Source organism: Anolis sagrei, chromosome 5 (assembly GCF_037176765.1).
Source record: "Anolis sagrei isolate rAnoSag1 chromosome 5, rAnoSag1.mat, whole genome shotgun sequence".
Classification (NCBI taxonomy): domain Eukaryota; kingdom Metazoa; phylum Chordata; class Lepidosauria; order Squamata; family Dactyloidae; genus Anolis; species Anolis sagrei.
The window spans coordinates 85,903,714-86,192,071 of record NC_090025.1 but is presented as its reverse complement, the minus strand read 5'-3'; the positions used below and the strand labels follow the sequence as shown (position 1 = coordinate 86,192,071).

Here is a 288,358-nt window from a genome sequence, read left to right as displayed (position 1 = left end):
GTGCCTGTGAGGCAGGCGGGATCGAGAGCAGGGCCTCCAGCAAGGGAGTGGATGTGTATAGGATGTGTGTGATTTCCCCTGTACAAAAGCTTCAACCTTTAAGAATTCCAGGGAAGCATTCCTACAGCTTTAAGAATTACAGGGAAGCATTCCTACAGCTTTAAGAACTCCAGGGAAGCATTCCTACAGCTTTAAGAATTTCCAGGAAAACAGCCTTAAAGACTAAAGAACTCCAGCTGGAGAATATCCACTGCCTTGCTGGTAGATCCACTCGGTGTCCGAGAAGCAGTTCGGCCCGGTAGCGGAGCCCACATCAGTGAGGGTTGGATTTCAGTCAGCCTGGGAGAAGTTAAAAAGGGGAATTTTCCTTTAAAGAAAAGGTTATTGAAGATAGTGCCTGTCCCCTGTGGACAAGATTGAGAGAGCCACTAGTTTATCAAGAAAGCCTTGAAGTACCTGTTTGATTTCATTAATAAAATACTTTGTTGTACTTCTCAAGCCATCTGAAGATTCTTTGTAGTGGAAACCTCTGAGAACTTCTCCTTGGGCCCCTGGCTTCCCGCTGGGCAAAGGTTGCACATCCTGTTTTTAAAGTCAAACAAATACAGGCCCAGCGCGCGACAAAACAGTTACATTTCCACTTATTTTTATGTTATTTTTCTTGGAAAAGGCAATGTAAAACAAATATTTTATTTTAAAAAATGCTCCTCAAATGACTGATGAAGATCTGCAAAACTGTTGATATGGACAAATTAGCTAGGCAGATGGAGAAATATTTGTCCAACTGCAAGCACAATTGGGACTTTTTTAGCTTTTAGAAATGAGTAGAATGTTACTAAAAGTAGAAAAGAGATTTTATAAATACAGGGCGAAGCAGCATAATTACCTTTTTTCAAAACTTAATAAAACCCATTGTATGAATCAGAATTTTTTTTATGTAATGTAGGCGCATACCTAAAGTTTTGTTTTACGTAGTTTTGAAGATCAAATTAGGTAGGTGACGTCCCCCATTCTTCATTCTCCACTGAGTGAACCGATTTCTGGCGTTTGTCATGACTCTTGCCAGCATAGCAGGCGTTATGTTGGCAATTTCTTCCTGGATGTTGGTCTTCAAATCTTGTAGGGTCCTTGGACGGTTCACATAAACACAGGATTTCAAAAAACCCCATAGAAAAAAATCACAAGGTGCTAAATCTGAAGAGCGGGTTGGCCACTCCAACTCCGCTCGAAAAGTAGGCCTCAATGGCAAAAGCACACTCCTCACTGTTCCAACGCATGATGGCAACTAAACTGTGGAGACCAAAATCAACTGATTGTGGTAGTATGAAAATAACTAAATTGACTCAATGTATATATTACAAATACACATATCAAAAAAACTGCCACATTCACATTAAGTAGAAACAACTGGTTCTTCTCTTGAAGTATAAAACAAAGTCTTCGTTTGAGAAAATGTCCTGTTCTTTATTACATATGAGTAGACTCCAGTAGTCACATGAATTGACTCCAACCTGCATCCGGTTTCGACTCACAAGAGCCTTCGTCAGGCGGTTGGGTTCAAATTATCAAAAAAAGCTCAACTTTAGAGGTGAGAAATTCACCAACAGTCTTCTGAAGGGGTGGATCCTAAGAGGACATAGATAGTGGAGCTATTCTTTGTTGAGCAATATACCCTGCAAGGAGTTTTATTCTGTGGCGAGTAGATTTATTCTGTGGCGAGTAGTTTATTCTGTCGCAACAGAATAAAACTCCTTGCAGGGTATATTTATTTATTTATATATTTCATTTATATACTGTTTTTCTCAACCCTGGGGGGGGGGGGGGACTCAAAGGGCTTCACAACAAAGTAAATGTCAAAATTCAGAGTATAAAATACAACACATAAGTAAAATAGCACATAATAATATATTAAAACCAGTAAACTATAAACATCAAACATAATGTTCTGTCGCGCGCTGGGCCTGTAAACAATTGTCCTTAGAACAGGACGTGCAACCTTTGCCCAGCAGGAAGCCAGGGGGCCTAAGGAGAAGTTCTCAGAGGTTTTCCACCACAAATGACCTTTAGACCTCCAGTATTAAAAAAACTCTAAAATTATAACAGCTAAACAACAGAGAGGAAAAAACCAGGCACAGATTAACACCTCCCAGCAACAGATTTTCCCAGGCTCAGGCAGGCCTTCAAATGCTAATGAAGGTGATCAGCTAAACATTCACACCTAACTGCAGCAGGGAAGAGCTCCTTGCCCCACCCCAGCCATTCCACAGATATATAAACCCATTGTCCTAATTCCAACAGACCTCACAACCTCTGAGGATGCTTGCCATAGATGCAGGCGAAACGTCAGGAGAAATGCCTCTAGAACATGGCTCTATAGCCCGAAAAAACCCACAAGAACCTAGACCTTTAGATGGCTTGTGAAGTATAACAAAGTCTTTTATTAATGAACAATCAAACAGAAACTTCTCTTGTCTTCAATAAAGCTAAACAAATGCTTCCAAGCTTTATGCAACTGGTGACTTCCTAATCTTGCCCACGAAGGACAGGCAACTGTCTTCAATAAGTTCTTCTTTACTTTAAATGGAAAATCCCCATTTTAACTTCTCCCAGGCTGACTGTAATCTAACCCTTACTGATGTGGGCTCCGCTACCGGGTCGAACTGCGTCTCGAAGCACCGAGTGGACCTACCAGTAAAGGCTTAGATATTCTCCAGCTGGAGTTCTTTGGTTTTTTAGGGCTGTTTTCCTGGAAATCTTTGGAGACTCTTAAGACTGTTTTCCCCCACAAAGTCTTGGATGCTCTTAAGACTGTTTTCCCCCAGAATGTTTGAAGAGTTGAAGCTTTTGTACAGGGAAAGCTAGCACACGTCCTGTACATTAGCTTTCCTTGCTGAGACTAACTAAAAATGGCTCCCTTCTCTTCCCAATTGCCCTGAGCAAGGGGCGGGACTAAAACTTAACGATGATAGACAGGTGACTTGCCCTATGACTGCAACCAAAGGAAGCCACCTATCTGCAGAGTCCCTGAAACTTAGGACTGCAAACAAACATTAAATACAAAGCAAATAAATTTGGAGCTCCTCGTACAGCCGTACCAGCACACATAACATAAACAACATAAAGTCTCTGCCTTGGAAAGGAAATGCACTCCTGAAAGAGATTTCATGGGGAAAAGATGTCTCAACTGAAGCCTTGTTTCCACAACAAGCCCATTTTCGTTTTAAAATCCAGGGGTGAAATCTTCTGAACAAGGGCACAGACAGCAAAACAAACATCCCTATGCTTTTGTGTGTATGTGTGTATCTTATAATGTACCTGTTATGGTGTAAATATAAATTCATCTTACGAACAAACCTACAGAATCTATCTTGTTCGTAACTTGATGACTTTCTGTACTTTAATAGGAATTATGTGAAACGGAACTGATGCACAGACTGCGACAAAATTTTAATAACAAGCATAGAACAGGAATCGTACGCGATTTTAAATTATGCTTAATGTCAAATGAAGACAATTATTTTTGAATGTTTTTAATCTATGCTCTAAGATAACAAAAGGGAGATAATGAGAAATTGTCTGAAGTGGATCATCATAATGATGCCTTCTCTTTGCCCTTAATGCAATGGCCTGCAGCGTCGGCTTTCTAACCTCTGTATTCCCTTCTGCAGAGCTGAACAGCCCAGCTTCCGCACCCAGCTCAGAGAAGCAGAGCCCCATGGCACAGCAGCACAGCCCCATGGCTCAGCAAAGCCCCCTCTCACAGCAGAGTCCTGTAGCACAGCCCACGCCTCCACAGCCGCTCCAGCCTCAAGGGCATGAGAACAGGTAAGGAAAAAACAGCCCACCTACATCAGCTTGTGGGATTAACATAACTCAAAAACCACTGGACGAATTGACACCAAAATTGGACACAATACACGTATCAGGCCAATGAGTGACCATCACTCATAAAACACCAAAAACATAGCAGAAGAGATTTAAAAAGCCCAAAAACAAAAAAATACATCACAACGAATGCACAAAACCAAATATATACACAAACACACATATATACACTTATACACAAATATATACACACACATCTATGCATATAGAGAGAGGCCCTGCTCACGATCCCACCTGCATCGCAAGCGCGATTGGTGGGGACGAGGGACAGGGCCTTTTCGGTGGTGGCCCCGTGACTCTGGAACTCCCTCCCCAAGGACATCAGCAGGCCCCAACGTTGGCAGTCTTTAGAAGGAACTTGAAGACGTGGATGTTCCAGTGTGCCTTCCTAGAATAAGGACTCCCAAGCAATATGTCCCAAATGCACTTTACGAGAGATTTAGTACTGTCTGCACGCCCACCTATCTTAAAATATCCATCCTACTTCCCTGGACATGCCCAGCATTCTTACATTTAGCCCTGCCACAGGTTTTTAATTGCGTCATGTCATTATCGTATTGTTTTGCTTTGTTATGAGTTATTTATTGTTGTATTGCTGTTGTTATGTTTTATGATGTATTTGGGCTCGGCCTCTTGTAAGCCGCACCGAGTCCTGCGGGAGATGGTAGCGGGGTATAAATAAAGGATTATTATTATTATTATTATTATTATTATTATTATTATTATATACACACACAAAAAAACATGTACACAGACTGGGCCACAGCAACACATGGCAGGTGACAGCTAGTATAGTATAAAATATCATTTCCCTATAGTAGATGGTGCTTTGTGGGCAAAGAAAGCAGAGTACAGCCACATTTACACCAGGGTATTTTTATCCCAGAGCCAGCCCAGATCCAGCATATACATGCTGAGTCTGAGCCAGTGTCTAGACAGTCAAATCCATCCCTGTGTTGGTTTGTCACAGTGTTGCAGCTGCCACTCATTGCTAGCCATGGACTTGTCTGTGAGTTCCTGGCCATCACACCTGCATCTGTTGATATCAGAATTAGGCAGCCACATGATCACCAAGGAAGGGATAGATAGGGCCTGGGCAAACTTCATCCCTTGAGATGTTTTGGACTTCAATCCCCAGAAATCCCAGCCAACTTGGAGTCCAAAACATCTGGAGGGCCAAAGTTTGCCTATACCTGGGATAGATCAATCCCTTCCTTCCGGCTGAACATGCGAACATGCCATTCTGACATCAGCAAACACAACCTCAACAGCAAGATGCTTGCAGGGAGCTCTGACTCGGTGCTACAAGAAGTGACAGAGGTGACACAGGGATGAGCCATCCCCTTGCCCTGTGCTGATCATTGCAGGGAAGTTGCTTCTGGTCGATGGCACACAGAAGATTGGGAGACTTGGAAGGTGCTGAACAGACTGCGCTCTGGCACCATGAGATGCAGAGCCAACCTTAAGAAATGGGGCCACAAAGTGGAGTCCACGACATGCGAGTGTGGAGAAGAGCAAACCACAGAGCACCTATTACAATGCAGTCTGAGTCCTGTCACATGCACAATGAAGATCCTTTTACAACACCAAAGGCACTACAAGTGGCCAACTACTGGTCAAAGGACATTTAGCATAATACCAAGTTTTTTAACTGGGTTTTTTTAAAATAAAAAAATACATTACAACTGTACCCTCAGTTCACTTTTGATATGATACATAAATAAATATTGCAGGGAATGTTTGATGGCTGCAGTGTTATGAGAGGATATTCCCTTACATTTGTAGTTATTAGGGGAAAGTAGATCCTGGATACACTTTCTAAATAGTATAATAGGAGACTGCCAAGTATTTCTCACATGAGTAGCATCATGAATGAACAGTGTGGGCATAAACATAAAATATCAACAAATCAAATATTTTGTCTTGGATGATAAAGGGCTGCTGTTCACTCAAATCTAGAGCCTCCTTAGGTGAGTGGAAATGATTTTCCAATTCTCTGCATCCTTAGCACTGAATAGATTAAATATTGTGGATTCCTAGGGACTCAGTCTGGCCCAGGGCATTCCTCTCTGGTCTTTATCATAGTTCTTAGTCATAAAGTTTGCAAGGATTCTTACGAGGATTTTCCCAGTGGAGCTTGGAAGGGAGATACCTCGATAGTCTGTTCTTTCCCCTTTTTTGAAGAGAGTGATGGTGGTGGCATCCTTGAAATCTACTGGGATTTTCTTGGTCACCCATACTTTTTTATGAGCTGGTGGAATTGTTGGTCAGCTCAGGTCTTCCCTCTTTAAAAATTTCAGCAGGGATCCCATCAGGTCCACTGGCTTTGTTATTTATTGTCGGCTGATGGCATTGCTGACTTTTTCCAAACTGGGCAGTGCTGCAAGCCCTCCCCTGATTTGTTGTTGCGGGATTTGTGAGAGAACCTCTTCGGCCACATTGGAGATGTGATTCAAACAATAAATCATTGACAATTACAATGATTTGATAGAGGTTTTCTGTTCAAATGTCATGAATCACATTCAATCCCTTACAAACTGAACATCTGAGATGCAGAAAAAACGCTGAAGGAAGAAGTGTGCCTTCAAATACATCTATGCTGGTCTTGGAGCAGGATCAAACCAGGGACAAAAACCCACACACTTATTTAATATTATATATACATTAAAGCTGATTGCCAAAAAGGATCGTAAAATTGAAGCAGCTGTTCATGGAGCACATTGTCATAACATATAAGTGTGCCATGCCCTTTTTCATTGGATTTGGGTTGTGGCATCCAATACACTATTCCTTGAGGAAGAAATCACATGTATTCGCTTTTGGAAAGTCTCCTCTAAGCACACAAAAATTCAAAATCATTGAAGTTTTGGAGATTAGATATATTATTTTGAGAGGTCCCATAGAATTACTCCCTTTTTTCAATTCTATGTAGGCCTTTATTGCTTCTTATTATTCTTATCTGCTACAAGTCAGATTCGGTTTGTGGTGCCTCTATGAACAAGATCCCTAGCCATCAAGACTTGTTTTGACTGAGTCAATCCACCAGTATTATGGTCTTTCTTTCTTTTTTATTATTATTGTATTGTTGTTGTTGTATTTTACTGATGTATTTGGGCTCGGCCTCTTGTAAGCCGCACCGAGTCCTTCGGGAGATGGTAGCGGGGTATAAATAAAGGATTATTATTATTATTATTATTATTATTATTATTATTCTCTTTTCCTACTGCCTTCCACCTTTCCCAATATTGTTTTCTTTTCCAAGGAGTTATGAATGTATTACTTATGGAGATCTAAAGGGACAATATGGCAGCATGTGTTTCATTTATTTGTAGCAACTGGACAGTTTTTGAGTGTGATTTTTTAAAAAATAGCATAATACAGATGGTCATGATTCTAATGTAACTCTTCTTTATTTCTTAGTTACAGGTCAGAGGTAAAAGCAAGGCAGGATGTAAAGCCTGACATCCGACAACCTCCGTTTACAGACTATAGGCAACCCTCAACGGATTATAGGCAGCCTCCGTTAGACTATAGGCATCCTCCAGTATTGGATTACCAGCAACCACCACCTCTGGACTACCGGCAGCCCCCCTTGATAGACTACAGGCAACATTCTCCTGACACCAGGCAATACCCCTTATCAGATTACAGACCGCCCCAGGTATTTATTTGCTTGCACATAGAATTTCCATAGTGCTTTTTCCATAAACCATACCCAAGGCAGTTTGCAATGAATTTGATTCTGCTGTCTACTAATATGAAAAGGCAAACTCAGAGTTGGCACCACTATAATTTTTGCATCAGCAAATGGAAGAAGCCAAGGTACAGTAATAATACAGTAGTGGTGCTATTCTTCACACATTTTATTATTTAACTAATCAATGAGTAATTTTAGCCATACTTTTCCCATTTCCTTCAAAACGACAAGGCTATTTACAGTTCTGGACAAATTTCTACTTTTTGGGCAGAAAACAACATTGTTTAATAGGAAACAGTATTTGTGATGTATTTGTCTCACTTATAACCTACTTTTTTTCTATATGGGATAGATAGAAGCTTCTTAAGCGATCCCTCATAGTCTGAGAATGATGGTCCTCTAAGTGTAGTGTCCGTAGGTGACTGTGGAGCCCTATTCTTGATCTGCATCTTCCCCTGCAGTGAGGGCATTGGTTTCCAGGTGGAAGGCGGTCCCGGTCGGGGTTGGCTTGATACGCCTTCCTCTTGGCACGTTTCTCTCTTTCACCTTCCATTTGTGCCTCTTCAAATTCTGCAGCACTGCTGGTCACAGCTGACCTCCAACTGGAGCGCTCAAGAGCCAGGGCTTCCCAGTTCTCAGTGTCTATGCCAGAGTTTTTAAGATTGGCTTTGACGCCCATCTTTAAATCTCTTTTCCTGGAGGTTGGAGGTCAGCTCAGTGTCTATGCCAGTGTCTATGCCAAAGTTTTCAAGGTTGGCTTTGAGCCCATGATAGAGGCTTATGACATAAACAGCTAAAACCCACCTGGAATACAAAAATCAAACAAGCATTAATTATAATCCTCTTTAAAAAGTATTTGAAGCCATTATGAGCACTTCAAAAGCTACCCATTGAACTACTCTGACCAAATTAAAATCTGAAAATTTGCTCAAATCAGAAAATCAGTCTTCCCACAGAAGGCAAATAGGGAGCAGTGTCTGCACAATAACTGTTGGGACTATTGGGGGATCTCGTTTGTAGATTTCTTTGCACACAAAAACAGCATTGTATTATTTTCTGTGCAGCAAATGATGGTTGTTGTTTTTGTTGTTGTTTTGTTTTGGTTTATTTATTTATTTATTTATTGCTAATTTTGCACAGACTAAGGGCTTGTCTGTCTAAGCCATGCACCCTGAAGTGGGTGAGAAATTGCTCCTCGGCTTTTCCATCTCTCAACATGGGTTAAAACTGGTTAACATGGCTTTGCTCCACATTAAGGAAAAATCGACACTTTGGGACACTGTGAACATCTGGACTGGTTCTGATTTGATACCCGCCCTGGTATTCACATGGACCAGTATTGCTGTCCTACATTCCCCATGTTCCGTGGTACAAGGAAAATGGGATGACATTTACCTATGGTGTTTTTATTCACCCCTCTTTCCTGCCTCACCTTTACTGAAATTAGCAAATGTGCCAAGTGATGGCTGGGACAGAGGCGGCACTAGATAATTTTCAACGGTAAGCAAACAGTATTTTGCCCCCGCCCCCCAAACAATCATTGATATATATTTTCTGATCGTTCTGTGTGCCATATTTGGTTCAATTCCATCATTGGTGGAGTTCAGAATGCTCTTTGATTGTAGGTGAACTATACATCCCAGTAACTGCAACTCACATATGTCAAGGTCTATTTTCCCCCAAGAGCGCCCCTGGGCAAAATCAACTGTACTGCGAATGCTTACGGTCAGGACCCAGATGCCTTCAAACACACCAGACACAGTTCAAATGGTAAAACACAGCTTTATTGATAACAAAAAGTCTTGAAAAGCACTTAACAGCAGTGCTGAAGTCTATTGGAGTAGTTTGACACCAAAATTGAGTCAATAGAGCAAACTAAAATATAATCCGGATTATAGTGTAGACTCTTAATCCAGATTAAACTAAAAATGAAGCAAATGGCTTAAAAATCAAAATGCAGTAGAAATACAGTCACTGGAGCAAGAAAATCACAGTTTCAGAACAAAAGAATGTTTCAGTCCCAAAAATATAAACACATAAAGTCCAGAAAAGCCAGCACATGGTCAAACCGGTCCTGAGGTCAATCCGAAGGAATCAAAGCTGGAAAGCTGGAACAACAGGAACTCACGAGGCTGGAGCCCGGGACCCAAAGGTGAGAGTTTGGCAAGGCAAAGAGTAAGGTCCCATTTGGACACTTTGCTTCCTGCAACTAGATGTGCCAACAGAACTCCCTTATATCTTAAAGCTCATTGTCAGAGCTTGATGAGCTCCCCACCCTTTCATCATTGCTATCACCTGCTTCCAAGTCTGCCGCTGAATGCCCATCTCTCCACCTTTGCCAATTACTATCAGGGGTCAGATTCTGCCAAGAATCACCTGGCTGCCAGTCCCCCATGAACCCCTCGAACTCCTCGCTGGAAGTGGGCTGGTTGCAGATGTCTCTTATATTCTGTACCCGAGTCCAATCCAATTCCTCCCCTTCCATGTCACTTCCAGACCCCAAATCCCCCTCAAAGCCCAAAAAGTCCTCCTCAGAAGTGGGTTCCCTAAGTAACTCCCGAATACACTTCCTCTGTGCTTCTCCTTCAGATTCTGGCTCACAAACAGTCCTTTTAACACCTCTAGGTGCTTCCCCATTCCCCATGTCGTAATCTGAGAAGCCCATAAACGTATCACTGTCGCTTGGTGCCAGGAGGATCTCTCTAACGTGTTGACGCTGCCTTTCACTCTCTGACTCCCGAGGAGACCTTTCCCCACTGATACTAGGAGTAGCAGCTCTGTCAGGACGCTGAGCTACAACACTTACTTTGCGTAATGGGTTGAGCCGCCCCTGGGCTGGGAGCTCCATGGGGTTGTGTGGCCACCTCTGTAGCAACAAAAATTGACACAGATATGGCTTACTGTCCAACAGGGACAAACCAAGTTAGGCTCAAAGGGACAGTTGAGGCTCTTCCCCACGACTGTAGCAGGATGAGAACAGGCTATGTAGCTACACCTCCAGGCAAGTTCCACATTAAGTGGCTCATGTAGATGGGCCCTAAAACTCAAACTGCAAAACAATTTCAACTGTCTATGGTTCTTTTTACCCAGGATTCTTCTAACCTGACATTCGAGTAACACAATAATTGATCATTTTTTAATTTATTAAAAGTCTTTTTCAGTCCCCACAGAACCCATGACTTGCAAGCAGGAAGTTCATAATTCACTCCATGGTACTTTCACTTAAAAGGGGAACTTTGGAAAGATATCTGCCTGAAGTTAGAGTAGATTTCTTTATTTATTTATTTGCTTTACTTCTATACCGCCTTTCTCAGCCGAAATGGTGACTCAAGGCGGTTTACATAATAAAGGTTATCACAACAATATCGAAAAAGGTAATTAAAACACATTATACGCAACATACAAGGTCAAAAAACAATCATTATCATAATTGCAGTATCTCAGCAACAAATCAGAATCCGTAATCATAATCCTTTATACCAATTCCTATGTTCAGTTGTACCATCTTCCTGTATTCCATTGCACTATTTAGCCAACCGCTTGTTCATAAAGCCAAGTCTTGACCTTCCTCCGGAACACCAGCAGTGAAGGGGCCTGTCTGATGTCCACAGGTAGGGCATTCCACAGCCAAGGGGCCACCACCGAGAAGGCCCTGTCCCTCGTCCCCACCAAACGCGCCTGCGATGCGGGCGGGACTGAGAGCAGGGCCTCCCCGGACAATCTTAATGTCCTAGTCGGTTCATAGGTGGAGATGCGTTCGGAGAGGTAAGTAGGGCCGGAACCGTTTAGGGCTTTATAGGCTAAAGCCAGCACCTTGAATTGTGCCCGGTAGCAGATTGGCAGCCAGTGGAGCTGGCGCAACAGAGGAGTGGTGTGCTCCCTGAGTGCCGCTCCTGTTAGCAACCTGGCTGCCGAACGTTGGACCATTTGAAGATAAGAGTGATAATGAATTGCTGCGTTTGTTCATACTAACAGCTACTAAGGAGGCTGTTCAGGTCCTAATACTGTGAGAGTGGTCCACTCTCCAGTATTAAAAAACTCAAAAATTACAACAGCAAAACAACAAAGAGTAAACAATCAGGCACATCAAATCACCTCTCAAAGAAAGATTCCCCCAGGCACTTCCATGCCATTAAATGCTAATTAAGGTGATCAGTTGAAACATTCACACCTAGCTCCAGCAGACAAAAGTCCTTTGTCCCACCCAGGTCTTTCCACAGAGACATAAACCCATTTTCCTACTTCCAACAGACCTCACTACCTCAGAGGATGCTTGCCATAGATGCAGGCGAAACGTCAGGAGAAAATGCCTCTAGAACATGGCCATATAGCCCGGAAAACCTACAACAACCCAGTGATTCCGGCCATGAAAGCCTTCGACAATACAATAGTATTGCTCTTTCATTTGCTTTTTTCTGAATGGAAGCAATAGGTACCTACAATACATAGATATATAAACCTATTTTCCTAGTTTATTTATTTATTTATTTATTTATTTATTTATTTGCTACGCTTATATACCGCAATTCTCAGCCTACTGGTGACTCATTGCGGTGTACAACATAGAAAAACAGGTGCAAGATACAACAACAATTAAAATAATCCACAATACATAATTATCAAAACATCTCATCAAAACATCAACCTTACTACAATACCATTCCGAGTCGTCTCATTGTCAAATTCACAATCCGATACCATTCCATTATTCCATTCCTATGGTCAGGTTACCAGTCATTGCACTTCTATTCAAAAGCCTTCTTAAACAACCAGGTCTTCAGCTTCCTGCGGAAAATCAACAGGGAGGGGGCTAGCCTGATGTCTACGGGAAGGGTGTTCCACAGCCGAGGAGCCACCACCGAGAAGGCCCTATCTCTCGTCCCCGCCAGCTGTGCTTGTGACGCAGGCGGGATCGAGAGCAGGGCCTCCCCGGAAGATCTCAAAGTCCTCGTGGGCTCATAGGCCGAGAGGCGGTTAGTTAGGTATCTTGGGCCGGAACCGTTTAGGGCTTTATAGGCCAGTGCCAGCACCTTGAATTGAGCCCGGTAGCAGATCGGCAGCCAGTGGAGCTGGTACAGCAGGGGGTTGTATGCTCCCTGCGCCCTGCTCCTGTTAGTATCATGGCTGCCTCACGTTGGACCAGTTGGAGCTTCCGGGCCGTCTTCAAGGGCAACCCCACGTAGAGAGCGTTGCAGTAGTCCAAACGGGATGTAACCAGAGCGTGGTTCCAACAGATCTCACTACCTCTGAGGATGCTTGCCATAGATGCAGGCAAAACATCAGGAGAAAATGCCTCTAGAACATGGCCATATAGCCCGGAAAACCTAAAACAACTGAGTGATTCCAGCCATGAAAGCCTTCAACAATACAATAGTATTGCTCTTTCATTTGCTTTTTTCTGAATGGAAGCAATAGGTACCTACAATACAAACATTTTGTATAGACCTCTTGAGATTTCAAAAACAGCTTTGGTTATAATATGTGGATGTTGATGTGTGTGAACCAAGGTCTCACTGCGTGCATTTAACTCCTTTTGCAGACATAGCACAACTCAATTAATTGCAGCCAGTTTTTATATATATATATTAAAAAATAGTTAAGAAAGCCTCTTTCTTGCATACAAATAGTTTAGGCAGCCTCACCAAGTAGATGGTGTAAACACAAAGCAGATGGACTCGCTGCATAAATGCGGTCGCTTCTGTGACTGCTTTAGACGGAGACTGCTTGTAATTAGGAAATCATAAAACTCCCTGCAAAAACACTCAGGGGAAGCTACTGTTTGTTCAAAAGGTCGTCCGTGTGCGTGTCCTTGCATTGTGATTGAAATTATGCAAGTCGACGCTATCGCTGCATAAATTGAACAGGTGCCTCTCTTCGCAGAACGCTTGGAGCCTGACATTTTCAGTCTCGACTGTCTAATGACTCCATCCTTAGACATAAATACTGGGGATGCGGGAGACAGAACAAGCAGATACAGCAGTGGGCCAAATGTTTATAATGCACATTAAGCAAGCGGGGTGCATTCAGATGTGCGCTGTTTCACGTCATTATGCAAGGGTCAGACCATATTAAAGGTGGTTAAGCATGGATTCAGCTCCTGTTTTGTTTTACACTTGCATTCAATAGGGAAAGTAGTGAGTCACCTTCAGAACAATTTGACTCTCCAAGGATTAGTTTGCGCTATGCTACTCTGCTGCTGAGTATGCATGCCCAGTGTGGAACACATCTCACCACACTAAAACAGTAGATGTGGCTCTTAATGAGACATGCTGCATTATCACAGGGTGTCTGCGCCCCACACCACTGGAGAAATTGCACTGCTTAGCCGGTATTGCACCACCTGACATCCGCCAGGAAGTAGCAGCCAATAGTGAAAGGACCAAGGCAGAGACATCTCCAGCTCATCCCCTGTTTGGGTATCAGCCAGCACATCAACGACTTAAATCAAGACATAGTTTTCTTAGATCTACAGAGACACTCGCTGGAACACCCCAGCAAGCGAGAGTCCAAAAGTGGCAGGCCCAAACCCAGCACCTCAATTCATGGGTGATACCAGATGAGAGACTCCCCCCTGGGCACTCAGAAGACTGGGCGACTTGGAAGGCGCTGAACAGACTGCGCTCTGGCACCACGAGATGCAGAGCCAATCTTAAGAAATGGGGCTACAGGGTGGAATCCTCGGCATGCGAGTGCGGAGAAGAACAAACCACTGACCACCTGCTGCAATGCACCCTGAGCCCTGCCACATGCACAATAGAGGACCTTCTTGTGGCAACCCCAGAGGCACTCCAAGTGGCCAGATACTGGTCAAAGGACATTTAACCAAATACCAAATTTGCAAAATCTGTGTGGTTTTTTTTCTTTTTTTCCTTTTTAATCTCTGTGTTTGTTTTGCTCTGTTGGAATTGTAATACAATGGTTGCTGACAACACGATAAATATATATAGTTTGAAACATTAACAACCTTAGATATGCAGATGATACCACTTTGATGGCTGAAAGCGAGGAGGAGCTGAGGAGCCTTCCAACCAAGGTGAAAGAAGAAAGTGCAAAAGCTGGATTGCAGTTAAACATCAAAAAAACTAAGTTTCTGATTGGGTTTGTGGTGGGATGTTACTTTGACAGGAGGAATGATGAGAAACTGAGCCTCTTCAGAAACAAAAGCAAATTATATCACAGGGAACTGAAACCTGGAGAAGAAGTCACATAGAAATAATGTTTCAAATGAGATGATTGTGTCATCGAGTGAAACAAAAAATGTTAGTCCCAGGCCATCTATTAAATTCATCATCCCGAGCTCTGGGAAAGAATCCCACTGGAGCATTGCAGCACACCCAAATACCTGGGAGTCACTCTGGACCGTGTTCTGACCTACAAGAAGCACTGCCTGAATATCAAGCAGAAAGTGGGCGCTAGAAACAATACCATACGAAAGCTGACTGGCACAACCTGGGGATCACAACCAGACACAGTGAAGACATCTGCCCTTGCGCTATGCTACTCTGCTGCTGAGTATGCATGCCCAATGTGGAACACATCTCACCACACTAAAACAGTGGATGTGCTCTTAATGAGACATGCCGCATTATCATGGGGTGTCTGCGCCCTACACTACTGGAGAAATTACACTGCTTAGCCGGTATTGCATCACCTGACATCCACCGGAAAGTATTTTATTTATTTATTTCAAAGTTTTCTATACCGAGCTTCTCACCTCTTAGAGGGACTCAGCCCGGTTTACAACCATAAAAACATACAATCAGTAAAATATCATAGTCCATAATTACAATAACACATTTAAAATAACAACTATATTTAAAACTACGGTGGTCAGTCGTCATATTAAAACAAGTATACCTCATCTTCCATCCACAATCCTAGGGTGCTGTCTCATTCATCGAAAGCCTGTCTCCACAACCACGTCTTCACCTGTTTCCTGAATGTCAGGATAGACGGGGCGGTTCTGACATCCAGTGGGAGAGAGTTCCAGAGTTGCGGGGCCACCACCGAGAAGGCCCTGTCCCTCGTCCCCACCAGGCGCGCTTGTGAGGCTGGTGGGACCGAGAGCAGGGCCCCTCCAGACGATCTTAGTAATCTTGATGGTTCGTAGGGGAGAATACGTTTGGAGAGGTAAACAGGGCCGAAGTCGTTTAGGGCTTTATAGGTTAACACCAGCACTTTGAATTGTGCTCGGAAGCTAATTGGCAGCCAGTGGAGCTGGTGTAACAGTGGAGTGGTGTGCTCCCTGTACCCAGCACCCGTTAGTAATCTGGCTGCCGAGCGTTGGACTTGCTGCAGCGTCCGGGCAGTCTTCAGAGGCAACCCCATGTAGAGAGCGTTGCAGTAATCTAAGCGGGATGTAACCAAAGCATGGACTACCATGGCCAAGTCAGACTTCCCAAGGTAGCAGCCAATAGTGAAAGGACCAGGGCAGTGACATCTCCAGCTCATCGCTTGTTTGGGTACCAGCCAGCACGTCAACGACTTAAATCAAGAAATAGTTTTCTTAGATCTACAGAGACACTGGCTGGAACACCTCAGCAAGCGAGAGTTCAAAAGTGGCAGGCTCAAACCCAGCACCTCAATCCGTGGGTGATACCAGATGAGAGACTCCCCCTGGGCACACAGAGGACTGGGCAACTTGGAAGGCACTGAACAGACTGCACTCTGGCACCACAAGATGCACACAGGGAGGGATTATATAGTGTATCATGTATATGTTTAAAAATACTACCCTGAGATTCAGAAGGAGAAGGAAACATTATATTTGGAAATCATGCATAAATAGATATTTAACATATTACCAGAGAAGCATTTTATATTCTCCTAATCTTTGCAACTGTATCAGTAATCCACATTTGAAATAGTCAGATTTAAAGGGATTTGCATCCTAACCTGGTAACAATTTCTTAGAAACTGTGTCAGTCTCTTTTTCCCCTCTCCGTTTGATTTTATCTGTGTGGATTTATCTTCTTATGTCAAATCTTAATAAGCCATTAATATTGTTTTGCAATAACAGCATATTTTGTGATACTGACTTTTCAAGGCTGTGGATGTACTCTATCCCAGCGGCTGATATCCTAAGCCAGGAGTCCTCAAATTTAGGGGGCACCTGCTCGACTCCACGGCCATTGTACTGTGGAGTCCCGCAGGGTTCAGTTTTGTCCCCTATGTTGTTTAACATATACATGAAGCCGTTGGGAGAGATCATCCGGAGTTTTGGGGTACGATGTCATCTGTACGCAGATGATGTCCAACTCTATCACTCTTTTCCACCTGCCACTAAGGAGGCTGTTCAGGTCATGAACCGGTGCTTGGCCGCTGTCACGGACTGGATGAGGGACAACAGATTGAAACTAAATCCAGACAAGACAGAGGTACTCCTGGTCAGTCGTAAGACCGAACAGGGTACGGGGTTACAGCCTGTGCTGGATGGGGTCACACTCCCCCTAAAAGCACAGGTACGCAGTCTGGGAGTTCTCCTGGATTCATCGCTGAGCCTGGAACCCCAGGTTTCAGCGGTGGTCAGGGGAGCATTCACACAATTAAAACTTGTGCGCCAGCTGCATCCGTACCTTGGGAAGGCTGACTTGGCCACGGTAGTACACGCTTTGGTTACATCCCGCTTAGATTACTGCAACACTCTCTACGTGGGGTTGCCTCTGAAGACTGCCCGGAAGCTGCAGCAAGTACAACGCGCAGCAGCCAGATTACTAACGGGTGCTGGGTACAGGGAGCACACCACTCCGCTGTTACTCGAACTCCACTGGCTGCCGATTAGCTTCCGAGCACAATTCAAAGTGCTGGTGTTAACCTATAAAGCCCTAAACGACTCCGGCCCTGTTTACCTCTCCGAACGTATTCTCCCCTATGAACCATCAAGACCACTAAGATCATCCGGAGGGGCCCTGCTCTCGGTCCCACCGCTTGCACAAGCACGGCTGGTGGGGACGAGGAACAGGGCCTTCTCGATGGTGGCCCCTCGACTTTGGAACTCCCTGCCATTAGAGATCAGAACTGCCCCCTCCCTCATGACGTTCAGGAAACTAAAAAAGACCTGGTTGTGGAACGCGGCATTTGACAACTGATTTAATTCTTTGCCCACATGAAAGGAGGATGATGAATGGGATTGTGATGGTGTTGGACGATTTGGCTCTTTTAACTGTGATGATAATGTTTTAATGTGTATGGTGCTGATATTTTAATCGTGGTATGAAGTGGCATTGTGTTGTTATTGTATATTCTTTGTATGTTAACACATGTTGTGAACCGGTCCGAATCCCTCTTTGAAGGTGAGAGGGTCGGTATATAAAACCTCGAAATAAATAAATAAATAAACCAAGGATTGGTTCAGACTGTTGGGGGGTGGGGGAGACTATCATTTGGTAAGAAATGAACCAATTCCTATGCACACTGCACATATTTCATTTGTAGTGCCAAAAACATGAAAGAACAATACAATATTTAAAACAAAGAACAATTTTAAACATTAACCTACCAGTATTTCAGTGGTATGTGTTGGCCTGCTTTTGGCAGGTGAGATTAGGATTGTTGTTTTTGTGTTCCTTCAAGTCATTTCAGACTTTGTTGTTCATTCGTTCAGTCATCTCCGACTCTTCGTGACCTCATGGACCAGCCCACGCCAGAGATCCCTGTCGGCCGTCACCACCCCCAGCTCCTTCAAGGTCAGTCCAGTCACTTCAAGGATGCCATCCATCCATCTTGCCCTTGGTCGGCCCCTCTTCCTTTTTCCTTCCACTTTCCCCAGCATAATTGTCTTCTCTAGGCTTTCCTGTCTCCTCATGATGTGGCCAAAGTACTTCAACTTTGTCTCTAGTATCCTTCCCTCCAATGAGCAGTCGGGCTTTATTTCCTGGAGGATGGACTGGTTGGATCTTCTCGCAGTCCAAGGCACTCTCAGAACTTTCCTCCAGCACCACAGCTCAAAAGCATCGATCTTCCTTCGCTCAGCCTTCCCTAAGGTCCAGCTCTCACATCTGTAGGTTACTACAGGGAATACCATGGCTTTGACTAGGCGGATCTTTGTTGCCAGTGTGATGTCTCTACTCTTTACTATTTTATGGAGATTGGACATTGCTCTAACTGGACATTAGATTGGGTAGCCCTAAATCTAAAGTTTAGGGCAGGAGGTGGGTAAATTACCTTGGAGGGTCGCATCTGCCCCACAGGCCTTAATTTGAGCACCCCAGTCCTACGTACTAACCTGTACATTGATATCACAATAAATACACCATGACAAGAGACTCCGAGTTTTGCACATTGCATCACTATCCTTTCTATGCCATGGACCATATTCTGGTGGACCGTATTTCCCATATGAGCTTCTCTGGATCTTTGGAGCTGCTCCTGGCTCGCCAATTACTAGTGGAGCCAGAGGGGAAGGGAAGGAAGGTAAAGTGGTCTCCTCCACCAGCACCTTCTCTGATCATGAAGGTAAATAACTTGAGCTGGAATTTATTTTTCCACTTGAAATTATATTAATATCATTAATAATTCTTGATAATAATTCTTGATATTAATAATGAAATTGATAATTATTAATAATAATTAATCATTCTCGCTAAAACAGTAGATGTGGCTCTTAATGAGACATGCCGCATGATCACGGGGTGTCTGCGCCCTACACCACTGGAGAAATAGACTGGTTATGATTCCACTATGAGACGAAGCGGATTTTTAGTGTGTCTGTAATTGTTGTTAGTCTATATGTTGTTGAAACTGGCTTTTGTAATTGTCTTTTATGTGTACTGTACACCGCCATGAGTCGCCCTTATGGGCTGAGAATGGCGGTTAATAAGTGCATCAAATAAATAAATAAATAAATAAATAAATAAATAAATAAAATTACACTGTTAAGCTGGTATTGCACCACCTGACATCCGCCGGGAAGTACCAGCCAATAGTGAAAGGACCAAGGCAGAATCATCTCCAGCTCATCCCCTGTTTGGGTATCAGCCAGCACGTCAATGACTTAAATCAAGAAATAGTTTTCTAAGATCTACAGAGACACTCGCTGGAACACCTCAGCAAGCAAGAGTCCAAAAGTGGCAGGCTCAAACCCAGAACCTCAATCAATGGCTGATACCAAATGAGAGACTCCCCCCTGGGCACACAGAAAACTAGGCGACTTGGAAGGCGCTGAACAGACTGCTCTCTGGCACCACGAGATGCAGAGCCAACCTTAAGAAATGGGGCTACAAAGTGGAATCCATGACATGCGAGTGTGGAGAAGAGCAAACTACAGACCATCTGCTGCGATGCAACCTGAGCCCTGCTACATGCACAATGGAGGACCTCCTAATAGTAACACCAGAGGCACTCCAAGTGGCCAGATACTGGTCAAAGGACATTTAATCAACTACCAAGCTTGCAAACTTTGTGTTTTGTTTGTTTGTTTGTTAAAAGCAGCTGAGATTATGATTGTTGTTTTTGTGTTCCTTCAAGTCATTTCAGACTTAGGGTAGCCCTAAATCTAAAGTTTAGGGCAGGGGGTGCGTAAATTACCTTGGAGGGCCGCATCTGGCTGGGTGGCGCAGCTGGCTGAGTGTCAGCTGCATTAAGATCACTCTGACCAAAAGGTCATAAGTTCGAAGCCAGCCCGGGTTGGAGTGGGTTTCCAACCAATTGTGTAGCCTGTTGTCAACCTTTGCAACCTGAAAGACAGTTGCATCTGTCAAGTAGGAACATTAGGTACCACCTTAAAGTGTGGGGAGGCTAAATTAACTGATTTATGAGGCCATAAAGAAGACTCCAGCAAAGCATTCCAGCGGGGAAGCACGCGGGGAATGCGGAAGTGCTTCATCAGCGTCGCAGATGGACGATGAAAGCGACAGCTCCCCTGGTGGCCAGAAAAAGTTAAATAGTCTCTGTCTATGTCTGTATTTGTTTGTATGTCAAAAATTGGCATTGAATATTTGCCATATATGTGTACACTGTAATCCGCCCTGAGTCCCCTGCGGGGTGAGAAGGGTGGAATATAAAAGCTGTAAATAAATAATAAAATAAATAAATAAATAATGCAATGCAACTGTTTGGTTTGCTCCTGACACAATAAATAAATAAATAAATAAATAAATAAATAAATAAATAGATAGATAAAATAGATATTCATAATTCTGTTTTAATAATCTGGCTGTATATTTTAACTGTATTATAATTATTTTTAAAATTTTACCTACTTTGAGCCCCAATCTCAAAATAGCCCAAAGGATGATGGTGATGATTTTTTAAAAGCAAAGGATTTTTGATTCCTAGTTTGTAGAAACATTGTTTGAAGCTGACTGGTTTTGAATACATTATTATTGAAACTCACCACGGTTTGCTAAACTTGGATGATATAACTAAAGGAAAAATGAAAGCTTGGATGATACAACAAATTGTGGGATGAAAACTAGAAGGGAAAACTAGCTTTCTCCTCATGCCAGCCATGCCAGATGAGAAGCAGCAGTGATGGGAAAGAGTACATAAAGTTGCTTTTTGCCTAAACTCATTCCTGTCACCATAAATTGTGAAGTAACACTAAGATTTACTGGTTGGGGCGTCACAATAAATTATGATTTACTGTGATGTCCAAACCAATAAATCTTGGCCTAACTTCTGACAGTTACCAGATGGCAACAGTATACCCACCTCTACTCCTCCACAATCCGGATTGTGTGACAAAGGCACTGTAGAAAGTTCTAAGTGTGACAATCACATTTTCATACATCTTTACCCTAAAAAGGCGGAGTGGAAAGGGCTTTTCCAAGGATTTGTATATTTGGAACTCCATGTGGAGTAAAGGCAGTCCCCAAGTTACAAACATCTGACTTACAAATGACTCATAGTTAAGAACAGAGGATAGATAGCAGGATGTGAGAGAAATCTACCCCTAGGAAGTGAAATTCACTCCTGAAAGAATTATCATGGAGTGAAAGGTATCTCCACTGAAGCTTTCTCAACAATCCTTGTTTCCACAACAAGCCATTTTTTTCAAAATCCAATTCTCACAGGGACAGGAAGTGATGTGGTCTGAACTGCAGCACAGAGCGAACAAATGCAGTGGTGTTATCTATCTATCTATCTATCTATCTATCTATCTATCTATCTATCTATCTATCTAAAAATGCTCTGTGCGTAATGAGTACCTTAAAAACAAAAGAACCAATGAACGAAATTACACCAAATTTGGCAACAAAACGTCTCACAACACAAGAAGTGACCATCACTCAAAAAATTATGATTTTGTCATTTGAGAGTTGTAGTTGCTGGGATTTAAAGTTCACCCCGGGGCGGCTCAAACCATTACGCAAAGTAAGCATTCGCGGTATACTTGATTTTGCCCAGGGGTGCTCTTGAGGCACTCTTGGAGGAAAATAGACCTTGACATATGCGAGTTGTAGTTACTGGGATGTATAGATCACCTACAATCAAAGAGCATTCTGAACTCCACCAATGATGGAATTGAACCAAATATGGCACACAGAACTCCCATGATGAACAGAAAATATATATCAGTGATTGGTTGGGGGGGGGGGGGGGCACCAAAATACTGTTTGCTTACCGTTGGAAATTACCTAGGGCCGCCTCTGAGTTCACCTATAATCAAAGAGCATGCTGAACTCCACCAACAATGAAATTGAACCAAATTGAGCTTGGCACACAGGACTCCCCTGACAAATAGAAAACACTAGAAGGGTTTGGTGGGCATTGACCTTGAGTTTTGGAGTTCTAGTTCACCTACATCTAGAGAGCACTGTAGACTCAAACAATGATGGATCTGGACCAAACTTGGCGCAAATACTCAATATGCCCAAATATAAACACAGATGGAGTTTGGGGGGGAATAGACCTTGACATTTGGGAGTTGTAGTTACTGGGATTTATAGTTCACCTACAATCAAGGAGCATTCTGAACCCTACCAACAACAGAATTGGGGCAAACTTCCCACACAGAACCTTCATGACCAACAGAAAATACTGTGTTTTCTGGTGGTCTTTGGCGACCCTTCTGATGCCCCCTCACAACCCCCTCCAGGGGTCCCAAACCTCAGGTTGAGAAATTCTGCCTTAAGGCCATCCAGTCCAACTCCCTTCACCAGGGCAAGAAAACACAAAGCCCTCCTGACAAAGAGCCATCCAGCCATTCACACACATATATGTATAAGACAGATGCAGTATCAAAGATTCGACAGGGACCCCTAAAGAAGGACAATGATATGTTGCATGTTCCAGAGTAGGCAAACCAGACAATCTCCACATCAACACTGGCAAAGAAACAGTAAGAAATACTGTTTGTTCACAAGCATAAAGACATTACATATATTAGAAACCAACACTTTCTCATTATTTAATTTCCAGATCACCAAACTGGGCCACAGCAACGCATGGCAGGGGACCGCTAGTATGTTATAGATAGATAGATAGATAGATAGATAGATGGATGGATGGATGGATGGATGGATGGATGGATAGATGGATCAGCTGGATTTACACTTTAAAATGTACCTGTTCTGAATTACATACAGGGGACCGCTAGTGGCAGGGGACCACTAGTATGTTATAGATGGATGGATGGATGGATGGATAGATAGATAGATCAGCTGGATTTACACTTAAAAATGTACCTGTTCTGAATTACATACAGGGGACCACTAGTGGCAGGGGACTGCTAGTATGTTATAGATAGATAGATAGATAGATAGATAGATAGATAGATAGATCAGTTGGATTTACACTTAAAAATGTACCTCTTCTGAATTACATAAAAATTCAACTTAAGAACAAACCTACAGAACCTTGTTTTGTAATTTGGAGACTGCCAGTACTTCACATTGGGCACTCCCCATAATACCAGGGATGCTACCACTTAGTTGGTATATTAATTGGTCTATAGCAGGAGGCCACATCAGCCTTATGGTTGTCTTCAAAGGGCCATTTATCATTGTTAGACTGCATGAATATGACTATGTTACCCTTCTTTGAAAGCCTCACGGGCCAGATTCAGCCTGCGGGCCTTGCGTTTGATATGTGCAGTCTATAGACAGCAAATCCCTTTGAGTCTGTGTGCATGCTTTCATTTCAATGAGTTATGAATTTGGAGTCTGGACTTCATTAAAGGAAAGAAATGCTGTTGCCAATAAAATCCGTTTTCCTTGTGTTTTTTTCCATGTATTCAAATGATATTGAAAATCAAGTAATCTGTTTCCTTACGTTTCCTCCGCAGGATTTTGATTATTTTACTGTCGACATGGAGAAGGGAGCCAAAGGCTTTGGATTCAGTATTCGAGGAGGGCGAGAGTACAAAATGGATCTCTACGTGTTGAGGTTGGCAGAAGATGGGCCAGCGATAAGAAACGGAAGGATGAGGGTAAGATAAATTAAGGAGTTTTGACAGTAAGCTCTACTGATCAAAGTAAAAGTTCATTTCCAAGTAAATATGCAGCTGCTCAAGCTGCAGTCTTCTGGATACTTAATGGCTCATCAGAATGAGAAAGGGCTCTGTCCCCAAGCAAGCGAGGCCCATTCCACTCCACATACCCTGAGTCCCTTAAGGGGACCCAATAATTTATCAGTGCCAGGGAGATGTTGGGATTCATCGAAGGCCTGACTCCACAGCCACGTCTTCACCCGTTTCCTAAATGTTAGGATGGATGGGGCAGTTCTGGCCTCCAGAGGGAGAGAGTTCCAGAGTCGCGGGGCCACCACCGAGAAGGCCCTGTCCCTCGTCCCCACCAGGCGTGCTTGTGAGGCCGGTGGGACCGAGAGCAGGGCCTCTCCAGATGATCTTAATAATCTTGATGGTTCGTAGTGGATCCCTGACCATCCCCCAGAATGGTAAATCACCCATGTATTTCAGTAGTAGAACACAAAACCAACACAACAAAAGGTGGGTGTTGGAGTAGTGCTCCAGGACAGACTGGAGTTGTTGTTTATTCGTTCAGTTGCTTCCGATTCTTCGTGACCTCATGGACCATCCCACGCCAGAGCTCCCTGTTGGCCGTCACCACCCCCAGCTCCTTCAGAGTCAAGCCAGTCACTTCAAGGATACGATACATCCATCTTGCCCTTGGTCAGCCCCTCTTCCTTTTTCCTTCCATTTTCCCCAGCATCATATCTTCTCTAAGATTTCCTGCCTTCTCATGATGTGGCCAAAGTACTTTTGCCTCTGGGAAGTCTGACTTGGCCACAGTAGTCCACGCTCTGGTCACATCCCATATAGACTACTGCAATGCTCTCTACGTGGGGTTGCCTCTGAAGACTGCTCAGAAGCTTCAAATGGTCCAGCGATCAGCAGCCAGAATGCTAACAGGAGCGGCACTCGGGGAGCATACAACTCCTCTGTTGCACCAGCTCAACTGGCTGCCAATTTGCTACCGAGCACAATTCAAAGTGCTGGCTTTAGCCTTTAAAGCCCTAAATGGTTCTGGCCCGACCTACCTGTCCGAACGCATCTCCTCCTATGAACCAGCTAGGACATTAAGATCGTCTGGGGAGGCCCTGCTCTCGATCCCGCCAGCTTCACAAGCACGCCTGGCGGGGACGAGAGACAGGGCCTTCTCAGTGGTGGCCCCTCGGCTGTGGAATGCCCTTCCTACAGAAATCAGATCGCCCCCCTCCCTATTGGCATTCCAGAGGAAAGTGAAGACCTGGCTGTTTGAACAGGCATTTGACTAGGCAGTGCAATTGATTATTGGAACACGGAATAAGGATAATGAGACTGGATTCTGATTCTATCGATGAGACGTGATGGATTTGTTATATTGATGTTTGATGTTTAATTAATTGTTATGCTATTGCTTTTAAATGTCCAATGATTTTGTACTGTGTATATTGAAACTGTTGTTATTAACCGCTCTGAGTCACCTAAGGGCTGAGAAGAGCGGTATACAAATGAAGTAAATAAATAATAAATAATATCCTTCCCTCCAATGAGCAGTCAGGCTTTATTTCCTGAGAGCACACCTAGAATCATAGGATCAAAGAGTTGGGAGAGACCTCATGGGCCATCCAGTCCAACCCCCTGCCAAGAAGCAGGAATATTGCATTCAAATCACCCCTGACAGATGGCCATCCAGCCTCTGTTTAAAAGCTTCCAAAAAAGGAGCCTCCACCACTGAGAACACAGACTTAAATACCCCCTCCATCTGGGTCCCATCAGCCAATGCATTACAACCAATGTTTTGCTTCATTGGCTGGCATTCCCACTTCAGCCCTGTAGACTTCTGTCGATCCTGTAGAAGCTATGTAGACTTCTAGTAAGAAGGAACCAGCCTGATGCAATCACTGGTTTGGGAGAGAATAATAATAATAGTAATCATCATCATCATCATCATCATCTTTATTTATACCCTGCCACTATCTCCCCAATGGGGACTCGGGGCAGCTAACATAAGGCCAAGCCCAAAAAACACATTACAACACAATAAAATACAGAATGCAAAAAACAAAACTTACATCAAAAAATAATCACAGTATGATTTATTTATTTATTTATTTACTATATTTGTATACCACTCTTCTCAGCCCTCGAGCGACTCAGAGCGGTTCACAATAGCAAAATTCAATGCTTAAAACATCATAAAACAGTTAAAAACAATTAAAACAATAGCATTATAGTAATCAATGAAACATCATATCTCATTGTTGTCTCATAGTTAAAATCAAGATCCAGTCTCATCATCCAATTGTTCCATATTCCTATATTCGTTACACTGCCTATTCAAATACCTGCTTGAACAACCAGGTTTTCACTTTCCTCCAAAATGCTAACAGGGAGGGGGCCGATCTAATTTCTGTAGGAAGGGCGTTCCACAGCCGAGGGGCCACCACTGAGAAGGTCCTGTCTCTCATCCCCGTCAGACGTACTTGTGATATTTTATTTATTTATTTATTTATTATTTATATACCGTCCTTCTCACCCCGCAGGGGACTCAGGGCGGATTACAATGTACACATATATGGCAAACATTCAGTGCCAATTTGACACACAACGTATACAGACATACACAGAGGCTATTTAACTTTTTCTGGTTGCCAGGGAAGCTGTTGCTTTCATTGTCCATCTGCGACACTGATGAAGTGCTTCCGCATTCCCTGCATGATTTTGCTGGAGTGCTTTGCTGGAGTCTTTTTTATGGCCTCATAAATTAGTTAATTTAGCCTCCCCACACAAGGTGGTACCTAATTTTCCTACTTGACAGTTGCAACTGTCTTTCGGGTTGCAAAGGTCGACAACAGGCTACACAATTGGTTGGAAGCCCACTCCAACCCGGACTGGCTTCGAACTCATGACCTTTGGTCAGAGTGATCTTAATGCAGCTGACGCTCAGCAAATGAACGTAATATAAAATCGAACAGGATGGGCAGGCCAAATAGATGAGATAAAATGATAAAACCCTGGGTGTGGTAAGAAAAGAAAATGTGTAAGTAAGAGGGCTCAGAAAGGAAAAAACAGTAGGGTATGGCTTTCAGTTTAGGGCAGCGGAAAGTGCCCTAAAATGAGATGCTATCATTCCATTTCCACCCCAAACTACAAATTTCCTGCGTAGTGAGCTGCATATTTGCCCTTTAAGAAAAAGTTTATTGCAAATGAGAAAACTATATATTTGTTTATTTTTGTGGCTGGGAATTATGGGAATGAACTTACAGAACACACCAATAATGCAATAGGTTCTTGTGGGTTTTTTCAGGCTATGTTCTAGAGGCATTTCTCCTGACGTTTCGCCTGCATCTATGGCAAGCATCCTCAGAGGTAGTGAGGTCTGTTGGAATTAGGACAATGGGTTTATATATCTGTGGAATGGCTGGGGTGGGGCAAAGAGCTCTTCCCTGCTGGAGCTAGGTGTGAATGTTTCAACTGACCACCTTCATTAGCATTTGAAGGCCTGGCTGAGCCTGGGAAAATCTTCTGTTGAGATGTGTTAAGATGTGCCTGGTTGGTTCCTCTCTGCTGTTTTGCTGTTGTAATTTTAGAGTTTTTTAATACTGGTAGCCACTCCAGATTTTGTTCATTTTCATGTTCTCTTCCTTTCTGTTGAAATTGTCCACATGCTTGTGGATTTCAATGGCTTCTCTGTGTAGTCTGACATGGTGGTTGTTGGTGTGGTCCAGCATTTCTGTGTTCTCAAATGATATGCTGTGTCCATGCAATAATGAGTAAAAATGAATAGCTTTACTTGAAACCAGTGTTGGAAAAACTCCTTGAGAGACCACCTCCCATATATTACAGGATTATGACAGAATTTTAATTTCATGGAATGGTGTGGATTGCAGTCAGTATATAATCAGCTTTATCTGCTGTAGAAGCATAAGGCTACACGTCTGAGGAAGTTGTCTGACTCAGGTATAAGAGCTCCATAAGAGGCTTTACGTATCTCTAACAGCTATCAACACACGCCAGAAATTGCTGTGGGTTTCATTAAACAGGCAGTTCGTGAACTATGGAAGAACTGCCACTAAAGCTTTTAAGAATGTTGAATCTGAAGAGCACATGGAGCATTTGGAATTGCATTGGGAGATATTTATCCTACCCCATTTAAGTGAATTTTTAGAGGAGCTTCTGATATAATCAGCATGCATTCATAACCCTCCTTTATTTTCAACTGCTTCTTACATCTTTTTATTTACTGCAGAAAACCTGTTAGGGAAAAAAGGCACAGCAGTCTCACAATGCCCTCTGGTTGCTAATATGTGGAGGGCTCCTTCCGAAGATCATAGAATCATAGAATCAAAGAGTTGGAAGAGACCTCATGGGCCATCCAGTCTAACCCCCTGCCAAGAAGCAGGAATATTGCATTCAAATCACGCCTGACAGATGGCCATCCAGCCTCTGTTTTAAAGCCTCCAAAGAAGGAGCCTCCACCACACTCCGGGGCAGAGAGTTCCACTGCTGAACGGCTCTCACAGTCAGGAAGTTCTTCCTCATGTTCAGATGGAATCTCCTTTCTTGTAGTTTGAAGCCATTGTTCCACGTCCTAGTTCCAGCAGATTGGAGGAGGGTCAGCCTCACGTCGATATCTGGCAAGATTCTGGAAAAGATTGTCAAGGAATTGGTCTGCAAACACTTAGAACCAAATGCAGTCGTCGCTAATAGTCAACATGGATTTATCAAAAACAAGTCATGCCAGACTAATCTGATCTCTTTTTTCGATAGAGTTACAAGCTGGGTAGATGCGGGGAATGCCGTGGATGTAGCGTACCTGGATTTCAGTAAGGCCTTTGACAAGGTCCCTCATGACCTTCTGGCAAGGAAACTAGTCCAATGTGGGCTAGGCAAAACTACGGTGAGGTGGATCTGTAATTGGTTAAATGGACGAACCCAGAGGGTGCTCACCAATGCTTCCTCTTCATCCTGGAAAGAAGTGACGAGCGGAGTGCCGCAGGATTCCATCCTGGGCCCGGTCCTGTTCAACATCTTTATTAATGACTTAGATGAAGGGCTAGAAGGCAGGATCATCAAGTTTGCAGACGACACCAAATTGGGAGGGATAGCCAATACTCCAGAGGACAGGAGCAGGATTCAAAACGATCTTGACAGATTAGAGAGATGGGCCAAAACTAACAAAATGAAGTTCAACGGGGACAAATGCAAGATACTCCACTTTGGCAGGAAAAACGAAATGCAAAGATACAGAATGGGGGACAATGCCTGGCTCGAGAGCAGTACATGTGAAAAAGATCTTGGGGTCCTCATGGACAACAAGTTAAACATGAGCCAACAATGTGATGTGGCGGCAAAAATAGCCAATGGGATTTTATTTATTTATTTATTATTTCAAAGTTTTATATACCGACCTTCTCACCTCTTTTGAGGGACTCAGACCGGTTTCCAACCATAAAAAACACATACAATTGGTAAAACATCATAGTTCATATTACAATAACACATTAAAACAACAAATATATTTTGGCCTGCATCAATAGGAGCATAGTGTCTAGATCTAGGGAAGTAATGCTACCCCTCTATTCTGCATTGGTTAGACCACACCTGGAATATTGTGTCCAATTCTGGGCACCACAATTCAAGAGAGATATTGACAAGCTGGAATGTGTCCAGAGGAGGGTGACTAAAATGATCAAGGGTCTGGAGAACAAGCCCTATGAGGAACGGCTTAAGGAGCTGGGCATGTTTAGCCTGAAGAAGAGAATGCTGAGAGGAGATATGATAGCCATGTATAAATATGTGAGAGGAAACCACAGGGAGGAGGGAGCAAGCTTGTTTTCTGCTTCCCTGGAGACTAGGATGCAATGGAACAATGGCTTCAAACTACCAGAAAGGAGATTCCATCTGAACATGAGGAAGAACTTCCTGACTGTGAGAGCCGTTCAGCAGTGGAACTCTCTGCCCTGGAGTGTGGTGGAGGCTCCTTCTTTGGAAGCTTTTAAACAGAGGCTGAATGGCCATCTGTCAGGGGTGCTTTGAATGCAATATTCCTGCTTCTTGGAAGAATGGGGTTGGACTGGATGGCCCATGAGGTCTCTTCCAACTCTTTGATTCTATGATTCTATGATTCTAGGGGTGCTTTGAATGCAATATTCCTGCTTTTTGGCAGGGGGTTGGACTGGATGGCCCATGAGGTCTCTTCCAACTCTATGATTCTATGGTGGAGCAGAGCTAACCAGTGTTTATTTATTTATTCATTCATTCATTCATTCATTTATTTACAGCTTTTATATTTTGCCCTTCTCACCCCGCAGGGGACTCAGGGCAGATTACAGTGTACACATATATGGCCAAAATTCAATGCAAAATTTTGACATACAAACATATACAGACATAGACAGAGGCTATTTAACTTTTTCTGGCCGCCAGGGGAACTGTCACTTTCATCGTCCATCTGCGACGCTGATGAAGCACTTCCGCATTCCCCGCATGCTTCCCCGCTGGAATGCTTTTGCTGGAGTCTTCTTTATGGCCTCATAAATCAGTTAATTTAGCCTCCCCACACTTTAAGGTGGTACCTTATTTTCCTACTTGACAGATGCAACTGTCTTTCGGGTTGCAAAGGTCGACAACAGGCTACACGCAATTGGTTGGAAACCCACTCCAACCCGGGCTGGCTTCGAACTCATGACCTTTTTGGTCAGAGTGATCTTAATGCCCAATCTCCCCGCTTATATTGCTCCCTCTATTATATGTCACTGTATTCACTTTTAACCTTGCACAAGAATTAACTTGCACAGATTCTTAAAGCACTCAAATCAGAACAAGGAAAATAGTATTAAAAACATCAAGGCAAATATGTGTTATATAGAGCACCAGAAGACCCTGCTGTTAAACTTCATTTCCACAATGTCTGCCTGCTCATTAGCCAAAATGGCTGAAGGACCCAAAAGTAGCTGTCTGTAGCAGTCTTCATCTAAATATAAAATAAACTGATTGAATCTACAAAGGTGTCTAAAGAAGGCAGCAAAGCAATAAGCAACTTCTCCAAACTGTACAGTCTTGCTGTTGCTGGGATGGTTTCAGCAAACTCAAACGAGAGAAATAAATAGTGAGGAAAGAGAAACAGCAGTAGTGCATTTAGCAAGATGTATGAGAGCCTCTTCACTAAGGATCACTGACTAGGTCAATAAATTCAGTATAAATCCATGAACTGAGAGTGATGGGTACACAGAAAGGAGAGTACAAAGCTCATCAGAGACTGGAGAGGAGGTTTCTGTTTATACGAGGAGAAGAAATACGAGCAGCAAGGCCAAAGACATTTTTAAAAGTCAGCTAAAAGTGCCCGTTGGAAAAGGAAACAGAGTTTGCCTGAATTCAACAAATGAAACAGATCAAAGTCTCCCAGGTGTTGGGGACAAAAGTGAAATTTCATTTTCCAGCTGCCCTGAAGAACACTGAGCTAATGAAATATTTGAGTAAACAGAGAAATCTTTGACTTCGGTTTACACTGATAGAGAGATACGTGGGAGCACAAACGGGGAATTAAAATTACCTGGAGGTGTTTTCTTTTCTGATATAATGAGGTTCTACTTGAGATGTTTAACTGCTAGTTCGGCAGTCTCATATTTTCTGTGCCAACTTTTTGAAAATGAGTAATTTTAATTAGAATTAAACTAATTTCAGTTATTAAAACAATTCAATTAAAATATAATTAAAAAATAAATGAAAAGGCTGTTAGGGACAATTATCCTAAAACAACACAGCTTCCCGTTTCTGTTGGAAAGCCTGTCTAAATAAATATGTTTTGGTCTAATTCTGGAAGGACAAGGAGAGGGTTATCTGAGCCTCCAGTGGTGATGGGACTGAGAGAAGGACCTCTCCTGATAATCTCGGATCCCTGTCCGAAATTTGCTACTTTTGAAAGCATATCACAACTATTTTTTTCTATTCTTTTTCTATAATTTTTTCTTTTTTTAAAAAAATTGAGTATATTTTAGTAATTACAAAGTTTAAAAATAGATTTGTAGTAATAAGCAGAGTTTGTGTAATAGTGGGAATAGATTATTAGGGGAGGAGTAAGAGGGTTTAGGGGGCAAGGGGGGGGGCTACGTTGTGAATCTAAGATGGGGGGCATGCAGGAAAAGCAATGGGTCAAAAAGGGGTAGGATGGGGTTTAGAAAAAGGTTGGGAAATTCCCGGTTTGGGGCAGGGGGGTCTTTGACTTCCGAATCATCTTCTCCGCGTCGTGTATTTTAAACTTCATTGAGGTTTTCTTCTTGTGGTTTCTCCCTTCTTTTCCTGTTTTTCTTTTCCTTCTGTTTTCTTTTCCTTTTTTCCCTAACATTGTTTCATCGTCATAAAATCGTCAAATAACTTCCAATCGGTTCTGTTGAGTGGGCATCCTTGTGGATCTTTTAGAGCATAGGTCAAGGTATCAATTTCTTTTATTTCAAGAACTTTGTGTAGCCATTCTTCTCTTGTTGGTGTTTCACTTAACTTCCATTTCTTGGCATAAACGATTCTTGCTGCCGTCGTTAAATAAGTAAGTAAGATATCTTTATTTGTATCTAACTCGCATTCTTCATCGAATATTCCCAACAGAAAATATTCTGTTTTTTTCTGAATCTTTATTTGGATGATTTTCTCACATGTTTCATTTTTTTCCCCAGTATGTTTGGGCTTTGGGGCATGTCCACCATAGGTGAAAAAAAGTTCCTATTTGGTCTTCACATTTCCAACATTTGTTGCTCATTTTTTTGTACATTAACCCCAATTTCTGTGGGGTCATGTACCATCTATGGAACATCTTATACCAATTCTCCTTTAGGTCTGTGGAGTAGGTATATTTGATTTTCTTGGACCAAATTCGTTCCCATTCTTTAAACTTAATTGGTTTGCCAATGTTTTTTGCCCACTTTATCATGCACTCCTTAACAGACTCAGTCTCTGTTGCCCATTCCAGTAGTTTGTTATATATAAATGTTATATATTTTTACCTTTTCGCGATATCCTCTCCCATAGATCATCCTTTTCTAGGAAACCGATGTTTTGGTCTTTGTTAAAATGTTCTCTCAACTGGAAGTATTGCAACCAGGAGAATGATTATTGGGCTGGACAAAGTGGCCTACTTATAGAGATTCAATAGTTAAAAAAAAAAAAAAAAGAGTGGGTATTCCAACTTAAGACAAAAGAGGAGATAGCCAGCGAATTCAAATCATTCCCCTTTTTCTATATTTTTTCTATAATTTTTTCTACTACTGGGGAACAAACAGAGGTTGTGGAGAACAAGCCATCAATGAATTACATTCCAACCCTGGTCTTTTTATGTGCATAGTTTTCTGCACAGGCCACTTGTGTTGTTAACAAAATGAGACGTGGATAGATTCAGGCCCTTGAACACCATTAGACTTCAGAAAGTCCCTTTCAGCTCTCAGCATGCCCCGTGTCTTAGGGTGTGCAGTATGGCAACAGGAGAACATTTTTTGGACAAAGGATGACCTACAAATACAATCCCATAAATACATACACTGACATCATGTTAATAATTATTATTATAATAATAAACTTTATTTGTATCTCACCTTATCTCCTCAATGGGGACTCAGGGCAGATAGATATAGATATAGATATAGTGTGGTGTGTGTGTGTGTGTGTGTGTGTGTGTGTGTGTATTGCAATCAGTACAGATGATAGAATAAAGCTCCATCCTCCATACTTGAGCACTTCATCCTACCTGACTCCTCTATGTTTCAGCAAGAAAACAAAGCATTCACAAAGAGGGTGGCATCATGTTTCTGGAGCTGGTTGTTCAAGCATAAGGAATGGCTGACTTGCCCTCTTTTATGGTCCTCTGTTGTTTGAATCAAACACTATTGTTTTGATTTTAATGCATGAAATTATCTAGCATCGGGATTGTGGCACAGCTGGCTGAGTGTCAGCTGCATTAAGATCACTCTGACCAAAAGGTCATGAGTTCGAAGCCAGCCCGGGTTGGAGTGGGTTTCCAACCATTGTGTAGCCTGTTGTCAACCTTTGCAACCCGAAAGACAGTTGCATCTGTCAAGTAGGAAAATAAGGTACCATCTTAAAAGTGTGGGGAGGTTAAAATTAACTAATTTATGAGGCCATAAAGAAGCACTCCAGCGGGGAAGCATGCGAGGAATGTGGAGGTACTTCATCAGAGTCGCAGATGGATGATGAAAGCGACAGCTCCCCTGGCGGCCAGGGAAAAAAAGTTAATAGCCTCTGTGTATGTCTGTATATGTTGTACGTCAAAATTGGCATTGAATGTTTGCCATATTTGTGTACACTGTAATCCGCCCTGAGTCCCCTGTGGGGTGAGAAGGGCGGAATATAAAAGCTGTAAGTAAATAAATAAATAAATAAATAGTAACCCCTGTGCCGGCAGGACTGAAGACCGACAGGTCACAGGTTCGAATCTGGGGAGAGGCAGATGAGCTCCCTCTAACAGCTCCAGCTCCTCATGCGGGGACATGAGAGAAGCCTCCCACAAAGATGATAAAATATCAAATTATCCAGGCATCCCCTGGGCAACGTCTTTGCAGACGGCCAATTCTCTCACACCAGAAGCGACTTGCAGTTTCTCAGGTCGCTCCTGACACGACAAAAAAAATCCAGTCCCAAAGTTTGTAGTTTGGAGAGCACAAGAGCTCTCTGGATGAAAGTGTTAAGTATTCCTCCCTGGAATGCAAATCCCAGGAATACATAGGATGTTTCCATGGCAGTTAAAAGATAATTACAGTGCTATGACTGTATAGTGAAATGACCCTAGCATGCACAAAGTCACTGTAAATGTATGCATCTATTGTAATCATGCTTACTGTTTAAATAGTGTTTTACAAATCAGAATATAGCACGTAAGATTGGCCAGTACTGTTGTCTCCATGCTGGAGAAATGACACTAGCTGAAATCCGTTTGCTATTATGAGGACTTCTAAGTTATATTTCACCAACTAAGGATCCGCAAGTGACAGGGGCAAGGGAAGACCCCTGCTGTTAGGAAAATTTCCCAATGCCGCCGCTTCCCATGCTTCCTCTTTCTGTCAGCAGGAAGCTTGTGGGTAAAAAAAATAAGAAGATATCAAACATGTAATGTCTAAACAGAAGATGTCACTTTCCGTAGAGTAATTAGTTGCTTTCAAGAGGTTTAATTATAAAATGCATTAAGAAAGCAACAAACTGCAGTGCCCTTTGTGCACAATCATCAGGGGCTGTTTTTATCATTAAATTTCCACATTTAACTCAGGTTGAAAGCCCGCACCAGCAATTACATTCATTTCTGGTGCAGCGGAGAAGCAGGGCACCTGTAATGAGTTTTTTTGTTGGCAGAGCCTCGCTCATTCAAGAATGGCACAGCAGGCAACTGGCTTGGAGTTAGGCTATTGTAATTACTTTGAGGCATCATAAGTCAACCATGCCCATTGCCTGACAATATTTACTAACCCACTAAACACATCTAGGAAGTTGCATTTCTCCCAAGCCAATGCATGCTCCACTATCCTTCCCACTAATCCCACCATGGTCCATTTCGTCCTGAGAAGTCTGGACGTTTCTTTCTATTGCAAGACATCAATCACAACTGTGGTGCCAGTTTCCTAGCGAGTCTTGTATTTATTTACATCACTTATATCCCGCCCATATCGGCCCGCAGGCGACTCAGGGCGGTCTACATATCGGCACAATTCGATGCCATCAATACAATACAACAGCAAAACAATTAAGTGCATTTAGACAAAAAAGACAGTGCAATAACAATTTAAAAAGAGCTATATCCTGTCATTCCAATCCTCATCCGTTTCATCGTCTTGGCCGTTGCTTGCTCGAAGAGCCAGGTTTTTACTCTCTTCTGAAAAGTCAGGAGGGAGGGGACTGATCTAATATCCCTAGGCAGGGAGTTCCACAGCCGAGGGGCCACCACAGAGAAGGCCCTGTCCCTCGTCCCCGCCAAGCATGCTTGCGAAGCAGACGGGATCGAGAGCAGGGCCTCCTCAGATGATCTTAACTTCCTGGAGGGTTTGTAGGAAGAGATGCGTTCGGATAGGTAGGCTGGGCCGGAACTGTTTAGGGCTTTATAGGCTAAAGCCAGCACTTTGAATTGAGCCCGGTAGCAAACTCTTGTGTGATTGTGTCCTCTGTGAGGAAGGAGAGTACAAACCATAAACAAGTCAGACACTACCCTGTGTTGGATGGGGTTACTGGGAAGCCCTGGCCCTTGAGCGCTCCAGCTGGAGGTCAGCTGTGACCAGCAGTGCTGCAGAATTTGAAGAGGCATGAATGGAGGGTGAAAGAGAGAGACATGCCAGGAGGAAGGCGCATCAAGCCAACCCCGACCGAGACCGCCTTCCACCTGGAAACCAATGCCCTCACTGTGGGAGAAGATGCAGGTCAAGAGTAGGGCTCCACAGCCACCACAAGAATACCGATCATGGAAGACTATCCTACTCGTCCAACGAGGGATCGCCTAAGTAAGTACACTCCCCCTGAAGACACATGTTTGCAGTTTGGGTCTGCTCCTGACCCCTTTGATGAGCCTGGAACCCCAGGTTTTGGCGGTGACCAGGAGAGCATTTGCACAATTAAAATTTGTGTGCCAGCTGCGCCCATACCTTGGGAAGTGTGACTTGGCCATGGTAGTCCACGCTCTGGTTACATCCCGTATAGAGTACTGCAGCGTGCTCTCTGTGGGTTGCCTTTGAAGACTATCCAGAAGCTTCAAATGGTCCAACGGATGGCAGCCAGATTGCTAACAGGAGCAGCGCTCAGGGAGCGTCCTCTGTTACACCACTGGCTGCCAGTTTGCTACCAGGCACAATTCAAAGTGCTGGCTTTAGCCCATAAAGCCCTAAATGGTTCTGGCCCAACTTACATGTCAGAACGCATCTCCCCTTATGAACCATCTAGGACCTTAAGATTGTTTGGGGAGGCCCTGCTCTCATTACCGCCTTTGTCACAAGTACGTTTGGCGGAGACGAGAGACAGGGCCTTCTCGGTGGTGGCCCCTCAGCTGTGGAACACCCTCCCTATAGATATTAGATTGGCCACCTCCCTTTTAACATTCTGGGAAAAAGTCAAGCCGTGGCTTTTTGCACAAGCGTTTGCAAATGCAGAGTAACTGACTGTCATGTTGACAGGGCTCTGCCTATTTTAGGTAGAGGTGAACCAAACTCCCTGTTTTATCAAACAGTTTAATTAAAACAGCACTTACTTGCTGGCTGTTTTAATACACCAAAATATAAAACACAAAGATAGCACTCAGCCATAGAATAAACAAAAACTGATAGCAAAAGCCAAGAGTTCAGTAAACAAAGTCCAGGGATAAAGAGGCTATACCATAGTCAGAAGCCAGTACAAAAGTTCAAGGTTCCAGGTTTCCAAGATTATAGGAGACAGGTCAGGATACCGAAAATCTAACAGACCTGGGGGGAAAGCCAGCAGCATCCACCACCAAAATATGACAATACTTTCCTCCCAAAGATCATTTCCAAAGCTCACTCCTTATATCCACAAACACCCAGCTGTAACTTATCACTTGCATACCTCCACCCTTAATTACTTTCACCCATGAACTCTTACTTACAGATAACTAAACCCTTTAGAACTAATACATTAACCCTTCCATCACCAAGCACCATCAACTGCAGAACATATGACACTGACAATGGAAAATGGAACAACTAGACAATAAGTCCGGTCAACATTTTTAAAAAGGAGACACTATGAATTTATATTTTATTGATTTGTTTAGTTTTTATTACATGTTATGTTTTTAATTATATTTATGACATTGTAAACATTGAATTTTGCCCTGTTAACCGCATTGAGTCGCCTACGGGCTGAGAAAGGCAGTATACAAATACAGTCAATAAATTAAATAAATAAATAAATAAATGTTTTTACATAGGGTTTAGTTCCATGTTGAGTTATTTGGAGAATTTAACTAATAATGAAAACCATTAAGGGCAGGTATGGGTAACATTGAATTTTGCCCTGTTAACCACATTGAGTCACCTATGGGCTGAGAAAGGCAGTATACAAATACAGTCAATAAATAAATAAATAAATAAATAAATAAATAAATGTTTTTACATAGGGTTTAGTTCCATGTTGAGTTATTTAGAGAATTTAACTAATAATGAAAACTATTAAGGGCAGGTATGGGTAACCTATGCCTCTTTTGGAGAGCAACTTCCACCCTTTTTTACCATTGGCTATTGGCTACACTGCTAAGGCTGGTAATAGTTGAAGTACATCATCTATTACCAGCTGCACATTTTTTGCCTCCGACGCTATGGTAATTCTTCTGCATATACATTTCAAGAAGAATTGATGCAAAGTTAGTATATGTCAACCATACTTTGTGGCTAAATACAGCTGTTAGTCCCAACCAAAGGAGGCCCAGTGAATCCATAACTAATTTTTTATTTATTTATTTACAACGTTTCTACCCCGCCCTTCTCAACCCCCCCCCCGGGGGGGGGGGACTCAGAGCAGCTAACACTGGCAACAATTCGATGCCGCAAATATCACAATATAACAGCAATATAAAACAATATAAAACCATAAATACACAATAGATTAAAAACAATAACATTAATTATGCAAATATACAGGGCGAGGCAGCATAACTTCCTTTTTTCAAAACTTAATAAAACCCATTGTATGGATCAGAATCTTTTTATATATAATGTGGGTGAATACCTAAAGTTTTGTTTTACGTAGTTTTGAAGATCAAACTAGGTAGGTGACGTCCCCCATTCTCCATTCTCCATACACTGAGTAAACCAATTTCTGGCATTTGTCATGACTCTTGCCAGCATAGCAGGCGTTATGTTGGCAATTTCTTCCTGGATGTCGGTCTTCAAATCTTGTAGGGTCCTTGGACAGTTCACATAAACACAGGATTTCAAAAAACCCCATAGAAAAAAGTCACAAGGGGCCAAATCTGGAGAGCGGGCCGGCCACTCCAAATCCGCTCGAAAAGTAGGCCTCAACGGCAAAAGCATGCTCCTCACTGTTTATTTATTTATTTATTTATTTATTTATTTCTTGCATTTGTTAACCGCCGCTCTCAGCCCTAGGGCAACTGTTCCAATGCATGATGGCGACTGAACTGTCTCAGGACAAAACTTTGTACTCCCACTTCTCGAACAAGACCACTAGCGCTCCACTATGTCTTCAAGCGACTGAATGGCACGCTATAACGAAGTCAGGGTGTATGACTATAACTCCAGAATACAAATCCCACAACTACCCATCTGGTGGGATATGCTTCTTGGCACAGAGCGTTTAGATGTATGTTGAGGTAATGTGTATACTCTAGTAGAGTTGCTGCCACCACCCAAAATAATTTGGGAATATTAAAGAATGGTTCCCTGAGGTAAACTTTCCTGCCCACCAGCTCTCCCTTGGGCTCTTTGAGATGACTGTGATGTAACGGAGTTAAAACTGCTAGAATGATTATTACAGGAAGGAAACACTACTGAGGCTTCTTTAAAAGTTGAAATAGATAACAGATTTATTGATAAGAACAAACAACTATCTTCTACAATGAGGCACACAAGCTTAATTGGTTACTGGGGTACAATAATCTTAATAGTTACTTCAAACCGATTACTTGGCTGAGGTATGAGTAAAACTCCTCACTCTACAATAAAGCCAGTAGCAGTGAGTTCCACAGACTAACCTAACCAGGTTGCCCCTAGAGCAATTAGCTACACTCTAAGCAGAGTCCTCTGTAAGCTAATATACCCTAACCCAGAGAGCAAACCCACTTGTGTAAAAACCCACACAAGCAACCAGGCGTCTACTTTGACCCTCCTGGCCAAATAATGCAGAATCGCCTGTCATAAATGCTCCCTGACAAAATAAACTCAGCTCACCAAAAATCTACCTCTCTTCTCTGTTCCCAAAACCTAACTCGGCTTTCTGACAAGTTGACATTTTTCCCTCTCAGTGCTTAACTCCACCCAACTATCCAAACCAATCCAGAGAGAGCTCTAGCTCCTCCCCTCTTCTCCTCTTACACTCCCAAGATGTCTGCTTCTTATGCTTACACTCCCAAAATGGAGGCTTGCCTACTGATATCTCAGGCTCCTACTTCAGCCTACGAGGTAAGAATCATTACACGCACATTTTTAAAAAAGGAAGTTATTCTGCCTCACTCTGTATAGCTGTTTCCATTATCATAACAATCATATGGTCCAGTCCAATGTCTAAAGTGCTGTTATGCCTGCTAGCCCAAAGCCTGGTTTCAAAACCACAATTTCAGCTTTTTCCTTAAAAAAAAAAAAAGGAGGAAGGATGGCAATCTAATCTCGTTGGGGAGCGAATTCCACAAGCGGGGGGTCACCACCGAGAAGGCCCTGTCCCTCGTTCCCACCATACGCGTTTGCGAGGCCGGTGGGACCGAGGGCAGGGCCTCCCTGTTGGATCTTAAACTACGAGGCAGAACGTACAGGGAGATACATTCGGACAAGTAAGCTGGGGCAGAGTCATTAAAGTTTTATATAAATCACATGGATTCAATGAATCTACCCTAATTTAGACTAGCAATTGGATTTAGGCTACTCCAAGACAGTTCGTAAATAGCTGCCAATCTCCCACATCAAATATCCAGTGAAATACTAGGAAATAAAGAATCCAACATGCCACGGGATCATTATAAACATAATTGTCTGGGATACTTCAAAGAAAATTGATAGATGTTTCCTGACCTTACAAAAGATCCATAGTAGGAAGGACATTAATGATTTACTTGCTAAGCAGAAGTATTTTTTAAAACATGTGTAAATGTTGCATCCATCCAAGTCTCTTTATTTTAATGGTTTTTAAAAGCTGTACACTTTTAGTCGTAATTAACCTATCAATAATAATGTCACTTAGATGTTCCCTTGGAATATTATCTCCTCATTATTGTTACAAAACGGGCTGCCCAATTTCATAGCTCAGTTGTTCCAGTGCATGGCTGGTGAATCTGAATTAATCCGAGCTGCAATGACTCTTTCTTTTGAGCAAAGCACTCCCCTGCTTTCAATAAGTGCCAATGAAAAGAATAATGGAGATGCAGCTCGCAAGTGCATCAAAGGCACACAAGTGATTTGTGAATGTGACAGGGCATAGTCTCTCTCTGCAGGGCATTCTGCAGAGATAGAAAATATTCTGTTTGTTTCTGTATTGATTTCAGGCATTTGGGCTCCGCTGAATCTTTTGAAGAATGAGCAGGGGAAATAAAATCCCTTATGCAGAACAGAAAACGTGCTATGGGGTGAAGCTCAGGGATAGGTACTCTTATGATGGGGCACAGTAGCAGGTGATTGTGAAAATCAGGAGTCTGAAATGTCCTTGGGACACTGCATGACTGTGCTTCTAATGAGGGATAAGATAGCTTGCCCTGCGGGGACCGCCTATGGGTATATAATGCTCCTGTTTGAAACCACTGGCCTGTTAAGCAGGGACTTATCTTTGTAAATTAACTACAGAAAAAGTCAAGTGAGACCACGGCCACTTTATTTAATACTAACTTGGGGACCCGGCAGTGCCCAGATTATTAGGGAAAATGGGTAATGGGGGCTCTGTATGCCAAGTTTGGTCTTTATTGGTCATTGGATGAGGGTCGCAAGAGTCTCAGAAAATGAGTGAATGTACTGCAAATCCCCTCATCCATTGTCCGGCCTCCTTCAAACTGCAGCAGGATGTAGAGTGGGTCATGGGGGCTCTATATGCCAAGTTTGGTCTTTATCGGTCATTGGATGAGGGTCGCAGTGGTTTTAGTAAGTGAGTGAATGTACTGCAAATCCCCTCATCCATGGTCCCTCCTCCTTCAAACTGCAGCAGGATGTAGAGTGGGTCATGGGGGCTCTATATGCCAAGTTTGGTCTTTATCGGTCATTGGATGAGGGTCGCAGTGGTTTTAGTAAGTGAGTGAATGTACTGCAAATCCCCTCATCCATGGTCCGTCCTCCTTCAAACTGCAGCAGGATGTAAAGTGGGTCATGGGGGCTCTCTATGCCAAGTTTGGTCTTTATCGGTCATTGGATGAGGGTCACAGTGGTTTTAGTAAGTGAGTCAAGGTACTGAAAATCCCATCATCCATGGTCCAAACCCCTTAGAAGTGCATCGGAATGTATAGTGGGTCATGGGTGCTCTATATGCCACGTTTGGTCTTTATCGGTCATTGGATGAGGGTCGCAGTGGTTTTAGTAAGTGAGTGAATGTACTGCAAATCCCATCATCCATGATCCAAACCCCTTAGAAGTGCATCAGGATGTATAGTGGGTCATGGGTGCTCCGTGTGCCAAGTTTGGTCTTTATTGGTCATTGGATGAGGGTCACAGGGGTCTCAGAAAGTGAGTGAATGTACTGCTAGTCCCCTCATCCATGGTCCACCCTCCTTCAAACAACAGCAGAATGTAGAGTGGGTCATGGGGGCTCTATATGCCAAGTTTGGTCTTTATCAATCATTGGATGAGGGTCACAGTGGTTTTAGTAAGTGAGTGAATGTACTGCAAATCCCATCATCCATGGTCCAAACCCCTTAGAAGTGCATCAGGATGTACAGTGGGTCATGGGTGCTCTGTGCGCCAAGTTTCGTCCTAGTCTGGAATTTGTAGGGGCCATAAGGTTCTGTGGGAAGTGAATTGGGTGATGGTACTGCAAATCTCATTGTCCGAGGGAAGGCGTTCCCGGTCAGGGTTGGTCTGACGCGCCTTCCTCTTGTATAGACAATACACAAACAGACAGAACAGAAGGAGGTGGTTTGTTTTGAAACAGTCTCCAGCTGTTTTTGGTGCCATGGAAGGTTGGGCTCGAGTCCAGGGGGTGATGTTGTTCTGTCCTTTATGACAAAGAGCAGTCAGGACTTCCTCCTTTCTTTTGGTCACCCAGCATTTTCTGATCTTTTTTCTTTATGGTGTCGTAAAACACCTCCCTCGCTTTTAGCGGTACCTAATTTCTCGAATCACAGCTAAAGCTGTTTTCGAATTGCTTAGGTAAACAATGAGCTAGGATGACAGTTGGCAGCTCACACCAACCCGGAGCTTCGAACTTGCAACCTTTTGGTTGATAGATCTTATAATTTCTGTTGATTTACCAGCTTTGCTAAACCTCTGGCCCTTAGATGTATCTGATTTCTCTAATTTATTATCTGAAATCTTATCTTGCTTATCCTGTAAGAGACCACCTCGAGAAGTACCACCTATTGGTACTTCTCGACCTTACCGCAGCAGTTGACACCATCGACTATGATCTAATGATTCACCGTCTTGCCGTGGCCGGACTTCGCGGTCAGGCCTTTAATTGGTTCAACTCATTTCTCCAGAACCGGAATCAATGCGTGGAGTACATGGATCAAGTCTCCGATAGATCCCCCCTCCTATGTGGGGTTCCCCAAGGTGCAATTCTCTCTCTTCTTCTCTTCAACATCTACATTAGACCCCTTGCTAGTTTGGCTCGGAGTTTCGGCTTGGACTGCTACCAATATGCGGATGATACCCAACTCCCTCTGCACCTGGAGCCTGGAGCAACGTCAATTCCAGACAATTTCACCCTATGTCTGGAAACTCTGTCGAACTGGCTATGGGCTAGCAGACTGAAGGTGAATCCGGCGAAGACTGTGATTCTCTGGCATGGCCACCCGGCAGGTCTGACTCATCTATTACCCACCTTCGATGGTGCCACCCTATCTCCATCGACCACTGTTAAGAGCTTAGGTGTCATCCTGGATTCGCAGCTGACAAAGGAAGCTCGGGTTGCTGCTGCCAGCAAACAGGCCTTTTTCCATCTATGACAAGCGAGGCAACTGGCACCCTACATATCTGACGAGGCTCTGGCATCTGTCATCCATGCCACGGTCACGTCTAGGCTGGATTATTGCAACGCCCTGTATGTGGACCTTCCGATGTCTATGACCCGAAAGCTCCGTATTGTTCAGAATGCGGCAGCCATGTTACTCACAACAACGCCCATGAAATGCCATATAACACCAGTGCTGCAACATTTACATTGGCTTCCAACTGAGTACCGTGGCCTGTATAAGATGTTAGTTCTGACCTTTAAAAGTCTTTATGACCAGGGTCCATCGTACCTTAGGGAACGCCTCTCCTTCTCCCATCATCAGAGGTCGCAACGACCAGCCCAACGTGATTTACTCTAGAGAAATGCACTTGGAAACTACCAGACACAGGGCTTTATGTATTTTTGCCCCTGCGTATGGAATTCCTTGCCACCCTATATGAGAGCCATGCGTGACTTAGGGCCTTTTACTCTAGCACTTGAAGGAGCTGGGGGTGGTGACGGCTGACAGGGAGCTCTGGCGTGGACTGGTCCATGAGGTCACAAAGAGTCGGAGACGACTGAACGAATGAACAACAACAAACTCTAGCACTTAAGACCTGGCTTTTTACTAGAGCATTCGATCTCTGTTAATTTTTAATTTCTTTATGTATATATTTTATCTTTTACAATTTAGCTGTAAATCGCCTAGAGCATTCTCGGATGGAGGGCGATTAATAAGTAATTAAATATGATGATGATGATGATGATGATGATGATGATGATGATGATTATGATTATGATGATGATATAATCTAATTTCCATTCCCATTGAAATGGCATTCCTGTGGACTGGTGGTCAGATGAGCGAAACTTCTGTGTTGGCAGAGAGCGCTCTGCTCACATTCAACTGTTGCAAAGCAGATGTGTTGCTCTTCTCTCGATAACTGTGCTTTTATTTAATTTGCTCAGCCATGTGTTCTCCTCTCCAGCAGCTGTACCTTGCTTGAAAAAAAAATCTTACTTAAGTTATCCATCATTTTGTACCACAGTGATCAAATGTCCCAGCCAAAGGAATTGAAGTTTTATTTAGCTGGAGTGGGAAATGTTGACGAGCATCCTGTTGTTCTGTTGATACTACACTTCTTTGACTGACTGCACATTCACTTGCCTGTGTGAGTGATAACCCTTGGCCTCGCAAGTGACAACTGAGCTATGGGGCCTGGGGAGCCATTGTGTGGCATTGTCAATTCTTCACAGTCTGGGCTTGTTTGACAAATGAAGAGAATCACTCTTGGGGAGAAGCTTCTAAATGTTTGTCAAGCAAGACAACACTTAGGTTGCAGCCATGAACGGGGGGGGGGGGGGGGGGGGGTGAGTGTGTCTGCAACAGAAGGGATGCAGTTTGTGTGGAAGTTAAGAAAGAGAGAAAGCGATTAAGAGAGATAGAGCAACTCTATCTTTATTAATGACTTAGATGAAGGGTTAGAAGGCATGATCATCAAGTTTGCAGACGACACCAAATTGGGAGGGCTAGCCAATACTTCAGAGGACAGGAGCAGGATTCAAAACGATCTTGACAGATTAGAGAGGTGGGCCAAAACTAACAAAATGAAGTTCAACAGTGACAAATGCAAGATACTCCACTTTGGCAGGAAAAACGAAATGCAAACATACAGAATGGGGGATGCCTGGCTCGAGAGCAGTATATGTGAAAAAGATCTTGGAGTCCTCGTGGACAACAAGTTAAACATGAGCCAACAATGTGATGTGGCGGCAAAAAAAGCCAATGGGATTTTGGCCTGCATCAAGAGGAGCATAGTGTCTAGATCTAGGGAAGTAATGCTACCCCTCTATTCTGTTTTGGTTAGATCACATCTGGAATATTGTGTCTAATTCTGAGCACCACAATTCAAGAGAGATATTGACAAGCTGGAATGTGTCCAGAGGAGAGCGACTAAAATGATAAAAGGTCTGGAGAACAAGCCCTATGAGGTGCGGCTTAAGGAGCTGGGCATGTTTAGCCTGAAGAAGAGAAGGCTGAGAGGGGATATGATAGCCATGTATAAATATGTGAGAGGAGGCCACAGGGAGGAGGGAGCAAGCTTGTTTTCTGCTTCCCTGGAGACTACGACGCGGAACAATGGCTTCAAACTACAAGAGAGGAGATTCCATCTGAACACGAGGAAGAACTTCCTGACTGTGAGAGCCGTTCAGCAGTGGAACTCTCTGCCCCAGAGTGTGGTGGAGGCTCCTTCTTTGGAAGCTTTTAAACAGAGGCTGGATGGCCATCTGTCAGGGGTGATTTGAATGCAATATTCCTGCTTCTTGGCAGGGGGTTGGACTGGATGGCCCATGAGGTCTCTTCCAACTCTTTGATTCTATGATTCTATGATTCTATGAAATGTGTTATGTGTTAAATGTTTTGATACAGCCAATAGGCCAATCAATAAAACGTATCTATCTATCTATAAGAGGGGCCGACCAAGGGCAAGATGGATGGATGGCATCCTTGAAGTGACTGGACTGACCTTGAGGGAGCTGGGGGTGGTGACGGCCGACAGGGAGCTCTGGCGTCGGCTGGTCCATGAGGTCACGAAGAGTCGGAGACGACTGAACGAATGAAAAATCTATCTATCATTAATAAAGGACTTTGTTATACTTCACAAGCCATCTAAAGACCATTTGTGGTGGAAAATCCTTGAGTACTTCTCTTCAGGGCCCCCTGGCTTCCCGCTGGGCTCAAGTTGCACGTCCTATTTTAAAGGCAATTCTTTACAGGCCCAGCGAGTGACAGAACAGTGCTTGTTATTTGTTGATGTATGCAAAATGAAATGCTCCATTTGCGTTTGCTTAACTTGGCCTCTCTGTCTTTTGCTTTTAATCTGGCAGGTGGGAGATCAAATAATTGAAATTAATGGGGAGACTACGAGGGACATGACGCACGCCAGAGCAATAGAACTAATCAAATCTGGTGGCAGGAGAGTGCGGTTGCTATTGAAACGTGGAACCGGACAGGTCCCGGAATATGGTGGGTTTTCACTTTTTTTAATTATTGGCTCTTTTGCAGATCCTTTGTTTTAATTTGGAGGCTTAGAACCTCTTCCAACGTTGTACAATTGGATTTTCCCTTCACTACACCATTTTCAGTCTGCTTGGGAGGGTGCCTCAGCCCTTTGCAGATGATTTGGTAAAGCAAGTAGAATAGAATGGCTTTATTGTCATTGTACAATACAATTAAATGCTTTCCCCAGCACATATCACAAGGGGATGAGCAAAAGGAAATGCCTTCACTGGCAAACAGATGTGATTGAATGGAGTCCATTCAGTGCTATATGGAGGTATATACTATAACATTTATTTTAGTAGTTCAATGGCGTCTGCCTAGGTGCAGCAGATATACAGTTGCTTTACTTTCGACTGTAGTGATCCCAAACTCCCCATGCCCAAATAAATTCACAACTTGAAATCTCTGATCAAAGATGCCATGCTTTCCATTGGAATATCATCTGACTGGTTTTCACATAGCTTTGTCATATATGGTATATGCATTTGGGTAAATAGGTGGGAAGAATACGTAGTTCAGTTGGTCATTTTTTACTAAGAATCAAATAGTTACAAGTCTTTTCATGATGAGACATTTACAGATTAATGATTTAATGCATATTTTGTATTATTTGAGCGTTTGCTGCTATAATGGTTTTTATTTTGAGGGCTTGGCTGGGTTTGTTTTTATTGTTGTCGTGATGTAAAAAAGGAAGTATGTAATCTATATATATATAAATGCTCTGTGCATAATGAGTACCTTTAAAACAAAAGAACCAATGAACGAAATCACACCAAATTTGGCAACAAGTCTCACAACACAAAGAGTGACCATCACTCAAAAAATTATGATTTTGTCATTTGGGAGTTGTAGTTGCTGGGATTTATAGTTCACCTACAATCAAAGAACATTCTGAACTCCATCAACGATGGAATTGAACCAAACTTGGCACACAGAACTCCCATGCCCAACAGAAAACACTACAAGGGTTTGGTGGGCATTGACCATGAGTTTTGGAGTTCTAGTTCACCTACATCTAGAGAGCACTATGGACTCAAACAATGAAGGATCTATACCAAACTTGGCATGAATACTCCATATCAAAGAGCATTCTGAACCCCACCAATGATAGAATTGGGCCAAACTTCCCACACAGAACCCCCATGACTAACAGAAAATACAGTACTACTTTCCCATGGTCTTGGCACACAGAACTCCGACAACCAACAGAAAATTCTGGAACGGTTTGGTGGGCATTGACCTTGCCTTTGGGAGTTGTAGTTCACCAACATCCAGAGAGAACTGTGGACTCAAACAATAATAGATCTGGACCAAACTTGGCACAAGCACTCAATATGCCCAAATATGAACAGAGATGGAGCTTGGGGGAAAATAGACCTTGTCATTTGGGAGGTGTAGTTACTGGGATTTATAGTTCACCTACAATCAAGAAGCATTCTGAACCCCACCAATGACAGAATTGGGGAAAACCTCCCACACAGAACGCTCATGACCAACAGAAAATACTGTGTTTTCTGGTGGTCTTTGGCGACCCTTCTGACACCCCCTCGCAACCTCCCCCAGGGATCCCATCCCCCAGGTTGAGAAATGCTGCCTTAAGGCCATCCAGTCCAACTCCCTTCACCAGGGCAAGAAAACATAATCAAATCCCTCCTGACAAAGGGCCATCCAGCCATTCACACACACACACATATATGACAGATGCAGTATCAAAGATTTGAAAGGGACTCCTAAAGAAGGAGAATTATATGTTGCATGTTCCAGAGTAGGCAAACCAGACAATCTCTACATCAACACTGTCAAAGAAACACCAAGAAATACTGTTTACCCACAAGAAGAAAGACATTACATATATTAGAAACCAACACTTTCTTATTACTTAAACTGGGCCACAGCAATGTGTGGCAGGGGACCGCCATATATATATATATATATATATATATATATATATATATATATTAGCCGTCCCCTGCCACGCATTGCTGTGGCACACTCTGGTGGTTGGTGGGGTTTAGAATACTCTGTGATTGTAGGTGAACTACAAATCCCAGGAACTACAACTCCCAAATGTCAAGATTCTGTTTTCCCCAAACTCTACCAGTGTTCACATTTGGACATATTGGGTATTTGTGTAGAGTTTGCGCCAGATCCATCATTGTTTGAGTCCATAGTGATCTCTGGATGTAGGTGAACTACAACTCCAAAACCAAAGGACACTGCCCACCAAACTCTTCCAGTATTTTCTGTTGGTCATGGGAGAACTGTGTGCCAAGTCTGGTTCAATTCCATTGTTGGTGGGGTTCAGAATGCTCTTTGATTGTAGGTGAACTATAAATCCCAGCAACTACAACTCCCAAATGACAAAATCAATTTTTTGAGTGAAGGACATACATTGGGTTATTAGGTATCTTGTGTCCAAATTTGGTGTCAATTCGTCCAGTGGTTTTTGAGTTCTGTTAATCCCTCAAACGAACATTACATTTTTATTTATATAGATATATAATTACATACTTCCTCTTTTACATCATATATATAAAAGGGAATAGCAATCATTTAACACAGTGTAATGCAATCAGTCATATATCCTTGTTCCCAGTATAAACACTAGATGTTCTTTTAAAAAATAATGTTTCAATGAGTCTTAAAGGGGGGTATTCAATTAGAAGGTAGGAGTCTCTTCGATACATGATATATGGACTGTTATTACCTTCCGTTATATCTTAACGTTTAAAATTTAAAAAAATAATGTCCGAAGTTCAATTAGAATTTCAGAATGAAAACAGAGTGTCGTTTTCAGTATTGTAGCAAAGTCTTACTTTCAAAATGTTTTTGTGTCAACGTAGAAAAAAAATTAAAGCCGGATAAGATTAGTTTAGCTTTAAGCACACTATCTTCTCTCAGCATTCTGACTTGAAAATATATACAACATCTGCCAAAGAATTTATGGATCCCTTCTTCACTGGTCCTGAAAACCATTCCTGATCAGTATCAGTACTTATCTAGATCTGGAGGACAAACTTCAGTGAAAGAAATTCCACAACTTCACTAAAAATGCCTTGAGTTTTAACTGAATTGTTACCTGATAAGCTGTAGCACTGGAAAAGTGGCTTTTTGGAACATGGCTCTCAAATCAACTGGCATGATTATTGGGTGATTCTGGGAAGTAGTATTTTGATCAGTTCAGAAATACAGTTGCTATAATTTATAGAAGACTAGATACTTTCCCAGGCTTTCCTGAAAACAAATAAGAGGAAACACAGACACAGAAACACCCTCAACTTTGTACTGACAAAGTAAGTCCCGGGGAAACACAAGATCTGGGTTGTTGTAGGTTTTTTCGGGCTATATGTCCATGTTCTAGAGGCATTTCTCCTGACGTTTCGCCTGCATCTATGGCAAGTTTATTGTTGGGTAATGTGTTAAGTTGTTAATTGTTGTTATATTCTGCATTGAATTATTGCTGTTTTTATTGGTTGTGAACCGCTGTGAGTCGCCTTCGGGCTGAGAACAGCGGTATATAAGTAAAGTAAATAAATAAATAATAATAAATAAGCATCCTCAGAGGTAGTGAGGTCTGTTGGAACTAGGAAAAAGGGTTTATATAACTGTGGAATGACCAGGGTGGGACAAAGGACTTTTGTCTGCTGGAGCTAGGTGTGAATGTTTCAACTGACCACCTTGATTAGCATTTGATTGCCTGGCAGTGCCTGGAGCAATCTTTTGTTGAGAGGTGATTAGATGTCCCTGCCTGCTTCCTCTCTGTTGTTGTGCTGTTCTAATTTTAGAGATTTTTAATACTGGTAGCCAGATTTTGTTCATTTTCATGGTTTCCTCCTTTCTATTGAAATTGTCCACATGCTTCTGGATTTCAGTGGCTTCTCTGTGTGGTCTGACATGGTGGTTGTTGGAGTGGTCCAGCATTTCTGTGCTCTCGAATAATATGCTGTGTCCAGGCTGGTTCATCAGGTGCTCTGCTATGGCTGACTTCTCTGGTTGAAGTAGTATGCAGTGTCTTTCACGTTCCTTGATTCGTGTTTGGGCAATGCTGCGTTTGGTTGTCCCTATGTAGACTTGTCCACAGCTGCATGGTATACGGTAGACTCCTGCAGAAGTGAAGAAGATCCATCCAGAGGAAAAGTGTTCTTGCCATACATCAAGGGAACCACTGACCGCATAGGGAAGCTGATGAGGAAACATAACATACAAACTATCTACAGACCCACCCAAGAAAATCCAACAAATGCTTCATTTAGGAAAGGACAAGAGGGATCCTCTCACTTCTGCAGGAGTCTACCGTATACCAATGGGCTGACTGTGCCTGGAGCAAACTTTTGTTTTCTTTTTCCATGGTGAACTGGATGTTTGGGTGGATGCTGTTAAGATGGTCCAGGAACCTGTTGAGTTCTTCTTCTCCATGGCTCCAAATGGTGAAAGTGTCATCCACATATCTGAACCATATCGTGGGCTTTTTTGTTGCTGTCTCCAGGGCTTGTTTTTCAAAGTGTTTTGACATACGACAACAGCTATGTAAATCGGAAGCCCTTCCACCTAGGCTTTATGGACTCCCAAAAATCCATAAGGAATCCACCCCACTCAGACTGCCTTTTCTAGATGTCTTAGTCAACTGCAAACCAGATCAACAATTGGGTCACACCATTTACAGAAAACCCACACACAGAGATAGATATCTACATAAAAACTCCAACCATCACCCAAGTCAAAAAAGAAGCACCATTAAAGCCTTGGCAGACCGTGCAAAAAGAATCTGCGAACCCCACCTCCTCCAAGATGAACTCAACCACCTCAACTGGGCTCTACAGGCCAATGGATACTCCACCTCAGACATCAGAAGAGCTGCAAGACCGAGAACAAGCCACGAGAGTAAAGATGAAGATCCACCCAGAGGAAAAGTGTTCTTGCCATACATTAAGGGAACCACTGACTGCATAGGGAAGCTGATGAGGAAACACAACATACAAACAATCTACAAACCCACCAAGAAAATCCAACAAATGCTTCATTCAGCAAAGGACAAGAGGGATCCTCTCACCTCTGCAGGAGTCTACCGTATACCATGCAGCTGTGGACAAGTCTACATAAGGACCACCAAACGCAGCATTGCCCAAACACGAATCAAGGAACATGAAAGGCACTGCAGACTACTTCAACCAGAGAAGTCAGCCATAGCAGAGCACCTGATGAACCAACCTGGACACAGCATATTATTTGAGAACACAGAAATGCTGGACCACTCCACCAACCACCATGTCAGACTACACAGAGAAGCAATTGAAATCCACAAGCATGTGGACAATTTCAACAGAAAGGAGGAAACCATGAAAATGAACAAAATCTGGCTACTCTAAAATTGCAACAGCACAACAACAGAGAGGAAGCAGGCAGGGACATCTAATTACCTCTCAACAAAAGTTTGCCCCAGGCGCAGTCAGGCCATTGTATGCTAATCAAGGTGGTCTGTTGAAACATTCACAACTAGCACCAGCAGAAAAGAGTCCTTTGTCCCACCCTGGTCATTCCACAGATATATAAACCCTTTTGCCTAGTTCCAACAGACCTCACTACCTCTGAGGATGCTTGCCATAGATGCAGGCAAAACGTCAGGAGAGAATGCCTCTAGACCATGGCCATACAGCGCAAAAAAACCTACAACAAGCCAGTGATTCCGGCCATGAAAGCCTTCGACAATATGATAAATGTTGGGGGGTTTTTTTGTTTGTTTTTTTTTTGCACACCACACAGGTCTGGAGAGAAGCCACACAAGATTGGATCATTTTAGCAAAACAATGGATCATAGTTCAATGTGCTTGAATTTGCCCTTAGATCTAAAGCGAAGCAAAATAGATCCAGATCAGATCATATGAATCCTTTCATAGTTTTTTTTTATTTAAAAAAAATGGAAATAAGAGTCACATTTGTAAAAGCAACATAATCAAGGCCATTTACTTGCCTTGCCTCTCTTTGAAGTCACAGCCTGCTTCCCAGTTTGACAAGATGCACTTAAAATTCAACATGAAGATTTAATTTCTGACTCCCAAAAATTTCATTTCATTTCAGTAGTCGGCTTTCCTGCTTGAATTTCTTATCTTGTTTTTCAGAAGGTAGTTCAATTTTCTGGCGAACAAGAAGGCTTCTGCGACTCATGGCATTGCAAAACGCCTTAATTAAAGACTCAGAGGCTGATCAGGAATTAGAAAGAGAACCCAGGACCAAAAAATTAGTTTTAGTCCCATGCTAGCTAAATATAATGCTAAAATTCAGCTTTGCGCAGAATGAAAATTGCATTTGTGTATAGCATTTGTGCATTTTAACTCATGGAATGGCAAGCAATTTTCAAAATAATGACATACAGAGGTTTTTAAAGGTGTGGGAATGCAACAAACAGCTTTGATTTCCACATCCAGGGTAATATTCTCAGGTATGATGTGAGGGGATTGAAGAGCTCATAAAAATGTATCTGAAAACAGCACACATCCCTAGAAGCCAGAGCAAAAAGTGCAGTGAATACAGACAATTTATATTAGTGGGGTTTTTTTTAAGTGCAGCCTTACATTTGCAATGTAGCAACCCAGTGAAAACTAGAATTTTTTTTCAATAGTAAATGTCAATTTCCACCATCACAGGTCAGTCCTGAAATACGTAGTAAAAGTAATCTAACAGTGACTTTTCCATGTCAAGATGAAACATATGATTAGGACTAGGGCTGGTCAATTCGTTTCGTTAATTCGTAATTCGTTAAAAAATTCGTTAATTTTTGAATTACGAAACGATTACAAAACTTATTTTTAAACCTGGAAGTGTTTTTAAATATCGAAACGGCAGGCGCCAAAAAAATTTGTATTTCCGTCCATTTCGGAAATACGTAAGATGGCCGCCTGGCTTGCTGGGAGCTCTCCTCTCTCGGCGCCGGCTGAGCAAGCGAGAGGGCGAGCGAGAGGGCGAGCGGCGAGCGAGAGGGCGAGGGTGAGGGCGAGCGAGAGGGCGAGTGAGAGGGCGAGCGGCGAGCGAGAGGGCGAGGGCGAGCGGCGAGCGAGAGGGCGAGCGAGAGGGCGAGCGGCGAGCGAGAGGGCGAGGGTGAGCGGCGAGTGAGAGGGCGAGCGGCGAGCGAGAAGGCGAGCGGCGAGCGAGAGGGCAAGTGAGAGGGCGAGCGGCAAGCGAGAGGGCGAGCGAGAGGGCGAGCGGCGAGCGAGCGGCGAGCGAGAGGGCCCACCAGAGTGAGTGCCTGCCTTCCCTCAATAATAATTTCTCCTCCCTATTCTACTAAATTAATAATTAAATTTAAAAAATATTTAAAAATATTGAAAAAAAAGGGCACCATCTTTACAAAATGTTTTGTAAATATTTACGAAATTTCGTAAATACCGAACTTTTTTTTTGGAAAATTTTGTAATTATTTTAAATATCGAAACAAAAAAACACCCCAATTACAAATCGATTTTAGAAACAAATTTTTGCGTTGTTACCCAGGCCTAATTAGGACCTTTTAAAAAGGGGTTCGATGATCAACAGAAATCATAAATTGCTTAGAGAGGCTGTGGAATTTGTATATAGATATGTCTGGATATAAACATGTCAGGATCAGTTAAGGTGCTGTGAAGTCTGTCTTGACTGCCTGAAACTAAAGTTGCCCAGAATAGCTGGCACACACATGTTTGATAGATAGAATTAATGTGCATTACACTATGGTCACTATACGAATTCTCAGTAGGCTATAACCCGCACTTTGACCAGCCCAGAAATAGATGAAAAACCAGAAACTCATAATGTATCCATAGCTATCTGTAAGACAATTCGTTATTTCACTAATATTAACTTTCTGCATGCCTTTTTGTCTGATCTGTTTTAGAACGTATGACGCAGGCTATTGCTTCTAAACATCTTGCTCAGCTATTCTAATAAACTAAGTGTTCCTTGCAATAATAATAATAACAATGACAATGATGATAATGTTGATGATGATAACAATGTCTTATGTCACTGGTTCTGTTAATTCTAATGATTGGTCCTAGGCTGTTCCTCCCCTTCCTTTAGGAATGGTACCTTCCAGCCTCTCCATGTGCATGAAAAGTGACAAGCATGGTTCCCCATATTTCTACTTATTGGGCCACCCTAAAGACACGGTGTGTAAATTCTGCATGCATATTTATCGTTCTCTAATATGCTTCCGTTTTACAGAACTGTTTTAACTAAGCCTTTGCCATGTTTTCTCTTACATCTTAACTTGTTTGGTGCCTCTTTTAATACTACTGTCGACCTGGAGCTGAAAAGACAATACACAATTTTAAATTTTAAACATTTTTACTTAATTGTTGGGACTTTTTGGTCAGTCGTTTCTCTTATATTTCAGGATGTTTCATACCTCTATGGTTTATAAGAAATATTTGTAATATATAACAAGAATGATCAAATACATACAAGAAGGGAATGTTTTAAGGCTGCAATCATATGTACAGTTACATGATCTCAATGAATTTATTGGCCCAGTTACAATTATGTGCCTGGGAAACAGCGTGGCTTGACTTCACAGACTCTTTCCCCTTCCCTTCCTCCTCTAACACAACTGTGAGAAGTTTGAAATACCCATTTCCACCTTTAAACCAGCCAGAGAGCCGTTCAGCAGTGGAACTCTCTGCCCCGGAGTGTGGTGGAGGCTCCTTCTTTGGAAGCTTTTAAACAGAGGCTGGATGGCCATCTGTCAGGAGTGATTTGAATGCAATATTCCTGCTTCTTGGCAGGGGGTTGGACTGGATGGCCCATGAGGTCTCTTCCAACTCTTTGATTCTATGACTTCTATGACAGAGAATCCAGTTACAAACTGAGGAAATCCTAGTTAGTTTGAACTAGGTTTTGTGTAACAATCAAGAATTGATATTTGTTTGTTTTAACAAACCAGAGTTAGAGTAACCGTGGTTTCCCGAAGTTTGGGCAGTCTGAAATTTGGATTGTTTTGAGATTCAGCGCTATGCTAGAGTAAAGAGTAAATATATTAGTAAATATTAGTAAATATAGTTCAGAGTAAATATATATTCTAAACTTAAATACATGTTCAGGATGCAATCTGATTGCAGGAAGCAAGTTGCGTTTGTATCACGATAACACAGCTTACAAGTCTACTTTGATACTGTGGTGCAAATTTTGGACGTTGAGCAATTTCATTTTTGTTCTCAGGTTGCTCAATGCATAGAACCAGTGACATAGAAATCAGTCTTAAATTCATGTACATGCCATGAATATGTATTCATAAGCTGGATAATAACATATGTAGGAACCATACATATTTGTGACCAGGCTTAGTACAGCAGGGTAAATCGCTGTGCTGCAGAAAAAAACCCAGCCAATCTAAAGGTCAGCAGTTTGAGCCCAGTTCGGGGTGAGCACCCGCCATTAGCCCCAGCTCACCTGCCCACCTAGCAGATCAAAAGCAGAAATATGAATAGATATATACCCTTTAAAAAGGACATTGATCAGAGGAAAGCTCCTTGGCATGGAAGACAGAGCAACAACACCTCTCGCCCGCCCCCCCAGTGGCCAGAGTCAAGCATAGCCTCCAAGATGCCGAAAATAAGATGGGGAAAGCTGCCTTTACCTCTGTTTGTGTTTTGTTTGTCCTTGTTAATTGTATAATCGGCATTGAATGTTTGCCGTATATGCGTTCTGTAAGCCGCTCTGAGTCCCCTTCAGAGTGGGATATAAATAGTGTAAATAAATAAATAAATAGGTACACAGTACAAACATGATTATGTAACATCCTTGTTTAGTGGCTATACATTGTGTATCTGTAACAATACTCAGACTCAGCTACCAGACTTTATGTCCTTCGTCTGCATTGCCTACAAGGTTCTTTCTCATTATCCTAAACAATTGTTTAGCACTATCTGAAAAAAAACCTATAGATCCATTTAAATTATTTCTCATCATACATCATATACATATATATATAGGGAAAAATAATAAATATCACTGCATTTACTGTCACTTCTGCCAAAATATATGTAGATGGAATTGCAGCCTAAGTTAGATTGTCCTAATTGGCTCATCTTTGGTCTCTCTTTCCTCCTCTTTCCTTCTTCATAAGATGCGTGTACAGGTAGAGTATCCCTTATCTGGAAATCCAAAATGCCCCAAAATCCAAAAAAAAAAAAAAAATCACATGTGTGGCTGCATTGGTGGCACATTTGCTTTCTGATGGTTGGATATACAAAAATTTTGTTTCCTGCACAAAAAAATATTTAAAATATCATGTATGAAATTACCTTCAGGCTATGGGAATGGTGGGTCTTTAGTATCCCTTGGGATTTCATTCAAGGAGACCCTGTGGATATCAAAGTTTGTGGAAGCTCAGATTCCATTATAGTAAAATCAAGTCCCTTTTTTACATTTGGGGATTTTTTAAATATATATTTTCAAGGCTACCTAAGTCCCACCTCCATGGTATCTCACTATGTATATGCAAATATACATATTTGCATTCCCCCCCCCCCCCAAAAAAAATCCGTAACACTTCTGGTCTCATGAATTTTGAATAAGGTATACTCAACCTCTACTGTCTTTCTGTGCTTTGCTCATTCTCAGTGTCATGCCTCTCACCTATGTTACAATCACTACAACAGATACAAAGGAAATACATCATTTTCACGTGTGTACAGGATTTTGACCACTTTCCAATTTATCTTTGAAAAAAATAGTTCCATCTATTTTATAAACTTCTATTGGTTGGTCAATTTTTCCCCTCAGCTCTTTACTTTGCACTGTCATTAACACGGAACTGAAAGCTTTCGGTTACAGTCTAGACCAGGGATCCTCAAACTACGGCCCGCGGGCCGAATACGGCCCTTCAAGGTCATTTACCCGGCCCTCGCTCAGGGTCAACCTAAGTCTGAAATTTAATTATTTTTTTGTCATGTCAGGAGTGACTTGAGAAACTTCAAGTCACTTCTGGTGTGACTTGAAAGCACACAACAACAACAACAATCCTATCTCATCAGCCAAAAGCAGTCCCACACTTCCCAATGAAATACTAATAAGTTTATATTTGTTAAAATTGTTCTTCATTTTAATTATTGTATTGTTTTTAAGTGTTTTTGCACTACAAATAAGAGATGTGCAGTGTGCATTCATATTTTTTTTCAAATTATAATCCAGCCCTCCAACAGTTTGAGGGACTGTGACCCGCCCCTCTATTTAAAAAGTTTGAGGACCCCAGGTCTAGACAATAAAAATCCAGAGAATTGTTTTGTTAATGATGAACATGTCATCATCTGGTTGGTTTTGAAGAGCAGACTTCAGCACATGTTTAAGGCTGTTAAGAGTACCAGAACTTGCGTACATATACCTTTCGGACTACAGCATCCTGAATCTACTAGCCATGCTGGGCAGGGAAGTCTAAAAAGTACGTTTTCCAATCATTTTACTTAAGAGTAACTCATTTAAAGTTAACCAAACTTGCAACTAAGTAAACAAATATAGAATTGGACCTGCCTGCGGAAAATAGCATGCAGCTGCCAATGGGTGCTCAATGTTTTGCTTTGTGCTGATAGAGGTTTTGCATAATTAAACAAAAGCCATGACTCCTTCATGAAAAGCAGAAAGATAAATCATTGTCGCTGAAAGCACAGAGATACTTCAGTATGTTCGACTCTGGGGAGTGATTCCATCTAAACATTAGATGGCTGACTGTGAGAGCTGTTCAGCAGTGGAACTCTCTGCCCCAGAGTGTGGTAGAGGCTCCTTCTTTGGAAGCATTTAAATAGAGGCTGGATGGCCATCTGTCAGGGGTGCTTTGAATGCAATGTTCCTGCTTCTTGGCAGGGGATTGGACTGGATGGCCCATGATGTCTCTTCCAACCCTATGATTCTATGATTCTCCTCTATTTCTAAGCCGAAGAGTCAGCATTGTCCATAGATGCCTCCTAGGTTATATGAGCAACCTTACCTTCCCACCAGTGCGGTACCTATTTATCTACTCACATTTGCCTGTTTTTGAACTGCAAAGTTGGCAGAAGCTGGGGCTATCTTTTTTTTAATAATCTTTATTGGGAGGGGAGGATGGTATTTATTTATATAAAATCTAAATGATACCTGCACAAGCATACAAAAATAAAGAAAGAAAGAAAGAAAGAAAGAAAGAAAGAAAGAAAGAAGAAAGGAGAAAAAAGTGTAAACACATGTTGAGATGTAGGTTTATGTTGTGTGATCTTCCCAGTAACCCTGACTGTCTATTCGTCTTCCTCCTATAGTGTTGTAGCGGTTGGTAGTCCTTTAGGAAATTTCTGATTGAGGACCAGTCTGTCCTTGTCCCCTGATGATTTCTGAGATGGTTTGATAGGCTATCCATATTTATGATGTCCAATATGAGTTTTCAGGGCTGTAGAAGCTGGGGCTATCAATGGGTGCTCACCCCATCCCGTGGATTCAAACCGCCAACCTTCCAGTCAACAAGTTCAGAAACTCAGTGGTTTAACCCGCTGCGCCGCCCCTTATCCTTTGCTTAAGAGGTCAAAATAAAAGACTTGACACTTGGTAAGATTTTTGAGCCACAAACCTTTTACAGAATGAAATTTCCACTTTAGCACTACCGGTTGAAAAGTTTTGAATGTGCCTAGCTGAGAATTCAGAGCCAAATGACTCTCTATGCCAGTGGTTCTCAACCTGGGGGTCGGGATCCCTGGAGGGGTCACGAGGGTGTGTCAGAGGGGTCACTAAAGACCATCAGAAAACACAGTATTTTCTATTAGTCATGGGGATTGTATGTGGGAAGTTTGGCCCAATTCTATCATTGGTGGGGTTCAGAATGCTCTTTGATTGCAGGTGAACTATAAATCCCGGCAACTACAACTCCCAAAATATCAAGGTCTATTTTCCCCAAACTCCATCAGTGTTTTCTGATGGTCTTTGGCGACCCCTCTGATAGCCCCTCACGACCCCCCTAAGGGTCCTGACCCCCCAGGTTGAGAACCACTGAGATAGATAGATTAGATAGAGATATACATAGGTAGATAGGTAGATAGATCTATCAGGAGAATTGCTAGGAGTTGCAGTCCGAGAATAGGTAGAGAAAGAAGAAAAGGGAGAATGAGGAAAGGAAAGAAAATGGGGGAAGGAAGGGAAGAGTAAGAGAAGGAAGGAAGGAGAGAAGAGAAGAAAAAAGGGAAGGAAGGAAAGGGGGAAGGAAGGGAGGGAGGGAGGATGGAAGGAAAGAAGGAGAGAAAGAAAGAAAGGAGGAGAGAAATAGGGAGGGAAGGTTGACTACTGCAACGCGTAGTAGGTACAGCTAGTAATGATATAAATGGCTAACAGTATGCCAGCATTTAGTGTGAGATTTTTCCTTCCCCTCTGAAAATGTGTCACTTTTCTCTATACTGGTTCCATGTTGTTTGCACGTAATACACTATTCTTAATGTGCCCAGTTTGGAATACATTTCCCCCACTGACTTAACCAGGCTTGTCCATATTTTTCATTTTTTCCATCCCTAAACAATATATAGAATTTTAATTGTATGCCTGTCATAAGGTATGCACTTATTGGAAAGGCAGAGAAGACAGATGTAACCAAATAATGAATTATAGAGAAATGAACAGTATTGTCAGGAGATCCATTTTTCAGACAGGCATGCATTCAGTCAGAAGGCATTAATCATAGTGCCAAAAACTTCTGAATGTTCTCCTAAGCTCAAAGAATCACATAAAAAGTAGATTGGTGTTAACGAAGCATAATAGTTAGATATCCAAGATCCAACATCTGCAATTTTTTCTCATCTGAGGAAGAAAAATGAGTGAATGAATGCAACAGAGAGATGAAATAGCCAAAATACAAATCTAATTTAATTTCACATTTATTTCTAATTTTTATCATCATAATATTTGCTAGATTTATATTTGATGCAGTGGGAAATAGCAACTAAAAACTATTTTGGGTTGTTATAGGTTTTTTTTTCAGGCTATATAGCCATGTTCTAGAGGCATTTTCTCCTGACGTTTTGCCTGCATCTATGGCAAGCATCCTCAGAGGTAGTGAGGTCTGTTGGAAGTAGGAAAATGGGTTTATATATCTGTGGAATGACCAGGGTGGGACAAAGGACTTTTGTCTGCTGGAGCTAGGTGTGAATGTTTCAACTGACCACCTTCATTAGCATTTAATGGCTTGGAAGTGCCTGGGGGGAATCTTTTGTTGAGAGTGATATGATGTGCCTGATTGTTTACTCTCTGTTGTTCTGCTGTTGTAATTTTTGAGTTTTTTACTACTGGTAGCCAAATTTTGTTCATTTTCATGGTTTCTTCCTTTCTGTTGAAATTGTCCATATGTGTATGGATTTCAATGCCTTCTCCTCTGTGTAGTCTGACATGGTGGTTGTGAGAGTGGTCCAGCATTTCTGAGGAGAGGTGCTACAGGCACACACCCTTTCTATCCCAGCACCATCAGCATCCCATGAAGCTTTCCAAGGCATTATAAGGAGGCCTAAGGAAGTAAGAACTCAGTGAACCTATCCTCCTCGGACTACCTTAAAAATCCCCTCTCTTTTCTCTTTTGCTTCCTTAAAGTTTTGCTTCCTTAAAGCTGTTTCTACTTTCTACTCTAGAGGAGAGGTGGGTTTTTCTTTTTGTTTGCTGGGATTATTATTATTATTATTATCATCTTTTAGAAGTATTTTCTGAAGGAGGGGAAGGGAAGGAGAAAAATAAGCTACAAGGGTGACTCTAGCCAAATGCGTGCGTGCACCCCACCTACCGTCCCTCAGTCCTCAACTCCCAGTCAAAAAGAATCAGGAAAATAAAGGAAAGCCAAAAAGATTCAGCTGTGATGCCAAATAGGGGAAGAGGAGCCATGATCCACTGCCACGTGGTCCCATTTCAGATGGGAATCCGTGACGGCTGGGCCCTTGCTGTTACGGGCACTCAAACAGACCGAAGAAGCCAGATTGGCCAAAGGGAATGGCTAAGAATGGATCTGGGCTCAAGCCTATTGGCTTGTGTAATGCTGGTATGCCAAAAAAAGAAGAGGGGTCTGCTGGGAGAGAGGTGGTATTTCAGGCATGTGGTCCCAACAGACCATTTGGACCAAGGCAGTCAGCAGAGCATCAGTGTCACCATTCATGAACCACCTTCCTGCACATGACATGGCACTGCTAGGTTGTGAGAAAGTGCTGTGGATGTAATTGTTGGCAGAGGGTAGGATGTAAACCCTAGAGAGAATGGCAAAAACTGCTGCAGCTTCTAGGTGCAATCGAAAAGGTGTTTGTTAGTTAGCTCCCACAGGTGTTTCCTTGCCCTCCTCCATCTGCTCCTTCATGGCTGAAAATTCATTATAGCATCTTGAGCCAACATGATAAATGAGAATATCTGCATGTGCTGATCTCTAGATGGGTTTTGGAAGTGAATTTGCATACATCAGGCAGCTGTAGTAACTGGCTAAAAAAACCACCAGGTGTGCGACAGTTACTTCAATGGAATTTCAAAGAGGCTTTGCAAGGAAGGAATTTTCAAAAAATATTACTTCCTTTATTTGTTCCATTCTTAAACATCACTAGCCATCCCCTGCCACGTGTTGCTGTGGCCCAGTCTAGTGACCTGGAAAATAAAGTAATGAGAAAGTGTTGGTTTCTAATATATTGCCATAAGGGGTCGTGAGGGGTTGTGAGAAGGGTTACCAAAGACCATGAGAAAGTAGTACTGTATTTTCTATTAGTCATGGGGGTTCTGTGTGGGAAGTTTGGCCCAATTCTATCATTGGTGGGGTTCAGAATGCTCTTTGATTGTAGGCGAATTATAAATCCCAGTAACTACAACTCCCAAATGTCAATGTTTATTTCCCCCAAACTCCGTCTGTGTTCACATTTGGCCATATAGAGTATTCATGTCAAGTTTGGTATAGATCCTTCATTGTTTGAGTCCATAGTGCTCTCTGGATGTAGGTGAACTAGAACTCCAAAACTCAAGGTCAGCCAATCCCTCTCCAATGCCAGAAATGCAGCTTAATGGTGTAACATTAGAAAATGTTGACCATTTCCGCAACCTTGGCAGCCACCTCTCCACAAAAGTCAACATTGACATTGAAATACAACACAACCTGAGCTCTGCGAGTGCAGCATTTTTCCAAATGAAACTGAGAGTGTTTGAGGACCGGGGCATCCATAGGGATACCAAGGTCCTTGTTTATAAAACTATTCTCCTCGCAACTCTGCTATACGCCTGTGAGACATAGACTATCTACAGACGTCACATGCAACTCCTGGAGTGTTGCCTCTGAAACATCCTGCAAATCTCTTGTGAAGACAAGCAGACAAATGTCAGTGTGCTGGAAGAAGCAAAGACCACCAGCATTGAAGCAATGGTCCTCCGCCATCAACTCCACTGGACGGCATGTAGTCCGGATGTCCGACCACCATCTCCCAAAGCAGTTGCTCTATTCCGAACTCAAGAACGGAAAAGGGAATGTTGGTGGGCAGGAAAAGAGATTTAAAGATGGGTTCAAAGCCATCCTTTAAAACTCTGGCATAGACACTGAGGACTGGGAAGCCCTGGCCCTTGAGTGCTCCAGCTGGAGGTCAGCTGTGACCAGCAGTGCTGTAGAATATGAAGAGGCCCTTAATGGAAGGCAAAAGAGAGAAACATGCCAAAAGGAAGGCGTGTTGTAATAGGTAGGGGACTATTTATTAGCAAATCCCACAAAGCTGACAACCAAAAATATAAAGGATTGTGACTAAAATAATAGAAATCCCACCAGCTATACACCACCTGTAATGGAATGTGGCTTCTTTAATTAAAAATCAAAAGCTGAATAAGCTGAAAAACCTTGGCTTTCTTGAAATATCTTTAGGCTAGAATGGGCTGGATTCACACTCAGGCTTTGTACTTTGAGATAACCCTGAAAGGATTCCAATTTGAATAATACACGCTGCCACCATTAGACTTTGATTTCTTCAGCAAACTGCTTTAAAACTTCTCATATACAGAGGCACACTGAGGCAGTGATTGTGAACAAAGAACAATGTTGTTTATTTGAGAGAACTTGAACAAAACAGACATTAAGCTTAGCTGTTTCAATATTGAATACAGCGTATGGTTTCTTTAAGCAGTTCAAAACTTAGTTGAGTTGCACATAAAACTCCTCTCTCCCTCCAGAAATTACTGACAGGATTCCTCTCTGCCCAGTAATCCTAAACTCCCCCACAGACAGTCCTTTCCTGGATCTGTCTCTCCACTTCACCAGCTATCCTTCCCAATAGCTGTAAATCTTCTCACTAACTAACTCTGCTGGCTAACTGACCAACTTCGGGCTTCCCTAACTCTTCTCTTCTTCACACCAAACCCTAATGCTTTGTTCCTTGACACCCAGACTCGATCTGAGCTGTCAAGGTTTAAAACGTCCCCTTAAAGTCATTTTTTCTTAAGTTAAGCTCCGCCCACTCTCTCCCAGCCAATCACTAACTCCCCTCATTTCCCTCCAAGCTGCTCCTAAGCACACACCCTTCAGGAAATGAGATTCTAAGATGGATACTCCCAGGCAACCTTCTAAAATGGCTGCTGAACTTCCTGGGCCTACTTTTCTGAGCTTTTCCTAAACATACAGGTAGGGAATTCATCACAGACATCAAGCCAATCCCGAACGAGACCGCCTTCCACCTGGAAACCAATGCCATCACTGTGGGAGAACATGCAGACCAAGAATAGGGCTCCACAGTCACCTACAGACCCACCAGTACACTGATCTTGGAAGATAATCCTACTTGGACAACAAGAGATTGCCTAAGTAAGTAAGTAAGATCGTGATTCTCTGAATCACTTGTTATCACAGCATAGTTTAAAAAGTGATGCACTTTTTAGTGGAACGATCAGTGAGACTTGTCCATATCCAGCTGAGATTCATCCGTTTTTATGCCAACAAATTGTTCTGTCATGTTAATTAGTAACACAGAATACAATACTTAGTAACACAAAATACAATTCTTTGACTTAAAAAGCACAGCTCTTCTTGATTCTTTATTTCTCAGGGCTCCCTCTTTCTCAACCTTGCTGGGCACTATACAAAAGTCATTTCCTTGTGTGACAACCTGCATGAAGCTAAGAGTGTTCATTCATATTAATGCTTCATTCCCAATAGCCAAACTCTCATTGCTATCAATACCAATTTCAAAAATCCGTAGCATGAAAAGAAGCGCTTAATTAAATGGATCGACATAAAAGTTAATAACATTGTCTTATAGCACTCAATTAAAATATCATATCCCAAAAGGTTCAAGCAGTCTTAAACCTCTGAGTAACTAATCATTCAAGGTGAAAATGCAGAATTCAATAATAAATCAGCAGTAGTTAGGGTGGAAATAAAGCACACCTGGGCTATAAAATATTGCTTGTATGTGGGAATATTTTTGGCAGATTTTCAATATATCCAGTATTTAAACTTAGGGGTGAATAAACAAAGAAAGGTCAAGATGAGAAATGAGGACTGCCAGAAGTGAGCCTCGAGCTGATGCTGCATCAAAATATTCTTGTAAAAGAGAATTCTAAGAAGGTCAAGGTATTTGAATGAAACGTCATTCAAGAGACCAGATTTATTTTTCATATTCCTATTCCCTCTCACATGCATCCCTTTTGGAATCATTGGAGTCTCCAGATATTTTTGGGGTACAGCTCCCATCTACCTCAGACACATGGACAACGGGTTTGTCCTCCAAAATATCTGGAGGGCACTAGTCTGTTTTAGATAGCTTTTCTCATCTACTAGGTGTTCCAGACAATTGGATACATTTCTGCAAACGATGAACAAGTTTTCTGAAACCGTCACGAAAGAAGCCGACACACTGTTTCCGCAACCCATCATGCACAGATCTTCCGATAGCCAAACAAAGCAATAATGTGACCCACACGTTCTTGTGAAATGCCGATTATTTCTCTCTCAGTGATACGACGATCGTCCTGAATCAGTCTGTCAACCTTTGGCTTGTAAAACTCGGTGGTTGCTGTCACAGGACGTCCAACTCCTTGTTTGTCACACAAGTCAGATGTTCCCACCTCAATATCTTTAAACTTTCTGGCATAACGACGCACAGTAATAATAATAATAATAATAATAATAATAATAATAATAATAAACTTTATTTATACCCCACCACCATCTTCACTTCACTTCACTTTATTTCTTAATTAGTCTCTCTCCACCAAGGTGCTCCGAGTGACTTACAATCTAAAATAGCATTTACACAATATAAAAACATTCAACATAAAAATATTCAACAGTGACTATTTGGCAAATTAGATCTGATTACTTAAATGCACAACCAAACAGCCAAGTCTTGAGTGCCTTTACAAAAGGTCGCAACTCCGACATTGCTCTAATATATGGAGGCAATGAGTTCCACAGAATTGGAGCATAGCTCGAAAAAGCTCTACGCCTTGTAGCTTCCAGGTGTAACTCCCTAGGGTATGTTTAGGAGATTTTCCTGGGTGGATCGAGGTGACCACTGATGGAGAAAAGGAGTGAGGCGGTCCCTAAGATATAAAGGTCCTTGGCCATTTTGAGCTCTAAATGTCTGGATCAGTATCTTGTAAGAGATCCGATGTTCTATTGGTAGCCAATGCAGTTGTTGCAGAATCGGTGTGATATGGGATCTTATAGATGATCCCGCTAGCAGCCTGGTTGCTGCATTTTGGACCATCCGAATCTTCTGGGTTGTTGACTTCGGAAGGCCAGCATATAAAGCATTGCAATAGTCCAACCTCGTGGTGACTGTTGTGTGGATTACTGTTGCCAATGCTTCTACCGAAAGGTAGGATGCCAATTTCCTTGCCTGGCGAAGATGAAAAAAGGCCTACTTACTTATGGCAGTGATCTGGGCCTCCATCGTCAGCGATGAGTCCAACACAACCCCAAGGCTTTTAACAGTGGCAGATGGAACCAGAGCTTCCCCATCGAAATCAGGCAGAGACTGGATTAATGCTGGCAGCTGGCCGGGCCAGAGTATCTCAGTTTTTGCAGGATTCACTTTTAGTCTGCTCGCTCGCAGCCAACTCATCACTGCTTCCAAACACAGCCTAAAATTCTCAGGAATCGCGGTTGTCCCAGGTTCGAGATGCAAGAGTAGCTGGGTATCATCTGCATACTGGTAGCACTCTATGCCAAAGCTCTGCACCAGTCCAGCAAGTGGCTGGACGTAGATGTTAAATAGCAGGGGCGAGAGGATAGCACCCTGGGGAACTCCACAGCAAAGACAGGAGCTCTCAGAGCTTTGGCCTAACCACTCCACCCTCTGTCTCCGGTCCCGGAGGAACTTCGGGTGACTTCGGGACTTTGGGCGGCTTACATGAGGCCAAACCCAAACAACAAATTACAGCAAAATAAAACCGAAAACGAAAACAATAAACAACATCATAATTACATAAAACATATGAATGCATAACGATATAAAATTACAGTAAACACAATCACGGTAACAATGGGCAAGCTACATGTAATGATTAAAAGTAAAGCTAATTAAAAACTGATTAAAAACCCGGGTGAGATAAAGGAGAAGCAGATTATTTACAGAGGAGGGGGGCTCATTAAAATGGGGCTGTGGAAACAAACTTTCCCACAAGGGGAGGGGGGACGTAGACTCCAATGACAAAACGTCGAGGATAAGCAATAGTGTGAGGTTGTATACCTACTCACATCAACACAATCACCATACACAGCTTGCATTCTCTAATTAATCTCCTTTGGGGTGACACCTTCTGTTGTCAAGAATTCAATGACTGCACGTTGCTTAAGTCGCATTGACCGACCATCTGCGCAGGGTTCCATACTTCGCACTTTAACAACACAACCGTTCAATACTAAGGCTTCCCATCAAAAGGGAACTGTAGAGGAGAGTCTACTGAACAAGCCAGTACCTGCTGCATACCAGTACTGCCATCTGTTGAGGAGTTACGAAGGTGGAGGCATTACTTTTCAGGACTATCAATGCCAAATTGGGACAATTGAATGTACATCTACATGTAGCCATTCTGCCTGTCTAGTTGCATACATGTCTTTCAAACTTTGGGCTTTCTAATCTTTTGGACCTAAATTCCCAGAATTTGGCAAGGTGATCAGCATCGACCATCATAATCAGGGTAGCATCTTGAGCCTAGCCTAGGTTGTAGTTGAAATATCTGAATAAATCTCCAAAGCATCATAATCCAAAATTACATATTGCTGACTTGAAGGATTCATAGTATGACAGACCTTTATCACAGCATGTTAATGCTATACGGAGACGTAAAAACATGTCAGCTCAGGTCATTTTTTGGAAGGAGAGTATCCCGCAAGAGCATTTATGACAGAACAAATAGAAGGAAACTAAAAACGGAAAGTATTTGAAGTGGCATACCGGTAAGAAGGAGAAGGAAATATGAAGAGCTATCTGAGCAGAAGAAATAGGTTGAAGAAGAATGACAGGCTTTCAAGCCAACGTTGCTAAAATTGTTGACAGGAAATTATAGAATCCCAGAGGCTGGTAAGAAAAGAATCAAGAGAACCATTCGAGGAGGAATGGCAGAGTCAAACTAGCAATAAAAGTCGAACCAAGTTGTTCTAAATAAAGTAGGGATTCAATATACTGAAAAGAACTACAGAATTTAAATTGTAGACTTGAGCCTGGATCCGTTTTTAGCCGTTTCCTTCGACCAATCTGGCTCCTCCCATTTTTGTTTGGATGCCAGTAACAGCAAGGGGCAGTCATCATGGATTCCCATCTGAAATGGAATCACGTGGCAGTTAATCTGCGAGTTGGAGATGTGCAGGGATAGGTGGGTGGGGGCCTTGGGAGAGTCACCCTTTTAGCTTTTTTCCCCCTCTGTTCTGTCGCACGCTGGGCCTGTAAATAATTGTCTCTGTGACTTGAGCCCAGCGGGAAGCCAGGGGCCCCCGAAGAGTTCTCAAGGATTTTCCACTACAAATGATCTTTAGATGGCTTGTGAAGTATAACAAAGTCCTTTATTAATGAACAATCAAACAGAAACTTCTCTTGTCTTCAGAAAGTTAAACAAATGATTCCAGGCTTTTATGCAACTGGTGGTTTCCTAATCTTGTCCACGAAGGACAGGCAATTGTCTTCAAAAACTGATTCTTTACTTTAAAGGAAAATTCCCTTTTTAATTTCTCCCAGGCTGACTGTAATCTAATCCTTACTGATGTGGGCTCCGCAACCGGGTCGAACTGCGTCTCGAACACCGAGTGGACCTACCAGTAAGGCCAGTAGACTCTCCAGCTGGAGTTCTTTGGTCTTCCAAACTGTTTATCCTCCGAAATTCCTCGAAGCTTTAGGACTGCTTCCCTGGAAATTTTTGGATGCTCTTAAGACTGTTCTCCCCCGGAGAGTCTTAAGGGTTGAAGCTTTTGTACAGGAGAAGCTTGTACACATCCTCTACATTAGCTTTCCTTACTGAGACTAACTGAAAATGGCTCCCTTCTCTTCCCAATTGCCCTGAGCAAGGGGCGGAACCAAACCTTAATGATGGACAGGTGACTTGCCCTACGACTGCAACCAAAGGAAGCCACCTTTCTGCCAAACTTCTGCAAAGTTTCTGCAGTCCTGAAACCTTGGACTGCAAGCAAATATTTAATACAAAGCAAAGTTGGAGCTCCTGGTACAGCCGTACCAGCACACCTTCTCTTCCTCTCTTTCAAATACTCCTACCACTAATTACTACTACTACTACTACTACTACTTCCGGATTCAGACAGACAGAATTTTGTAGCACAATACTCTTGATCTCAATAATCGTGTTAAAAAACAAAGTACGGATTGTTGATGTTGCAATCCCAGGTGACAGCAGGATTGAAGAGAAACAACTGGAAAAACGGAGACGATATGAGGATGTAAAGATTGAACTGCAAAGACTCTGGCACAAGCCAGTAAAGGTGGTCCCAGTGGTGATCAGCACACTGGGTGCAGTGACTCAAGACCTTGGCCTGCACTTAAACACAATCAGCGCTGACAAAATTACCACCTGCCAGCTGCAGAAGACCACCCTACTGGGATCTGCACGCAGTATTCGTCGATACATCACACAGTCCTAGACACTTAGGAAGTGTCCGACGTGTGATCCAATACAACAGCCAGCAGAGTGTCTGCTGTGGACTCATCTTGTTGTGTTTCAAATAATGATGATGGTGATGATGATGATAACACTGTTCTACAAATTTTCAGTTTTTCTCAGTTACGGAAACGAAATGTGCCGTTTCTTAATAAATTTAACATGCTGAATTCAAATATAATAATTAAATGTGTTAATTGGCTCTGGGTTTTATGCAACAGCTATTTCAATTTTCTCCACAATAGTAATTCGTTAATATTATGATAATGCGCCTAACCTTACTGCATGTATATAAACCGTTAATATTTACTAAATTTTAGTCAAATTATATTGCCAGTAGTTTATACATGCGAAATATTTATTTAATTAGTCTATTGTTTATGTTTGTGCAGCAAGAAACTATATTAGTAGGCCTAATGCAGTTGAAAAGTCTGAAAGTTTAAATGTCGCTTTAATCGTGACTTTAGTTTATATCCTGTTTGCTTCTCTTGACTTTTCTTTTGTATTCAAGGAGAGGATTGTCTCTTACAATGCTCCAGCAGTAGTCTGACAGCATTGACGGAGTCCATTTGCCTTGATATCTTTTTTCCATAGTGCTTTATTTACACACGTGCGAGGCATAACTACAGTAAAAAGAACAATGTAAAATGATGTTTAACGATACTGTCTCAGTCTTCAACTGACTGACCCTCACTGTTCAAAAGTCTGGCCTTATATAGGGCTTTCTGGCTTTTGCACATGGCACTAATATTGCGTCATCAAACTTTCTAGAGTATTCTAGAATCTTCCATAGTGTAAGTCGCAACATGCATTTTTTCAACCATACGTGATCACGTGATTGCTTATATCATAAAAACTAGAGCCAATATACATTTTTAAATGTCATTTTCGTTTTCAGGGCCCCAAAATAATAAAAGAACAACTATTTTCAGGCCCGAAACTTTTTCTCCGTTGAACAGTGTAAATCAACAGGCAACCTGGAGTTGTAGTCATCTAAGCCGAAGAACCTGCATTGTCCGTAGACACCTCCTAGGTCATGTGGCCGGCATGACTGAATGGAGTGCCATTTACCTCCATTACCCCCCTGAGGCGATACCTATTGTATCAGAGCTATATACTGGTGGTGTGATAAAGTCCTTAGTATTGACACTACGTTCCTTCCCTCTTTCCTTTTAAAACGTACTAAAACAGACTTTTTTTTTGTCGTGTCAGGAGTGACTCCTGGTGTGAGAGAATTGGCCGTCTGCAAGGACGTTGCCTGGATGATTTGATGTTTTTATCATCCTTGTGGGAGGCTTCTCTCATGTCCCCGCCTGAGGAGCTGGAGCTGATATAGGGAGCTCATCCGCCTCTCCCCGGATTCGAACCTGCGACCTGCCGGCACAGGGGTTTAACCCACTGCGCCACCGGAGGCTCCAAAACAGACTAACATGGTATAATACTAATAGCCTTGGAGCATGTTGCCATCTCTATCAGCAAAAACCAGTTATGGGCACGATACAAGAAGCAGCTTAATTATAATCATTAATCCACCCTAATACATGATGCTGCTCCCACATGCTGCCACAGTTTTAGGCCCAAGCATTGACAGTTAGCATTTTGCTCCTCAAAAGCAGCAGCTCCCCCTGTATCCTGCTATTAACCAAAAGCCAAAGTTCAAATTGGTTTTGCCCTGAGACGCAAGAGGTTTCATTAACTCTGCGGCAGAAGGAAAAATTACGCTGGCACGAAAGAGGGTGCTGAAAATTCATAATGCATGCTTGCTTTTAGTTATAATTTATCCATTAGGACATAATGTGGAGAACGGTAAGCAGTGTAGGAGCAGAAGTCCAATAATGGGCTCTTCATGAGAATAATTTCCACCTAATTAGATCCATGCTAATTCTGCAATTATTTTCTTCTGTATTTTACCATCACTTTCAAGATAATTATACCCAAATCAATGTTTTCTCCCCCTTCCTCTGTAAAATGGAAGCAGAAAACAGTTTTCATGACGCTCTTTTGATACTTTGAGAACCTTCTTCTATCTCACGGAGGTGTGATTTCTGTAGAACATTTACCTTCATCCTATGTCGAGTGAGCTTTTTGCCTCTCAACACAAAGTCTCCTTCAAAGACAGTGTCAGTGATTTTTCAAGAGGATCCAGCATTTGAGTCCTCATTTCTGAAGAGCAGTGAACAAAAAAAAAGGGAAATCAATGGCATCTTTTGAAATCAAAGGCCCAAGAAACAGGCTTTCTGCAAAAATGCTCAAATCTCTATCTGGCATATTTTTTTCCCTTTCAGACTGAAAAGGAAATGGCAAAAGATGTGAAATTTAAGATGCCATGACCTTTGGTACCCTGGTAGTACAGATCCTCTAACTCAGGGCTGTTGAGGTCATTTTCACCACAGCAGAGTAGCATAGCGCAAGGGCAGATGTCTTCACTGTGTCTGGTTGTGATCCCCAGGTTGTGCCAGTCAGCTTTCGTACGATATTGTTTAAGGTGACATGACCATTGGTACCTGGTAGTACAGATCCTCTAACTCAGGGCTGTTGAGGTCATTTTCACCACAGCAGAGTAGCATAGCGCAAGGGCAGATGTCTTCACTGTGTCTGGTTGTGATCCCCAGGTTGTGCCATTCAGCTTTCGTACGATATTGTTTAAGGTGACATGACCATTGGTATCTGGTAGTACAGATCCTCTAACTCAGGGCTGTTGAGGTCATTTTCACCACAGCAGAGTAGCATAGCGCAAGGGCAGATGTCTTCACTGTATCTGGTTGTGATCCCCAGGTTGTGCCAGTCAGCTTTCGTATGATATTGTTTAAGGTGACATGACCATTGGTACCTGGTAGTACAGATCCTCTAACTCAGGGCTGTTGAGGTCATTTTCACCAAGGGCCACATCAGCCTTATGGTTGCCTTCAAAGAACTGTTTGTAATTTGTAAGGTTGTAAAATAATAATTAGGTTGTAAAATAGTAACTACTCCTTAAGACATTGTTAAGTAACCTGTGACATCGTATCACACACCATCCTCATTGATTGATATAAATTGATAATGATGATGATTTATTTATCGTGTCATCCGCCACCAGACCATTGTATTACATTTCTAACAGAACAAAACAAACAAACAGATTAAAAAACACAAATTGTGCAAACTTGGTAGTTGATTAAATGTCCTTTGACCAGTATCTGGCCACTTGGAGTGCCTCTGATGTTGCCACAAGAAGGTCCTCCATTGTGCATGTAGCAGGGCTCAGGGTGCATTGCAGCAGGTGGTCTGTGGTTTGCTCTTCTCCGCACTCGCATGTCGTGGATTCAACTTTGTAGCCCAATTTCTTAAGATTGGCTCTGCATCTTGTGGTGCCAGAGTGCAGTCTGTTCAGTGCCTTCCAAGTCGCCCAGTCTTCTATGTGCTCAGGGGGGAGTCTCTCATCTGGTATCACCCACGGATTGAGGTGCTGAGTTTGAGCCTGCCACTTTTGGACTCTCGCTTGCTGAGGTGTTCCAGCGAGTGTCTCTGTAGGTCTTAGAAAACTATTTCTTGATTTAAGTCATGTCATCTTAAATTTCACATCTTTTGCCATTTCTTGATTTCTTGATTTAAGTCGTTGACGTGCTGGCTGATACCCAAACAAGGGATGAGCTGGAGATGTCTCTGCCTTGGTCCTTTCACTATTGGCTGTGACTCTATCTGATTTACAGGCATTGATCCTTCCTTGCCTTGAGAGTAAGCCAGATCTACCACCTTCCTTTCGGGATCCAGGGAATTGCCATAGGGAGGGTGTCCAGAGGAACTTGCTTTTGCCAGCCCCAGTTCACATGTGTAACGAGAATCCAACCCATTATATCTCCAGTTGCACGACAGCTTTACCAGTAAAATTGCACTTCCTCCATCTCACCTGCATTGTCAGAGTTTAGATTTTAATCTCTCTACAGCAAGGTCTGTCTTGTTGCTAAGGATTATATGAGGAGGCAAAGATTAAAATCTATTAGATATCATCAGTCATGAATATAATTTGTGAAATTAGCTTTAACTGTGCTCGATAATTATTCATCTGCGAACCATAATTTGGTACAGCTTTGGCTCGGTAATTGCTGATTAGACCAGCGGTATGCATGTGTTTTCCTTCTTCTTGAATAATGATTTATAAAGATCTGTTCTCAAGCGATGTGAGAAACTTCCTCCTTCCCTGCAACAAAACTTGTTGCTCATTGCAATGTGTAGTCAAGGATGCATCTTATGCAGTACACACTGTGAATTCCAATAATAATAATAATAATAATAATAATAATAATAATAATAATAATAGCCTATCTGATCTCCCTAGGGAGGAAGTTCCAGAGTCAGGGGGCCACCACCGAAAAGGTTCTCTCCCTTGTCCTCACCAACCATGCTTGAGATGGCAGGGGGAGAGAAAGCAATAGAAAGTAGTTGAGATCTTTCAGGAGGCACACATGTAGCACATTGCTACTTCTCTCTTACTACATCCTCTGATCTAACCTCCACAAAGCCCATCTTGTAAGCAGGTCAGTCTCCCATCCCCAACAAAATCATTTCTGTGTTGTCAGAGAAATGACAGCTGGATGTAGTGCATCAGCATCTGTAGCCTCTAGGCATCTTTGGAGAGGATGGCTAGCTTACTTACTTTACTTACTTAGGCGATCCCTCGTTTTCCGAGGAGGATTGTCTTCCAGTGTTCTTGTGGGTCCGTATGTGGCTGTGGAGCCCTATTCTTGCTCTGCATCTTCTCCCGCAGTGAGGGCATTGGTTTCCAGGTGGAAGGTGGTCTCGGTTGGGGTTCCTCTTGGCACACTTCTCCCTTTCGCCCTCCATTCGTGCCTCTTCAAATTCTGCAGCACTGCTGGTCTCAGCTGACCTCCAGCTGGAGCGCTCAAGGGCCAGGGCTTCCCAGTTCTCAGTGTCTATGCCAGAGTTTTTAAGATTGGCTTTGAGCCCATCTTTAAATCTCTTTTCCTGTCCACCAACATTCTGTTTTCCATTCTTGAGTTCGGAGTAGAGCAACTGCTTTGGGAGACGGTGGTCGGGCATCCGGACTACGTGGCCGGTCCAGGGGAGTTGATGGCGAAGGACCATCGGTTCAATGCTGGTGGTCTTTGCTTCCTCTAACACGCTGACGTTTGCCTGCCTGTCTTCCCAAGAGATTTGCAGGATTTTCCGGAGGCAGTGCTGATGGAATCGTTCGAGGAGTTGCATGTGACGTCTGTAGACAATCCACGTCTCACAGGCATGTAGCAGGGTTGGGGGGACAATAGCTCTATAAACAAGCACCTTGGTATCCCTACGGATGTCCCGGTCCTCAAACACTCTCTGCTTCATTCGGAAAAATGCTGTGCTCGCAGAGCTCAAGCGGTGTTGTATTTCAGTGCCGATGTTGACTTTGGTGGAGAGGTGGCTGCCAAGGTAGCGGAAATGGTCAACATTTTCTAATGTTACACCATTAAGTTGTATATCTGGCATTGGAGAGGGATTGGCTGGTGACTGCTGGAACAGCACCTTGGTTTTTTCATTGTTCAATGACAGGCCAAGCTTCTCGTATGCTTCTGTGAAGGTGTTTAGAGTGGCTTGTAGATCTTCTGAATGCGCACAGACGACGTTGTCACCAGCATACTGGAGTTCTATAACAGATGTTGTAACCTTGGTTTTGGCTTTCAGTCTGCTGAGGTTGAATAGCTTGCCATCTGTCTGATAGATGATTTCCACTCCGGTGGGAAGCTTCCCATCAACAAGGTGAAGTATCATAGCGATGAAGATGGAGAATAAAGCTGGAGCCATAACACATCCCTGTTTGACATCGGATTCCACCTTAAATGGGTCACTTTGGGAGCCATTGCTGTCCAAAACTGTTGCCATAATGTCATCATGGAGGAGCCGCAGGATGTTCACAAATTTGTTAGTGTAGAGATGTGTTCATTATAAAGTGTTATTTATAATGTGTTTAAACTGTATTTATAATGTTTATTATAGATGTGTTTAATGTACTGTGTTTAAACTGCATTTATGTATTACATTTATTGCCATGGCCTAGCTGTGAGGGATAGGTTGCCATGGTGACAAGACAAAGCCTCAGAGAAGGTGGGCGGAGCTTAAGGAAAAAAAAGGTTTGAGTGTGGCAGTTAAGCTCCAGTCCGGTGGAGGAGACCCGGAGAAGAGCAGAGCCAGTTAAGGGCTCTGGGAAATAGCAGAGTCAAGAAAGGACTCTGGGGGAAAGTAGTTTAGTCCGGTGGAGGAGACCCGGAGAAGAGCAGAGCCAGTTAAGGGCTCTGGGAAATAGCAGAGTCAAGAAAGGACTCTGGGGGAAAGTAGTTTAGTCCGGTGGAAGAGACCCGGGGAAGAGGAGAGCCAGTTAGGGCTCTGTTGTGAAGCTGTGAGAATTCAGTAGTTCCTAGAATTTGTGAATATTTCTTCAGCAAGAGAGCTGAAGGTGTTACCTTGTTAGATTGCTTAGGTTAAAGGAATCTAACAGAGGGGGGTTTTCAGGATTGCCAGTAAGGAAAGACTGGTGATCAGTGGTTTGTTCCGAGTATAGGGCAAACCGTGTGGATATTCACAATAGGGAACTCTGAGATAGTATAAGCACTTCACTAAAGAAGGAGTTTGTAGATTTGTAACATTCAGAAGCCTGAAAGTATCTCAAACCAGCCATTTTGTAACATCAAGCCTTGTGCCAAGTTCAAATTCTCAAAACTGCAACAATTACGTTCTGTTAACAATAAAACTTGTTCTCTTTGTATTTCAAACCTGCCTCCTCCATTCCTTTTATGCTTGGTGCATTCCACACTACCAAAATCACCTCACAACACAACTAAGGATAAACAGAGACATAAACCAGCGTCTCTAAACATATTGGTGGCAGCTTAATTGATATTTATGAAGAAGGTTCCTCACAGAATATTGGTGACATTAAAGAAGATTAATACTTCCTCACATAATTTTTGGTGGCATCTAGTGAGATTAGCGCTGCTTCTTTACATTTTTGTTGACAAGCGGTGGGATTAACGCTTCGTTACACCCAATTTTTTGGAGGATGGTCCAGAGAGCACTGCGATTCACTGTGTCGAATGCCTTTGCAAGGTCGATGAATGCCATGTACAGAGGTTGATTTTGTTCTCTGGCGAGCAACCCATTGGTTACTTCCAACCCATTCAGACCCATTCAGTTGATTATTAAATTGTGAGTAAACATATAGGCAAGTCCCACCAAATCAATGGGTTTATTTTAGTCAGAACTAAGAGCAAAGTTTAGGCCAGGGGTCCCCAAACTAAGGCCTGCGGGCCAGATATGGCCCTCCAAGATCATTTACCCGGCCCTCACTCAGGGTCAACTAAGTCTGAAATGACTTGAAAGCACACAACAACAACAACAATCCTATCTCATCAGCCAAAAGCAGGCCCACACTTCCCATTGAAATACTAATTATTAATTATTTTAATTATTGTATTGTTTTTAAGTGTTTTTTACACTACAAATAAGATATATGCAGTGTGCATAGGAATTCATTCATTTTTTTTTCAAATTATAATCTGGCCTTCCAATAGTTTGAGGGACTGTGATCTGGCCCTCTGTTTAAAAAGTTTGAGGACCTCTGGTTTAGGCTAAAGTCCTCGAAGTACATCCGGAACATGAGGAAGAACTTCCTGACTGTGAGAGCCGTTCAGCAGTGGAACTCTCTGCCACCAGTGTGGTGGAGGCTCCTTCTTTGGAAGCTTTTAAACAGAGGCTGGATGGCCATCTGTCAGGGGTGATTTGAATGCAATATTCCTGCTTCTTGGCAGAATGGGGTTGGACTGGATGGCCCATGAGGTCTCTTCCAACTCTTTGATTCTATGATTCCTGCTACCTGAAGATAGCTGGATATGTCCATGCTAACACACACCATTGCTACTCTCTGAACATATAGAAATGTCTGGGTTTCTGAAAGTTCATGTTCTAAACTGTGGTTCCTTGTTTGTTTTTGCTTTGGGCTTGTTTGACTTTTAGAACATAATGCTATTCATGCTTGTTCACACGTCAGCCTCACTGTGTTCAGTGGACTTTTCTCACAGGTAAATGTGCATAGGATTGCAGCCTTATCATAAAAATAGTCCTCTTGATGACTGAAGAACGGATATGTACCCATAAACCTGTAAGTTGGATTTGGACTAGGTTATCTGAACATAGACCTCAGTGAAATAAATGGGACAAAATAATCATGACTTAACTGATGTCCCATTAGACTAATAAACTTAGTCTATACACAACCAATATTGGATCTCCCTCTCTTACTAGAGTTTTAAAAAAATGTTAATTTCTTTTTGGGAAAGCACTTTTGATACAAAGGAAATAACGCAAATCACCACAAGTGGCATTGTGCATAATGTGTCATTGAGAAAAGAAGAGGAGGGCATCAGAGGTCTAAGCAATGTTAAAATTGATATTTTTGAAATGGGGCAAATATTACAAGGAAACAGATAATAGTCTTTTCAAAAAATGTATCAGTTTATGGACAATCCGTGAAATAATTGTACATACATCACAGTACAACCCCTATATCCAAGCTGGAATGTGTCCAGAGGAGGGCGACTAAAATGATCAAGGGTCTGGAGAACAAGCCCTATGAGGAGCGGCTTAAGGAGCTGGGTATGTTTAGTCTGAAGAAGAGAAGGCTGAGAGGAGATATGATAGCCATGTATAAATATGTGAGAGGAAGCCACAGGGAGGAGGGTGCATGCTTGTTTTCTGCTTCCTTGGAGACTAGGACGCGGAACAATGGCTTCAAACTACAAGAAAAGAGATTCCATCTGAACATGAGGAAGAACTTCCTGACTGTGAGAGCCGTTCAGCAGTGGAACTCTTTGCCCCAGAGTGTGGTGGAGGCTTCTTCTTTGGAAGCTTTTAAACAGAGGCTGGATGGCCATCTGCCAGGAGTGATTTGAATGCAATATTCCTGCTTCTTAGCAGGGGGTTGGACTGGATGGCCCATGAGGTCTCTTCCAACTCTTTGATTCTATGATTCTATGACTGCTACTTGCATCTGACAAAACATGCCCTCCCTAGTGATTTCCTAGGTCCTCAAGTGCAACTCTATGCTATGCTTCCACCAGAAGTCATTTGTTTAATAGGGGCCATTATTGCCCACCTTTTTATGTAGTCCTAGAATGGATACCCAGTGGATACAAGGGTTGTACTGTATTTCCTTTTCTGGGCTCTGTATGAACACCCAACTATTTCCCTGACTCCTTCTGGGGTGGATGGAAATAAATTTGATTATTGATTATTTCTTTATTTAAAACATTTATATTCCGCCCTTCTCACCCCGAAGGGGACTCAGGGCAGAGCACAGCATATATATGGAAAACACTCAATGCCGGGCAGCATTGAGTGTTTTCATATACACATACATAAACATTAAAAACATTTATCTCAATATTAAAATATGCCATTTAAAACCAAATTGGTCATCTGCGTCAAATCCAATTGGCTGGGTAATCTGTCCTATTGCTGCTTTATTGCTCTGTCCCGAAAGCCAAGTTTTTACCATCCTTCTGAAGGACAGGAGGGAGGGGGCCGATCTGATCTCACCAGGAAGGGAGTTCCATAGCCGGGGGGCAATCACCGAGAAGGTCCTGTCACTCGTCCCCACCAATCACGCCTGTGACAATGGTGGGACGGAAAACAGGTCCTCCCCGGAGAATCTTAATCTCCGTGATGGTTCATAGGGGGAGATGCATTTGGACCAAAATATTTTGTTGGTACTACTCCTTTATCCGGGGAGACGCCACTAGAGGGCACTAGAGAGAGAAGAGTGGTCCATTTTATGGGGGGGGGTGGGCAGAAGAAAACACACTTTACGCGCAAGTAGGCCACGTGGAGCAACTGCCCTTGGCTGGCTCACGCTGCCCATTGGGCCTGACGGATAGCGTGAGCCAGCCAAGGGAGGAGCAGCACTGCGAGGTTCGAGGTGCTTTATGCGCGAGTAGGCCACACAGAGCAGCTGCCTTTGGCTGGCTCACACTGCCCATCGGACCTGACGGATAGCGTGAGCCAGCCAAGGGAGGAGCAGCACCACGAGGTGCGAGGTGCTTTACGCGCGAGTAGGCCACACAGAGCAGCTGCCCTTGGCTGGCTCACGCTGCCCATCGGGCTTGATGGATAGCATGACCCAGCCAAGGGAGGAGCAGCACCGCACGGCCTACTTGCACATAAAGCACCTTGCGAGGTGCTTTACATGCGGGTAGGCCACGCGGAGCAGCTGCCCTTGGCTGGCTCACGCTGCCCATCGGGCCTGATGGATAGCGTGAACCAGCCAATGGAGGAGCAGCACTGCGAGGTGCGAGGTGCTTTACACGCGAGTAGGCCACGCAGAGCAGTTGCCCTTGGCTGGCTCACGCTGCCCATCGGGCCTGAGAGATAGCGTGAGCCAGCCAAGGGAGAAGCAGCACTGCCCTTGGCTGGCTCTGTGGGGGGGGGGGGGCGCAACTCCTCCGTGAGCCGGATAAGTGCCCTTGGCGGGCCAGAAGTGGCCCGCGGGCCTTAGTTTGGGGACTCCAGCTCTACGGTTCTGGCCCAGCTTACTTTTCTGAACGCATCCACCCCTACGTCCCACCTCATAATGTAAGATCATCCGGGGAGGCCCTGCTCTCGCTCCCATCAACAGCACAGATGTATCTAGCAGGGACAAAAGATAGGGCCTTCTCAGCTGCCCCCCCCCCCCCCCCGCCTATGGAACACACTCCCAAATGAGGTAAGATCCGCTCCCTCCCTCCTGGCTTGTTTAAAAAAGTTAAAATCATGGTTTTGGGACCAGGCCTTCGGGCAGTAAAAGTAAATGTATGCAGCATTTCGGAAAGACAATGACTGGAATGGCGATTCGACGGACGAGACTGTTTTATTGTTTTAATGATTGTTTTATTGATTGTTTTATTGCTCATGGATGTATTTTTTAATTTGATTTATGTCTAATTGTAGTGTATAATTGTAATTGTTTGTACTGGCACTGAATTTTTGCCCTTGCTTATGTGTAAACCGCTTTGAGTCCCCCTCGGGATGAGAAAAGTGGTATACACAGAGGTGGCCCCAGGTAATTTTCAACGGTAAGCGAACAGTATTTTGGTGCACCCCCCCCCCTCCCCAACCAATTACTGATATATATTTTCTGTTTGTTTGTTTGTTTGTTTGTTTATTTATTTATTTATTTATAGCTTTTATATTCCGCCCTTCTCACCTCGCAGGGGACTCAGATTACAATGTGTACAGATTACAGTGTACACATATATGGCAAACATTCAATGCCAATTTTGACGCACAGACATATACAGACTTACACAGAGGCTATTTAACTTTTTCTGGCCACCAGGGGAGCTGTCGCTCTCATCATCCATCTGCGACACTGATGAAGTACTTCCGCATTCCCCGCATGCTTCCCCGCTGGAGTGCTCATAAATTAGTTAATTTTAGCCTCCCCACACTTTTAAGGTGGTACCTTATTTTCCTACTTGAGAGATGCAACTGTCTTTCGGGTTGCAAAGGTTGACAACTCCAACCCGGGCTGGCTTCGAACTCATGACCTTTGGGTCAGATTGATCTTAATGCAGCTGACACTCAGCCAGCTGCGCCACAATCCCGGTGCTAGATGTAGGAGTTCTGTGTGCCATATTTGGTTCAATTCCATCACTGGTGGAGTTCAGAATGGTCTTTGATTGTAGGTGAACTATACATCCCAGTAACTACAACTCGCATATGTCAAGGTCTATTTTCCCCCAAGAGCGCCTCAAGAGCGCCCCTGGGCGAAATCAACTGTACTGCAAATGCTTACTTTGCTTAATGGGTTGAGCCACCCCTGGGTATACAAATATTGTAAATAAATAAATTTTAGAAAAGGGAGTTGACACTCTGTTTCTAATATGCATACCGAAAAAGACTGCTTGAATGACCTTGTTCCTTTTTTCTTTTTACAACAGACGAACCAAACACCTGGAGTTCTCCCACTGCCTCCTCCCCAGGTCTGCCGGAAGTAACTATTTCCCTTGACGACATTGTTTCACCATTATCTTCATCACATCTAGCCCAACCCTCTGACCCTTCCTACCATATAAACCCAGAACCAACTTGGGATATTAAGAGGGAACCTGATGTAAGAAAACCAAAGGAGCTTTCCGCAAATGGCCACAAAAAGAAAAGGTTAGGCGAGCAAAGAGAGAGGTCTGTAAGTCCTAAAAAGGTAGATAGGTCCAAGCATGAAGAGGCTTCTCGGAAAGGAAGCTCGGAAGGCAAGAGCAAGGCCGGCGAAAGTGGCAGGCCGACATCAGATAGTAAGGCAGTCGGACTGAACGCAACAGCCGAGCCTGGAGTACGAGATCATGGGTGTGCTGGAACCAATGATGAACTGGCCGGGAGATCCAAGTGGCTGGACAGCAAAAGAGGAGGATCTCTTGGCATGAAAGACCACGAGACCGCAGTTGCTGCCGTGAAGAAACCGGCTGCAGCTTCCGAACATGTCAAGCTGGATTCCTCTGGTGCTACAAAGGCGTACAGTAGCAATAGCTGCAGCTCTCATGGAAGTGACATGGATCACAACCAGAAGGAATCCGAGAGGAAGCCCAGCGAGTTCCCACGGAAGGGACACCTCCACTCCATTAACACACGCAGCACCAACACAACAGCTCGGAAGGCAACTGTCTCACCAGGACCGTGGAAGATTCCAGGTTCTGATAAGCTGCCTAGTGTACTAAAATCTGGCACGTCCGCTATGAGCAGATAAATCCATGACCGTTGCCTTCTAACTGTTTCACAGTGACACAGAACATCCTTCTTAGCTTCTGTCTCACGTTGATTTATTTTAATTTATTTTAACGATCTCACGCATACATTGAGGAATGGAAGCAGTAAGATGGAATTCCATGACAAAACGTGCATAATGTCTTAATGAGTTAAAGCAACATAATCGCCACACAGTATTTTCACGTGACCCTCCAGTCCCCAAGTTTCACTTCAGAGACTTTTGGCAGCTATGGAAGAAACCAAAATAATATGAAGGACCGTCGACCATGAGGACAGTGCAGTGTAGCTTTAGTTTGTTGTTTTCCACTGCATGAAGGATTTGGGATTTTTCATTCAAACTTTATATCAAGAAACTGGAAGAAGTTCAGAGCAATCACAAACTGGAACATCGCCTTAAATAAAACTGCACGGAGCAAGCGAAAAAAGTGGGAATCGAATCTTTTATCTGAGTTCAATGTTGTAAATAAATTGTTATTGACATATCCAGATGGGGGTTTGAAGCATTGGAAATTGTACGTCCATGACATGTCTCTACTGTTAACACTTTGGAATAGACCACCCAATCCCAGTAGCATAATTCATTATGCAAGGTGAGGAACCCTCGTGGATTAGCTGGTGCGATACCATTTCTACTGCCATTTTTTTGTGTGAACAAACCATATTTCTGTATGTTGGGGAAAGAGTTAGGGTGGAATTGTACTTGCAAACCAAGCCTCAAAAGCAATCTACCAGAAGTTACAACCCCACTCACAAGTATACACACAAACATAGATACCACACCAGATTCAACATGGAGAACTGTAACATACAGTTTCCACAAACCACTATATTTTCAGGGTGATTCCTGAAAGATTAAAAGCTGCAGTTTCCTTTTAGAACAGCTTCTGTCTCCAACAGAAACTCATAATTACAATGGGTTGTTGTAGGTTTTTTTCGGGCCATATGGCCATGTTCTAGAGGCATTTTCTCCTGACGTTTTGCCTGCATCTATGGCAAGCATTCACAAGTAGTGAGGTCTATTGGAACTAGGAAATTTGGGTTTATATATCTGTGAAATGACCTGGGTGGGACAAAGAACTCTTGTCTGTTGGAGCTAGGTGTGACTGTTTCAACTTTTTTTTTTGGTTGTGTCAGGAGTGACTTGAGAAACTGCCCCCGGTGGCACAGTGGGTCAAACCCTTGTGCCGGTAGGATTGCAGGTTCGAATCCGGGGAGAGGTGGATGAGCTCCCTCTATCAACTCCAGCTCCTCATGCGGGGACATGAGAGAGGCCTCCCACAAGGATGATAAAAACATCAAGATCATCCAGGCATCCCCTGGGCAACGTCCTTGCAGACGGCCAATTCTCTCGCCAGAATGTTTCAACTGACCACCTTGATTAGCATTTGATGGCCTGGCAGTGTTTGGGGTAATCTTTTGTTGAGAGGTGATTAGATGTGCCTCATTGTTTACTCTCTGTTGCTTTGCTGTTGTAATTTTTGAGTTTTTTAATACTGGTAGCCAGATTTTGTTCATTTTCATGGTTTCCTTCTTTCTGTTGAAATTATCCACATGCTTGTGAAAGGCGCTGCAGACTACTTCAACCAGAGAAGTCAGCCATAGCAGAGCAACTGATGAACCAACCTGGATACAGCATATTATTTGAGAACACAGAAATGCTGGACCACTCTCACAACCACCGTGTCAGACTACACAGAGAAGCCTTTGAAATCCAAGCATGTGGACAATTTCAACAGAAAGGAGGAAACCATGAAAATGAACAAAATCTGACTACCAGTATTAAAAAACTCAAAAAATACAACAGCAAAACAACAGAGAGTAAACAATCAAGCACATCAAATCACTCTCAATAAAAGATTCCCCCCAGACACTTCCAAGCCATTAAATGCTAATCAAGGTGGTCAGTATTAAAAAAACTCAAAATTTACAACAGCAAAACAACAGAGGGGAAACAATCAGGCACATCTAATCACCTCTCAACAAAAGATTGCCCCAGGCACTAACAAGCCACACCAAAAAACTGCCAGGCCATCAAATGCTAATCAAGATATAAATATTTTTTTAAAAAAAATACTAAAATACTAAAAAAAAAAAACCAAAAAAAAGTCAGTTCTTGTGGGTTTTTTCGGACTATATGGCCATGTTCTAGAGGAATTTCTCCTGACGTTTTGCCTGCATCTATGGCAAGCATCTATGGCATGCAGGTGAAACATCAGGGGAAATGCCTCTAGAACATGGCCATATAGCCCAAAAAAACCCACAAGAACTGAGTGATTCCAGCCATGAAAACCTTCGACAATACATCAAAAAAAAAAAAGATTGCCCCAGGCACTGCCAGGCCATCAAATGTTGATCAAGGTGGTCAGCTGAAACATTCACACCTAGCTCCAACAGACAAGAGTCCTTTGTCCCACCCTGGTCATTCCACAGATATATAAACCCATTTTCCTACTTCCAACAGACCTCACTACCTCTGAGGATGCTTGCCATAGATGCAGGCGAAACGTCAGGAGAAAATGCCTCTAGAGCATGGCCATATAGCCCGAAAAAACCTACAAGAACCCAGTGATTCCAGCCATGAAAGCCTTCGACAATTCATAATTACAATTTTCTTGTGATATGACTATCTTTTGTGTTTTCCATCACACCGTAAAAATTCAAAGATCAGAGATTGAGAAAAAAAATCCTCATTTATCATACGGTCATACATCCATTGGACATCCTGCTCCTTTCTTCCTTTTCCATTCTTATTTACGTCTTTCTTGCTTTGAACGTTCGACTCTTAAGTGCCATAAGAACTGTTCATTCCACACTGAGGAAGCTCCATGTATCATCTCTTTATCCTTGAGACGTTTGCTTGAAAAGAAACTTTAAAAAACAGCAACAGCAATACAAAGAAGAGTAAAAAAAAAACAACACTACTCAGTAACTATGCTTCGAAGGTCATTGAAAGTTTTGACCTGGAGATGAATGTGAAGAGGTGGTGGGTCATTAAGTCCATACTTGGTGCAAGAGATGAGTATCCTGTAAGACTATTTCTCAAGGAGAACGACCGCACTTCTGTTTTTCCTTCAGGAGATATGGAGACTTATTTCAACCATGTTAGCTGGGAAATAAAGGATTGTGCACTTTTGAAAGAAAATGCTTATTTAAGAATGAGTCCCATTATAATTTTGTAAGAAAGCACAAAGATATGTAGCTGTTTACAAAAATATATATATCGTTTTTAATTAAGAAATTAGAGATATATCTTCCCCCCCCCCCCCCCCGTCTAGATATTTGGCATAATTTGATGTTAATTTATTAAATCTGGACTTCAGATAGTGTTTCCCGACCCGAAATGGAAACGAGTGTCCAACGACATTATTTCCTCCACACAATGAACAGAAACCAACAGCAATGGGGAAAAACAAACCATTGAGATTATGCTTGCATAAACTCCAATTTGCACAGCGCCCAGCGACTCCTTGTGCAGTAATTGCTTTATGCGGCTGTAATTGATAACCTGTGAAGACAGCACATCATCTAAACCCCATTCCAAATAATATTTCTGTGTAGTGTTAGCTGTGAATTTACCTTGTACAGCTCTATCGCTATAAATATAATTCCATGTATTAATAGTCACAGAAAGGCTGTAAGTGAGCAACTATTTTTATGAAACGCACCACTATGGATAAATTAACTTTTACAGAAATCTTGTTTACTGTATGATATTCTAAACCACTCAAATAAAATATATATCCAAGAATCTTTTTTCCCAACTGTTTATACTGTGTAATTAATTTCAGGGTTTGTGTCGGGGGGGGGGGGGGGATGAAGGAAACAGAGACTGTGCTGGTCTCCATCACGGATCACCTTGAATGCCAGCTTAACCAGGGTGGGTCAGCGCTGCTTGTGTTATTGGATCTCACAGCAGCTTTTGACACAGTCAACCACAATCTTTGGACCCACCGCCTTGCTGTTGCTGGAGTCAGGGGTCCTCCATTCTTCACAACCATAGACAGCGAGTGGAGAGGGGAGGCCTGGTCTCTGAGAGGTCCCCTCTATCTTGTGGGGTTCCTCGGGGGGCCATTCTCTCCCCGCTGTTGTTTAACATCTATATGCGACCACTTGCTCAGCTGGTTCGAGGTTTTGGGCTTGAGTGTTATCAGTACGCCGATGACACTCAGCTGGTGCTGAAGATGGAAGGCTGACTGGACTCTGTACCAGATTATTTCCATCTGTGCCTCGAGGCCGTTGCTGGATGGCTGCGTGCCAGCAGGTTGAGGGTGAATCCAGCAAAGACGGAGATCCTATGGCGGGGTCGACCGGGCAGTGGGGATATCCAGCTGCCTACCCTGGATGGCGAGGCGCTATGCCCGTCGTCATTGGTAAAGAGTCTGGGAGTCCTTTTGGACCCTCTGCTGACAATGGAGGTCCAGGTCTCCGCCGTTAGCAGAACCGCTTTTTTTAATCTGTGGCAGGCTAGACGGCTGGCCCCCTCCCTGTCCAGGGACGACCTAGCTACGGTGATCCAGGCTACGGTCATCTCAAGACTGGACTACTGTAACACCCTCTACATTGGCCTTCCTCTGTCGGTGATCCGGAAGCTCAAGTTCAGGCCCGTAGCCAGGATTTCGATTCGGGGGGAGGGGGCTGAGTTTGTTTCGTGGGGGGGCTGAGTCTGAGTGAAAGAGGGTCTACCCTAGCAAACCTTTTGTATCGTTACCCCAATACCCCCATATATATGGGATATATTGAGCAGGGTGATCAGATCATGATATGAATAAACATAACAGTTTAAATAATGCACCAGTAAGGCCTTTTCGCGAACAACCATGAGAATTTCGGGGGGGGGGGGGGGTGTGAAGACCCCCAATCCCCCCCCCCCCCCCGACTACATGCCTGCTGAAGTTGGTACAAAATGCAGCTGCTCGGCTTCTTGAGGGAATTCCAATGAGATGCCACATAACACCAATCTTACTACAGCTGCATTGGTTACCAATTGAGCACCGGATCACTTTCAAAGTGATGGTACTCACCTTTAAGGCCTTGCATGGTCTGGAGCTGATGTACCTGAGGGACCACCTCACTCCCTACCAACCCCAGAGATCCCTCCGTTCTGAGGACCAAGATCTATTGGAAATTACTTGCATCTAACAGCAACCAGACGCAGAGCCTTTACAGCAGTGGCACCATCACTCTGGAATACTCTGCCACCTGAAGTCCATGCCTTGCGGGACTTATCAGCTTTCCGCAGGGCATGTAAGACATACCTGTTTCGACAGGCGTTTGATTTTTAATATTGCTGTTTTTAAATTGTTTTAAATTGTTTTTAAATTGTGTTAGATTTTAGCCATTCTTGTAAGCCGCTCCGAGCCCCAGGGGAGTGGCGGCATATAAGTTCGAATAAAAATAATATATTATTGCATGTACCATGCAGGGAGAAACACAATTTTATTGCCACAGCGTGTCCTTGTTTATTCTGATGGAGAAGCTACCAATAACAACCAACACTGCTCTACTGGTTCAGATTGAAGGCCAACTTACCTATGTATTCTCTTCACACAGTGGCCAAGAAAAGGCTCATAGGAAACAGCACCTTCCTATTTGTGTTCTCTTACAATGGCCCCAGTGGCGCAGTGGGTTAAAACGGTGAGCTGCTGAGCTTGTTGACCGAAAGGTCGCAGGTTCGATTCCTGGGAGTGGCATGAGCTTCCACTGTCAGCCCTAGCTTCTGCCAACCTAGCAGTTCAAAAACTTGCAATTTTTTATTTATTGTGTCATCAGCAACCATACCATTGTATTACATTTCTAACAGAACAAAACAAACAGATTTAAAAACACACACAGATTTTGCAAACTTGGTAGTTGATTAAATGTCCTTTGACCAGTATCTGGCCACTTGGAGTGCCTCTGGTGTTGCCGCAAGAAGGTCCTCCATTGTGCATGTGGCAGGGCTCAGGTTGCATTGCAGTAGGTGGTCAGTGGTTGGCTCTTCTCCACACTCACATGTCGTGGATTCAACTTTGTAGCCCCATTTCTTGAGGTTGGCTCTGCATCTTGTGATGCCAGAGTGCAGTCTCTTCAGCGCCTTCCAAGTCGCCCAGTTTTCTGTGTGCCCAGGGGGGAGTCTCTCATCTGGTATCACCCACGGATTGAGGTGCTGGGTTTGAGCCTGCCACTTTTGGACTCTCGCTTGCTGAATTGTTCCAGCGAGTGTCTCTGTAGATCTAAGAAAACTATTTCTTGATTTAAGTCGTTGACGTGCTGGCTGATACCCAAACAAGGGATGAGCTGGAGATGTCACTGCCTTGGTCCTTTCACTATTGGCTGCTACTTCCGGGTGGATGTCAGGTGGTGCAATACGGCTAAGCAGTGGTGTAGGGCGCAGACACCCCGTGATAATGCAGCATGTCTCATTAAGAGCCACATCCACTGTTTTAGTGTGGTGAGATGTGTTCCACACTGGGCATGCATACTCAGCAGCAGAGTAGCATAGCGCAAGGACAGATGTCTTCACTGTGTTTGATTGTGACCCCCAGGTTGTGCCAGTCAGCTTTCATATAATATTGTTTCTAGCGCCCACTTTTTGCATGCAAATGTGAGTAGATCAATAGGTACCGCTCTGGTGGGAAGGTAACGGCGCTTCATGCAGTCATGCCGGCCACATGACCTTGAAGGTGTTTGCAGACAATGCCGGCTCTTCGGCTTAGAAATGGAGATGAGCACCACACCCCAGAGCAAGACATGACTGGACTTAATGTCAGGGGACAACCTTTTTACCTTTTACAATGCTACCATCACAACTAGTAACCATTGACAATGCTATCCTCTATAACAGAGGTCCACAAACTAAGGCCAATATGAGTTTTCCGGACTGTAGAAGCTGGGGCTATCAATGGGCACTCACCCTGTCCCATGGATTCAAGCCACTGACCTTCCGGTCAACAAGCTCAGAAACTCAGTGGTTTAATCCACTGCGCCGCCACCACCCCTTATCCTTTACTTAAGAGGTCAAAATAAAAGACTTGCCACTTGATTACATTTTTAAGCCACAAAGTTTTTACAGAATGAAATTTCCACTTTATCCACTTTATCACTACCGATTGAAAAGTTTTGGATGTGCCCTGCTTAGAATTCAGAGCCAAATGACTCTCTGTGACATTGTTTCAGTCCTGCACTAACAGGATCATTAGGGGATCTGTTTACTAGTCCAAAACCAGGCAGAGGAAATTAGTTACAACAAACAATATTACATTAAAGTATAATTTTTGAGAATTAGTATTCCATTTAGGGTGTGTTCAGGCTTCACTTATGTAGTCAATGCTTCCACATAAAATGGGTGCAAGCTCCAAATTCATCAGGATATGATATCAAAGCACTGAGATTCTTGCTAAATGTGGAAATAGTAATTTCCATTGGACTGAACTTTACAAGTCATAGCTACATCTCTGGTAGTACACACAATCCTTTAAGTCAGGGGTCCTCAAACTAAGGCCCGGGGGCCGGATACGGACCTCCAAGGTCATTTATCCGGCCCTCACTCAGGGTCAACCTAAGTCTGAAATGACTTGAAAGCACACAACAACAACAATTTTATCTCACCAGCCAAAAGCAGGTCCACACTTCTCACTCTTTTTCAAAAGGTCAGGAGGGAGGAAGCTGATCTAATATCCTTAGGAAGGGAATTCCACAGCCGAGGGGCCACCGCTAAGAAGGCCCTGTCTCTCTTCCCTACCAAACGTGCCTGTGAAGCAGGTGGGATTGAGAGCAGTGCCTCCTCAGACCATCTCAACTTCCTAAAAGGTTCATAGGGAGAGATGTGTTAGGATAGATGTGCATCCACTGGTGCATAGGAATTCATTCATTTTTTTTCCAAATTATAATCTGGCCCTCCAACAGTTCGAGGGCTGTGACCTGGCCTTCTGTTTAAAAAGTTTGATGACCCTGATCTAGAAGGCTGTAACCTTCTCCAGGCCTTGTACAAGTCACATTCTCTCAACCTAAGAGGAATGGAAGGAAAAAGGAAGAGGGGCCGACCAAGGGCAAGATGTCGAGCATGTTCGTCCCCCCCAATAAGAAATGGTAACTTATAGTTCTGCAAAGGGCAAGGGTACCAGACTGCACAAAGGGGTTAAGTTTTGGTCAATTTGCCAAGACACTAACCCCATGAGGATTTCAGGGAAGAGCCTGACCTTGGGCCCCAGTCCTTGGAGGGAGTTATTGTTTCCCAAGGACCAACTCGATCCTGGCGTTGCAGAAATCCATTCTTTGGCTCGGTGAAGATAATCAAGCACCTTTCTGTGACTGTTGGACTTTCCTCAATTTCTTTTTTGGCTCAAAGGAACTAATTTTCACATCTGAACTTCCCCAGTATGAACTATGGACACATGTTTTATTAAAATTATTATTTTAATCAATTTCTCTGGCGGGCAGGACGTGGGAGGGTTGTTTGATATGAATTTCTTGGATTACTATATTCCCCATGTATTTTTCCTTAATTCTTGCCCTAGCACCCAACCCATCGCCCTTTCCCCTCCCTCTTGGAGGAAGCTCATCAAGGAAGCGGCCAGCTGTTGAAAAGGATGATTAGCTATCACAAAGAACTCTTATCATGATAACTTGTGCATGGAAAAACATAGAATTGGAAACCTCAAATTGAACCTCAGAGTTGGCCATTCAATGAAAAGGGTTCGCTTGGCACCTTTGATCACATCACCCTGGGGGGCAGAAGGCCCTCAAGAGGGTCTTTTCCCTAAAACTCTTTTTCCTTTCAAAACTTGCCATGACAAACATTCACCCCAGTCCCGCCATTGTGTCCTATCTGATGGCAACAGGAAGACCTGGATATAGTAATCAATGTCTATCACAAATCCATTCAAGAACAATAGGCTGGGCATCCATCGCAGACCCCATGGAATGAAAACTATTAATCCATTCACCAGCCCATTGTTTCTTCCTCGTCCCACCTCCCTTCTCCTGATTCACCAGAGCGCTGAGGTGGTAGGAGCTTTTCCATTGGCTCCTGTGCAGCGGAGGAGCTCTGTGATTGGCCCTGGTGCGGGGCGGGTGACCAAGCCTCCTCCCAGCTGTTATCCAATCACCTGCAAGCCGGGCGGAAGGTGGAGGGTGGGAATTTTGAAACTTCTAAACCTGTATACCCTATAAAAATGTCTCTGATCTCTGTACTGGTACGCTTTGTAGGCGAATGATTACTACATTGCATCATTTTCAGCTGAATCGCTAATAAACACCTCGGTGCAGGCCCATAGCCAGGATTTTGATTCGGGAGGGGCTGAGTTTGATTCGGGGGGGGGGGGGGGGCTGAGTCTGAGTGAAGGAGAGTCTACCCTAGCAAATCTTTTGTATTGTTACCCCAATATCCCCATGCATATGGGATATATTGAGTATGGTGATCAGATCATGATATGAATAAATGTAACAGTTTAAATAATGCACCAGTAAGGCCTTCTCACAGACCACCATAAGAATTTGGGGGGGGGGGGGCTGAAGCCCCTCAAGCCCCCCCCCCCTCTGACTACATGCCTGCCTCGGTGCTTCATCTTCAACTTTGGTGAGGATTATTTTGAATGATTTTAAGCTCAATAAAATTGCTGAAATCAGGCTTCTCTAGCTTGCCAAAGTAGCAATCCCTCTTTGGTGGGGTCTCAGGCTCCCTCCTCCTAGGGACGACCCTCCTAAAGTTCCTATCGACTTCAGATGGATATTATCCTTGAAGTGACTGGCTTGACTCTGAAGGAGCTGGGGGTGGTGACAGCCGACAGGGAGCTCTGGTGTGGGCTGGTCCATGAGGTCACAAAGAGTCGGAAGTGACTGAATAAATAAACAACAGCAAGAGGAAGCCAATAGTAAACCTACTCTGAGTAAAGCTTACAAAAAAAACCCCATGTGATAGAGTTGCAATAAGTCAGAGTCAACCCAAGACACATAGCAATAGCAACAACAATGAAATAACAAAGAAGCAATTAAGGAGAAGATATATGTAGATACATGATAGGAGACCATGTAATACTCCATTTCTCGTAGGACAGACGTAGGAATTGAGTAACCCTTCAAAAGATGAGCTGAAAATCTCAATACGCCACACCATTGACTTAAGCTGGCAAGAGGTCCTGGGGGCTGAAGTTCCAGACCACATTATTCCCATTCTAATGTGTAAAATGGTCCAGACAGAAATGGTTGGTTGTGCTTTGATTCCTACATAGCAGAGGCTTGGACTGGAACGGATAGCCCTTGTGATCTCTTCTAACACTATGTTTCTATGATATTTTATAGTTTTCCAAACCTGTGTACATCACTGGCTCTGCAAACACAGAAACATAAAATGACAAAAAGGAGGAGAAAATACCTCCTCCTGAGACTGAGTAAGGTATCACTTCAATAAATATCTTTTGGAACCAGGCAGGTATCTTATTGCCTCTTACAGCCACAACATATTAGCTTTCTGAAACCCAAAGGGCATGATTTTTTTCTTTTTCCAAAGCATTTCATAGAATCATAGAATCAAAGAGTTGGAAGAGACCTCATGGGCCATCCAGTCCAACCCCCTGCCAAGAAGCAGGAATATTGCATTCAAATCACCCCTGACAAATGGCCATCCAGCCTCTGCTTAAAAGCATCCAAAGAAGGAGCCTCCACCACACTCCGGGGCAGAGAGTTCCACTGCTGAACGGCTCTCACAGTCAGGAAGTTCTTTCTAATGTTCAGATGGAATCTCCTCTCTTGTAGTTTGAAGCCATTGTTCCGCGTCCTAGTCTCCAAGGAAGCAGAAAACAAGCTTGCTCCCTCCTCCCTGTGGCTTCCTCTCACATATTTATACATGGCTATCATATCTCCTCTCAGCCTTCTCTTCTTCAGGCTAAACATGCCCAGTTCCCTAAGCCGCTCCTCATAGGGCTTGTTCTCCAGACCCTTGATCATTTTAGTCGCCCTCCTCTGGACACATTCCAGCTTGTCAATATCTCTCTTGAATTGTGGTGCCCAGAATTGGACATTTTTTGGGGTCCTCGAACCTTTTGAGCAGGGGGCCAGTTCACTGTCCCTCAGACCATTGGAGGGCCGGACTATAGTTTACACGGGAACAAACACAATATTTAAAATGCAGAACAAGTAATGTTAACATTATTTATTTATTTGCCATACTTGTACCCTGCCCTTCTCTACTCCGACAGGGGAACTCAAGGCAGCTTACAATGGCACAATGTTATGCCTCAAAACAATCAAAACATTTCAAAAATTACAACATATTAAACAGAGTTAAAACAGATTTTAAAAGTTAACAACTTAGAAAACAGTCCGTTCCAAGATCAACTGCACAAATCAACAAACTTCTCAGTATTTCAATGGGAACTATGGGCCTGCTTTTGGCTAACGAGATAGTCAATGTTCGGTTCCATATTTGTCACTGCTAGTTGTAACAAGTGATGCGAGTGATGCAAATCACTGTGGACTCAATGATAGATCTGGACCAAACTTGGCACTTGATATTCCACATGCCCAAATGTGAACACTGGTGGAGTATGGGGGAAATAGAATCTTGACATTTGGGAGTTGTAGTTGCTGGGATTTATAGTTCACCTGCAATCAAAGAGCATTCTGAACTCCACCAATGATGGAATTGAACCAGTCTTGGTACACAGAACTCCAATGAACAACAGAAAATACTGGGTTTGGTGGGCATTGACCTTGAGTTTTGGAGTTGTAGTTCACCTGCCTCCATAAATCACTGTGGACTCAATGATAGATCTAGACCAAGCTTGGCACTGATATTCCACATGTCCAAATGTGAACACTGGTGGAGTATGGGGGAAATAGAATCTTGACATTTGGGAGTTGTAGTTGCTGGGATTTATAGTTCACCTACAATCAAAAAGCATTCTGAACCCCATCAACGATGGAATTGAACCAAACTTGGCACACAGTTCTCCCATGACCAACAGAAAATACTGGAAGGGTTTGGTGGGCAGTGTCCTTTGGTTTTGGAGTTGTAGTTCACTTGCCTCCATAAATAACTGTGGACTCAATGATAGATCTGGACCAAACTTGGCACTGATATTCCAAATGTGAACACTGGTGGAGTATGGGGAAACAGAATCCAGAGATCGCTGTGAACTCATATAATGATGGATCTGGACCAAACTTGCCAAACCTTTTCAGAGAAGCGCTGCGGAAGGCCATGCCCACCCAGCACTACTCCACCAATCGCGGACACCCTCTCCTCCAGCCACTCTGCTCTCCAGAGAACCCACCTGGGAGGCTTCTCCCTCCCACACAGGCAGAGCGGCCGGAGCAGAGGGTGTCCACAATTGGCGGAGTAGCGCCGTATGGGCGTGGCCATTTAATGATTAATGCTAATCATTAAATGCTAATCAAGGTGGTCAGTTGAAACATTCACACCTAGCTGCAGCAGACAAAAGTCCTTTGTCCCACCCTGGTCATTCCACCGATGTATAAACCCATTTTCCTACTTCCAACAGACCTCACTACCTCTGAGGATGCTTGCCATAGATGCAGGCGAAACGTCAGGAGAAAATGCCTCTAGAACATGGCCATATAGCCCGGAAAAACCTACAACAGCCCAGTGATTCCGGCCATGAAAGCCTTCGACAATAAACTTAAAAACAATTTAAAAACAACAATATCAGAGATCAAAGGCCTGTCGAAACAGATATGTCTTACATGCCCTGCGGAAAGCTGGTAGGTCCTGCAAGGCATGGACTTCAGGTGGCAGAATATTCCAGAGCGATGGTGCCACTGCTGTAAAGGCTCTGCATCTGGTTGCTGTTAGACGCAAGGTCTTGACACTGGGAAATTCCAACAAATCTTGGTCCTCAGAACGGAGGGATCTCTGGGGTTGGTAGGGGGTGAGGCGGTCCCTCAGATACATCGGCCCCAGACCATGCAAGGCCTTAAAGGTGAGTACCATCACTTTGAAAGTGATCTGGTGCTCAATTGGTAACCAATGCCGCTGTAGTAAGATTGCTGTTATGTGGCATCTCATCGAAACTCCCGCAAGAAGCCGAGCAGCTGCATTTTGTACCAACTTGAGCTTCCGGATCACCGACAGAGGAAGGCCAATGTAGAGGGCGTTACAGTAGTCCAGTCTTGAGATGACCGTAGCCTGGATCACCGTAGCTAGGTCGTCCCTGGACAGGTAGGGGGCCAGCTGTCTAGCCTGCCGCAGATGAAAAAAGGCGGTTCTGCTAATGGTGGAGACCTGAGCCTCCATCGTCAGCAGAGGGTCCAAAAGGACTCCCAGACTCTTTACCAATGATGACGGGCGTAGCGCCTCGCCATCCAGGGTAGGCAGCTGGATATCCCCACTGCCCGGTCGACCCAGCCATAGGATCTCCATCTTTGCTGGATTCACCCTTAACCTGCTGACACGAAGCCATCCAGTAACGGCCTCGAGGCACTGATGGAAATAATCAGGTACAGAGTCTGGTCTGCCCTCCATCCTCAGCACTAGCTGAGTGTCATCAGCGTACTGGTAACACTCCAGCCCAAAACCTCAAACCAGCTGAGCAAGTGGTCGCATAAAGATGTTAAACAACAGAGGGGAGAGAATGCCCCCCAAGGAACCCCACAAGATAGAGGGGACCTCTCAGAGACCAGGCCTCCCCTCTCCCCTCGCTGTCCATGATTGTGAAGAAAGGAGGACAGCCAGTTTAAAGCTTTCTCCCTGACTCCAACAGCAGCAAGGCGGTGGGTCAAAAGATTGTGGTCAACTGTGTCAAATGCTGCTGTGATCCAATAACACAAGCAGCGCCGACCCGCCCTGGTCAAACTGGCATCGAAGGTGATCCGTGATGGAGACGAGCACAGTCTCTGTCCCATGTCCCGCACGGAAGCCGGACTGGAAGGGATCTAGTCCGGCTGTGTCGTCTAGGAATTGCTGCAACTGCTCCGCTGAAATCCAAATATAGATGATACCTTCAGTGTCTGACTTGCAATTCAGCTACTTCTCCCCAGAAACTTTCTACTCATGGACAAAACCACCGCAAATACACACGCATAATAGGTGCCAATAATATTACAGATCCATTTAAATCAGAGTGAAATACACTTAAGTTTAACGAGTGTTGGATACCATCTGTGAAGAAATATATCTCCTCAACAATAGGGAGACAGATTTCAATGGAGATTCAGGCTGTATAACATTTCAAATCGATCTTCAATCTAAATCCGCAGAACTTTTTCCTAAAATATCTTCAACTCCCACTAGTTTGCCATAAGAGAATTCTGACATCAGATAATGTTCCACATCAAAGTATCTTGTAAAATTCTTAGCATTTCAATATTTTTCCTATCATTCTGTGCCTTCCCTAGCATTTCAAGCCATGGTAGTTTTAACAGTCTTCCTATATAATCAAGCAAATGTGTATGATAGTACAGGATGATTTGATGTGTAGTTTCGAAATGAGCAATTGATATTTCCAGCAAAAAAAGGAAAATGATCATAAAGCTTTTTGGAAGAATGCCCAAAGTTCAGTGCGAAGGAGAAATTCAGTGTGAAGCTTAACCTATATTCAAGCACAAAAGTATAACAGTTCCTTCTTTGCAGCTGTAGTAGATTATTGACCTTATCACATTGGGTTATCTTCAGTTTATATCAGCATGCATCCCGTATTTTTTTAGGACTGAATGCATATTGTATTCAGAAAGGATGCATACTGACCGCATCACATTTGATTCTTATGCTTTGAAAATACTGCACTTTGACTCATCACAATATGGAAGGCTGGCTCCTTCCAATCTGTTTGAATGTCTCCCTATGTCATATCTATATAAATAAAAATGTAATGTTCGTTTGTGGTATTCACAGAACTCAAAAACCACTGGACGAATTGACACCATATTTTGGACACAAGACACCTAACAACCCAATGTATGTCCTTCACTCCAAAAAATTGATTTTGTCATTTGGGAGTTGTAGTTGCTGGGATTTATAGTTCACCTACAATCAAAGAGCATTCTGAACCCCACCAATGATGGAATTGAACCAAACTTGGCACACAGTTCTCCCATGACCAACAGAAAATGCTGGAAGGGTCTGGTGGGCAGTGTCCTTTGGTTTTGGAGTTGTAGTTTACCTACATCCCGAGATCACTGTGGACTCAAACAATGATGGATTAGGACCAAACTCTACACGAATACTCCATATGCCCAAATGTAAACACTGGTAGAGTTTGGGGGGGAAAGAATCTTGACATTTGGGAGTTGTAGTTGCTGGGATTTATAGTTCACCTACAATCACAGAGCATTCTGAACCCATTCTGATATTGTTTCTAGCACCCACTTTTTGCTTGATGTTCAGGCAGTGCTTCTTGTAGGTAAGAGCACGGTCCAGAGTGACTCCCAGGTATTTGGGTGCACTGCAATGCTCCAGTGGGATTCCTTCCCAGGTGATCTTCAGAGCTCGGGATGCTTCTCTGTTGTCCGGATGCCCAACCACCATCTCCCAAAGCAGTTGCTCTACTCCAAACTCAAGAACGGAATATTGGTGGACAGGAAAAGAGATTTAGAGATGGGCTCAAAAAACCAACCTTAAAAACTCTGGCATAGACACTGAAAACTGGGAAGCCCTGGCCCTTGAGCGCTCCAGCTGGAGGTCAGCTGTGACCAGCAGTGCTGTAGAATTTGAAGAGGCACTAATGGAGGGTGAAAGAAAGAAATGTGCCAAGAGGAAGGCATGTCAAGACAACCCCGACCGAGACCGCCTTCCACCTGGAAACCAATGCCCTCACTGCAGGAGAAGATGCAGATCAAGAATAGGGTTCCACAGTCACCTACGTACCCACCAGTACACTGATCTTGGAAGACTATCCTACTCAGACAACGTGGGATTGCCTAAGTATCTTACACAAAACATGGGTTTACAAGCAATGGAACATTTTCCACAAATTTTACAAGGAATAAGTCCACCGAGATTGAAAAAGATAGTGCCGAGATTCACATAAATGGCAGGGGCATCTTTTCAGTGGTGCTTGCACTCAACCAACTGCATAAAACAGCATAAGAAGAACACTTCCATGCATGCATTATCTAGATCCAATCCACCAAAAGAGTTTATCTCCAAAGAAAACCCTATATTTTATTAGGTATTTGTCAGATATTAATCAGACTAGGCTTTTAAAAAATTGTATTAAATGTACAGTATATTGACAAAATCATTGGTGGCAGGATTTAACTGCAAGAAAATCAAGCATGTTCATGTGTCTGAACCTGGTATTGACTCAGAAAGCCAGCTGAATAGATTTTGGTTGAGTCACAGAGCCATCCTGTGGCAAGAAGAGGGAAGTGTGAGCAGATCAGGCATGGGAAATCATCTTTTGTTAGATCAGTAAGCAAAACCATCAGCATGCTTTCAGACTCTACTGAAATACGGCAATCTTTACATGCTCAGAAGCAGTCTTCTCCAGTCACCTTCAACAATGATCCTAAACACAATTGATTTCATCTACCAGGGCTTATTAAACTTTTCCCCACTCATGATCCTTTTATGTTGGAGAAATTTTTATGTGACCTCAGGTCGGTCGGTCGGTCGGTCTGTCTGTCTGTCTGTCTGTCTGTCTATCTATCTCAATTCCTATCTCTCTCTCTCTCTCGCTCTCTCACTCTATTCCTATCTCTCTCTATCTATCTATCTATCTATCTATCTATCTATCTATCTATATAATAAAAGCCAGTGTTTGTATGTATGTATGTATGTGGGTAAGTTGGCAGCTTTCTGATTGGCTCCCACTTCCACAGGACACCTGAAAACCTGCACAAGTGACGGACCTGGAACAAACTTGGCACACATAACCCCGCATGACCCCCTTTACATCATAATGTGTTTTGGGGGAGGACGGACAATGGATGTTGGGATTTGCAGTACTTTCAAACGCTTCAGTTCCCACAGACCACTGTGGCAAACGACAAAGACCGATAAAGACTAAATTTGGCACACAGAGCCTCCATGACCCACTCTACATCCTACTGCAGTTTGTAGGAGGGCAGACCATGGATGATGGGACTTGAAATACCGCCAGTCACTTCCCGAGATGGCTGCAACCCTCATCCAATGGCTGATCAAGACCAAACTTGGCACATAGAGCCCCAATGACCTAATCTACATCCTGGTGCAGTTTGGAGGAGGATGGACAACGAATGATGGCACTTGAACTACCTCCACTCACTTCCCGAGACTGCTGCGACACTCATCCAATGACTGATCAAGACCCACTCTATATCCTGGTGCAGTTTCGAAGGGGATGGACCACAGATGAGGGGACTTAAAGTACCTCCACTCACTTCCCAAGACTGCTGCGACACTCATCCAATGACTGATCAAGACCAAACTTGGCACACAGATCCCCAATAACCTAATCTACATCCTGATGCAGTTTGGAATAGGATGGACCATGGCTGATGGGACTTGCAGTACCTTCACGAACTTCCCAATACCACTGCGACACTCATCCAATGACTGATCAAGACCAAACTTGGCACACAGAGCCCCAATGACCTAATCTACAGTTTGGAGGAGGAGGATGGACCATGGATGATCAGACTTGCAGTACCTTCACTAACTTCCTGAGACCACTGCGAGCCACAAAAATAACTCATAAAGACCAAACTTCGCACACAATGCCTTTCTCAAATATCCCAGGCACCACCGGGTCCCAAAGCTAATAGGTATATAAAGTAGAGAGAAAAGTCAAATATTTACCGATAATAAATGAGCATTTGCAAGACTTGCTGATTCTCCTTTTTGTAGAGTCCAGCTGAAGCATTTTCTGCGGAGTAAACACTGCATGTTGTTGCTAACAGATTTGTGTAAATTGGTAGCCAAATGTTTCATGACCCCAACAGTGAGTTAAGGGGACCCCCATTTGGGGCCAGGACCCACAGTTTTAGAAGCAGTGAGCTATACATGCCTGAAATGATATAGAATGTCCAAAAAGTTCTTCCTTGATACAAAGAGAGCCGTGAGAGCTGTTCAGCAGTGGAACTCTCTGCCCCGGAGTGTGGTAGAGTCTCCTTCTTTGAAGACTTTTAAACATAGGCTGGATGGCCATCTGTCGGGGGTGCTTTGAATGCAGTTTTCCTGCTTCTTGGCAGGGAGTTGGACTGGATGGCCCATGAGGTCTCTTCCAACTCTATGATTCCATGATTCTATGATTCTAAATGTTGAAACCAACATAGAGAAGATCCCCCTGTGGCCTTTTGGTCAACAAGTTTAGCAGCTCAGTGGTTTAATGCACTGAGCCACTGGGTGCTCCACACATTGTATACAAGTATTATTATATACAAGTCATTATTCTTATTATTAATCAATTAATTATTAATTAATTGTTATATTATTATTATTATTATTATTATTATTATTATTATTATTTAGAAGTAATTGTATACACATTTACTTACAGATCTAGTTTTATATGACTGGCCTCAGAGATTTTTCCCCAATTTATGTATTCCTTGATTTTTAAAAAATGGGACATTTCAGAGCAGAAAATTAGCAGGTTTAGAAAATAGGTGAAAAGCCTCAATGGATTTCCAGACTATAGTTACTCTATAGGTGAATGTTTGATGGAAAGGAAAGGCCTGTTAAAAAGAATTCTGGTATTTTAAATTGAAGCAGAGGTTCAAGACCTGACAAGAATTGTTTGCAATTGGTTGAAAAGTTGACATTATGATCAGCAGAAATGCAGTGGAGACAATGCCAAGAGACTACGGGTGTTGATTTCCAAAGCCTTTAGCAGGCCAAAGGGTCTCCACCTCTGCTCCAAACGTATTCATGACAAGATAGGACTGAAAAAAGGAAAGGTGTATTGCTTTTTTTTAAAAAAAAGAGATATCTGACATTTGGATCTTCTGCCCTGGAAATGTGGATTTTTCTCTTTTTCTAAGACAACCAGCTCAGATGTAAGATTGATCTTGGAATGGAAAGGTCACTCCAGGGTCAGTGATAAGAGTAGTGGAGATTATGGATTAGACTTGCTGGTTTGAACATATAAGAAGGATAATGGTAGACCAAAGGTGATCCCCTGAGCCAGGATAAATCAGAGAAGACACACCGGGCTTGCTTTTAGTGCAAACAATTACACCACCTTTAAATCTAACCAATGTGGTTTGCTGAACTTTGTTAGACTGATGATTTGTGGCAATTTAGGTATTTTATCCAGTTACCAAAATAAAAAGCCAACCTATAAAATAATAAGCTAAGACATTCTTGCATACACATGCATTTTGCCATAGGGAATAGAGAAAGGGATCGGTATTTGGGGAAGACACATGAAAGCTATGCGGTGAATGTAAATACTTGCACACTATCAGGCCCGTAGTCAGGATTTTGTTTCGGGGACGGCTAAAAAATTTTCAGGGGGATTTCGGGGGGGCTGAGTTTCGGGGGGGGGGGGCTGAGTCTGAGTGAAAGAGGGTCTAGCCTAGCAAACCTTTTGTATCATTACCCCAATACCCCCCATGCATATGGGATATATTGAGTATGGTGATCAGATCATGATATGAATAAACATAACAGTTTAAATAATGCACCAGTAAGGCCTTTTCGTGAACCACCATGAGAATTTGGGGGGGGGGGGCTGAAGCCCCTCAAGCCCCACCCCCCCCACCCCCCACCCCGGCTACATGCCTGCACACTATACTACCATGTTGATTCTGGCCTTCATTTAAAAAATAATTGCTACTCAAGCATATAGTGCAGCAGTTCTCAACCTGGGGGTCGCAACCCCCAGGGGGGGTCGCCTGGCCATTTTGAAGGGGTCACGAGGCCACCTCCATTGGCCCCATCCCAAGGGCGCAGGCCAGGAAAGGTCTCCCTCCCACGAGGCCTGGCCCCGCGCAAAGCCCGCCTCGCCTGCCTTGCTCTCCCACCATTCGCCGAGGGGACAAGGCAGGCAAGGTGTCCTCCCTGCGGGTGTTAGAGTGGTCGCCAAAGACCATCAAAAAACAGTATTTTCTGTTAGTCATGGAGGTTGTGTGTGAGAAGTTTGAACTAATTCTAGCGTTGCTGGGGTTCAGAATGCACTTTGATTGTGGGTATACTGTAAATCCCAACAACTACAACTCCCAAATGTCAAGGTCTGTTTCCCACAAACTCCACCAGTGTTCACATCCTCCCTATGACTTCCCCTCACGTATTTAGACATTACTAACATGTCTCCTCTCAGCCTTCTCTTCTTCAGGCTAAACATACCCAGCTCTTTAAGCCACTCCTCATAGGGCTTGTTCTCCAGACCCTTGATCATTTTGGTCACCCTCCTCTGGACACATTCCAGCTTGTCAACATCTCTCTTCAGTTGTGGTGCCCAGAATTGGACACAGTATCCCGGATGTGGTCTAACCAAGGCAGAATAGAGGGGTAGCATGACTTCCCTGGATCTAGACACTGTACTTTTATTTATGCAGGCCAAAATTCCATTGGCTTTTTTTGCCATCGCATCACATTGTTGGCTCATGTTTAACTTCTTGTCCACGAGGACCCCAAGATCTTTTTCACATATATTGCTCTCTTAAAAATATTTTAAAGCAGGAATTCACTAAACTAGCATTAAATTAAAATTAGTGATCTGAATCTTGATTCCTAAACATTGTAATTCACCAGTCCCAAAAGACTATTGATCTATCTATCTGTTCTATCGCGCGCTGAGCTTGAAATAAATTGCCTTTAATACAGGACGTGTAACTTTAGCCCAACGGGAAGCCAGGGGGCCCGAAGAGAAATTTGTCAGGATTTTCACCATAAACAGTCTCTAGAGGGCTTGTAAAATATAACAAAGTCTTTTATTGGTGAACAATCAACAGAAACTTCTTTTGTCTTCAAAAGGTTAAAAAAATGCTTCCAGGCTTTGCGCAACTGGTGGCTTCTATTACTTTACTCTAAAAGAAAACCCTTTCCAAACTTCTCCCAGGCTAACTGTGATCCTAAACCTAACTGATGTGGATCCACTACTGGGCTGAACTGCGTCTCAAAAGCGAGTGGACCTACCAGTAGGCCTGTAGTCACTTAGCTGGAGTTCTTGATGTTTAAAGCTGTTATTCCCTCCGAAATTCCTCAGGGCTGTAAGGCTGTTTCCCTGGGAACATTTGGGAATCTTTAGATGCTCTTAAGACTGTTCTCCCCCGGGAAGTCTTAAGGGTTGAAGCCTTTGTACAGGAGAAAGTCTGTACACGTCCTGTACATTGACTTCCTTTGCTGAGATTGACTGAAAATGGCTCCCTTCCCTTCACAATTGTCCTGAACAGGGGGCGGAACCTGTACAAAAGTTATTGATACTGTGTATATGTTTAGCTGTTAGTATATATTTGTTTTGGTAACAGTAGCTGAAAGCTAGAGCTAACTGGTTGTATCCACAGGAGGTTGCCAAGGAGACCAGGCAGGAGAAGGAGAAGTGGGTGGAGCCTAGCAAGAGAATGTTTTCTGCGTTTTGAAATGAAGCAGTTCAGTTGGGGGTTTGGAGTCGGAGTGAGCAGTTGAGAGAAGAGAGTGGAGAAGCAGGGTGTGAATAGCCAGAGGTTTCTTCAGTCTAGGAAGGCTGAAGGGGAAAACCTAATTAGTTTCATTAGTCAGAGTGGACTAAGGGAAGCTTGTTTAGATCACTAGTTAGGAAAGAACTAGGCATCTAGGATTTGATCAAGAAAGGATCAAATAAGAAGGCTATTCACCTCAGGAACCATTGTGTATGAAAGTGCTTCACCACAGTAAAAGTCAATTACAAGTTGTATCATCCGGAAGAGTGAACTGTATTGCAAACCAAGTTACATTCAAAGTTCTCTAAGTTATTCCAAGTTAACCAACAGCCTGCAACCATACGCTTTGTACAAAATAAACTTATTAACTTTTGTTTGAAGACCGTGTCATCTCCACTTATCTGTGTCTGGGGAGCCAGTTCTCATCGGCAATACCTCGCGTTGGTGGCAGTTACCTGAATTACATTTATAACCATCCACACCTGAATAATTGGTGGCAGAATTTAAGAGCAGACAGTAAAATTGGTGACAGTAGGTGGGTTCTTTAAAGTTAAAAGCCCTATACCCTGTCTGCTGTTGTAATTGCAGCACCTTCGCAATTAGCACAATTGTACAACTGGTGCGTGCAGACTTTGCAAATTGGTGGCAGCCCTGTACAATTGGAGTATAACCTTTACAATAGGGCTAGCGTCACCGCAGAACCAAACTTAACGATGATGGACAGGGGGCCTGCCCTATAACTGCAAGCTTTAACAGGAAGCCACCCTTCTGCAGAATCCCAAGCCTTGGGCTGCAAACAAACAAAGGCAAATAAAGAGGGAGCTTCTGGTACAACTGGGCCAGCACACTATCTATCTATCTATCTATCTATCTATCTATCTATCTATCTATCTATCTATCTAAAGAAGCAGATTTGCCCAAATCCAAGAGAAATGGGCTTTGGACAACAAAGCAGGAAATGTTTAAAAGTGCTCTCTCTCTCTCTCTTTTACTTATCTAATAACTAGAATTTTGTTAATGCTAAAATTGCCATTTAAATATATCACTGGGGCCAGGAATGTCCTCTTTCGAAGAAGTCATATTACTTTCTTGTTCAACCTAGCAGGTGCCTCTTTCCTAAGAGAAGGAGGCATTCACCACACCAAAGCCACACAATGATCCTCTTCTGTTAAATGAACTTAGACAGACCAGTCAAGCATGCATGGATTGGGACAGACTAGTTTAAACATCACACCTTCACCTCTAGAATGCAACAACTGTTACTGATCCCAGGAAACCTGACCAGATGGAGCCTTGGACACTTATTCAGATTCTGTGATAACTGTGGTGTCATGTTCAGAGTGAACCTGAACTGCTTCCTCTTCACAAGGCAACCGGACCCCAGCAGGAAACCATCAGCTCTACTGTTGATCTGTCTGAATCTGTTCCCAACAAGGTCATCACTGCTCAGACAAACTCTGTTGGGTGGCACGTCAAAGAGGCAATGCATTATACACACACACACACACACATACTAGCCGTCCCCTGCCGTGTTGCTGTGACCCAGTCTAATGATTTGGAAAATAAAGTAATGAGAAAGTGTTGGTTTCTAATATATGTAATTTCTTTATGCTGGTGGGTAAACAGTATTTCTTGCAGTTTGTCAGTGTTGATGTGGAAATTGTCTATTTTGCCTACTCTTTGAACATGCAACATATAATCGTCCTTCTTTAGGGGTCCCGTTCAAATCTATGATACTATACATACATGTGTGAATCGTGTGTATCTATCTATATCTATGGCTGGTTGGCTCTTTGTCAGGAGGGCTTTGATTATGTTTTCTTGCCCTAGTGAAGGGAGTTGGACTGGATTGCCTTAAGTATTTTCTGTTGGTCATGGGGATTCTGTGTGCGAAGTTTGCCCCAATTCTGACATTGGTGGGGCTCAGAATGCTCTTTGATTGTAGGTGAACTATAAATCCCAGTAACTGCAACTCCCAAATGTCAAGGCCTATTTTCCCCAAACTCCATCTGTGTTCATATTTGGGCATATGGAATATCCGTGCCAAGTTTGATCCAGATCCATCATTGTTTGAGTCTACAGATGTAGGTGTAGGTGAACTACAACTCCCAAACTCAAGGTCAATGCCCACCAAACCCTTGTAGTCAGGCATGTAACCGGGGGGGGGGGGGGGGGTCGAGGGGCTTCACCCCCCCCCCCAAATTCTCAGGGTGGTCCAAGAGAAGGCCTTACTGGTGCATTATTTAAACTGTTATGTTTATTCATATCATGATCTGATCACCATGCTCAATATATCCCATATGCATGGGGGTATTGGGGTAACGATAAAAAAGGTCTGCTAGGGTAGACCCTCTTTCACTCAGACTCAGCCCCCTCCCCGAATCAAACTAACCCCCCCCCCCCCCAATCAAAATCCTGGCTACGGGCCTGCTTGTAGTGTTTTCTGTTGGTCATGGGAGTCCTGTGTGCCACGTTTAGTTCAATCCTATCATTGGTGGAGTTCAGAATGCTCTTTGATTGTAGGTGAATTATAAATCCCAGCAACTACAACTCTCAAATGACTAAATCATTTCTTTGAGTGATGGTCACTCCTTTGGTTAGGAGGTGTCTTGTGGCCAAATTTGGTGGCATTTCGTCCAGTGGTTTTTGAGTTGTTAATCCCACAAACGAACATTACATTTATATATATATAGAGAGAGAGAGAGAGATCACCACTGCGCAATGAAGAATTCCAGCTGATCTTTGGTCCTGTTTATTCAAACACATGTAAGCACAGCCAGAAGGTTAGGTGAGTTAAGATGAGTTAAGTTAGCACCATCCACCTTCCCTCCACTGATTTGGCCCTGCAAATTCCATTGACTATATCTCTTTTGGGACAGGTGAGTTAAGATGAGTTAAGTTAGGTGAGTTAAGTTAGCACCTGGTCTGCGGTACAGCTGGCAGTAAGATCACTACTGACCAAAAGGTCATGAGTTCGAAGCCAGCCTGGGTCAGAGTGAGTTTCCAACTAATTTATGTAACTTGCTGTCGACCTTTGCAGCCTGAAAGACAGTTACATCTGTCAAGTAAGAAATTTAGGTACCGCTTATGCGGGGAGGCTAATTTACGACGCCATAAAAATCTCCAGCAAGCATGCAAAGAAGGAGGAAGTACTTCATAAGTGTCACAAATGGACAGTGAAGCAACAGCTCCCCTGGTGGCCAGAATACCCTCATGAAAAAGCTGGAATGTTAAATAGCCTCTGTGTGTCTGTCTATATCTGTTGTGTGTCTATGGTATTGAATGTTTGCCATGTATATGTACATTGTAATCCGCCCTGAGTCCCCTGCGGGGTGAGAAAGGCAGAATATAAATACTGTAAATACTGTATATACGCGAGTATAAGCCTAGTTTTTCTGCCCCTTTTTTAGGCTGAAAAATCTCCCCTTGGCTTATACTTGAGTCAATGTTATTTACGATTTTACTCTGTTATTAGTATTTTTATTGCATTTATTATTTTACTCTATTTATTATTGTTATTATTACATTTATTATTTTACTCTCTTATTACTATTATTACATTTCCATTATTTTACTCTTTTATTATTTTTATTACATTTATTATTTTACTAGGAGTCCCCGGTGGCGCAGTGGGTTAAACCCCTGTGCCGGCAGGACTGAAGACCGACAGGCTGCAGGTTCGAATCTGGGGAGAGGCGGATGAGCTCCCTCTATCAGCTCCAGCTCCTTATGCGGGTAAATGAGAGAAGACTCCCACAAGGATGATAAAAAACATCAAAAACATCCGGCGTCCCCTGGGCAACATCCTTGCAGATGGCCAATTCTCTCACACCAGAAGCGACTTGCAGTTTCTCAAGTCACTCCTGGCATGACTATATATATATATATATATATATATATATATATATATATATACACACATATATATATCTCCCTTTATGTAAGCACATTTACATTGAAGAAGGTTAGAATAATGGTTTAATCAGAGGTGGACAGCTTTATCTTACATTACAATTTTATGTAAATATTTTTGAATATTTATTCTACTGATGCCTCAATTAATATAATTTTATTGGCATCTATTTCTATTTTGAAACTTACCAGTAACTGCTACATTTCTCGCTCTCGGCAATAGATTTTCCCAGTTTTTTGTGGTAAAAGTAGGTGCCTCAGCTTATATTCGGGTCGCCTTATACTGTAAATAAATAAATCTATATAAATAAAAATGTAATGTTCGTTTGTGGTATTCACAGAACTCAAAAACCGTTGGACGAATTGACACCAAATTTGGACACAAGACACCTAACAACCCAATGTATGTCCTTCACTCAAAAATTTTGATTTTGTCATTTGGGATTTGTAGTTGCTGGGATTTATAGTTCACCTAAAATGAAAGAACATTCTGAACCCCACCAACGATGGAATTGTTATTATTATTATTATTATTATTATTATTATTATTATTATTATTTAAAAGTTTTCTATACCGATCTTCTCACCTACAAGAGGGACACAGATCCCGTCACAACATGTGTTCATATACAAAAATACAAACCACACAATGCATCATCATTACACAATTAAAAACATATTACAATACAACATCGTCATCATCACACTTACATAGCCACGTCGTCAAAACATTCCTGGTCATAATTCACAGTTATTCATTCTCCTTCCATGTGGACCAAGGTTGATTCAGTTATCAAAGGCCGCATTCTATAGCCAAGTCTTTGTTAGCTTCCTGAACGTCAGGAGGGAGGGGGCAGTTCTAATCTCCTGTGGGAGGAAGTTCCAAAGCCGGGGAGCCACCATTGAGAAGGCCCTGTCTCTCGTCCCCACCAACCGCGATTGTGACAGTGGTGGGATCGAGAGCAGGGCCCCCCCGGAAGATCTTAAAGACATCAATGGTTCATAGGGGAGAATCTGTTCGGACAGGTAAACTGGGCCAGAGTCGTTTAGGGCTTTCTAGGTCAAAACCAGCACTTTGAATTGTGCTCGGAAGCTAATCGGTAGCCAGTGGAGCTGGCGTAACAGAGGGGTTGTATGCTCCCTGTACCCAGCACCCGTTAGAAATCTGGCTGCCGAGCGTTGGACTAGCTGCAGCTTCCGGGCAGTCTTCAGAGGCAGCCCCACGTAGAGAGCGTTGCAGTAATCTAAACGGGATGTAACCAAAGCGTGGACCACTGTGGCCAAGTCAGACTTCCCAAGGTACAGGTGCAGCTGGCGCACAAGTTTTAATTGGGCCAAACTTGGCACACAGTTCTCCCATGACCAACAGAAAATACTGGAAGGGTTTGGTGGGCAGTGTCCTTTGGTTTTGGAGTTGTAGTTCACCTACATCCAGAGATCACTGTGGACTCAAACAATTATGGGTCTGGCCCAAACTCTACACGAATACTCAATACGCCTAAATGTGAACATTGGTGGAGTTTGGGGAAAATAGAATCTTGACATTTGGGAGTTGTCATTGCTGGGATTTATAGTTCACCTACAATCATGGAGCATTCTGAACCCCACCAATGATAGAATTGGGCCAAACCTCCCACAGAGAACTCCTATGTGGGCCACAGAAACGTGTGGCAGGGGACAACTAGTAAATAAATAAATATTAAGATGTTCAAAATACATTATGCAAACAGCAATATTAACAATATGCATATCTAGTTATTTAAAAAATGTGCAGGTTGCAGAATCTGGATTTATGTATGCTGGGGATTACCAATAAATATTATTTCCAAGTTGCATACAGCTTTGTGAAAGAAACCGATTGTTATCTTGATATTTCAAGGTGGTGCTTTCATGTCCCTGCTTTACATATTGGATCAAATAGGTGTTTGATGTGTTTTACCCACCTTCCCACCAGAGGAACTTCCTACCAGATAGATCTGACTCAGGACTACAAGAACTGGGGTGCATCTCCTGCCTGAATGTCCTGCGGCGCAGAGTTACGTGATCTTGTCATTGCCAGCCTTGCATATAAAGTAAGTGCCCTACTGTGCAGAAAACATTCAGCAATCTTGTTCAATTGCCCCTTGAGTGCTGCATTTTAATTAAAAAGACAGCATCAAGTACACTTCAAAGAATCCTGCTTTTTTAAAATCTTATTTTATGCCTAACAGAACCAGCAAAATTAGCTAAGAGGGTAAATTTGCAGATTGACTAGTTTCCTCAAGTACGAGAGGGAGCTGGCAGGATCCAAGAGCGGCCCTGCTGTAGCGTTCTGCCGAATGTACACATCTGTACACAAATACTCAAAGAACGATATTTCCAATCACTGTACTGTACTATCACCTACTAAGATATAATGGCAGACTTTTTTTTTACGTGGAAGGGATCCTTGAAGTGACTGGGTTGACCTTGAAGGAGCTGGGGGTGGTGACGGCCAGGCCCGTAGCGAGGGGGGGTTAGGGGTTCAACCCCCCCCCCGAAATGTTTCAGATTTTTTTTAAAAAAAACTGGTTTACTCATGAATTTTAACTGGTTAACCAAATCTCCATGCTAAGTCTATGAGATGCAAAAAAACAAGAGTCCCTCCAGAACTGCAAGTGCTATCTCAAGCAAATATTAGCAATTTATTCACACTGTCATTACTTGCAGCAATAGCCAATGTAGTTCTTCTGGTACAGCTGTACCAGGAGCTCCAACTTTATTTGCTTTGTATTAAATGTTTGCTTGCAGTCCTAGGTTTCAGGGACTCTGCAGATAGGTGGCTTCTTTGGTTGCAGTCATAGGGCAAGTCACCTGTCCATCATTGTTAAGTTTTGGTTCCGCCCCTTGCTCAGGGCAATTGGGAAGGGAAGGGAGCCATTTTTAGTTAGTCTCAGCAAGGTAAGCTTATGTATAGGATGTGTGCAAGCTTCCCCTGTACAAAAGCTTCAACCCTTAAGACCTTCCAGGGGAGAAAGGTCTTAAGAGTCTCCAAAGAGTTTCCAGGAAAACAGCCCTAAAGACCAAAGAACTCCAGCTGGAGAACATCTATTGCCTTGCTGGTAGGTCCACTCGGCGTTCGAGACGCAGTTCGACCCGGTAGCGGAGCCCACATCAGTAAGGGTTAGATTACAGTCAGCCTGGGAGAAGTTAAAAAGGGGATTTTCCTTTAAAGAAGTTATTGAAGACAGTTGCCTGTCCTTCGTGGGCAAAATTAGGAATTCACCAGTTGCCTAAAAGCTTGGAATCATTTGCTTAACTTTACTGAAGACAAGAGAAGTTTCTGTTTGATTGTTCATTAATAAAAGACTTTGTTGTACTTCTCAAGCCATCTAAAGACTGTTTGTGGTGGAAACCTCTGATAACTTCTCTTTAGGCCCCCTGGCTTCCCGCTGGGCAAAGGCTGCACATCCTGTTCTAACGACAATTATTTACAGGCCCAGCACGCGACAGAACAGTAGTGAAGCAACCAAGTTGGGGAGGGGGGTGTTGAATGCTCTCATTAAGGAGGCCAGACTTGGTGGAGGTGGTTGACAAGAGTGGAGCTGCAGGCTATTGAAGGCTGCTCTGCCCTCTGCTGTGCTCTTTGCTTCAGCGTGAGCTAGGAGGCAGGTTTCAACCCCTCTTGCAAAATTTTCAACCCACCCCCCCCCCCAAAAAAATTTCAACCCCTCCCGAAATTTTTTTCTAGCTACGGCCCTGGTGACAGCCTACAAGGAGCTCTGGTGTGGGCTGGTCCATGAGGTCACAAAGAGTCGGAAATGACTGAACGAATGAACAACACATAGTAGAAGCAGTGTGAACTACAGGGGCGGCTCAACCCATTAAGCAAAGTAAGCATTTGCAGTATAGTTGATTTTGCCCAGGGACGTTCTTGGGGGAAAATAGACCTTGACATACGTGAGTTGTAGTTACTGGGATGTATAGTTCACTTACAATCAAAGAGCGTTCTGAACTCCACCAATGATGGAATTGAACCAAATATGGCACACAGAACTCCCCTGATGAACAGACAATATATATATCAGTGATTGGTTGGGGGGGGGGGGGGGCGACAAAATACTGTTTGCTTACCGTTGAAAATTACCTAGGGCCGCCTCTGGTGAAATATATAGCTGATGACCATTACACTGAATACAGTGTATTGTTTTTGAAGCCTCATACCTCTTTGCCACACAAAGCCTGTATCCTGACACTAGCATCTTGAGACTTTCAAAGAAAATCAACCACTCGGACTGTTAAAATGATGTGCATCCCATTTGGCTGTATTTTCAGAAAAACAGATTCATGTAACTGACTATCATGCTTCCAGAGCTTTGGGGTTTGGACTGTGATTGTGTTAGAAAAGGCAGCCACCTAATCCTTCATAAATAACTTTCATTAACAGATTAAGCTCATTTGGGAGAGCCGTTAGAGTAGGACTAAGAGGCATAAAAGAGGACTTGCTAGTACTGAGCAAATACTTTATATTAGATAAATGAAATGCAACAAAGGAACAGTCCAGCCATTGTTTCATTACAGGCTACGAAAATAAGTACATCAAAAAGTATAGGAAATCCACTTAGGGTTATTGGCAGCTCTTTTGTACTCTATTAATACCACACTTCTGGAGGATTTAAATTAAATGTTTGTTGTCATTAATGGATTTCTATGCCTTGGAAGAAATTTCCAGTATGACCTGTTGTTGGTAAACATTGCAAGCAATGACATATTTATACCATATACAGAGCCCTCGGTGATGCAATGAGTTAAACCCCTTTTTAAAAAAATAATCTTTATTGAAATTTTCTGTTTATAATTAAAAGAAAGAAAATAGAATGAAATAATAATAATAATCTATATAAATAAAAATGTAATGTTTGTTTGTGCTACCATCAGAACTCAAAAACCACTGGGGGAATTGACACCAAATTTGGACACAAGACACCTAACAACCCAATGTATGTCCTCCACTCAAAAACATTGATTTTGTCATTTGGGAATTGTCGTTGCTGGGATTTATAGTTTACCTACAATCAAAGAGCATCCTGAACTCCAACAATGAAATTGAACCAAACATGGCATACAGGACTTCCATGACCAACAGAACACACTGGAATGGTTTGGTGGGCATTGACCTTGAGTTTGGGAGTTGTAGTTCACCTACATCCAGAGAGCACTGTGGATTCAAACAATGACGGATCTGGACAAAACTTGACACAAAAATTCCATATGCCTAAATATGAACACAGATGGAGTTTAAGGGAAATAGATCTTGACATTTGGAAGTTGTAGTTGCTGGGATTTATAGTTCACCTACAATCAAAGAGCATTCTGAACTCCACCAATGATGGAATTGAACCAAACATGGCATACAGGACTTCCATGATCAACAGAACACACTGGAATGGTTTGGTGGGCATTGACCTTGCGTTTGGGAGTTGTAGTTCACCTACATCCAGAGAGCACTGTGGACTCAAACAATGATGGATCTGGACCAAACTTGACACAAAAATTCCATATGCCTAAATATGAACACAGATGGAGTTTGGAGGAAATAGACCTTGACATTTGGGATTTGTAGTTACTGGGATTTATAGTTCACAACAATTAAAGAGCATTCTGAAACCCACAAACGACAGAAATGGGGAAAACTTCCCACACAGAACCCCCATGACCAACAGAAAATACTCAAGGCCATCCAGTCCAACTCTCTTCACCAGGGCAAGAAAATGTAATCAGAGCCCTCCTGACAAAGAGCCATCCAGCCATAGATATAGATACATAGATATGATTCTCACACATACACACACAGATATAGTATCATAGATTTGAAAGAGACCCTTAAAGAAGGACAATTACGTGTTCCATATTCCAGAGTAGGCAAGCCAGACACTCTCCACATCAACACTGACAAAGAAACAACAAGAAATACTGTTTACTCACAAGCATAAAGGAATTACATATATTAGAAACCAACACTTTCTCATTACTTTATTTTCCAGATCACCAGACTGGGCCACAGCAACGCGTGGCAGGGGACGGCTAATAATAATAATAATAATAATAATAATAATAATAATAATCTTTATTTATACCCCGCTACCATCTCCCCAAGGGACTCGGTGCGGCTTACATGAGGCTGAGCCCACAATACATCAGCAAAAACAACAACAGTAATACAAATCAATGCATAACTCATAATAAAAATAAGCCGTAAACATTAACCAGGGGCGGCTCAACCCATTACGGGAAGTAAGCATTTGCAGTATAGTTGATTTTACCCAGGGGCGCTCTTGAGGCGCTTTTGGGGGAAAAATAGACCTTGACATATGCGAGTTGTAGTTACTGGGATGTATAGTTCACCTACAATCAAAGAGCATTCTGAACTCCACCAATGATGGAATTGAACCAAATATGGCACACAGAACTCCCACGGAGAACAGAAAATATATATCAGTGATTGGTTCGGGGGGGGAGCAAAATACTGTTTGCTTACCATTGAAAATTACCTCTGACATTAACAATAACATGACGACGTTTAAAAACCTATGGCTGTGCCAAATGCAATAATTAAAATTTTAAAAATTATGCTGAGCATGACCAGATGGGATAAAAAAAATTCGGAGAGGGATGGGGCATGCAGACAATCCTAGATCACTAATAAAGTGCATTTAGGGACATATTGCTGGGAATTTACGTATTCTGGGAAGGCACACTGAAACAACCATGTTTTCATTCTCCTCCTAAAGACTGCCAGAGTTGGGGCATGCCTGATGTCCTTGGGGAGTGAGTTCCAGAGTCGAGGGGCCACCACCGAGAAGGTTCTTTCCCTCGTCCCCACCAATTGCGCTTGCAATGGAGGTGGGAGCGCAAGCAGGGCCTCTCCAGATGATTGAAGAGATCGTGTGGGTTCGTACACAGAAATGCGGTCACACAGGTAGGCGTGAATGAAATAAAAAGAAAAGGAAGAAAAAAACCCATATAAAACAAAAAGAAAAGTGTCTAAAAAGATCAGTGTCTAAAAAGGTGTGATAAGTCTGCCAACAGTAAGAAAAACGAAAGCATATATATTAAGAAAAACGAAAACGTATATTTTAAGAAAAACAAAAACATATATGCAATGGGTTAAACCCTTGTGGCAGCAGGGCTGCTAACCGAAAAGTCGGCGGTTCAAATCGGGGAGCGGGGTGAGCTCCCGTCTGGCAGCTCCAGCTTCTCATGTTAAACATCTGTGCATCCCTTGGGCAACGTCCTTGCAGACAGCCAATTCTCTCACACCAGGAGCGACTTGCAGCTCTTCGAGTTGCTCCTGACATAATTTTTTAAAGATTTCTACACCACTTCGTCTCTCTTAAAATAACTCAAAAGCAGTGAACAGTGCTAAAAACAATATACAATTAAATCCTAAAGACTATAAACACTAACACCAAATTAAACCCAGAAACATCAAAAAATGAATAGTTAAAAGCATTAAACTATGAGACGCTAATGAGATGTTTTATTGATTTATATTGACTGTTTATTATGCTACTGTTTTAATTGTTTTAACTGTTTTATGATGTTTTTGAGCATTGAATTTTGCTATTGATAACCGCTCTGTGTCGCCCGAGGGCTGAGAAGAGCGGTATAGAAATATACTAAATAAATGAACCCCATTTAAAATACACACACAAACACCATACAACACCCCCTGGTCTTTAAAGTGTACTTCTTTAAAAGCCTACCTGAAAAGTATTGTATCCTTGAAGTGATTGGCTTGACTCTGAAGGAGCTGGGGGTGGTGATGGCCGACAGGGAGCTCTGGTGTGGGATGGTCCATGAGGTCTTGAAGAGTCGAAAGCGACTGAATGAATACACAACAGCCTGCTGTGGAAAGGATACTGTATAGGGGGCCATTCCGGTTTTCCTGGGAAGAACAGACTTCCAGAGTCAAGGGCCAGCCACCAAGAAGGCCCTGTTCCCCTCAACCCAGCTGTCTTAATAGTTTGACTTAAGAGTTGTAAGAATGGCTATTGAAGCTGAACTGGTTTGTTGAGTGCTAACAATAGGCTAGTAGTGGTTTTAAGATTGCTTAACTTACCATGCAACAATAACAAAGAGCTCCCATGAGGAAAACCAGCAGGAAATGAGTTTGAACTGTTAACAATAGATAGCAAAAGGGAAATGTAAACTGGAAATAATCTGCACCACAGTGCCATCCTGTGTTGAAAATACATAATTGCACGTTAAAATTCCAGTTACTTTAAAAACAGCTATCAGCAGTCAGGGAATAGCCGATTATGGTTTATTGTGATTATATTGAAAACTAGCTGTACCCGCCATGCGTTGCTGTGGCCAACCTTCCCTCGCTCTTTGTCTCCTTCTTTCTTTGGGGGGAGATGTAGTGCATGCACACACACACATATGGATGTGAATAATATGGTAATGTCTATGTTGAAAGGAAGTTGTGGAGAATACCTACATGGATGTTAATTTTAGTATATTTCCTCAACTCTCCCCTCAAATACACACCGTCACGTGGGAAATAAGTGGCTATGCTGGAGTGCATGTCTTGAGGGGTTATTGTGGGGATGATCTTGCATGTGCATTAATTCCACTATATTTCCACAACTCCACACACCCATACGCACTCACTGTTGCTCTGCCAACATGTGTATGTTGCCAAGTTGTAAAAGATAGATATATAGAATGGTTTTCAATTCATATAGCAGTTCAGAAACATGCAAATGTGAGTAGAGCAATAGGTACCACTCTGGCAGGAAGGTAAGGGCGATCCATGCAGTCATGCCAGTGGTCACATGACTTTGGAGGTGTCTATGGACAACGCCGGCTCTTCAGCTAAAAAATGGAGATGAGCATCAGAGTCCCAGAGTTGGACATGACTGGATTTAATGTCAGGGGGAAATCTTTAGCTTTAACCTATACACACACACACAGTGTGGATATGCTATTGTGTGTTTTGTTTCGTGAACAAATTGTGGGACTATAGATATCCTACGCTACCTTCCCAACTGTCCTCCCAACTTAAAAAGCTGGGCATGTTTAGCCTGAAGAAGGCTGAGAGGAGACATGATAGCCATGTATAAATACGTGCGAGGAAGTCATAGGGAGGAGAGAGCAAGCTTGTTTTCTGCTGCTTTGGAGACCAGAACTGCTTTGGAGACTAGAACAATGGATTCAAACTACAAGAAAGGAGGGACTGTGGCGCAGCTGGCTGAGTGTGAGCTGCATTAAGATCACTTCTGACCGAAAGGTCATGAGTTCGAAGCCAGCCTGGGTCGGAGTGAGCTTCCGACCAATTGTGTAGCTTGTTGTCGACCTTTGCAACCCGAAAGATAGTTGCATCTGTGAAGTAGGAAAATTAGGTACCACCTATGTGTGGGAAGGCTAATTTAACTAATTTACGAGGCCATCAAAAAGACTCCAAGGTCAGTTGATTTACCATGGGCTCACCATCAGTAATTTTCATATGATAATTGCACCAAAAGACTGCCATGCCCTACTTTCTGTCTCTCATAGTAGGACTTTACCATAATAGTAGAAGTTTTGAACACCTGGACTGTAGTTAGAAACTGTAGCACTAAAAAAAAAACAACCCTTTTAATTTGAGGATTATATTACTGGCTGCCGATCAGCATCCGGGCACAATTCAGAGTGCTGGTTTTAACCTTTAAAGCCCTGAACTGTTGTGGCCCAGATTACCTGTCCGAACGTATCTTCCGCTATGAACCATCAAAAGCTTAAGATCGTCAAGAGAGGCCCTGCTCTCGAACTCACCACTCTCGCAAACACGATTGGTGGGAACTTTCACCGTTCTGTGCTCTAACCTCAAAAGCCTGCTTACATATTCACCAAGCAATACAAGAAAAGATTGGTGGGAACGAGAGACAGGGCCTTCTTGGCAGTGCCCCCCCCCCCCCCCCCCCGTCTGTGGAACTCTCTCCCTAAGGACATCAGCTTGGCCACCAACCTCCTCTCCTTTAGAAGACAACTGAAGGCCTGGCTCTGGGGTCGGGAGAGCTTTTGCACAATTAAAACTTGTGCACCAGTTGCGCCCGTACCTTGGGAAGTCGGATCTGGCCACGGTGGTCCACGCTCTTGTTACATCCCGAATAGATTACTGCAACGCACTCTACATGGGGTTGCCTTTGACGACTGTTCGGAAACCTCAATTAGTCCAACGGGTGGCGGCCAGATTATTCACCGGAGCGTCATACAGGGAACATACCACCCCTCTGTTATGTCAGCTCCACTGGCTGCTGATCCAGTTCCGAGCACGATTCAAAGTGCTGGTTTCGACCTACAAAACCCTATATTGCTATACTAGCTGTACCCACCACGCGTTGCTGTGGCCAACCCTCCATCCCTCTTTCTCTCCTTCCTTCGCTCTGTTTCCTTCCTTCCCTTTTCTTTTTTCCTTCTCACCTTCCTTCTCACCTTCCTTCTCTACCTCTTTCCTTCCTTCCCCCTTTTTCTTAACTTCTTCTTTCTCTCCTTCCTTCCTTCGCTCTTTCTTTCTCTTTCTTTCTCCCCTCCCTTCCCTTTTTCTGTATCGTCACTTAGCTTTTCGTCATTTAGATTTTTTGGGTTTTTAAGTACTTTCCGCTGGTTTATGAGTGATGGTCACTCATTGGTCTGTTAGGGGTATAATGTCCAAATTTGGTGTCAGTTTGTCCAATGATTTTTGAGTTATGTTAATCCCACAAACGAACATTAGATTTTGATTTATATAGATTATCGTATACTACATTATTGTAACTATTTATTATTTACAATTTATTTTTATTATTTTTATTTATATAATTTTTTTTTGTCATGTCAGGAGCGACCTGAGAAACTGCAAGTCGCTTCTGGTGTGAGAGAATTGGCCGTCTGCAAGGACGTTGCCCAGGTGATGCCTGGATGATTTTGATGTTTTTATCATCCTTGTGGGAGGCTTCTCTCTTGTCCCTGCATGAGGAGCTGGAGCTGATAGAGGGAGCTCATCTGCCTCTCCCTGGATTTGAACCTGTGGCCTGTCGGTCTTCAGTCCTGCCGGCACAGGGGTTTAACCCACTGCGCCACCGGGGGCTCCATTTATATAATTATATTGAATATTGTATTCTACATCATTATTGAATTATTGTGTATTATTAGACCAAATATTTCATTTTACACTAAGTAAAGTTAAAGATTTGCCCTTGACATTAAGTCTATTCTTATTCTTATTCTTATTCTTATTCTTATTATACAAACCCAAGAGCTAAGAGTTCCAGTTGAGGAGAAAAAGGCCCTTTCCTGACTGAACTTTGGACTAAGCACCACACCCAAGATGGCGGATTTGCGTCGACAGGTCGAGTCTCATTCCCCTCAGTGGGCTGTAGGAGGACTCCCGTAGCCGCCATCTTGGGTGTGCAACTTTACCTGCCGAGGCGTTTGGTCACGCCCAAGATGGCGGATTAATGTCACCACGTCGAGCGTCTCATTCCCCTCAGTGGCTTATATAGCAGGAGGAGGTCTCCCGTGGCCGCCAGCTTGAGTGTGTCACTCTCTTTTACTGGGCTTCCTCACGCCCAAGATGGCGCCTACAGCAAGCGCGAGGAGGCCCTTATAGTCGGCCGTCTCCTTAGCGACGCCTGGGAATTGCCTCCACCGGAAGTGGGAAAGGCGCAAAAGGCATTTGCGGCCTGACAGAAAAAGAATGCTGTTCTTGTGCTGCCGCGACCTTGCCATAAGAGGAGGTATCCCAACAATAGTAATACCTTGTGGGCCTCTTTTGGGCGATGGGGTGCCACATGTCCTCATGCCGTCCTTTGGTTTCCTTGGCCTCAGAAGGGTCTGGGATGGGGGGAATTTGCATATGCTAATGAGCAGTGAGGGAGGATGGCCATTGGTGCCTCTCATGCTGGCTGTACCCGCGTGACGGGGGGGGGGGGGAGGAAGAGAATGGGTTTGCACACAGGCGCAGTGTTCTCTTTTTTCTTTGTAAAAATTTTAAGGTCTTATTGTTTTTTTGAGAGGAATTTTTTGGGTGCAGGACATAGATTGCCTTGAATGGTGTCTTGTGTCCAAATTTGGTGTCAATTCCCCCAGTGGTTTTTGAGTTCTGATGGTATCACAAACGAACATTACATTTTTATTTATATAGACTAGCTGTCCCCTGCCACGTGTTGCTGTGGCCCAGTCTGGTGATCTGGAAAATAAAGTAATGAGAAAGTGTTGGTTTCTGATATATGTAATTCCTTATATATTTTCTGTTCGTCGTGGGAGTTCTGTGTGCCATATTTGGTTCAATTCCATCATTGGTGGAGTTCAGAATGCTCTTTGATTGTAGGTGAACTATACATCCCAGTAACTACAACTCTCATATGTCAAGGCCTATTTTTTCCCCAAAAGCGCCTCAAGAGCGCCCCTGGGTAAAATCAACTATACTGCAAATGCTTACTTCCCGTAATGGGTTGAGCCTCCCTTGGTTAATGTTTACTGCTTATTTTTATTATGAGTTATGTATTGATTTGTATTACTGTTGTTGTTTTTGCTGATGTATTGTGGGCTCAGTCTCATGTAAGCCGCACCGAGTCCCTTGGGGAGATGGTAGCAGGGTATAAATAAAGATTATTATTATTATTATTATTATTATTATTATTATTATTATTATTACTAGCTGTCCCCTGCCACGCGTTGCTGTGGCCCTGTCTGGTGATCTGGAAAATAAAGTAATGAGAAAGTGTTGGTTTCTAATATATGTAATTCCTTTATGCTTGTGAGTAAACAGTATTTCTTGTTGTTTCTTTGTCAGTGTTGATGTGGAGAGTGTCTGGTTTTTCTACTCTGGAATATGCAACATATCATAGTCCTTCTTTAAGGGTCCCTTTCAAATCTATGATACTATATCTGTGTGTGTGAGAGAGAATCATATTATCTATCTATCTATATTTATGACTGGATGGCTCTTTGTCGGGAGGGCTCTGATTACATTTTCTTGCCCTGGTGAAGAGAGTTGGACTGGATGGCCTTAAGTATTTTCTGTTGGTCATGAGGGTTCTGTGTGGGAAGTTTGCCCCATTTCTGTTGTTTGTGGGTTTCAGAATGCTCTTTAATTGTAGTGAATTATAAATCCCAGTAACTACAAATCCCAAATGTCAAGGTCTATTTCCTCCAAACTCCATCTGTGTTCATATTTAGGCATATGGAATATTTGTGTCAAGTTTGGTCCAGATCCATCATTGTTTGAGTCCACAGTGCTCTCTGGATGTAGGTGAACTACAACTCCCAAACTCAAGGTCAATGCCCACCAAACCCTTCCAGTGTGTTCTGTTGGTCATGGAAGTCCTGTATGCCATGTTTGGTTCAATTCCATCATTGGTGGAGTTCTGAATGCTCTTTGATTGTAGGTGAACTATAAATCCCAGTAACTACAAATCCCAAATGCCAAGGTCTATTTCCTCCAAACTCCATCTGTGTTCATATTTGGGCATATGGAATATTTGTGTCAAGTTTGGTCCAGATCCATCATTGTTTGAGTCCACAGTGTTCTCTGGATGTAGGTGAACTACAACTCCCAAACTCAAGGTCAATGTCCACCAAACCTTTCCAGTTTTTTCTGTTGGTCATGGGAGCCCTGCGTGCTAAGTTTGGCCCAATTCCATCATTGGTGGAGTTCAGAATGGTCTTTGATTGCAGGTAATCATTATTTTTATTTATTATTATTATTGTTGTTGTTGTTGTTATCCAGCCCTCCAATAGTTTGAGGACCCCTGACCTAGGAGGTATCTACGGACATGGCCGGCTCTTCGAAATGGTGATGAGCACCAACCCCCAGAGTCTAACACGACTAGACTTAATGTCAAGGGGAAACCTTTACCTTTACTTATTTCTAATTAGAAATATTGAAGTGGGCTGCACAATTTAAACTTCAAATTAATCATTCTGCCTCATGCCAAAATTAGATACTAAAATATGAGTTCTTCAAAGCTTTACTTCATACAAATGTGTATTAAATTAATTTGAAGTGTGTTTCCACAATAACAGAGGCTGGATGGCCATCTGTCGGGGGTGCTTTGAATTCAATTTTCCTGCTTCTTATACATGCCTGACTACAAGGGTTTGGTGGGCTACATGCCTGACTACAAGGGTTTGGTGGGCATTGACCTTGAGTTTGGGAGTTGTAGTTCACCTACATCCAGAGAGCACTGTGGACTCAAACAATGATGGATCTGGACCAAACTTGGCACATGCACTCAATACGCCCAAATATGAACACAGGTGGAGTTTGGGGGAAATAGACCTTGACATTTGGGAGTTGTAATCACTGGGATTCACAGTTCACCTACAATCAAAGGGCATTCTGGTCCCCACGAACTCAAACAATGATGGATCTGGACCAAACTTGGCACAAATACTCAATATGCCCAAATGTGAACACTGGAGGAGTTTGAGGAAAATAGACGTTAACATTTGGGAGTTGTTGTTGCTGGGATTTATAGTTCACCCACAATGAAATAACATTCTGAACCCCACCAATGATAGAATTGGACCGAACTTCCCATAAAGAACCCCCATGACCAACAGAAAATACTACGTTTTCTGATGGTCTTTGGCGACCCCTCTGACACCCCCTCGCGACCCCCACAGGGGTCCCGACCCCCAGGTTGAGAAACAGTGCTCTAAGGTTTCGGGAAGTGAATGATTGTTCTTAGTATTCAGCTTTCTTGAAAGCCACTACTGATTGTTGATTTTTTTGAAGTTTAAAAAACCACAAAGATACACACACAGCTCAAAGCATGTTTTCATACCACCAGCCACAGAATGTTTTATTCCAAGCTTGATCACGCTGTCTGTTACAAACATATGTCAAAAAGTTAACAAGATCCGCCACGTTTCTGCTTACCTCTATTTCGTCAAAGTGATGTAAAATATACTTAGTATTTTACATGTACAATTGATATATAAAACAGCAACAGTTTAAACATGTCTGTCTTGATTGTGAGGTACATTTCATATTTGCTAGCCCTCAGTTTTAGGTTTCCCCATGTTGCATGAAAGAGTGCAACATTCCAGCATATTGCTAGTTGCTGAGGTATTATACCATTACCACCAAACATCTTCCTTGAACTCAAACTCTTGCAAGATCATAGTCAACATTTGAATGTCTAAAAGCAATTTTTCTAAGTACAGCCGTTTGCTTTTTTTTAAAGCAAACTGTGAAAATGTAGGGTTTCTTACCTCTACACAAACCACACTGTACTTTTTACTCTTAAAATATATTCTGTGCAAAATTTAGTTGTGTGTAGGTCTGTACCATCATTTGGGAAAATATATAAAATAGACCTAATTCCTAAACACAACTCCAACATCAGACAACACAGAGGAAGAAGAACAGATCCGAAGTTTTTTTGTACGTGATAAACTAGACATGGCATGTTCTTAAAGCTCCAATAATACATTCCTTGGGGGGGAAACAACAACAGAAAGCACTTTGGTCATTATTAAACATTAGTACAGCAACAAATAAAATACAAAATGTCTGTGTTGCTTTATACATAAAAGTGTCTTATACCACACAAGTTAATGATCGAATAATTCTGAAAGAAGGGGATTAAAGCTGGATATATCTGTTTTCCCTCTTTTTACTTCTTCTTATATCAGCTACCTTATTTTTTTATTTATGATCTAAAATACTTTCAAATTGTAAACACAATGCACATATTCTCTACTGCAGAATATGCTAGATGTGCTCAATATTATACTATTATCTCTGTATTGTCGAAGGCTTTCATGGCCAGAATCACAGGGTTGTTGTAGGTTTTTTCGGTCTATATGGCCATGTTCTAGAGCAGTGGTTCTCAACCTGTTGTATGCATCTCAACCTGGGGTCCCCAGATGTCTCTGGCCTACAACTCCCAGAAATCCCAGCCAGTTTACCAGCTGTTAAGATTTCTGGGAGTTGAAGTCCAAAAACATCTGAGGACCCCAGGTTGAGAACCACTGTTCTAGAGGCATTCTCTCCTGGACACAGCATATTATTTGAGAACACAGAAATGCTGGACCACTCTAACAACCACCATGTCAGACTACACAGAGAAGTCATTGAAATCCACAAGCATGTGGACAATTTCAATAGAAAGGAGGAAATCATGAAAATGAACAAAATCTGGCTACCAGTATTTAGAAAAAACTCTAAAATTACAACAGCAAAACAACAGAGAGGAAACATGTAGATAGATAATCTACATAAAACTCCAACCATCACCCAAGTCAAAAAGAAGCACCATTAAAGCCTTGGCAGACCATACAAAAAGAATCTGCGAACCCCACCTTCTCCAAGATGAGCTGAACCACCTAAACTGGGCTCTACAGGCCAATGGATACCCCACCTTAGACATCAGAAGAGCTGCAAGACCAAGAACAAGCCACGAGAGTCAAGATGAAGATCCACCCAGAGGAAAAGTGTTCTTGCCATCAAGGGAACCACTGACCGCATAGGGAAGCTGATGAGGAAACACAACATACAAACCACCTACAGACCCACCAAGAAAATCCAACAAATGCTACGTTCAGCAAAGGACAAGAGGGATCCTCTCACTTCTGCAGGAGTCTACTGTGTACCATGCAGCTGTGGACAAGTCTACATAGGGACCACCAAACACAGCATTGCCCAAACACGAATCAAGGAACATGAAAGGCACTGCAGACTACTTCAACCAGAGAAGTCAGCCATAGCACAGCACCTTATGAACTAACCTGGACACAGCATATCATTTGAGAACACAGAAATGCTGGACCACTCTCACAACCACCATGTCAGACTACACAGAGAAGCCATTGAAGCATGTGGACAATTTCAACAGAAAGGAGGAAACCATGAAAATGAACAAAATCTGGCTACCAGTATTTTTAAAAAAATCTCTAAAATTACAACAGCAAAACAACAGAGAGGAAACAATCTGGGACATCTAATCACCTCTCAACAAAAGACTGCCCCAGGCACTGCTAGGACATAAAATGCTAATCAAGGTGGTCAGTTGAAACATTCACACCTAGCTCCAGCAGACAAGAGTTCTTTGTCCCACCCTGGTCATTCCACAGATATATAAACCCTTTTTCCTAGTTCCAACAGACCTCACTACCTCTGAGGATGCTTGCCATAGATGCAGGCGAAACGTCAGGAGAGAATGCCTCTAGAATATGGCCATATAGCCTGAAAAAACCTACAACAACCCTCTTTTATTAAAATTCCTTATCAAGTTTCACAGCGTAACCCAAACTGAGGATCCCAATTTCTTCAGCTTTGTATACTGAAAAAACATGATCTCTCCAAGAAGTTAATCAATTTATCACCTAAAACCAAGAACCTTATACCTGTGCAGATGTGTGTAAATGTAACTCAACGCATATACAGAGAATATGAACTACTCTATTCACTTGGGGAGAAGCAACTTGGTGTATACATACTCTTGTGCGTGTAATTTGACCACTCCACTGAAGTGAACAGGAAAATCCCAGAGATCTTGGAGGCACAAAGCAAGTGTTTTGTGTGCATTTGACATTTCACAACAACACATCACTAATCTAAGGTAACTCTGTAATAGGCAGAGTTCATTCCACAGCATTAATTTCAATAGAACCCATTTCCAGGTGTATGGGATGGCAATCTCAATTTTAAAAAATCACTTATACTGTCAAATACAGGGTGAGGCAGCATAACGTCCTTTTTTAAAATGCACGCCATTCAGTCGGTTGAAGATGTAGAGGAGTGCTAGTGGCCTTGTTTGAGAGGCGGGAGTATAAAGTTTTGTCCTGACACAGTTGAGTCGCCATCATGCATTGGAACAGTGAGAAGCGTGCTTTTGCCTCTGAGGCCTACTACTGTTTATTGTTTACTTTTGTTTATGAGATTTATTTTAACTGTTGTATTGATTGTTTTCTTATTGCTTTTATTGTTGATGTACTTTGGACTCGGCCTCATGTAAGCCGCACTGAGTCCCTTGGGGAGATGGTAGTGGGGTATAAATAAAGTTTTATTATTATTATTATTATTATTATTATTATTATTATTATTACTTTTCAAGCGGATTTGGAATGGCTGGCCCGTTCTCCAACATTAACATTGGTGTCAATGTTGGAGTGGACCAAGTGCAATCTGCAATGAACTTAGCAAGTTCCTCACAGTGAGTTGCCCATTGGTCAGGGTTAGGGGTCAGGGTTAGGCTGAGCAGGGTTTCAGAGTCCCCTGACCACTCAAAACAGCTCTCTTGGGCAGTTCCTTGCAGATGCAACGTGGCAGCAATGAAGGATAGTATAACTATTAAACTCTGATCTCAGAACGGTTGGACAACGTTACTGGATAATGACTGGTAATGAAATGCGGAGGACTTGTGGTTTTTATTGTGTTACTGATGTTAATTGAAATGATTTTTTACTTGTGTTGAATGTTTTTAATGATTAAATTATTTTTGTACTGTTGTGGGCATCAAATTGTGCCGTTTTGTAAACCGCCATGAGTCGCCCTTGGGCTGAGAATGGCGGTATAGAAGCATAGTAAATAAATAAAAATAATAATAAATAATAAATTTGGCCCCTTGTGATTTTTTTCTATGGGGTTTTTTGAAATCCCGTGTTTATGTGAACCGTCCAAGGACCCTACAAGATTTGAAGACCAACATCCAGGAAGAAATTGCCAACATAACGCCTGCTAGGCTGGCAAGAGTCATGACAAACGCCAGAAATTGGTTTACTCAGTGTATGGAGAATGGGGGGCGTCACCTACCTAATTTTATCTTCAAAACTACGTATTATTACTTATTCTTCAGAATAAGAAGAACTCTCAGCAATATGTCCTCACAATGCACTTTAATACTGACTTAGGATGGACTGTGCTCTCTCATTTCTCTCCGAAAAATCCTATCCTAGTTATATTTTACCTTGTTCACGTCAGCATATTTTCAATTTTAATCTATTACATTTGGCCCGGCCATTTTTAAAATTGTTTATGTCACTATTGGTTGTTTTTTGTTTATGTGATTTATATGATTTGTATTTTATTGATTGTTTATTGATTTTGTGTTTATTGATGTTTTGTCTGATGTACTTTGGGCTTGGCCTCATGTAAGCTGCACCGAGTCCCTTGAGGAGATGGTAGCGGGGTACAAATAAAGATTATTATTATTATTATTATTATTATTATTATTATTAAAACAAAACTTTAGGTATGCGCCTACATTATAAAAAAAATTCTGATTCATACAATGGGTTTTATTAAGTTGTGAAAAAAGGAAGTTATGCTGCCTCACCCTGTATGAAACCATGATGATTTAGTCGTGTATTTATTTGTTGCATTCCATCTGTTTTCTTCCTAGAGAAATCAATGTAGATTCAGTCTTGAGTATGGAACACTTAAGTAAACAGGAGTGTGAAATAAACACTCGGATCTTATGTGTGTTCAATCTGAAATAAGTCCAGGATTTTCAACAGGACTGATTTCATAGTTGGTATAAAAGGGTAACTTAAATTTGTAATTTAGTGATTTTCCGCACGGGAAGAAGTTCTATTGAAATAATTAGCGCTAATTTATAAACAGGGTCAGAACTAAACTTTAAAAATTAGAATTTCAAAAGTTGTTTCTCTAATAATTTAAAAGCTAGAATAGTTGAGTTTATAATCGATGTGTGGTATAAGTCACATATACTACAGTGGACGATGGGAGAGCAGTCTCTTGAGCAAACATAACACATCCCTCTTGCAAAAGTAACACTCTTGCCCCACAGTTCACCATACTATATTCTATTTAGTATATATAAAGATCAATATTAAAAGTAACAATAAAAGTGCACATGTTGAGCGGCACAGTCAGCGCTGTGCAAACAGCCCAGTGTTTCAAATAAATAGCACTGCTAATCTTTATCAAAATATCTTACAGTAGGGTAACAGTTTACAGTTATTGCTCTAATAAAAACGTTATCAAAGAGCACTTGTTGACCTGCTATGTAATACATTATTGACACTCAATAATACTCAAACTTCATTTCAAAGTATTTTGGATCCTGGAATCAATTCAGTCAAGAACCCCGCCAGCTCTAGCATGTATATTTTTATATATCTATATCTCTCTATATCTATATAAAAACGCAGCTACCTGGCCTACTGCATTGTCATTACAGGAAGTGTCATCTTCTACTGTAACCAACAATATGCTGGTGCTCGGATACTACCCCTGAAAGAATGGTACAAAATAAAATGTCCCAAAACATTTTATAGTACAAGTTCAATAAAGTGACTTCAGCATGACACTGTTGTATTGAGTACTTCTGAAGTACAAAGGCCTAGCACGAAGGTATCATCTTTCACAATAGATGAAGCATGTTTTAGTAATTTAGTGTGACCAATTACCAGGACCCCAAGTATCTGGATATTCAGTTTGACTCTTTCAAAAACCAACACATATTAATGTTTCAAAATAAAATACACTGTCAGCTAAAATAAAAGTTTACAAAAAGTGAAAAGATAAAATAAATATAAAGATTGCACAAGACAGTCAGATGTAAACACTTCAGCTTTTTTCAAATGATATCCTTGAAGAGACTGTAACATCTGAAATACAGAATCAGCAACTGCGGTGAGGCAGCTTAGTCGACCAGTTTTCTTTCCAGAGTATTGACCTTGGTGTCCTTTTCGAGAAGTGTCAGGATTTGATCTTCCAGAGCTGAAAGTGAAGACAGCAGTGAACATGTTAAGTCTTATGTTCAACTGCAGTTTTACTATTTCATTATATCCCCTGCTCGACCTTCTTCTACATTTCATATTTAGTCTAAATCCCCGAAAAACTATTAATTTCTTTAAATACGGAGGTTTCATATTAGAAGAACCGATAGCTACTAGGGGGTGGAAGTGCAGTTTAAGACCACAGCATAAAGGAAGAAGGTTATTTATTTATCTCAGCTTTCTTCCAAAATGGGATTCAAGACAGCTTGAGTCTTTTCCTTCTCCAGTACTATTTATTTACGACATTTATATGGTGCCCTTCTCACCCCAAAGGGGACTCAAGAGCGGCTTACAAGATATATATCCATCAAGATTATTAAGATCGTCTGGAGAGGCCCTGCTCTCGGTCCCACCGGCCTCACAAGCGCGTCTGGTGGGGACGAGGGACAGGGCCTTCTCGGTGGTGGCCTCGCGACTCTGGAACTCTCTCCCACTAGAGATCAGAACCGCCCCTTCTATCCTGACTTTTAGGAAAACAGGTGAAGACGTGGTTATGGAGACAGGCTTTTGATGAGTGAGACAACACCTTAAGACATGGATGGAAGATGATGTATAATTGTTTTTTAGTATGACGACTGACCACTGTAGTTTTGGATATATTTGTTGTTTTAATGTGTTATTGTAATATGAACTATGATGTTTTTACCGATTGTATGTGTTTTTATGGTTGGAAACCGGTCTGAGTCCCTCAAAAGAGGTGAGAAGGTCGGTATATAAAACTCTGAAATAATAAATAAATAAATAATATATATACATACAATATATTATATTATTAGCACAGTATAGTATCAGTATTAAATATTACTATATTGTACTATACCATTATATTGTAATATTATTAATAATATTACATGTGATATTTATTTATTTATTTACAGCTTTTATATTCTGCCCTTCTCACCCCGCAGGGGACTCAGGGCAGATTACAGTGTACACATATATGGCAAACATTCAATGCCAGTTTTTGACAGACAAACATATACAGACATAGACAGAGGCTATTTAATTTTTTCTGGCCACAAGGGGAGCTGTCGCTTTCATCGTCCATCTGCGACACTGATGAAGCACTTCCGCATTCCCCGCATGCTTCCCCGCTGGAATGCTTTGCTGGAGTCTTCTTTATGGCCTCATAAATCAGTTAATTTAGCCTCCCCACACTTTAAGGTGGTACCTTATTTTCCTACTTGACAGATGCAACTGTCTTTCGGGTTGCAAAGGTCGACAACAGGCTACACACAATTGGTTGGAAACCCACTCCAACCCGGGCTGGCTTCGAACTCATGACCTTTTGGTCAGAGTGATCTTAATGCAGCTGACACTCAGCCAGCTGCGCCACAATCCCGGTGTAATATAAATATATAATTATAATATATTATTAGTATTATATTGCATTACGTTAAAATATTATAAATATTATATGTATATGCAATATATTATATTACATTATAATATATTATTAGAATTGTGTGGTCAAAAGATTCTACTTAGATTCTTAACTGTAATTTTATAATTTAGAATACAGGTTGAATCCCTTATTCAAAATACTCAGAACAAGAAGTGTTTTGTATTTTAGATTTTGGGGGATTTTGGAATACTTGGAAACATAAAAATAGATATACACATATGTGTGCACAGGTATTCCAAAATATAAGACAGGGAGAGATGGATTGATAGATCTTGGATGCTGGACCAAGTCTAAACACAAAACTCACTTATGTTTCCTATACACGTAGTTTGGAGGTAATTTTAGACATCTCATTTTAAATAATTTTGTTCATGAAACAAGGTTTGTGTATACTAAACTATCAGAAAGCAAAAGTGTCACTAAACGATCAGAAAGCAAAAGTGTCACTATCCCAACCAGACAATTTTGGGGTATTTTGGAATTCCAGGTAAGGAATGCTCAACCTGTAAAAAAAAACCCTCAAAAAGTCTTCAGGAGATAGACTTTGATTTTGTTTTATGATCAATATAGCTATGCCTGTGTTTTACCTTTAGATTGAATCCAAGCAAGTCACTGATAACAAAGCAAAACTTTTGATTTAAGAGGAGAAAAATACATAGAACATGGATAGACCCATCACCAGAATCAAAATGGAGGAAGAGATTAAATTCAAAACACAAGATTATATATGGAAAACACCACTATGAAGAGAAACGGAAGGAGATACCACCAGTCCCCCTCCCAGCCTTCCCCCTTTTGCACCTTTTCTTTCTTTTTTTTCTTTCTTTTTTCCTTCCCTCTCCATACCTTTTTCCTCCCATTGCCCCCCAAGTTTTATTGATGTAAAAAGAAAATTCACTTAATAAAAATCTATAATATATATATATATCGCTATGCCTGCATTTTACCTTTAGATTGAATCCAAGCAAGTCACTGATGACACCAGAAACTGCAGACAGAATGACAACTTGAGTGATGTTATAAAGCAGAGGATTCATTGTCAATCCATATAACCTGAAAGGACTGTCCAGTTCCTAGGAAATAGAATTTTTTATATAAATAGAAGCCTGTGAAATGTCACATAACTTGAAGCACTTTCAAATATCTGGAGAGCAGTATTGGCATTTCCCAGAATTGATGCTTTAGGAAAAGTGATCCTTCTCTGAAGAAATTGCCCTCCCTTGTAACTGCTGCAGCTACAATAAAAATAATGCTGTGGTGGTCATGGAGGTCTAAGCAGCTTCCCAAAGTAGAGAAATCTTCTCCACTGTTTCCAGCTCAAAATTTCATGTGGTCAAGGAGCTGACATTGTATAGACAGGGTGGGGACATGAAAAGACTGTATTTTTCAAAAGGAAAGCTGTGCAATATTTAAAACAGGAATCTCAGAACAGCCGCATAAGACATTCAGTGGTGTTATGTATGTTGACTAACTGAAATAAAGGTGGAGGAACCCAACAATTGGGCCAGCATTTGAAGGGAATGGTCTAGTTCAGTGGATCTCAACCTATGGGTTCCCAGATGTTTTGGCCTTCAACTCCCAGAAATCCCAACAGCTGGTAAACTGGCTACCCCTCTATTCTGCTTTGGTTAGACCACACCTGGAATATTGTGTCCAATTCTGGGCACCACAATTCAAGAGAGATATTGACAAGCTGGAATGTGTCCAGAGGAGGGCGACTAAAATGATCAAGGGTCTGGAGAACAAGCCCTATAAGCTTAAGGAGCTGGGCATGTTTAGCCTGAAGAAGAGAAGGCTGAGAGGAGATATGATAGCCTTGTATAAATATGTGAGAGGAAGCCACAGGGAGGAGGGAGCAAGCTTGTTTTCTGCTTCCCTGGAGACTAGGATGCAGAACAATGGTTTCAAACTACCAGAAAGGAGATTCCATCTGAACATGAGGAAGAACTTCCTGACTGTGAGAGCCGTTCAGCAGTGGAACTCGCTACCCTGGAGTGTGGTGGAGGCTCCTTCTTTGGAAGCTTTTAAACAGAGGCTGGATGGCCATTAGTGAGGGGTGATTTGAATGCAATATTCCTGCTTCTTGGCAGCGGGTTGGACTGGATGACCCATGAGGTCTCTTCCAACTCTTTGATTCTATGATTCTATGGTGGAGTCTGGGGAAAATAGACCTTGACATTTGGGAGTTGTAGTTGTTGGGATTTATAGTTCACCTACAATCAAAGAGCATTCTGAACTCGACCAACAATAGAATTAGGTCAAACTTCCCACACAGAATCCCAATGACTAACAGAAAATACTATGTTTTCTGATGGTCTTTGGCGACCCCTTTGATACCCTCTCACGACCCCCTCAGGGGTCCCGACCCCCAGGTTGTGAAACACTACTATAGAGCCTGAGATTCATTGGTAGTCTCCCATCCACTACCAGAGCTGAGCTGACCCTACTTAGCATCTAAGATGCTCGCGATCCCACCACTGTCACAATCGCAGTTGGTAGGGACGAGAGACAGGGCCTTCTCGATGGTGGCTCCCCGGCTTTGGAATTCCCTCCCACAGGAGATTAGAACTGCTCCCTCCCTCCTGACGTTCAGGAAGCTAACAAAGACTTGGCTATGGAATGCGGCCTTTGACAACTGAGTCAACTTTGGTCCATATGGAAGGAGAATGAATAACTGTGAATTATGACCAGGAATGCTTTGACAACGTGGCTATGTGATTGTGATGATGACGATGTTGTATTGTAATATGTTTTTAATTGTGTAATGATGATGCATTGTGTGGTTTGTATTTTTGTATATGAACACATGTTGTGAACTGGATCTGAGTCCCTCTTGTAGGTGAGAAGATCGGTATAGAAAATAATATAATAAGATGAAACAGGCTCTTGTGCCTTTGGGGTATTTAGAGCTGATCTACTTTAAGGTATATGTGTTTAGTTTTACCTTGAGTAATTTTGTAGCCAGTTTTAAAACATTGTTCACTAATGTCAGTTCTTCCTTCTTATTCGGCTTCTTTTCCATTTTCAAGTACAAATTTATCTAAAAGAACAAATAAGCATTAAAGATTAAAAGATGACTTCACTTCCAGCTTGTGATTTGACATCATAATTTTAGGATACCGAATGATTCCCTCTCACTGCCCTGTCATCAAAAGGTATTTATATGGAAGAAGGTATAAGCCATGATGCACCATATGGTTTTTACGACAGTACACCAGTTTCTAAATGAAAATAAAGTAAGCAAGAATGGAAAGCAGCAAACAATTTAAGAAATATAAAAAATGAAAATTAGCCCTGCCACACAACATGATTTAATCCTTACACATAAAAATATGCCTGTAGGTGCTGAAAAATACTACAGTTAACACAAGGCAAGCTGGTCTCTCACTGGTCACCACCGATTCCAAAGGCAGCAAACACAGGACAGCTCTGATGGTGAATTCAGTGTTGAGAGGAGGGCCTTCTTGAGAAAACTTGTGTTTGTTTTACCTTACTAATTGATGCTACAGTCATATGCATACCGAACCAGAATTAAGTCCCTTCTAACACAATCAGAAGACTTAGGAAACTCCTAACTTCTAAACTTCTTGGGTGCAATGCTATAATGCAGATATTCTAAATAGTTAAGAATTTTAGTATTTTTAAAATTTCAATTTAGAATTATTGCTGATTTATGAATGTTCAAAGATGTGTCACCAAACACAGAAAAGTACTATTTTTCATTAATTCTAAGACACACTTTTCCTTTGTCTTAGAACCACGGTCACACACACACACATATGACATTTTTTTAAACTGTGGTCATACTGAAATTAGTGTTTTTTAGAATCGAAGGTGTTTTAGAATCAATGAAAAATTGTATACAGGCAGTCCCCGAAGTACAAACATCTCGCTTACAAATTATTCATAATTAAGAACGAGGGTGAGACAACTGGAAGTAAGATAAATCTACTCCTTGAGAAATTTACTTCTGGAAGAGCAATAATGGGGAAAAGGTGTCTCGACTGAAGCTTTCTCTCCAATCCTTGTTTCCACAATAAGCCATTTTTTTTTCAAAATCCAATTATCACAGGGTGTTAACCCTTTCCTATGATGTCCAAACAAATTCGACTTAAGAAGAAACCTACAGAACTTATCATGTTCGTAACTTGGGGATTGTCTACTTAAGAACATGTTTCGCGATCAAGAAAATCAATAGAAACAAACAGTAACAGAAAGGTTTTCAATTCCTCTAAATTTAGATTATTATAACAGAATGGCACATATTTTTTTCACCTCAGACTGCCATATTGCTGGTTTGCATTTTGCAGAACAAGGCCTTTGCATATGAGAAATTATTATTCTTAGCATCGACTGAACTTCTATGCTCATTCTCAATTGCCATGATGTACAGCAAATATTGTAAAAAGTACCGATGAAGAAACAAACACAAAAAATAATGCTAAGAGAAGATCAAAGGGAATTATAATTGAAAAAATTAGCTTTCCTTCTGTATAAATGTTAATATATTTTTAAACACTTAATATGTAGTCTACCTTGTAGATCGTACAAAGCTTCTCCTACAGAAATTAAGTACCTGTACAAACAAAACAACTTTGGAGGGACAGTTTAGCCATTTTGAAAATGATCCATATCTGACCACAGAATGAAATTATATGGCTGCCATTTTGACAACTATACATTATAATTTGACTAGATAGCTTTTTGAAATAAGTATGCTCTAAAAAATCATATATTCAGGCATCACACTCCTTTGTGTGTAAAGAATGTATGTATCTTTAGAATGCCTATTAATTGCATCCATATGCTATTTTAATTTTATTTAATTTTATTTCAGGGATTTTTCAAAGCCATAAAGGTCATCTATGGACCAAGAAACCATGGCATACAGCCTCTACGCTCATCAGATGGAACCAAACTCCTAAAGGACCAAAACTCAATTGCACTACGTTAGAAAGAACACTACCAAAGCCTCCTGAACCACAGCTCCAATGTGGCCGAAGAGGTTCTCTCACAAATCCCACAACAACAAACCAGGGATGAGCTTGCAGCACTGCCTAGTTTGGAAGAAGTCAGCAATACTACAGCCAACAAAAAAATAACAAAGCCAGCGGACCTGATGGGATTCCTGTTGAAATCTTTAAAGAGGAAGGACCTCAGCTGACACAACAACTCCACCAGCTCATAGAAAAAGTGTGGGTGACCGAGAAAATCCCAGCAGATTTCAAGGATGCCACCATCATCACCCTCTTCAAAAAAGGGGAAACAACAGGCTGCAGAAACTATCGAGGTATCTCCCTTCTAACCTCAGCTGGGAAAATCCTCGCAAGAATCCTTGCAAACCGCCTTCTACCCCTCTCAGAAGACACCCTCCCAGAATCCCAGAACGGCTTCCGCCCCTCCAGAAGAACCGTGGACATGATCTTCACTGCACGACAGCTCCAAGAAAAATGCAGGGAACAAAATCAACCTCTGTACATGGCATTCATTGACCTTGCAAAGGTATTTGACACAGTGAACATCCTGCGGCTCCTCCATGATGATGTGATGGCAACAGTCTAGGACAGCTGACCCATTTAAGGTGGAATCAGGTGTCAAACAGGGATGTGTTATTGCCCCAACCTTATTCTCCATTTTCATCACTATGATACTTCACCTTATTGATGGGAAGCTTCCCACCGGAGTGGAAATCATCTATCGGACAGATGGCAAGCTATTTAACCTCAGCAGACTGAAAGCCAAAACCAAGGTTACAACTTAGGCAAACTGAAGTCACTACGTGATCAACTAACAATTAGGAATGTAAAATACCTGTTATAGATTCACATTAACCAAAGATATATTTGCTAACTTTCCTTGAGCACAAACAGGATGAAATGCCAAACTTCACTTCAGATCAAAATGCTGTTGCCATTCTTTCCAACAGAGCTCTCACCTGTTCAGTAAGTAATATTGAGGTATTGCTGTATTTTTTACTCGTTTCAGATCCAAGTGTAATAAATCTTAAAAGAAACAAAGTTAGTGAAATGCACCATATCACTAATTCCCAATTATAGTGGCAATCAAGGAAGATTTCATGTACATGAAGAAGCTGAAAGAAAACAAATAAAGAACAAAATTGAAGTATTAATTCTTCAGAAAGTAGAGAACATTATAATATTTTCATTAAACAGAAGCGTAATTTCACCTAATTTTAACAATTTCCATGTGAGCGGGTCCAATTAAAGTCAATGGTATTTATTTCTCAGTGGACAGGCGAAAGATTGGATTCCAAGGCTAAAAGAGAATTTATCAGGTGCAACCTTTACTTAAATGACAGGAGGAGGGCATTGGGGGTTGTCAGGTGAAAGACTAGGAACAACTTAGGCCATATTTCTAACTCTGATGGATGAGAACATTAACGTGTCTCTGTTTTGCATCTGTTCTTGCTCCATTATTATTGGAGAACTAAGAGCTCTACTGGTCATGTAGAGGTGAATCCATATACTTCTGTTGTTGTAAGTCTAAGAACAAAGTATGTTTTTCTGGCATGTTTTTCTTACCTGTGCACAGCAGATGAATACAACAGAAATAGTCAACAAAAAAGCAGATGAGACTATTACATCGACTGACCGTTGAGGACCTCGCCGCTAAAAAAACAAGGAAATATGCATTGACTTGTTTGTCTGGAGGAATTAATAATAAAATCTATAGAAATAAAAATGTAATGTTTGTTTGTGGGATTAACATAACTCAAAACCACTGGACGAATTGACAACAAATTTGGACACAATACACGTATCAGGCCAACGAGTGACCATCACTCATAAAAACACTGGAAAACACAGTGGAAGAAACTTAAGCCAAAAAAAATACATTACAATGCGTGTGCAAAACCACATATATACACATACATATACACACAAAACACATATACACAGACTGGGCCACAGCAACGTGTGGCATTGTACGGATAGTATGATAATATGGAAACATGTTCATATTGATACATAATGTATAGTGAGACATGATGATGAGTGAAAAAATCCTATTAATAGGATAATTTCACAAGACTGCTTTGATCAAACTGTTTTGAATTTCAGGAGTGCAATGCATCACTTATTTGAAAAAAAGATGAACACAGCTTCGGAAAAGTTAATAAAACAGTTACGATGTAGTATATGAAAATTAAGAAAAACACACTACTTGGAAATCAGAGGGCAACCAGACTGAAGAGGAAGGAAATAGCTTATTTTGGGAATTTCTTTGCTTTGCTTTGGGTACTTTTAGTCTTGTTCACAGGGTGTGGCTGCACAAAGTTTTGGTTGCTTAGGAAGATATTATGATTCAGACTTGAGAACCCAAACAACAGCTATTGAATTGGGGGGGGGGGGGGGGGGTGCTCTACTAGATCATTAAAAAACTGAATAATAGATCAGAGTGATCATCTCCTGGTAGTACTGTGGAATCGTGTGTGCTACAAATTGATCTAGTAACATGGAATGATAGGGGTTATCACTTTTTAAATTTTACTATTAAATTCTCACCAAGGAAGCCAGAATTTCAGAAAATTTACATCCTTTAAGAGCTGGGCTCCCTCTACTGGATTGCAAGACAGCTAAATCAAGAACACAACTCCTCTCCTCGGCACAGTATTAAATCTTCTCCAAGTGCAAAAGAGGAGGCATGAAGAAAATTATGTCAAGTCAAAGAGCAGTATATCAGATCATATTTTTGAAATACTGCAAACTGTGCTTGCTGCTAATTCTGCCAATTGTGCAGAATTCATTCACTATGTTACAATATTTTGTAGGCATGTATTCTTGAAGTAAATAAAGATAGGCTGGCAGGATTTTTCAGCTACTGACATTGATTACTTCCATCATCATTTGTTGTTGGATTCCTTCAAGTTACTTCCAACCAATGGCAATCATAAAGTGAACTTATCATGGGATTTCTAAGGTTGAGAGGATGTGACTATTTCTAAGGTTGAGAGGATGTGACTTGCCTAAGACAACCCCGGTGGCAAAGTGGGATATGAAACCTGTCAGAACCCAGAAGCCTTAAAGAGCCAGACTCAGGAGTATGTCCAGAAGAAACAGTTTACTGAATCAAACAAAAGGACTCAGAGACACTTACTTCAGTGCCTCTGGTCAAAACTCAAAAGTAGCTCCAAAGATTAGCTCAAAAAACAAATTTAGGAAATAATCCAGATTAAACAGAGATATAATCCGGATTAAATTGAATAGTGTCCAAAGTCACCCAAAATAGAGCAGCAGATAAAGGATAAGCAAACAAAGGTCCGTGAAGCAAAAGCTGTAGTCGAAAACTAGCATTAGTAGCGTGTCCAACAGACTCTACTACACCAAAACCTGTCTTCTGGGATCCTTGTCCAATACTCAAACAATTACACCACACTTGCTCCCTTCATCTTCACTATAATTTAATTAAATGCTTTTAAAATATTTTAAAATAGTGCTTTAACAGAGTGGTTTTTTTAAAAACAAAACAAAACATTTCCACTATGAACTGTCTAACTGAAGTTTGTTTTAACATATACTGTAAGACACCTTGGATCCCATACTAGGAGAAAAGCATGAGAGGCAAACAAACAAAAAGGCCCAAATTATTCACAGTGAAAAATACTGGTTCACTAGTCTGAAGCACAAAAACAGAAAAGCAAAGATTCAGTGGAGGGTTGATTCAATATTCAAAATCAGAGTTGTATTATATAGTTTGATAGTTAAAGACTACAATTTCCATACTCAAAATGCAATGAGCTCAATGGGGATTCCCTCTGAGTAAACATAGCAAGGACTGCACTGTAAAATGTCAAAAAAGAAATAATGGCAAACAAACCTTTAGATAGGAGCGAAGGGAAAGCCACATTTTAATATTCTGCACTTTCTTTAACCGGAAATGAGGAACTTCTGATTTCCGTGCTCTTCTTGCAGATGTTAAGTGACCAAAGAGTTTTGCAAACAATAGCCTCTGCAAAAAAGTTATTTAAAATTAATTAAAACACTGTGAACTAAAGCACTAAGATTTTTTTCATGACTCTATACTACTTTTAACAGGATGTGGAAAAAAGAAACAAATACTGAAAAAGGGAGGGAGAATGCAAGAATTGTTACTATTCTTGCTATGGTTATAGATAGCATCACCACTACCATTTAATGCCATTGTGCATTTTAGTGAATAGTGTTTTCTTCTGCAATGCTAAAAGCTATCTTGGAATACAGTATTTTAAAGGGATTGTAATAAGTAATAAAATATTATAAATATCAACAAATCATACTAGAAACAATCTATATAAATAAAAATGTAATGTTTGTTTGTGGGATTAATATAACTCAAAAACCACTGGACGAATTGACACCAAATTTGGACACAATATACCTATCAGGCCAACGAGTGACCATCACTCATAAAAACACTAAAAAACACAGCAGAAGAGACTTAAAAAGCCAAAAACCAAAAATTACATTACAATGCTTGTGCAAAACCACACACACATATATATGCAAACACATATACACACACACTTATACACACACAAAACACATATAGACAGACTGGACCACATCAACGCGTTGCAGGGGACGGCTAGTATTACAATAAAATGGTACATTTTCCTTCCTTCTGGGTTTGATGCTAATGCCTACCTGTTTATAAGTTCTCTCAGCCACACACAACAGGAAGAAGAAAATCCACACAAGGGAAACACGAACAACAAAGCATACTACAACCATGGAAAGGACCATGATGTCTCCATTTGACCCAAAAGCAATTGTATAAAGTTCTATAGCAGAATGTGTTGCTAGGTGCTCCAGATCCTTAGCTTGGGAAAGTCGAAATACAAACGGTGTTAAACCCAGGATTATAGACACAACATTTCCAAATATCTGGTAACCTATTCCTGGTACATAGCTGTTCACCTGAAGATGAGAAAACAAAACAAAAGCTATAACACATTATAATATAACACATGTTAATTTTTAAAAAAAACCTGTTAAATTCTGCTTCACAGAAATGATTATTTTCAAATATTAAAAATGTTTGCTAAAATAGCATTCAGAAGTCAATAAATGAGGATAAGCAATCTGAGATATGAATAGTAACGCAATATTTAGACATTCTATAGGATTATTATTGTATATGCTAATGTATAAGTCTAAAAAATATTAGTAAGAAAATCTGTCATCTGAACCATGGGTCAATGTAAGTACTGTTCCTTAACTTTCTTTTCTGACTACAGTGGCAAAACGTAGCAGCTCAGTCTCTCCTGTGAGAAGCTAAAAGAAGTACTACCCCCTTCTGCTCTCTTTGCGGTGGTGCTACCTCAAGCCTTTTTTAATGCTCAGGTGGGGCCAGGAAAGTAATGGGGGTTAGTGCTTCTTCTAGGATCCCCTGGACCAAACTGATGTTTTCCTTTTGCCACTCTACTCCAAGAAGGAGATGGTTTCCTTTTTTGATAGGGATTTAATAATAATAATAATAATAATAACTTTATTTATATACCACTCCATCTCCCCGAGGGGACTCAGAGCGGTTCCCAGGTAACATCACAAGACATACAAAGTAAAAAACAACATAACCATAAGATTAACAAAAACAAAATAAGTTTGCCATGTGCACATATATTAAAAGAATCCTGCCTGTTCAAGGCAATTAAAAAATTATAAAGGCCGGGCCAAGATTTGTGCAAGCCCAAAAATTCTAGGGGGGCCAGGAATTAAGTGCAATGCTATGGCAGGCAACAATAATATTAGGATTTAATATTGTGCATTAATTTTTATCAAAAACTTCTCTGAATAAAGTGGTGAAAGTCCTTGAATCACTGGGCAGGAATATGGTGATGGGCTGGGGGTAAAAGGCATCCCAAGGCAGCACTGGCACTTTCCCCTTTCTGCAGAATGACCCCACAACTTATCCATGTTGTAAATTTATATATAAACACATATGACATGTCTGATGAACTGCTATAGGTTAAAAATGATAATTGATTCAATCCTATGACGCTTAAGGAGAGTTGTCCGAGATAACAAGGGGTTTTTTTGGGGGGGTGGGGGTGGGGGCTTTTCATTCTTGCTAGGAATGAAAAATTGAAGAGAAGAGAATGCAATTGATGAACATAACTGAAAAAGTAAGTTGGGATCTTGCTTTGAAAACTGTCATGTGATGATACAATAAATGTGATTGTGGATTGCTCCTCTGAAGCATCCAGAGAGTGGGATGTGTCACAAGGAAAGTGTAATGGACTGGCCTACCCTGAAGTGTTGGTGTGAAAAGAATTGGAGTATATAAAGGTTGGTTTTAAAGGCAGAAGCCAGGGCAGCTTGCTGGAATTAAGCAGGAGCTGAGGGGTGGAGCAATCAGGCAGTCTATAAGGCTGAAGTGCAGCTTGATTGGCTGTTAATATTGGAGGACAAAGCTCAGTAGCTAGAGATAGGTGGAGCCTGAGCTAAAGAAAGAAGACTGCAGCTATTTTTAAGAGGAGTTGGGAAATGGGGATGGAAAAAGGAGGAAGTTAAGGAAATGGTGCTGAAGAAGCAGTTTGGAGACTGGGTTGGAACAGGAAGAAGTTAGGAAGTGGGAAGTGAAGAAGGAGGACATGGAGTAGTGAAAAGGGGAAGAGAAGGAAAGGAAGGAAGAGAAGTGGGAACTGTTGGTGGTTTAATAGTTATTTCTTTGAGGGTTAAAAGTTAATAGGCCTCTAAAGTGCTTAGAGTGCTGGGAAAGAAAGAAGGGAGTTGTCAAAGGGTTTAAAACGATTCTGATTTGAATATTTTGTGTGTGGAACCTGTTCTAAAGAAACTTAAGTTTAATATACCCTCCTCTGTAACCAGATATGCCTGATAAGATAACAGCACACTTATACACTTATTACGCTTACTGACTGTTCATAAATAAACTACAATTTTCTGTTTAATCCAACTGAAGTCTGTGTGGTTTTTAAAACAATTTAATAAAGGAGGTGGCCTGTAAAGATAGAGTGGTGGCAGCGAAAGTAGTCTGTAATAAAATAATTTGGGAGGAGCAAAGGCAGTATACAATTTTCAGTGGCAGCTTCCCCCACTGATTGGCAGTGTATGAGTGAGGGTGTGTGTGCTCTAAATTCCCTCACAACCTTGCCTGGGTTGCCGTTTTGTCCTCCATCCAGTATGTGTGTATGCCTGAGGTAAATCCTAACTACTGTCCCTGCCTAGATGGTCATTGTTAACAGGAGTAGGCTATATTTGGTGGCACTTAGTGGGATCTCTGTAATAGCTGGTTAGAGAGTCCTCTATATGTTGGTGGCACTCGGTGGGATCACTGTAATAGCTGGCCAGAGTTCTCTATAGAAAGAGCTAAAGATGGGAATCAACAAAAACAAAGCCCTCTTTCATCTGCTTCCATGATCTGTTTGAAAAATTGTACTGATTAGAACCTTAATTTTACCAGACTGGGTAAACTGACTTATCTTAATGTTGCTTTTGTGATATAATTTAGATGTATTTCATTTATTTTATTTTTTTAAAAGACAGGTAGTCATTGGATGCTCTGGGTAAGTTATATGCACAGTGCCAAGCAGGCAAGGCATATTCTAGATATGTCTGTCCTACTTGCTATAAAAACAAATACATGTTTCATGTCCAGTTTTATTACAAGCTACTTGTAGTTTCTCAAGTCGCTCCTGACACGACAAAAATAATAACTACAAAACAAACAATCCAATCCTTTCCCCCCTCTGGAAAACACACAACATCTTTAATTTGAGTGAAAAGTGTAATAAAACAAATAAAGTAATGAATATTCACCCTGTTCATGATCATGCCACTGATCTCAAGCACTGACATATCAGCCTTTTTGCAGTCATTACCTTCCCAAACAATTGCGCTCACTTTTTCTAGGCCAGGATTAGAACTATGAAACCAAGGCAAATGGCTCTGAAAAAAAAGCAGGAGAGGGGAGATTTAGGAGATTCAACACAAATTCATCATTGCAAAGGGGAGCATTATACTGACTCACAGGTCATTGTATTTCATCCTATTAATGTTCTAATTACCACAAATTTAATTCAGTACAGATATGGTAAATACATACAATCTGTTCCTTTTGTACTAACCTGATGAAAGGGGTCATCTCTATACTCTTTTTTCATACATGAATTGACTTGAGAGTTCTCCACATCTGTCTCGCTAGTACAGGATGAGCGACACTCTGCACAGTGCAAAAGATCCTCCCACAATACATCTTCTGTCTCAGACTCTGGTCTCGTGCTCTCAGAATCTTGTCTGGAACTGGAACATCGTGAACTACAACTAGTTCCCGATTTAGGGACATCCTAAATATATATACATATTAAAGGTAAACATTAATACCCACATTGTTCTGTAATCAGTAACTAACTTGGTTTATAATTTTAAAAAACATACACGGAAGCTTTTTTGATAAAATGAAATGTTTTCTGATACATAAAAGCAACTGGGAATAGGTTTTTTTGGGCTATATGGCCATGTTCTAGAGGCATTGAGTAGACAAAACTGGAAGCATAACACTAGGAAACCAAGATGAATTTGGCCTTCAGAAATCAACTAATTTCAATATTTGCAAAGAACAGTGATGCATGAGAATCAAACTCTAAGATTCCTAATGGAGTGTGAACAGCTATCCTCATACTTGTAGGAATATCTGACTGCAACCATGAAGCTTTCTGTTCCAAGCCTCTTCTGTAACAGATTTCTTTTAGGCTTAAGGATAATAATTACCATGCAAAGCTAGTCCTATTGTTAAAAACAGCAAAGCGGCTGATGCAATTTTGAAGCAGCTGATGTACTTCCCAATTCCTGCCAAACACAGGGCGAGCCTTCACAAGGGAAAAAGCCCAGACTCACTTAAATCCATTGTTGGCTGCCCCTATAACATTCACCAACGGTCCAGTGCATATTGTGAATTTTTTAGGTTTAAACCAATTTTGACACATTTTTGTTAAAGTCAGGGATACTCCAGAGCTTGCTAGAAACTCAAGTATCCCAGGATTGTATGACTATATGCAAAGTTGTATTGGGTTCGATCTTAACTGATCCGATCTCCAGACAGACACCATACAATTGCCCTTCCCCTGTGCAGAAGAGTACAGGGAAAGGCAAAGTCTCATTCTGTGTCACTGCTGCCACTCCCAACTAGTCATTGACCTCCATCTGAGCTTCTTGCCATCACAGGCCCCTCTGCTATGCCAGAACAGGGTGCCTGCACAACCAGGAAGAAGAAAGGGGGTGGGAACCATTTCCCCATGATATGATCTTGTGTCATTAGGGAGCATGGACAAAAGATGATTGTCACCAATTTCATGGGGTGACAGTTTGGAGAAATTAATTTCATATTGAGATGAAGACTCCATTATGTTATATAACTCCCAAAATGTGAGATATATCAAAAAAAGAGAGGACAGAAACTCACTTCCCACCTTTCTTGACTATTGATATCTATATAAATAAAAATGTAATGTTCGTTTGTGGGATTAACAGAACTCAAAAACCACTCGACGAACTGGCACCAAATTTGGAAACAATATACCTAACAACCCAATGTATGTCCTTCACTCAAAAAATGCATTTTGTCATTTGGGAGTTGCAGTTGCTGGGATTTATAGTTCACCTACAATCAAAGAGCATTCTGAACCCCACCAACGATGAAATTGAACCAAACTTGGTACACAGTTCTCCCATGACCAACAAAAAATACTGGAAGGGTTTGGTAGACAGTGTCCTTTGGTTTTCGAGTTGTAGTTCACCTACATCCAGAGATCACTGTGGACTCAAACAATGAAGGATCTGGACCAAACTCTACTCAATATGCCCAAATGTGAACACTGGTAGAGTTTGGGGAAAATAGAATCTTGACATTTGGGAGTTGTAGTTGCTGGGATTTATAGTTCACCTACAATCACAGAGCTTTCTGAATCCCACCAACGATAGAATTGGGCCAAACCTCCCACACAGAACCCCCATGTGGGCCACAGCAACGCATGGCAGGAGACGGCTAGTTTAAGATAAAATTCAAGATAAAATATAGCACTGATTAAAATAACATGTTAATAAAATACCAACAGCAGTAGAAGAGCAAAGGACAATCACGCTTTCTGTTATTACACTCTTTAAAAAATCAAGCGTTAATTGAAATGAAAAAAAATCTTCATATTGATAAAATGTGTAGGAAGACAATTTCGAATCCTGGATATCACAGCTAGGAAGGCTCTCTTTCTGACAGCTACCCAGTGAAGGAAAGACCAATGAATGTGAGGCTGACAGGCATAACAATTTTTTTTAAAGGGATTCTTCATTTTGATAAATACATATAGATGGTTGGAGAAAATAGTATAGATAGAGAATCGGTGCAGGGGCATACCTCCACGGGATAATGTTTCTTATAATGATGAGGTTTCCTGTTTCGAAATGCACAGTCACTGGAAGCACGTTCTGCATTACGGCGCAGGGTATATCCAGTTTCTGGGACCTCCTCACTTGAAACTTCATCAGAAACATTAGTCACTGTTCTGTGATTGTCCTAATCCAATTAAGAATGAGCTATTAGCAAAATAAACATTGTTTTTACTTCAAATATAACTTAATTCAATTCTGTGTTGTTTCGGTATAATCCTATGTACATATATCTGTACAAGACATATTAACAGAAATGTAATAAAGAACTTGAAATGCTATGGGAATGCATTTATATTATTTCTTCTCTGGCTACAGAAATTGCAAGCACTCCATTTTGGCCTTTTTCAAATACATACATATTAAAAGAACTGAAAATGCAAGTAATTCTGTTTATATAATTCTATTTTTGCTATCTTTTTTGCCGAACAATGAGAAAGAATACACTAGGCACATACAAAAGCAAAACCAAACACAGGTAAGAAATTCTTGGCATGGATGGTATTGTTATTCAAGTCAGTCAGATGGCAGACAAACAAGAAAAACAGCAATTCTCTTTCATATATCAGCAGCAGCAGTAGCATTTCCTGAAAAGAGGAAACCGCAAGCTACAAAGGCTATGCGGAAAGGAAGGCTTGTACAATACTATTAGTCAAACATTTAAAATAATGGACACATTGTAATTGTTGACACTGAGCATTATTATTCTGAAGTGTGCTCAATTATGCAATACTCATGCTTCTTCATGCATTGTGGAGTATGGGACTTTCCTCCACCATGTCAAGTAATTTTATCTGGTTTGTTACCTCTCCACCCTTCCTCAACAGAAAATATAGTGGCAGCATTTATGAATTCTTTCCTCTTTTTTAGACCATATGTACTTGACTTCAAGAATAAAATTCACTGCCTAGCTGTGACTGGAATTAGGGGGATGGCCCTTAAATGGCTGTCCTCTTTCCTTCAAAAACAGGGTCAACGTGTGGAGAGAGAAGGGTCGGTCTCTAAGAGGGCCCCTCTCAAATGTGGAGTCCTTTCAGGGGGCTATCCTCTCCCCCTTGTTGTTTAATATCTATATGCAACCACTTGCCCAGCTGATGCGAGGTTTTGGGCTTGAGTGCTATCAGTATGCTTATGACACTCAACTCATCCTGAGGATGGAAGGCCAACCGGACTCAATACCTGATCATTTCCATCAATGCCTTGAGGCTGTTACTGGATGGCTGCATGCCAGTAGGCTGAGGGTGAATCCAGAAAAGATGGAGATCCTCTGGTTGGGCCGCTCAGACGGAGGGGTGATCCGGTTGCCTACCCTGGATGGCGTGATATTACACCCGTCATCCTTGGTAAAGAGTCTGGGAGTCCTTTTAGACCCTCTGCTGATGATGGAGGCCCAGGCCTCTGCTGCGAGCAGAGTCGCATTTTTCCATCTGCGTCAGGCTAGGTGGCTGGTTCCCTATCTGTCCAGAGATGACCTGGCCATGGTGATCCAGGCTACGATTATCTCAAGGCTGGTCTATTGTAATGCCCTTTACATAGGCCTGCCTTTATCGGTGATCCGGAAACTTAAACTAGTGCAAAATGCTGCTGCCCAGCTTCTCGCAGGGGTTCCAGCGAGGTGCCACATCACTCCAATCTTGCAGCAACTGCACTGGTTACCGATTGAGCACCGGATTACCTTCAAAGTGCTGGTTCTTACCTTTAAGGTCTTATATGGCCTGGGGCTGGAGTACCTGAAGGACCGCCTCACCCCCTACCAATCCCCGAGATCACTTCGTTCAGACTATCACAATCTCCTTGAAGTTCCCAATTTTAGGACCATTCACCTGATGTCTACTAGGCGTAGAGCTTTCACAGTGGTGGCTCCTTATCTGTGGAATGCTTTGCCAGTGGGAACACGAGCTCTCTGTGATTTACTTGCTTTTCGTAGAGCTTGTAAAACTTATTTATTTAGGTGGCATTTGAATTTTGCTGATCGAAGTTGTTCTTGATCTTATATGTAATGTATCACATGTGTATATTGTAAACCGCTCCGATCCTTCGAGGAGTGGCGGTATATAAAATTGATGAATAAATAAATAAATAAACTAAAAAATTACAGATGTCTTCAGATCATTCAAACAAAGAAAAAAGGGGTCAAACTACAGTGACAGGCAAGGTGAGAATCCCTGAGTGTACTTTCTAGAATTTGGTGTATGTTCTAGCAAAAGAAATCGCAGATGCATTGTGGATTCATAATGTTCCATCAAATACAGGTGAAACAGCAACGAATAATAGGAATGGCCTGTTAATTAGGTGGAAGCAGTGTATCGCTTGTTCTAGAAATTAATTTCTCCCAATTGTGAATGATCACAATTTTTTTCTTGCTATGAAACACTTTAATGTGTTCATTGCAATACAGACCCAGTTTTAACCTACTGACATAACTGATGCTTCAGAAAATTACAAAGCACTTCAGAAACAAGCTTAAAATAATTTACTAGACCAGTGGTTCTTAACCTTTGTTGGGTCATACACCTCTTTGAAAACCTGATAAAAGCTAAAAAGACGTACTGTGCCATTAAACATATTTAAGTTATGGATGACTGGTTCAATTGTTTTTTACCACTTGGAAAAAGAGCTCAATGGAGACTAACACTAATTGCTTGATTCAATGCGCACACGGAGGAAGGAAAATTGGCTGTATGTTTGTTTTCTTTAATTCCTAATTCTGATGGAAATAGTGACAGTCTTTTCCTAGTGCTGAAAACACTGTTTTCATCATCATCATCATCATCATCATCATCTTTAATTACTTATTAATCGCCCTCCATCCGAGATGTTCCAGGCAATTTACATAGCAGAAATTATACAGGATAAAACACGTACACACAAATATTAAAATTAACATGGGTCAAATGCTCTAGTAAAAAGCCAGGTCTGAAGTGCTAAGATAAAATGCCCTAAGTCATGCATGGCTCTGAAATAGGGAGGCAAGGAATTCCATAAGGCAGGGGCAGGAATAGAGAAGGCCCTGCGCCTGGTGCTTTCCAAGTGCACTTCCCTAGGACCCGGCATATAGAGCAAATCGTGTTGGGATGGTCATGGAGACCTTCGATGATGGTAGAAGGAGAGACGGTTTCTAAGATACAATGGACCCTGGCCATATAAAGTTTTAAAGGTCAGGACCAGCATCTTATACAAACCACGATGCTCAATTGGGAGCCAGTGTAGATGCCGCAGCACTGATGTTATATGGCATTTCATGGGTGTTTTTGTGAGTAACCTGGCTGCAGCATTCTGGACAATACGGAGCTTTCGGGTCTTAGAAATAGGAAGGCCAACATACAAGGCGTTACAATAGTCTAGCCTAGATGTGACCGTGGCATGGATGACTGTTGCTAGAGCCTCATCCGACAGGTAAGGTGCCAGTTGCCTCGCTTGTCATAGATGGAAAAAGGCCTGCTTGCTGGCAGCAGCGACCTGAGCCTCCATCTTCAGTTGCGAATCCAAAACGACACTAGGCTCTTAATGGTAGGCGATGGAGATAGAGCAGCGCCATCAAAGGTAGGTAACGGATGGGTTGGACCTATCAGGCAGCCATGCCACAGGATCTCAGTCTTCGCTGGATTCACCTTCAGTCTGCTAGCACGTAGCCAGTTCGACAAAGCCTCCAGGCATAAGGGTAAATTAAAAACAAAAAGTGACTTACTGTATATACTCGAGTATAAGCCCCTTTTTAAGGCTGAAAAAGCTCCCCTCGGCTTATACTCGAGCCAAGGTTATTTATTATTTTATTCTGTTATCAATATTATTTTTATTATATTTATTTAATTACTCTATTATTATTTTATTATATTTAATTACTCTATTATTATTACATTTATTATTTTACTTTATTATTATTGATATTATTACATTTATTATTTTACTTTATTATTATTGATATTATTACATTTATTATTTTACTCTATTATTGTTATTATTACATTTATTATTTTGCTCTCTATTATTATTATTATTATTATTATTTAGCACATATACATTGAAGAAGGCTAGAATAATGGTTTAATCAGAGTTGGGCAGTCTTATATTACAGTTTTATGTAAATAGTCAGAAACATTTAACCTACTGATGCCTCAATTAATGTAATTTTATTGGTATCTATTTTTATTTTGAACTTGACCAGTATCTGCTGCATTTTGCACCCTCGGCTTATACTCGAGTCAATACATTTTTCCAGTTTTTGTGGTAAAATTAGGTGCCTCAGCTTATATTCGTGTCAGCTTATACTCGAGTATATATGGTAATTTACAAACTTAAATGCAACTTCTTTGATGGAAAGGGTTCATTATCTTAGAAGAAATTGATGAAATGTAGTGTGATAATATCAGTACAGTCACAACATTTTCCTTTCATTCCCTAACAGAAGTTATTACAACATCAGGTCATTTATCTTATCAAAATTAATATACAGGCAGTCCCCAAGTTATGACTTACATATGACTCCTACTTAAGAAATGTGGGTTTTGGTTTTTGTTTTGTTTTTTCGTGTCAGGAGCGACTTTGAGAAACTGCAAGTCACTTCTGGTGTAAGACAACTCATCGTCTGCAAGGACGTTGCCCAGGGGATGCCCGGATGTTTAACATTTTACCATCATTGTGGGAAGCTTCTCTCATGTCCCCACATGGGGAGCTGGAGCTGTCAGGGGGAGCTCAACCCACTCTCCCCGGATTGAAATGTGGGTGAGACAAAAGGAAATCAGCCCTGTTGTCTCACCCTGGTGAGGAAATCTACCCCTAGGAACAAATACTGCAGAGGTGTTAACTCTTCCCTAAGTTACCCAATACTAGAAAAAATTGACGAGTTACACTTTAAAATGTACCTATTCTGAGTTACATACAAGTTCAACTTAAGAAGAAACCTACAGCACCTATAATATTCATAACCCAGAGACTGACTGTACTAATTTTGGGAGCTAGGGGCAACCTGCAGTCCAAGGAATTTGACCAAGAACAACACAAGAACAGCACATTATGGGAATATTTAAACCTCCATTCCCTATTTGATGAAATCAATGAATGGGAGGGGAGGAGGGAATTCCACATCATTTCTTCCTATTGCTGTGAGGAAAGGAATTTGTATAATGACTGCTCACAGTAGAGACTAAAACTTCTTTGTCTTAGCCCAATGATCCTCATAAACGAATAGTGCCTATATGTTCCTACCCCCAAACTGCTGGATCATCAACTGGGGATAGTGGGCGGACCACCCTGGGCTCCTGTTTGCAGCTACTTAAGGCCAGAGTTTCCCTATATGTGGAATAGGATAAAGGTTTCCAGGACTGTGATATAATTTATTTATTTATTTATTTCGTATATTTCTATCCGCCCTTCTCCCCATAAGGGGGACTCAGAGCGGCCTCACATAAGCATCGGAAGATGCTAGCAGCATAAATACCATAAAAATTACAATTAACAATAAAATCATTTTTAAAACATTATACAACATTATCAGTAAATTTAACAATAAATTAAAGTGCCAGTAAAACCAAAAACCAAGCCAGGAGAATCCAGGTTGCAAAATCTAAAATTCCTTTTCCTATTGCCGCTGGCCTCTAATCTAATTTATTTATTTATTTATTTCGAGTATTTCTACCCCGCCCTTCTCAACACCCGAAGGGGGACTCAGGGCGGCTTACAAAAGGCACAATTCGATGCCAGCAATACACATAGTAAGATAAATACATAGCAGCAACAATTATAAAACAATTAAAACAACCCAGCTTTACAGTACAACTAATAAAAACCAATCTAGTGATCAACGTTCGCCAAGCTCAAAATCTGCTAGTTCATTCCACACTGTCATAATCCTATCCAACTCTAGTCGTCATTGTCCTTTGTCTGTCTGTCAGATGACCCAAAAGCCTGGTCCCATGTCCATGTTTTTAGTTTCCTTCTAAAAGAGAGGAGGGATGTCGATGACCTAATTTCCCTGGGAAGCGAATTCCACAGGCGAGGGGCTACCACCGAGAAGGCCCTGCTCCTCATCCCCACCAATCTCACTTGTGATAGAGGTGGGGCCGAGAGCAGGGCCTCCCCAGAAGATCTTAAACTCCAAGGTGGGATGTAGAAGGAGCTATGTTCAGACAGGTACGCTGGGCCGGAGCCATATAGGGTTTTGTAGGCCAAAACCAGCACTCTGAATTGTGCTCGGAACTGGATAGGCAGCCAGTGGAGCTGACATAACAGAGGGTTGGTATGTTCCCTGTATGACGCTCCGGTGAGTAATCTGGCCGCCACCCGATGGACTAATTGAAGTTTCCGAACAATCGTCAAAGGCAACCCCATGTAGAGTGCGTTGCAGTAATCTATTCGGGATGTAACAAGAGCGTGGACCACTGTGGCCAGATCCGACTTACCAAGGTACGGGCGCAACTGGCGCGCAAGTTTTAATTGTGCAAAAGCTCTCCCAGCCTTAGAGCCAGGTCTTCAGTTGTCTTCTAAAGGATAGGAGGTTGGTGGCCAACCTGATGTCCTTAGGGAGAGAGTTCCACAGACGGGGGGGGAGGGGGGGGCACTGCCGAGAAGGCCCTGTCTCTCGTTCCCACCAATCGTGTTTGCGAGAGTGGTGAGATCGAGAGCAGGGCCTCTCTTGACGATCTTAAGCTTCGTGATGGTTCATAGCAGAAGATACGTTCGGACAGGTAATCTGGGCCAGAACCGTTTTAAAGGGCTTTAAAGGTTAAAACCAGCACTTTGAATTGTGCCCGGAAGCTGATCGGCAGCCAGTGATATAATCCTCAAATTAAAAGGGCTTTTTTTTTTTTTTTTTTTTTAGTGAAACAGTTTCTAACTACAGTCCAGGTGTTCAAAACTTCTACTATTATGGTAAAGTCCTACTATGAGAGACAGAAAGTTGGTCATGACAGTCTTTTGGTGCAATTATCATATGAAAATTACTGATGGTGAGCCCATGGCAAATCAACAAGAAATGAGACACTCACTTTGTGATGATTTGGATTACTGAATGCATTTCTGACTGTTCCTGTGCTCCAGCATGTCTCTTCTGATCTGATAATTTCAGAGTGTGACTCAGGAAACTGTAAAACATCTTCGTTGCCTTTCACTGTCTTTTTTCCATCAAGGGAGACATACCCATTGTCAGTCTCTGTAGATTTATCTATAGAGTTCTTCATTTTCTTCACTCTAGAGTTAAACATATACATAAAATTAAGAAATTATTTTTTTCGCTATAACTTCCTCCATTTCCAGTTTCTCCAATTGTCATACAACAGAAAAAGTATGCGGACTTAATTTAACATGTGATATATTAATGTCATATAGTATTTTAATCTGCAAAATTCCTGCAAAGAATTCTGGATATGCAAAGTGAACTGCCAAATTCAACTGCTTTTTTCTTGAAAGTGGCATTTGCTTTTAATAAAGATTTGTTTATGACCACAAAAATATAGCAGTTCCTTAGTCTTGTATGCTCAGAGCAAAAGAAAAGTAACAAAACACATGGTTTCTTGCAAAAAAATTACAATGTTGAATGTATGCCATACTTTCCTTTAACGGTACTTGTAACATTTACTTAAAAGTAGACTAATAAGACCTCTATTAGTCGACTAATAACACCTTCATGAGGTCACAAAGAGTCGGAAGCGACTGAACGAATAAACAAAAAACAATAAGTCCTCTAAGCAGTAGAAACTGAATGAAATATTAGATAACAGTATTTTCTTCTGGATATAAAATGAAAGAAACTGACTACATTCAGCCAAGTAATTCAGAAATGTCATTATAAAAATATGAATGGAGTGAATAGATGGATGACCATGAAATACGGAAAGCTTTAAATACTGCCAAACAATGCACTTTTTCTTACACTAATGTTGGTTTTCCAGCAAATTCACAGATATTCCTATTTCTCCATCATTACAATTCATTAGAACATTGACATATTCATACATGCTCACACAGTATTTTCTGAGCCCCAAATAAAAACTGAAAGTGTTGCTTGCCTAAGTACACATTTTATATGAAAATTTGGATCAGAAGAAACAGAAATACAGCAAGGAAATGTCAGAAACCTAGTTTATATAATACTAGCTGTCCTCTGCCACGTGTTGCTGTGGCCCAGTCTGTGTATATGTGCTTTATGTGTGTATATTTGTGTATATGTATGTATTATATGTGTGTTTGCCTATATATGTGTGTGTGCACGCGCATGCGCGTGTGCATACATTGTAATGTATTTTTTGGCTATTCTGCTGTGTTTTCAGTGTTTTTATGAGTGATGGTCACTTGTTGGCATGATACATGTATTGTGTCCAAATTTGGTGTCAATTCATGCAGTGGTTTTTGAATTATGTTAATCCCACAAACAAACATTACATTTTTGTTTATATAGACTGGCTAAGGTAGTTTAGTTTAATAATTCTGATATTATTTCATTGATCTTCATTGCATATTATGAATATTTAATAAGTAGACTGCCACAAGACATATTAGTAGCCAAATTAGTGGGTAACAAACACAGGTTCATAGCGAGATAAAGCTAGCTCTTGGCAAGAGTAGTAGCGACACTGCCGCTGACAGGATATACAGCAAGAATGGGCAATCCATGGTCCTAAATGGTTCTAAAGTACTTACAAAACTAAAGTTCTCATGGTGAAAACTAGGGGGTGCTGGTGCTTTGCTTCTACAGTGTTGCTAAAGTTTTGTTGGTGAAAATTTCAGAACTCTAACAAAACTTTCAAAATTTTGTTGTAAATTATTATTATTATTAATTATTATTAAACATTATTTGTACCCCGCTAGCCTCTCCCAAAGGATTCGATGCGGCTTACACAGGCCGAGGCCTCAACACACAACACAACAGTACAATCTAAGCAAATCAAACAATTAAACAATTAAAAACAGAATAAAGCAAAATAAATGGCAGTTTCTAATTGGTTCTGTCTTTAAAATTGCCAATAATAAAATAACAATGCAATTTTGAAAGTTTTGTTAGAGTTCTGAAATTTTCACCACGCAAAGCACTAGCGCCCCCTAGTTTTCACCACCAGAACTTTAGGTTGTAAGTACTTTAGAACCATGGATCGCCCATGCCTAATATACAGGGTTTGAATGGAAACCAAATCCTGCAGCTTTTTTCATTTTCCGGCAGAACACGTCAAAGAACATCCTCTAAATTCTTGTATCACCTACTAGCTTTGAACTTCATCTTCCCTCTACCCTAGCTAAATAAAAGGAAACAAATAAGGAATAAGGAACTTGAAAACTGAGACTTCTGCCAAGATTCAACTTGTCTGTCAATCATCAAATAGAAAGGATGAAATAACCAAGGACAAACGTGACATGTGGGCATCAGCAAAAAAGAAAAAAGAAAGAAAATTGTGGCTGGAAGAAGATGACGCCTCTAAGGCCAACTCAGACTTAGAATATTGCATCTGAAAACTGTTGATCAGTTCAAAGTATGCACACGCGTAAATGTAAAACCCGTATCTGGCCATTAAATTTGCAGATAATAGTATGGATGAGTCCTCATCGACCTGAAGGGAGCATTTTGTTATTCAAACCCTTTTTAACCTCCTCGAGATAGAATTCAAAGCCTGTAGCAAAATGGCTGGGGAAAGTGGAAGGCAAAAGGAAGAGGGGCCGACCAAGGGCAAGATGGATGGATGGCATCCTTGAAGGGACTGGACTGACCTTGAAGGAGCTGGGGGTGGTGACGGCCGACAGGGAGCTCTGGCGTGGGCTGGTCCATGAGCTCACGAAGAGTCGGAGACGACTGAACGAATGAACAACACAACAAGCAACATGGTTGTCTGAAGTCAGTGACCCTGTTTTCATCGTGTCTGGAAACTGCCAGATTGGCAAAGGTTGTCCTAAAGTATGGGATTTCATCTTACCTGTTTAATAACACGACAAATAAAATAAAATAAATAAATAACATTTCATCCCTGATCTGTATCTCTCCTCTTTTTTCTATCCCCTCCCACCTTTTACCAACATGTACATCGTTCACTTGCCCTTCAAATCTTTTCTTTATTGAGAAATAAAAAAAAATATTCCAAAAATTATTACAGTATAACGTGTTACGTCCATCTAGAGCAGTGTTTCTCAGCCTTCCTAATGCTGCGATCCCTTAATACAGTTCCTCCTCTTGTGGTGACCCCCCCCCCCCCCCGCAACCATACAATTATATTTGTTGCTACTTCATAACTGTAATTTTGATACTGATATGATTTGTAATGTCAATATCAGATATGCAGGATGTATTTTCATTCACTGGACCAAATTTGGCATGAATACCCCATACACCCAAATTTGAATACTGGTGGGGTGGGGTGGGGGGGTTGATTTTGTCATTTGGGAGTTGTAGTTGCTGGAATTTATAGTTAACCTAAAATCAAAGAGCATTCTGAACTCCACCAACAATAGAATTGAACCAAACTTGGCAAACCAGGACCAACAGAAAATACTGGAAAGGTCCAGCTCTCACATCCGTAGGTTACTACAGGGAATACCATGGCTTTGTCTATGCGGATCTTTGTTGTCAGTGTGATGTCTCTACTCTTTACTATTTTATCGAGACTGGACATTGCTCTCCTCCCAAGAAGTAAGCGTCTTCTGATTTCCTGGCCACAGTCTGCATCTGCAGTAATCTTTGCATCTAGAAATACAAAGTCTGTCACGGCCTCCACATTTTCTCCCTTTATTTTCCAGTTGTCAATCATTCTTGTTGCCATAATCTTGTTGTTGTTTTTTTTTTTTTTATGTTTAGCTGCAACCCAGCTGTTGCGCTTTCTTCTTTCACCTTGATTAGAAGGCTCCTCAGCTCCTCCTCACTTTCGGCCATCAGAGTGGTGTCATCTGCATATCTGAGGTTGTTAATGTTTCTTCCAGCAATTTTCACCCCAGCTTTGCATTCATCAAGCCCCGCACATCGCATGATGTGTTCTACATACAAGTTAAAAAGGTTGGGGGAGAGTATGCAGCCTTGCCGTACGCCTTTCCCAATCTTGAACCAGTCTGTTGTTCCGTGGTGAGTTCTTACTGTTGCTACTTGGTCCTTGTACAGATTCCTCAGGAGAGAAACAAGGTGGCTTGGGATGCCCATCCCACCAAGAACTTGCCACAATTTATTATGATCCACACAGTCAAAGGCTTTAGAGTAGTCAATGAAGCAGAAATAGATGTTTTTCTGAAACTCCCTGCTTTTCTCCATTATCCAGCGGATATTGGCAATCTGGTCTCTCGTTCCTCTGCCTTTTCTAAACCCAGCTTGAACATCTGGCAACTCTCGCTCCATGTATTGCTGGAGTCTTCCTTGCAGGATCTTAACCATAACCATAAGATTAACAAAACAATATAAGCATAAAAATTGTCACCACAACACATATATATTAAAAGTAATCCTGCCTGTTCAAGGCAAATTAAAAAATTTAAAAGGCCGGGCCAAGATTTGTGCAAGCCCAAAAATTCTAGGGGGCCCGGGAATTAAGTGCAATGCTATGGCAGGCAACAATAATATTAGGTAAGGGTCTGTGGCTGTTCATTCTGGGGCTGATTAGAGGAAGTGATCTGGGTAACTGGTAGGAAGAATAAGGCCGTATTCGACAATGTGTAAGACTGAGTTAGAACTGGTCATTTTCAAAGGCTTGTTGAAACCACCAGGTCTTCAAGCTCTTATGAAAGGAGGGGAGGGATGGGGCCTATCCTATTTCCCGTGTACAGAACATTAGCAAATACAAGCTCTGTGGCTTTTAAAAATATAGGCAGTCCCCAAGTTACGAACAAGATAGTTTCTGTAGGTTTGTTCTTAAGCTGAATTTGTATGTAAGTCAGAACAGGTATAGTTTTAAGTTAACTCCAACCATATAGAAGGAGACAGCTCTGAATAGCACAGGAAAGAGTTAATATCCCTGTGGTGTTTGTTTTTCTGTCTGTGCACTTGTTCAGAAGATTTCACCACACTTTATCCCGGTGATAATTGGATAACTGGACACCTTTTCCCCATGATAACTCTTCCAGGAGTGAATTTCCCTTCCGAGGGGTAGATTTTTCTCACTTCCTGTTGTCTCACCCCTGTTCTTAACTGTGAGTCATTAGTAAGTTGGATGTTTGTAACTTGGGGACTATATGTAAATATCATATACTGTATATACACGAGTATAAGCTGACCCGAATATAAGCCGAGGCACCTAATTTTACCACAAAAAACTGGGAAAATGTATTGACTCGAGTATAAGCCGAGGGTGGGAAATGCAGCAGCTACTAGTAAATTTAAAAATAAAAATAGATACCAATAAAATTATATTAATTTAGGCATCAGTAGGTTAAATGTTTTTGAATATTTACATAAAACTGTAATTCAAGATAAGACTGTCCAACTCTGATTAAACCATTATTCTAACCTTCTTCAATGTAAATATGCTTACATGTCCTCCAATAAGAATAAACAGAGTAAAATAATAATAATAGAGTAAAATAATAAATGTAACAATAACAATAACAGAGAAAAATAATAAATGTAATAACAACAACAATAAATAATGTAATAATAACAAAGTACGAGGGGTATTTTTAAAGTAAGGTCTGTTTTGTTGTAGACACTAGTAGTTCGCGCGCATACCGCAACGAGCACGTGCGCCGTGATGCCTCGGGAACAACTGTGCTCAGTTTCCGCTCTGTAGCTAACTTGTACGGTTCTGTTCTGTGCTTTAAAAATGTTTAAGACTATCAACTCACCCTCCGCATGTGAGGTTCGCTCAGTGATACGGTTTTTGTCAGCAAGGAACCTGCCTGCTGCAGAAATTCATCGACAGATTTGTGAAGTGTATGGTGATACTGTTATGAGTGAAAGCAAAGTGTATAAGTGGGTTCGACAATTCAAAGATTGCCGTGACAACGTCCATGATGAGGACCGCTTCGGTTGCCCTTCTTTGATTACAGATGATTTAGTGGCTTTTGGTGGCGGCAAGTTTTTATGAAGAGGGTATTTTAAAATTGGTTCAGAGGTATGATAAGTGTTTGAACAAACTTGGCAACTATGTCGAAAAATAGTGAAGTATGTACTTTCTGAAAATAAATTTACTTTTTTGAAATAAACTTTCGTTGTGTACTTATGTTCCAACTGACCTTACTTAAAAAATACCCCTCGTAAAATAATAAATAATATTGACTCAAGTAAAAGCTGGGGGACACTTTTTCAACCTAAAAAAAGGACTGAAAAACTAGGCTTATACTCGAGTATATATAGTATATATTTTAATAAATCTATTTCCCACACTTTATATACATTTTACGTTATAAATTTACATTATATATTGTTGAAGAAAATAAAAAAATGAGTTTTCCAAAGTCTTCTTTTAGAGAGTAGATTATGTTTGCAATTACGGTCAAAGTAGTGGCCACTGTTGTTTTGTATATGCCTTATCTTTAAATGCCTTTCAAATGTTATATAGAAAGAAAATGAGATGTTTATGCGAAACCAAAGTGGGGTAAACCAAGAATGCATTTCCTTTTGTAAAAGAAACATAGATGCCACAATTTTAGTTAACAGTTATCTAAGCATACAGATATAAGACACTGGTGCAACAGGTACAAAATTCATTAATCAGTGAAATGCACTATCCCCTTTCCTGATGCTATAGAAATAAAAGCATTGCATAGCATTAATGCTTAATTTTTAAAAACATCTTAACCAAATGGGAGAATTTTTCCTTTTAGCAATCCTTCCAAGTTGATTACTACGTTAGTTTATGATTAAACAAAGGCGTTTTCTGGATTTAAAACAGTCCGGAGAAGGACAAAAACACAGGCCTCTTTATTATCTAAGACAGAGTCATGAAACTGCCAAAGATTAGGAGACTCTACTGACAAAATTGTCCCCGATGGCTTGTGGATATTTGAAGGCAAAATAACTTTTTAAAAAACAGAGAAGAAAAAGAAATTGAGGCTGATTTGGGGCCCTGGAGGCTGCAAAATGGCCATGGAGCATGTTTGCTATAGTCTCTCCACCTCTACTTTAGGAGATATGAGTCTTAAAAATACCCAGGATGTTGAGAAGCCCTGAGGGACTCTCAAAAAATGCCTGTGGGTTGTGCATATCTTTGGGATCATTCGTTCATCTGATCTTAGTTTAATTGCTTTTAAAAATATTTTGGTAGTTCTTTACTATGAAAAGTATCCCAATAAACCATTTGAGCAGTGTCAAGTAGAAATCTCCATACTAAAAATTTCTGAAATGTCCTGCACATTCCACATTTTTTTTCCTTTTACACAATGGCAGGCAATGCCCAGTTCTGCATTCTTTCCCTCCCTAGTAACTCAGCCTCCAAGATACAGACAACAGACTTTTTGTCCTGCCATCCTCAGTTTCTGAATTAATTAAATCATCATATGTTTTCAGTGTAAATAGCCTGACACTAAATAATATTGCATTTCCTGTCATCATAATTTTTGAAAAATAAAATTGGAAAAAGGAACTAAAAATGGCCCTGCATTTCAAGATGAGTTCATAGAAGAGTCTTTGAACAAATTAAAGTCCACTGCATTATATAATCTCTTAAAAAGCAGAACAAGGAAACTTGCACATACATTCAGAAGAACATTAGGAAGAACAGGATCTACATCTGTTTTTCTTTGGCCTTTGTAAGAAAAAATGATCTAAACCAGAGGTCTTCAAACTTTTTAAACAGAGGACCAGGTCACAGTCTCTCAAACTGTTGGAGGGCCGGATCATAATTTGGAAAAAAACAAAACATGAATGAATTCCTATGCATACTGCACATATCTTATTTGTAGTGGAAAAAACACTTAAAAACAATACAATAATTAAAATGAAGAACAATGTAAAACAGGGGTCCTTAAACTAAGGCCCGGGGGCCAGATATGGCCCTCTAAGGTCATTTACTCGGCCCTCGCTCAGGGTCAACCTAAGTCTGAAACGGCTTGAAAGCACACAACAACAACAACAACAACCCTATCTCATCAGCCAAAAGCCGGTCCACACTTCCCATTGAAATACTAATAAGTTTGTATTTGTTTAAATTGTTCTTCATTTTAATTAATGTATTGTTTTAAAGTGTTTTTGCACTACAAATAAGATATGTGCAGTGTGTATTGGAATTGATTCATGTTATTTTCAAACTATAATCCGGCCCTCTGAGGGACTGTGACCTGGCCCTCTGGTTAAACAGTTTGAGGACCCCTGATGTAAACAAATATAAACTTATTAGTATTTCAATGGGAAGTGTGGGCGTGCTTTTGGCTGATAAGATTGTTGTTGTTGTTGTGTCCTTTCAAGTTGTTTCAGACTTAGGTTGACCCTGAGCGAGGGATGGGTAAATGGCCTTGGGAGGGCCGTATCCAGCCCTCGGGCCTTAGTTTGAGGATCCCTGATCTAAACCATCAGAGAGTTATTTGCATAATTAGAGAGAATACAGCCTCAAGTGTCAAAATTCGTTTAGATTGTTGTAAGGAGATTAAAGATTATGAACACTTAGAGCTATGATTCCCAAACTTTAGTCCTATGGGTGTTTTGATCTATAACTCTCAGAAACCCCAGCTAAATTGGGAGGAATTATGGGAGGTGAAGTTCAAAACATTCAGGAGACCAAAGATTATAAAATACTAAGTAGGCTGTACAGAGGTATGCTGGAAACAGATGAATGCTCACTATGACAGAAAGGGGATAGTGCATCTTCCAGACAGACATATGCTTGAATAAAATACAAACCCTGATAAAAAGAAAGCGGCATGCCAGATATCTCTGAAGACAGCGCCAATACTGTAAGAGGTGCTTGTACCGTAGCTCTGCACTGTTCCTTCCTGTGTGTTATCTGTGGTACTAGAGCCATCTCCTTCCCTATGTACTTCCAAATGTGCTGCTTTCCTTAATTTCCTTCATTAGAAGAGATCAAAAGTGGAAGGTATCTTGTAAGTGTCATTCACTAACACTAAAAAAATGATCAGAGTTCTTTTAAACATGCAACATGTGCTTTAAATCCAGCTATCACGGTGGCTTAAAATATTTTGCTACTGTACATAATAGAAAATTTTTATTCCACCCAAAGTACAAGAAAATTCCCTATCAACTATCGCAAAATAACAGAAACATAAGAACTTCAATTCATTCTCCATTATTCATGTTAACTTTAGTCCTGATGAATTTACTCAGTGCTTAATGATGCACCTTTTAGGTGTTTTATTTTGTTCTCTTTCATGAAATACAAATTATTATTATGTGCAGTTTAACAAAACTACACAACAATATTCACACATTTTAGAAAGGACAATACAATTTTAAAAAATCATCATCGTTCAGGAAAAACATTGACACAATGCAATTTTTAGGTGTGTATAATAGATTTTAATAAACGTATTGCAAAAATATTTTAGTTCCTGAAGTAAATGAGTGCAATTGCATGCATAATGGACCCACAATGTTAGCACCAACTGTACCTTCTCCTTCTCCCTCCTGTACTTGGAGGTGGTTTAGGTGTTCTTGTTGAAACAATCTGACAGTGCACTGTTCCAAGGAGCAACATGAGCCATACAGGCCCTATTACTTCAGTCAGAGGTATATTATGTGGGCCTTCTATTGTACAGAACAATACTACCGCAGCAACTTTTGAAAGAAATAAAAGAGGAGAGCGTGAAGCATCCAATCTGCACCAGTAATAAATAATCAAGCAAACATTCTCAAGTCGAAGATTTCCCCCATATATTGGAGTTCATCTAATTAGAAATGAGTATTTTTCCAAATTAAACACATACCAATGGGTCATAATTTTCTTGATTTCTGTTGGATGGTGCTCTGTTTATTAAGTTACATGTTTTCTGATATTTATAACTGACAGAGCCTTTAAAATACCAGCAACTGGATGACACCAAAACTTATTAAATCCTAGTCATAGACAAATACAGATGTCTTCCCACAATTAAACTTTTTGGAAGCAACTTTTGGATATTCTGATCTGAGAAGAAAAATCTAAAAAGTAACTACCAAAGAAAACACAAAAAAGAGTGTATATGCTAACAATACTCTTTGTCAAATACAATATGAATTTATAGAAAAAGTACCTATTGGGAAGCTGCCACCTTAGCAGAAACTATATATTAATTGTAGTTGTTGGGTGTCTTCAACTCATTTTTACTTATGTAGGTAACCCTATCATGGGCTACTTCTCATTATATTATATTATATTATATCATATCATATCAGAGACAGGATGTTTCTAAATACTAGTTGCTAAGGGACAAATTCAGCAGGGCTCTTCTTACATTCTCCCAATTCCAGCTCAAGTAACTAATGGCATAGAACAGGGATCCACAAACTGTTTAAACAGAGGGCCATGTCACAGTCCCTCAAACTGTTGAAGGGCCGGATTATAATTTGAAAAAAAATATATGAATGAATTCCTATGCACACTGCACATATTTTATTTAAAAACATTTAAAATCATTTAAAAACAATACAATAATTAAAATGAAAACAATTTTTAAAAATATAAACTCATTAGTATTTCAGTGGGACGTGTGGGCCTGCTTTTGGTTGATGAGATAGGATTGTTGTTGTTGTTATGTGCTTTCAAGTTGTTTCAGACTTAGGTTGACCCTGAGGGAGGGCCGGGTAAATGACCTTAGAGGGCTGCATCTGGCCCCTGGGCCTTAGTTTGAGGACTCCTGGCATAGAAGCTATTAGTGCAGAAAAAAATCATCTCAGTCTCTTCTAGTCCCAGGTCTCCTTGAATCTTTCTGTTTAATATCACTCTGATTATTTAAATCCAATTGCTAGGGCAAATCATAGTAGGCCCATTCAATCAACTTCTGAGTGGAAATGTAAATCCAACGAGTCTACTCAAGCTAGGACTAACAACTGGATCTAACAACATAGAGAGAGGTAATATTATATTCTTCACTCAGTTCCCTTTTTAAGATTATCAAATTCTAAACTATTGCTTGAGTTAAGGTAATTTAGCTTCTCAACCACAATTTCAATTTTTCAAGCAATGTACATTTTAGGGGTGGTGGTGGTAAAATGTCTACTAGAATTTAGGAAGATGAAGTTTAGTGTTTATTAAGGCATGTGTTTGTTGCAGGGTCTCATTCAGCTGTACCTTGAAGAAGATAAAGGACAAGGAGCCAGAAGAAAATAACCTTTGATGTCACTTGTAGCCACCACCTGAAGAAGAAGGGGAAGAAAACAACTCTAACAATTCCTTTTCGAGTCAGGGAAGTCCATGGACTTTCTGGTTTAGCTTTAGCAAAGGCAGATCCTAAATAAAAGAAAAATGAATTAGTCACTTATTTAGCAACACAGAAGATTTCTCATTACTGTATGTCTAAGGTGGAATCTGAACACTTTAAACATATATTCAAAGAATTCAGACAGGCTTCCTACAGAGGAGAAAGGTTGTATTAAGACAGTGGTTCTTAACTTGTGGGTGTTGTAGTAGAGCCTGTGAGTAACGTTGCAAGCAGTAGTTCGGGTGCCAGAAGGGGAAAAAGGGTTACTTGTGAGCAGGAGTCTGATGAGGAACAACAGAGGAAAAGGATCTGGGATATACTTATGGCACCTACAGATCAGGACTCATTTGAGGGGTTCTCTGGGGATGAAGGGTCAATGAGTGGAGGAGAGGAGGGAGACACAATGGATGGGAATAGGGGAAGAAAGAGGGTTACTCGGGAGCAGGAATCGGATGAGGAGCGACAAAGGAAGAGGATCCAGGATGTACTTACAGCACCTACAGATGAGGATTCATTTGAGGGATTCTCTGGGGATGATGGGTCACAGAGTGGGGAAAATGAGGATGACACTGTGGATTGGACTAAGGTAAAGGAAGTGCAAGCTATTTGTGCGGAGCCAACATCTAGTGATACATTTATGGGATTCTCTGGGAGTGAAGACTGGCAATCGGGGAATAGAACTGAGTCTTGGGGGGATCTAAGTCTTGACAGGAGATGGAGAAGATGGAGGGATGGGCATAGGACTTCACGTGAAGAATTGGGAGCAGCTGCAAAGGATAATCATGGGGCGATGGTCAGTTCATCTTCTGATGAGGATGTGTAGACAAAAATGGGTTCAGAAATGGGGGGTGTTTACAGAAGGCAAGGTGTTGGTAAACTTTCGTGCATTGGGTACTGTCTGGACTTGTCACTGCCTGTTTCGTGTTCGGCATTAGGTTTGGGATCTGCAGGTTGCTGTTCCTGTTCGTGGGTGCTTTCGACTCGGATTGGATTCTCGTGAGTGTGGATTTCCCCCTTCCTGGACCTTGGACCGGCTTGACTATGATGCTGCTTCTGTGAACTGTGGAATTTCGCTATTTCAGATTTCTCTTGCTACGACCCTGGACTTCGCTTGACTACGCTTCTCTCCCTGCGGTTTTTCTGCTTTTGTTTACCGTTTGCATGTTGTGCCTTCTTTGTGTGACTTCAGAGTACTGTGTTTGATTTGGTTCTTTTATCCGGATAATCCGCATTATACCTTTGTTTACCTTTTGAACCAGGACTGATTTTACATTTGAGTTTTGACCAGAGGCATTGAGTTTAAGTGTCTCTGCGTCCTTTTCTTTTGCTTCAATAAACTCTGTTTGGAACTAACTCTGAGTCTGGCCCTTTAAGGCATCTGTGATTCCAACAGTGGGTCCCCAGGTGTTTTGGCCTACAACTCCCAGAAATCCCAGTGGGTTTACCAGTTTTTAGGATTTCTGGGAGTTGAAAGCCAAAACATCTGGGGACCCACAGGTTGAGAACCACTGTAATAGGAAATATGGCCTTATCCCATCATCCAAAATGAAAGCATAACCCTGGACAGGGAGAGGTTTGGCAGGCATGGGTCAGAAGGTTAGCCATGAAGAAACCTGTTTTCTGTTCATGTCCTACAGAAAGAGAATAGCTTAATGAAATTGATGCCTGTGCTTAGTTCTCTCAAACCCAGGAGTATTTCTTCAGGAATAGCAAGAATAAAGATTTACCCTTCTGTAAGTCAGAGTGAAATTGTGCCTGCCTCCCTTCTAAAGAAAGACTGGAGTGTGAATGCATTTTTTTTTCAGTTTGCAAATTTGCAAATACAAGATATGGCATTTGGCCAGTATTTACTGACAAACTGAATGATTAATTGTATATGAATCTATTTAAAGTGACTGGTTATAGCACTATTCACAGTAGCAGTGTAAATCGTGTGGTTGTCCAGATGTTGTTGAATTGCAAGTTCCATAAAACTTAGCCAGCGTAACCATTAGCAAGGAATGAACTGTAATTCAGCAATATCTGAAGAGCTGCATTATTCACATCCCTGATTTATAACATACTAGCTGTCCCCTGCCACGCGTTGCTGTGGCCCAGTCTGTTGATCTGGAAAATAAAGTAATGAGAAAGTGTTGGTTTCTTATATATGTAATTTCTTTATGCTTGTGGGTAAACAGTATGTCTTGTTGTTTCTTTGTCAGTGTTGATGTGGAGAATGTCTGGTTTGCCCACCTTGGAACATACAACATATCATTGTCCTTCTTTAAGGGTCCCTTTCAAATCTATGATACTACACCTGTGTATGTGTGTGAATCATATCTATCTATCTATATCTATGGCTGGATAGTAGGCCTGGGCGGTTTCGTTCGTTAATTTTGTAATTCGTTAAATATTCGTTATTTTTAACAATTACAAAATGAATACAAAACTTATTTTCAAACCCGGAAGTGTTTTTAAATATCGAAACGGCATCCTCCATCTTTTTTACGGGCTTCCGCCCGTTTCGGAAATGACGTTTTAGGGATGGAGGATGCTGGGTGCGCCGGGAGCCAATCCGGCGCTCCCAAGCACCGTGGCTCATTGTGATTGGGCGGGCTGCCCTTTAAAAGCGGCTCCGCGTGGCCGCAGTGCTCATTGCGAAGGCGAGGAGACGGGAGGTGCGGGAGGGAGGCTTGGCTTGCTTGCATTCATTCATTGCATTTGCTTGCATTCATTCATTCATTCACATTCATTCATTGAGAGCGAGGGCGGTTTAAGGACCTGGGCTAGTGGGCTGGGAGCAGCGGGGAGGCTTTGCCCTGTTTTCGCTCCACAACAGGGCAGGGCAAGCATTTTGTTAATTTTCCATTTTTAAAAATATTTCTGACAAATATTTCTTTTATTCTTAAAAAAATTCAAAAAATATTCTAAAAAAAGAATTTTATTTATTTAAATTTTATTATTTTATATTGTATATATTATATATAATATATATATTATATATTATATATTATATATTATATAATTTTATATTATTTATTATATTTATTATTATTATTTAAAAATTATTATTATTTATTATTATTTATATTTTATTTATTTAAATTTTATTATTATATTATTGTTTTTTTCATTATATTATTAAATTGACTCAGTTTTGGCTACTTTATCTTATTACTTTTTTATTTAATATCTTAATATCTTGTTCTATTTGATTATTTTATTTGATTTATTTTATGAAATGATTTTGTTTATAGCATTTAGCATTGCGCAAACGCGTCCGCCATCTTAACGAATTGATTCGTTAATATTAACGAAATTTCGTAAATACTGAACTTTTTTAAAGGAAAATTTTGTAATTATTTTAAATATCGAAACGCAAAAACCCCCCAAATACAAATCGATTTTAGAAACAAATTTTTGCGTTGTTACCCAGGCCTACTGGATAGGTCTTTGTCAGGCGGACTTTGAGTATGTTTTCTTGCCCTGATGAAGGGAGTTGGATTGGATGGCCTTAAGTATTTTCTGTTGGTCATGGAGGTTCTGTGTGGGAAGTTTGCCCTGATTCTGTCGTTCGTAGGGTTCAGAACACTCTTTGATTGTAGGTGAACTGTGAATCCCAGTTACTACAACTCCCAAATGTCAAGGTCTATTTTCCCCAAACTCTACCTGTGTTCATATTTGGGCGTATTGAGTGCTTGTGCCAAGTTTGGTCCAGATCCATCACTGTTTGAGTCTACAGAGCTCTCTGGATGTAGGTGAACTACAACTCCCAAACTCAAGGTCAATGCCCACCAAACCCTTCCAATATTTTCTGTTGGTATTGGGAATTCTGTGTGCCAAGTTTGGTTCAATTCCATCATTGATGGAGTTCAGAATGCTCTTTTGATTGTAGGTGAACTATAAATCCCAGAAACTACAACTCCCAAATGACAAAATCATAATTTTTGAGTGATTGTCACTCTTTGTGTTGTGAGACGTTTTGTTGCCAAATTTGGTGTGATTTCGTTCAGTGGTTCTTTTGTTTTTAAGGAACTCATTATGCACAGAGAATTTATATATATATAGATTCAACAGAATTCAAGTATATTTCTAGAAGGTATAGTATAGACTAGCAGACATTGCTATCCAGATATCAACTCTAAGATGTCTTCACTGATTGGGCTCCACTATGGATATGGCTTTCTTTCCTATGAAAAAATAAACATATTCCCGACAAACAAAAAAATCTACGTTAGTGAAGTTAAATTTGTAAACCAAATCCCTTCATATTGAGCAGCACTGCATGTTTAAAAGATCCGCCTTTACCTCTTACAAGATCAACATCGATGAGATCTGGCTTTACATGTCCAGTTTTCTTTGGCTTGTTCCTCAAACCCTGCAATGTAGAAAGAATCATAACTATTATGCTGAAAAGAATGTTTTAAATTTGAAAAGGGGGTCAATAATTATGTTGAACCAGAAATTCCATATTCTTTTCTCCTCCAGACATATGTTTGCTACTCTGAAGTCCATTCCCATTTAAAATGGCTTGAACGTAGAATCTGTCTCCTGTGGACAGAAAGTCCGTTTCTGACTATGTTAAGTTTTTGAGCCTCCAGAGCATTTCCACTGTTTTCTTCTCTCCTGCACTCCAAAACACCAGAAGGTGTAGTGCTAACAGTCATGGAGGAAGGGAGAGACGGACAGATGTTACCCACCCTCCTCTAACTGGCCAGAACATCCTAAAGACTCATGGAGAGCCATCACTGAAGGAAAGAGACCCATGAATGAAATTCATTTTAACATAACTAAATTTTGGTATAAAGCAACACGTACATTTTCGGAATGATCAATAATGAAAATCACCACCCCCTTTATTATAATCTAAGGGAGTTAAATGAGGTAAGTTATGCAGTCACATTCTACACACACATGCTTCCAGAGTTAGTATGATACTTTGTGTGATAGCTACTTAATTCTGTCCTTTAATTTTAAAAGCAGCATAAATCATCAGGCTTTGACATTTGGACTTTGGTGTAGTAATAAAGTAATCATATGCCTCATTTTAACTATGACGTCTGTGAATCACTGTGACAGGCTAGCTTCTTCTATAGTGTAAACTATGTACCTTAAGAAACATGGAAATATCAGTTCCATCATTAGGTCTCATTTTGGGTTACACAACTTCAAAAATTGATAGTTGTGCAAATACACTATACTGTTCAAGGATCTATAATAAGGCCTAAATACCTGAAAAGCACTAGGATCCTGATACCCAATGAGAAACTCCCCCCTGGGCACACAGAGGACTGGACGACTTGGAAGGCACTGAACAGACTGTGCTCTGACACCACGAGATGCAGAGCCAACCTTCAGAAATGGGGCTACAAAGTGGAATCCTCGACATGCGAGTGTGGAGAAGAGCAAACCACTGACCACTTGCTGCAATGCAACCTGAGCCCTGCCACATGCACAATGGAGGACCTTCTTGCAGCAACACCAGAAGCACTCCAAGTGGCCAGATACTGGTCAAAGGACATTTAATCAACTACCAAACTCACAATTTTTGTATTTTGTCTGGGTTTTTTTGCTTTGTTCTGTAAGAAATGTAATATAATTGACTGGTTGCACTGACACGATAAATAAATACTAGGATCCTGTTGGATCTTGGAAAATAAACTGGGTCAGCCCTGGTTAGTTCTTGGAGAAGAGGCCACGAATGAATAAGAGGTGCTATAGGCCATATTCCAGAGGAAGGAAGTGGCAGCACCCTTGAGTATTCCTTCCCTAAGAAAACCCTTTGAATTTAACAGGGTCACTATAAGTTGATTGGCATATACAAAACCCTTTGAAATTACCACATATTCCGGGGTACTAGACGACTTTTTAGGCATGTAAAACCTTATAAAATTTTGGGGGTCGTCTATTACGCCGGGTATAAAATTAAAATAATAATAAAATTACATACTATGGCTGCCTTGGTCGCAGGCTCCCCTCCTCCTCCTCCTCTTCCTCCTCCGCCTTGGCTCATGGCAGCCTCCCGGGCAGGCTCCCCGTCCTTCCTCCCATCCTGGCTGCCTTCCTTGTTCAGGCCCAGGCCTCTCCTTTGTTGGCGGCTGGGCCCCTGGGCTGCTTCCCGTGCTGCTCAGGCCACTCTCCTTTCTGTCCGGGCCTCGCAAGAAGCACCTTTTCTCCTGCGAGACAACGTTGTCTTGCTGGAGAAGAGGTGCTTCGCGCGAGGCCTGGCCAGGAAAAAGGAGAGCGGCTTGAGGAGTGCCAGAGGTCCTTCTGATCAGGCCGCTCTCCTTTTTCCTGTCCAGGCTTTGCGAAAAGTGCCTGGTTTGGGAGTCGTCTTAAACGGCGAGTATATCCCCAACTCTCTATTTTGTTTGTTAAAGTCGGGGGGTCGTCTTATAGCCCCAATTGTGTTGTACCCCGAAATATACGGTAATAGGGTCACTATAAGTTAATAGCCACATATACACACAAGCAAATTGAAAAAAAGAAAAAAAAATTCTACACACTGGCTAGGTATTTAGCTATAGAAAGAATATTTGCTACTATCTTCTCCTGAACAACAACAAAACTATCAGTTTTCTTCTAACCAATGCAGCTATGGCAAAACTGATACAAGTCCATACTGACTCCATCTGAGACATTTAATTGGTTTCAGTGATCAGTTTATATCCTTTTTAATTAGAAGGTCAACTCTTGGATTAATCGCAATGAGAAACGAATGCAAACTATAGAACTGTATGCATTTTCTTTTCACATAAAATGCCAAGGGAATTTACTGGATGGTAACTAACTAAATAGATGTACTGTCAAATCACTTAGAAACAGTAGTCAGAATGCTGCCAAATTCTAACATAGAACTGAACTGCAAATGGTCATGAAAGTCTAATAATAATAATAATAATAATAATAATAATAATAATAATAAACAATTTATTGATTTATTTATTTCATATACTTGTACCCCGCCCTTCTCACCCCCGAGGGGGGACTCAGGGCGGCCTCACAGAAAACACCATTTGGTGCCATCATAATGATAAGAACCATCAACAAATTCATTAAAACAAAACATTAAATAAGTAGTTGTTAAAACACGCCAATTAAAATCCGGGTCCGGGTCAATTCATTGTCACTTCGAAATTGCTTATGTCTTCTTCATACAAGCCTCTGTTTAATGGTCAAATACAAGGTCCCACAGTCAAGTCTTGAGTTTCCTTCTAAAGGACAGGAGGGAGGTGGCCAGTCTGATGTCTTTGGGGAGGGAATTCCACAGATGGGTAACCACTGTTGAGAAGGCCCTGTCTCTCGTCTCCACCAATAGCATTTGTGATGGCGGTGGGATCGAGAGCAGGGCCTCTCCAGATGATCTTAAACTTCGTGATGATTCGTAGTAGGAGATACGTTCGGACATGTAGTCTGGAGCAGAACTGTTTAGAGCTGTAAAGGTTAAAACCAGCACTTTGAACTGTGCTCGGAAGCTGATTGGCAACCAGTGGAGCTGGCGTAACAGAGGAGTTGTATGCCCCCTGTATGCCGCTCCGGTGAGCAACATGGCTGCTAACCGTTGGACTAATTGAAGCTTCCAGGCAGTCTTCAAAGGCAGCCCCACTTATAGTGCATTGCAGTAGTCTAATCAGGATGTAACAAGAGCGTGGACCACAATAGCTTACATTGCTCAAATCAGTATGTGAAACATTCTCCTCAACTTGTTGTCCGGGTTGAGGGGGGTGTTGCCAAATCACAATGCTTCAGTGTTAAGAGAAGACCTACTACTAACCTCATCCCTGCTTGGCTTCTTGACTCTCAATTTCTAGTACTAACTGAATTTTTAAAATCTATTTTTTTCATGCAAACAGCACAATGAGCCTTCTTGTTATTGTTATTTGCCATCAAACTGACTTCTATTTATGGCAACCTTATGAATGAAAGACCCTCAAAAGCCCTCGTTGTCAGCTGCCCTACCCAAGTCATGCAAACTTATGACAAAATTGTTTATAATAAAAGCTTTCATTTCTCATGAAAAAAGAAAGAAGTGGTCTGTTAATGTTTCTAGCTTTGCTTCTCTGAGCAACTGAAATGTTTCTGTACAACATTCTATGCATTTGATTAGCTTAAGCAATCAATTTCAGAATGAACCCCCAGAGGAGGCAATGCTTATAAAGGGGGAAGAAAGATGGGAGGAAAACTGGGTTATGAGAAAGATGGGTTCTCAATTTAACCCTTTCATTGTAAACCAAATGCAGCAATGGAGATTATTCTTTTTCCTGGCTGGCAGTCCTCCCACTCCCTGCAAAAAACTGCAACAAATTTGAAAATATTTGCCCAGCACGAACCCAAAAACTAGTGAAACCCAGGCCAGCAGAAGTGAAGCTGCAATAGAGGAACAGCAAGACATAACATTTCTGAGCATTTGCCCCAAGCTGGCACGAATGGAGGGCGAAAGAGAGAAACGTGCCAAGAGGAAGACGTATCAAGCCAACCCCGACCGGGACCACATTCCACCTGGAAACCAATGCCCTCACTGCGGGAGATCAAGAATAGGACTCCATAGTCACCTATGGACCCAACCTGGAGGATTATCCTACTCGGACAACGAGGGGTCGCCTAAGTTAGTGTCCCCATCAGTCATACTTTTCTGTGTACTGCAGCATATTACTGCAGCATATTAGAGACATGTTTGGTATTTCATAGAATCATAGAATCAAAGAGTTGGAAGAGACCTCATGGGCCATCCAGTCCAACCCCCTGTCAAGAAGCAGGAATATTGCATTCAAATCACCCCTGACAGATACAGATGTACTTTTAAATTATATATGTGTGTGATTGGATAGTGGGTACTATAGCCAAATGTCAACGTTAGGAATACAAAAACTCACTATCTAATAGCCCGAGATTCTTACTACTTTATCAAAGCATGAATGTGTAATTGAGTTGAACAGATGCATTTTCCAGACCTGCATTTCTTGTTCAAGTGAGGGTTTTTGGACATCTTGTCAGCTGATATTAATACAAATAGAAACTTGAATTAACTTCAACCCGCTGCCTTAATTATATCAATGTCTTTGGTAGTTTAACTATGAACTCATCTTTTCTTTTTTGCATTTGCAATTGAAACTTAATTATTTTAAAAAATCAGTTCTTCACACACTGCATCCCTTACATAACAAGTGAAAATAAAAGATCCATATGTGGAAGGAGTGTGTTCCTGATTACCAGGCATGTAACAGGGATGGGATACTTCTACCAAACTCTGCTTCCCAAATATGTCTGTTCAGCTACTGACAGAGGAGTTTGACTAGATGGACATATACAGGGTGCAGCAGCATAACTTCCTTTTTTCAAAACTTAATAAAACCCATTGTATATATATAATGTAGGTGCATACCTAAAGTTTTGTTTTACGTAGTTTTGAAGATCAAATTAGGTAGGTGATGTCCCCCATTCTCCATACACTGAGTAAACCAATTTCTGGCATTTGGCATGACTCTTGCCAGCATACCAGGCGTTATGTTGGCAATTTCTTTCTGGATGTTGGTATTCAAATCTTGTAGGGTCCTTGGACGGTTCACATAAACACGGGATTTCAAAAAAAACCCCATAGGAAAAAAAATCACAAGCGGGCCGGCCACTCCAAATCCCCCCTAATTGAGATGAGACGCTCTGGGAAGTGTTCCCTCAAAACAGCCATCGATGCTCTTGAAGTGTGTGCAGTTGCACTGTCTTGTTGGAACCAAATGTCCCCTAAGCCCAACCCATCTAGCCGTGGGAAAAAATTCCTGTAACATGTTTACATACCGGTCCGAATTCACTGTCACTGCGACTTCATTTTCCTCAAAGAACCAGGGACCAATAATTCAAGCTGCGGAAATTGCACACCACACTGTGATTTTAGGTGAATGCAAAGGCCTTTGATGCAATTCTCGAGGATTGTTGTCAGCCCAGTAGCGCATGTTTTGTTTGTTGACGGATCCACACAAATGAAAATGGGTTTCATCACTAAAAAAAAACAATAGCGTCCTCAGGAACAACTTCGAGAAAAACCTCACACACGTTCCTCCGAGAATTGAAATCACGTTCAGAAAGTTCCTGCACAATCACCATCTTGTAAGGATGGAAATGAAGATCATCATGAAGAATTCTCCTCACAGAACGATCAGAAAGTCCAAGGGCAGACGCATGTTTGCGCGCAGAACGCTGTGGTGATTGCAACATTGAAGATCTCACTGCCTCAATGTTCTCAGGTGATCTAATGGGCCGAGGGACTCCAGTTCTTCATCTTGTCGCACTTGCAGTTTGTCTAAATGTAGTGACCCACGTCGCAATTGATTTCTGGTCCGGGACAGGGGCCAATGGGGCTAAATTAAAGCGATTCCGAAAGGCAGGTTGGGTTGCTATCACAGAACATCTGCTCTAAAAGTAGGCCTCAACGGCAGAAGTACGCTCCTCACTGTTCCAACCCATGATGGCGACTGAACTGTGTCAGGACAAAACTTTATACTCCCGCCTCTCGAATGAGACCACTAGCGCTCCACTACGTCTTCAACTGACTGAATGGCGCACATTTTAAAAAGGAAGTTATGCTGCCGCACCCTGTAGAGCTTATATATTTCAACAGGAGCAAACTATTAATGACTCCTATTGCAACCTTGCTAATAAATACAGAAGAGCCAACATTGCCCACCCACTTCTCCAATTGCCAACTTCCCAATTCCACTACTACTGTGCATTCTTTCTTCTTCCAGGAGAGAGAATGGATGCACATGCAGCAGGCACAGCACTTCATTAGTCTTGTCTCATTCTTTCTTTCTCTCTCTCTGCTAGAAAACATAATGCACATTTTCTGCTGGAAAACATAATGCACATTTACCTGTCGACCACCTATGTTTCATCAGGCACCACCACAAAGTACAGCGGTGGCTATCAGCTTCATGCTGAAAAAGGTGCATGCAGACAAGCAGCAAAAGAATGAATGAATGGGCAGATGCATTTTTAAATACTCGTTTGTACAGAGACGAGTTATCGGTTAGCAGCAAAATTACAAAGGTGTCTTAATGTCTGTTAACAAGGAATCTCGTTTTGGCACTTGTAGAAAAAGCCATTAGGGTCCCAACAGTATACACCTAACATTGTGGAGCCCCCAGTGGCGCAGTGGGTTAAACCCCTGTGCCGGCAGGACTGAAGACCAACAGGTTGCAGGTTCGAATCCGGGGAGAGGCAGATGAGCTCCCTCTATCAGCTCCAGCTCCTCATGCGGGGACATGAGAGAAGCCTCCCACAAGGATGATAAAAACATCAAATCATCTGGGCGTCCCCTGGGCAACGTCCTTGCAGACGGCCAATTCTGTCACACCAGAAGCGACTTGCAGTTTCTCAGGTCGCTCCTGACGCGAAAAAAACCAAAACAAAACCTAACAATTCATTAGGAATGATTTTACAGTGCAATTATTTGAAAACCCAATGGCTTCCTCCCATTCCTTCCCTGAAAAATGAAAAGATGCGGTTTGGAAAACTCAACTTATGAAAGATATATGAAAAAATATTAATATAAAAAACATTTTAAAATATTCAACATCTGGAAGCACTTCCAGAATGCTTTTGATTCTTTACAACAAAAAGGCAGAGTAAATTATAATCACATTCTATTTTGCAGTGTCTTTAGAAGAGTGTATGAAAGTAAACCTAACAGTGCAACCCTGTGAACATCTACTCAGAGATGTAAGTCACTGAGTGCAGTCGGTCTTAATATCATATAGTAGTAGTAGCAGTAATAATAATAACTTTATTTATATACTGCCCAATCTTCCCAAAGGGGCCCAGGGTGGTTTGTATACATCTCTTATATAGAAAGGATGTTAAAATATTAGAGGCTTTTGGGGTAGTAATTAGTTTACCATATAGTAATGGGATTTTGTTAGTCACACTAAGATGCAGAAACACTGCTAATCTACAAAAGCTGCTTTGCTTAACACAAAAATTCATCATCAATTACTTACCAATTTAATAAACTGTTCAAAACAATAAGATGAAAAAGGAGGAAAAGTAAACTGGAACTATAAAAGTAACCACGTGAAAGCCAATGATTTCTGATAAAATTCACATAAAAACATAAGAGGATGCATACTATGACATGGTAGATGGCAAGCAAAGTTTAATACAATGCCAACTAACGCATTTTATTAAAATACTGGAATATGCAATTTCCTCAAAGAGAGATCTAGTACATTTCCCTCTCTTAAAGGCAGGTTCATTTACGTAAGAACCCACACCTACACACCAAAAATGTCAAAGATTTTGGACCTACATAATGCACAGTTAATAATAATAATAATAATAATAATAATAATATCTTTATTTATACCCGCCACCATCTGCCCAAAGGGGACTCAGGTGATCTAATGGGCCGAGCCCAACAATTACAACAGATCAAAATCAAATACACAGCAAATAATAACATAAAATAAAATAAAAATAAAAATAAACTGCAAATTAATACAAAGTTGAACACAGGAAATGAAAATAAAATAAAATACTAAGATAGGTTTAATCCATAAGATGAACATTTCCCAAGCAACCCCCACACTCCACTCTGTTCTTGTGCAAATCTTTCATTTCAAAAGTAGAGTAAAAACTGGCTCAGTACAATCCCAAATGGTGCAGCTATGGAAGAACTAAATAAGTAACATATTATTGTTACTATAACAAGCAACAAATACTTATCACAGCCACAGGCTAAGTAAAAGTAAATGCAATTTAAGTCAACTACAGCTAACAGCTTCCATAGATTTCAGTGAATTAATTCTAAGTAAGATTAAGTCTGGATCCAACCAACTGTTCATATTATTGACTTTTTCAAGGCAAATTCTGAGTTACAACACAATAGAATCAATAGTTTTCAAATTGTATTTCTTTAAATTATATGGCTCCTCAGCACTTAATGTAGTTTCCTCAATAAGACAAGTAATAGACAAAATTTAAACAAAAATTATCTACTTTTAGTTTCTGTTCCTTATAATAAATTGTGGGAAGCAAGTACTGGAAAAGCTTTGGTTGCACATTGCTTCCGTAGGAAAAGAGCTAGGTTTAAGAGCTTTGTTCATATTATGCTAAATTCTGTCAATAGGAATTCCAAACCAAAGCTAACAAATAAGATGGGTTTTTAAAAATTAGGAGGTTTGAAATTCACTGCCATAAAGCAATAAGGAATGCTGAAACTTTACCTTGATTTCTCTTTGTTCTACAGATTTTTCCCATATTTGTTGGTCATATGCACCAATCTAAACAGGAAAGAAGGAAGTTGTTATTAAAATGGAATTATAGAACGTAATCACATGATATGGCATTTTTCACAGAAAAATGTCAAAAATAATACAGAAACAGGCCTCAATTTATCAGTTACAAAAATTAATTGAGATATGGCATATCTTTGGTTGATTTTAATGTTGTTCATGCATTAAGCATCTATTTAGCAAGAACCCCACCCTAGTTATGCGTCAAGTGTAAATACCGTATTTGATTAAACAGGTTTACTAACATGTCATGTACATTTCTAGTCTAACTGCATTACAGTACTTTGGTATGTGGCTTCTATACAAACTATATAATACTAGGAATTGTGATATATTTTGTAGATAATCTTTCTATGCCTGTGAAGATAATGTTAGAACCCATAATACTAGGAGCAGGAGAAGTCAAGTTGAAGTAAATATGAATTAGAGTAAATATGAATACCACAAAGTTAGAGATATGCCAGTGATCTACATAATCACTAGAGAGTAAAGAAATAATGTAAACAAGAGAATAATTCCAAAAAAATACATGATTTTCTATGTTTTACCAAACAGGCAATAAATATCTTTATTTGAAAATCTGCACCACAGACTACAGCAAGTTTCATCAATAATTTCTTGTTAAATTGCAGAGGCTGACAATTTCAAAACAAACTGTCCCGGTGCTAAGATTACTTACGTCTCTCAAAAAAAGCACATATGCAGAAATAGCAACTCTGCATCTTTCAGGGATTTGATTTGCTCCTAGATTCATACCAAGCCTTGCTCAGATTTTGCTATATAAATAATTTACTCCTCCAAGTAATGTTTCTATTTGCCTGCTTTAATAAGGGCTGTGACTAAAGAACATGATCCCAGAAGTGCCAGATGTCAGATGCAGAGAAGTTCTGGACTTCCTCCATGCCAATTGTAAGCGAGTAAAAGCTAAATGAGAAGTGTGTTCTCATGATACCACTGGAAGCATTGAAGTGCTATTCTGATGTTATGCTAAACCATCTCATTAACTGCAAATGGACAGATTGCATATTTGTAACTGTGATTCTTTGACATCTGTGAATTCATACAGATTATCTGTGCTCATGCAATGTACTATTCTGAATTTTCTCGGCACTTCTCACTTAAACTCTGAGTTCCAAGAATGCTGTAACAGCAGCATCCAAGAACCAAGAAAGCAGACATGACAAAAGGAGGATGGGTAGGGTTGTTTGAGTTCACAGGTGACCACTTGGGAAATCACAGTTACAGGTATACAACCTGTCCTCCTTCTTTGTATTTCTCTGAGTCACACAAATAGATTAGCAAACTACTAACTACAGAAGGTGGGAGTGTCATGTTATAATACACAAGCCTTCTATTCATTATTTCAAACATAAATATAAGAAACCTTATACAAACATGAAAACAACACTGCCCTTCCAAAGGAGGCATTATTGAATATCAAGACTATAACATGTTGGAACCACAGAGCTGTACTACACACATCATTCAAAGGTGTGCCACTTAGGAATTCAGAGGAAGTAACAACTGCTCATGTAGAGTGTCCTTGTACACATGCAAGTGGGTCCTCCTTAGTCAGTTCATTGTTTGTTTGTTTATTTATTTATTTATTTACAGCGTTTATATTCTGCCCTTCTCGCCCCGCAGGGGACTCAGGGCAGATTACAGTGTACACATACATGGCAAACATTCAATGCCAATTTTTGACATACAAACATATACAGACATACACAGAGGCTATTTAACTTTTTCTGGCCGCCAGGGGAGCTGTCACTTTCACCATCCATCTGCGACGTTGATGAAGCTCTTCCGCATTCCCCGCATGCTTCCCCACTGGAATGCTTTGCTGAAGTCTTCTTTATGGCCTCATAAATCAGTTAATTAAGCCTCTCCACACTTTAAGGTGGTACCTAATTTTCCTACTTGACAGATGCAACTGTCTTTTGGGTTGCAAAGGTCGACAACAGGCTACACACAATTGGTTGGAAACCCACTCCAACCCGGGCTGGCTTCGAACTCATGACCTTTTGGTCAGAGTGATCTTAATGCAGCTGACACTCAGCCAGCTGTGCCACAATCCCGGTATACGATAACTCAGTTAGATCGTCAAAACCACCCATTTCAAACATTACTATGTGAATACTTGCAGTCCAAGTTTCAAAGATGAATAACAGATGTAAACTTTCTGGCTCTGTCTGGAACGGAAAGTACTATTAATGTAGAAGGCTAAAACATATACAATGTTCCCTCGCTGTTTCGCGGTTCGCTTTCTGCGGACTCACTGTTTCGTGGTTAGGGTTTAGAATTAATATTTTTATTTTTATATATTTTGTGGTTTTACAATCAGAAATGCCTTGCCTTTGCGACGGTGGGTGCCCTCCAACCGGCCGCAGCCCCCCCCCCCCCGGGTTGGCCAGGGCCAAGTTCCCCACCCCACACCTTCAGCCTTTGCAGGGCTGCCGGAGCCACGGAGCCCCACGAAGGCCTTGGGCAGCCCTACAAAGGCTGCCAGGGCGAGGTGGGGAACCCGTCCCTGGCTGATCCTGGGGCAGGGTGGGGCCTGCTACTGTTAGCCAGCTGGCCAAGCAGTGGGAAACTTCCCGCCATGCAGGGGGTTTCTGGGAAGAATCCCCCTGCAAGCAGCATGGCCAGCGGGAGGGTGCCCCCTGGCCATGATTGTAAATACTGTGTGTGTGTGTGTATGCAGACATACAGACACACACACACACACACACACACACACACAAAGGATTGTAAATGCTGTGTGTATTGTCCCTACTTTGCAGATTTTCACTTATCATGGGTGGTCCTGGAATGGAACACCCATGATAAGTGAGGGAACACTGTAGTCAAATTCTTCATAATAATAATAATAATAATAATAATAATAATTATTATTATTATTATTATTTACAGCTTTTATATTCCGCCCTTCTCACCCCACAGGGGACTCAGGGCAGATTACAGTGTACACATATATGGCAAACATTCAATGCCAATTTTTGACATACAAACATATACAGGCATACACAGAGGCTTTTTTCTAGCCGCCAGGGGAGCTGTCGCTTTCACCGTCCATCTGCGACGCTGATGAAGCACTTCCGCATTCCCCGCATGCTTCCCCGCTGGAATGCTTTCCTGGAGTCTTCTTTATGGCCTCATAAATCAGTTAATTTAGCCTCCCCACCTTTAAGGTGGTACCTAATTTTCCTACTTGACAGATGCAACTGTCTTTCTGGTTGCAAAGGTCAACAACAAGCTACACACAATTGGTTGGAAACCCACTCCAACCCGGGCTGGCTTCAAACTCATGACCTTTTGGTCAGAGTGATCTTCATGAGTGTATGCAGTATAATATCCTGGTTCAGGTGGAATGAAGACACCACCTTGGGCAAAAAGGAAATGTTTAGCCTACGGACGATCTTGTCATTGTGAAAACCTTGATAAGCCTGGTTGACACAGGGAGCACAAAGTTCCCATGCCCTCATGGTAAGCAATGTCAGGAATGCAGTCTTCCAAGTGAATAAATGAAGGTCAGAGGAAGACATCGGTTCAAAAGATCTCCGAAATAGCTGGGATAACACTAGGTCTAAACTCCAAGCAGGACTTGTTCTCAATACCATAGGATGCAAATTCCAGCAACCTCTTAGGAATTTCTTAACTAAAGAGTGTTAGAAACATGGTGGTCTTCCATTGAGCTGAAACTGCAATGTGACAGCATCTAGGTAGCATTTGAGAGGTGAGAGGAAAAGGCCAGCATCAGATACAGAAGAATTCTGATCCTATATTCTGGAGTATTAGCTATCCCTCCTAATTTGGTGTCATCTGCAAACTTGATAAGCATGCCCTCTAAATCTTCATACAAGTTATTAGTAATATATTGAACAGCACTGGGTCCAGGATAGAACTTGCAGCACCTCATTCCTGGATGAAGAGGAACCATTGGTGAACAACCAATTACAAATATTCTTAATTGTAGTATTGTCTAGTCCACATCTTACTGGTTCATTTGCAAGAACATGAGGCACCATGTCAAAGGCCTTACTGATATAAAGATATGCTACATCCACTGCATTCTCTGCATATACCAAGCCTGTAACTCATATCAAAAAAAGAGATAAGATTAATCTTGCATGACAAATTTTGAGAAACCCATGTTGACTCCAAGTGATCACAAAATACTTTTCTATGTGATTACAGACACATCTGCGCCTGAATCCTTCCTGGTATTGATGTCAGGCTGCTTAAACAGTAATATTTAACACTTTTCCAAGAAGAGGCCCTAACATTCCCTTATTCTTCCCTTTTCTACTAACATAAAATTAGTCTGAGTTCATTTTGTGCTTTAGCCTTTCAGGCCCTTTCCCTACATATATTGGTTATTTGTTTGAATTCCTCTTTTATAATTATCTCTCTCTCTCACACACACACACACACACACACACACACACACACTTTCTTTTTCTTGTACATGACCCTTTAAAATCTTAACTCAGTTGAAAGTTCTTTGAACATCCATTTTGGTTTCTTTAGATTTCTCTTATTTTTTCTCCTTGTTGGCATTGTTTACAATGGAACTCTAAAAAAAACCCTGCACGATTCCACAAAAGATGAGTGTTCCTGCTCAATAGACACAAACAATTAAATGTAGTTTGGAAAACAACGGAAAACCATGGATATAATTACCGGTACCTCCTTTGAGATCTTAATAACTTATAGTATGGTATATTGCTAGAAGAAACACTTAGCACAGCGTTTCTCAACCTGGGGGTCTTGAGGGGGTGTCAGAGGGGTCACCAAAGACCATCAGAAAACACAGTGTTTTCTGTTGGTCATGGAGGTTCTGTGTGGCAAATTTGGTCCAATTCTGTCATTGCTGGGGTTCAGAATGCTCTTTGATTGTAGGTGAACTATAAATCTCAGCAACTACAACTCTCAAATTTCAAGGTCTATTTCCTCAAATTCCACCAGTGTTCACGTTTATGCATATTGAGTATCTGTGCCAAATTTGATCCAGACCCTTCATTGTTTGAGTCCAAAGTGCTCTCTGGATGGAGGTGAACTACAATTCCAAAACTCAAGGTCAATGGCCACCAAACGCTTCCAGTATTTTCTGTTGGTCATGGGAGTTCTGTGTGCCAAGTCTGATTCAATTCCATCATTGGTGGAGTTCAGAATGCTCTTTGATTGTAGGTGAACTATAAATCCCAACAACTACAACTCCCAAATGACAAAATCAATCCCCCCCAACCCCACCAGTATTCAAATTTGAATGTATCGGGTATTTGTGCCAAATTTCATTGAATGAATAAAAATACATCCTGCATATCAGATATTTACATTACAATTCATAGCAGTAGCAAAATTACATTTATGAAGTAGCAATGAAAATAATATTGCGGTTGGGGGTCACCACAACAGGAGGAACTGTATTAAGGGGTCGCGGCATTAGGAAGGTTGAGAAACACTGATTTAGCATAAGGAATCACAAGCAGAACCTCTCCTACTAGAAAGCAAGGAAACATCATTATTTCAAGAAGCACCGTTTTATTAATGTGTTTGGTCAAGAAGAACAGGCTAATTGGACTTTAAGAGCCTATCATAACTCATTTTGCATTCTTTTCGTCATGTCAGGAGCAAGTTGCTTCTGGTGTGAGAGAATTGGCTGCCTGCAAGGACGTTGTCCAGGGGACGCCTGGATGATTTGATGTTTTTATCATCCTTGTGGGAGCCTTCTCTCATGTCTCAGCATGAGGAGCTGGAGCTGATAGAGGGAGCTCATCCTCCTCTCTCCAGATTCGAACCTGCGACCTATCGGTCTTCAGTCCTGCCGGCACAGGGGTTTAACCCACTGCGCCACTGGGGACATATTCATTCTCAATTATAAGAATTTAAAGGACAAATAAAACAAGTTTTTTTAATGAACTTTAGCATAGACCAAGAACTTTAGCACAGACCATGAAAACTTCAAAACATTACAACATAAACAAGCATTTGTAAGAAGTTTGATCTTCCTCATAAAAATGCAGCTTTAGCTTTTTATCCAGTATTTCAAGCCTATTCTAGCTGGCTAAATCTAGTTTTAACATACACACTCCCTACTTAAATTCCATTTGCAGATAAAGTTACAGGTGCTTAAGGCAATTCCATCATATTATGAAGCAATGTCTGTCTGAAAAGCCTGTGAATGATGCCAGAAGTTGTTTAGTATCAGAGGGCATGTGTTATCCTCAAGGTCAACAGCCCTTAGGAAACCCAGCGGTTATACTCTGAAAGAAGGATGACTAAATTTAAACGAAATCACACCTGCAGCTATAGAACTATTCTGAAGCACTTTACAGCTGCAGCTCTATACTCACGTTTGCATAAACCATAATTCATTCTGATTTATTTTTAAGCACAACAGCTTGCCGTTTCTTTAAAATACTGAACTATTCAGAGTGTTCTTTACATTTTACTGGGTCCTTTAACATGATTTAATTACATTCCACTTTTACTGCCATGATTCAATGATATTCCACTTTTATGCCATAGCAACATTTAATCAAATCCTGAGGCTTGTGGCTTTGCAAGACATAAGAACAGTAGTTCTCAGTTTCCGGTTCTCTAAATATTTCAGACCAGCTCTGTGAAGCCCCAGCCAACATAATCGGAGCAAAAATCTAAAGGACTTGAATGACAAGATGTTGCAAACCTTTGCACTGGAGCAATTCTATATAGCTGTTTTTAAACTGCAAATCCCGGAGTCTCATAGACCAGAATTATGGCAGTTAGGGGAAGTGTAGTGATATAATACTACGCTTCAAGTACTACTATGCTGCAAGTCGTCTCTGGTATCTTCTGGATTGAGAGAATCAGCCGTCTGCGAAGACATTGCCCAGGGGATGCCGGATATCTTGCAATCCTGCGAGGAGGCTTCTCTCATGTCCCCAAGTGGCCAGATACTGGTCAAAGGACATTTAATCAACTCTCATACTCACAAATTTTGTAATCTGCTTGTTTGCTTTGTTCTGTTAGAAATGTAATATAATTTGACTGGTTGTTCTGACACGACAAATAAATAAAGTACTATTATATCAATATAGGAAGAACAATAAAAAAGAGGAATGGGAAGAGATATGGAACAAGAAATTAAAATACTCAAAAGCAATGGAACTAAAAGGAAATTGGATTAAAATGGCCCACAGATGGTATATGACTCCACAAAAATTAAGAAAATTAAGCAGATGTGAAAATAGGGGAAAGAAACGACAATTTAAGGTATGCAGATGATACCATATTACTTTCAGCAAATAAGAGACTTGGGACACCTACTGATAAAAGTTGAGGAAGGAAATACAAAAGGAGAGTTACAGTTAAATATTAAGAGGAGAAAAATAATGACCATAGATAATTTACACAACTTTAAAAGGATTACTGAAGTCACTGAATGACTTCATAAGCTGATTAAAATCAGCAGCATGTTTTATTTTAACTCACTAATTCAAATTAAAACAGGGGTCCTAAAACTTTTTAAACAGAGGGCCAGGTCACAGTCCTTCAAACTGTTAAAGGGCCAAATTATAATTTGAAAAAAGCATGAATGAATTCCTATGCACACTGCACATATCTTATTTGTAGTGCAAAAAACACTTAAAAGCAATACAATAATTAAAATGAAGAATAATTTTAACAAATATAAACTGGTTAGTATTCCAATGAGAAGTGTGGACCTGCTTTTGGTTGATGCGATAAGATTGTTGTTGTTGTATGCTTTCAAGTCATTTCAGACTTAGGTTGACCCTGAGCAAGGGCCAGGTAAATGACCTTGGAGGGCCGTATCTGGCCCCCGGGCCTTAGTTTGATGACCCCTGACTTAAAGGATTGTGTGTACTACCAGAGATGTAGCTATGACTTGTAAAGTTCAATCCAATGGAAATTACTATTTCCACATTTAGCAAGAATCTCAGTGCCTTGGTATCATATCCAAGAATTGAAATGAAGAACAATTTTAACATATATAAACTTATTAGTATTTCAACGGGAAGTGTGGGCTTGCATTTGGCTGATGAGATAGGATTGTTGTTGTTGTGTGCTTTCAAGTCATTTCAGACTTAGGTTGGCCCTGAGCAAGGGCTGGGCAAATGACCTTGGAGCGAGGGCTGGGCATCTGGCCCTCGGGCCTTAGTTTGAGGACCCCTGAATTAAAGTGTTTAAACAGATAGAATAGACCAAGGCTAGGCAAAAGGAATTAGTGGGTATCCAATACTGAAAAACAATGAGGGAGTTTGTTAGTAATGAAGATACAGGGGAAAAATGAAGCTTGCCAATTCAAGTAGTCATCACTGTTAATAAAGAAGTCACTTAGATTATGCTCATATGTTTCAGCACTGCACTTGGGTAACAATACCTTACATTAACTGACAACCTGAATAGGTAAAATCATTACAATGGTTTAATCTATGCTTTTGACCGTAACAGGAAATTCAGTATCGTAAACTACAAAGGCTCTTACACAATGCTGCTCTTTCAACTGAATGTTTGCATCCACAACATGCCTGTGTTACTACAGAAGTTGAATGTAGACAAACAGGAATAGGTTAGTTCAATCTAATACGTATAGAGTCAGAATTGTTTTTTTACTGTTAATCCAGCCTACTTTAGTTTGCATTCAGATGCATGATTGAATCACAAATATTGCATTTGACACAGGAAGTCAGTGACACGTATTTGGCACTTCACCAACATTTATTCAGCTAAGAAGAAACTAAAGCTGTTATCATCTAATGAGGATACATATCAAGAAACTTTCTCATAAGAGCCAATATCTCAATGTAGAACAGAAAGAAAACACTATCTGCCATCTATTCTTTACCACTAAATCCAGGAAATGGGTGATTATGTTGTCAAAAATGTTCTTCAATTCTATTTATTTCCTACATAGTCCAATTCATGGGAGAACCTTTACCTTTCCTATAACTTAGCCTGACCACACATCCATCTTTAAAGTAAATGAAACACCCAACTCAGAATAATATAGTGGTACACTTATTGGTCCAAACTACAGGGTTAGTCAAAATGAATAGGCCAATAAGAAAATTAATTGTAGCCGAATTGGCCTATTCATTTTGACTAACCCTGTATAATGATGCAAACCATAATGAGGAACAATATGTGGGTCGCATTCTGGAAGAACGGTGGCATACAAATGCAATAAGTAAAGAAGTAAATAAATATAACACAGATCATGGGAGGCCAGGGGACAGTTCCATCCTGCCTCCTGGATATGCCATCAGCTGGAGACCCCTCTCCCCAGCACCAACTGTCGCTCTGGGCCAGAGTGAAGGGGGGGGGGCAGGGGACAGATCCACCTTGTCTTCTGTGCTATTCTAATAATATAATATAATATAATATAATATAATAATATAATATAATATAATATAATATAATATTTATAATATTATAATGGAATGCAATATTATAATAATAATAATATAATATTATAATTATATATTTGTATTACATGTAATATTACATGTATTTTAATCTTGTATTGTTGTATGATGTTTTAACTTGTATTAGTAGCATTGAATCCTTGCTGTAAGCCAGTCTAAGTCCCTCTACGGAGGTGAGAAGATCGGGATATAAAACTTTAAAATAAATAAATAAATATTACTAATAATATTACGATATAGTGGTATGGTGCAATATAGCAATGTTTAATGCTGAATCATAGAATCATAGAATCATAGAGTTGGAAGAGACCTCATGGACCATCCAGTCCAACCCCCTGCCAAGAAGCAGGAATATTGCATTCAAATCACCCCTGACAGATGGCCATCCAGCCTCTGTTTAAAAGCTTCCAAAGAAGGAGCCTCTACCACACTCCGGGGCAGAGAGTTCCACTGCTGAACAGCTCTCACAGTCAGGAAGTTCTTCCTCGTGTTCAGATGGAATCTCCTCTCTTGTAGTTTGAAGCTACTGTTCCGCGTCCTAGTCTCCAAGGAAGCAGAAAACAAGTTTGCTCCCTCCTCCCTGTGGCTTCCTCTCACATATTTATACATGGCTATCATATCTCCTCTCAGCCTTCTCTTCTTCAGGCTAAATATTCCCAGCTCCTTAAGCCGCTCCTCATAAGGCTTGTTCTCCAGTCGCCCTCCTCTGGACACATTCCAGTTTGTCAATATCTCTCTTGAATTGTGGTGCCCAGAACTGGACACAATATTCCAGGTGTGGTCTAACCAAAGCGGAATAGAGGGGTAGCATTACTTCCCTAGATCTAGACACTATGCTCCTATTGATGCAGGCCAAAATCCCATTGGCTTTTTTTGCCGCCACATCACATTGTTTGTTCATGTTTAACTTGTTGTCCACGAGGACTCCAAGATCTTTTTCACACGTACTGCTCTCGAGCCAGGCATCCCCCATTTTGTATCTTTGCATTTTGTTTTTCCTGCCAAAGTGGAGTATATTGTACTATGCTAATAATATAATATATTGTACGTAATATATACCTTGAAGTGACTGGATTGACCTTAAAGGAGCTGGGGGTGGTGAGGACAGACAGGGAGCTCTGGTGTGGACTGGTCCATGAGGTCAAGAAGAGTCGGAAATGACTGAATGAATGAACAACAACAACAAAGTCGCTCTGAGTCCCCTTCGAGGTGAGAAGGGCGGCATATAAATGTCGTAAATAAATAAATAAATAACTTTTATATGGACAAATTTACCAAGTTTACTGCTTTTAAACAGTGTTTTCAATCTAGCATCCTTCAGCTATTTGTGCCAATGAAGGATCTTTCACTACTGGCAGTGTAAATTAGGGCCTGTGAGTATTGCAATCCAAAATATCATGCTGGGGCAAACTGCTCTATGACTTTCAGATCCCATATGACACAACATCCTGTTGCTAAGACTTCATTTCTCTACAGATATATTTAATTAAAGGAAAGGCACTTCTACTTGCTCAAGCTAGCCCTAATAAATTCTTCCAATTGTCCCATTCAACCATAGTCATCTACATCCACATCCTCACCTCATGACACATCCCATTGTTATTCCAGATATTCCTTGTACACTCAGAAGAAACTCTGGGAAATATAACAGAGCCATGAAAGGTGGAAGCTAGTAAAATCTGGCAGCACAAGAAAGGAGGGACTACGAAATCCCTTAAGGAACATCATCAACAGTTCCTTGGAGCAAGGAATTTTTCCAGATTGCCTTAAAGAAGCAGTGGCCCACCCTCTCTTGAAAAAACCAAGCCTAGACACCGCCATACCTAGTAATTATCGCCCAGTTTCAAACCTTCCATTTTTGGGCAAGGTGATTGAATGGACAGTGGCGGGGCAGCTACAGCAATTCTTAGAGGAGACTGTGGGGTTGGACCTCTTTTAATCAGGCTTTCATTCAGGTCATGGGACAGGGACTGTCTTGGTAGCTATTACTGACGAAATTCATTGTCAGTTAGACCGAGGAGAATCAGCGCTATTGGTACTCTTGGGCCTCACAGCTGCATTCAACACCGTCGACCATGACTTGCTGATTCATCGATTGGCTATGTCTGGTGTACGAGGTTTAGCCCTGAAATGGTTCAATTCGTTCTCCCGGGACTGGAGACAGAGGGTGGAGTGGTTAGGCCAAAGCTCTGAGAGCTCCTGCCTTTGCTGTGGAGTTCCCCAGGGTGCTATCCTCTCGCCCCTGTTATTTAACATCTACGCCTGGCCACTTGCTGGACTGGGGCGCAGCTTTGGCATAGAGTGCTACCAGTATGCAGATGATACCCAGCTACTTTTGCGTCTCGAACCTGGGACAATCACGATTCCTGAGAACTTTAGGCTGTGTTTGGAAGCAGTGATGAGTTGGCTGCGAGCGAGCAGACTAAAAGTGAATCCTGCAAAAACTAAGATACTCTGGCCTGGCCAGCCGCCAGAATTAATCCAGTCTCTGCCTGATTTCGATGGGGAAGCTCTGGTTCCGTCTGCCACTGTTAAAAGCCTTGGGGTTGTGTTGGACTCATCGCTGATGATGGAGGCCCAGATCACTGCCAGAAGTAAGCAGGCCTTTTATCATCTTCGCCAGGCAAGGGAATTGGCATCCTATCTTTCGGTAGAAGCATTGGCAACGGTAATCCACACAACAGTCACCACAAGGTTGGACTATTGTAACGCCTTATATGCCGGCCTTCCGAAGTCAACAACCCAGAAGATTCGGATGGTCCAAAATGCAGCGGCCAGGCTGCTAGCGGGATCATCTATAAGATCCCATATTACACCAATTCTGCAACAACTGCATTAGCTACCAGTAGAACATCGGATTTCTTACAAGATACTGATCCTGACATTTAGAGCTCAAAATGGCCAAGGACCTTTATATCTTAGGGACCGCCCCATTCCTTTTCTCCATCAGTGGTCACCTCGATCCACCCAGGAAAATCTCCACTACATACCGGGCCCTAGGGAGGTACACCTGGAAGCTACAAGGCGTAGAGCTTTTTCGACCTATGCTCCAATTCTGTGGAACTCATTGCCTCCATACATTAGAGCAATGTCGGAGTTGCGACCTTTTGTAAAGGCACTCAAGACTTGGCTGTTTGGTTGTGCATTTAACTAATCATATCTAATTTGCCAAATAGTCACTGTTGAATGTTTTTTATGTTGAATGTTTTTATATTGTGTAAATGCTATTTTAGATTGCAAGTTGCTCGGAGCACCTTGGTGGAGAGTGACTAATTAAGAAATAAAGTGAAGTGAAGTGAAGTGAAGAGTTCAGCTTGGTCTTCTTGGGGTCCATTTTTGTATGTGTAAAATGTGAAAAGAGGTGAAGAAAGAACCGCTTCTCTACATATTGTAGTATGTGTCCATATGCTACCGAGATTAGCTTTTTAATGCATTAAAAAGCAGCTTAGTTGCTCTGTTATTATCACACTTGAGCACGGCAATGATCAGCCACAGTAAGCTCTCCGTTCAGGCACTCCTATTTCTGCTGCTGCCACACTAAGATAACTATAGAAGGGTTTGCTTCTATTTTAATCATAGTTTGCAACATTATTCAGAACTAGAGGCGGCCCCAGGTAATTTTCAATGGTATTTTGCCCCCCTCCCCCCCAATCATTGATATATATTTTCTGTTTGTCATGGGAGTCTGTGTGCCATATTTGGTTCAATTCCATCATTGGTGGAGTTCAGAATGTTCTTTGATTTTAGGTGAACTATACATCCCAGTAACTACAACTCGCATATGTCAAGGTCTATTTTCCCCCAAGAGTACCTCAAGAGTGCCCCTGGGCAAAATCAACTATACTGCAAATGCTTACTTTGCGTAATGAGTTGAGCCGCCCCTGTTCAGAACAACAAACTAAGATTAATGTTAACTACATGTCAGAAACAATTCAGTTTCAAAACCCACAGTTAAATATAAATACAGTTTGTCAGCTAAAAAGGCAAAACCAACTGTAGGTAAGCAGAGATCAAATGAAAGCTTTCAAAATCCTTACAGTCACCCTAAGAGAGATGGGTGTGGTAAATATGCAAACCCAACTCATTCTTCATAGTTGGTGTGACATGTGAAATGGGCTGGAGAGTTGACCTTAAAGCACAAGTATATACTGGTTTATACTGACAGATTGCTGAAATAGCTATAGCTAAATGGCAAACACCTGTTTGTAAACATGTTCATTTTTATATTTGTGATTCATACCTAAAGAATCCCAGTGACCAAGCACTTATGCCAAGAAGGCAAAAACATCAATGAGTCAGATCAAAAGGACTTGTTTCAAGAATAGCTGCTGGTAGCAGATAAAATTGATGTTGTGTGCCTGTTGTTCATTCCCACCTTCAGGGTGCCTCCATTAAACAAAACTTCTGCTGAAAAGAATGTTTGCTTGTCTGTGGTCTGAAAGCTTTTTAAAAGAATAGCAAAGGTTGTACACTGCAAATAAAGGCAGAAGAGCACTTCAGGTTTGCTGCTAAAATTAGAACACATGCCAGCACTTTAAAAATTATTTCTTTATTCCATAAGTTTGAGCAAAAACTAAGAAAGAGGGTGGGGTCAGGGAAGAAAATCAAGAAATTTATTCAGTACACAGATATTTAACTAGAACGCCAGACAACCATCCAAGCACCAGCAATTAAATATTCCCCACTATTATCTATCCCTGGGCTGTTCAATCCTGGACAGCAGTGGCTCCCAAAGTGACCCATTTAAGGTGGAATCAGGTGTCAAACAGGGATGTGTTATTGCCCCAACTTTATTCTTCATCTTCATCGCTATGATACTTTCACCTTGTCGAAGGGAAGCTTCCCACCAGAGTGGAAATAATCTATCGGACAGATGGCAAGCCGTTTAACCTCAGCAGACTAAAAGCCAAAACCAAGGTTACAGCAACATCTGTTATAGAACTCCAGTATGCTGATGACAATGCGTCGTCTGTGCGCATTCAGAAGAAGCTCTACAAGCCACTCTAAACACCTTTGCAGAAGCATATGAGAAGCTCGGCCTGTCATTGAACATTGAGAAAACCAAAGTGCTGTTCCAGCAATCACCAGCCAACCCCTTTCCAATGCCAGAGATACAGCTTAATGGTGTAACATTAGAAAATGTTGATCATTTCCGCTACCTTGACAGCCACCTCTCTACCAAAGTCTACATCGAATACGAAATACAACATTGCCTGAGCTCTGCGAGCGCAGCATTTTTCCAAATGAAGCAGAGAGTGTTTGAGGACCGGGACATCCGTAGGGATACCAAGGTGCTTGTTTATAAAGCTATTGTCCTCCCAACCCTGCTATATGCCTGTCTACAGATGTCACATGCAACTCCTGGAATGATTCCATCAGCGCTGCCTCCGGAAAATCCTGCAAATCTCTTGGGAAGACAAGCGGGCAAACGTCAACGTGCTGGAAGAAGCAAAGACCACCAGAATTGAAGCAATGGTCCTCCGCCATCAACTCCGCTGGACCGGCCACGTTGTCCGGATGCCCGACCACCGTCTCCCAAAGCAGTTGCTCTATTCCGAACTCAAGAACAGAAAACGGAACGTTGGTGGGCAGGAAAAGAAATTTAAAGATGGGCTCAAAGCCAACTTTAAAAACTCTGCTATAGCCCTGGCCCTTGAGAGGTCCAGCTGGAGGTCAGCTGTGACCAGCAGTGCTGCAGAATTTGAAGAGGCACGAATGGAGGGTGAAAGAGAGAAATGTGCCAAGAGGAAGGCACATCGAGCCAACCTCGACCGAGATCGCCTTCCACCTGGAAACCAATGCCCTCACTGCAGAAGAAGATGCAGATCAAGAATAGGGCTTCACAGTCACCTACGGACTCATAAGAATTCTGATCCTGGAAGACGCTCCTACTCGGCCAATGAGGGATCGCCTAAGTAAGTCCCTGGGCACAGGGCTGTAAGGAGATCTGAAATAGTTGATTCCTATTTCAAGATATCCCATCTTCTAGTTACATTCAGATTAATGAGAACTCCAGTTAATTTATACTACGGTTGATTTTCAAAAGACAATAATACTGCAGTTTATTATACTGATTGTGCATGTGTATGCAGTTCCAAATGTGGTAGAAATGTCCCCCACAATCCCTTGAGGGGTAAAAACATTGAGGAAGGCAAAAGCAGCCCAGGGATCCACATGTGGTCTGTACTTTGCACACTCAGGCTTAAACTAACTGGATTTGCACTGTATTTAAACTTGTACTGTGGTTGGCTTAAAGTCTAAATGCTTCCAATCTTCTAGTAGCTCCCCCAGAGGACAATGAGAGAGGCCATGAACTTAGCATCCACGGGCATAAAACTAAACCAGGGTTTAACATTTTGACAATGTCCCACACCTTTTATTATGTCTTTCCTTTCTCCTTTCTTATCTCCTTTTCATTAAAAATGTCGTATTATATAAATCTGGATGATGTTAACAGTCAAAGATTGTGGTTTGGAGCTTCCATTCAAAAAAACTATTAGCAACCTTCTGTAAATTATACAGACATATGTATTGTCATCCCATATTCATGCCTTCTTGTATTTCTCTAACACATAAAGTAATTTTGCTAATGTTTGTGTAGAGAAGATTGAAAAAAGAACAATTTTTGCTAAATGTAACTGTGGTCTGTGAGTGTTTTTAGATTTTTTCAGTTAAAATAATACAAGCTAACTCTAAAATATGGTAATTACGTCCATAGCGTACATGTTCACAAAAAAAAGTCAACTTTCTGTTAATATAATTCCCGATTCTTCAGATCCAGAATCAAATCTTTAGGGACTTACTTGTAACTGCCATGTTAATTTTACAATATAATCAATACAGACACAGACTGAAGGGGTTTTAACCCTTCTATATGCTATCCAAAGCTATATATACATGGATTTGGAGTACACTTAAAAATGTACCTGTTTTGATGTACAAACAAATTTAATTTAAGAACAAATCTAAAGAATCTATCTTATTTGAAGCATGGGAACTGCCTGTACTGGAAAGTGTCTCACAAACACTGCATTATATATTGGAATTAAACACTTCTTTTTAAAAAAAGAGTTGAGTTGAAGATACATAAAAAGGGAATAGGCAGTAGCACATAAAAATCCCTGAGGAAAAAATGGTTTCAGAACTTCAAACACAGAGAATTTCTAAAATTAGTGCTTTAACGAAACCCATGATAATTTATTTCCAGCTGCTTCCTTCCAGAAAGAGCAATGTGCATTTTTTCCAGAATTAAATGTGAGCTTTCTGACAGACACTGGTATTCACTTCGAGCAGAGGCAGTGATAGTATCACCATGTAGTCCAATACTCACCAACCCTGGTGTTTCTAATAGAAACAATAAATATTTCAGAACCCATTTATAATTCATGTCGAAGAGGACGATCATCCTTTAAGATGATAATCCAAGGTAAAAACACCTTTTAAATAGCGTGACACTATTTTAAGACCCATTTTTAAAGAAAAAAATGCATCAAGGTTTAACAAAACTTATAAATGCAAATTAAGCATTGCAATGCAAATTAAGCATTGTAACTGAAAGAAGCCGCACACTGTTTTCAAATACTTTTGAATTTGTAATGTTTACATGACTATTTGGGACATCTAATCACTTCTCAACAAAAGATTGCCCCAGGCACTGCCAGGCCATCAAATGCTAATCAAGGTGGTCAGTTGAAACATTCACACCTAGCTCCAGCAGACAAGAGTCCTTTGTCCCACCCTCGTCTTTCCACAGAGATATAAACCCTTTTTCCTAGTTCCAACAGACCTCACTACCTCTGAGGATACTTGCCATAGATCAGTGTTTCTCGACCCTGTGGGGGTCGCGATGGGGTGTTGGAGGGGTCGCCAGAGACCATCAGAATACACAGTATTTTCTGCTGGTCATGGGAGTTCTGTGTGGGAAGTCTGGCCCAATTCTATTGTTGGTGGGGTTCAGAATGCTCTCTGATTGTAGGTGAACTATAAATCCTAGCAATTACAACTCTCAAATGTCAAGGTCTATTTTCGCCAAACTCCCAACAGTGTTCACATTTGGGCATATTGATTATTCATGCCAATTTTAGTCCAGATCTATCGTTTGTGTCCACAGTGCTTTCTGGAGATAGGTGAACTACAACTCCCAAACTCAAGACCAATGCTCACCTAACCCTTTCATTATTTTTTGCTGCTCATGGTTCTGTGTGCCAAGTTTGGGTCAATTCCATCTCTGGTGGAGTTCAGAATGTTCTTTGATTATAGGTGAACTATAAATCCCAGCAACTACAACTCCCAAGGTCCAGAGAATGAAAATACATCCTGCCTATCAGATATTTACATGACGATTCATAACAGTAGCAAAATTCCAGTTATGAAGGAGCAATGAAAATAATTTTAGGGTTGGGGGTCATCACAATATGAGGAACTATATAAAGGGGTCGCAGCATTAGGAAGGTTGAGAACCACTGCCATAGATGCAGGCGAAACATCAGGAGAGAATGCCTCTAGAACATGGCCATATAGCCCAAAAAAACCTACAACAACCCAGTGATTCCGGCCATGAAAGCCTTCGACAATACATCCTAAAAATAATTCAATCACTTATATGAAGAAATGTTTACCTGAAATAAAGTGTTCAGAATTTAGGGTTTGCACATATTTTAGGAAATCATGAAGTTTTACCTCAACTCTGCTTACTGTTATGAAATTTCTGTATAGGAATTCTTTGTGTGGGTGCAAGCACAACTCATGCAAGAATAATCTAGACATAAAAAAGTAAAATTGCATAAAATGATTTTTTAATGCCCCATTGTACCCTGAGTCTCTTTTCTTTTGTTAAATAAACTCTATTTTTGGAAATAAACCTGCGTCTGGCTCTTTTAGGCGTCTGGGTTCCCACATCACAGTCCTTCAAACTGTTGGAGGGCCGGACTACAATTTGAAAAAAATGAACGAATTCCTATGAACACTGCACATATCTTATTTGTAGTGCAAAAAACACTTAAAAACAATATAATAATTAAAATGATGAACAATTTTAACAAATATAAACTTATTAGTATATCAATGAGAAGTGTGGGCCTGCTTTTGGCTGATGAGATAAGATTGTTGTTGTTGTTGTTGTTGTTGTTGTTGTGTGCTTTCAAGTCATTTCAGACTTAGGTTGACCCTGAGCAAGGGCCCCGTAAATGACCTTGGAGGGCTGTATCTGGCCCTCGGGCATTAGTTTGAGGACCTCTGGTATACACTTATCCTGCATCCATAAGTTGAAAACATTTAATTTGAAAATCCCAAAAGCAACCTTGATTTTGCCATTTTATATAAAGCACATTATTTAAGGCCACTCTTTATAATTTTACTATGCCACTCTTATGTGAGGAGTGGTAGCCTGGAACCAGACCAAGGATCCACTTTACTGATGAGATATTTTGGAGATGCGACCCAAGTCTAAACACAAAATTCATTTATGTTTCATACATATCTTATACACTTAGCCTAGAGATAATTTTATACACACTATTTCTAATAATTGTATGCATTTAACACATTTGAGATAGGAAAGGTATCACTCTCTCAATCAGCCATGTGAAACACTTCAGATTTTGTATTCTTTCAAATAAAGGAAGCTGAACCTATATATAGATTTGACCACATATGCAGACTGAACATGATTTTACCTTGGCAATTTGGTATATATGTATTTTAATCTTGTATTGTTGTATGATGTTTTAACTTGTATTAGTAGCATTGAATCCCTGCTGTAAGCTGGTCTGAGTCCCTCTATGGAGGTGAGAAGATCGGGATATAAAAGTTTTAAATAAATAATTAAAGTACTCGGTATTCCCATTTTTCACAGAAACCACTATTTAAATTCCTTAAAATGGAAAACGCTTTTTTAGAGATTACTAGCTTTCCCCTGCCATGCGTTGCTGTGGCCCAGTCTGTTGATCTGGAAAATAAAGTAATGAGAAAGTGTTGGTTTCTAATATATTTAATTTCTTTATGCTTGTGGGTAAACAGTATTTCTTGCTGATTCTTTGTCAGTGTTGATGTGGAGAGTGTCTGGTTTGCCCACCTTGGAACATGCAACATATCATTGTCCTTCTTTAAGGGTTCCTTTCAAATCTATGATACTATATCTCTCTGTGTGTGTGAATCATATCATATCTATATATCTATCTATATCTATCTATGGCTCTTTGTCAGGAGGGCTTTGATTATGTTTTCTTGCCCCGATGAAGGGAGTTGGATTGGATGGCCTTAAGTATTTTCTGTTGGTCATGGGGGTTCAGTGTGGGAAGTTTGCCCTGATTCTATCGTTCGTGGGGTTCAGAATGCTCTTTGATTGTAGGTGAACTGTGAATCCCAGTGACTACAACTCCCAAATGTCAAGGTCTATTTCCCCCAAACTCCATCTGTGTTCATATTTGGGCGTATTGAGTGCTTGTGCCAAGTTTCGTCTAGATCCATCATTGTTTGAGTCCACAGTGCTCTCTGAATGTAGGTGAACTACAACTCCCAAACTCAAGGTCAATGCCCACCAAATCCTTCCAGTATTTTCTGTTGGTCATGGGAGTCCTGTGTGCCAAATTCGGTTCAATTCCATCGTTGATGGAATTCAGAATGGTCTTTGATCGTAGGTGAACTCTAAAGCCCAGCAACTACAACTACCAAATGACAAAATCATAGTTTTTTGAGTGATGGTCACTCCTTGTGTTGTGAGATGTTTTGTTGCCAAAATTGGTGTGATTTCGTTCCTTGGTTCTTTTATTTTTAAGGTACTCATTATGCACAGAGCATTTTTATATATATAGATAAGCAAAGAAACTGAACAGTATATCACATTTTGCCTTCTTGTGATGGTGAGAGAGAGTATCTTGCCCAAGATCACAAAGTAGGTTTTCATGGCCTAGTGGTGATTTGAACTCTGGTCTTCAGGGACATAGTTCAATGCTCAGTCCACACTAACTGTTATGCATATAGTACATCATAGAATCATAGTTGGGGGGAAAACACAAGAGCGATGCAGTCCAATCCCCTGCAATGTAGGAACACACAATCAAAGCACTCCCAATGGATGGTGATCCAGACTCTGCTGAAAAACCTCCAAAGAAGTTGACTCCATCACAGTCTGAGGCAAAATATTCCACTGCTGAAAAATTTGTACCACCCAAAGTTTTTTCTAAAGTTTAGATGGAATGTTTTTTCCTGCAATTTGGATCTGTGGCTTTATGTTCCAGAACGCTTCCACACAGCTGAATAAAATACCACATTATCTGCTTTAAACTGGAATATATGGCAATGTATAACCCAGTTCAAAGCAGATATTGTGGGACTTTCAGCCTTGATATTCTGGGTTATAATGACTGTGTGGAAGGGCCCCTAATCTCAAGAGCAACATAAAACAAGCTTGCCCTCTCTTCGACGTGACAGAGATTCAGGCAGTGTCCTCCTCTTGTTACAAAGTTATAAGAGGAAACCTTGTGGGAGCGTGGGAGGAAATATCCGAACTGGAGGGGGGGGGGGTGTCAGAGTACAAGCATAAAGAGGAAGTGGTAAGCAAGAACTCTGAAGAATTAAATGTAGCCCTACCGAATTAACCAGATTAAACTTAATGCCATGTTCTCTGTGTATGTGTGTGCCTTTAAGTCACCTTCTGATTTCTGACAACACTGTAAATTTCATATGGTATTCTTAGGCAGAGAATATTTGAATTATTTATCTTAAAACATCTTACCTTCTTTTGGTACCATACTATAGCATCTGTTACTTTCGACGCCATTTATTCTGTGGCATTTATGCAGTCGTCATTTTATGCTGTAAAAAAGGGGACAATTTTACACATATTATTACTTCTGGATCTTTCTTTTTTTAATATTTTTATTATTTTATCATGGTTTAATACATTTGTTATAAATTGTTTTACAGCAGAAGATACATATTATTCAATACAATCTACCATTATTTTTCTGCTTATACATATTATCTATCCCTCACCGTTGTGCTCCCCCCTCCCAAGCCACAGCTTTTGCATATCATCTGTCCAAAATTTCAATTTTTCTTCTGGAGGTAACTTTCCTTCTTTATTTTTTAATCCTTTTTCAATAAATTTTCTCCATACATCATCAAAATTACTTCGTTTCCATATACCTCATTTAACTTTTAATATACATGTCAGCTTATCATTTATTGCCAATTTCCATACTTCCTTGTACCACTCCTCTATTTGTATATTTGTTTCTTTTTTCCAGTTCCTTGCTATAAGCAATCTTGCTATTGTTAATAAATTTGTTATCGCTTCTTTATCCTCTTTTTTCAATTGTTTATTATTATATAATGACAATAAAGCTATACTAGGACTTCTTTCTATTTTAATCTTCATTATATCTTCTATTTCTCTAAATACTTTCCCCCAAAAACTATTTACATATTTACATTGCCACCACATACATATATATGTTCCTGATTCTTGACATCCTCTCCAGCAATGTTTTGAATAGTTTTTATTTATATTTATACTTCTGGATTTTTCTTATATTGACTTTCATAAATAATATCTTTAAAAACTTCTTATAGAATTGGCTAACATTCTTCCCAGGAGAATACCTGGGAAATACAGTTACAAATAAGTCCCTTAAGATTTGATACTGGATGCACAACATTATTTGGACATTAACTGAAGTGAATATTTTTTATCTTGATTAAGTAGTGTAATAGGTCTATAAACATATTAAGATTGAGGATCTCCTCTCTGTTTTAATATTGGTATTTGTTAGATTGTTAAATTGGATCATTTAACATTTCTCTGATTATAATTTGTAGGAAGGATTCTCGCAAATGCATCTACAATTTATTTTCCCCCCCAATTCTGGCTTCCAACAGTAAAGTTCTTAAGAAAACTGAATGCAATTCCAGGTGTGTAAAAAAGGGAACAAAGTACTGTTGTCTCTCCCCCACCCCTAAATCTCAATATCTCTCTCTCTCTCTCTCTCTCTCTCTCTCTCTCTTTTCCTCTCTCTGTTTCTCACTTGCTGCCATTGCGTGATGGGATAAATTGTACAGGTGATAAGGAAACATGATGTATATATTCAGTTTTATCATATTTTTACTGTATTGTTTTAAGTGTTTTATTTAACATACTATATAGATCAAGGGTCCTCAAACTTTTTAAACAGAGGGCCAGATCACAGTCTCTCAAACTGTTGGAGGGCCGGATTATAATTTGAAAAAAACATGAATGAATTCCTATGCACACTGCACATATCTTTTTTGTAGTGCAAATAACACTTAAAAACAATACAATAATTAAAATGAAGAACAATTTCAACAAATATAAAATTATTAGTATTTCAATGGGAAGTATGGGCCTGCTTTTGGCTGATGAGATAAGATTGTTGTTGTTGTTGTTGTGTGCTTCAAGTCGTTTCAGACTTAGGTTGACCCTGAGTGAGGGCCGGGTAAATGACCTTGGAGGGCTGCATCCGGCTCCCGGGCCATAGTTTGAGGACCCATGATATAGATAGAGTGGAATCAGGCCCGTAGCCAGGATTTCGTTTCGGGGGGGGCTAAATTTTTTTTCAGGGGGGGGGTTTCGGGGGGGGCTGAGTTTCGGGGGGGGCTGAGTCTGAGTGAAAGAGGGTCTAGCCTAGCAAACCTTTTGTATCATTACCCCAATACCCCCATGTATATGGGATATATTGAGTATGGTGATCAGATCATGATATGAATAAACATAAGTTTAAATAATGCACCAATAAGGCCTTTTCGCGAACCACCATGAAAATTTTTGGGGGGGCTGAAGCCCCCCGAGCCCCCCCCCTGGCTACATGCCTGAGTGGAATCAAGTCTTATCAGGTATTTTTGCTTGATTTGGTATTATCACTGCATGGTGGAGACAATACACCATACTTCCTTTACTGGGCTAGATGCTTGGTAAGGCACGGACGAACAGAATCGGTAGTGTTTTGAAAGGCTTTTCAAGAGCTCTTGACAGAAGAAGAACAACTACATTCTAGCCTCTTCCTGCTACCTATATCACAGACCTATCACCATTTACATGTCTTTTACATATACACAATAACTGATAAATATTCAGAATATCAAATTATGGGTTATACTGCACTACAACAATGAATTAGAACATTTGTCTGGAAGAAAGCTAGGGCTGAAAAACACCACATTTAAAGAATTTCATTACAACTACTTTAAATAAATGTTGCATGGGCATTCTTTTCAATATAATGGCATGAATAAATTTTAGTTTCTCACTTAAAATAGAAAGAGTGACAAAGCCCACCTGTATAAGATATGAAATTACCCCTAAAACACATCTCCAGCTCATCCCGTTTGGGTATCAGCCAGCACGTCAACGATTTAAATCAAGAAATAGTTTTCTTAGATCTACAGAGACACTCGCTGGAACACCTCAGCAAGCGAGAATCCAAAAGTGGCAGGCTCAAACCCAGCACCTCAATTTATGGGTGATACCAGATGAAAGACTCCCCGCTGGGTACACAGAAGACTGGGCGACTTGGAAGGCGCGGAACAGACTGCGCTCTGGCACCACGAGATGCAGGGCCAATCTTAAGAAATGGGGCTACAAATTTGAATCCACGACATGCGAGTGCGGAGAAGAGCAAACCACTGACCACCTACTGCAATGCAACCTGAGCCCTGCCACATGCACAATGGAGGACCTTCTTCCGGCAACACCAGAGGGACTCCAAGTGGCCAGATACTGTTCAAAGGACACTTAATCAACTACCAAGTTTGCAAAATCTGTGGGTTTTTTTATCTGTTTGTTTTGTTCTGTTAGAAATGTAATACAATGGTATGGTTGCTGATGACATGACATGATAAATAAATAAATACTCCCTATACAGTAGGCGATTAACAAGTACAAGAGAAATCTAATTTTTAAGTTACCAAAGTGCTACATCCAAACAGTGGTATAGAAACAATTTCACAGGTTGTTTTAATTTGTTTTGCTTTTAAAAAGGTAAACTACTATGAGCAGCACAGACTGGTAAACAGCCCTGCAAAGGCCAATTATCTCGAGACCATGTTTATCATCAAAATATTTGTATAATGCATCACTATTTACCACAATGCCTTCAATATTAAGCACTTAAAGACAACTCAAAGAAGTATTTTACTGTGGTGTTACATTTCAGTACCCTACCATACCATAAACAAACAACACCTATGAGGACAGCTAACTAGATTTCCACTGTGGATGCCAAGTTATGTAATCCATTTCTTATTTGGCAAGCCACTTCTTCATCAACACAGAAAAGCTCCTAGTTTTTGACTACTACTGAAAGCCTATTATATGCTTATCAATATATGGCAGTGAGGAAGAGTTCTTCGCAGGTACTACTTAGCTATCAAAAGAAGCATATAAAGTGCATGTAAACAAGTAATGTCCCACCTAGTATGGCCCTCACTCACATCTCTGAAAAGTTCAGTCAGCAACATCAGGAAAGACAGAGCAAGAAAGGTCGGTGGTATTGGAAGAGAGAAAATACCATTTTGCTACATGAAACTTGTCTGTTTCATTTGCTGAGCTTTAAGCTAACAGCAGATTGCTTTATTTCTGACCTTTCCTTTTTAACATCTTAATTGTTGCATAAAAACAGACAATTTGTCCAGACGGTTAAGCCCTTTCAACACATTGATTTATCTCTTGATTTGGGAATGAATATTTCCAAGCATGAATGGAGTAATATGAAGCAGTCAAGAAGAAAATTAGTAAGAGTTGGTCTTGGCAAAAGCCTTGTGATTAATGCTGAAGGACAGACATGCTTGGCACAATCCAGAAATAATATCTAAAGATTATTTGTATTCCGCAAGCTTTGAAATATTATTTCCAACTTTAGGTGCTAGGTAAATTTAGAAACTAGCAGCCCTTAATATAGACCCAAGACTTCTCTTTTTGATTAAGAAATTGCATAACCAAAATCTATGCCAGGTAAAAGACCACAGGGGATTCCTGTCGAACCTGATCCTGGTCCAAAAGGGAGTCAAACAAGGGTGCGTATTAGCCCCATTCCTCTTCAACAACTTCTTGTATGATCTCCCTATAGCCCTGGTCCAAGTAGCTGGGCATAGTCCCAAGACTGGCCCAAAGCCTTGATTTGGAAGAGTGGGAACATCTTTGGAAAAAGGGGTTTAGATTTTCAATGGCCAGCTCAATTAGAGAAAATATGTTTAAAATGTTTTACAGAACCTACATAACTCCAGAGTTACTAGCTAAAATAGAGAAAACAGGACGAGGGGTTTGCTGGAGATGCAAGAAGGTGAAGGGGTCTTTTTTCCAAGTATGGTGGACTTGCAACATAGTTAAAGAACTCTGGAAAAAAGTGGCGACAGAAACAAACAAAATGATTAGCAAAAAAATCAAGAAAAACCCAATATTGGCCCAAAGCATGTTCCCCTCTTACTATTTGTGGATGATGCCGCCCTACTATCCCTCTCCCATGTGGGTTTAAAAAGACTCTCGCACAAATTTGTTGATTTCTGTGAGACGAATGAACTGCAGGTGAATTATGATAAAACCAAGATCCTGGTTTTTGGGAAAAGCAATAAAAAAACAAGTCCGGAAGATAAAGGGCCACTATATCAAGCAAGTAAAACATTTCAGATACCTAGGACTTTGGTTCAGTAACAACCTGTCATGGTCCACTCACTTAAAATATACACGGGCCCGGCCCAATCAAGCGGCAGTGCTACCAGGAGGTTTTTACACTCCAGGGGCAACCAATATATCCTCCCAGCTCTGCAAGTCTTCCAAGAAAAGGTGATGTCACAACTACTGTATGGAGCACCCATTTGGCTAACCCCTGGTATCAGTGCCATCAGATCTTTCCACTCAAAATTCCTCCACAAATTATTTGGTGTCCCAAACTGTGTCCCGTATGCAGTTCTATGTCTAGAATCTGGACAATACTCTATAGAAGCCACTATCTGGCTAAACATCATTAAATTTTGGTTATCTATCTACTACAAAAGTCCCAGTAACTCTCTGACCCAACTCACCTTGAGCGAACTCCACCACTCCAAATGGTGCTCAACAGTTCTAGCAAAGATCAGGGAATTGGGCTATGATAGTGACTTCCTGAACCTGCTAACTTTCACCAAGATCTTTACCCTTATTAAAAAGAGGTTGCTAGAAAGGGACTATAACCAATTGTTGAGCTTGGCCAATAAATCCTGTTCATCTGTGAACACGGCAATTCCATTCATACAGGGGAAACCCAGCATTTTACATAGCAGTGTTCACTAACCCCTCTTACAGGAGCCTGCATGCTGGCTAGATTTAATATTATGCCATCTCCGCTCCATTACCGCTCAAGCAAGGAGTTTTGAGATGGTTGAACAGAAGCTCTCTGAAGCTCTAGGTCAGTGGTTCTCAACCTGGGGTCCCCAGATGTTTTTGGCCTTCAACTCCCAGAAATCCTAACAGCTGCTAAACTGGCTGGGATTTCTGGGAATTGTAGGCCAAAAACATCTGGGGACCCCAGGTTGAGAACCACTGCTCTAGGTGCTCTTACTGCCTATTAGAGGGGAAACCAACTGATCCCTAACCCATCTAAAACACAGACATGTGCCTTTCACCTTAAGAACAGACAAGTATCCCGAGCTCTGAGGATTACCTGGGAAGGAATCCCACTGGAGCATTGCAGCGCACCCAAATACCTGGGAGTCACTCTGGACCATGCTCTGACCTACAAGAAGCACTGCCTGAACATCAAGCAAAAAGTGGGCGCTAAAAACAATATCATACGAAAGCTGACTGGCACAACCTGGGGATCACAATCAGACACAGTGAAGACATCTGCCCTTGCGCTATGCTACTCTGCTGCTGAGTATGCATGCACAGTGTGGAACACATCTCACCACACTAAAACAGTGGATGTGGCTCTTAATGAGACATGCCGCGTTATCACAGGGTGTCTGCGCCCTACACCACTGGAGAAACTACACTGCTTAGCCGGTATTGCACCACCTGACATCCGCCGGGAAGTAGCAGCCAATAGTGAAAGGACCAAGGCAGAGACATCTCCAGCTCATCCCTTGTTTGGGTATCAGTCAGAACATCAATGAATTAAATCAAGAAATAGATTTCTAAGATTTACAGAGACACTCGCTGGAACACCCCAGCAAGCGAGAGCCCAAAAGTGGCAGGCACAAACCCAGCACCTCAATCCGTGGGTGATACCAGATGAGAGATTCTCCCCTGGGCACACAGAAGACTGGGCGACTTGGAAGGCGCTGAACAGACTGCGCTCTGGCACCACGAGATGCAGATCCAACCTCAAGAAATGGGGCTACAAAGTGGAATCCACGACATGCGAGTGCGGAGAAGAGCAGACCACAGACCACCTGCTGCAATGCAACCTGAGCCCTGCCACATGCACAATGGAGGACCTTCTTGCAGCAACACCAGAGGCACTCCAAGTGGCCAGATACTGGCCAGATACAGACATTTAATCAACTACCAAGTTTGCAAAATTTGTGGGGTTTTTTTATCTGTTTGTTTGTTTTGTTCTGTTAGAAATGTAATACAATGGTATGGTTGCTGATGACACGATAAATAAATAAATCTCTGCTCCATAGAGGAAGACTCAACGGTCTACCGAGCAATAAGAGGCTTTGTCCCTGTAGCACAGGACAGATGGATTCCATCCCGCGTATTTTTTTGCACTGCCCACTTTACCAGGAACCAAGATTTAGCTTACTACCACACGTTATAGATTCCTTGAAAAACTATAGTGACTCAGACAAAGTAATTATGCTTTTAAATTGTCAAGATTTTAACTGTTGCCTTTCAGTGGCAAGATTCCTGAATGAAGTCTGTAAACTGAATGTGTAGCAAATGTGAAGTTCCTTTTTCCATGATTTGTACTGTATTTTATACCTCTTTGCTATGTATATGCCAATAAAGGCTTACTGGATCTTGAAGGACAAAAAACTGTAAGCAATATTGAGAACTTGTTTTGAGCATTTTATTCATAGTTTAATATAAAGCACCTCACCATCCCTTTTTTCATTTTTTTTATTTTCAGCAGAAAAAAAATCACTCTCAGTAAACAGTAATACAATAATAATGAGCAGGGGTTGATGCAGGATGTGGGAATTGCAGCTCAACCCTCATAAAGTAAAAACTTCCAGAGAACACTGTGAACCCCATTGATCTGGGCAAAACTTGGCACACATACCCAACATAAAAAAACAGAAAATCCGAAGGGGCTGGGGGGGGGGGTTGACCCTGGATGATGGGAATTGCAGTTCATCCTGCATCTTGGAGAAGTACCAGAGTGCACTGTGAGCCACACCGACGATCAATCTGGACCAAACTTGGCACACATGTCCAACATGACCATCTTTAAATACAGACAGAGTTGGGGTGACTGACAGAGAATGATGGAAATTGCAGTCCAACCACATCCAAAGAGGATTGTGAATCTCACCACCAATGGATCTGGACTAAACTAGACTCACAGACCTGCCATAACTAACAAGAAATACTGGTGGGTTTTGGGGGGTATTGAGCAGGGATGATGAGAGTTGCAATTCACCTTGCATCTAGAGAGTCCTTTGACTTACATCAACTTTGACTTACTTGGCACTCATCTCCACCATAACCAACTTTACATACTGGAAGGGTTTGAGGACTAGTGACTCAGGATATTGGGAGTTGCAGTTCACTTCACATCCCGAGAGTACTGTGAACGCCACCAACAATTGATATTGACCAAACTTGGCACACATACTCATCATGACCAACTTTAACTACTGGTGCTGTTTGGGGGCAATGGCAGGTGATGAGGGGAGTTGTAATTTACTCACATTCTTATGCATTTTCAAATAGAACCATTCATTAAAAAATTAAAAATCCAATGATTACTTATAATATTTATCATTACAAATTACCTAACCCGGGCATTGCCAGGTACTTAAATTAGTGTACAAGATAATACCAAACATTTCTCAAATTTAAATATTCACCCAATTGTTATGGGAGCGAAGAGACTTGCAAGGCTAGACTGGTAACAAAAATAATTTCCAAGTAAAAAGAAATAGAAAATAACATATCCAAGTTTAAGTCACTCAGAAATATAATCAATGAGTATAGTCATCCTGGTCAATGATATTTTCTTATGGTCAAAGTAACTGAACACTGGCGAACCTTAAACTACTACTCATCAACAGCATCAGAAGGCTGTTGATGAGTAGTAGTTTAAGCTCTGTTAAAAAAACCAAATACCCTCAAAGCTACTCTACCAATACTATTATAAGATCCAGCAATGTTATGCATATACATCTGCTGAAATGATATATGTGACCCTGAGTTACCAATGTTGTTCTGAATTCTCTGCAGGAGAAACTAGCTGGTTTCAATGCAAGAAAATAAATGGAACATAATCCAACAACAGAAACAGTAATATTTAAAAACCAGTGAGGGAACAGGGCACTGTGACACTGACCTCAACAACGTCTGCTGTGAAAAGAAACTTCAGAGGGAAACTGGAGAACAGTGTTGCAAACAATTAGGATGTTCCAATCCTATCATTAGTTATGACTAAACATAATGGATTCTTATCACACTACATGTTAACCGGCATACCTAGTTCAAGATGTTTATCAACTACAATTCTGTGAATGAATAATGTTAATAACGTAACTCTCTACACTTAATGTTCCTTTGAATTCATTGTTTACATTGTTTGAATTCATTGTTTACAATCTTATCCTCAAGTACAATTACTGAATAGATACATTAAGTTCTCAAGACATTTCATGTGGTTCACTGTCCACATGATAACTGAGGCTATCATAAATGTGTTCTTCATCTTTGGAAACTATTTATTCTCCAAAATGCTTACTTAAAAAAACAAATCAGCATTAAAACATTGATATCTTTGTTAAAACATAATAGTATTTATTGAAATTCCATATGGCAAGAGTAGTTAAAATAACCCATAGGTAAGTCTGAAAAATAATTTATAATTTAAATTTTTATGCTCTTGGTTCGACAAATGTTTTAGTAATGTCAAGCTAAATTATAGACATCCAGATTTGGAATAAATTATGTTCTATAAATATCTGCAGCACCCCCAGTGGTGCAGCGAGTTAAACCACTGAGCTGCTGAACTTGCTGATCAAAAGGTTGGTGGTTTGAATCCAGGGAGTGGCGTGAGCTCCCACTGTTAGCCTCAGCTTCTGTCAAGCTAGCTGTTTGAAAACATGCAAATGTGAGTAGATCAATAGGTAGGAAGATAACACTTTTCCATGCAGTCATGCCGGCCACATGACCTTGGAGGCATCTTTGGACAACACCAGCTCTTCGGCTTAAAAATTGAGATGAGCACCAACACCACCACCACCACCACCACCCCCCAAGTCAGACATGACTAGATTTAATGTCAAGGGGAAATCTTTACCTTTACTATAAATATCTGCATAAAAAACTTGGGAGGGAGCCCTGTGCTCATTTTCAGAGTCATTCTCATTTCTCCTGTAGCAGTAACATTATTTCTATTTTTAGACCAAAAAGACTATTTACTGGTGAGATTGTATAATATTTTTATTTTTAAAAATGAAATCCAACTGCTTCACATTAAGAAGCCAAATGCATTAAATCATCACTTAAAAATATATTTGCTATATTTGGAAGAGTAATATTTTCCCCTTAATGGTCACTGACTGCACTTAACAGCTGCCTAGAACTGCTTGTTGACTAAAGGAGACTGACTACTTCAGATGATGTTTTTGAACTAATGTTCATTTCATTCTGAAACAGCACATGAACTATGAAGTATCTGAACACAGAATCCTGATGAATGCCTCCTAATTTAAGAAGGTGTAAATATCAGTTGGAACCATAGTCGTATCATTTCTTATTTAGATTGGGAGTGTAGAAGGAATAAAACAATTGCTAAAAGCTGTCACTTAAAAACTGGTCAAGTGGCAGATCTATAATGGGTCCTGGGTATGATACAGACATGAGTCCCTCAGTAATTGATGGTGTGGTTAGATGCAACTGGTGGCTACCTTAACCGTCCACCCAATCACACTTCATGTCACAGCAATCTCTTGTATGGAAAGAGTTCTACGTGTCTGCCACTGTGTGCCATGACATTAGCTGAGACAATGGAGCACTGAGGGAAGGGGAAGAAAAAGAATCACCCTCTTCCGCCTTTCCTTCCAAGCACACCTCATTGCACCAGCCAATATCATGGTGCACAGTGGAGGACAGGTAGGAGCCATGTCGCAGTGACATGGAGAGAGGTGGCGGGGAAAAGAGACTGTCATTCTGTGTCCTGAGGAAGCACAGAATGGCAGAGAGACACTTTTGGTGGAAAGTTCTTATGCAATGCTTTTTTACACGAAATAAAAGGTGGAAAGTTCAAATTCTGTGGCAGAATCCAGACTTTCTTCTAGTTTTGTGGAACACAGGGCATGGCTTTATTAAGAGGCCCTTGCTCCACATTACTCTGGATCTGCCCTATGTAGCATTTGACAACCACATGGCTGATCTGCCTGCGCACTGACCCAAGTGTACGAGGGAGCTAGTGAAAAGCGCTATATAGTTTTTCCTTCTTTGTCACTATTGAAAGTGTCAGCCAAATGGTTGTGAAAGCTATAGTTCAACTCATTAGCCTTTTAGATGTTATAGAATGCACACCACGACTGGGGGCATTTTAGTTTTGTCTAGTTCAGGGGTCCTCAAACGAAGACCTGAGGGCCAGATAATTTCCATTGGATTGAACTTTACAAGTCATAGCTACATCTCTGATAGTACACACAATCCTTTAAGTCAGGGGTCCTCAAACAAAGACCCGGGGGCCAGATACAGCCCTCCAAGGTCATTTATCCGGCCCTTGCTCAGGGTCAACCTAAGTCTGAAACTACTTGAAAGCACACAACAACAACAACAATCCTATCTCATCAGCCAAAAACAGGCCCACACTTCTCATTGAAATGCTAATAAGTTTATATTTGTTAAAATTATTCTTCATTTTAATTATTGTATTGTTTTAAAGTATTTTTTGCACTTCAAATAAGATATGTGTAGTGTGCATAGGAATTCATTCATATTTTTTTCCAAATTATAATCCGGCCCTCCAACAGTTTGAGGGGCTGTTACCTGGCCCTCTGTTTAAAAAGTTTGAAGACCCCTGGTCTAGTTGGTCTTAAAGATGCTATCATAATCTTTTTCTCCCTCTCTTCCTCCTTTTTATGCTGGAAGAAACTAATATGTCTATTTCTTTAGATTCTTACTTGTTCAGAACAGCTTTATGGCCCAGATCTCAATTATTATCTTTAAATTACTATTCCCTACAGTAGATGGGGAACAGCATTCTTTAAGGTCACATCATCCAAGTTTTGCTCATGTGTGTGTGTGTCAGGAGAGATTTGAGAAACAGCAAGTTGTTCTGGTGTGAGAGAATTAGCCATCTGTAAGGATGTTGCCCAGGTGTTTTGAAGTTTTGATGTTTTACCATCCTTGTGGGAGGCTTCTCTCATGTCCCACATGGGGAGCTGAAGCTGACAGAGGGAGCTCAACCCGCTCTCCTCGGATTCGAACCACTGACCTATTGTATTGTCAAAGGCTTTCATGGCCAGACTCACTGGGTTGTTGTAGGTTTTTTTGGGCTATATGGCCATTGTGCCACCAGGGGTTGAATTAGTTGAATTCAATAAGATGTCCATTCAAAAACTGTAACAAAAAGTGCTGCAGAGTGTTCCATGTTATTTCCATGTTTTATGATAGAACCAATTAGAATATGACATTTATAACCCAGGAATAAAAATCCTGTGGGGCTCATCTGCATTCTCCTCAGATTCAAACTTCTAACCTGTCGGTCTTCAGTCCTGCCGGCACAAGGGTTTAACCCACTGCACCACTGGGGTTCCTAATCATCCAAGTGCATCCCATTCTACAACATCTTAAATGCAAAACTAATCTGACAGGACAACCAGCATCCTTCCTGCTAGGTTTTCGGTCTAGAAAGTTGTTTGCTCTCATCATCCTCTTTCTCATCCACTTCCTGTCTATATAAATAACTGATCAAAAGATTTGTCAGTCAGAATCATTTTGACTAAAAACTGCACAAAATACCTGGCAAAAGCCCCCTTTTTGTCCTTTAATAATCTATTCTGACCAGGTAAGGTGTTACATAAGAAAATATGTAAATAAGCACATCTCAGTTTAAACCATCTCGGTAGATTCAAAATTGATATCCTTGGTGTGTATATTCCCATTGGTGGGTTTCCCTCTATCTCACATATTTTCTTTTAATAAACCTTAATTATACCACTGAAATCTGACTTTATTTGTATCTTTCATGGAGTAGAGTGCTTTCACAGTATATCTGGGTTATTTGAATTATGTTTCATTGTGCAATTTACAGAAATAAGGAGTGGAGGAAAATGAGACAAGAACTCCAGAACAGCAGAAGAGATGTCTTTATCTTCTGCTGGAACAAGCAGAGCAAGATGTTGGAAACAGCCTACTAAAAGCAAGCAGGCAATGGTTAACAGACCTGCTGCTTGGTTCCTTCTCATACACATTGGTTTAATGACCATAAAGGGTTTGGCAGGTGTCTGGGAGAAGAGGAGTTACAGAGCTGCATGTGTGGAGTGATGATACTCTTGTCTGTGATATGCAAGATCTCAGTACTAAATAATATCAAATCACATCCACCTCATTCAAAACCACAATTTGGATTTTCCCCCACACTTATTCCTCTTACCTTGCAACCATGTAAAAATAAAGAAGGATGTCTAACAAGAACTTTTTTTCTTAAAATACTATGTAACATGTACACACAGAGGTCCTTGTCTATAACAAAGCTCTACTGCAGTACATAAAATCATTCATCCATAAGGCTACAAAAATAAAGACTTCCCATTTCTTTCCATTTGCCTCTGCCAGCAAAGCCATGAATGCCAGCATTTTGTCTACACAACTGCAGCTTTGTTATTATGACTAGAAGCAATGCTGCTAACGGCTATATTCCTGTAATACATAAACCCGCTCCTCTATAGAGTTATTATTCTTATACACAGACAAAAACACACTTGCCTTATTCTCCTGTACAGAAACTACCTCTTACCTTCTCCAAAACTAAAGAGCTTCTCTTAAAATCCATTTCAAACTATATCTATAACAACTCACTAACAGATATTTGAAATAGATTATTGTATTGTCGAAGGCTTTCATGGCTGGAATCACTAGGTTCTTGTGGGTTTTTTCGGGCTATAGAGCCATGTTCTAGAGGCATTTCTCCTGACGTTTCGCCTGCATCTATGGCAAGCATCCTCTGAGGATGCTTGCCATAGATGCAGGCGAAACGTCAGGAGAAATGCCTCTAGAACATGGCTCTATAGCCCGAAAAAACCCACAAGAACCTAGAAATAGATTATTATCCATGTCAAGGAAGTTAAATATTTTTAAGAGAATACATATTTCATTTACCTAAACCAGGTCCCCTAAACCAGGGGTCCTCAAACTTTTTAAACAGAGGGCCAAGTCACAATCGCTCAAACTATTGGAGGGCTGGATTATAATTTAAAAAAAAATGAATGAATTCCTATGCACACTGCACATATTATATTTGTAGTGTAAAAAACACTTTAAAACAATACAATAGTAAAATCCTAGCTATGGAATGAAGCAATCCCAGAATAATGGTTGAGGCCGGCTACAAAACAAAGTTATCGACCACACATACGGACTGAGTTGGACATTTTATTTATTATTTATTTATTTCGAGTATTTATTTCGAGTATTATTTATTTGATCGAAAGGTCGCAGGTTCGATTCCGGGGAGCGGCGTGAGCTTCCGCTGTCAGCCCTAGCTTCTGCCAACCTAGCAGTTTGAAAACATGCAAATGTGAGTAGAGCAATAGGTACCGCTCCGGCGGGAAGGTAACGCCGCTCCATGCAGTCATGCCGGCCACATGACCTTGGAGGTGTCTACGGACAACGCTGGCTCTTCGGCTTAGAAATGGAGATGAGCACCACACCCCAGAGTCAGACATGACTGGACTTAATGTCAGGGGACTACCGTTACCTTTACCTTACCTATTTCGAGTATTTCTACATGATTTTATCTTGGCGATTTGGCTTATTTATTATTTATTTATTATTATTTATTTCAGGTACTTTTACCTCGCCCTTCTCAACCCCCGAAGGAGGACTCAGGGCGGCTTACAGAAAAGGCACGATTCGATGCCTGTACAAAAATTACACACAATATACAAAACCATAATTAAAAACAGTTATCACAGTTAAAACCAATCAAACAACCAGTACATAACACATCATATAAAACATAATATAAAACATCATATATACTATTCTCGTGCTCAGTGTTTCGTTTTCCAGAATTCCATAGGTCTAATCCATTAATCATTCCTAGTCATCGTCAAAAGTTCTTTCTTTATCTGCCCGCTTGTCCAAATGCCAGGCTCCAGATCCACGTTTTTAGTTTTTTCCTAAAGGATAGGAGCATTGTTGCAGATCTAATTTCCCCGGGGAGTGAATTCCACAGGCGGGGGGCCACCACCGAGAAGGCCCTGCTCCTCGTCCCCGCCAATCTCACTTGTGACAGAGGCGGGGTTGAGAGCAGGGCCTCCCCAGAAGATCTTAAGACTCCAGAGTGGGACGTAGAGGGAGATCCGTTCGGACAGATACACTGGGCCGGAACCATATAGGGAACCGTATTTATCATTTCATTCTATATGTATTGTAATCTTTTGTTGTTTTATGATGTTTTTAGATTGTATTATTGCATTGAATCCTTGCTGTGAGCCAGTCTGAGTCCCTCCACGGAGGTGGAGAAGATCGGGATATAAAAGTCTTAAATAATAAATAATAATAATTAAAATGAAGAACAATTTTAATAAATATTAGTATTTCAGTGGGAAGTGTGGGCCTGATTTTGGCTATTGAGATAGGGTTGTTGCTGTTGTTGTGTGCTTTCAAGTCATTTCACACTTAGGTTGACCCTGAGTGAGGGCCGGGTAAATAACTTTGGAGGGCCGTATCCAGCCCCCAGGCCATAGTTTGAGCACCCTGACCTAAACTATTGTTTTAGAAGGCAAAAGTGGGGAGAGAAGTTTTTCTCCTTATTCTCTATATTGTATTCTGGGATAATATCACTTTGCTGATCAGTTCACTCCATTATGTTTCTGCGTGACTGTGTATTTGAGGACAGTAATTTCACTTGCAGCTCTACACTGGTTTTTTACACTCAGTTTTACAATTTTTTTACATATAAGTGGAGTTGAGCATGCTCGCATGATATTGTCGAAGGCTTTCATGGCCGGAATCACTGGGTTGTTGTAGGTTTTTTCGGGCTATATGTCCATGTTCTAGAGGCATTCTCTCCTGATGTTTCACCTGCATCTATGGAAAGCATCCTCAGAGGTAGTGAGGTGTCACTACCTCTGAGGATGCTTGCCATAGATGTAGGCGAAACGTTAGGAGAGAATGCCTCTAGAACATGGACTTATAGCCCGAAAAAAACTACAACAACTCATGCTCTCATGAGGATGGAGGATTAGCTAGTGTGGACACTAGGAGACATTAAATTAGCAGGGCCAGCAAGAGGTTAAATTTATGGATTTCATTAGATACCCCTATTTCTCTTCCCATAATCTAAATAATGGCAAACACCGGGAATGGCTTTGGTTTTGAAATATCCAAGCAATTCTATGATTCTATGACAAGTCTTCACAAATTGATTTGGAAATTTAGAGATATTATTGATCACTTCTAATACATTATATCTGACCTCTATGCATTTTTTTAAAATCCCACTAAGCTTGCCTAAAGTAGTTATTGGGATCCCAGCCAAGGAATTTAATAGATTAATTCCTGCACTTGCACATTCCCCAAGCAAATAAACCAACAATCTAAGATTAATTAAACTAAAAAGGTGCACTTACAAGAAATTAAATTCCGCTTAAGATAACGGGACTCTATTCAGGGGAAATACAAATAGAATCATGCTACAAGTGTATCCATTCTGTTATTTAACACTATGTAAAGAATGTCTAAAGAGACGGTTTAAATTACTATTGAAACTAATGATCAAGTATCCATTTGTTTTTGTGTCCATTCAAGTCAGAGGGCTGGATCAAGATTAATACATCCTCAACTGAGCTAGTAGAAGTGGGCTTTCCCATCCCCCTTACAATTCAATGAATATGGTGCCGGTCTTGCTAAATGGAATGATCTATAGAGAAGATTTTCAAAAAAGTCGGGGGAGGAACCTTCTGTAAGTAGAACTCCAACCGTCACCCAAGTCAAAAAAGATGCACCATTAAAGCCCTGGCAGACTGTGCAAAAAGAATCTGCAAACCCCACCTCCTTCAAGATGAACTGAACCACCTCATCTGGTCTCTACAGGCCAATGGATACTCCACCTCAGACATCAGAAGAGCTGCAAGACCGAGAACAAGCCATGAGAGTAAAGACGAAGATCCACCCAGAGGAAAAGGGTTCTTGCCATACATCAAGGGAACCACTGACCGCATAGGGAAGCTTATGACATACAAACTATCTACAAACCCACCAAGAAAATCCAACAAATGCTATGTTCAGCAAAGGACAAGAGGGATCCTCTCACCTCTGCAGGAGTTTACTGTATACCATGCAGCTGTGGACAAGTCTACATAGGGACCATCAAACGCAGCATCGCCCAAACACGAATCAAGGAACATGAAAGGCACTGCAGACTACTTCAACCAGAGAAGTCAGCCATAGCAGAGCACCTGATGAACCAACCTGGACACAGCATTTTATTTGAGAACACAGAAATGCTGGACCACTCTCACAATCACCATGTCAGACTACACAGAGAAGCCATTGAAATTCACAAGCATCCGGACAATTTCAACAGAAAGGAGGAAACCATGAAAATGAACAAAATCTGGCTACCAGTATTTAAAAACTCTAAAATTACAACAGCAAAACAACAGAGGGGAAACAATCAGGCACATCTAATCACCTCTCAACAAAAGATTGCTCCAGGCACTGCCAGGCCATCAAATGCTAATCAAGGTAGTTAGTTGAAACATTCACACCTAGCTCCAACAGACAAGAGTCCTTTGACCCACCCTGGTCATTTTACAGATATATAAACCCATTTTCCTTGTTCCAACAGACCTCACTACCTCTGAGGATGCTTGCCATAAATGCAGGCAAAATGTCAGGAGAAAATGCCTCTAGAACATGGCCATATAGGTGGAAAAAACCTACAACAACCCAGTGATTCCGGCCATGAAAGCCTTCGACAATACTTCTATAAGTAATTGCATCAACTTAAGGCAATTGTTAGATTCAGCACTATGTCTCATGTGTCAGTGCATACAACTGTGGTTTGCCCAAGGCCAAGGAACATTCAAATCCCTTTGCCATTGTTTTCTTCTTGGTATAGTCCTTTTAATATAAAAATAATTCCTTTAGGATGCAATGCAATGCAACTATATATTGCTTGAAATCCATTTCCATGAATTATTCATATTTCACATTAATCATGTTTCACCCACTATGATTCAATCAATAAAGAGCACTTCTTTAACCATACTTCCTATATCCCCCAATAAAACTTTTTTAAATCCCTAAAATAAAAATTCTAAGTAAAGACCTAAATCAGGGTGGAAATCAGACAGCTCTCATATGTTTCTGACTATAGCTCCCATGATTCCTTAAAATTGTCTATGCTGGTTAGACAATCCAGCAGCATCTGGAAAACCCCATAATCCCAATTCCCAGAGTAAACCTCCTGAGTCGGATGTAAACCTCCTGAGCTCTAAATTTATTTTTGGAACACAGTTTTGCAGCTACAAAACATCTTCCTATAAATCTAAGGTTGCTGTGAATATAAAAAACTTTTCCAGAAAGGAAAAAACTAAACACCAAAATAGATCTGTCACGAGGGACTGATGAACTACAAATAACCACACTGTAAAGACAGCCTATACTTTCAGACATAGGTAAAGGTAAAGGTAGTCCCCTGACATTAAGTCCAGTCATGTCTGACTCTGGGGTGTGGTGCTCATCTCCATTTCTAAGCCAAAGAGCCAGCGTTGTCCATAGACACCTCCAAGGTCATGTGGCCGGCATGACTGCATGGAGCGCCGTTACCTTCCCGCCGGAGCGGTACCTATTGATCTACTCACATTTGCATGTTTTCGAACTGCTAGGTTGGCAGAAGCTAGGGCTGACAGCGGAAGCTCACGCCGCTCCCCGGAATCGAACCTGCGACCTTTCGATCAACAAGCTCATCAGCTCGGTGCTTTAACCCACTGCGCCACCGGGGGCCCCATACTTTCAGACATACATAGTTCTATTTACTAGTGGTAAAAACAGCTAAGAGGAGTTTAATTTCAAAAACAAACATAACCGAATGTTAGACCAGGGCCAGTATTTTTGTGTTGAGATTGTTATACTAAATTTAGAACCAAGAATGAAAATGTGTGTTCAGTCTTAAACCAAATGACAGGCTGCTATTTGTATTTAATGCATTCAATTATTCTGCACTATTTGAAAATTATATTTCAAAAGTCCTCACAACACATATCAATCACTTGAAATAAAACTGACAAGCATTATAAAGCAGATAATTAGCAGCAGGTTTAATGAGGCAACTAAGGTCATTTAGCATGGCACTGGCGGTTAGAGAATAAGACCTGGCTACTTAAGCTTACTTGACTATGATCAAATCACTATTTTCTGCATTTTGCAAGGGAGATGCTTTGAGGTAACACAATGTTCTGTACCGTAAAATATAATTATTACCCCCTCCCCCAGTAATTTGAGAATTGTCTCACTTGCTCAAAAAAAAGACGAATAAGGCAACGAAAGAGCTAACATCCTTGTGTCCTAAACACAAGACACCTTAAACTATATTTGGACAAAACCCCATAATTAAGAAAAACATGGAAAACAATTTGTTGCACTCCACCATAGCACTTCTAAGAGGAAAGGCTGCATCAAGTACTACAATTAAACAAATGGCTTAAAGATCCAACAAAAGGACAGTCTTTGTTTTTGTGGCTGCCAAAAACTATGCTGAGATTCTATGAGAGTGTCATTAAAAAAATCTCAAAATGTGCTGCTGGAAGTCCCACCAAAAAAACAAAGTTTTTGCAGTTTAATAAACTTTTTACATATTTTTATGATAGAACCAATTAGGAAATTACATTTATAACTCAGGAACAAAAATAGTGTTACATAGTGATCATCAAAAGGGATGGGAGCTATTGTCCCATAACATCTGGAGATCCAAACTGGGTGGAAGTTAAAGAGCACCAACCACTATGTAAAACAATTATAGTTGGCCCTTTATCTCCAAGGCTTCTCTGTCCATGGATCCAAAGGCTCTTTAAAGGCAACCATAAGACTAATGTAGATTGGGGACTGTAGCACAGCTGGCTGGGAGTCAGCTGGATTAAGATCACTACTGACCAAAAGGTCATGAGTTCAAAGCCAGCCCAGATCGGAGTGAGCTTCTGACCAATTTGTGTAGCTTGCTGTCGACCTTTGCAGCTCGAAAAACAGTTGCATCTGTCAAGTAGGAAATTTAGGTACCGCAAATGCAAGTTGAAGTACTTTGGCCACATCATGAGGAGACAGCAAAGCCTAGAGAAGACAATTATGCTGGGGAAAGTGGAAGGCAAAAGGAAGAGGGGCCGACCAAGGGCAAGATGGATGGATGGCATCCTTGAAGTGACTGGACTGACCTTGAAGGAGCTGGGGGTGGTGACGGCCGACAGGGAGCTCTGGCGTGGGCTGGTCCATGAGGTCACGAAGAGTCGGAGACGACTGAACGAATGAACAACAATAACAAATGCAAGGAGGCTAATTTAACTAATTTAAGACACCATAAAAATCTCCAAAAAGCATGCAAAGAATGAGGAAGTACTTCATCAGTGTCACAAATGGCCGGTGAAGCGACAGCTCCCCTGGTAGCCAGAATACCCTCATCAAAAGCTGGAATGTTAAGTAGCCTCTGTGTGTCTGTGTATCTATGTTGTGTGTCTATGGCATTGAATGTTTGCCATGTATATGTACATTGTAATTCGCCCTGAGTCCCCTGCGGGGTGAGAAGGGCAGAATATAAATACTGTAAATAAACATAAATAAATAGATAATTTGGCAACTATGTCAAATTGCTGGATCTTTAATTTAGGGGCTTGGTTCTGAACTGCATATAGTGGTTTTTTGTTGTTGTTGTTTTAGTTCTGGTTCAAAGTAAAACTTGTTTGATTTACAACATCTGAAACTGTATTATTTTTAAAGCAATACAAATCTTAACCTGAAGATGTATCTAAATATAAAAGAAGTGACTCCAGATTCAGAACCAAAATAAATAAATGAGTAGAATATCTATATCTAGCATGCACTAACTCGGGCCAATTCTGCTTTTAAAGTACAATTTGTTTTCTGGAAATCTACTACAATTTCTAAATGGTAGGAAACCAAATGTGAATCGTCTCACTTGTTTTCCAGCTTGCCTGTCTATTTTTTCACTACCAACAATTAGAATTATGAGCTGTGTTCTATAAAACAAATGAGTCTCTTTCTCATAAAGACTTGATTGCGTATTTATGTTTGGCAGCACATTTAGTTAATCCATATCATTAGGATGTCTTTAAGACTTGCCACTTTCTCAGTGGTTAGACCAGTGTTTTTCAAACTTTGCTCCTCCAGGTGTTTTGGACTTCATCTCCCAGAAATCCCTGCCTGCTTACCAGCTGTTAGGAATTGAGGGAGCTGAAGTCTAAAACATCTGAAGGAACACAGTTTGATAAACTCTGGGTTAGACAGACACTGGACCACATCAATGGAGAAATTTATTGAAAATGTAAGGGCTGCAAGAGATAACCAAAAAGAGTCTATGAAATTTAGTACAAGTTTATCAGTTATGCAAATACCAGTCTTCTCTCTCATCCTTTCTCATATGGATTTTTTAAAAGATACTTGCAGATAATTCTTATGTCACCTAGAGATTTCTTAGTTTGATAGTTGCTAAATACCTTCTCAAAACACCTCATTGTATTGGATTTGAAATGCTTGGTTTTTTTATGTTTCTTCCTGCAGGTTCGTTAAATAACTAATAAAAACTACCTGATTGTAACTAACTTGTAAATCCAATATAAGGATTTATACTAGTCAAAAGGACCTTTAAAGACAGTTCTGAGAAAAGGAACTTGTCACCTTCTCTAATCTATATAAATAAAATATAATGTTTGTTTGTGGGATTAACAGAACTCAAAAACCACTGGATGAATTGACACCAAATTTGGAAACAATACACCTATTAGGCCAACGAGTGACCATCACTCAAAAAAAATTGATTTTGTCATTTGGGAGTTGTAGTTGCTGGGATTTATAGTTCACCTACAATCAAAGAGCATTCTGACCTCCACCAATTATGGAATTGAACCAAACTTCGCACACAGAACACCCATACCCGACAGAAAGCAGTAGAAGGGTTTGATGGGCATTGACCTTGAGTCTGGGAGTTGTAGTTCACCTACATCCAGAGAGCACTGTAGACTCAAGCAATGATGGATCTGGACCAAACTTGGCAGGAATATTCAATGCGCCCAAATATGAACACAGATGGAGTTTGAGGAAAATAGACCTTGACATTTGGGAGTTGTAGTTTCTGGGATTTATAGTTCACCTACAATCAAAGTGCATGCTGAACCCTGCCAAAGACAGAATTGGGGCAAACTTCCCACACAGAACCCCCATATTTAGGGCCATCCAGTCCAAATCCCTTCATCAGGGCAAGAAAACATAATCAAAGCCCTCCTGACAAAGAGCCATTCAGCCATAGATATAGATAGATATGATTCACACACACACAGATATAGTATCACAGATTTGAAAGGGACCCCTAAAGATGGACAATTATATGTTGCATATTCCAGAGTAGGCAAACCAGACACTCTCCACATCAACACTGACAAAGAAACAGCAAGAAATACTGTTTATCCACAAGCATAAAGAAATTACATATATCAGAAACCAACACTTTCTCATTACTTTATTTGCCACATCACCAGACTGGGCCACAGCAATGTGTGGCAAGGGATGGCTAGTGGCTTATAAAAAGGATGGGCAACCTCTACCAGTAGGATTTGCATTCTTCTCAATTCTGCTGATAAATGCAGAATAACTAATATAGGAAGATAGGATTTTTTTGGACGCATACACCATTCAATTCCAAAGCAAGAGCTTTTAAAAAGTTAAGTGCAGACTTTGTTTCTATGTGCCCAAGTTACACAGTTTAAGGTGTTTGAATGGGAAAACTTTACGTGGATGTGCTGACGTGACTTCTGAACAGTTGGTCACCAATCTGTTGAATCTTTTTAACCCTGTGGATGTCCTTTAATTCAGGGGCCCTCAAATCTTTTTAAACAGAGGGCCAGGTCACAGTCCCTCAAACTGTTGGAAGGCCAGATTATAATTGGGGGAAAAAACATGAATAAATTCCTATGCACACTGCACATATCTTATTTGTAGTACAAAAAACACTTTAAAATAATACAATACACTCCCCCTGAAGCCACAGGTCCGCATTTTGGGAGTCCTCTTGGATTCATCGCTTACGCTTGAGGCTCAGGCGTCGGCGGTGTCTGGGAGGGCTTTTGCACAATTGAGACTTGTGCTCCAACTGCGACCGTACCTCGCGAAGGCTGATCTGGCTGGGGTGGTCCATGCCTTGGTTACCTCTAGATTGGACTACTGTAATGCGCTCTACGTGGGGCTGCCCTTGAAAATGGCTCGGAAATTTCAACTGGTCCAACGGGCAGCAGCCAGGATGTTAACTGGGGCTCCTTACAGAGAGAGGTCAACCCTCCTGTTCAAGGAGCTTCACTGGTTGCCGTTTATTTTCCGAGCCCAATTTAAGGTGCAGGTGCTTACCTACAAAGCCCTAAATGGTTTGGGACCATCCTACCTGCGTGACCGCATCTCCATTTATGAACCCACGCGCTCACTTCGTTCATCCGGAGAGGCCCTGCTCGTGATTCCGCCTGCGTCGCAGGCGCGTTTGGTGGGGACGTGAGACAAGGCCTTTTCTGTGGTGGCCCCCGACTCTGGAACACCCTCCCCAAAGATCTTAGACAGGCCCCTAAATTGGCAGTCTTTAGAAAGAACTTGAAGACCTGGCTGTTCCGATGTGCCTTTCCAGAATAGGAATCTCCAATAACAAGTCCCAGAAGCACTTTATTAGAACTAAGATTGCTGCACACTGCACTTACCCTATAATCCTTACATATCACCTGTCACATCAGCACTTTTAATCCTGTACCCATTACTCTGGCCCGGCCCAGTTTTATAGTGTCTTGATGTATTGTTTATTGCTTGTTGTTTAATATTGCTTTAACTGTTTTTAATTTGCTTTAGGTGTTGTATTGTTATGTTGTGTTTTGAAGCCTTGGCCTTTGTAAGCCGCATCGAGTCCTTCAGGAGATGCTACCAGAGTACAAATAAAGTTAATAATAATAATAATAATAATAATACAATAATTAAATGAAGAACAATTTTAACAAATATAAACGTATTAGTATTTGAATTGGAAGTGTGGGCCTGCTTTTGGCTGATGAGATTGGATTGTTGTTGACATAATGTCAGTCACACCTTGATGTGCCCCTCGATGACAATAAGCTTGACACCCCTGCTGTACAGGCAAGTATTCCAAAATATGGAAAGCATCTGCTCCCAAGAATTTTGGATAATTATTATTAAACTTTATTTGTACCCCCCTAGCATCTCCCGGAGGACTCGATGTGGCTTACACAGGCCGAGGCCTCAACACACAAGATAACAATACAATCTAAGACAGGGGTCCTCAAACTACGGCCCGGGGGCCGGATGCGGCCCTCCAAGGTAATTTACCTGGCCCTCGCTCAGAGTCAGCCTAAGTCTGAAATTACTTGAAAGCACACAACAACAACAATCCTATCTCATCAGAGATAGTTTATATTTGTTAAAATTGTTCTTCATTTTAATTATTGTATTGTTTAAAGTGTTTTTTGCACTACAAATAAGATATGTGCAGTGTGCATAGGAATTAATTTATGAAGAGCTGCAAGACCAAGAACAAGCCACGAGAGTAAAGATGAAGATCCACCCAGAGGAAAAGTGTTCCTGCCATATATCAAGGGAACCACTGACCGCATAGGGAAGCTGATGAGGAAACACAACATACAAACAATCTACAAACCCACCAAGAAAATCCAACAAATGCTACGTTCAGCAAAGGACAAGAGGGATCCTCTCACCTCTGCAGGAGTCTACCGTATACCATGCAGCTGTGGACAAGTCTACATAGGGACCATCAAACGCAGCATCACCCAAACACGCATCAAGGAACATGAAAGGCACTGCAGACTACTTCAACCAGAGAAGTCAGCCATAGCAGAGCACCTGATGAACCAACCTGGACACAGCATATTATTTGAGAACACAGAAATGCTGGACCACACCAACAACCACCATGTCAGACTACACAGAGAAGCCATTGAAATCCACAAGCATGTGGACAATTTCAACAGAAAGGAAGAGACCATGAAAATGAACAAAATCTGGCTACCAGTATTAAAAAACTCTAAAATTATAACAGCTAAACAACAGAGAGGAAAAAACCAGGCACAGATTAACACCTCCCAGCAACAGATTTTCCCAGGCTCAGGCAGGCCTTCAAATGCTAATGAAGGTGATCAGCTAAACATTCACACCTACCTGCAGCAGACAAGAGTCCTTTGCCCCACCCCAGCCATTCCACAGATATATAAACCCATTTTTCCTACTTCCAACAGACCTCACTACCTCTGAGGATGCTTGCCATAGATGCAGGCGAAACGTCAGGAGAAATGCTTCTAGAACATGGCTCTATAGCCCGAAAAAACCCACAAGAACCTAATTAATTTATGTTTTTTTTCAAATTATAATCCGGCCCTCCAACAGTTTGAGGGACTGTGACCTGGCCCTCTGTTTATAAAGTTTGAGGACCCCTGATCTAAGCAAATCAAACAATTAAAAACAGAATAAAGCAAAATGAACAACAAGCAATAAACAATACACTAAAACACAATAAAACTGGGCCGGGCCGGAGTAATGGGTACAAGAATTAAAAGTGCTGATGTGACAGGAGGTGTATATGAGGCTTCTAGGGCAAGTGCGATGTGTGATGTGCAGCAATCATTGGTTCTAGTAAAGTGCTTATGGGACTTAGTAGTGGAGATCTCCTAATCTGGGAAGGCACATCGGAACAGCCAGGTCTTCAAGTTCTTTCTAAAGACTGCCAATGTAGGGGCCTGTCTAAGATCTTTGGGGAGGGTGTTCCAGAGTTGGGGGGCCACCACGGAAAAGGCCATGTCCCGCGTCCCCACCAAGCGCGCTTGCGACGCCGGTGGGATCACGAGCAGGGCCGCTCCTATGACCGGAGTGAGCGTGTGGGTTCGTAGACGGAGATGCGGTCACGCAGGTAGGCTGGTCCCAAACCGTTCAGGGCTTTGTAGGTAAGCACCTGCACCTTGAATTGGGCTCGGAAAATAAATGGCAGCCAGTGGAGCTCCTTGAACAGGAGGATTGACCTCTCTCTGTAAGGGGCCCCAGTTAGCATCCTGGCTGCTGATCGTTGGACCAGTTGGAGCTTCCGAGCCGTCGGAAATAAAATAAACCCCTGCTGTACAGGCAAGTATTCCAAAATATGGAAAGCATTTGCTCCCAAGGATTTCGGATAAGGGGTGTTCAACCTGTAGAAATGTGGGCGGATGTGCCTCCAGGATGCCTGTCGGTTTATGGCTACCCTTATTATTATTATTATTATTATTATTATTATTATTCCCCCGCTTTTATCTTAGCCAGGAACCGAGACCCAAGGCGGTTTGGTTTTCTCTGGTCAGAAACCCGGCTTGCTTGCTTGCTCGCTCCTCCCCGCCTCGCGCGCTCCTTGCAACACGCTTGAGCAGCCTCAGCTCCCTTCCCTTGCACATCCTCCCCGCTCTGCTTTCCAATGAGGAGGGCCGCTCGCTCGCTCCCTCCTGACCCGGGATGAACTCCCCGGACTCCGGGCCCGGCGCCCCTCTGGGCAAGAGACTCTCTGGGCAGACAAGGAGAGCGCGCGCAGCACAGAAGCAACCCCCCCCCCCCCCGGTCCTCCTCGCGAGGGATGCGCGCGCAGCCCCCTCCCCGGGCCCCTCCGAGACGCCCCCTCCTCTTCCTCAAAGGCAGAGCTGCGCGCGCACATCCCGCCCTCGCCTGCCCCCACCACAAGTGGCCCCTCTCCACGCGCACCCTCCCCTGCCTTCCCCTGAGAGGGGCGAAGAAATGCCCCCTTGCTTGGTTCCCTCAGCAGCCCCTTCCTTCTTCAGTCGCTCCACGCTCTCCCCGCTCTCTCCCTCATCCCCAAATCCCCACAGCCCTTCCCGCTCTTCTTCTTCATTCGAAGGCTTTAATCTTACCGGCTTCTCTCCCCAAGCTCCGCGCGTGGCGAAGAGAGAGAGAGAGGGAGACAAGAGGCACGAGACGGGGCGCGCGAGGGAACAGCTCTGCCTGACGGTCTTGAGGCTGGACGGCTGGCTGCTTGGTCCCGCGCGCGCCAGAAGAGCGAGGGAGCGCGCGCACGCGCGACTGAGAAAAGCGGCGACAGCAACAGCGCGCGGCTGTGCCAAAAGCAGGCGCGCGTCAATCATCACTCCGACTCCTCCCTCTCTCTCTCTCTCTTCCCCCCCCCTTCCAAAATTTCGCGCGAGCCTCTCTCTCTCTTTATGCAGGATTGATTCCCACCCTCCAACAGTCAGCCACTGTTCTGATTGGACGACGCTGCACCTACGCGCTTGAGCCAATCGGAACAGAGAAAAGCCCGCGGCTGGAAAATGATTGGTGGTCGCACACACCCAATAGAGAGCAAGCGAAGGCGGGGTAGACAACTCGGCTCTCTTTTTTTCAGAAAAGGAAGTTGACACGGCGCGCGCAAGGAGGGCGGTGCTTGCTGAAGAGGCGGAACAAGCCAATGAGCGTGCAGCTCGCCGTGACAGACAGTCGCTCCACCCAGTGATGGTGTTGCGCAGGGTTTTTCGCCTTCGCCGGACGGAGGCCGAGCGGTGCGGCGGCTCATTGGCTTTTGCCGCTGCCTGGGCGCAGCGCTGGGATGAGCCGCGTCGCTGGGGTCCTTCCTGAGGCAGCGGAGGCTGCGAGGGGCGCCCGGAGCTCGGCTGAGGGGTAATTTCACACATACGCAACTCCAGGAGCGGGAGGGTGGGACTAGGCCGCGCTGAGCACAGGTGACGTTGGTCGCTACGGCGTCTCTGGTTTGGCCCTTAATCCTCAGCACGGAAGGGGAATCAAGGGATGCAGCTCGACCCCGCCTGGTCTACCTGGTCTAGAATCATGGGAGTTGTAGTTCACCTAGAGATCTGGCCTTCTCCGCCTGATAGAAATTGGTGCCTCATCAAACTACAACTCCCATGATTCCAAAGCGACGGCACAAGGCTGCCAAACCGCATCCATTCTAAGGTGTCGATGCACCCTTCGTTTCTCCTTGGAGTCAGGCATGTAGCCGGGGGGGGGGGGGGGGGGCTCGGGGGGCTTCAGCCCCCCCCCCCCCCGAAGTTCTCATGGTGGTTCGCGAAAAGGCCTTACTGGTGCATTATTTAAACTGTTATATTTATTCATATTATTCATATCATGATCTGATCACCATACTCAATATATCCCATATGCATGGGGGTATTGGGGTAATGATACAAAAGGTTTGCTAGGGTAGATCCTCTTTCACTCAGACTCAGCACCCCCCCTGAAAAAAATTCAGCCCCCCCCCCCCCCGAAACGAAATCCTGGCTACGGGCCTGCTTGGAGTTATTTATTTATTTGTTTGTTTACGACATTTAGATGCCACCCTTCTCACCCCGAAGGGGACTCAGAGCAACTTACAAGATATATATGCATACAATATATTGTATTATTAGCATAGTACAATATCAATATTAAATATGACTATATAGTACCCTATATATATATATATATATATATATAGTACGCCTAGTCCAAGCCATGGTATTCCCTGTAGTGACCTACGGATGTGAGAGCTGGACCATAGGGAAGGCTGAGCGAAGGAAGATCGATGCTTTTGAGCTGTGGTGTTGGAGGAAAGTGCTGAGAGTGCCTTGGACTGCGAGAAGATCCAACCAGTCCATCCTCCAGGAAATAAAGCCCGGCTGCTCACTGGAAGGAGGATACTAGAGACAAAGTTGAAGTACTTTGGTCACATCATGAGGAGACAGCAAAGCCTAGAGAAAACAATTATGCTGGGGAAAGTGGAAGGCAAAAGGAAGAGGGGCCGACCAAGGGCAAGATGGATGGATGGCATCCTTGAAGTGACTGGACTGACCTTGAAGGAGCTGGGGGTGGTGACGGCCGACAGGGAGCTCTGGCGTGGGCTGGTCCACGAGGTCACGAAGAGTCGGAGACGAATGAACAACAACAACAATATAGTACCCTGGTGGCGCAGTGGGTTAAAGCACTGAGCTGCTGAGCTTGTTGATCGAAAGGTCGCAGGTTCGATTCCGGGGAGCGGCGTGAGCTTCCGCTGTCAGCCCTAACTTCTGCCAACCTAGCAGTTCGAAAACATGCAAATGTGAGTAGATCAATAGGTACTGCTCCGGCGGGAAGGTAACGGCGCTCCATGCAGTCATGCTGGCCACATGACCTTGGAGGTGTCTATGGACAACGCTGGCTCTTCGGCTTAGAAATGGAGATGAGCACCAACCCCAGAGTCAGACATGACTGGACTTAATGTCAGGGGACTACCTTTACCTTTACCTATAGTACTATACTATTGTAATACTAGCTGTCCCCTGCCACACGTTGCTGTGATCCAGTCTGTGTATATGTGTTTTGTGTGTGTATATATGTGTTTATGTATGTGTATATGTGTGTTGCGCATATATATATCTTCTTCATCTATATATATAAAATGCTCTGTGCATGATGAGTACCTTAAAACAAAAGAACCAATGAACGAAATCACACCAAATTTGGCAACAAAATGTCTCACAACACAAGGAGTGACCATCACTCAAATAATTATGGTTTTGTCATTTGGGAGTTGTAGTTGCTGGGATTTATAGTTCACCTACAATCAAAGAGCATTCTGAACTCCACCAACGATGGAATTGAACCAAACTTGGCACACAGAACTCCCATGACCAAGAGAAAATACTGGGAGGGTTTGGTGGGCATTCACCTTGAGTTTGGGAGTTGTAGTTCACCTACATCCAGAGAGCATTATGGACTCAAACAATGATGGGTCTGGACCAAACTTGGCACGAATACTCAATATGCTCAAATGTGAACACTGTGGAGTTTGGGAGAAAATAGACCTTGACATTTGGGAGTTGTAGTTGCTGGAATTTATAGTTCGCCTACAATCAAAGAGCATTCTGATGCCCACCAACAATAGAATTGGGCCAAACTTCCCAAACATAAATCCATGACCATCAGAAAATACTTAAGGCCAACCAGTCCAACTCCCTTCACAAGGGCAAGAACATAATCAAAGTCCTCCTAACAAAAGGCCATCCAGCCATAGATATAGAGGGATAGATAGATATTATTCACACAGAGAGAGATATAGTATCATAGATTTGAAAGGGACCCTTAAAGAAGGACAATGATACGTTGCATGTTCCAGGTTGGGCAAACCAGACACTCTCCACATCAATACTGACAAAGAAACAACAAGAAATACTGTTTACATAAAAGGAGAAAGACATTACATATATTAGAAACCAACACTTTCTCATTACTTTATTTTCCAGATCAACAGACTGGGCCACAGCAACACATGGCAGGGGATGGCTAGTATATATATATACAAGCTGTCCCCTGCCACGCGTTGATGTGGCCCATATGGCTGTTCTGTGTGGGAGGTTTGGCTCAATTCTATTGTTGTGGGTGATTGTAGGTGAACTATAAATCCCAGCAACTACAACTCCCAAATGCCAAGGTCCATTTTCCCCAAACTCCACCAGTTTTCACATATTGGCATATTGTGTCTTTGTGCCAAATTTGGTCCAGATCCATCATTGTTTGAGTCCACAGTGATCTATGGATGTAGGTGAACTACAACTCCAAAACCAAAGGTCAATGCCCACCAAACCCTTCCAGTATTTTCTGTTGGTCATGGGAGAACTGTGTGCCAAGTTTGGTTCAATTCCATCGTTGGTGGGGTTAAGAATGCTCTTTGATTGTAGGTGAACTATAAATCCCAGCAACTACAACTCCCAAATGACAAAATCAATTTTTTTTAGTGAAGGACATACATTGGGTTGTTAGGTGCCTTGTGTCCAAATTTGGTGTCAATTAATCCAGTGGTTTTTGATTTATGTTAATCCCTCAAACGAACATTACATTTTTATTTATATCGATGGGTGTATATAAGTGTGTGTATATATGTGTGTGTATATATTTGTGTATTTGTGTGTTTATATGTGTGCATGCATATTGTGTATATGTGTGCTTGTCTATATGCATATTTGTGTGTATATATGTATGTATGTGGATATGTATATGTATGTGTGTGTATATGTATATATGTGTGCACGTGGATATGTATATCTGTGTATGTATATGTATGTTTGTGTATATGTGTATATCTCTGTGTTTGTGCATATATATGTGCATGTATGAATGTGTGTATGTGGATATGTATAAGTCTGTTCTGCTGGGGTTTTGTGTGTGTGTGTCTGTGTGTGTTTACAGGTGATGGACACTCGTTGGACTGTTAGGTGTATTGTGTCCAAATTTCGTGTCAATTCGTCCAGTGGTTTTTATGTTAATCCCACAAATGAGCATTACATTTTTATTTATATAGACTAGCTGTCCCCAGCCACACTTTGCTGTGGCCTCAGTCTGGTTCCTTCTTTCCTTTCTCTTTCCTTCCTTATACCCTCCTTTTTCTGTCTCTTCCTCTTTCTCTTCTTCCTTCCTTCTCTATCTCTTTCTTGTTTGCTTCGACAGCACATATACTAAAATTGGAACTATACTACTATCTCTTTCCTTCCTTTTTTCTCTCCTTCCTTCCCTCTTTCCCTTCCCCCTTCTCTCCATCCTTTCCTGTCCCTTTCCTTCCTTCTTTCTCTCTTTCCTTCCTTTTTTCCTTCCTTCCCTCCCACTTTTGTCCCCTTTCGCTTTTTTTATTCTTTTTCTCCTTTCTTACTTCTTTACCTCTTTCTTTCCTCTCAAAGCTGGTATGGCACTTTATCATCATTTAGGTTTTTTGGGGGTTTCCCATCCCTTCCATTGTGTTTTTCAGTGTTTTTATGAGATGGTCACTTATTGGTCCGTTAGGTGTCTTCTGGCTAAATTTGGTGTCATTTCGTCCTGTGGTTATATGTATAAAATTGCAAAGTTAAGAGTGCATATACAATATTTTTTAAACATTTGACCTTAACCCACCTTTGAAAAATTAACTTGATTGTACATTGCAAGAGTTTGTTGCTGGATTCATCCAGTCTGTTTTGCAAGCATCCCAGTAGTTAGGAAGAATGAAATGAAGGATGTTGACACGTGACTGTAGCCTCTGTTCATCCTTGTTGCAGACGATTCCTCAGTTTTCCCCGTCTTCTTGTTGTCAATGCTTCATTTTGTAGTGGTTGTAAAAACAAATGAACTCCAGCCAATCATCCTCCCAAATCTTTTAGGACCTTGTTGATGTTAGATGCTAGCAATGCATTTCAAAATTCATTAACATAAAAATTGCAGTAGGAAATAATGAGAGAACACTAGCAATCATGACGATGGAAATGCACATCCTTTGATACATACTATTGTTGTGGCAATTATTGGCTTTAATAATAAGTTGCATGGATGCAATATTGTGATTTCATTAGATTTGTATGCTGGATCATAATGCGTACATGCAGTGGAATTGCATATTGTAATTTTTATATTGTTCATATTGCAATTTTTATATTGTGTATTCATATGTTTTATGTAACTATGATGTTTATTGTTCGTGTTTTCGGTTTGTGTTTTGGTTTTTCTTTATTGTAATTGTCATTTGGGCTTGGCCTCATGTAAGCCGCTCCGAGTCCCCATTGGGGAGATGGTGGCAGGGTATAAATAAAGATGATGATGATGATGATGATTATGATTATTATTATTATTATTATTATTATTATTATTATTTATTAATTGTAGCAATGTTTATATGCATGTGATTTCAAAGAACTCAGTTGATCTGGCTATCTGGCGTTAAATAATGGATGATTGAAAGGTAGCAAAATAGAAATGATAGCAAATACAAGAATACCTAGCTATACATTAATTCTGAACAACGTGAGTTATAGAAATATCTTCAATGTGGATTTTTCTATATGCATTATAATCTGAAAAACTCTTACAACAGTGGTTCTCAACCTTCCTAATGCCGCAGCATCCTACATCCTTCACCTACATCCAGAGAAACCTAATGCCTTCACCTACATCCAGAGAAACAATGATGTATCTGGACCAAACTTGGCACGAATACTCAATATGCCCAAATCTGAGCACTAGTGGAGTTTGGGGGAAATAGACCTTAACATTTGGGAGTTGCAGTTCCTGGGATTTATAGGTCACCTACAATCAAAGAGCATTCTGAACTCCACCAACGATGCAATTGAACCAGACTAGGCACACAGAACTCTCATGACCAACAGAAAATATTGGAAGGGTTTGGTGAGCATTGACCTCGAGTTTTGGAGTTGTGGACTCACACAATGATGGATCTTGACCAAACTTGGCACGGATATTCAATATGCCCAAATGTGAACACTGGTAGAATTTAGGGAAATTAGACTATAACATTTGGGAGTTGCAGTTGATTTATAGTTCACCTAAAATCAAAGAGCATTCTGAACCCCACTAACGGTAGAATTGGCCCAAACTTCCCACATAGGACCCCCATGACCAACAGAAAATACTGTGTTATGTGATGGTCTTTGGTGACCCCTCTGACACCCCCTCGTGACCCCCCCAGGGGTCCCGACCCCCAGGTTGAGAAACACTGTCTTACAAGGTAAAGATGCTCATGGGAGGAAAAAGGTATAAACTACTGTTGTTGGACTTTTTAAAAAGATGCAAATTGGGAGGTAGCTTAATTTGTAGACTTATCTCAATACTACCTGTTTTCATATATATTCAAGGCACAATTCCCCTATCCAGTTTCTTCCTTTTTGTTTCTCTTTATTCTAGGGACCATCCTTTCTCTTGTGAACCACCTACTGAAGCTGTTTAAATGAGAATGACCTTGGGACAGAGAGTGCTGCTCACATGGCTGTTCATATTACTGTTCTTGATCATGTTGGTGTTAAAATTGGATGAAAAAGCACCATGGAGCTGGTTCCTAATATTTATCCCTGTTTGGATATTTGATACTATTCTTCTGGTTATGATCATAGTGAAAATGGCTCGCCGTTGTAAGTCTGGATTTGATCCCCGCAATGGCTCCCTCAACCTCAAAAAGAAAGCCTGGTACCTTACAGCAATATTACTTAAGCTGGCCTTCTGTCTTGCCCTCTGTGCAAAATTGGAGCAATTTGCTGTAATGAAGCTAACTTACGTCTTTATTCCCCTTTGGGCTTTGCTCATTGGAGGGATGATAGAACTTGGATACAACATCTTCTGTGGACGAAGGGACTAACTTTTTTATATGCTGAAGTTCACCATTTGTCAGTCAGTGTCACATCCCTGATCAACCTGTTTCTGTGCTTAATACACCTAAAGGAATCACAGATATAAATCTGTTCCTGCTACCGGATCTGACTTTTCAATTTGTGGAGCATTGCTGTCTAGGCTTTATGTACATACTGTAAATAAAACATCCAAATATTTTCTATGTATTTTTTCTGTATGATTTTATGTGTTCTATGAATTTGAGTCATGAAAGGAATAACACTTTCCATTGCAGGAAAATATATTAAAATGGCTGGAAGTGTCTCTGCCAAAATGTAGGCACAGATGAACTTCTGAAATCTCAGGAGCCATTTTATTATCTAAAAACTGATCTGAGACACAAACATCTATTTTGGAAGATAAAGTCTTGCACATAATTAAGCTCTATAACAGCACTGATACAAAGAGTGTCAGTTACAGAACACACCAGGTATATCTACAATGTTGAATACAGAAGCAGAAATAATATAATAAATTAAATACTCTATTTCACCGCAGAATAGTAACATTTCCCCCTTTAAATGGGTGGGAGTGCAACTATTACACAGTGATAATTTTGAAGCCTATGGGGCCTCACCTAGCTGGCAGTTAAAGGAGGCCCCATAGGTCTCACCCACCAGTATGAATGGGCGAGCAAAGCCTCCTTTGGCTAATGGTAGCCAGGGAAGGTCTCACCTGATCACACAGGAAAGTAAAGACTACAGGGTTTCCCTGGCAGGTACCCTGTAGTTCTCCCTGGCAGGTACACAGGCTGGAGGCAACCAAAAGAAGCCTAGCTCTTGCACCTTTACCTGCCTGTGTACCTGTCCCTCTTTGCTACAGGGCCTATTATTATGTGAGGATTACTTAAAATACCCTAACCAGGATCACAGTGGTGGGGAGGGGGGGGGGTGGTGTTTTGGGTTTTTTTTTGTCGTGTCAGGAGTGACCTGAGAAACAGCAAGTCGCTTCTGGTGTGAGAGAATTGGCCATCTGCAAGGACGTTGCCCAGGGGACGCCTGGATGGGTTGATGTTTTTATCATCCTTGTGGGAGGCTTCTCTCATGTCCCTGCATGAGGAGCTGGAGCTGATAGAGGGAGCTCATCCGCCTCTCCCCGGATTCGAACCTGCGACCTGTCGGTCTTCAGTCCTGCCGGCACAGAGGTTTAACCCACTGCGCCACCGGGGGCTCCCATCACAGTGGTGTCTAGTATTGAATGAAATACAGTATAGAGTCAGTCCCCAAGTTACAAACATCTGACTTACAAACAACTCATAGTTAAGAACAAGGGTGAGACAACAGGAAGTAAGAGAAACCTACTCCTGGAAAGGGAAATCAACTCCTGGAAGAGTTATTATGGGGAAAAGGTGTCTCAACTGAAGGTTTAGCACCACCGCTTGTTTTCCCCAACAAGCCAAATCTTTCAAAATCCAATTATCACAGGACAGAAAGTGAAGTGAAATCTTCTGAATAGATGCACATCAAAACAAACACAGGGGTGTTCACTCTTCTCTTTGCTATCCAAAGCTAAGAGATACATATTTTGGTTGGAATTACACTTGAAAAATGACCTGTTCTGACTTACAAACAAATTCAACATAAGAACAAACTTACAGAAACTATCTTGTTCATAATGTAAGAACTGCCTATATCTGATTTGTTTTCCCCTTTACAAGTGGAACTGGGGCACAATACTGACACCACCTAGATGAATATTTTTTATAGCACCAGTATGGCCCACACAAAATTGCTTTAAAATACTGATTTTCCTATAAGCTATTAATCCATCAGTACTATTATGTGCCAAGATCTTTATTTACAGATTGCAGATTTATTTACAGAATCCATGATGTATTGCAAAAGTAAGCATATTCAAGTATTGGGAGCTCAAATATTGTGCAGAAAATAAAATAATTTGTGCTATTTTTTAAAATCCTGTTTGAATAAATGTATCTGTGAGCCTTAAAGAAACAATAAACAAAAAAATTATGAACACAATTTTTTCTCGATGCAACTATAAGGACTAAATCAATAGTTAACACAGGGATGGACCCAGAGATAGATGAGTGAAATCTTGTTTATTCAAGACAGCTTTCTTGCCAAAGGTCTAGGGGACAATTGGAACATCTGATATAGGACTACAGAACGGCAAAGTATTCATTTTAATCAAAACCACTGCATCTAAGAACCAAGGACCAAAAAATTTGATACCATTCTGTTCTATAGTGAAAAGTTACTGAAACCTTTATTTTTCTTTTTTTGCAACAGCTTTTATTTCAATATGGATTTTTTGTATTTGAGCTAGGGGAGTGCAAACCTGCTTTGGGGGAGAATTACATAAATTTGAATTACATCACAAATAGTAGGTAGAATTCACAAAGTAAGATGCAGCAACTTAAATAGAATAGTTTGATTTTATTTTAGAAGGCTATTTGAAACTTGGTCATGGTGATGTTAGAACAGGGAAGAAACTTTTGTCACTATTTTTAAAGCCGATTTTGTGATTATTTGCACAAAGGATAGATAGTACAAGGGCTCAAATCTGCTGGGATTTGGTTCCAGAACTACACCCCTCCTTCCTTTGGATACTGAAATCTGTGGATGCTGAAGTCCCATTTGGCCCAATGATGTAGTGAATGGAATCAAATAAAATTACAAACAACTCAAGTGCCAGAGAGAACCTTAAGGATCTGTGAAATGGTGGTAGGCTAGCACTGAGCATGTGGCAAAATCAAAGTTTACTTTTGGAAAATTTTATCCCAAGCATATTCAAGCCATAATTGGATGAAGTGTATGCAGAACCAGTAACAAAGAGTCAACTGTATTTCGTCATAGAAACTTGAATTGTATACAAAGGTAAGTATACAATATATTGCTAAGTAGCTAACAGTTTGATCCAATTGTTTTCTTAGAATTAGCACAATTTTAAATGGATTTTACTTTTGTTTCTGTGCACAGTTCAAGGAACTGACTAATCATCATATCTTAGATTTGGACAAGGTTAGCTGAAAGAACTATCTGCAGCCTCTGTATCATGTATGATCTTGGATGGGAGCCTTTTAAGGAGGCTAGTGTTGTAGATACTTGAAACAATCTAAATCCAATTGCTACTTTCGTTGAGGCTGACAATCAGATCTCAGCCTATTGGTAGATCCACTGAATCAAATACTATCACATATACGTATATAAATTTCACTGATTCAATGGGTCCAACCTAGTTGGGACTGGCAATCAGATTCAGACCTATTATTTTAGGTTGTTCATACTGTATACCAGGGGTCCTCAAACTTTTTAAACAGAGGGCCAAGTCACAGTCCCTCAAACTGTTAGGGGGCCAGATTATAATTTGAAAAAAAAGTGAATTAATTCCTATGCACACTGCACATCTTATTTGTAGTGCAAAAAACCCACTTAAAAACAATACAATAATCGAGTTCTTGTGGTTTTTTCGGGCTATATGGCCATGTTCTAGCAGCATTTCTCCTGACGTTTCGCCTGCATCTACGGCAAGCATCCTCAGAGGTGAGGTCTGTTGGAACTGGGAAAAAGGGTTTATATATCTGTGGAATGACCAGGGTGAGACAAAGGACTTTTGTCAGTTGGGCTAGGTGTGAATATTTCAACTGACCACCTTGATTAGCATTGATTGAATACAATAATCGAAATGAACAATTTTAACAAACATAAACAATGGGAAGTGTGGTCCTGCTTTTGGCTGATGAGATAGGATTATTGTTGTTGCATGCTTTCAAGTTGTTTCAGACTTAGGTTGACATTGAGTGAGGGCCGGGTAAATGACCTTGGAGGGCCGCATCTGGCCCCCGGACCTTAGTTTGAGGACCCCTGCTGTATACTGTATAATAACATATTTAGTTTGCTGTGCCTTTGCTTTTGTATTTTAGTAAACTGAATTATTCCTATTATTTTTCGCATGTATATGTAGTATTTTTAAAAGATGTCTAGGTATAAATATTGAAATAATGTTTTAAGTGGGATTGAAATGCTTTACTTGGTCAGATGCACGCCACTCCTTTTTGTGCAGGCCAGATTTTGTTCACAAGCAATAGGCCTTTGCTTTTCCATCCTACCATTGATCTTCTAGTTCAGGTATGGGCAAACTTCGACCCTCCAGGTGTTTTTGACTTCAACACCCACAATTTCTAACAGCCAGTAAGCTGGCTATAATTTCTGGGAGTTGAAGTCCAAAATGCCTGGAAGGCATTTTGCTCATGCCTGTCCTAGCTGAAAAAAGAAGCACATTTACCATGGAATCTTCTCACACACTTGCTGAAATTCTGCAGTTAATCTAACACAATGTGATGGAAGTTGATGTGTTGAATCCAAGTACCCTTCCACTTGAATAATTTTAAGAAATATAAACTTATTAGTATTTCAATGGAGAGTGTGGGCCTGCTTTTGACTGATGAGATAGGATTGTTGTTGTTATTGTGTGCTTTCAAGTAGTTTCATACTTAGGTTGACCCTGAGCGAGGGTCGGGTAAATGACCTTGGAGGGCCGCATCCGGCCCCCGGGCCTTAGTTTGAGGACCCCTGCTGTAGGGTGTGTACAAGAAGAGCAAGTATCGAGGAGCCTAATCCACATCTTAGTATTCCAAGCAGTGTGAACATATAAATCTCTTTTTAAATATATAAACTACCACTATTCATATCCAGGATTGTTTTAAACTTAGTAAAAGCATGATGTGAAGAAATTATCTTTTCTATATCAGTTTTTCTTAAGAGTATTAGGCTCCTGCCTTTTATATTTACGTACACACACCTCTTCTAGAAGAATACTGAACTGGTGCAAGGTGGGTCCTAGTTTCCATTTTGTAATTAATATCGGAGAGAAAATGTTCAGAAGGAAATGAAGAATGGCCATCTCACTGCTTTATATGAGGGATTGACAACATGGCCCTTTGTGATTGGACAGAATTTTCTATGGGTACTCACTATTGGCCGTGCTGGCTAAGATTGATGAGCTGCAGTCTGAACATCCATCCATTTAGACCCACCTCAGAAGCATTTTTAAATGGACTTCTTGGTTCAGATTGTGCTATTTCCTCCAGACAACCATGAGCTTTTAAATAAGGTGGCCAAGCTACAAGCATGACAATCCATGCTGCTGGGATGTCAGAGAATCAGAGACAAACCACAAGCCCCATAAATACCAACCCCTCTGTCATTCAGGAATACACACCAAATTCTCCTGCAGAAGATGGCCATCCAGCATCTTGTTTAAAGTCCTCCACTATCTTTCAGAGCTAATCTATTCACTGTTGAACATCTATTATCAAGAAGCATCTTTTACTTGTATTTTGAACCCATTGGTTTATGTTTCAGTCTTGAGCAGCAGAAAATAAGCTCACCCCATCTTCTATAATATGGTTATTGCATCCAATCAGCTGAGAGCATATGATACTATGGGGAACATATTTGAGGAGAGACTGATGATGAAATAAGACTACATTTGCCAATAATTATTCCATGATTTATAGTTCTATCCAGTGATACCATTTCTGTTTGCATCAGATTTCTTAACAAATGAGAACAAGGGCCCACAAATATACTGATACTTATGCAGTTAAATATAAAATGTATGCTTTTCCATTTTATTGTTGACTACTTGTCAATTTCTTTCTACAGAAAGCAAGTTTGGGGCATTTGTGTCCCTCCATATGTTGCTGGGCAATTCCCATCAACTTATTCAATACTAAGAGATAAGGGAATAATAGTTTATCCACATTGAAGAATAGACATTTTTCATATAGTAAAACCAAATTCCTTCAGTTCACATCCTTCAGATGCTTTCCCATCATCGTAACCACTGTTGTTTATGGCTATTGAGAGCCATAGTACCAAACATCAGGAGAGCACCAGGCTGGAGAAGGGTGACGTAAGAGAAAGCAAGACAACAGGTACTCCATAGTGAAGATCTATTTAGAGTTAAACATTACTAAGTCCAATCAAGTCACAAGTAAGATGTGTCAATTCAGGGTAATTTAGTGAGTGATAATGTGAGCAGGATTGCATTCCCTAAATTGAAAGTGATTCATTTTCAGACAACAATAACACTGAACTACTTGTCTCAGAAATTTACCACAGCTTGAAGCACTAGGAGCAAAATCAATATATCATAGGACGAGACATGTTCATGGCATATTTAACCATATGCAAGACTTGCTTTGAAAATGAATTTTTGTGAAAATGCAACAGAAAGATTGTATAACTCATAATGCACTCAAGCATTTTATTCCATCATAAGAATAATCACTTTTTTGCATTTAAAAATGAGCGTAGACATTTTTACTTTTTAAAAAGGGACCCCAAAATAAAATCCATTATTGTTATTATGAACCTTTATTAAGTGGCTCACATTTCAATATAAATCACACTAAAAAGATTTCTTTTTTAAAAAAAAGCTATTTACACTACAGTGCTGACACATTAAAAAGAAAAAAAATCAGTATAAATAAGCTCTATGGAAAAGCCTGGAATCATCAAAAAAGAATTCTGGCTTATTTTACAAAAAATATATGTTAAATGTCAGCTCTATTCTAAAACCTACAACTCATATTTAAAGACTTCTTTATGTTACACCTGCAGTGTTTACAGTGCATCTGGCCCTAAGTGCTTTGATACTTTCACAGTTATGGACAGGCACTGAGGAATGTTACAAAGCTACATAAACTATTTTCTGTAACAGATGTGAGGACAAGTAATAAACCTGCCTCACAAAATTTAAGCATCTTTACATTATTATGTCATGTTTAAAAAGGAATTTAAAAACATATATACAACTTTAACACAAAAAGTCATCTTCTTGTTTGACATGCAGACTTGGATGTGATGAACTGCTTTGTCGTGTGTCCTCCAGGTTCACGTGACTCCCTCTGCACAAGTTGTCTTCTAAGTCTCTTTCATCCTGTTCAAATTCAGAGTCTAGTTCAAACCTAGATCCCGACAACTGACCATGATCCAGCTTTGCTTTGACATCCCAACAGTCCACAGCATTGGTCGCTGTTGTTTTTTCATGAGGGTTAACAGTAGCGGGTTCTTCTTTACTTTTGAGAGATACTGAAGGTTCATGTTGCATGCAAGAAAATTCCTGTTTTATATATTTAGTTTGTATGCTGCCTAAAAATTTGGTGTCTTCAGAGGCATTTCTGTTTACTGTATGGATTACATCATCAGTGTGAAGTCCTACAAGAGAAGTGGTGGGATCTGTTGGTGGATCTTTGTCGTAGACTGTTTGATTTTCTCCCTCTGAGTGGTAGAGCTTAAGTCGAACGTGCCAAGCCAAACTGCACACAGCTGAAACAGTCTTAAACTGATGTACAACATTCCTTGGAATAAAATAAATATCATTATCGTGCAACTGAATTCTGGCATACCGAATGCCTTCCCTTCGTAATTGGTTAAGTTTTGCATCATCAACCCACTGGACACACTAGAAAGAAAAAGTACGTAAGTAAATTAACAGCATTGTTTCAAGCATGACAACTTTCTCAAATGATTTCTCAGTCAAAAGAGTTACCTGTGAAAGTGGAGGTTCGTGCAAATCTAGCTGCAGTCGTTGAACTACCTCTAAGAAATCTTCTGCATGAAAGCAAATCACATCTTTGGTTATACGAGGTTGTTCAGGCCTGTACAAGAAAAAAATGTTTTACTGCCATTAGTGGTACTGCTAAAATTAATAGTTTGTTCTTTCCTTTCTAAATATTTGTATACACAAAAACAAACCATCAAGAATACATGAAATATAACAATTCAAGTTACTGACTTTGACCTACAGATCCTAGCTTTGGACAAGGAATTTTTTTTTTCAAGTCAGCATAATTTACCACATTTCACTCTCCTCTTAACATTTCACCATCATAGATTCAGGCAAAATGCCAGGAGAGAATGCCTCTAGACCATGGCCGTATAGCCCGAAAAAACCTACAACAACCCAGTGATTCCAGCCATGTAAGCCTTCGACAATACATTTCACCATCAGTTCATGGCTGATGCCCTTTCTACAGAGTTCAATCCAGCTACCAGCAGAGAGACAAATGCTTACAGCTGTCACAGTGTTTTAGCATTTTACCTGCATTTGTAATTTTTTACTGAACTCCATACAACTGAGAGAAAAATAAGCCACGCACAGCGATGAATAGAAATAATCTTCCTGAATAGATTTCAAGAACAGATTATTCTAGAGCTCAAAAGGGGGGGGGGATGGTTCAATTCAGAAATCCTTCCTACTTCTACTCTGCTCAACCTGATCAGTATAATGCTACACTCCAGCCACTGTGTCTGTGTTAACATATGGCGGATTAATATCTTTAATTTTCGGAATTTAGACTTCCCTTTTTCAGAAACAGCAACACCATACCGATTATCTTCTAGTTTCCTATGTTGCCTTGTCATTGGCAAACTAAGAGGGATGTATCAAGAGAATACACAAACAGGAGTTTGATGCATGACTCCTCATTTCATGCAGCTATTTTTCAGATGTCTAAAAAATAATCTGACAAATACCTACCACTCTCCACAATGCACTGCCTTTAATACCCCCACAGCAGCTGTTGTCTGTCGTTCAAACCCTTGTCCTATGTGATCTGCATGGGCTCGTGTTCTGTCTTCAAAGAGCATTTCACGAGGCTCACTAGTACGAGGTAGGTACTGCAGGTTTTTTATTTCATTGGTAGTTCTGTTAAAAAAGGGGAAAGCCCACAGGGTATATTTATGTCAAATTTACCTTTAAAATTATGTTTCATAAGCAGTATCAGTGAGCAACTGAGCACAGTATTATGCAAGTATTTGTTGTTCATTCATTCAGTTGTTTTTGACTCTTCGTGACCTCATGGGCCAGCCCATGATACAGGGTGAGGCAGCATAACTTCCTTTTTTAAAATGCACGCCATTCGGTCGATTGAAGATGTAGTGGAGCGCTAGTGGTTTCATTCGAGAGGTGGGAGTATAAAGTTTTGCCCTGACAGTTCAGTCGCCATCATGCGTTGGAACAGTGAGGAATGTGCTTTTGCCATTGAGGACTACTTTTCGAGCGGATTTGGAGTGGCCAGCCCGCTCTCCAGATTTGGCACCTTGTGTTTTTTTTCTATGGGGTTTTTTGAAATCCCATGTTTATGTGAACCATCCAAGGATCCTACAAGATTTGAAGACCAGCTTCCTGGAAGAAATTGCCAACATAATGCCTGCTATGCTGGCAAGAATAATGACAAACGCCAGAAATTGGTTTACTCAGTGTATGGAGAATGGGGAATGTCACCTACCTAATTTGATCTTCAAAACTACGTAAAACAAAACTTTAGGTATGCGCCTACATTATAAATTTTTTTAAAAAAAAAATCTGATTCATACAATGGGTTTTATTAAGTTTTGAAAAAAGGACGTTATGCTGCCTCACCCTGTATATGCAAGTATACTTCTCATTTAAATTGTCTTTGTTTGTGCTTATAATACATATGTACCGAGAAAAATCAGAACAAAGACATAGATTTCAAAAAGAACTGCCACACAAACAATACTACAGAGGTCATGTTTTATCTCAGGTTATATTTACAATTTTGATACAACCATAGCTCTCAGTTTTCGCTTCCATAAACATAGGTAAGAATAACAAGGTAAGAATTGTCAAATATTGTGACAAGAAGCATCTACTTTCCTAAAGAGTGAATCATGCCAAAATGAGAGACATTTATAAGACCTAGGCTCATAATAATGTCACGAATGATTTTATTACATAGGAAGCACAGACCTGCTCTAAAATAGTCATGAAATCGCCTTCCTAGCTGCTGACTGTGCTACTGCAGTGCCATGAACATGGCAATTGTGATGAAGTTAAATGCACTCTGGACATTTTACATTCATAGTTTTGTCTACTCTTTTTCTCCACCAAAAGGAGAGGTAGGTAATAAATAACTAAAAATATTATTTATTATTATTATATACACCCTCCTCCCAGGAGAAAGAAATGTGCATTCTCTGTTCCTGTGACAACGTGGTTGCCATTACAAGCTGCAAACAGGGTGCAGAAACTTAAAACTACTATTCTAGTTCACCGTCTTCATATTCTCACTCTTTTTAGTTTTTGTATTTCGAAAACAAATAATGCGTGAGAAGAAATGCTGGCTCTTGCTCACAGAAATTCTAAACTGCATGACTTTATATTATTAATGCTGGCTGAGCAACTTCACTCCAAACAAGTTCAGCAGGTAACTCCACTACCAGAAACATACACACATTGAAGAGGTTGAAAAACATTAGTGTCCACTGAGGGAATACAAGTCATGTGACTGCGGACTGCTCCTATTCAGCATCCAGATGCATGACCATAACATGGACCTTAAACAACTTCCTCATGAATTATTATTATTATTATTATTGATACTCTACTTTTTTATCCACAGAGACTAAAAGACCTTAAAAACTAGAGAGATTTGTTAACCCTTTAGCAATAAACAACCAGTCAACAATATTTTTCAAGGAAGTTAGGAAAAAAGCAGAATAATAATTATGTCAAAGGGCTATGTCCCTCCCCCCCACCACCAACTGCCACTCTGGGCAAGAGTGAAGAGAGAGGGGGGTCAGGAGACAGTTCGACCTTGTCTCCTGTGCTTTTTTTTGTCGTGTCAGGAGCGACTTGAGAAACTGCAAGTCACTTCTGGTGTGAGAGAATTGGCCATCTGCAAGGATGTTGCCCAAGGGACGCCCAGACGATTTGATTTTTTTAAAATCATCCTTGCGGGAGGTTTCTCTCATGTCCCCGCATGAGGAGCTGGAACTGATAGAGGGAGGTAATCCGCCTCTCCCTGGATTTGAACCTGCGACCTGTCGGTCTTCAGTCCTGCCAGCACAGGGGTTTAACCCATTGCGCCACCGGGGGCTCCCGTCTCCTGTGCTATGCTAATAATATAATATAATGTAATATAATATATTGTATATACATATAATATTTATAATATTATAATATAATGCAATATAATACTACTAATAATATGATATTATAATTATGTATTTATATTACATGTAATATTACTAATATTACAATATAATTGTATAGCACAAATAGTAATATTTAATACTGATATTGTACTATGCTAATAACGTAATATATTGTGTGTGTGTGTATATATATATTACTTACTTACTTATATATATATATATATATATATATATATATATATCTTGTAAGCTGCTCTGAGTCTCTTTCAGGGTGAGAAGGGTGGCATATAAATGTCGTCAATAAATAAATAAATAAATAAATGTGAACATATACAATTTCTTCGAATCCATGTATACAATGTATACAATTTCCTTGAATCCAGTCAACACAAATGGTAGCTTGAGAATAATGCCTTTTTGCTTGTGGCATCTAAAAACATAGCTATTCTGGTAACAAGCAAATATCATGTATTTACTCACAACATTTATAAGATTTTGCCTATACTTTTTTACTCTGCTTTTGTGATAAAATAGCTGCTGTTATGCTGGCTTAATTTTCATATGTTGATGGAGGTATTATGAAAGTTTTCAGATAGAATGAGATTATCAAATATTTCTAATAAACATTTAATGAAGTCTGACTTTTCCACATACCTTTTCCTTTTGAAAGGTGACTTTGGCATGTCTGCCACAGGGATCATTTGCTCTCCTGGACGTACCCACATGATGGGACCATCATCACTATCCTTACGAGTTTCTAACTTCAAACTAGAAAGTGTCCCCCATGGCAAAGTACACTGAGAAGAAACAGGATTTTTTTTTCAAAGTCAATGTTATTTTCCAAACTCTACAATCAGACAATTTTAATTTTCAAAACAGTATATATGCAGCTGTATTTCAAAAATGAGAATGGACCACTTCTTCAATGCACAATGTTACCCATCATCATTTTCAAATCAAATACCAACATTTTGAAAATGTCCATTTATACAAGGGATGGGCTGCAAGTGAACATAGTGTACTTCAACATGAATGTTTCACTCAATTAGAAGCATGCAAAATATTTAAACTCTGGACTACTACTTATTTGTCCTAATCAGAACACACCACTGAATTAACAGTAACTTGGTACATCAAAACTTAAGTTACACTGATTCTGTTTGGCTAGGATTCAAACCACAATTTTAAATCAATAGCCTCAGACATCAGACTGTGAACTGAATGAAGAATTCAAGTTAAATAAATAAACTGAAGGAACAAGAACATGTACTAGCACCTTTACCTTTAATTATAGCTGTTTGGGCTGTCTTAGAGCTAATTTCTACAACTACAATGTGGTTTTGTATAGAAATAAATGCCAACCCTATTCAATTTCCTTCTTACTTTCAACAAAGGTGAATCTTCCAGCATATCAAGGAACTCTGGAAAGTAGTCCCCCACTTCTTCATCCACTGCTCCAACTAAGCTGATTTGTCTCATGGGGCCAGCTCTATAAGTACCATGGGAATAGGTTCTTTTTACCTGAAAGCAAATCATTTACAATAAAAAGTGTCAATCACTTTGCTCTCATACTAATTCACAAAACGGTTAACACTTGAAAAACTGTATTGAATACTTCGTAAAACAAAAGTAATATTCGGTAATTGAATTAAAATTATTCACAACACTGTAAACTTTAAAAAGGGAACTATTTGCTACATTAATATATAATTAGAAAAAATGAAATACTTATTTTAAAGCATGACACAAATACAGTACACGACAAAGGGTAAGAAGAAAATGGCAAGTGCACAGAACACTGGGAAAAAACTTTATGTGGATGTAGTCTAATGATATCACAATCTAATTGAAAGAGAGTTTATACTGCGAGCCATCTTCAGTCCAACATTGGGAGAAAAGCAGGGTATAAATTAAATCTAGAAAATTAAATAAAGAGAAAACCAAATATATAAACAAGATATATAAACCCATTGTCCTAGTTCCAACAGACCTCACTACCTCTGAGGATGCTTGCCATAGATGCAGGCGAAATGTCAGGAGAAAATGCCTCTAGAACATGGCCATATAGCCCGAAAAAACCCACAAGAACCTATTAACAAAATATCATTTCTCTATTCAGGAATATACATAATAAAAACCAGAGGAACATAGCACAGCTTTGATGTTGCCTTTATCTTATTGTAAAAACATAGCTATTGAATATACTGTATATACTCGAGTATAAGCCAAGTTTTTCAGGCCTTTTTTAGGGCTGAAAAAGTCCCTCTCGGCTTATACTCAAGTCAAGGTTATTTATTATTTTACTCTGTTATACGTTTATTATTTTACTTTATTGTTATTATTATTACATGTATTATTTTACTCTATTTATTATTGTTGTTATTATTACATGTATTATTTTACTATATTTTTATTGGAAGAGCATGCAAGTTTTATGTAAAAATTGCAGTTTTATGTAAATATTCAAAAACATTTAACCTCCTGATGCCTCAATTAATGTAATTTTTATTGGTATCTATTTTATTTTTGAAGTTTACCAGTATCTGTTGCATTTCCTACCCTCAGCTTATACTCGAGTCAATCCATTTTCCCAGTTTTTTGAGGTAAAATTAGGTGCCTCGGCTTATATTCGGGTCAGCTTATACCCGAGTATATACGGTAATCTAGAATAGCGCTACTCAAAGTGGTGGTCCATGAAACAGCTTTTGGCTGCTGATCTGTTACAGTTTTCCAGTAACTGAAACAGTCGTAGCCAATCTGGTCTTCTGTCACATCAGACAGATTTTAAGAAACACTGTTCTAGATTGCAGGAGCATTATAGCAAGTGATTTAAGAAAGACTGGTGATTTATGTCACGGATAAAGTGCAGCACACAGGCCACAGGCCAGGAACTATTTTGAGTTCTCCCGCTTTTGCGTGCACATGTTCCTCCTCCTCTCCCCACCTCAAAAAACTGCTTCATTTGCAGGAGCAGCAATATAGTGCCTTTGGCCTCTGCCACTAGGCAAGTGAGTTTGGGAGTCCTTAATAGGAACATGGCCACTTAGTGACCTTGTTTGATATATATTTGCATCAGCTTGGTAATCTCAAGATGGTGGGAAATATGCAAACTGAGAACACAGTTTTAACAGCTAAAAGGGGTTCTTTGTTTATTTCTGCATATAGAACTCTTGAAAATACATCTTCTACTTCCTTCCTGAAGGAAGTGGGCATCAATTCAGGGGACCCATACAATAGTCATGAGGAATTTGATCACCAGCCAGGGATACTCTTGCAGAACTAGTTATTAACCTAGTTTTATCATAAGAACTATGAGACAATGCTGGATTCTCTCAGCAAAAAGACTGGGATGCTGTATACCATTTGCTGCAACATTTACCACTTGAGAAGGCCTAGAACTATACTCAGTACTGACACAGAATACTCAGTTTAACAACATGCATACTCAAAACCAATCTGAACATTTTGATCTCTTGCATTTTGTGGTCCATGGTAAGTCTGGAGGAAGAACATTAGTCCCTAGGCTCCAGGAACTTTTCCATCTCTCATTTATTTAAGAAAGGATTAAAAGACAGTTACTTTTATGATATGTCACAATTTTCCCAACTGAACTATTTTCATATGACAGAATCAAATTGACACTACACTAAAAAAGTTCATCGATGGCACAATCTATTAAGTGGTTTCATCAATTTACATCACCAGCTCATCCCTTGTTTGGGCATCAGCCAGCACGTCAACGACTTAAATCAAGAAATAGTTTTCTAAGATCTACAGAGGCACTCGCTGGAACACCTCACCAAGCGAGAGTCCAAAAGTGGCAGGCTCAAACCCAGAGCCTCAATCAATGGCTGATACCCAATGAGAGACCCCCCCCCCCCCCGGGCACACAGAAAACTGGGCGACTTGGAAGGCGCTGAACAGATGCGTTCTGGCACCACGAGATGCAGAGCCAACTTTCAGAGATGGGGCTACAGAGTGGAGTCCACGACATGCGAGTGTGGAGAAGAGCAAACTACAGACCACCTGCTGCAATGTAGCCTGGGCCCTGCTACGTGCACAATGGAGGACCTTCTTGCGGCAACACCAGAAGCACTTCAGGTGGCCAGATACTGGTCAAAGGACATTTAATCAACTACCAAGCTTGCAAACTCTGTGTTTTTTGCATGTTTGTTTGTTTCTTCTGTCAAAACTGTAATACAACTGTTCAATTGCCTGACACGATAAATAAAATCAATTTATAAACCAATATAATCCTATATATTCTGCCTGATGCAAGCCTATAATTTCATAGATTATTATGAACGGAAATAAAAATACAAAACACAGGACAGACCACAGCCGCAGGATTAATCTTTAAACTTAAAAATAATCACAATGGCAATTACTTCGAATGTTTAAGTATTAGCATGTCTATTGATTAAAATCACTTGTTATCATTATTTTCAATACTTATTCAAGGGAAGATTTTTTTTTCTTTCTTCCCTCCTCTTTTTGACTATCAAATCTTTTTTATAGGCATAAACATACCCTATAGCTATTCATTCTGTTTCCCACAGAACAACATATAATGGTATTTTGACCAGCAGCTTATCCACATTTGGCATGAGAAAGGAAAACTGTTCTTAAACACATTCAGTTTGTGTTTATATAAACTTATTTCTGCCTCAGAAAATCCTACAACCATCTTTGACTAATTAATCTTCCAATCAAAGTTTGCAATGTGTTATTTTTCCATGTAAACTTCAGATACATGCTTTAAACTTTGGATACATGCTTCCGCTGTGCCTTTGGCGAGTAGGTATTCAATGCCGCACTATTGATTAGCCTCAACGTCTTTGTCATTGGAGTACACATCCCCCCTCCCCTCTATGGGAAAGTTGATCCCACAATCCCCGCTATAATGAGTCCTCCTCCAATTCGTTTTCTCGCCCGAGTTTTTAACCAATTTTAGTGAGTCTCTCTTTTAATCAGTACATGTAGCCCGCCACTATTATTGTGATTGTGTTATTGTAATTTTATATTGTTATTTATTTATATGTTTTATGCAATTATGATGTTGTGCTTTGTTTGCATTTTTGGTTTGCGTTTTCGGTTGTATTTTATTGTATTTTGTTGTTTGAGCTTGGCCTCATGTAAGCCGCTCCAAGTCCCCATCGGGGAGATGGTGGTGAGGTATAAATAAAGATTATTATTATTATTATTATTATTACTATTATTATTATTTAGATATATTAAAAGGATTTGCTTAAATTGTAAAGCTGTATAAAGATCTCTAAAACTAATTGTGGCATTACCAAATGCTTACCATAAAAATTTAAGAAGTACTGGCATGTAAAATCAATGAGTCAGATTAGTAAAAGACATTACAGGTATGTCTGAGTTAATGAAGCCTCTGAGAAAGAAGTTTCTTTTTACCAATGCTTTTGGAGCACATAGAGCTAGAATTGGGTTCCTTCTCATTCTTTCCACGCAGTGGAAAAGGAAAGCCTCCCAGTAGTGCGAGCCCACCCACAAGGCTTGATGCTGTAATGATGAATCAGCTTCCTATCTGTAGTAACAGATTATCTCTACTGGCAAAGGAAAGAGAAACCAATAGACAAGAGACAGGAAGTGACTGTGGTGAATCCTAAAACTCACTCCCAGCTCAGTTAACGCTTTCCCTGATTCAAAACTTGAGTCCTGCAATGAAATCTCAAAGAACTGTGCTCATTTAGCGGGAAGATCTATGCTATAAAAGGGGGAGGGGAGACAAAGCAGATATGTTTGCATTTTGTTAGAACCATTCAAGTGGTCTACAAAAGTTCAAAATGCTTTTGTTTACTTATGCAAAACTTCAGTTACATGGTCATTTAAGTTCATATGTGCATATTGTTAGCAATTAATACAAAGTTTCCTGAAACATATTGAATTGCTCATCTTTTTTAGATTATGTGAACATTCTTTCCATATTATTTCTTCCCCAGTGACAAAATTTTGGTTACAGAAGTAACATCTACTTAGTGATTTGAGGTTTACCTGTATTAGTCAAAATTCATAAAATTCTCATATTTTGTCAAAAGCAAACAATTACACTTCTCCCAAAATAAGAAATTGCAATGATATCAAATTGCTAGATCATGAGATTTTTACACCAACAAAGGCATGATTTCTCAACATGTGAATGTACTATTATGATATCTTTCTACAGAGGGATGGGAAATATATGATGTACCTATAGGGAAGAAAGCTCCATGCAGTCATGCCGGCCACATGACCTTGGAGGTGTCTACGGACAACGCTGGCTCTTCGGCTTAGAAATGGAAATGAGCACCACGCCCCAGAGTCAGACATGACTGGACTTAATGTCAGGGGACTACCTTTACCTTTACTATAGGGAAGAAATTCACCATAACCCATGTTTTTTCCCCTGTTTTGTATATATTTCATGAAAGACATGCCTAATTTACAGTGCCCTTGACATTAACCCACATACAGCATATATCATTAAACTAGATCAGAAGGTAATGGAAAGCAGCATTTCAAGAAACCAGCTCTTCTTTGCCTGGAATTGTTTTCCATTCCATCCAGTTATTATAAGGTCTATAATTAAATACTGGTGACCAAGTTTTCTTCCTCCCCATTTTTTTCCCCATGTCAATTATTTTAAATTATGTACCTGTGGGCAGAGAATGTCTTGTTTACTGATTCAATGTAAGTCACTTTGAGGGCTTTTTAGCTTAATAGCAGAATAAAAGTGGTTTAAATAATAAAATAATCTTGTTGATATGTGGCATGCTTTGTTTATATGAATAGCATGAAACATATAAGGCATCTGTGTAAACAGAGTATTATGCAATTACTATTTATTCCGGATATATGAAAGTCACTTCAGAAATGCCGAATTAAAATTTCAAAACAGATAAATGGAATAAACGTAACATGTTGCAGAAATAGCATGAACATGGAAAATCATTAGAAGGCAACAGACAGAATCAGTTCTGCCTCCACCACCAGTAAAGAGAAGGGAACACATACATGCTGAGGACGAAAACAAAGACTTATTAACAAAAAAGCAGATGAAGAGAAAAAAGAGGTTTTTAATATTAAAAAAAAAGTTCTTGCACATCCTTAATAAGATTAGCTTTTGAACATTTCTGCCAAATAAGAGAACTCTGTGTAATAGATCTGTTGCATTTTTTGAACAACCTACCCTCCAGAGTCCAAAAGTTGCATCAACAATGTAGAATTAATACAGTATGACCTAGTTTCAAATGCCATTGCTCAATGCTATACTATCATGGGAGTTGTAGTTTTGTGAGATTTTTAGCCTTCTCTGCCAACGCAGAGAACTGTGGCACAGCTGGCTGAGTGTCAGCTGCATTAAGATCACTTCTGACCAAAAGGTCATGAGTTCAAAGCCAGCCCGGGTTGAAGTGAGTTTCTGACCAATTGTGTAGCTTGTTGTTGACCTTTGCAACCTGAAAGACAGTTGCATCTGTCAAGTAGGAGAATTAGGTACCACCTATGTGTGGGGAGGCTATTTTGACTAATTTATGAAGCCATAAGACTCCAGCAAAGCACTCCAGCAGAAGCATGTGGGGAATGTGGAAGTCTTTCATCTGTGTCACAGATGGACAATAAAAGTGACAGCTCCCCTGGCGGCCAGAAAAGTCCTTCATCTGTGTCACAGATGGACAATAAAAGTGACAGCTCCCCTGGCGGCCAGAAAAGTTAAATAGCCTCTGACTGTATGTCTATATCTGTTGTGTGTCTTTGACATTGAATGTTTGCCATATATGTGTACATTGTAATCCGACCCGAGTCCCCTGCAGGGTGAGAAGGGTGGAATATAAATACTGTAAATAATAATAATAATAATAATAATAATGATGATGATGATGATGATGATGCTACAAATACCACAATTTCATAGCATTGAGCCATGGCAATTAAAGTGGTGCCCGTCCCCCCCGCATCCCAATGTTCAAAACCACTACAACAAGCTGGCTCACTGATCAAGCTATGGGGTCCCAAAATCAAGAACTTATTTATTTATCGTGTCAGGAGCAACCAGATAATTGTATTACATTAATACATAATAAATAAATAAATAAATAAATAATAAATTAAGCATATGCAAAACTGAGACTTCAGAATGAACTATGGTACTTACTACTATCTGTTCGTCTAAATATTAAGTGATCTGAAATGTTACCATCACCAGAGATATTTTAATCATTTCACTGCACTATATGCAAAGCCGAAATTCATAGCTATGTGCTAGAGAAGCCTGGTACAATAAGAGTCAATATTTATGTTTTTAAATGAGTTGCATGCAGACATTTCATTCAGCTGTTTAAAGGCAAAAACAGAACAGTCAGATTCTACCATGACTTAACCATCTCTATTACTAGGGCATTTATATGTCATGAAATGAACTGATCACCTTCAACAAGGGACAGTTTAACAGTAATTTGGAAAAAGATAATTAGCTGTTCACATTTATAAAACCCAAAACCACTCAATAAGAACAGCTACATGCAAGAGGGAAATCATATACTGTATAGTCATTGCATAGATAGGAACAAAGAATGGTCTATCACAAATTGCAACTTATAAAAATCATAAACTTCCAAGTTTAATTCATTAATCTGTTTAAGAAATGTGCATGTAAACTTTTTGTTAAATGATATTGAAAGCAGGTAATTTAATTTCCTAAACACATGGAATCACCATAAACAGGAAATATACTGATGAAGGAGCAATTAAGTCCTCATCAACACCAGGCAGCAGACAAAAGAGTGATGTAATAATATAAATACTAGAAGGATTACATCCAAATTAATCATATCTTTTATATTAAAATAAGAAAGGGGGCATTTTGAAATCTCTGTTCTATTAATGCTATTTGACAACGAACCTGGCAAACCCAGCCTCACCGTAAAAGTGGTGTGTATACAGGAATAGAATCAAAGGCAACTATGAAATGGGAATTAACATATAAAGGACTTTCTTTCCTCTTAGGAAGTCCTCCTACCCTGCAACAAAAATTCAACAATGGTTTTGCTGTAAAGTCTGCTTTAAAAAATTAGATGATCTATTAGAAGATGTAACCTATTTTTCAAGCATGAATATTAGATAATTTGACAATGATATCAAATTGGCAGATGTTTAATTTAGAGGCTTGGTTCTGTCATACTGACTGCATATATTGTTTTCGTCTTTTTTGTTAGTTCTAGTCCATAGTAAAACTTTTTTGATTTACAGCATCAGAAAAATGTATTATTTTTAAAGCAATGCAAATCTTAACCTGTTTATCTGAATATAAAAATGAATTCAGATTCACTTCCAAAATAAATAAATGAGTAGCATATTTAAATTTAGAATGCACTAACTCTGGCCTATTATACTTTTAAAGTACAATTTCTTTCTTTTCTGGGAGCCTTCTACAATTTCTAAATGGCAGGAAACCAAATGCAAATGGTCTCCATTGTTTTCCAGCTTGCCTGTCTATTTTTTCACCACCAACAATTACAGTTACAATCCATTTTCTATAAAACAAATGAGTCTCTTTCTCATAAGTAATTGATTGTGTATTTATGTTTGGTAGCACATTTAGATACTCCATATCATTAGAAAGTGTTTAAGACTTGCCACTTTCTCAGAGGTTAGACAGGCTATGGAACACATTAATAATAATAAAAAAAACTATAATAATAAAACTTTATATTCCGCTCTATCTCCCTAAAGAGACCCAGGGCAGATTCCAAACATAAAAGGCAAACATTCAATGCCCGACAAATTAATGGACGAATTAATTGAAAATATAAGGGCTGGTTTATTAGTTATGCAAATACCAGTCTTCTCTCTGATCCTTTCTCATATATGGATTTTTTAAAAGATACTTCACAGATTACAGAAGAGACTCAAAATTAACCAAAGGAACTCAACAGGAATAAATAGAAAGTAAAATGCACAAAAATTGGATAGGTGGAGCCTTGATAGAAAGCAGTATGAATGAAAGGGATCTTAGTGTCTCAGCAAACTACCCATAGTGAAGTGAGTAACTGTTGTTATTATTACATGCTAAATGTGAGTTAGCAACATGATGCTGCAATTAAAAAAGTAAATGTAATTCGAGGCTCCATCAGCAGGGGTCTAGTGTCCAGATCAAGGAAATTATCAGTATCGTTTTATTCTATTTTAGTCAGTTTTACTGGAAGGCTATGTCCAGTTCTAGGCATCAACAAAGATACTGACATGTTAGATTGCATCCAAGAAAGACAATAATTATGATAAAATGTCTGTGGTGGAAGCTCCTTCTTTAAACAGAGGCTGGATGGCCATCTGTCAGGTGTGCTTTGAATAAGATTTTCCTTCTTCTTGTCAGGGGGTTGAATTGGATGGCCCACGACATCTCTTTCAACTCTATGATTCTGTATCTGAAGGTGGTATGAACTCTTATTCTTTAAGGCAGGGGTCCTCAAACTAAGGCCCGAGGGCCAGATGCGGCCCTCCAAGGTCATTTACCTGGCCCTCGCTCAGGGTCGACCTAAGTCAGAAACTACTTGAAAGCACATAACAACAACAACAATCCTATCTCATCAGCCAAAAGCAGGTCCACACTTCCCATTGAAATACTAAGAAGTTTATATTTGTTAACATTGTTCCTCATTTTAATTATTGTATTGTTTTTAAGTGTTTTTTACACTACAAATAAGATATTTACAGTGTGCATAGGAATTCATTCATGTTTTTTTTTCTAATTATAATCCAGCCCTCCAACAGTTTGAGGGACTGTACCTGGCCCTCTGCTTAAAAAGTTTGTGGACCCCTGCTTTAAGGTCTACAAAGCGAAGTTGGATGAGTTTTAATTGTTGTTGTTTAATTGCTGTTTTGTATATTACTGTATATGAACACATGTTGTGAACCGGCCTGAGACCCTCCTTGGAGGTGAGAAGACTGGTATATAAAACTTCTAAATAAATAAAATAATAAAATAAATTGTGTCTTCGTGCATCGCCGGGGGTTAGAGTAGATGACCTTTGTGATTCTTTACAACTCTGATTCTGTAATTCTTAGGTTTTAAATCATTCCTCCGTGCATTATTTTCCCCAACACCCTTTCCCCCACAAAAGTATACACTATTCAAAAATTATAAGAAAGTTTCTCCAAAAATATGCCTGGCAACTGTTAATTTTCAAACAATAACAGTAAAACATCTCACTTCCTAGTTACAATAGCCAAGGAATGAAACTATATACAAAACTAGAGGAACTGACGTGTCTCAAAGCAGTTATCTTTATAAAGGGCAAAGGGAAACCTCCAGTCCATGGACTTAATTCAGCCCATGAAAGGTTCAAATTCAACCAACCGATACAAAGCACCCATTGGTGTGCTCCATGCACATCTCACCTTACAATTGGGAAGACAAAACATACAGAGAAATCCTGTTATCTTATTCAATTTCAGGTATTACATTGCAGTAAGAGTATCCATATTCAGGAGTCATCTGCTTTGTTTCTCCACAAATCACTGTTATGAGTGTGCTCTCTGTACATCAGGTATGAAAGAACAATTTTTTTGCATGCGACACATAAAGTACCCCATCCCCAGTCATACACTGTCTGGAAGCAGCCATAGCCCATGCAATGAATTATAAGATAGCAGGTAAACTATTCTGGTTTTTTTATGTTCTACCAAGCATACCAGCATGTCCCAGCACATTTTGGATATTACTGCAGTATGACAATGAACATGGTGTAGGAGTTTGAGTGTTAATGGAGACCAAAATTCAAATGTCCACTCAGCCATTGAAACTCAGTAGGTAACAGTTGGAAAGTGACAGTCTTTCCGCCTCCGAAAGGGCAAAGGCAAACTCTCTCTAAGCAAATTCTACAAAGAAAACTGCTTGAAAGGTTTGTCTTATGGTCAATGTAAGTCAGAAATGACTTGAAATCACGTAACAGCAACAGCCAGGGGAAAAAAAATATTTCTGTTCTTCAAGCAACACTGTAGACTGGAGAAAATGCTAACATAGTTAACTTGCCAAGCATTCTCCTGTTTAGCATATTTTATTTATACAGAAGAAAAAAGATATGAGCATTAAGTCAAATGTTAAAAATATCTTACCTGAGCGTGAAAATTTGACATAGTTGTTGTTTCTATATCTTTCTTTCCCAAAATTTCCATTTTCACTGGTGAATTGGGAAAATTAAATGAAAAGTAGTCTAAAAAGTCAGGTAAATAAGTAGCTGCGCCATGAACAATTCCCATTACATAGTAAGCTGCACAGTTTTCATTTTCACGGAAAACCAGACCCACAAATTCCTCCGCAAATCTCTCCATCTCCACAGGAGACAAGTGGGAGAGTTCATTACTGTAGGCATGGACAACTGAAGCTCCTCCATTAGGCTGGTGTTCAATATGAATGAACTGTCTGAACTCCAATGTATCTAGGCTTTTCAGTTTGTCTTGAACCCGTGGCTCCTTTAGTGAGAGAAATGGAAATTCACTGTTCTCTGGTACCTTGTGCTCAGAATCCTTCTTGGGATCCAAATTTTTCCCATTGAAATCCTTAAGGTGATTATCAACAATGCCTTTGGAGTCTTGATCCTCAACATCAGAAAGCATTCCTGAGCAGATGGTCTGAATAGATTTACTGTACATTTTTGGACGCTTCCTTTTTTCACACTCTTTATGTTTCTTTTTCTTTTTCTTCTTTACTTTTTTAATCTGCAGTTCTTCTGCATTGCTTTTTGGTTTTTCCTTCACACCTATTAAAAGAAAGATATTTATTTTAATTTTTATGAGAAGGCACACAAAGGTAATAAAAAACCTATATGCCAAGTAAGACTAGGTGTACTGGAAGTCCACTTGAAGTGTAGGAATGATAGTTTTATTCTTGATCATTTATTAGAAAGTATAGCTGGAGTTCAAGCTAATCCGTTTTCTTGCCTGATGAACTGTATGCATACCATCATAATTACCAAGCCTAAATGAGGTGTGTGAAGTAATGCATGCAAAAAGGCAAGGTTCATCAAGTTAATCTTAATTTTCATCACAAGTAAAAAGATGCTTTATGAATACACAAGTAGATAGAGAAAATGGTAATGAATCCTTCTCATTTGTGAGTAAAATAATTAATCTCAATTTATTTTGTTATTTTCAGGAAAACCTCCACTTGTGGTTTTTTACATACCTCAGATGAAAAACTCTTACAGACATAACTGCAACAGAAATGCAACTAAAAGTTAAGAGAACTACTACAATATCTTAGTTTTAGTAAAAGGCCTAAATTAATGGATTTCCTTCGCACAGTTAAAACTAGTGCATCAGCTGCACCCATACCTTGAGACGCATCTCCATATACAAACCAGCCCGAGCCTTGTAATCTGCGGAGGAGGCCCTGCTCTCAGTCCCACCCCCATCTCAAGCACAGCTGGTGGGAACGAGAGACAGGCCTTCTCCGTGATCGCTCCCTTCCTTTGGAACTCCCTCCCAAAAGAATTAAAAACTGCTCCCTCTCCTCGCTTTCAAAAAACTGCTGAAAGCCCACGTGTGCACTTTGGCATATGGAGAGGAGGAAGACTAATATGCCTGACTTATCCTCTCATCTAGATATGTTAAACCTTGTCTAGAGACTGGAACTGACTTCAGCCCACTAGTTGTTGCACAATCCTTTTATAAAGTTTTAGCTATTGTTTTAATTGTTTTTATTTAATGTTAAATTTATATTCTGTTATATCTGTATAGGTTAAGTTGTTATCATCAGTTACTTTGTCTGTTATTAAGTTTAGAGTTAGGTTGCTTTTATATTATTTAAGATGGGTTTGTCCTGGTGTAATTTGTTCTTTTCGTTCATCTGGAGAGGCCCTGCTCTCGATCCCGCCAGCATCGCAGGCGCGATTGGTGGGGACGAGAGAGAGAGGGCCTTTTCAGTGGTGGCCCCTCGACTCTGGAACTCACTCCCTAAGGACATCAGGCAGGCCCCAACCCTGGCAGTCTTCAGGAGGAGCTTGAAGACGTGGTTGTTCCAGTGTGCCTTCCCGGAATAATGATCCCATAGCACTTTGTCCCTCTAAAACACTTTACATTTTTTAGGTCTGCTCGTATGTCTTTCCACAAACGCCACTATCACCTTTTCATCCATGTTTCAGCACTATTTCCAATTTTAATTTTACATTTGGCCTTCCCACAGTTTTAATGGTATGTTGTATTATTGATAATGTTATATTTTTATTGTCTATGTTCTTATTTTAATTGCTTGTATTGTTGTGATTATTGCTTGTATTGTTGTGTTCGGCCTCGGCCTCATGTAAGCCGCACCGAGTCCCTTGGGGAGATGGTAGCGGGGTACAAATAAAGTGTTATTATTATTATTATTATTATTATTATTTGTTTGAATGGTTCTTTCCCTTTTGGCATTACATGTTTGCCATACATGTTGGAAACCGCCCTGAGTCTCCTCGGGGAGATAGGGAGGTCTACAAATAAATTGTTGTTGTTGTTGCTGCTGACTAAGCCACACAAGAAATCTAGATCTGTTCAATTAATTTCTGGTCATATCATGAAGTAAATACATTCTTCAGTGAACCGTTTTATTTATTGGTGTGTGTATGTTAGGTATCTAAAAGCTCAAGCTGAAAAACATAACATAAATGTAAATTATTAGAAGGAGTCATTGCTGAAATACATAAGAACCAGAAAAATCCAACTCTATAAGACAAGGATAGAAGCATAACAAATTGTGACATACTAAGATGCTTCTCTTCACTGTTTTGTTCACTCAGCTAAGTTACCTTTTCTCCTCCTGATCCATCCACTTTTTCTTTCAAAAGTCATTGTCAACATTTCGATACTCTATAAGAGATACACCTCTTAATCCTTTCTACAATAATTCTTTTTGTAATTCTGCAAACTTTGGCATTCCCTCAAGCCTTTGGCTTTCTCCCACTTCTGAATTAACTGTATTATTTTAACTATAAAAACACTGTATTATTTTAACTATAAAAAACACTAGCACTTTGTTTTTTTATCACAATTAAAAACCACAAACTAGAAGTTATCTAAAATGCATGGCTGAATATTAAAGTCTCTGAGGAGAAAGAGAAGCTGAGCTTGTGCTTTGGGGGCCAGTGTACTACCTGAAGACCTGGATGGGTGATTTTTGGTTTTGAGCATGTGATCTCCTTGAGTGAATGGTCTAAGGGAGAGGGTGCTTTGCTAAATGATTTAATTGAGAGCAAAGCAAGCAGCCTGCTTATCGAGTCTTTGGAGCTTAGTAAACAGAAAGAGAAAAACAGGCATTAGAACTTTAGTTTACATCCTTGCATGGCAGGAAGTTAGGAATACATTGATTTTATGTTCCCTTCTAATTCTAAGATTCTATTTAAAAATTACCTGAAAAATAACATGAAACACTGGATGAGCTTCTCTAGAAAAGCTATTACATAACCAGTTTGAAGTAAACTCTACAAAAGGTCCCCATCAACCATAAGCTGAAAATGACTTGAAGGTGTTCTTCACGGTAACCTGATTCCATGTTGCTCAGAGTTCTACATATTAAATCTGTCACTTTAAAAATGGGCTTAGAAACAGACTGTGACCTAGTGCTGCTAACAAAATACAGATATCATAACATGGTCACTCAATTCTTGTGTAGCCATAGTCTATTTTCCTACATACTTGTAATTGTTACCAGCTAAAGGATGCTACTAAAGAATGGGCACATCCCACTTTCCATGGACACTAAATGGCAATGGGGGGAGCACACAAGGAAAGTGAGACCTGCAGGAAGCTGGATACTGTATAAACAAACTCTGCAATGACCAAAGAGTTCACGTCTGTGTTTGTCACTAATACTATATGAAACAAGAAGTCAACTACTTCATTAACTTTGATAAACACCACAGTTTTAAGTTTATATCAAGGTACAAAGCAATGCATTTCTCTACAGAGAATTCTGCCATCTAACATTTGTCTTCCTTCAGCACATAATCAAAAGTGAAATTATGAATCCTATTCACCATAATGTTAAAATAAAGTTTGATCCAAGCAGGATTATTAAATAATCTAATTATTTATGGAAAAACAGTATCATGTATATGGAAGAAGTTTTATTGAGCAAGCTTACCCTTCTGAAATAATTTCATTTCTCCATTCTCTTTCTTAATTTCTGACATCAACCTATGTTTCTTCTTTTCCTTCTGCTTTTCCTTGTCACTTTCTGATATTTTATCTCTGGTGATTTGATCTAAAAAGAAAAATTTTCATGCTCAGCCATAACATACTATAAATAGACATTATCACACTTATGTTTGGTATTAGTCAAGTAGATATATTATTTTGTTCTAAAGTAATTCTTGTGAATATTTACATGTTATTTGTAGAAGAGTAATTTAAAATTGAAATGTTTTGCAGTGAACAATTTAAAACAACAAAAATGTTCTTGCTATATCACCTTCTATACAAAGCACAGTAGAGTCTTGATTATCCAACATAAATGGGCTGGCAGAATGTTGGATAAGAAAAAATGTTGGATAATAAGGAGGGATTAAGGAAAAGCCTATTAAACATCAAATTACGTTATGATTTTACAAATTAAGCACCAAAACATCATGTTTTACAACAAATCAACAGAAAAAGCAGTTCAATAATGGTAATATTATGTAGTAATTACTGTATTTACGAATTTAGCACCAAAACATCGCAATATATTGAAACAGTTGTGGATCCGGACAGATTGCATTGGATGAAACAGAATGTTGGATGAAGGAAGGTTGGATAAGCGAGAGACTACTGTAATATCATACAGGTTGCTTCCCCAAAATATTTTCTTTATACACAACCATGTTTTTGAGAACAGAAATTTATATGGAAGAGTACCACCATTGATTTGCAATGTTTGACTGTGTTTCAGTCCACAAAATTGAATGCAACTCAAATTTTTAAAAATTTAATTACCATAAATACATGTTTTGGTTCTCATGTCAGCACTAATTTCAAAAAGGAATCTCCACCATTTTCATTTTTCAAATGATTTTTCAGTACAAAAATGGCAGACTTCAGTTAAATGGGAAGTTAGTGGGTTATTATATCAGACCTAAAATCTAATATGGCAATTGAATAAAAGAATCATAGCATCAAAGAACTGGAAGAAAACACAAGGACCATTTCACCTTCTACCATACAGAAATACTCACCTACAGAACCCCTGAAAGATATTCATCTAATGAGTATTAGAGTACTCACATCATTCCTTTACTCCCTCCCAACTTTACAGCCCTTGGAAGGCTCCAACACCATTTAATATAAGGTGCCTACTTTTCTGATACACAAGGGATACTGTAGGAAGAGAGATATTATCTTCTCATTTCAACTGGAACCAGTTCAAAATTGGAGCCTCTCAATATTTTGCACCTGTATGAGTGCATTCAAATTTAATGGCTAATGGTTAAATAATTGAATGGAGCCTCCTTATATGTAACAATATGAACCAGACAAATAATAGCTGATGACTGAGATTACATTCTCACACTTTTGAAAATCTGTAGAAGATCAGCAATCTTATTTTTGATTTTCAAAATAAGTATCCAATAAAATAAAGTTATTAACAGAATAGAATAAGGTTAAGCAATTCAAACACTTATATAGTCTTTTATGACAAATAATCTCTGTTACACGAGATTATATACATACAGCAAATATAAAATATTACTAAATTTTCCTTTATAAACTAGAGGAATAAAGGCAGAGAAAATTGTTTACAAAGAAAAGTCACTAACTTCTGTTTAAAGAGAAAAGAAAAAAACAAAAAGATTCTGGAAAATACTGGGAGAATGATTTCTATGCCCCATCAGGATCTAAACTGGGAAGAGGAACAGCCTATAAAAGTATCTCTTATGAAATGTTTTCTCTTTCGAAGAGATTTTTTAAAACAGAATTAGAACATGACATAGCTACAAGTTTAACAGATGAGACAAATACAGTGTAAACAGAATTAGAACATGACAGAACTACAAGCTTAAGAGATGAGAGAAATGTACAGTGTATCTCAAATACTGGAAGCCTTTGACAAGGTTCCCAATGATACTCTTTAGGACAAGCTGGTAAAATGTGGGCTAGATGATGTTACTGTTGCGTGCACTGGTAGCTGGCCGATAGGTAAATCTAAAGACTGCTCCCTGACAGTTCCTATTGATACTGTAGAAAAAGAACAAGTGGATGTTGCAGGATTCTGTCCTGGACCCATGGTTGTAATATAAATGACTTGAATGAAGGAGCATAAGTTGTATGTGCTAAATTTGCGTATGATTCAAAAATAGGAGGGGGGAAGGTTAAAATCTCAGAAGAGATGTTTCATCTACACACTTTCTTCCTTTAGTACAATTAATGTGCAAATCTGAAGAGATATTCGGGAGGATACTGGGGAGAGATTATCACGTTAAAGAAGAACTGAAAAATCAGAGTATGCAAGAAACTATCATGCGAATGTCAGAATTGTGATTGACTTTAGATTAGAAGATTGTGGGCCTTTTGCAATGAATAATGACTGACTTGATTTCAGACACATCCTAAGGTTTGTTTGTTTTTTACCTTTGTCACTTATTTCCAAGTTATAAAATGGTAGAAAACATTTACAAAAATCTTCAGCAAAAAAAGGAAATGTATTTGAAATACCGTATATACTCGTGTATAAACCGACCCGAGCATAAACCAAGGCACCTAATTTTACCACAAAAAAAACCTGAGAAAACTTCTTGGCTTGGGTATAAGCCGAGGGTGGGAAATGCAGCAGCTACTGGTAAATTTCAAAAATAAAATAGATACCAATAAAATTACATTAACTGAGGGATCGGTAGGTTAAATGTTTCTGAATAGTTACAATTTTTCGAAGAAAAACAGTAAGCTAGTTCTGTAAGTAGAAAAGGAGGGTCAACAAAACAATATGGTATCAACAATAACTCAATAATAATGATGATAATAATAATAATAATAATAATAATATATTTGTACTCCACCCTGTCTCCCCATGGGGTCTTAGGGTGACTTCCAGCATAGTAACAGGCAAACATTCAATGCCTATATAACAAAAAACCATTAAACTTTCAAATAAAGACAATACTAAACATTGTACAATAAGTTAAAATAAACAATTGCATTAAATAATTATCATTAAAAGCAATTTAAAAACTAGCCGAGGTGAATTGTCATATCAGTTCTTTTCCCTTCTCTCGGGCTTCTCCTAATAACACAGCCTAGATTACAGATTACTGATGTACCTTGCCGTTGGCTCGTGTTCAACTAGGACTCCTTTCATAGAATCCTAGAATTAGAAGGGACTTCTAAAAGCCGTCTAGTTCCATCCCCTTCATTCTGCCTTCATCCTGGGAAAGCACAATCGAAGCACCCCTGACAGATGGCCATCCAGCCATAACAACAGCAAGAGAGTTGGAAGGGACCTTCAAAGACCATCAAGTCCAAGGACCTTCTGCCTCCATGCAACAAAAGCACCCCTGACAGATGGCAACCCAGACTCACTAATAATAATAACAATAATAATATTAATACTAATAAAGAATTGGAAGAGACCCCTTGGGCCATCTTGTCCAACCTCTTTCTGCCTTTGTGCAGCAAAAACACAACCAAAGCACTCCTGACAGATGGCCACCCAACTCAATAACAACAATAAGAATAAAGAAGATAAAGTAAAATTGAGCGATATGAAACTAGAGTCATCCAATACAAACAAAATCAACTCTTCCAATCTGATCAGAGGTAGTTCTACTAGAGTCTAAATCAGTAGGTGGCTGTGAAAAATGAAAAACCAGAAAAACAGCTGCAAATGCATTCTGGAAAGATCTGTGGGAAACAGAAAAAGGTTACAACAAAAAAGCTGAGTGGATAAAAGACTTGGAAAATAAATTTTCGGAGAATAAAATGAGAACCTTGGAAATAACAACAGAAATGATCACTGAAAGAGTGAAGAAAGTCAAGAAGTGGACATCACCTGGCAATGATCAATTGCACGGATTTTGGCTTAAATATCTGATTAGCCTGCACTCAAAAATGACCGAACAATTCAATGAGGTGCTGCAAACTGGAAACATCAGTAAATGGATAACAACTGGGAAGACATATTTGATATAGAAAGATCCAGCAAAAGGGATCATACAGGAAACGACAAGCGAATAACATGCCTGCCAACAATGTTCAAACTGCTGACAGGCATAATAGCTGATCAAATCCAGGATTATTTGGAGGAAAATAACATCTTGCCAGTAGAACAAAAAGGCAATGAACGAAGAAGTAGGGGCAAGAAAGATCAGCTTCTAATTGACAAAATGATACTGGAGAATTGCAAAAGCTGCAAAACAAACCTCTATACAATGTGGATTGATTACAAAAAAGCATTTGACTCACTGCCACATTGTTGGATTATCAAGTATCTAGATGTCATCGGGGTTTGTGAAAATATTAGAAAATTTACCAAAAATGCAATGAAACAATGGAAAACTGAGTTGTTCATAGGCAATGAAAGCTATGAAACTGTTAACATCAAGAGAGGAATTTTCCAGAGCGATTCACTGTCACCACTGCTGTTCATCATTGCAATGATCCCACTGTCAGTAATTCTACAGAAAACAAACCTGGGCTACCAAAGAGCAAGAAATCAACCAACGATTTCCCACTCTCTGTACATGGATGATATAAAGCTTTATGGAAATTCAGAAACTGAAATCCAGTCACTGACCAACACAGTCAGAATCTTCAGCACTGACATCAGTATGGAGTTCGGCCTAGACAAATGTGCCACAGTGGCATTAAAGAAAGGGAAAATTACTCAGAGTGAGGGCATAGAGATGCCAAACAGACAAACCATAAAATGCAATCAGCCTGAAGCCTATAAATATCTGGGCATACTACAGTTGGACAATATCAAGCATGGACATGTGAAAAATATGGTCAGCAAATAATATATCCAAAGAGTCAGAAAGATTTTGAAGAAAAAATTAAATGACGGAAAAACAATCAAAGCTACCTGGGCCATCCCCGTCATTAGATACACTGCTGGAATTGTGAACTGGACACAAGCATAGATGGATGATCTGGACAGAAAAACAAGAAAACTAATGACAATCCACTACTCATTACACCTGCGTAGTGATGTCGACAGAGTTTACCTGCCCAGAAAATCAGGAGGCAGAGGGCTTCTGCAAGTGAAACAAATGGTAGAAAAAGAGAAACATGCACTGACACATTATGTGAAAGTCAAAAACCAACATTGAGGGAAGTCAATAGTAGTAAACTGCTTAAAGTGCAAAAGTCAAAGAGTGAATACCATAAAAACACAATCCAATGCAGAAGAGTAATCTGGCAAAAGAAGGCTCTCCATGGACAGTTCCTGGGAAAAATTGAGAGCCAAATTGACAAAGAAAAAACATGGTTGTGGCTCACAAATGGAACTTTGAAAAAGGAGACAGAGGGCCTGATTCTGGCAGCCCAAGAACAAGCCATTAGAACAAATGCCATCAAAAACCCCTTGGGCTATGTAGTCCAACCCCCTTCTGCCTTCATGTAGCAAAAGCACAAGCAAGACACCCCAGACAGATGGCCATCTAGATCTGAAACTGGACAGATAGGTTTTATACCTGTGTATGCTGAACACATGAAGGTTGTGAGTGAACCAAATATGTTATTTTATCAAAGTCTACTACCTCATAGTTTTCTCTTGAGTGTATGATAAAGAACAAGGTGTTTTGTGGAAGAGTAGATATGTATTTTGGCCACTGAAAAACACTTCTGAAGCACTGCTGTTTTGATGCACTGGTAAGGCAAGGGAGGTGAGGGAGCACTCTGCACGTACCCCAGGGAACCCTGTCTCTCACCATCTTAACATGCTGCACTGGAGGCTGGGTGCCTGCACCGAGGAGGAGGGGGAGCCGGCGAATGAGGAGGCAGTGTTGCCGGTGGAGGTGACCATGGAAGCACTGGGCTTCTACGAAGACAGGAAGACAGGAAGACAGGAAGACGGGAAGGGAGGGAGGGAGGGAGGGAGGGAGGGAGGAGGAGGAGGAGGCAGTGGTGCCAGTGGAGGAGGCCATGGAAGCGCTGGGCTTCTGTGAAGGAAGAAAAGAAGGAAGGAAGGAAGGGAGCTAACAAGGCAAAGCAAGAAGGCAAGAAGCAGCGAGGGAGGATGGAAGGAAAGGAAGGGATGAGAAAGGGGGTGTGGCCTGGCCCAAGCTTCTGCCTTCCTGCAGGCTTGCAAAAATACAGTGAATGCACCTCTTGCTTCCAAGAGATGTTTTCAATGTGCTTACACCAGACTACGCTCCCTTTCTCATCCCTTCCTGCCCTCCCTCACTCCCTCCTTCGTTGCCTCTTGCCTTCTTGCTTTGCCTTGTTAGCTCCCTTCCTTCCTTCTTTTCTTCCTTCACAGAAGCCCAGCGCTTCCATGGCCTCCTCCACTGGCACCACTGCCTCCTCCTTAGTACAGGCGCCCACCCTCCAGCTCGGCATGTTAAAATGATGAGAGACAGACAGGGTGTGCTGAGGCACATGCAGTGTGCCCCCCTCCCTCCCTTGTACTGACCAGTGACCTGGTGTCTCCATGGAGCAGACCAGTGGAGGACCAGAGGTAACAGCAGTCTCCTCTTGCTTCCCCAGCTTGCTCCATGGAGCCAGCTTCAGAGCTTTTTTCCTTCAGCCTCCCACCCTGGCTTATACCTTGGCTCGAATATAAGCCGAGGTGGACTTTTTCAGTCCCTAAAAAGACTGAAAAACTTGGCTTATGTTTGAGTATATATGTTAAGTAAAAAAGATTACCATTAACTTGTTCAAGGTCATTAGACTAAGATCCCAAGGTTTCTTCTATTGTATCTCTTACCACAATGCTCTGCACTCATCTGTATAACAGTATGCAGTGCCTCACTTATCTCATTTAATGAATTTAATGACAATCAAAAACATGGACATTATGTCCATATTATGTAGAAATACCTTTTTACCTTTTTGAAAGCACTGAACACTTACATAAAGTTAAACATAAAGAGATTACATTCCAATTAAGTGATTTCAGTAGGTGTGTATAGAAAACTAAAATATATCTGTGTAAGCAAACATGAGTTTGGCAGAGCAATGGGCACGTGGTATGCATGACAAAATGTTTGGATTATGTTTCTTTGTTGAATAAAGGGTATTATATAATTGTAAACCAATGTGTTTTCATTGTTATAGCAACCAGTTTGTTTGCATGCTTGTTTATGAAATTCATCAATTTCTAAACATGAAATTTGATTGGAATATATCTACCACGCCGCAATACTGTAAGTCAAAATCTACTATATTAGTTTAATGTTGTACCTATTTCTCCAAATTTTAATCAAAATTTGGAACCTGTAGAGCATGACTCTGAAATATTAATTTCTCTTGGTTATGCAACTATTGCACACATCCCTTATCTAGAAATCCAATATATAATATACTCAAATCCAAAATAGTTCACATAGGTGGCTGAGATAATAACACTTTTGCTTTTGGATGGTTTGATATACACAAACTCTGTTTCACACACAAAATTATTATAAATACTGAATAAAATTGCTTTTCGGGGTATGTGTATTTGAAATATAAATCAATTTGTGTTTAGACTCCAAGATAGCTCATTGCATGTGTGTGTGTGTGCGTGCAAATATAAGTATTTAAAAAACTGAGGCAAGGGAAAAAAAGATCCAAACACTTCTGGTCCCAGACAACTGGGATCAGGGATACTTGATTTGTATTTTATATATTGCCCCTACAATCGCTTTTTTAAAAAACAGAAAGGGTGGTTAAAATCTGAAAGAATTACGAAGCTAGGTCATGATTCCTTCAATTGTTTTTTGCATCCATTTCAGATATTTATTTTAAGAATGCCATTAATATTTTATAACTTGAAAGCCATGTGAGGGGAAAATATGTCCTAACTATTCAGTGTCTTCGTGCTGGTACATGCTAGTATCATTTAAAAAAATGTTCTATACAAATAAGGACTTCAAAAAAATAATACTTTTCTTTTCAAAGTTATATTTTAGAAGATTCTCTCCTTCTGTATGACCTATTTGTTTATTTATTTATTTATTTATTTGTTTATTGTATTTGTATACCGCCTTCTCAGCCATCAGGCGACTCAGGGCAGTTCCTAAGTATGCTCTCTTTATGCATTTTTAAAACAGAGGAAAGTATTTGTTACATATCCTTAACTAACCCCTTGATCTTATCCACAGATCATAGCAAAATCCCTAATTTTTGGCCCCATAACACCATAACCTGCCCTCAACTTATACACATATTTATGGTATGATGTTTTCTGACTTATTGTATTGTCTTAACAAATATCAAAAGATGTTGAAAAGCCATGACTTCAACTTCTATGGAATAGGTTGCATTTTTATTCACAATTGGCTCTCATAATGGGTCCCCTGATGCACAGTGGGTTAAACCACTGAGCTGCTGAACTTGCTGACCAAAAGGTCAGCAGTTTGAATCCAGGGAGCAGGATGAGCTCCCGCTGTTAGCCCCAGCTTCTGCTAACCTAGCAATTTGAAAACATGCAAATGTGTGTAGATCAATAGGTACTGCTTCTGAGGGAAGGTAACGGTGCTCCATGCTGTCATGCTGGCCACAAGATCTTGGAGCTGTCTATGAACAATGCCGGCTCTTTGGCTTAGAAATGGAGATGAGCATTACCTCTATCCCCCCGCCCCAGAGTCAGACATGTCTAGACTTAATGTCATGGGAAACCTTTACCTTTACTATCAGCTTTCATTAATTAATTAAAAAGCTACCATTTCCAAACCAATGAAAGAGGCTGTAATGTCTGGCACTACAGTACATGAAAAATTAACCGTTAACTGTAAAGTTGATAGAGGGGAAACAGGACAGATATGTTTCCTGAGATATGGCACTCATTTGATTTTGCAAACAATACATCCAATATCCTGAAACTGCTATGGGCTCTGCATATATATTTAAAAGAGTTGTTACAATTTCTTTGATTTTTGAAAGTGAAAATTAAGGCTTATTCATTGGAATAGAAGAAAAGAAAAAACCCTTTATACTGTATTAGACAACTGCTCTATTTTAAAGGGTTTCTTTCAAATATAATCATTCAGTCATAGTCTGACATTTTTATCACAATTTTAAAAACACTGATTTCAAAAGATGTCAAATACATTTTGATAAAGATATTCAATCTATATAAAATAAAATTTAAAAAGTATTCTAAAGGCATTTTCTTTTAAGTTACGTTGGTTGAATTTGTTGGCATATACTTGAATATTTATTTATTTATAGTATTGGTATACCACTTTTCCCACCCCTGGGGGAACTCAAAGCAGTTTACACAGAAATAGAGGCAAAATTCAATGCCTTACAAACATACACCAAATCACAATCAACACCATATAAGTAAGCATTAAATCAATAGGACAATTAATCATAAGATAAAAGACATTTAAAACATGAAACATAAGACTTAAAACACCTAATAAAACATTAAAATCATATATTTCAAGTACATAGACCAGGCCATTCCAAATGTCGATTGCACATGTTCCATATTTGTTTCTTGTACTGCATTACTATACTAGTCAAAACCTTGGTTCCATAACCATGCACTTTAGTTTCCCCAGTAACATATCAGTCCTACATACAAAATAAGAGACAATGGAATGTAGAGTTCGAAGTACAAGCATTCCTTACACTTAGTGCTACAAAATGTTAAATGTTAAGGGAATCCTGAAATGGACAAATAATACAATTTAAACTCAGCCCTTGGACAGGCAATATTAAAATGTCAATTCTCCTAAGTGAGATTATAACGTTGCTTATCACCTAAGAAAAACATTTCAGTCTTATGACACTTCTGCAAAATTATCCACATCTCAAGGTCACAGAGGGGAAGAAAAGATGGTATTATAATAAGGTGTTCATATTAAGATTAGTTCTACACAGTATTTTTTAAGAATGTCTATTATAATGCTACTCCTATGTCACTATACTATAGAAACATTCTATCCTAAGTATATGTCACTCAATTTCCTGGAGAAGGAATCGGAAAGGTTACAAAATATAATTCTCAGTATGTAGCACAGGAAGCTTTAGATTCTGATCTTTGATACTTTCATCTGGCATATGTTGTAATCGCCATGGCAAGAAGCAGAGGTACAGTGAATTTCTATAGGAATACATTGTTCAGTGGTTGTGATCTTCCTGACAAGCCAGTCTACAAGACATCTAACTCAGGACACATTTTTGACCCTTTTTAATCACCTGGACTGCATGGAAGAAAAAGATGAAATTGTGCAGCAATCAACTAATTCTTCCACCACAATAATCCATGGTCCTCCAAGGGACACCTCCACAGCATATTGACATGCTGGTTGGCATTCAGAGGAGTTAAGATAGCTAATCACACTTGTAAGGATACATGTTTCCCATCTCAGACTTACATTGTCCTACAAGTCTGACATCTCATTCAGGCATGTATCCTACAGAAGTAATACTGAAAGAACCACCCGTAATGAGTCAAGCCCTTGTCCACTATCCAGAATGAACATTCTTTAGTACAAAGCACTTCTTTATCTCTATTTGGAAGTGCTTTTAGACATTGGGGAAATCAATGAGGAAAGAACTATGTGAAGAAAAGCAGATCTGGGTATGTTAGTGCTGAAAGTTCAAATCATCTGGACGATGCTTCATATCTAGAGAAGCATAATACTGTTCCAGATTGTTTAGTCAGGTGTCCGTAGCCATATGAGGAATACATATTTTTCAGAAAGTTTTTGTTTCCACTTCTAAATACATCAATATTGGAAAAACAAACTTCTTGATTATTTATTTCCTTTATTTTCTTTCCCCCCCAATACGGCCATCTTATATGTTCTTGTAACACTTACGAAGCAGATTAGTCTGAGAGCTAGTGACTCAGTGGTTCTCAACCTGTGGGCCCCCAAGTGTTTTGGCCTTCAACTCCCAGAAATCCTAACTGCTGGTAAACTGGCTGGGATTTCTGGGAGTTGTAGGCCAAAAACATCTGGGGACCCCAGGTTGAGAACCACTGTAGTGACTGGTTCAAGGTCACCTAGAGCTGAAATATGAGCCTACAATCCAATACAATCTAGTATAGCACTGACTACAAATTATTAGTTAAAAAATCAGTACCAGAACTATTTTAAGGGGATATCACATCAAATTAAAAAAATAATTGACTAAAAAAATTAACATTTTCACTTTCAATTAGTATTTGCTATACTGAATGTGTATATAGTTACTTTTAACATCTGCAGTCAGTGGAGTTGCCACAACAGGGGGATTGTATGCTCCCTGTGCGACAGCCCAGTTAACAACATGGCTGCAGTGCATTGGACTATTTGCAGCTTCTGAACAGTCTTTGAAGGCAATCCAACGTAGAGCATGTTGCAGTAGTCTAAACGGGATGTAACAAGAGCATGGACTACCGTGGCCAAGTCAGTATCTACATGGTTTCACAATTGACATCTCAGAATCAAGCTAAATGCACGATAACAGCCATGGTTTTTTTTATTAACATACCTGCCCAATTCACACAGCAAGGTGATGCTGTTTTTATGTGTGGTTTTTTTCATGAAATAAACTGAAGCCTCACTCAACTTCCCTTGCTGGGATACTTAGTTTCAAACAATTTTCTGTCAAACTTGGTTCCTTTCCAGAAACAGAGCCATATATGCACTAATGTGAACTGAAAGGTGGATAATTTTCACTCCTCTCATATGTGTACTTTGGTTCCTTTGCTTTTTTATGTGAAAGACAGCACATGGCTGCCCAATCACATTTACTCTGAACCTAAAAAACTTATACCAGTCACGGTGGTTTATGTCTCTGATAGACATCCTGTCATTAAACACAGTCAATTTTTGTAGAATTCTTAATAGGAGTTAAGAAGAAGCAACTCAAAAGGATTTCCTTCAATGTCAAATCTAAAGGCTTATACAAATATTTGGACTTAGCTTTAAGGATATGAGGGAAAACTCAGTAGCCTACCATGATTAATTCTCAATGAACTGAAGCATCAAAGGCTTCAATGTATGCTTGCTTAAGAAGGAATCACATGAATTTCTTAATAAATGTTTTTACTTAATGCTGCAGGTCTCCTTTTAATGCAATTCAGAAACTGAACAGATCAATACAATCACTCTAATTCAGCACAGCTTGGCTGTTATGGAATTCTACAATGCTAACAAACTGATCATATTTGAATTTTTCCATATCTGTTTAGTATGATTCAGAAACCACACTGATTTATGAAGCAATTTTTATTTCTAAGGTATTATGTACTTTTGATAAACAAAGCCTATTCCTATATTTCAGCTAAGATGGCTGCCATGAATTTTTTTCTTGCACTTGTGTAAGTCAGTTGCTATTAAAACTATTGACCTGTCCACTTGCAATTCTGTTCAAAAGTAACACTTTGGTCACAGGGCTGTACTTGGTGTTATCTTCAACCCTACCATTCAGATATGTAGAGAGGTATGTGCTCTTTACAGTTTTGTAATTGTGTTATGGGCTACTTCGCGAACATTATTCCTTTTTTATTGCAGCCTTCCACAAATTCAAGGTCAATTACCAACCCTGCCACCAGGGCCGTAGCCAGAAAAATTTTTTGGGAGGGGTTGAAATTTTCGGGGGGGGGGGGGTTGAAAATTTCGCAGGGGGTGGTGGTGGTGGTGTTGAAACCTGCCTCCTAGCTCACGCTGAAGCAAAGACCATAACAGTGGGCAGAGCAGCCTTCAATAGCCTGCAGCTCTGCCCCTGTCAACCACCTCCACCAAGCCTGGCCTCCTTAATGAGAGCATTCAACACACACACACACAACTTGTTTGCTTCACTACATCGGCTATTGCTGCAAGTAATGACAGTGTGAATAAATTGTCAATATTTGCTTGAGATAGTGCTTACAGTTCTGGAGGGACTCTTAATTTTTTGCATCTCATAGACTTAGCATGGAGATTTGGTTAACCAGTTAAAATTCATGAGTAAACCAAGTTTTAAAAAAAAATCTGAAACATTTTTTGGGGGGGGGTTGAACCCCCAACCCCCTCACCCCCCCCCCCTCGCTACAGGCCTGCCTGCCACCACTTCTTTCACATTTGAAGCCTACAAATGATTACTTATGTGGAACAGACTACCCAAATTCCTTATATAGGTAAAGAAACAGAATTGCTAGCTGCATCAAGTCCATGTAGGGGCGAGTAAAATTATATTCATGCCAAATTCAAATACACTGATCTTTAAATATTCTCCTTTAGAAATATGCACAAGTGTACTCAGGAGGGCTTACCTCCTAGTAAACAGTCCATTAATTAGGCCATCCAAATCTTATCCAGCTCATCTTTTAAGAAACCATGATGGCTGAAGCATATGCTAGGGAAACATGCCATTTCTAATTTGTAAGACCAAAATAATTTAAGGCTCACTATTAACACTCAAATAACCAAAACAGATACACACATATTTGGAACGAGCATCTCACAAAGCACTTTCTGATCTCTTAAACAAAATCTATCAAAGTTAATTTGATTAACAAGCTGCCAGAAACCGATCCTTCCACGCTACCAAAGTTTGATTTCCATTATAACACTAGAAAGCATTATATTTCATTTCTGAATCCAGTTGAGGCCTTTGCCACCTAGCAGAAGGAAGTTGTTTCCCTAATGGGTCTGGAAAGCAAAGGAAGGCCTCAGGCAAGAGCCCTTTCCACACACCCTTTTTTGACAGGAGTAGATAAGCCTGCGTCTCTGCTGCCAGAGCCACCTTCTAAAAAAAAAAAAAAAGATACAAGAAAATCACACATCATCCTCACTGGGGGCCTTTCCAGACAGGCTCTATATCCCAGGAACAGATCCCAGGTTTTCTGTTCATGCCAGATTATCTGGCAGTGCAGACTCATGTAATGAAAGGTCTATGGATAGGGCTTTAATGACGGAGATGGGATGAGATATAAATAAAGATTGATTGATGTAATCCAGTTCAAAGCAGAAAACCTGGGATCAGATCCTGCGATATAGGGCCTGTCTGGAAGGGCCCTGAACAGCCTTCAGTTTTTGTTTTGCTGGGCTTGGTCCCCATGTAAGCCACTCCAAGTCCCCTTGGGGAGATGGTGGCAGAATATAAAAATAAAATTATTAGTATCATTATTATTCAACCCTTTCCTGATGCAGCTGTTTAGATCAGGACTTCTACTTGCGACCCCTTTTCTGTCCAAGAAATGTGTGTATGACCCCAGATATATAGACACATGAAACAGGTCTAGAAATCAAAGCATTTACAGACAAGTCAGCATTTGCAAGACTTGTGAAGCAGGGTGATTTGCCTGAAGCAATTTTCTGCAGAGTCCACTGTAAACACTGCCATGTTGTCGGGGAAAGAGATTTGTGTAAATACCAAGGTGGGAGCTCAGAACCTTGGCCATATTTTTATTTCATGATCCCAGTGCTGTGCTTAAGGGGCAGGGCCCCAACGGTTCTGGTCCAGATTACCTGTCTGAACATATCTCCTGCTATGAACCATCATGATGCTTAAGATCATCAGGAGAGGCCCTGCTCTCGATCTCACCACTCTCGCAAACGTGGTTGGGGAGGACGAAAGACAAGGCCTTCTCGGCAGTGGCCCCCCATCTGTGGAACTCTCTCCCTAAGAACATCAGGTTGGCCACCTCCCTCCTGTCCTTCAGAAGACAATTGAAGACCTGGTTCTGGGGGCAGGCCAGACTAGAGGATAGCGGGAATATGGAAAGGAATTTTGGAATTTTTACGACATTGGATTCTCCTGGCTTGGTTTTTGGCTTTACTGGCACGTTAATATATTCTTAAATGAATGTATTGATGATTTTGTATAATGTTTTTAAAAACATTTTACTGTTTTAATTGTAATTTTATGGTGTATATGTTGTTAGCATCATTTGATGCTTATGTGAGGCCGCCCTTATGGGGAGAAGGGTGGGGTAGAAATGTACGAAATAATAATAATAATAATAATAATAATAATAAAGAAGCAGCGCTTGAGAGAATCCCCCCCCCCACCCTGAGGAGGAGAAGGAGGTGGGGGGGGGGAGGATCTGGTCCAAAGACAGAGGGCCCTTCCACACTATTTATTTATTTACTAGCCGTCCTCTGTCACGCGTTGCTGTGGCCCACATGGGGGTTCTATGTGGGGGGCTTGACCCAGTTCTATCGTTGATGGGCCCGGTCCTGTTCAACATCTTTATTAATGACTTAGATGAAGGGCTAGAAGGCATGATCATCAAGTTTGCAGACGACACCAAATAGGGAGGGATAGCCAATAGTCCAGAGGACAGGAGCAGAATTCAAAATGATCTTGACAGATTAGAGAGATGGACCAAAACTAACAAAATGAAGTTCAACAGTGACAAATGCAAGATACTCCACTTTGGCAGGAAAAACGAAATGCAAAGATACAGAATAGGGGACAATGCCTGGCTCGAGAGCAGTACGTGTGAAAAAGATCTTGGAGTCCTCGTGGACAAGAAGTTAAACATGAGCTAACAATGTGATGTGGCGGCAAAAAAAGCCAATGGGATTTTGGCCTGCATCAATAGGAGCATAGTGTCTAAATCTAGGGAGGTAATGCTACCCCTCTATTCTTCTCTGGTTAGACCACACCTGGAAGATTGTGTCCAATTCTGGGCACCACAATTCAAGAGAGATATTGACAAGCTGGAATGTATCCAGAGGAGGGTGACTAAAATGATCCAGGGTCTGGAGAACAAGCCCTATGAGGAGCGGCTTAAGGAGCTGGGCATGTTTAGCCTGAAGAAGAGAAGGCTGAGAGGAGATATGATAGCCATGTATAAATATGTGAGAGGAAGCCACAGGGAGGAGGGAGCAAGCTTGTTTTCTGCTTCCTTGGAGACTAGGACACGGATCAATGGCTTCAAACTACAAGAGAGGAGATTCCATCTGAACATGAGGAAGAACTTCCTGACTGTGAGAGCCGTTCAGCAGTGGAACTCTCTGCCCCGGAGTGTGGTGGAGGCTCCTTCTTTGGAAGCTTTTAAACAATGTGAAAATTGCCTCTTGTGTTGTATCTTAAAAGAGAAGACCTGGGGGAATGGGCCATTTTTGAGGGGAAGAATCAGGACTTAAAAGCCAAGTGTCACATATGTAACACTTCCCAGTAGTAAAACCAGTAGTTCTCAACCTGGGGTCCACAGATGTTTTTGGCATTCAACTCCCAGAAATCCTAACAGCTGGTAAAATGGCTGAGATTTCTGGGAGTTGTAGGCCAAAAACATCTGGGGACCCCAGCTTGAGAACCACTGTTTTAAACAGAGGCTGGATGGCCATCTGTCAGGGGTGATTGGAATGCAATATTCCTGCTTCTTGGCAGGGGGTTGGACTGGATGGCCCATGAGGTCTCTTCCAACTCTTTGATTCTATGATTGGTTGGGGGGGGGGCACCAAAATAGTTTGTTTACCGTTGAAAATTGCCTAGGGCCGTCTCTGCCTATGACTCACTTTCAGTGAAGCCTCACTGGAATCAATAATACTTATTTATATGACTGGAAATATAGAGGATTATCCTGTTATCAGGTAATAAAATGCCCATATGCATGGGGCTATTAGGATAACGATACAAAAGGTTTGCTAGGGTAGATCCTCAGCCCCCCTCCCTTTTGAATCAAACTCAACCCCCCCCCCCCCGAATCAAACTCAGCACCCCCCGAATCATAATCTTGGCTACGGGCCTGGCAGGCAGCATGTTTATTCCATGTGGAGGAAGGCAGGCAGGCGGGCAAGCGAGGCAGCCATTCCGCTGGAGGCGCCTGCCCTTGACATACACACACACACCCACCCAAAAGGCCAGCAGAAGGCCTTGGGGGCGGCAGACACGACCCTCCACGCTCCCCCCACCACCCGGTGTCTCACCTTCCTGGCGGCGGCGGTGTCGGTGATGGCGGTGGGGCTGCTGCTGGAGCGCCCGGGCCCGGGCCTGGGCCGGCGGGAGCAGCACCTTGACCTCGCCGTTCTCCTCCCAGCCCTTCCGCTTCTCCTTGTCCCGCTTCTCCTTGGGCCTCTTCGTCTTGCCTCCTTCGACGGCGACGGCCAAGCGGTGCTGATGGTGCTGGTGCGCCGAGGGCGGCGGCAGGAGCAACTTGGGAGGCAAGTGAGGCGGGAAAGAGAAGGACCCCGCGCCGGATGAGCCGCTGCTGCTGCTACTGCTGGCGGCGGCTCCGGAGGAAAAGGCGGCGAGGCTCCACAAGGAGGGCTGTGGCGGCGGCTTCCTATTGCTGCTGCTGCTGCCGCCGCCCTCGCCGTTGACACGCTTGGGGCCTTTGAGGCCGCGCTCTTCGGCGGCTTTGGCGCGCTTGGAAGGCGGCTGGAAGCCCCGCGGGGGAGGCCTGGCGTTGGACGGGAAGGGCTCCTGCGGCGGAGGGAGCGGGAGCAGCAGCGGCGGCGCCACCGTCGCGCCTCGGACGGGACTCAGCGGCGGCTCCGCCATTTTGAGATCCTGCTTCTATTTACCTCACGGCGCCCAGAGAGAGAGAGAGAGAGAGAGCGCGAGCGCGAGAGAGGGGGGCGGGGCGGGGCTGGACAGCGCCCAATACAAACGAGTACAGGAGAAGAGTGGCAGGCGGCGCGACCAATAGCGGGACAGCGCCACGAGGCGGGAGTTGGGTGCCTGCTCTTGTAGCTCAGTCGCTGCGAGTGGCGCAGTTTGGGAGGCGGCATCCGAGGAGGCTGGGCGTCTTCTTCTTCACGGAGCTGAGGGCCAGCGAACAGCCGCTTCTTTCTCTGCCACTTGGTAATACTGTCCGAAACAAGGCGGGTGAGGAGGAAAGGGCCCCGGGAAGTGCCTCTCGGAAGTTCCCACCTGAGGGCCAAGCGGGCCAGGCCTCGCTCGCGGCAGCCATCTTAGGAGGCGCTTCCCGCTCCCTCCCTCCTTCCTCCCTCCTGGGCCGGCGAGGCCTCTTCTAAGATGGTGCCGGCGGAGGAGGCACGGGCGCGCTTGCTATCACGAGGTCTGCGTCTCAAGGCTCAGTGGCGCCTGGGTGCGAGTGGAAGGCCCGCTCAGGTCTGTGGGGCTGCCATGGAAGTGGACGCAAGGCCTGCCACAGAGGGACTCTTCCTGGTGAGAAGTGGCACTCATTCATACAGTCCACATTGAACTGGATTCTATGACAGTGCGGACTCAGGCCCCTTCCACACAGTGGAGTAAAATCCCACGTTATCTGCTTTGAACTGGAATATATGGCGGTGTGGACTCAAGATAACCCAGTTCAAAGGGCCCCCATATGACCCATTTCAAAGCAGATTCTGTGGATTATCTGCCTTGACTTTCTGGTTGAAGTGGCTGTGTGGAAGGGCCCTCAGACAAGAGGCCTACAGTATTTCACTGAAAGTAGATTTGTGGCCATGTTTTGTTGTCTACTAAGCAGGGCTGGGGTGTCACATTCATTTCCTCGCTATACTTCAAAACATGGGCCCCTTCCACACAGCTGAGTAAAATCGCACATTATCATCTTTGAACTGGAATATATGGCCGTGTGGACTCAAGATAACCCAGTTCAAAGCTGGCATTGTGGGGATTTTCTGCCTTATATTCTGGGTTGCATGGCCCTCAAACAAGAGGCCTACGGCATTTCACTGATGGTAGATTTGTGGCCTTGTTTTGTTGTCTGTTCTAGCCAGGGCTGAGGAGTCACATCTCGCTATGCTTCAAAACATGAGCCTCTTCCACACAGTTGAATAAAATCTCACATCTGTTTTGAACTGGAATATATGGCAGCAGGCAGTGGATTATCTGCCTTGACCTTCTGGTTTAAATGGCTGTGTCGAAGGACCCTCAGACAAGAGGCCTATAGTGTTTCACTTAAAGTAGATTTGTGGCCTTTGGTTGTCTGTACTAAGCAGGGCTGAGGTGTCACATTCATCTCTTCGCTATGCTTCAAAACATGGGCCCCTTCCACACAGATGAATAAAATCTCACATCTGCTTTGAACTGGAATATATGGCCGTGTGGACTCAACCCAGTTCAATGCAGGCATTGTGGGGATTTTCTGCCTTATATTCTGGGTTGCATGGCCCTCAAACGAGGCCTACCTCATTTCACTGAAGGTAGATTTGTGGCCTTGTTCTGTTGTCTGTACTAAGCAGGGCTGTTTTGAACTGGAATATATGGCAGTATGGACTTGGGTTCAAAGCAGATATTGTGGGGATTTTCTGCCTTATATTCTGCGTTGCATGGCTGTGTGGAAGGGCCCCCATATAACCCAGTTCAAAGCAGATTCTGTGGATTATCTGCCTTGACTTTCTGGTTGAAATGGCTGTGTCGAAGGGCCCTCAGACAAGAGGCCTACAGTATTTCATTGAAAGTAGATTTGTGGCCTTGTTTTGTTGTCTACTAAGCAGGGCTGGGGTGTCACATTCACCTCCTCACTATACTTCAAAACATGGGCCCCTTCCACACAGTTGAGTAAAAACCCGCATTATCTGCTTTGAACTGGAATATATGGCGGTGTGGACTCAACCCAGTTCAAAGCAGGCATTGTGGGGATTTTCTGCCTTTTATTCTGGGTTGCATGGCCCTCAAACAAGAGGCCTATGGCATTTCACTGAAGGTAGATTTGTGGCCTTGTTTTGTTGTCTGTTCTAGCCAGGGCTGAGGAGTCACATCTCGCTATGCTTCAAAACATGGGCCTCTTCCACACAGTTGAATAAAATCTCACATCTGTTTTGAACTGGAATATATGGCAGCAGACAGTGGATTATCTGCCTTGATCTTCTGGTTTAAATGGCTGTGTCGAAGGACCCTCAGACAAGAGGCCTACAGTATTTCACTGAAAGTAGATTTGTGGCCTTGTTTGGTTGTCTGTTCTAGCCAGGGCTGAGGAGTCACATTCATCTCCTCGCTATGCTTCAAAACATGGGCCCCTTCCACACAATTGAATAAAATCTCACATCTGTTTTGAACTGGAATATATGGCCGTGTGGACTCAAGATAACCCAGTTCAAAGCAGATATTGTGGGGATTTTCTGCCTTATATTCTGGGTTGCACGGCTGTGTGGAAGGGCCCTCATATAACCCAGTCCAAAGCAGATTCTTTGGATTATTTGCCTTGGCCTGGTTGAAATGGCTGTGTCGAAGGGCCCTCAGACAAGAGGCCTACCACATTTCAGTGAAAGTAGATTTGTGGCCTTGTTTTGTTGTCTGTACTAAGCAGGGCTGAGGTGTCACATTCACCTCCTCGCTATACTTCAAAACATGGGCCCCTTCCGCACAGTTGAATAAAATCTCACATTATTTTGAACTGGAATATATGGCAGTATGGACTCGGGTAAACAGTTCAAAGTAGATATTGTGGGGATTTTCTGCCTTACATTCTTCGTTGCATGGCTGTGTGGAAGGGCCCTCAAACAAGAGGCCATATAATCCAGAATATCAAGGCAGATAATCCACAATACCTGCTTTGAACTAGGTTATCTGAGTCCACACTACCATATAATCTAGTTCTATATGGAAAGGGCCTTAGAGTTTATTTCATGAGTGGTTTCTGGTTGCAGAGATATATCAATGTCAAAGCGGGTCCCCATTTGAAAACCTGTATATTTACTCTGGCTAGGTAGGTTTCCTGTTATAGAGATTGCTTCTTCAGTAAAGGTGCACAAAAATAAAAGAGGTGGAATTATTAGTATATGCTTTAATGATGTGTTAAAGTTCATTAAAGAGAATTGGCATAGTGAAGTAAATTGGGTTTTGATTTTGGGTTCTGGGGGTCAGTGTTTACATCCCTAGTCCCTTGGGAAACCCACACTCTGGCCTGTAAAGGCAAACCCCATCTGAACAAATCTTTTCAGGAAAGCCTAATGATCGGTTCACATTAAGGAAATAGATTTGGTAACCCGGATATGTAAAGAGCAACTTTAAAATCTGGTTAGCCATATCTAATCAATAATATTACATAGTTAAGGCTTAGCTTAGTATTATTCCGGGTTGAAATATGGTGGTTAAACAGTTCTGCCCAGAATATTTCATTGAGCTTGAGTGTATCTCAGTAGGAAGGGAGCTTCTGTTTGTGCTCTGCCTTCTCTATTTCTGGATACCAGAGACATATTTCAGATATTCACAGTGCCACATTGAAATACCAATTTGCATTAATGTAATTTAATGTGGCACTAAAGAATTCCTTGTTCATATCAAGCATATCATCACCAGTAGGAGCCCCCGGTGGCGCAGTGGGTTGAACCCCTGTGCCGGCAGGACTGAAGACCGATAGGTCGCAGGTTCGAATCCGGGGAGAGGCGTATGAGCTCCCTCTATCAGCTCCAGCTCTTCATGCAGGGACATGAGAGAAGCCTCCCACAAGGATGATAAAAACATCAAAATCATCCAGGCGTCCCCTGGGCAACGTCCTTGCAGACGGCCAATTCTCTCACACCAGGAGCAATTTGCAGTCACTCCTGACACGACCAAAAATCACCAGTAATTTGAGTGTGTATTACGGATATGCATAAGGAAAGCACTGTATGTACTAAAAGAATGTGTTAAAATCCATATCAAAAGCTACTGAGTTCTTGTTCAGAGCAGATTAGTGCTATTTCACTTTCATGTAAGCATAACTAAGAAAAGACACAAATAAGTAGAATTTAAACTGATAGTTTTGAATTGCAATGTGTCTCCAAAATTGTTCTGTTCAATTTGTCTATATTTGCTCCTTTATGAAAGGTTACCACACTGAACGTTACAAAAGTCAAAGTGGAGGAATCTGGCTTTCCTAGGAAAGTTGTATGGATAAATTGAAATACAAAATAATTCACAGAGGTAATGTTAAAATTTTCAGGTTGTCTGTTAAATCGAAACGTATATTGGGTCTGCCAGTGTAAAGTTACTTATATTGTCTGCTTTGAAATTCACAGTTCGGTAATGATGAATTTAGTTTTGAATCACTGAAATAAAAAAATTGGCTGTTAACAGTAAAACATAAGGACCGTTGTGATATTAACATTAAACAAGTTCTTATGGAGATTTTCTAATAGCTGGAAAGCCTGAAGCAAAAGTGACTAGAAAACACAGAGCTAAGCTTAATTTGGTTGTGCATTTCACTGTGTTTTCTGCCTTGGCAGGGACTCATTACTTTTATATTGACAGAACAAGATTTAATAGATGTGATGTCTGTTTGCCAGACATAGTTGAATCAGTAACAGTAGGTGACTTTTGTGACAGAAGCTGTGCTCATTGTAGGAAATACACAATTACAGACATTAACATGGTGTTTTCTATTCTTATCAAAATCAGTGTTGTTGTTTTTTTAAAAAAAACTGTATAAAAGTTGAGAGGCCACTTGATACAGATGATGTACAAGCCTCCTACAACCTCCCCTTAGGACTTAAGGCAAGACAGTCCAAGGAAACAGAACTGTGTTTGAAAATCAGGGCAAAGTAGATGCTGTCCATTTTGCTACAGTAGGTCCCATTGAACTCATAGAATCATAGTTGGAAGAGACTTTGTGGGCCATCTAGTCCAACCCCCTGCCAAGAAGCAGGACAATCACGTTCAAAGCACCCCCAACAGATGGCCACCCAGCCTCTGTTTAAAAGCCTCCATAGAAGGAGCCTCCACCACACTTCGGGGCAGAGAGTTCCACTGCTGAACAGCTCTCACAGTTATGAGGTTCTTCCTAATGTTCACGTGGAATCTTCTTTCCTGTAGTTTGAAGCCATTGCTCTGCGTCCTAGTCTCCAGGGCAGCAGAAAACAAGTTCGCTCCCTCATCCCTCATGCACTTCCCCCTCACATATTTATACATGGCTATCATGTCTCCTCTCAGCCATCTCTTCTACAGGCTAGCTCTTTAAGCCACTCCTCATAGGGCTTGTTCTCCAGACCCTTGATCATTTTAGTCATCCTTCTCTGGACACATTCCAGCTTGTCGACATCTCCCTTAAATTGTGGTGCCCAGAACTGGACACAGTAAACATGCCCGGCTCTTTAAGCCACTTCTCATAGGGCTTGTTCTCCAGACCCTTGATCATTTTAGTCACTCTCTGGACACATTCCAACCCACTAGGATTTAGTGTCATACAGCTTAAATATTAATATTACTTTAGCATTCGAGATGAATATACTGAGGAAGGGATGTGTGCTTTATCAGCAGTGTTTGGTTATACAGGAGCAATCTGTACTTCAAATTCTAGGATCAATAACTTGTATGTGTTGATGATTGATCCCAAATTAAGCGTCAGACAAGCAATCTGTGTCAATTTATATCAATTTAGAGGCAGCTCCCCCCCCCCCATGAAAATATAGTGCATGTCACTTTGAGTGATAAAGAATGAACAAGAATTTTAAGTGATGTGTGCCAGAAATTGATTGGTGTTAAGATCTTTGCTAATATCGCTCCAAGAATGCATCAAAATGAACTATCGAGGGGATGGAGGGGTAATATCAGTGGTTCCTGGTTTTCACGGGGGGGGGGGGGGGGTAAGAAATAAAAGTTTCAGCCTCTTCTCTGTATTTAAAAATCCAAAAATGACTCATGTATAACCTAAGCAAGAAAATAAATGTGTATGCTTGTTTAACCAAAATGAATAGAGCATTCGTTTTTTTCTTTTTTACTACAATAACACAACATACCTTTCCGTTGCCTGTTCTTTCTGAAAATGTCCATGCCACTTCAAAATGATTTGTTATATTTACTACTAATGGGTTTAAAGGTCTAAAAATGCACATTACCATTTTTGAGTGAAAGATATATCTGTGTGTGGGTGGGCTACCTTGGCTTCCCATGTGAATCTGGAGAGCTGTGTTCACACTGATTTCTTTTTACCTTTGGAAAACTGTTTCACTAAGTGGATCCCATCCATTATCTAAATGCCAGAAAGAGCAGTTATACCTGGAAGGGGCTAGGCTGTTTTAGGCACAAGAGTGGTGTTTCATTTCAACCAAGAACTAAATCAGATTTTGACTTCTCTTGTAAGAAAAAAAGAAGAAGGGGGGCAGGACAGTTTTTAGTAGAAGAAAAACCATCAGGGAGTGTTAGGGACCCCCTGGGACCTTCAAAATGGCTTTGGGGATATGTGAGGCCCACAGACCACTCTTTAGAAAGCAACCATATTCCCACTTACCTGGAACAATCCTCACTGAACTCAGTAGATTATCACAAGACTACACAGTTAATCAGAAGTCATTTGCTTACTGCTGAATTTAAAATAGACTTCATTCTCTGAATCATATAGAATACAGTCCACATAGAAGCCTTAGTTTCTAGGGACTGACTGCAATTTGATTGTTTCCAGGCAAGACTGAAGTCCTTGGTGTAGTTGACCAAACAAAGTCGCAAGGCTGAACAGGGCATAGGGTTACAGTCTATGCTGGATGGGATTATACTCCCTTGAAGGCACAAGTTCGCAGCTTGGGAGTCTTCCTGGACTCATCGCTGAGCCTGGAGCCTCAGGTTGCGGCAGTGACTAAGGGGGCTTTTGCACAATTAAAGCTTGTGCACCAGCTACGCCCATACCTTGGGAAGTCGGACTTGGCTACGGTGGTCCACACTCAGTTTACATCCAGGATAGACTACTACAACATGCTTTACATGGGGTTGCCTGTTTGGAAGTTTCAAATAGTCCAATGAGAAGCAGCCAGGTTAATAACTGGGGCAGCACACAGGGAGCACACACCTCCCATCTTACAACTCAACTGGATGCCTGTTTGCTACCGGGCACAACTCAACGTGCTGGCTTTAGCCTAAGCCCTAAATGGCCCTGGCCCAGTTTACCTGTATGAACGCATCTCCCTTTATGAACCACCACGAAGACTAAAGATAATCTTGGGAGGCTCTGCTCTAGGTCCCACCACCATCACAGGTGCGTTTGACAGAGGCAAGAGGCAGGGCCTTCTCAGCAATTGCCCCCCAGGCTATGGAACTCCCTTCCTGGTGAGACTAGATCAGCCTCATCCCTTCTATCCTTCAGAAAGATGGCTTAGACCTGGCTGTGGGACCCTTTTGAGGCAATGCAGTGAGGCAATAGAAAACTTACTCCACTGACCGGAGCCAGCATGGTGTCCTAAGATGGTTTTAAACAGCTGATTTTAAAGTAGATATCAGTGATTTTAATGTTTGTGTATATTTATGGTTTTATGTCCTGGCATTGAATGTTTGCCGTATAATACGTTGTGCTCCGTCCCCTGCGGGGTGAGAAGAGCAGTCCCCTGCGGGGTGAGAAGAGCAGAATATAAATGTTTTAACTAAATAAAGTCATATGCAGGTATACATATGCAGGTACTTACATACAGGTTTATCCATTGCAGCCTTTTAATGTACAGGGTGAGGCAGCATAACTTCCTTTTTTCAAAACTTAATAAAACCCATTGTATGAATCAGAATTTTTTTTATAATGTTGGTGCATACCTAAAGTTTTGTTTTACGTAGTTTTGAAGATCAAATTAGGTAGGTGACATCCCCCATTCCCCAAACACTGAGTAAACCAATTTCTGGTGTTTGTCGTGACTCTTGCCAGCATAGCAGGCGTTATGTTGGCAATTTCTTCCTGGATGTTGGTCTTCAAATCTTGTAGGGTCCTTGGACGGTTTCCATAAACACGAGATTTCAAAAAATCACAAGGGGCCAAATTTGGAGAGCAAGGCCGGCCACTTCAAATCTGCTCGAAAAGTAGGCCTCAATGGCAAAGGCACACTCCTCACTGCTCCAACTCATGATGGCGACTGAACTATGTCAGGACAAAACTTTATACTCCCGCCTCTCGAACGAGACCACTTGCGCTCCACTACGTCTTCAACCGACTGAATGGCGCCCATTTTTAAAAAAAGGAAGTTATCCTGCCTCACCCTGTACTTCCATTGGTATATTTAAAGACATGACTCCAAAGTGAGGAAGGGATATTTTTAGGGAAGCAGAGAGTGTAGAAAGGTTACACTTTCCCAGCATATTGCAACAAATGTCTGAAAACAAAGGTAAATGGAGGTTGGTGGGCTAGAGGTTCCGTATTCCCAGTTTACAAGTAGTTAAATTGAAAAATACTTTCAAAAAGTAAAGGAAAAGAAAAATAGATTTCTTATTCAGAAGACTCAAATTTATAATTGTCTACATGGGTGGCTGTGATAGTGATGTCTTTGCTTTCTAATGATTCCGTTTATACAAACACATCAGCACTGACTATTTAATGCAGTTTCAATTTGGTATTGAAGTTTCCAGTGCAGATGATTCCACTGAAAGTCCTGGAACCAGTTTGAGGCCTGGATGGTAACTACACAAACCACAGAGCACTGAGGCGCATTACTGATATTATTTCGTGTGCTTTTGTAGGAATTTGAAGCTAGTTTTGAACTGCATTGAATGGTAGATGGGGCCATTGTAACATGTGCAAAATTACTTATAAATTACCTACAGGCTAATAAGTGTATAAGGAATATATGAAAACTCCGTGAATGTCTTGTTTAGACATGGGTCCCATTACCAAGAGATCCCAGTGTGTGTGTGTGTGTACACACAAATACAGCTATTTTAAAATCCAAAATAATCCAAAATCCAAAACACTTCTGGTCTCAAGTATTTTGGATAAGAGATACTCAATTTGTATTTTAATTTTGTTATTTGCTAAAATACAAACTAATTTAGGGGCCAGATGAATTAATTAGACTAGCCTCCCTGATTCAAAATGTACCAAGTTTAATTGCCCCCACTGCTCAGCTCTGTTCTATTCAGTTGGAATATTGAATATCCTATTCCTTACTCTGAAACCATGAGGAGTTCTGAACAGAGATCTCTTTCTTCACTATACCAGACTGAAAAATCCAAAAGAAATAGATGTGCCAAGTAATCAGCTTGAAGCTCAAGGCATGTCTTTCTGATTGACACTCCCCCCCCCCCCCGCCCCCGAAGCACAGACAACTCTTGAGAAGAATAGCTTGATTCCACATTTGTCTTAACTATGGCATTATGGATTCCTCCAAAAGCTGTCTACAATTTTTCAAGGGGAGCTTAGAGTGATATGCTAAGTATGATTAACAGGTAGGGCCTGCAATTGTAGGAACTTATTTCTAGAAATGTTTACTTGAAGTCTTTTTATCACTTTGTGAACACAGTATTTTCCAGACTACAAACATCTTTTCATTTGAATGCGGATCTATCTGGGCAAACTTACCACATTTGTTATTTTTCAATATTAGAAACTGTTCTTGAAACTCTGTGCTTATGAGGAGGACACAAAGTGCTTAAGTAACCCCTGAGGGCAGAGATAAGGGGAATGAAATCTGAATCCTACCATTTGACCTATTCAAACCATTTTTTAAAAAAGCGAATAAACCTATTAGTACACTGATAATTAAGAAATGTGTTTAATAATGTTGATTTATATTATGAACATTGTTCACATTCATAGATATGAAGAAAAATCAAATAAAAGGAATGTTTCAGTCATAGAAGCCACCAGTTTCTGTCATTCAATTGCCACTAATAAATTCTAGGGAATGTAAAAAAAGATAAATTTAAATTTAGTTTAATTCCAGCTAGAGAGACTTACTGAATCAATAGAATTACGTAAGCGTTTATTTACTTAATTCCTATTCCATTTGGTCTCCACTAGTTTAACCAGTAGTTGTTTTGGACCAGAAGTTGATGTTTATGCTGAACTAAAAGATTTAGGTGTCTGATTTCAAATGCAGTCACATGTTGTTTGCTGTATATATTTTATGACAACAGAAAGGATGCACATAAGGGTGTATGAATGCTCAAAAATTTCAAAATGGTAGGTAATTTCAGGAAGAGCTTGCTGTTAACATGTGCAGTCAGTTTGCAGGACACCAAGAAAACTAATTGGATGTGCTTTAAGAGTGTTAGGGTGGACACTAATATTCTCAGTGTTGCCTGGAGAAAGGTAAGGATAACATTACCTGCTTCTGTAGCATTTACCATTTTCATCTGTACCATCCCTAAAAGGAAACTTCATAGATTCTGTTGAAGACACTGCAAGAATTCGGGATATTACTTACAACCTCGTCTATACATCCTCGGTATTTCAACTGTCTGATCACTAGACATGTAGGTGAATCCAGCCTGGATCTAGTTGCAAGTTTAGTCCTTGGTTGAAGACTCACAAATATAGGAAGGCTTCATAACACCTTTGACTGCCAGCATCACCTGATGAAAGCCTCAAGTTCCTTGTGATCATTTGGGAACCACTATTCTCTGTGCCAACTTAATACAGCATGCTTGCTCTCAGATATGTTGTTGAAATGGCACAGAAAAACCACAAGGTCTGGAAAAGCAGCATGAGTGCTGTCAGCACTACAAGAATTCAGTCACTTTGTTCTTAAACAGTGTATAAAGAGATCAATAGGGGCCTGCATTGACCTTTTGATAAGCATGCCCAAATGGTTTAAAAGATAAACATTTCTGAATGTAGCTTGAAATTCTATGGCAACGAATAATAATAATAATAATAATAAATGGCCCAGAAAACAAAAGCTATAAAGACTCAAACTATCAAGTTGTTCCAGTTGTTTTTAAAAAAAACCCTCCTTACTGCAAGCAGTGTGAGTCCCATTTCCTATGAAGAGATCATGGTACTTAAGTGTATGCAAGGTTGTGTGTGTATAGAAAAAGGCAAATGCAGTGAGCTGTGTAAAAATGCTGGTTAATAAGCATCTGGTGTAGACACATTTAGTCAACAGGAAGGAAGGCTTGGAAAAACCATATAACAATTACTACCATAGGTACCTTTGAAGTATCTGGAACTTTTGAGTAGAGGAACAGAATATTCCCATTTTGAAGAACTTTCCCCTCCCAGCGAACATGGAATCTATGACTTAAGAAGAACCATGGTGTCTTCTCTCCCCAGGTCTCCAGCCAAGAGTGTGTGTGTGTATTAGCCACTTTTATTGTGGGATTTCTTGTCCACACTAGGATAACTGTAAAAACATTTGAAGGTCACTAATGTGAATGAAAGGCTGAAAAAGAATTTACTATGCTTCTGTCTTGAATCTACCCCAGGGGTGAACACACATCTCACCTTGTCCCTTTCCCTGAGTATCTTACATGGGTATTTTCCTTTTCTGTGGATTTAAGTAAATTTCTGGGCCTGCTAACTAGCATCAGGAT

General features: G+C 41.0%; 4 protein-coding genes across 18 annotated transcripts in view; 2 read left to right on the top strand and 2 right to left on the bottom strand.

Annotated features, from left to right (window-relative positions):
* MAGI2 (membrane associated guanylate kinase, WW and PDZ domain containing 2) overlaps positions 1-83,310 on the top strand; it is a 1,143,898-nt gene extending 1,060,588 nt beyond the window's left edge. For 12 of the 15 annotated variants that reach the window (XM_067468832.1, XM_067468841.1, XM_067468833.1 and 9 more), the window contains 5 exons: positions 3,669-3,825; positions 7,306-7,546; positions 23,808-23,951; positions 46,650-46,788; positions 81,843-83,310. In XM_067468832.1, the coding sequence (XP_067324933.1) occupies positions 3,669-3,825; positions 7,306-7,546; positions 23,808-23,951; positions 46,650-46,788; positions 81,843-82,642 (1,481 nt within the window). In that variant the 3' untranslated portion in view covers positions 82,643-83,310. Of the gene's footprint in view, positions 1-3,668; positions 3,826-7,305; positions 7,547-23,807; positions 23,952-46,649; positions 46,789-54,851; positions 54,963-81,842 lie in introns of all 15 variants that reach the window. The other 3 variants (XM_067468844.1, XM_067468842.1, XM_067468843.1) reach the window with 2 other exon arrangements.
* A 43,041-nt stretch (positions 83,311-126,351) lies between these two features.
* On the bottom strand, positions 126,352-225,232 carry PHTF2 (putative homeodomain transcription factor 2). Its single transcript, XM_060778310.2, has 18 exons — positions 225,038-225,232; positions 198,270-198,349; positions 177,036-177,092; positions 168,130-168,199; positions 163,713-163,871; positions 162,055-162,220; positions 161,330-161,494; positions 152,583-152,784; positions 145,568-145,726; positions 143,286-143,504; positions 142,978-143,106; positions 139,843-140,115; positions 139,037-139,168; positions 136,741-136,827; positions 136,134-136,289; positions 133,143-133,238; positions 131,146-131,271; positions 126,352-128,734 (listed from the first exon to the last, which is right to left on the bottom strand). The coding sequence occupies exons 2-18, from the start codon at positions 198,312-198,314 to the stop codon at positions 128,714-128,716; spliced, it is 2,262 nt and encodes a 753-aa protein (XP_060634293.2). The 5' UTR covers positions 198,315-198,349; positions 225,038-225,232; the 3' UTR covers positions 126,352-128,713.
* A 393-nt stretch (positions 225,233-225,625) lies between these two features.
* On the top strand, positions 225,626-232,459 carry TMEM60 (transmembrane protein 60). Its single transcript, XM_060778312.2, has 2 exons — positions 225,626-225,797; positions 231,813-232,459. The coding sequence occupies exon 2, from the start codon at positions 231,856-231,858 to the stop codon at positions 232,258-232,260; it is 405 nt and encodes a 134-aa protein (XP_060634295.1). The 5' UTR covers positions 225,626-225,797; positions 231,813-231,855; the 3' UTR covers positions 232,261-232,459.
* Positions 232,460-237,857: 5,398 nt separating this feature from the next.
* RSBN1L (round spermatid basic protein 1 like) lies at positions 237,858-276,811 on the bottom strand. The gene is made up of 8 exons (XM_060778316.2): positions 276,172-276,811; positions 259,341-259,460; positions 255,338-255,981; positions 244,607-244,744; positions 243,878-244,020; positions 240,801-240,968; positions 239,811-239,919; positions 237,858-239,723 (listed from the first exon to the last, which is right to left on the bottom strand). Exons 1-8 carry the CDS (start codon positions 276,743-276,745, stop codon positions 239,076-239,078), a joined length of 2,544 nt encoding a protein of 847 aa, XP_060634299.2. The 5' UTR covers positions 276,746-276,811; the 3' UTR covers positions 237,858-239,075.
* Between the last annotated feature and the right edge of the window lie 11,547 nt (positions 276,812-288,358).

Coding starts and splice junctions, on each gene's coding strand:
- PHTF2 (XM_060778310.2), bottom strand. CDS start 198,314: ATGGCGTCGAAAGTAACAGATGCTATAGTATGGTACCAAAAGAAG. Junction 140,116..142,977: donor GTGGCATGATCATGAACAGG/GTGAATATTCAT, acceptor TCTCATCTTCAG/GTGAACAGCTATGTACCAGG. Junction 133,239..136,133: donor CAATATTACTTACTGAACAG/GTGAGAGCTCTG, acceptor TTGTTCTTTTAG/ATAAATTTGTACTTGAAAAT.
- RSBN1L (XM_060778316.2), bottom strand. CDS start 276,745: ATGGCGGAGCCGCCGCTGAGTCCCGTCCGAGGCGCGACGGTGGCGCCG. Junction 244,745..255,337: donor TGTCAAATTTTCACGCTCAG/GTAAGATATTTT, acceptor ATTTGCTTTCAG/GTAAAAAGAACCTATTCCCA. Junction 244,021..244,606: donor AAGATTCACCTTTGTTGAAA/GTAAGAAGGAAA, acceptor GTTTCTTCTCAG/TGTACTTTGCCATGGGGGAC.
- TMEM60 (XM_060778312.2), top strand. CDS start 231,856: ATGAGAATGACCTTGGGACAGAGAGTGCTGCTCACATGGCTGTTCATA.